The sequence below is a fragment of the Galleria mellonella genome, unplaced genomic scaffold (genome assembly GCF_026898425.1).
Source record: "Galleria mellonella isolate WM207_F2 unplaced genomic scaffold, CSIRO_AGI_GalMel_v1 utg146, whole genome shotgun sequence".
Classification (NCBI taxonomy): domain Eukaryota; kingdom Metazoa; phylum Arthropoda; class Insecta; order Lepidoptera; family Pyralidae; genus Galleria; species Galleria mellonella.
In genome coordinates this window covers 6,199,303-6,460,934 of record NW_026441999.1, presented here as the reverse complement: position 1 = coordinate 6,460,934, position 261,632 = coordinate 6,199,303, and the positions used below count along the sequence as shown (strand labels likewise).

At 35.1% G+C, this 261,632-nt stretch overlaps 13 protein-coding genes across 25 annotated transcripts; 6 read left to right on the top strand and 7 right to left on the bottom strand.

Moving 5' to 3' along the window:
* The first annotated feature begins 20,640 nt into the window (after window positions 1-20,640).
* Window positions 20,641-42,632, top strand: LOC113523257 (poly(A) polymerase type 3). Of its 3 annotated transcripts, none has more exons than XM_052891853.1 (14): window positions 20,641-20,787; window positions 22,079-22,334; window positions 22,552-22,781; window positions 25,480-25,587; window positions 27,417-27,528; window positions 28,606-28,764; window positions 30,484-30,695; window positions 31,455-31,575; window positions 32,277-32,453; window positions 33,753-33,916; window positions 34,693-34,854; window positions 35,535-35,726; window positions 36,094-36,447; window positions 37,375-42,632. In XM_052891853.1, the coding sequence occupies exons 2-13, from the start codon at window positions 22,199-22,201 to the stop codon at window positions 36,262-36,264; spliced, it is 1,944 nt and encodes a 647-aa protein (XP_052747813.1). In that variant the 5' UTR covers window positions 20,641-20,787; window positions 22,079-22,198; the 3' UTR covers window positions 36,265-36,447; window positions 37,375-42,632. The 3 variants fall into 3 exon arrangements, with proteins under 3 accessions (XP_052747813.1, XP_052747814.1, XP_052747815.1); XM_052891854.1 differs by having other exon boundaries at window positions 20,644-20,856; XM_052891855.1 differs by lacking the exon at window positions 20,641-20,787 and adding an exon at window positions 20,796-20,915.
* Window positions 42,633-43,652: 1,020 nt separating this feature from the next.
* On the bottom strand, window positions 43,653-52,335 carry LOC113523233 (zinc finger protein 57-like). Of its 5 annotated transcripts, none has more exons than XM_031909037.2 (9): window positions 52,198-52,324; window positions 51,814-51,983; window positions 51,162-51,359; window positions 50,016-50,675; window positions 49,366-49,715; window positions 48,240-48,414; window positions 46,987-47,124; window positions 45,510-45,668; window positions 43,653-44,936 (listed from the first exon to the last, which is right to left on the bottom strand). In XM_031909037.2, exons 2-9 carry the CDS (start codon window positions 51,814-51,816, stop codon window positions 44,907-44,909), a joined length of 1,713 nt encoding a protein of 570 aa, XP_031764897.2. In that variant the 5' UTR covers window positions 51,817-51,983; window positions 52,198-52,324; the 3' UTR covers window positions 43,653-44,906. The 5 variants fall into 5 exon arrangements, with proteins under 5 accessions (XP_031764897.2, XP_026764916.2, XP_026764917.3 ...); XM_026909115.3 differs by having other exon boundaries at window positions 51,814-51,977; window positions 52,198-52,323; XM_026909116.3 differs by lacking the exon at window positions 51,814-51,983 and having other exon boundaries at window positions 52,198-52,335.
* A 251-nt stretch (window positions 52,336-52,586) lies between these two features.
* Window positions 52,587-57,729, top strand: LOC113523218 (zinc finger protein 271-like). Of its 3 annotated transcripts, XM_031909009.2 has the most exons (4): window positions 52,587-52,688; window positions 52,798-52,956; window positions 53,851-54,381; window positions 55,072-57,729. In XM_031909009.2, the coding sequence occupies exons 3-4, from the start codon at window positions 53,860-53,862 to the stop codon at window positions 57,031-57,033; spliced, it is 2,484 nt and encodes an 827-aa protein (XP_031764869.2). In that variant the 5' UTR covers window positions 52,587-52,688; window positions 52,798-52,956; window positions 53,851-53,859; the 3' UTR covers window positions 57,034-57,729. The 3 variants fall into 3 exon arrangements, with proteins under 3 accessions (XP_031764869.2, XP_031764871.2, XP_026764901.2); XM_031909011.2 differs by lacking the exon at window positions 52,798-52,956; XM_026909100.3 differs by having other exon boundaries at window positions 52,593-52,956.
* A 2,584-nt stretch (window positions 57,730-60,313) lies between these two features.
* LOC113522209 (neutral alpha-glucosidase AB) lies at window positions 60,314-103,230 on the bottom strand. The gene is made up of 20 exons (XM_052891850.1): window positions 103,070-103,230; window positions 102,721-102,955; window positions 101,747-101,874; window positions 100,511-100,724; window positions 96,412-96,523; window positions 93,555-93,699; window positions 76,583-76,720; window positions 75,460-75,568; window positions 74,103-74,242; window positions 73,438-73,625; window positions 72,755-72,897; window positions 71,849-71,946; window positions 70,754-70,873; window positions 68,803-68,968; window positions 68,201-68,337; window positions 67,145-67,257; window positions 65,998-66,155; window positions 64,753-64,866; window positions 63,372-63,481; window positions 60,314-62,513 (listed from the first exon to the last, which is right to left on the bottom strand). The coding sequence occupies exons 2-20, from the start codon at window positions 102,952-102,954 to the stop codon at window positions 62,300-62,302; spliced, it is 2,781 nt and encodes a 926-aa protein (XP_052747810.1). The 5' UTR covers window position 102,955; window positions 103,070-103,230; the 3' UTR covers window positions 60,314-62,299.
* A 1,346-nt stretch (window positions 103,231-104,576) lies between these two features.
* LOC113517904 (uncharacterized) lies at window positions 104,577-113,721 on the top strand. 3 transcript variants are annotated; one of them, XR_008252491.1, is made up of 5 exons: window positions 104,586-105,147; window positions 106,199-106,472; window positions 107,425-107,616; window positions 108,354-109,035; window positions 111,357-113,721. XR_008252491.1 is itself a non-coding variant. In XM_026902648.3 (4 exons), exons 1-4 carry the CDS (start codon window positions 104,848-104,850, stop codon window positions 108,449-108,451), a joined length of 864 nt encoding a protein of 287 aa, XP_026758449.1. In that variant the 5' UTR covers window positions 104,586-104,847; the 3' UTR covers window positions 108,452-113,721. The 3 variants fall into 3 exon arrangements, 2 of the variants coding, with proteins under 2 accessions (XP_031764915.1, XP_026758449.1); XM_026902648.3 differs by having other exon boundaries at window positions 108,354-113,721; XM_031909055.2 differs by lacking the exon at window positions 107,425-107,616 and having other exon boundaries at window positions 104,577-105,147; window positions 108,354-113,721.
* An 8-nt stretch (window positions 113,722-113,729) lies between these two features.
* Window positions 113,730-118,056, bottom strand: LOC113513864 (valine--tRNA ligase-like). The gene is made up of 4 exons (XM_026897848.3): window positions 117,670-118,056; window positions 117,086-117,195; window positions 116,350-116,840; window positions 113,730-115,973 (listed from the first exon to the last, which is right to left on the bottom strand). The coding sequence occupies exons 1-4, from the start codon at window positions 117,914-117,916 to the stop codon at window positions 113,858-113,860; spliced, it is 2,964 nt and encodes a 987-aa protein (XP_026753649.2). The 5' UTR covers window positions 117,917-118,056; the 3' UTR covers window positions 113,730-113,857.
* Window positions 118,057-118,289: 233 nt separating this feature from the next.
* On the top strand, window positions 118,290-135,091 carry LOC113513865 (seipin). 2 transcript variants are annotated; one of them, XM_052891845.1, is made up of 9 exons: window positions 118,290-118,923; window positions 120,183-120,328; window positions 122,669-122,753; window positions 123,495-123,612; window positions 125,044-125,182; window positions 126,706-126,791; window positions 128,903-128,981; window positions 132,145-132,286; window positions 134,868-135,091. In XM_052891845.1, exons 1-9 carry the CDS (start codon window positions 118,646-118,648, stop codon window positions 134,920-134,922), a joined length of 1,128 nt encoding a protein of 375 aa, XP_052747805.1. In that variant the 5' UTR covers window positions 118,290-118,645; the 3' UTR covers window positions 134,923-135,091. The 2 variants fall into 2 exon arrangements, with proteins under 2 accessions (XP_052747805.1, XP_052747806.1); XM_052891846.1 differs by lacking the exon at window positions 132,145-132,286 and having other exon boundaries at window positions 118,291-118,923.
* Window positions 135,092-137,297: 2,206 nt separating this feature from the next.
* LOC128200007 (leucine-rich repeat-containing protein 1) lies at window positions 137,298-146,701 on the bottom strand. 2 transcript variants are annotated; one of them, XM_052891847.1, is made up of 6 exons: window positions 146,111-146,701; window positions 145,450-145,612; window positions 143,848-143,943; window positions 143,122-143,290; window positions 142,230-142,342; window positions 137,298-141,336 (listed from the first exon to the last, which is right to left on the bottom strand). In XM_052891847.1, exons 1-6 carry the CDS (start codon window positions 146,599-146,601, stop codon window positions 141,265-141,267), a joined length of 1,104 nt encoding a protein of 367 aa, XP_052747807.1. In that variant the 5' UTR covers window positions 146,602-146,701; the 3' UTR covers window positions 137,298-141,264. The 2 variants fall into 2 exon arrangements, with proteins under 2 accessions (XP_052747807.1, XP_052747808.1); XM_052891848.1 differs by having other exon boundaries at window positions 137,298-141,318.
* An 84-nt stretch (window positions 146,702-146,785) lies between these two features.
* Window positions 146,786-157,732, top strand: LOC113513259 (uncharacterized). Its single transcript, XM_031909038.2, has 9 exons — window positions 146,786-147,152; window positions 148,502-148,777; window positions 149,155-149,318; window positions 149,670-149,840; window positions 150,397-150,579; window positions 150,951-151,364; window positions 153,550-153,783; window positions 154,272-154,381; window positions 154,982-157,732. Exons 1-9 carry the CDS (start codon window positions 147,086-147,088, stop codon window positions 155,073-155,075), a joined length of 1,713 nt encoding a protein of 570 aa, XP_031764898.1. The 5' UTR covers window positions 146,786-147,085; the 3' UTR covers window positions 155,076-157,732.
* A 1,278-nt stretch (window positions 157,733-159,010) lies between these two features.
* Window positions 159,011-191,543, bottom strand: LOC113513260 (cofilin/actin-depolymerizing factor homolog). The gene is made up of 4 exons (XM_026897250.3): window positions 191,230-191,543; window positions 169,725-169,915; window positions 168,359-168,490; window positions 159,011-160,010 (listed from the first exon to the last, which is right to left on the bottom strand). The coding sequence occupies exons 1-4, from the start codon at window positions 191,230-191,232 to the stop codon at window positions 159,890-159,892; spliced, it is 447 nt and encodes a 148-aa protein (XP_026753051.3). The 5' UTR covers window positions 191,233-191,543; the 3' UTR covers window positions 159,011-159,889.
* On the bottom strand, window positions 172,396-175,893 carry LOC128200008 (uncharacterized). The gene is made up of 2 exons (XM_052891849.1): window positions 175,189-175,893; window positions 172,396-174,664 (listed from the first exon to the last, which is right to left on the bottom strand). Exon 2 carries the CDS (start codon window positions 174,657-174,659, stop codon window positions 173,619-173,621), a length of 1,041 nt encoding a protein of 346 aa, XP_052747809.1. The 5' UTR covers window positions 174,660-174,664; window positions 175,189-175,893; the 3' UTR covers window positions 172,396-173,618.
* A 1,720-nt stretch (window positions 191,544-193,263) lies between the features above and the next one.
* LOC113510288 (uncharacterized) lies at window positions 193,264-206,294 on the bottom strand. Its single transcript, XM_026893739.3, has 11 exons — window positions 206,136-206,294; window positions 205,110-205,345; window positions 203,292-204,615; window positions 202,994-203,175; window positions 202,038-202,250; window positions 200,462-201,661; window positions 198,995-199,312; window positions 197,416-197,763; window positions 195,475-195,662; window positions 194,734-194,859; window positions 193,264-193,550 (listed from the first exon to the last, which is right to left on the bottom strand). The coding sequence occupies exons 1-11, from the start codon at window positions 206,155-206,157 to the stop codon at window positions 193,277-193,279; spliced, it is 4,431 nt and encodes a 1,476-aa protein (XP_026749540.2). The 5' UTR covers window positions 206,158-206,294; the 3' UTR covers window positions 193,264-193,276.
* A 6,207-nt stretch (window positions 206,295-212,501) lies between these two features.
* LOC113513402 (lysosome-associated membrane glycoprotein 1) lies at window positions 212,502-243,827 on the top strand. Its single transcript, XM_052891844.1, has 6 exons — window positions 212,502-212,798; window positions 234,935-235,044; window positions 235,823-235,951; window positions 236,889-237,005; window positions 237,648-237,850; window positions 238,438-243,827. The coding sequence occupies exons 1-6, from the start codon at window positions 212,717-212,719 to the stop codon at window positions 238,679-238,681; spliced, it is 885 nt and encodes a 294-aa protein (XP_052747804.1). The 5' UTR covers window positions 212,502-212,716; the 3' UTR covers window positions 238,682-243,827.
* The last annotated feature ends 17,805 nt before the right edge of the window (window positions 243,828-261,632 follow it).

Sequence of the window (261,632 nt, the reverse complement as noted above, 5' to 3'; positions counted from 1 at the left end):
GAGGGTGAGGGATGTGCAGCAGCGTCCCTCTTAAAACATATCTAAAAACCTAACTGCGGTTGCCAATCCGCCTACCAAGCGCGGCAATTACTAGCAAAACCCCCTAAAGGGGTGGCTTATGTTCAGCAGTGGACAGTTACCAGAGGGAGACTTTGTACAAAAGTCGATTGCTTGGGCACCTCTGTCCCATTCGTGTTCCTACCGTGAAGCAGTTGTGTTTGCATGGCTGTGTTTCGGTTTGAAGGGTGGGATATGGCGTGAATTTACTGGGTACAGAGGAATAACACCTGAGTCCTCAGGAATGGCAACGCATGGGGGGTATCATGGGCGAAACAGTATACTCTGTTATGTCCACGGTACTGCTCATGTCTATAGGCGACGGTTACCACTTTCCATCAGGTGGGCCGTCAGCTTGTTTGCCATTCTAAGTTGTATAAAAAAAAAAGTTACAGGCTGATATGACGATGATGATGTCATTTAAGATCAGCATCGCTATTAAGACTTTGTACAGACAATTTACTACAGTATATTACTATCAAATTTCTACAGTAGTTGTGGTATTCAATGATTAAACGACATAGCGTTTTGGTTTATAGGATGGTAATCTATCTTATGTAAACTAAAGCCCGATACTATATCTAGTAACAAAATCTAACATTGAAATCATATAAGAAAGCGGAAGAGGCATATCATAAAATTAAGCATAATTGATACAATAACAGAAATTAAACAGAACTACAAAGAAAACGTGTGACCGCAAAACGCAACGGTTACGTAAAACGTCACTTACGTTTTACGTAAGTAATTAACTGTTATGAACTCAAAACAGATTAAAGTACATTTATGTGGCGTAAAAAATTTAGATTAACACGTTTCGTTTTATGCAAATTTTTTTTAGTTGTACTCATGTAAAACCTTTCCTTTATTATTTTTTGACACACCTGTCTTTTTGGAAAATTGTCTCATTTCACGAGTAAATTTTAATTTAATTCTTTATATTGTGTTATATAAACTAATATAATAAAATTATAAGTTTATTTTATACATATTTTATAAATATATTTATTTTTTATATAAAACGATAGACGCCAAAAGAGTAATTTTTAGCATGAATGACGCTATTCCAGAGTCACTCAAAAACTATTTCAGTAAATTGGATGCAGTTTTCACAGCTGTGTTCCTTAAGTAAGTTAAAATCTGGGTTATATTTTACTTTAATACGCCATCCACAAGTGGTTTATTTTATTGGTTCAAGAAATAGCGGACAAAAAGCTAGTCTGAATTAACATTATAAAGAAGAAATGTAATAATAATAATTAAAAGCTTTTTATTCGCAAAGATAAACTTGAACAATACTCAATTCATTTTAAAAATTCTTTCACCTAAGAAAGCTATATTATCAGCGAATAACATGGGCATTATTTTCAAAAATAAAAATCGTGCAAAGCCGAATCAGGTCGCTAGTATAAACAATTCCCTAAAAGAACCATAGATGTCAAAACCGAATGAGACTGCGGCGCTTTCCGGTTCACGTAAGTGAACAGTTCTCTATAGGTATGTATTTAAACCGCTTCACATAGACTAATATAATCATATCTTGATAAACAAATTAATTGATATTAGCTTATAATTTAACTTTTTTTTTACAACACAGGGGCAAACGAGCACGCGGCTCGCCTGGTGGTAAGTGACTACCGCCGCCCATGATCACCCACAATACCAAATGCATTGCAGGTATGCTGCTGGCCTTTTAAAAAGGAATATGCACTTTTCTTGCAGGTTATGATGTATCAGTTCGGAAATATTGCTGCTGGAAGTTGATTCCAAAGGGTGGTTATGTGTAGAAGAAAGTGCCTCAAAAACTCCACGATGGAAGACCGCCACTCGTCTGGATGGTTGGGACGACAATTTATGACGGGTTGTAGGGTGGTAAAAATCGATATTCAAGAAATCTTAATTAGTTTTCCAAGTTTATTATGAACTAGCGCTTCCTCCAACTTAGCACGCATAGATAGACAAAAAGATAAATTAGTATTGCACATTAGCTTTAATAGGCAAATTTTGGATACTTCGGGTTACATTATTGCAATTTTCGGCAGGGTCTCCTAATTTTTTTCATTTGCCACGTGCTTCAAAGGATATATAGAGTTGTTTGGTAAGCCACATTAGAAATCTCTTTTGACTTTACACTCCCGTGTAAGTCCCATATTATGTCAATTAAAGCTATCCTTCTATCATAAAACTGTTCGTTACGTAGCAAAATTTACTTATAAATACACAATTTCGCATGTGCACGCACGCACGCACAGAGAGAGAAAGAGAGAGAGAGAGAGAGATAGGGAAAGAAAGAGGGATAAAAAATTTTGGTAGTTTATTTGTAATGGATAAACTCAAATTTTAATGTAATTTAAGTGACCGATTTAAAAAATTCATATGCCTGTAGAAAGTTATATTGTCTGCGATTAACATATATATATATATATATATATATATATATATATATATATATATATATATATATATATATATATATATATATATATATATATATATATATATATATATATATATATATATATATATATATATATCTGGATTATTAGTTTTTGATAAGAGGTATGAACATAATATCTCGTCATTCATCAATGTATGTGTGCCCTTGATTAAAGTAGCTTTTTTTAATACAGAGCAAAATATACCTACTTGTCATCGGTTAAAAGATAGGAAGGCACATTATAAAATTGGCAAACGCGAATCGTCGTTAACAGCTACGAGACCCGCGCCCACGGCTTGTCCCGAACTTGACCGCTGATGAGTCACTGTACCGGTTCTTTCTAAATCGATTCATTGATATGGGAGATAGATAATGTATCTGAGTGTTTATGCAAATAACTTGTATAGTACATTGGAATTACTGTATGACATAATATTTGCCGATTCAATGAATTAGGTTGGTATTCATAAAAATAATATAATAAAATTTTAACTAAACGATGTCTGCATATCTTTATCAATATGACAAATGAGAAAGTTTATAGCGATGGGTAGAACTTTGTTATTCTTTAACGTAAAAACTACTGAAGGGATTTGAATGAAAATTAGTACACGGGTAAGTTATAATACTATATTAACTTAGCGCGCAGGTTACTTTATATACTTACTGATTCATGCGGGCGGAGCCGCGGGATTTAACTAGTAGGTAATTTTTAAGAAAAAAATATATGAGGGGTTTTAATAAGAATAATAGAAGTGAAAACACGGAAATAATAAAAAGCTACTGCACACAATTGTATGCGGTTTTGTTGTAACTAACTTAAAATCTAGTGTATATATTATTTGATACGTCTTCTAGAAACAATCTATTTTTTTGGTTTTTCTACTTACAAATTATATTACTTCGTAGTTATAATTTGAGTCTAATTTATACATGAGTATGTACCTCATATACATTATAATATATGTATGTATAATTTATCCTGTTCAAGCTTGATACAAATTTTTATATCAACATACATTTGTTGTATCAATCGCGATGAAGTACGAAATAATTTGGGATTTTGCTTCAAAAAGCATAAACGAATTCTATCATGACAAAATTAATATTCACTGTATCTATTTTAAAATGAATAAAACGCACCGATGGACTAACGACGACATGTTTCATAGATAGATTCATTTAAATTTAGAACACGGACTCGTGTGTCAACGGATAATATTTAGCTCCTCGTTTTGGAAGCCGTTTAAAAAATATATTAATCCACCGATTTCAAAAAAGAGGTTCTCGATATGCTTATATTTTTTTATACTTCTTACCTTAAACCTCTGTTAGTTGTAAACCGATTTGAAAAAAAAAATATTTTTTTCTTATCTGAAATAATATCTTTACAGATTGGACCTACAGAAATTTTATTAAAATTGATTAAGCAGTTTAGTTTTTAAATCAAAATGACTGGTTTTGCTACAATTGAAATCGTTTATTTCGTGAGGCACACTCTTCTTATTTATATCGTTTTAGATTCCCGTACAACGGACTCGTCGTTACGAGCGGTTAAAATTTATCGGCATACATTCAATTTAATATACAAAATAGTAGAGACGCAACATGATAATTGACGTAATGAATGTATGAAAATTGTCACGGAACAAAACATTAGCATCAATTACTGGCCAGCTCGTAAATATCAATTTGTTACTACAATAGGGCACACAATGGCGTGGTTGATTCATTTCTATACTATATTAACGGCCAGTCCCAACAAACTGTCCGCGCATTAGTAAAAAAAATAAAACTTGTTACTTGTGTTATTATTTTTTTTTTTTATACAACTTAGAATGGCAAACAAGCTGACGGCCCACTTGATAGAAAGTGGTAACTGTCGCCTATAGACATGAGCAGTACCATGGACATAACAGAGTATACTGTTTCGCCCATGATACCCCCCATGCGTTGCCATTCCTGAGGACTCAGATGTTATTCCTCTGTACCCTGTAAATTCACGCCATATCCCACCCTTTAAACAGAAACACGGCCATGTAAATACAACTGCTTCACGGTTAAAACACGAATGGGACAGAGGTACCCAAGCAATCGACTTTTGTACAAAGTCTCCCTCTGGTATCATCATATGGTATAAATCATTAAAATGATATATAGGAATAAGTACTATCAATTTCAAAAAGGATTGTGAATACTGTTTGGAATTGGCGATTTAATCGTAATATAGCCATAAATATCGTTACATTACTAATAATGATTTAATAACTAAATTAAACCTTTCAATTGGTCTATTTAGTTGTACACTTCTAATTGCTGATGATACTGTATGAAATACCTGACTTAATCATAACCGTTTTACAAAATATTTCAGATCTCCAATTAATTAAATACATATTTAAATAGTTCTATTAATATTATAAATGTGAAAGTTTGTAAGGATAAATGGATGTTTGTTTCTTTTTCACGTAAAAACTACTGAACAGATTAGAATAACATTTAGTATACAGGTAGGTTATATCGTAACTTAATATATAGGATACTTTATATACTGATTTAGGCGAGAAAAGCTGCGCGACACGGATGGTACGAAATAAAATATTTGTTTGCATCTATTTCTTCATTAGTACTGTACTTCAAATAATGCAACGGATTTTATGGGTTTCATTGTTATATACATATAAAAATATTATGGAAGATTTATATATATCCTAAATTGCATATATACGTAACCAATATAAGCCATAAGATAATAGAAATAAGTATATAACCATAAGAATACCAGGATTAAGTGAACTGCACCGCCTACATAAACTTGTTTATTTTATTTATTTATATTTTATTCTACACAAGAGTAATACATAAAAAATACGATAGAGGTAAGCATATGTACAAGGGCGAGCTTAACTCTAAAGGAGTCTCTTCTAGCAAAACCAAAATAGAAAGGAGCATCAATGACTGTGGGTAGAGCGGTGTACAATACAGTCACATTTTTCAAACAACAAAAACTAGACAAAATTAAGTTTATACATAACGATAATTCGTTATGTTATGGCATATCATATTTATGTTATGGCTGACCAAAAGAAAATGCCTCAAGGTGTTCAATGCGCCGTGTGCATGACTCTTATGTATATTTAATTTAGTTAAATATAATAAATATATTTTACACAGTAGAATACCTAATAGCAATTCGCTTGTTTTGTTTGGCTGTAAAACTTTATTGTAAAAAGTAAAGTTTTAAATTTGTAATTCAAAATAGAAGTCATGTAATGAACAGACAATGAATGTTCGATACGAATGAAAACGGTTAATATTACATCTTTGTATATTCTGACACGTTTTCTATCAATAAAATATAGAAAATCCACCAAAAGTAATGGGGTGTAAAACCAGAGAAATTTCTAGAAATTGGGCATATCACTACTAATATATTGATGATTGGATAGAATTGGATTGTTGATGGAATAAATAAATAAATAATAGAAAAAACGTAACGTAAATAAATGACTTTAAAATATTCTATATATTATGCCATTCTGTGTACAATGAATTTATTATATTTAATATTTTAATTCACTGACACGAGTATTTATACAAAGACTAATTTAAAACAATTTTATTTTAGAATGTATGACAGTTTCATTAATGTTCGATAAATACTGTCTACAAACTTTTGAATGCTAGTGAATATGGTAAAACATACTCAACATTAAAATACAAATTGTAACATCTTATCATGTATTTATGTTTATGACAAATATTATTATTATGATATATGTTATAATCAAATACCACCATTTATTAACTAACGACCAATAACTTATTTTGCAATTTACGTTGCGTGCATTTGTAATTATTTGGCCGATTAACATCTTGAATCCACAGTAAAGGCTCATTATATTCATAAAGTAATGACAACACTTAGCAGTAATATTCCAATCTCATCAGCCATTAACTGTCAACTGCTAAACATAATTCTCCCCCATAAAGGTGTGGTTCTATCAGTAGTTGCCACGCTTGGAAAGAGGGTTGACAATCGCAGTTAAGCTTTGGTGATGCTTTAAGGGAGACGCAGTAATATACTCATAAGTAATACGTAATACAGCCGGAACATTAAATGTTAACTATAATTTAATTACTCATTTCAAAAATATAACTAAAAAAAAAGGTTACACAGGTTCACTACAGGTGCTATGAGTACCACCCTGGGAGCTCTGAACGCATTACTGAATTTAACGCCGTTAAAGCGCAATATTAGTAACGTAAAAAAAGAATACATTATATTAAAAACTCGACTGGCGACTGAATGAACTTAACTAATTTTTTTAATTGCTTCACTAGCTGTATACCGCAGCTTTCTCCCAATTCAATTAATATATATTGAGTAGCCTATGGCTCTAAACTAGGATGTTGTTTGTTTTGTTTACTTAATTTCATTTAAGCATGACTGAGTAAAAAATACCAAGACATACAATTTTTTTGCAAATTTACTCATCTATAATGAGTAAGACTTTTTTCTTTCTGTTAATCTTTTCTTAATGTTAATGTTTTAAGTGCAAATAAGCTCCCTGGAAACTATCATGGTTAATTCCTGATGAATTCATCATGATGGGCTAACTGGCCTGTTTTCATCCTCATCTATCATCCTTCACTGGTGCTCCGCCAGCGTATCCCGTTAGCGCAGGCGGGGTTACCATACCATTTTCGCCCACAAAAAAAAATCCTGTAGTCGTCAACGACCCTTACGATTATGCACATCCCTACGATTACACACATTTGAACCTGAACGTGCGACTACGTAAGCAGTTTTCATGGCGTTTTATAGTCGTTGATATCACAAAGTGTATTGATAACAGTGATTTTTTATCATTTTATAATTTTATGGTAGACTGTCGCAATGAACGTTTAGTATATATTACTGGTACAGCTTCACATTCACATTAATCCAACACAACTAAGCCTGTAAATGTTTTGATAGGTTATTCTAAATTTCATAATATTTTAATTGATTTTCCCGATATTACACGACCAGCAGGGATGAGTATATAACTATTTTTCACAACATAATTCATCATATACATACAACAGCTGGTTTACCTGTATATTGCAATCCCCGACGTCTGACTACGGACAAAAAGAAAATTACCAAACAAGAGTTTAAGTCCAGGTTGGTTAATGATATAGCTAAACCTTCAACGAGTACGTGGAGTACCATTTGGTAACAAAAAAATGTAACTGATCAATCCATGCGGTGGTGACCATATAAATGCCCGGACAATTCCTAATAGGTATTCGATTACACAAATTCATGTTTTCAGTCATTACCTCTCTAGCTGTAAAACATTTTCTATCATTGATCTTATTAAAGCGTACAATTACATACCTATCAGTGTCGAGGACGGATCGAAGACGCATTACATCTATTAGTATTTCTATATATGACCCTTTCTTTTTAAAGGATGACTAGCGATTCGCCACGGCTTCGCACGGTTTCAATGTGATACTAAATCAGATTTGAACAATTCAAAAAGTAATCTACATAAATTGAAACAGTTTTGAAAACAATATAGTTTATTTGGATAAGGATTTAAACACAAGTATGAATAACATGGTGTAATTTTGATCGGTATTTCTATCAACTTTTAAAATGTAAAAAGTAGTTATGTGACATAATGATAATAGTTGGACATATAGTATCGCGATGTTTTTTGGTGTTGTTGATATTTTCTTCAATATTGTAGAACATACTTTTGTTCTATCACCAACAGTTTCCGCAGCGTACGCGACGAAAGATATTTTATAGCATTTTTTATACCTTTATTACATTTATTTATAACAGGTAAAAGACAATGAAATGCTAGAATGTCTAGTTACGATGAAGAGTAAGAATAAATCGTCAATAGATTAATATGAATATCTCCAACCAGGATAATATATTTATAGGAGGACATAGTCTCAATCTCAAGAAGACATAGTACAACAGTATCTTATTCTAAATTAATTAAATTTTGATATCGAAATGTGCACACGTTTAAACTCCACAACTGTTAGAAGAGGCTATGGTCAATAACAAGTGAAAAAATTCCTGAAACTTACAAATAAAGGTCTGCTTAATTGACGTTATGTAATAAGGGCGCGAGGGAGGAGGTTTAGGAATAACTATAAATGCGGTCTACGTTTAGTCCACTGTGTTCAGTTATTTCGATTCAGTACATTGACTCTGTGCAGTTTTGTAATAATTGATTGTGCTATTAACAGTGATTAAGTGTGAGTTTGGTGATTCGAATATTCTAGGACAACCAGCTACGACAGTTAAGGTATTTTTTTAACCACTAGCTGTTTCATCCACGATTTTGGAAATAATATCAATGTGATTATATTGAAATATCACACCTCTTTAGGTGTGATATTTTCAAAAGTTCCTCATTAGTTAGATGTTTACATCTTCATATGCATCAACCAGCAAATTTTAAGTTTTCAACCCCTATTGTTTAGACTGCACAAACGAATTTATATAATATTTATAGATAATTGTATACACACCGCCAATTGATAATCCTTATGAATACATTTTATCTTTAGGATTCCTTCTAAAAATAAATCATGGCCTCCGTTATGCGAAGATGCAATGCGAAGACTAGCGGATATGAGAAAGAAGAAAAACATAAGAACTTTGGTTTGACGTCTGCTATATCGTATGAAGGTTGGTGGTTTGAATTTTTTTATATATAATTTAAATATTAAAAAAGAAATACAACTAAATTGAGAACCTTATTATTTTAGAAATATATTTTATATATATATAATCTTAGAGCAAATAATGATTCCCTACTCGGACGATAATTTGCCTGTAACTTGGATCTTTCAGCATGACAATTATTCTAAACACACGGCCAATAGCGTCAAATGTTTCCTTAACGAACAGCGTATATCCGTTTTAGACTGACTAACAAACAGTCCGGATTTAAACCTGATAGAAAATCTCTGGTATATTGTTAAAAAGAAAGTCCCAAACAAAACCAGTCAAAACGAACTATTCCATTTGTTGAAAACATGGAATTCAATCTCCCTAGAAAAATGTATGAAACTGATCGAATCAATGCCACGTCGTTGCAGTGCTGTTATTGAAAATAAGGGATACGCTACTAAATATTAATTATAACTATTGATAAGCTGTGGATAGTAGCTATTTCATAAATAACAATACTAATAAATAATATTTAAAAAAAAAATATAATTTTTTGTTGTTGTTTTTAATTAGTTGACAATTATTGTTCATACCTTGTTTTTAAACGGTTTTATTTTTTCTAATAAATGATAAATCGTTGAACATATTGTTGTCCTATTGTTTAATTTCAAAATAAAAACGATTGCGATGAAGTATCTTACATAATTTCAAGGACCGATGGTAGTGTTTCTAATTATATGACCACCACTGTATATATATTTGTCGGTGCAAAAGAAAACACATTATATTGACTCTAGATACAAGCGCAAAAAATGGAGAGAAACGCCGACTAAAACGTTGAAGGGAGATAAAAAAAAGAGGGGCGGCATTCATGCGACGGACACCATGCGACTGCAACCGAACGTTGTATCGAGAATTAGATAATATTGTTTTCATGTAGTTCCGATTAATTTAATATTATTTGATTAGTTTTGTTTCTTAAATTAACGAAAGGTATTGTGATTTGTAAATAAAGCGAGTTATATAGCAAGCCATTATCGAAACCGCTGACGCTGCATCGCAGAACTCGAGTAAATGACGTAAATGCCTAAACTAGGTAATTGCTGACAGTGCAACACGAGGCTAGTCTACGTGACGACTTGAAAACGCACTCTTGTTTTACAAACTGGGCAGTAATTTTTATTACATATAGGATATATTATATATTGTAACTTATTAATAGATTTAAATTAATTTTAATAAAATTTTGTTTTTTTTTTGAGCCCTCTGGTTATCGTCCTCATAATTAGTGTGATTTTGTTACTATTTTTATTGTTGTTTACATTCAGGCCCACACTAGTTCAGTCTTTGTTAACTATGATTGATCCGGAGGGAACAATGCTTAGCTATGGCCATCTTTTGACATCTACACTAATATTACAAAGAGGAAAGATTTGTATTTTCGTGTGCATGTTTGTAATGAATAAATTCAAAAACTACTTTGTCGATTTCAAAAATTCTTTCACCATTAGAAAGTTACATTCACCCTGAGTAACGTAGGCTATATTTATTGCTAGAAAAGATTAGAGGTCCTTACTAAAACTTTAGAAACGTAACTCAAGGTGTAAAAAAATGCTATAAAATATCTTTCGTCGCGTGCGCTGCGGAAACTATTGATCATAGAACCTCGTTCCTGGGTTTCACACTGGATCAACACTGTAATTGGAAAACACATATTAGAAATGTGTGTTCAAGAATTCATAGTTTTGTTTATGCGCTAAAAATATTGCGAATAGTAGCCAACCATAATACATCAATTACAGCTTATTATGGATATGTAGGATCAGTATTGAGGTATGGTATTTTACTCTGGGGAAATTTAACTGACATAAATAAAGTATTTATTGCACAGAAAAAATGTATAAGGAGTATAAGTTCCTACTTATACCTTGGATAGTTGTAGACCGTATTTTAAAAAATTAAAAATTTTGACAATAGCTTCTATTTATATAATGGAATGTGAAATATTCGTAAAGACACAGCCGCAATTATTTACAACAAAACTAGCTTATCATAATAAATTAGTATCAAGAGACCCAACAAAATTGGAGGTACCATCCTGTAGAAGCACACTTTACCATAAAAATTGTTATTCAATGACAATTAAAATTTATAATAAAATACCAAAATATATAAATATTGTATTCTATACTCGTAGAATGCTGTTTTTTCATTATTATTGGGTGTATAAAATTACCTTAAAATACAGTACTAAGTACAGTAATATTAGTATTTACTAATAACAAGAATTTTTTTATACAACTTAGAATGGCAAACAAGCTGACGGCCCACCTGATGGAAAGTGGTAACCGTCTCCTATAGACATAAGCAGTACCATGGACAACAGAGTATACTGTTTCGCTCATGATACCCCCATGCGTTGCCATTCCTGAGGATTCAGATGTTAGGCCTCTGTATCCAGTAAATTCACGCCATATCCCACCCTTCAAACCGAAACACAGCCATGCAAACACAACTGCTTCACGGTTGAAACACAAATGGGACAGAGGTACCTAAGCAATCGACTTTTTTACAAAGTTTCCCTTTGAATAAAGAGTGTGAAATTATTAAACACAATCCCCTACTAAATCAGACGCAAACTTCGTTATTTATTATTACTACTAGTAAATAAGACCGTACATTTACTTTATTAATTAAAACAATTATTTCACAAAAAAAGCCAGAGAATGATAATCTAGCTGCAAGTAATTTAGAAAAAAAAACCCAATACCTACTGTGTACGGTGAAATGAAGTTTTTTTGTAAATTGAATGTGACTATGAAAGTGTAATTATATGGGTGGGGGGCAGGGTTGGGGCAATCAAGTCATATATATATATATATATATATATATATATATATATATATATATATATATATATATATATATATATATATATATATAATATAAATGCCTAACACTAAAATATAAATATTACCGCAAATTATATAAACAGTGGTATAAGTTTCCGATTACTACTTTAATAATTTTTACAACGTAGGTAGAAGCATATGACCTACGTGTATCCGCGATTTTAAGTGTTCTCTTTGTACAAATGATTTAAAATAGACAACGACAATGGGTAATAGATTCATTACCCGTTGTCTCGAAGTGATCAAATGTTATATAAAGGAATTTCGGTGGAATATTGACTTTCATCACCTACTTCATCTCACACTTAGGTTGCTGGTTCAGGGCTCCCGTAATTCGTGTTATCGTTGTCTATTTTTCCTCGATTTATGTGTATACGTAAATAAACTGTAAAAATAATAAATAATACCTAAACTCACTCCAAATAAACTGAAGATTATTTTATTTTCAAAAACTGCCGTGCAGGTCGATGTTTCTTTTCCCGCGTCAAAGTCACACTGTATTAATGCACAGGATTCGCACCAGAGGGCAGGCATCTCCATATATCCCCGTTGTCATTTACAGGGACGATATATATTTATATGTGTGTGTGTGTTTTGTAGAATTGTAATAATGTAGTGCCGCGAAATTATTAAAAATATTGCAAATAAATTAAACACCTATGTTTATTTATTTTCATTTTTACATAATATAAAACAAAGTCACTTCCCACCGTCTATACGTTTGGATCATTCAAATCACACAACTGATTTTGATGTGGTTTTAATCAATAGACAGAGTCAAGAGGAAGATTAAGACATGTATGTGTAGCGACTCATTCCGCTACCTCCTTTTAACCGCGCCAACAATTTTTACGTCAATATAATATTAAGACTCTTTTTCATTTGCATTATTTAAAAACATTTTGACGTTTGAGTTTTAATTAATCTTACATCTATCTTTCTGTCTCTACGAATCCTACCTAATGTAAAATATTAAATTCTGTTTAAATGTTATTATCGTTTGTTGTTTACTAGTTTCCTTCTGTCTTTCAACTGCAAGATTAATTAGAATCTTTCTGTAAGCAAAGGTTAGTGACTGAATGCATTAGATACCCTTGGTCACTACAATATGTTTAACTATTACACATGTTTTGTCACTCTCTTTCAAATTGGGAATATAACTTAAAAGGAAGAGACAAAAAAATTCAATAAGAAAAATAGATTTATGAATAATCTTAGATTATATAGACAGTGTCTCCATACAAATGCTTGGAGAAAAGCGGGTCAACTTTTTCATACAATTTTGCGTGACAAAGTTATGAGTGTTTCTTTTATAACTTCTGTATTTATTTTGTTTTATAATTTTAGCACCTTTTCAATGCGTAAAAACTCATTTTATCTAAATTCATTTTATATTCATTCTCATTTTATATAAGTTAAATATACATACGTCAAGGTACATTATGTGAGGAGATATATAGACCACTAGTAAAAAAAAACGAATTGGCTAATTTGACAAAAAGTTGACCCGTTTTTTAGACTCGATGCTCTATCTATATAATCTAAGGAAGTTATATTGGTATGAGTCAATTTATTGAAATGTGACGATAACTGTTCTAGATATCGAAAGAATCGAGTCTACTAAGAGATTTCAAAAGAAAACACTGTCTAATCCGTTTGAGATATAAAAAGCAATGTATGGTAGGATTATTTCTCTTTTACAAGTCTACAAAAAAGTCCGGGAGAAGATACCATATCTTAAGGATAGCTTACTATATCCATCTAATTCATATTCGACGCGACAAGCTGATGCAAAAAATAGCATATAAGCATATATGCTTTACTACCCGTGCGAAGCCGGGGCAGGTCGGTAGCACATTTTATTCTTTATAGCACTTGTAAATTGCTGGCTCCACTTTAGATTTTTATAAAAAAAATCGTATAATATGTATCAGTTAGTAAATCTCGAACAAATAACGCACGAAAGTGAAAAAACACGCGTAACATAACAACAAGTTTACATAACATCCAATCATTTTTACCTAGTACCCAATATTAACTGCAGGTATCCATTGAGGAGGAAAAAACGTAAACAATAAAAGGGAAAACTAAGGCCACCAAATAGGGTTGTCTCTATACAAAACAGCAGAGGAGAATAGTAACAAAGTTTGCATTGACCGGTGTTGTTGCAAGCAAAAGTAAAATCGTAAGAAATTGCACATTACTCTTAGAGAAATATTTGCATAAAAAAGATAAGCCCGGAAGTAAATCTACTACACTTTAACGCCGTGTTCTAAAAAAAACAAAACAACAATACAATATTAAATTTTTAGTGTTTGTTACTGTTAATTTAATTTACAATTTGGCCTGTTTTAATAATATTTAATAAGCTCATATTCCAAACAATTGTTATAAGCAAAACAGAAAAAAAATATATTATATATGATATGACTCATAAATGAAAATTTGGGAGAAAAAATAAACTTTTTTAAATTACATTAATACATTTTTTTAACTTACAAATTACACGTGACAACCCTGTATGATATGAAAAATCGCTCATCTGTACAGAGTGTAACGCACTGTGATAATTGCTTATGCATGAAATGGCGACCGTTATTGTGGAAACGTCCTGTATGACGCCTAAACGGACCAAGCAGGGATAAAATGTATATTTAGAATGACACGATGTCCCTAACAAGTTTAATACAATATTCACACCGTAACATTTTCATGTTCATAAGTGGACGGGACAGAGTCACGAAAACCGATTGCAATATCAGATGATTTTGACAGGTCATTGGCGTTTTTTGATGGGTGAAAATGGTATGGTAACCCCGCCTGCGCTAACGGGATACGTTGGCGGAGCACCAGTGAAGGGTGATAGATGAGAATGAAAACAGGCCAGTTAGCCCATCATGATGAATTCATCAGGAATTAACCATGATAGTTTCCAGGGAGAACCGCGAAGAGGTCGACCTGGTTGAGTATATTGCTAGCAATAGAATTCTCAGTCTCCATTACTAACAATCCCTTTCCCCCAGGGCATTGGCGTTACGATATAGTACAACAAAATTATAGACTTTTAATTTTCCGCGACGATATACAATAATCTCGTGGATGTGTATGGAAATGCGTATTCATACAATTAATTGCATACAGATATCTTTACTTTTTTTTTAAGTATATTGTGACGATAAAATCGTATTATAGAATATCGTACAATGATAATATTGAGCTGTATGATTGTTCTCATTTATTTTATGCTGCCGTTATTATTATATGATGATGCCGCAATGATTTCAATGTCACCCTATATAAATAAAAAAAATCTCTTTCCTTTCCCGTGCGTATCGTAAGAAACGACTAAGGAAACTTAGGATCGAGGTGTGGGCAGCAGCGGCAGTCTAATTTCCTAATTGCGGTTGCCAACTCGCCTGCTAAACGTGGCAACGATTATATTACAACTAATCCCCCAATTTATTAGGGAGGCCTGTGCTCAGCAGTGGACAGATAATGGCTGATATGATTATTTATTAGATGTATTATAGATAATGATTAGATTGATGAATATATAATACTCAAATATAGCTACTTATATATATATATATATATATATATATATATATATATATATATATATATATATATATATATATATATATATATATATATATATATATATATATATACATAGTTTGTTTTCAAATGACTTTGTTCATTGATGATGTCTAATCATCATCATCAACCTGTCCTTATCTCAATTATTTGGGATCGGCGCAATACTGTTTGGTTCATATTATATAAGGTTTTGGCTTTTGGTTCTACTCAATGGCTTTTGGTGAACCATCTTTTGGAAACACTATTGTAGGTGGTATCCTCCACCTATGGCATGGAGGAAAGAATAAAAGAAAGATTTAAGGGCAAAAGGGAAAGAGGAACACTGCAGTCGTGGAGGGGATATTGGTCAAAAACTGTTACTTAGTTGCTGTTACTGTAGTTGCACATATGGGTATATTTTCCAGGACATTGGGTGCTCTGAAGAAATCTAATCATTGTGTTATATTATTAAGAATTTAAATTCAATAGTAAATTTATGGATGTTTATATCTAACATGTGTGGCAAATAGAGTCAATTATATATTTTATTTTTATTTTGCTCCAATAAAATTTTATACTAATTAAAAATATATCACTAATAACAATAATACTAATTATTATTATTATTATTACTGTAATCTAACCTAGTCTTATGAAGGCTACCTATAAAACAAGTTCAATGACCTTGTACAAGGAACCAATACTAAGGGATAAATATCTAAACATAATATAATTGTGTATGAAGAATTTTTGTTGCTTTTAATATAAAATATATTTATATATTTCATATAAAACTTGAACATGATATATATATTTTTTTTAATAATAAAATATTAAATTACCAATTGTCCTTAATTTTATGTTCACATAAGCAAACATGAATGCAAAAGACAAGACAAAAACATGATAATTAAGTATATACACAAAAAAAAAATAGACAATGGACAAAATGCTTGCCCCAAAGCTTCCTTAAAAGTATATGATTCCCCTGTTTTACATTATATTAATGTACTTAAATGTGTAAAAAGAATTGAAACTTTAAAACTAAATATGTCGGTTTGAATATCATTATTTTAATAATTGTAATAATTTATTACATGAAGAAGAAAATTTTCAATTTAATACATGTAAATGATAATTACCATACAGCATTAATAAAATTGGTAAACCAGTTCTGTTTTACTGTATGAATCATTTTACAAGTAGGTGTGTTTGTTTAGGCATCAATGAAGTGTTCTCAAACACATTTTTTTTTTCAATTGAATTACATATTCCTGTACTATTTATACAATCGAATTTGCACTTTATTGCTTTGATTATTACCACACAATTAAAGATTTAATTACACTATAGCAAATTATGATAAAACTTATAAGGGACATGAGCAACTCCTATGAAATGTAAAAATCACTTTAAAATTACAATGATATCATGTAACAAACAGACAAAAATAAATACAGATGAATTGAGAACCTACTCCTTTAAGAGGTTACATAAAAATATATGTATTAATAAGTACACTAATATAATTTACCTAATATCTATTAGGTACTGACTTACTAAGTATAATGTGAATAGAATTAAAACCAGTTGTGAATATTTATTACCATTTTCCCTATATAAAATATAATAATAAAAATAATCTTAATATATGTTGCTTTAAAATTATTAAATGTACATTGTTGTTGTACATCCTCATTTACAATAAATTATAAGTATATAATTTTTGTGTACAATAAAGTTTAAATTATTTAATATTTATGCAGAATTTAATAACAATTAATTTTTATTATAAATGTGAAAATAAATTTATATTTTATTACCTCTTGGTGTCTAAAGACTTAAGCAATCATCATATAATTTAATTTACTTAATTTATTATACACCCCATTTAGAAAACAATTCAATAATTTATAATTTTCTTTATAACTCTCATTTTATAATAAAGATATGTCCCATTGGTTCATTCATAACTATTTATATATGAATATACAAAAATGTAAATATAAAAAAAAAATTGTATTTTAGCATTAAGTACTACATAGTGATACATATTTAAGTAGATGTTGCACATATTGCAAATACTGTTTTTTTTTTTTAATAAATATAAACAATCTGTAGAACTATGTTGTTGATATATTAAAAATAAATGTTTTTTATAGTATTTTACCTAATCTGTACCAATTCTATTGATACAACATGACACAGGTAATATAAACTCTTTCATTTCAAATTTTATTTATTTTCATACAAGTAAAAATTTTGCAAACATCATTTATTTAAATTATAGAAGTTGTATTAAGGGAAACTGCTATTGTTAAACAACTGGTCAGCAATATTTGTCAAAAAGCTTAAGTAGGCATAAACCGCAAGTAAATCAGCACACACAAGACAGGGGAATCAATTTAAAAGTAGTAAGCACTTACCTTAAATATCGGCCTGGGATGTCTCGGCTGAGAAGGCGCTGCGGCGGCGGTGGTCGTGGCGGGAGCCGCCGCCGGGGTTGTCACATGGTCTGCCGGCAGGGACTCCGGGACAGTTTGCAGAGTGGGTCGCATTGTCGTCGACATTTTCACCAGTTCACTTTATTAAACACTTAACACCTTGCTAGCCCACCCTCACAGCTCGCATCCTCTGTGGCGGCCGCACTCTCAGCACGCCCCACGAGCCCAGGCCTTCACCAGACCTCGGACTTGACTCCACCAACCGACCAACAACGCCCATCTAACCGAATTTTTGACTAGAAAAACACATCGCAAAGCCCTAAAATTACTACTGTGTCACGATATCCGTATCTTCAACACTTTCACGTATAAGCTTACGATCGTCGATATTAAAAACGGAAATAGACACGCAAAAAACTATTAGAAAGCTTACGGTGTCGTCTGCTGTCACATAAACACTGAAAAAATTCGGCGTTAGAGATCTTTGCTAAACGCAACGAGCTTTCTTTATAACGACCGGCTCGTGTAAATTATATATATTCGCGTAGTTGCTAAATGTTCATCCATTTAATAATAAAATTATTAAAGGTATTTACTTAACTCCGATAAAAATCCTTACATTCTTGAATTCAATCTCAAGATGGCGGATTTTACCCACTCGTAAATGGGCACAAGGCTGACACGAAAACATCAACCAGCTCTCTATCAATCCCTTTCTGTTACTATGATGTGAAACGAGATAGCAATATATGAACAAGTTCAACGGCGTTTTCAGATACGTCGGGGATACGTCATATATGACCGTATATCGTATGATGCCCAATAGACATGCGCTAAAATAAAGATATGTATGAACGCATCCATACAAACGTTTTATTATTTCATTTTAGTAAACGTTGTTTATTGGTTTGATATTAATTTGAACTTAATTAATATTACGATTTATGTTTTATATTATAACATTTAATTTTTTCTGACTACTGTTTGTCTATGTGTATTTAAATAAAAAAAATCTTTTTCATCACATTATACTTCTCTTTTATAATTATTTTGTCGCCATTTACATTACCTTGTGTTATTTTATTAGCGCTGGTGGTCAATAAATCCATCGATACATTTTTATTTAGTAGTGGTGTACCCAGGTCCATTAGCAGAAATCTGGCCAACAAATCTTGTGGATCAGCCTCAAACATTTCCAAACAGTCGCGAGAAATCGTGAGCCGTATTAGTTTTTGTTCAACTGAAAGTAATCTGGGTACCCATCGCGCAGAAACCTTAAAAAATCAAAGTTCATTCAATATGATGTTTTGTGTTCGTAATATGTCTAAATAGTGTCTGTAATACGATATAAATTATATTACAGACACTATATTATTTATATAAATATAAATTAGATCACAGATTTTCCCGATGTTTTCTTTAGTCGTAGACGTCGTAGGCCAGCTGGAGCGAGGGTCAACCTCAATACTCTCTCGACCGCGTTTAAATTCTGCAACCCACTTTTTCACGGAGCAGATTCTCCCAATGTTGTTGACATATCTTCGTGAGTCTCTTTTGGAGTTAGTTTTTTTTTAAACAGGTATTTGATGACCGCATGTTGCTCAATTTTCTCCATTCTTTAAAAACGCTGCACTTAGGCTCACAAAATTCAATCTAATTTAAAAACAGATAATGCTATTGCGATAGAATTTTATAATGTGACAACCAGAGAGTAAGCGAGTCGAATGAGGTCATTTACATTACAATAGTTCAAGTATTTATGTGTACATGTAGGCCGCGAATATTTCGATCTACCCTCGTATATACCCAACAAGATCGATACATCCTTAGTAGAAATATCAGAGTTTTGAAAATTTTCCAAACATATATATTTAGGTATTATTAAAATTCTTATTTCATTTATGACTAACTTATATGTTATATAGTTACATAGAAAACTTAAGATTAAATAAATATTTCACATAAAATAAATGAAAAAAAAGTTCAGTCATAGCATTATGACCTAAATTTAATGATGGTACAGAATTTATTTTAAATATTTATAATTTATTAAGGTTTCAGAATAATCATCTTCATTAAAATGTTTGTTACGTTTTTTTGGTGATTCAAAATAGCATTAATCCACTAATTTTTAAAAAAATCATCTTTAGTAAATCTGAGAATAAGTATGCGGTATTAACGAAAAAAATAATTTCTTTAATAATAATATCGATAATTAGTCGATATAGGTGAATGGTCCAACATTAATGGAATCCTATGTCACGATAATTCATGTGGAATTTCACAGAAAATCACATAAATAACTTTTGCGAAGCTTAAATTTTGTTATAATTTATAATATGATTACAATTTCTATAAAATATAGTAAAATTCAGGCGTGACAGATATGTATGTGTGTAAAAATAATCTTGTTAACTGCAATAGTTAGTGCTAAAAGCAAGGAATAAGAAAACATTTTATTAGCGCATATTTTAAAACTAGCAATACTAGTGTACTATTTTGCAGATGGCAAATATTACAAACGCCATCTTAGCAAAATGGCTGCCTTGTTGTTGGCGACTGTTGGGTGCTTGTTTAGAAACTAATGTTTATTTCTTTATTCGATTATGAGTTAAATAGTTACTAGTACAAGACGTCGTGCAATTGGTGTTAAAATATTATTAATTGGTTGAATATACTTTTAAATATTTATATTCTTTGTGATCTAGTTATGAATACGAGGACAGTTTGGGCAACGTGAGCTTTTTCAGTTTACTGTACCCCCTTTGTTTCCTGTTTATTTAAATTTAATTCCTGTAAATAAATTTCTCTTTCTAGACACTGTTACTATTTTAATTTTATGCAACGAACTAGTTTACATAAGTTTTCACCTTATAATCAAATGAATAACAAATTATTTCAACCCTAATAAAATTGTGACGAATGTGAGATTAGGTGTTTTGTTGTTTTAATGTTTATTGAGAACAATGTAGCTGCGTTTTATTATCACTGGCAGTGATAATACGATGCGTATTATGTGAATATATTGAATAAATTGGATTTAAATTTGAATTCATGTCCACAACTCTTAGTTATAATACAAAATCGCGTTGCTTACGCATCCTTTATCAAAAAACCATCACGTCGTGTATTTTTTTAAATTTTTTTTTAAATATTCGTACCATGATAATAAAGGATCTTGTAACTATATTCCTTCTTTATTTTATGTTTATAAATTTACTTGTGTTAACGGTAGTTAAAACCATATACTTTTTGAAACTTTATATATATTATTTATTGCACGTGTAAATTACATGTAATATAATGCATTTATTATAAGTGTTGTGAGCAAGAGTGGATTTATCTCTGACAGAGATCACTTTACATATTTAGTAAACATTCTCAGCATGTTATTTTTCCAACTGGTGATTATAAAATAACATACAAAACATACATTATAAATTGATACAAAAAAAATCTTATTATTCTAATGAAAATACAGTTACACATTCCACATGGGCTCCATTAATTGTATGGGCTCTAATAGGTGGACAAAGGTTTCCAACCAGTGAGTGCTTACTGATACACAATGTCACCGAGACTGTACTAAAAAGTGATGGGGTGTGATAACTTAGATACATTTGAAAGGACTTTTTTGAGGTGGAACAGAAAGTTTTAAAAGTAAATGGGGGAGATCTTGACCCAGCAGTATCTTATTCTTGTCTTGATTATATAAATTTTGAGGTTCACTTATTATAATAGTGGGACATCATGGGTGTCCCTATATTTTTTTTATATATCTTCCATGTACAAATAGCAACCTGTTATGAATTTATTATATGTATTTATTTAAATATTTATGATTTTTTTTATAAGTTCATCATTGTATTATTCAATAACATGACTCTTTCCTCTGTTCTCTTGTTGTCTTTTTGTGTATAATAAATTGTATATTAAAAAAAATTTTCATTTGTTTTAGATCGACCCCTAGGACAGGTAACCCAACAGTTGTCCCTTAGGAGAGCCTTTTGATACAAATGTATAGGAATACAACCCACCAATAAAAATATTAGTGCTTAACATCATTAGTACAGCAGCCATGTCGAAGATGTGGACATCTTCACCTTATTCCCACACAAACCATCAAGGCAACCAGAATGCAGGGAAAACTAATGAGCATCAGAACCAGCAAAACCTAAAGACATTGGGAATGACGTCTGCTATATCAATGGCAGGTTGGTGGTTTGCATTTTTTTTTATCTCCAATAAAAAGATAGTTATTCTGTTAGAAGTTTCTTGCAAATAAATTTTGCTTTGAATTCATGAAATTATTTTACTTAATTACCTAAATTAAATAATCCAACTAAATTTTTTCGATGAACTTAAAATGTGTTAATTGCAGCATCTTTCAATGTGAGCTTGAATCATACAATACTATGATAAATTTTACAGGTCCAAAACCAATTGATATTGAAAAAACTAATGAGCTTAAGGAGTCCCTGATCCCATATGGGGTGTTTGAATCTGAGGTTGAAATGCACCACCGCATGGAAATACTGGGACAACTCCACAGACTGGTGAGACAATGGATACGCGACGAGTCACTCAGGAAAAACATGCCTCCCAGTGTGGCGGACACTGTCGGCGGAAATATATACACTTTTGGGTCATATAGACTTGGAGTAAGTTTTCTATTCTATTTTATCTAAGTATCATTAACTTTGGTGACTATGCCAGCCTTATAGAGAATTTCTGCATGTTAGGTTTGCCATATTTGACCATATCAATTAGTCTTGTACACCTTTGCCCACAGATATAGGTATTTGGCATTGTCTCCAGGTCCTCCAGAATTCACTGTCTCAGGAAATTTCAGGGAGGGGTGCATGCGGACTATTATTCCCATTGCTAGCAATATACTCGACCAGGTCGACCTCCACATGTTCCCTCTAGAAACCATCATCATGATGGGCTGGCCTGCTTTTTCATTCTCACCTATCATCCGTCACTGGTGCCCTGCCAGTGTATACCGTTACGGCAGGCGGGGTTATCATTCCACAATGTTTCTAGCGAGATAGTCGTGTCTGATAAATAATGAATTATAATAATCACAGACATTTCATTTTTCATGAAATGTGTAGAATATCTTTTAGATACCAAAAAATTTATAATTTTGTTGCTACAAACTTATTAACTACTTGTATCAAGATAGTTTGGTATATCAGGGGGTCTACCATGTGTTTCGGTTTGAAGGGTGAGATATGGCGTGAATTTACAGGGTACAGAGGAATAACACCTGAGTTCTCAGGAATGGCAATGCATGGGGGGTATCATGGGCGAAACAGTATACATTGTTATGTCCATGTTACTGCTCATGTCTATAGGTGACGGTTACCACTTTCCATCAGGTGGGCCGTCAGCTTGTTTGCCATTCTAAGTTGTATAAAAAAAATTAATTTTCAGATTTAATTTTGTATTTTCGTTCATATCGAAATCGATCCAGTAAATGGAGCTGAACATTATTACATTTCTGTTTTGCCAGAGGTTACCTGGGAGACAATGCTATATAGCATCAAGTCGGGCTTGTCTATGAATCATTTTTTGTAATATGGTCGATAAAGAATTTTTATTACTTACTTTTTACAATTTTTAAACATTTCATTCATCATAAATCCTATTATAAAAGTCCAAAGGATAATATTTTTTTATATATTATAACATTTTTAATATTTTTAAAAAGTATGTTAAAATTACATGATTGTAATTTTAACATCAATTTGTATTTCATTCGGCTTCAAAATTTTGGGAAACATTTCATGGTACATCCTCAGATCAGAACATGAATTAAGTTCATTCAAATTTCTGCAAACTAATACTATGTACTCGTAATATTCCTGATAGTAATAAGTTATGAGAAACAGCTTTGTCTAATGAAATGCTATTCAAGTACACTACAATTTTGTTTATAATCACAATTACCAACTATTGATTTGAACAGTTTAGAAAACTTGTCGAGATCACAATCCTTAAACTAAATTAAATATTCTACATCAATATTTATTTATTTCATCCACTGGGTGAGCCTTACAGTCTTCCAATACGCTCACCCAGGAAAGCTTGAGTACAATAACATATAAAAAAGAATATTACACAAAAATATTAAACAAAAAATAATATAAAAAGATTTAACTGAAACAAAAAAAAATCTGAACACAAATACTCTGTGGTCACTCGACGAAACTCCAGCAAGGAGGCAAATACATCCAATTGCGGATACTGGCTCAAAATATCATTGTGTAGTTTCAATGCAAGAGATAGGGGAGTCTAGCGATAGTTTAGCGAATATATATCATTGGAAACATATCCCCATAATGCAGGATGCTGTAGCTTTTTTCTGTAGTACCATTTACTTGTTTTGTAACACTGCCATCGTGGACAATACTATTTTATTGATGCCTTATTTTCACCAATATTGTTGTTAAATAATTGTTAAGTTGATGAACAAAAACCTTACAATATATATATATATATATATATATATATATATATATATATATATATATATATATATATATATATATATATATATATATATATGACTTTAAACTAAATCTACCATAACGGTCGTATCATAACAATATTATAAATTAGTTAATAAATTATTCAGACTTCCGATTTAGGTCAAATTTGCATTTAAATTTGTCGAGTTGAATTTAATGAATAGTTTAGTCCAGTTTCGCCGCAGACCGAACCTTATTTGCAATTTCTTTTCTACCACATTCATTAGCAAGTTATATTAATCCATTCACTTTCAGATTTTTAAAGTGACTAGCTTCAACTAAAAGGTTTTCTCCTTCTAAACTTGTTTGTTTTCGATCCTTGTAACATATTGTATTGAAGTCTATAGTTTCCTCGCGCGGATATTTTAAGAAAAAAAAAAAAAATAGAATGTAATGTACACGCAGTAACCTAGTGTTTGTAAAAAAAATCAGTAAAATTGAATTGTTGTCGAAGCCCTATTCATAGTTGTATTTTGCGCATACATCCATTCAACCCATTAATTTAAAACGCAAAATTGCTATATCAGCCCGTACTTTTTTTTAATGGATGAGAATGCAATGGTAACCCCGCCTGCGCTATCGGTATACATTGGCATGGCACAAGTGAGATAGGTGAGAATGAAAGCAGGTCAGTTAGTCCATCGTGATTAATTCTACGCTAATTAACCACGATGGTTTCTAGGGGGAACCGCGTAGAGGCCGACCTGATCCTACATTGTATGTATCCTACATTGCTAGTGATGGAGCTATATATATAGTCTACTATTACTACACTTCCTTTTCCCCCTTTTAGCCCGTGCTTATGGCTTTCTCCTTATTGCAGGTTCACCACAGAGGCGCGGATATCGACGCACTCTGTGTCGCCCCACGGCACATAGACAGGACTGATTATTTCCAGTCGTTCTACGAGCTACTTAAAATGCAACCACAGGTATGTAATGCTAGCGGGAGGAATCGCGCACGTGTCACTGTCTGCTGTTACTGCCGTCTGTAGTTCTAGGGTACCAAGATCGAAACCTAAACTAATTCATTGATTTTTTAAATTAATTATAGCTTACTCTGGAGTCTAAAAACCGTCTTCCAATAAGCAACATTAGCCCTTTCAGCCCTGAACGATACGGGCGTGAGTTGTAACTTTAAAAAATTCTAAAACCGCGCGCAATTCATTTTTACGCACGAAGCTGAAATAACATGATAGTGAGATTCTAAACCAGCCAATAAGAAATCATTTTAGCGGTTAGGTGGTTCAGTAGTCTCGTGCGTGCCGGCAAGATGGCTTGGCTCCAAAACACGAAAATATATTTAATGAGAAAGAAAAAAAATTTGTGTCTGTAAGGGTTAGGGGTCTTCGTATAAAAAGAAAGCGACCTAGAGAAAACCTTGACTCAAAGTTTACTCACTCAAGTTGTAATAGAGCACCTGTGGTCTGTGTTATTACTGGTACTTCAATCGTGACGAAAATTAACATAATATGAGTACAGGAGTAAACCCTATCGAATATACATTGCATAAATGTTTCAATATCTATATATTCTTGGCGGATATTTATTACACTTGTAAATTATATAGATAGTTGCATATATTATTAGCAAGGATGGACTGTTTGAAAGAGATCTGTCAACCCAATATTGTGATAAAGGGTGAAGTTAAAGCTAATATTCCATAACATCACCAGAGGGAGACTTTGTATAAAAGTAATCGACTTTTGTACAAAGTCTCCCTCTGGTGATTTTGCTTGAGTACCTCTGTCCCATTCATGTTTTTACCGTGAAACAGTTGTGTTTGCATAGCTGTGTTTCGGTTTGAAGGGTGGTATATGGCGTGAATTTACAGGGTACAGAGGAATAACACCTGAGTCCTCAGGAATGGCAACGCATGGGGAGTATCATGAGCGAAACAGTATACTCTGTTATGTCCATGATACTGCTCATGTATCTAGGCGACGGTTACCATTTTCCATCAGGTGGGCCGTCAGCTTGTTTGCCATTCTAAGTTATATAAAAAAAAATCTAAAATATCGGTGTCGACATCTCCAGCAGCGTTGAGTTGCGAGGTCATTTTGAATATAGGGTCAAACTGGCGTCCAAAAAACTCGGGAGGCTGAATAGAGCGAAACGGTACTTCACTCCGAGACAAAGATTATTGTTCTATATATCGCTAGTTCGGCCCCTCATGGAGTAATGTTCTGGTCTGTAAGCAAGAGCACCTGGTTATCACATATCAGCTTGGTCCTCTTGACTCAATTCAAAACCGGGCTATGAAAATTGTCTACGGTCCCAAGCTCACAGGCGGCATTGACTCGATAAGTCTAAGACTTTGCCTTCTTTTGTCTTATATTGCTTATATAATGGATTGTAGTAGAATTATTCAAAATTATTTTGATCATCGCACCGCTCGCCGTCAACTGGGAATTTATCATCATACGCTAGAACTTAAATGGTCATGTACAGTGCTATTTCAGATGAATTTTCTCCCGCGAACGCTCAAGTTGTGGATTGAGCTCTCTGCTGAAGTTATCCCTAGAAATTACAGTATAGGTTTCTTTAGAAATGTATATTAAGGTTTCTTCAGGGTCGGCAACATGCATGTGACGTCCCTAGTGTTGCAGACACCCATAGGCTACCGTGACCGTTTACCATCAGATGGGCTTTATGCTTGCTTGCCACCTTCGTGGTGTAATAAAATATATGTGTCGTTAAATAAATTGCTTCCATCCAAGCTCTACAACTATATAATACAGCCGTGAACATATTTTTGTAGGTAAAAGACCTGCGTGCTGTCGAGGATGCTTTTGTACCGGTAATAAAAATGAATTTCGACGGAATTGAGATCGACTTGCTTTTTGCTAGATTGGCGCTTAAGGAAATACCAGGTAAGTTCTCTTTTCACATTTACTATAAATAGTTATTAATTTAATAATAATTTAATAATAATTAATAATAATTTAATAATTATTTTATAATAATTAATAATAATTTAATAATTATTTTATAATAATTAATAATAATTTAATAGTAATTAATAATATTTTAATAATTAATTTAATTTAATATAAATAGAATTATTAAAGCTTGTTTTACATTAAAAAAAAATAATTTTGATTTCAAAATACAGAACCGATTTTGATAAAATTTCTATGTATGTATATATATAAAAGGAATTTTCCAAACCACTTTAGAACTGACGGAGTTATGTGGTAACACATGAAAAAAACAATAAGCTAATTGAGAATCTTCTTTTTGAAGTCGGTTAAAAATACTCTATATTAAAATGTTTTCTGTACTCTTATAACACAGTACTCTAGTTCTATCAATATTAATTGGTATAATTATTTTTGTATTATGCAACAGAATGGCTAACAAAGTGACGAGCACGGTTCACCCGATGGAACATGGTAACCGTCCCCATAAATATGAACAGTACCATCATCACCATCATATCAGCCTTTAACTGTCCACTGCTGAACATAAGCCTCCCCCTTGAGGGAGTTTTGCCAGTAATTGCCACGCTTAGCAAGCGGGTTGGCAACCGCAGTTAGGCTTTTAAAGATATTTTAAGAGGGACGCTCGCCCTCCCTTAGTCGCCTCTTACGACACCCATGAGAAAGAAAGGGGTGTCCCATTCTATGCCGTATACTAATTAATAACCCGGGTTAATTTTGTTATTTATATCCAAGTGATTGGTATAGCCCTTTCAGACCTGAACGATACGGGCGTGAGTTGTAACTTTAAAAAATTCTAAAACCGCGCGCAATTCATTTTTTACGCACGAAGCTGAAATAACATAAACCAGCCAATAAGAAATCATTTTAGCGATTAGGTGGTGCAGTAGTCTCGTGCGTGCCGGCAAGATGGCTTGGCTCCAAAACACGAAAATATATTTAATCTGAAAGAAAAAAAATCTTGGGTCTAAAAGGGATATTTGTTTAACACCTATTGTCAAATTTCAGACTCGTTCGACCTCCGCGATGATATGTTGTTGAAGAATTTGGACCAGAAGTGTGTGAGGTCTCTAAACGGATGCCGGGTGACAGACGAAATTCTGCGCCTAGTGCCCAATATTGAAAACTTCAGGCTCACACTAAGAGCCATTAAATTGTGGGCGAAACGTAAGGAATATTTTATTATATGATTTTAATTCTTAACTAAAATGTACCATGCGAACTTGACAACATAAATTGTGGTGTTGTCAACTTTAATTTATATTATTTTGTGTTACAGTAGTTATACATATTTAATAACAACCTAAAGATGACTTAGTTGCAATAAATTGACTTAGTTGAGCTCCCTGCCGAGGTTTTCCCGAGAGACTACAGCATGGGGTTCTTCAAAAGGGGGTAAAGAGGTTTCTTCAGGGTCGGCAACGCGCGCGTAATACCTCTGGTATTGCAGGCGTTCATAGGCTACGGTAACCGCTTACCATCAGGTGGGCCGTATGCTTGTTTGCCACCTCAGTGGTATAAAAAAAAAAAAAAAATTATGTTTTTGTTTTAACGACAGTTGAAAAAAGTGAATGTTTATCGACTGTATGTATTTGGATGCTTGACCTAAAATGTTTTTAATTGTCTTTTAATTATGTAGGTTAACAACATTTACGCAGTATAAATTAAATATGGTTTTTACCTATTAAAGTTTTTAATAGTAAGTTAAGAAACACGTCTGCTTTGTCAAAAATGTAACTATTTAAAGAAAAATATAGTCAGTTTTACTCGAGATTATGCAAAGAATCTAGGACCAACATTATTTAAGCCGTTATCTGTCCACTGCTGAACATAGGCTTCCCCTATAAACTGTCATGGATGTATCCTATAACAGATTACCATTGGGCCTATTTTGCCAGTACTTGCCACGCCTGGCAGGTGGGCTGGAACCGCAGTTAGGCTTTTGGCGATGTTTTAAGAGTGCTTCCCATGCTTCGACCATTAAGTTCTTTTAGTCGCTTCTTACGATACCCACGGGAAAGGAAAGAAGTCGCATATAAATTAACCCTGAGAGTATTATACTTCTTTTCTGTGCAGTCGTGTAAAAAAACTACACATTGTGTGATCAATACAGGCAATTAGAAAACAAAAATTTTATCAGTTTAATTAAGTATACAATTTGGAATGTGTAAAGAATATAAAACCCACTTTTTAATGGGTGATAATGGAATGGTATCTACCGTCTAATATATAATAATGGTATAACCGTATAATATACCGTATATTATACCGTCTGCGGTATTGTTATACACTGACGGGGCATCAGTGATAAATGACGGATGAGGATAGGTCAGTTAACCTATCGTGAAGAATTAAGCATGCAATTAGGAAGGTTGGCGGAGAGTAAAATAAACTCGTTCATGGTGGGTAACTGGTGTACTTCAGAATGACATAATGAATACTCTCATCTTACCTAGATACAATATTGTTTTTATATTAACTGCTACGTGCTAATATGCGATATAATATTAGGAAGTTATTTCATACGTTTTGCTATGTTCATGTTACGTGTCGTAAATCACGTATCACATGGTTTCAAGGTGAACCGCGTGGTGTGGCAATGGGACTGTTAGAACTCGTTACTAACAATCCCTTTCCCCCTATGCCAAAGGATTATGTCCATTGACATGGGGGGAAACCCATTAGGATAACATAGAAGGATTAAATAAATACGATAAACTGTCAGATTTCCTCATATTGGGTTTGCTGGAAGAAATCTCTTTTAGAGATAAGCTCGCCTTTGTGCACTATTATGTTTGTTTTTCTCTATTTCAATAACCTTTTGTGTACAATACAGAATAAAGAACGAGTATCGAATAAATTAATCAAATGCGGTTTTATGTACAGGTCACGGTATCTACTCAAACACACTTGGCTACCTTGGTGGAGTGTCCTGGGCCATGCTTGTAGCCCGTACATGCCAGCTGTACCCCAACGCGTTACCAGCTACCCTTGTACACAAGTTCTTCCTCGTCTTCAGCCAGTGGAAGTGGCCGCAACCGGTCCTCCTCAAACAGCCAGATTCTGTTAATCTGGGCTTCCCAGTCTGGGATCCAAGGGTGAGTTAGATTTTTTATCATATTAATAACCAGAAAAAACTTTGTACTCGAGCCATCTGTATCTGTTTTGATTGAGATTGATGATATGTATGTTCTATGTTGCCTTCATTTTTACCTCATTAAACACCTGTATTTCAGTTTGAAAGGTGAGATATGACAGTGTTATTACAGGGTATAGGGGCATAACAGTCCCATTCCTAGCAATGTACCCTATCAGGTTGACCACGCGGTTCCTTCTGGAAACTGTCGTGGTTAATTCTCATAGAATTCTTCACGGTGGGCTTTCATCTTCACCTGTCATCTGGCACTGGTGACCCGCCATTATATACTGATAGTGCAGACAAAGTTACCATTTTATTTATCTATTAAAGAAAATAACCATTTTATTCATCTATTAAAGAAAATATCTTAGCCCTTAACACATAAGGAATACCATAGACATTAAAATGTTCCCATTGTTTCTGAGGTTTTCCCAAGAGATTACAGCATGTAGTTCTTCAAAAGAGGGTTAAAGAGAACTCTTCAGGGTCGGCAACGCGCGCGTAATACCCCTGGTATTGCAGCCGTTCATAGGCTACGGTAATCGCTTACCATCAAGTGTGCTGTTTGCTTGTTTGCCACCTCAATGGTATTAAAAAAAATTGTTTCTACCTACCCTAATGGTAGAAACACGTGATAGATGTGTAATTTATTGTTAATTATTCACTGTAATAGAATTAAAATTTTTAAACAAAACTAAAATAATGTGATATTGTGCAGGTAAACCTGGCCGATCGTTTCCATCTGATGCCAATCATCACTCCTGCGTACCCGCAGCAAAACTCCACATTCAATGTGTCTGCTTCGACAAGAACTGTCATAATGGAGGAGTTCAGACTTGGTAAGTATTAAGCTCTTGAATTTCCATAAATAGTTGCATTGTTCTAAGATATAAACATACAAATAAGTTTACTGACTTTCGTTTCCTTATAGTATATAAACTGTAACCTGTGTTTTTTTTTAATGAGTAATAATGGAATGGTAACCCCGCCCGCGCTATCGGTATACACCGGCGAGGCTCCAGTGAGAGATAATAGATAGGATGAAGCATGTCAGTTAGCCCATCGTGACGAATTCAACAAGAATTGTTCACGATGGTTTCCTGCGGGAACCACTTAGAGGTCGATCATTAGGGTTTTTTTTTGATGGGTGAAAATGGTATGGTAACCCCGCCTGCGCTAACGGTATACGCTTGCGGAGCACCAGTAAAGGGTGATAGATGAGAATGAAAACAGGCTAGTTAGCCCATCATGATGAATTCATCAGGAATTAACATATATGATATTTTCCAGGGATATTTCCATGATAGTTTCCAGGGAGAACCGCGAGGAGGTCGACCTGGTTGGGTATATTGCTAGCAATGGGATTCTCAGTCTCCATTACTAAAAATCCCTTTTCCCCCCGACCATTAGGGTATACTGCTAGCAATGGGGCTGTCAAACTGCATTGCTAACAACCCCTTTCCCCCCTGTGTTTTTTTTTATGCAACCTGTCCACCTGTTAAAAATTGGTAACCGTCGTTCGTCGTTTCCTCGTTCACAGGTTTAGCAATAACAGACGAGATCATGCTCAACAAATGCGGCTGGGAGCGTCTGTTCGAAGCACCCAACTACTTCTCCCGCTACCGTCATTTCATCGTACTGCTGGCTTCGTCAGCCAGTTCCAATGATCAGCTGCAGTGGTGCGGCCTCATCGAAAGCAAGATCAGGCACCTTATCAGTGAGTGATGTAACTTTTTTCTTTATTAACTGATTGTTAGCCACGATTTAGCGTTACCGGGATATGTAGATAGACCGGGTCTTTTTTTTTTATAGATAATAATGAAATGGTAACCCCGCCTGCGCTAATGGTATACGCTGGCGGGCCACCAGTGAGAGATGATAAGTGAAATAGAATGAAATAGCAGGTCAGTTAGCCCATCGTGATGAATCCACCCGGAATTCAGCATGATGGTTTCCAGAGGGGACTACGTGGAGGTCGACCCGACAAGGTGCATCGCTAGCAATGGGACCTACTGGTCCGCACCACTAACAATCCCTTCCCCCCGATAGACCGGGATTAAAAGTAGTCTCATTTCTTTTTTTTATCTCAAATACTGTATTTGCCAAATTTCATGATTGGTTAAGTTTAACCACAATTGGTTAAGCCGTTAAAACGCCAAGGGGTAACAAATTAACGTAATTTGTTATTGTTTTTACAATACGTAATGAAAGGAATGAAAGTGAAGTAACATACTTCATTTGGTTCAGTCAGATCTTACAAGTTGAATTAAACTGTTGACATCAGAGTGCCTACCATGAAATGTTTTCCGAAATTTCGGAGCCAAACGAAACAGAAATTTGATGTTAAAATTACATAATACATGCTGTTTTGAAATATTAAAAATGTTAAAATATTGTTCCTTTGGACTTTTATGATAGGATGTATGACGAATGAAATGTTAAACTCCATTTATTTGTCCCATTTTGGTATAAACAAAAACAGGAAATTGAGTCCGAAATTTCGGAATTTCATTTCATGGTAGACCCGCTGGTTGGATTGAAAATTTGCATATACCTTTAGTTCTGGTAACAATACCATATTAATTACTCAATATTGTGGTCTTCTCAAAATGATCATCATCATAAAATAGCAAATCATGTGTTTCAACCTCCTTCATATGGATATCAAATGAAAGTTGCTTGAAAAGTAGAATACAGTCAAGTTAGTGACGTCATTTTAAATTCAGTATGGCCGCGGCTCTATGATGACGGATTACATTACAAGTTTGTTTTTAAGTGTTTTTAAACTTACTTTTTAATAGAAAAAGATTATTAAATTGTTACTTATTTTTTTTTTATTTATTTATTCATTAGTACAAATATGTGTACATGGCGGACTTAATGCTAAAAGCATTCTCTCCCAGTCAACCATAGGGAAGTGTCAGAATACTCGAATGCGGTACTAGTAATTATTGATATACATACATACTAAAATTACGTATATAAACGAATTACTTATATGTGTATTATTCGGTAGACACGCTGGAGCGCAACCAACATATCACTATTGCGCACGTGAACCCCGAGTGCTTCAACTCGGTGCCTCTCCACACCAACGGCGGGCAGCCGCTGGCGCTGCCACCCGGCGCTACGCCCCCGGCGGCCGCCGACACGCCCGGCGACGTCAAGCTCAACGACAAAGTAAATTATTGCTTCTTTGTAATATATCTCTCTTAAGATTATCCTCGAATACGTTTATTTTGTATATGTTTAAATTAAAAGAGTTACTGCTGACTTCCTTGCAAATTCTTCTAAACAGATTCAGTTCTCTGGTTGAATCCAGCTATAGAATTATATAAAAGTGACTAATTAAAAGCTTATAAAGGGATATATTTGATATATATTCCCAAAGAGGGCTGACGTCAGGCTGGTGGCCGGTCGTAAAACTATTTTTATTTTTTATTTATTTATTTAAGGAACACCAACAGCATATTGCATTATAACATATAGGTATAACAAACATTAAATATAATACAATTGTAATGCACATGCCTATTATAGGTATTCACAGCATTCACTTTAACATAGTTATACAGTGCGAGATAATGAAGTAAATAATAAAAACAAACGTAGCCCAAGTTGTGAGCAATATCAGAAACTATAACAGAACTGTAAGCTAAATCCTTTAGTAATATGGATAAAACCATATTACGCCGGCCCCAAATAATAATTGGGACAAGGGCAGGAAGATGATGATGATGATATTTTTATAAAAAGATATTCTATTCAAGGCTCTGTTTTCGTATCTTTAAACCACCCCAGTTTTATTCAATAATTGTAACTCCTTTATCAGATGTCTCTAAAAGACAATAGTATCTATATGTTTATTTTTTCCTTTTTTTTTTTATTATCTTCAACATTAACACAGTAGAAAATGGAGAACAAAGTTTACAATATTTTAAATTTACTTGTTATAGGGTGAAGTGATTCCGAACCACTGTTCCATGTGGTTTATCGGCTTGGTGTTTGAGAAGACTAATGTCAACGTAGATCTCACATACGACATATCGACGTTCACCAAAGCGGTTCACTTCCAAGCCGAGAACACCAGTATGCTACGAGAAGGGATGAGCATAGAGGTAAGTTTCATCATGGTCCATGGGGGTATAACTATTAGGCATTTGATTCAATATAACAGTTTACACTGCTATGTGGTTTTTTTCAAGAAACCAGCTTAGTTAATTCACCACTATGGTTCGACTAATCCAACTTCATGCTTTAGCATTTGGTTGTTGTTGACATTCATTTATTAATTTCGTTTTTTTTTTTATATATAACTTAGAATGGCAAACAAGCTGACGGCTCACCTGATGGAAAGTTGTAACCGTCGCCTATAGAGTATACTGTTTCGCCCATGATACCCCCCATGCGTTGTCATTCCTGAGGACTCGGGTGTTATTCCTCTGTACCCAGTAAATTCACGCCATATTCCTGTTCCACCCTTCAAACCGAAACACAGCCATGCAAACAACTGCTTCAAGGTTGAAACACGAGTGGGACAGAGGTATCCCTTTCAAAATAATAATTTATAATAAAAAAAAGCAAATTAAATCGTAACATAATTTAATTGAAGTTTTTAAGATTTATTAAGATTTATCATAATGAAAAACTGACGAATACGTCGTAATACACAAAATAATACAAGCGAACTAGGAATAATTAGAAATGGCTTCCAGTCCACTTGAGTCTAAGCGGCCATCCATCTCAGAAGCCACCAAGTGAGTGGTCACAGTGTGGTAACGGTGGCGATTTGTTTTAGGCGCGGCACGTGAGACGCAAAGAACTGCATCAGTATCTATCGCCGTCGCTGCTGCGTCGCGAGCGGCTCACCTCGGGCACTAAGCGTCGGCTGGCCGATGCCCAACATCCACCCAACGCACAAGCCAACCAAGCCAACAACTCGCAGCCGTCCCAACCGCCTAAAAAGACAAAGCGACTCTCAGAAAGCAGTGTAAGTATACTTTGTATTTTTTATTTTTTTTTTATTTTTATTTTTATTTAACACTTTATTGCACCAACATAACATGATTTGTTAAAACAACTTTCAATACGTATAGTGTAGTACAAAAGGCGGTCTTATTGCTAAGCAATCTCTTCCCGACAACCTTTGGGTAGAAGGAATTAAAGCATAAATAGGTAGGTGGCGCGTTAAAAAAGATTTAGTATATTATAATTATGTATATATACAAATAAATACAAATTTAGTTCATTCACTATCACTTTACACACTCATGATATTATTATATGTTCAAATTATATATATTTCTATTCACAACATTTTAGCAGCAAAATAATCTATTAATTATCTTCTATTCCAGACGGAGGATGTCAGCATTATCTCATACAACGAGGACTCTAACTCCTCCAATATGTACGAAGTGAATCTTCAAAATGGCACAAGTACAAATCATGAGGAACGTAAACCCACAGAGAAGAACGAACACCCTTCCACATCCAACGCACAGACAAACAGTATCGCGTGTACGTAGCAGTACGAACAGTGGCGACAAAGGTTCATATACGGAACTGCCAATGTTAAACTGAACAGAGTGAAACGTATATAGTGCTAAGACAGAACTTGTGATCTAGTGTTAAGTGATCAATATCGGACAGTTTTACGGTGCAATTTGTATCATTTACGGTGTTCATGCGGCGTCTATGGTTCCAATAAGGTGAGTGGAGTTATGTTACAGGTAATGTAAGTATGGAACTGCCATAATTAAACTGCACATGTTGAAACGTTATAACCATATCTAACAGTTTAATTATATATATATATATATATATATATATATATATACAGAGGGACACTTTGTACAAAAGTCGATTGCTTGGGTACCTCTGTCCTATTCGTGTTTTAACCGTGAAGCAGTTGTGTTTGCATGGCTGTGTTTCGGTTTGAAGCGTGGGATATAGCGTAAATTTACTGGGTACAGAGGAGTAACACCTTAATCCTCAGGAATGGCAACACATGGGGGTTTTTTAGGACGGCCATAAGTTAAACTATAAGTTGTTTCAAGGTTATCCATTCATTACCGGACACCTTGTGTAATTTATAATATTTTATGTATCTATTCTTTGGTATTTATTTATAAATCAAGGGTTCATATGTTTTTAAGGTTTTATCCATTGCAATAGGTACATTAATAAGTTAATAATTTAGCAATCTCATTAAATTATGTCGTCCATTTTACATTTAAAGTAATCCTTAATGGAATGAAAACATTTATTAGTCGGCCATTTGAATAATTTGCTTTTAAAACCCTTTTAAATAGTGAACAGTAATTGTATTAGGTAGTTTGTTGTAGATTTTTATGCAGTATGGATAACTGTTACTGTGGTATACGCGTACCACACTGCACACTGTAGAGTTATGAATTCATGCAGAAGTGTTAATGAATGTATGTATGTGTGTTTTGTAGATTATGTGAAAGATGTGTACTCTATATTAATATTTCCCAGACCACAGTTTTTCATTTGCTTCGTAACATAATGATAAAAGATTATTTAATTTGTGTTTCATAATATGTGAACGGACATACATTGTTAATTTTATTGTTAATATTAAAAATATATATGTTCAGTTTAATTGGTTACAGGTTCGTAAGCCCAGCAATCACGACGTCACGTGAGTTGTATCAATCATAAATCTAATTCTACATCTGTTTGGTGAACTGGCAAGAAGTTCTACCATTAAACGAAAGACAATTTTTGATATAGGTTAAGTAGGACTTTTTGTGAGTCCACAGTTCCGGAAAACTTAATACCAAACAGAGATTGAAGTTACATCGTTTTTAGCCCATTAAATATATATTTAATGGGCTAAAAAACAATATTTAGCGGACACTTTAGATCTTTTCTGTTGTTCTTCATAATTTTTTATTATATAAACTCTATGACCTGAGCTTAACCCTTAGGTCAAAAAAATAAAAAAAAAAACTTTGAAAGCGAAGAGATAGTATGTTTTTTGTCTCGTTTATAATTATCACGTTGCAATCTCTGTTTGGTGATAAGTGTCTAATATTTTACGTGGTGTTCCTTCCTAAGCATAGGTAGGACTGGTTGACGAATTGTATGTTGACAATGATTAAGTAAATTACATAATATAACAATCACTTGTCGATATTGCCGACTCTTCACAGCACTGTATATTACACAGTACTCTTTTAAGTTCAAAAATTATAAAAAAATAATCATACTTTCTTAAATCTTTTACTGAGATTAGAATCTTGATAAAAAAAAAAAAAAAAAACTTGTGTTACTTAGTAGAGAATGCTAGAAAAAAGAGGCTAAAAAAGAACCAACAAACCAAGTTTTGCTCGTTTGGTTAAAATCCATCTTTATATGTTTTTGTAATTATGTGTACTTAATAATTTAATCAAGTTTTTTTTACATGGTTGAGGGTATATATATAGAGGACACCTGGAAGACACCTTTCATTCTAGTCTAAAAAAAAATTAAAATAAAAAAATAATGAACGATATGACCTTTTTTAATTTCTTAATATTTTTATTTAGTTAAAAAGTGCATACATGAGATGAGTTCTGAGAGTGCAAGAAGCAAGAGTCGTATGTAAATTTAGAGGCCTTAAGTTCATGGTTCTCTTACCTATCCTGTAAGGGATTTGGTTAAAACGTAATCGATATTATAATAAAAAAAAAAATTTTTTGTGTTCATGCTAATTCTGTTATAAGATAAGTAAAATATGTTTCTATTGAGGTACTGTAATATAGGTGTTGTGAATACAGAGTTGTGGACAAAATAAATAATTAATGAAACAATTCGTAGCCACTGCTATGCCAATATTGATTGTGTTCGCAGAGCTGGCGCAATTTTAGAACACCGACAATTTACTTAAGGATTGTAGAATATTAGCTATAAAATTAAAGATGGACTGAGCTCAATAATTTCAATGTAAACCCTCCGAAGCATAATTATTACAAGTAGTTTTACATCTTAAAGTACAAGCCATATTTTAAATAATAGAACATATTATTCTTGCCTTGCATTTATTTCAATACACAATAGAAGTAAACTTGGAAGTGTTAAAAATTTGCTATGTTGGCAGCATTTAATTCAATCTACCATGCCAACCAATACTGCCATCATACTAATATTTTAATGTCTGATAAACGCACAATCTGTGTTATATTCAAGAAGTACAATATAAACAAGGAAATTGAGTTGAAACTTCGCTAATTTTCCATTCAGCGTATATGCCATCTTACTTACATCCTATTTGGAGTAACAAAGAATAGTAGATAAGAGATGCAGCGGGAACAATTAACTATTTTCCATCTCGCTCACACTCACCAACTCTCGTTGCAACTTATAATAAATTGGAATTTGTAATATTTTCATAAATTTAATGAGCCAATTCTATAAATTGACGGTCAATAAAAGAAACCATTTTTACATTAACAGTATTCAATGACACCTAATTTTTATAAGAATATAGATCGAAATGTGTTTTAAAAAAGCGCCATCTCTTGCCCGTTGCTTTATATACTACACTGGCTATCCCAAGAACTAACTGTTTGAATAGAACTATGCGAAGATCTGTTATGAAATAGGACAGTTTAGTAGAATTTGATCACAGCTATTGGTTTCGAGAAGAATATTTTTTATTTAATTACACTGAATTATAATTTTAATTATTTTAATTGTGTTTAAATTATATTAAGTAACATTAAGCTCTTATAAATAGTCATTTTTATTATTTTACCGCCCATTAGGAATGCAACGTTCAGTTGAGAACAACGGGCAAGAAACTTATTTACTTTTTTATAATAAAAGTACAATAAATAACGGTTTTTTTTTATTAATTAATTAATAAGTTTATTAGAGAATAATAAAACTTAAGTTATTTACATGGGTACTTTTTCCCATTCCTATTTTAGCCACTAAACAATCTCAAATGTCCACTTTCAACGATAAAAAGTCAACCAGATTTGTATAGATAAATCTGGTTGATAAATAGTTGTTTTTTTAATCTACTTTTAATGTGGGATTTTTGTTTTTTCACATGCCAATCCCATAAAATCTAATCAGGTTATCTACTATTATAATTATAATTAAACTTGTCTAAATTTTGTTTTAATGTGATCTCATTCGCCTCAAAATATTTTCACCAACACTAGTCTGATATTTTATATACAGGGTATTAATTAATTTTCGTCCTTTGCTCGTATCTTTAAACAGTCAGTTCTTGCGATTGTTTAGACAGTACAAAGTGGAGGAAATATTATTTTATGCGATGTAGGAATTATATTTTATGGGGCTATAACGGAGCCTTTAGAATAATTTAAACAATAAAAAAGAAAAAAAAAATGTTTATTATTTGTATTATGATTTATATTTGATGTTTTACACAAAATTCAATTCTTCTAGTACTTATGGTGTCGGTGTTACATGGGAGTTAATGTGTGTTAACGGAATTTTTATGATAACGGTTCACAACTACAAACCCGCCCTGGACAAGTGATCAACGAATCTATCGATAGATATGTTATCGCTACTACATATTTGGTATACATCGCACATCACAATTTTAATTTGCAATGTCTTGGCTAACCAAACGTGACTTATGGCTTGGTGCATGGCATTTGTTTCGTGTAATGCACTGATGTATTATACATTGTTCCTATAATTGTCTCTTACGACGTTCTGAAGATGAAAAGCAGTGGTGATACTTTGCATTTTCATTTAGAATATATAAATAGAGAAAAGACAAACCAATTTTCTTTCCATTGTCTACTGAAAAACTATTAAAATAGAGTACATACGACAGCTGCCACTTTCCATTAAGTGGACCATTCCATTTGTTTGATATTCCCAATACAACTATGTATCATTAAATAAATAAAAAATGTATTTGTTTTTTTTTTTCAAGTAAACTTAATAATAAGCGATTTTGAATAGTCATTTTTTTATCTATCACCCAGTTCGGAATGCAATTTCAACTGAGAAGAACGGGCAGGAAACACAGCTGTTGCTTTTTTCAAATAAAAGTTATCACAGATTTCGTAACAAATAACAGTGGACATATTTTTTTATCACCACCTAGTCCTAAACTAAACAGAACGTGACCTATTTATATTAGATATCTGATAAATACTTTTTCCTGTAAATATTATATTTATAAAACATCATACAAACGTTAAATGTTTGTATTGTGCACGAATCGAAATCGCGCCCATTGGAAATTAAAGCGCTGCATCAAGCCGGTCGTCAAGTTTTGCTTAAGATTATGAGTTTGTCTAACTACCCACAACAAAGAAATTTCATAAAAGTTCGAAGTTTTATGAAATTTCTTTGTTCTATTTATTTTTAATATATTTGAACAGTCTAACTCCCATGTATTCGAAAGTTATTTATACATTCTGACAACATTTTCTTCTATGCAATTCTAAAAAACCAGGAAAATTCATATAGCATTAATAATACTTTAGATCGCTAGATGGCGCGAATTCAATAAGGGTTTCGTTGAGAAAATTCTATGTATCAAATGTTAAGAGGCGCATATTAATGTTCACTAGAAAAAAAAACTATTATAATTTTAAAGTATTGTTAAATGTAATTTTCACCAAAGCAAAATTCCCCCTAAAATTAAAATTTATAAAATAGATTTAGCTTGGACCCTCAAACTGCATGGCATTGATGAGTTAATCAAAGTAATAAATATAGTCCAGAAGTAATAAGGTTTCTTCCATCAAATTTTGATATCTTCATGACATTCTTCATTTCAAAAGACAGTGGTAAGTTGACACTTACTACTTGTTTAGCATATACTCTATAATAGACAATCCCAAATACGGTAAAAATGTGACCATTGTTTTTAATCTTTAATGGTATTATAGGAAATGTTGTCAGGTTGAATAAACAAATTAAATGCTGTCCTAAAATTAACACTATCTTTTTAACAAAACGTCAATAGGATGCATGTTCACTAAAGCATTCGCATGTAATATAACATGTCAAAATGTAAGCACAACATGTGTATTTGTTACATTACATGATCATGCTCCTAGTCTATACGCACTTTTATACTAGTATATTTTAACTATTGAAGTGTTTCGTCTCTTTCTAATTTTTTAAACAAAATTCGATACAAAATACTAGATGGCGCTAGAATCAAAACTTGAATTTTTTGTTATTTTGTAATTAAAGACGATTTGTAGCAAAATTTCTAAATAGGCGAGTGGTTTCATTTATTTTTTATAGTAATATAGTAATAATTTATCATAATTTTTGTCTTTATTCTGTTGTATTGTACAATTTTGTAAAAAAACATACTCGTAAGAAACATTGCGACTGTGTGGCTTATAATTAATTCAAGGAAAAGTTCGCGTGTTATCTGTCACTTTACATTCGTATATAATAATAAAAACCACACGCCGATGTAATAATGTTATTTAAATTTATCTTTAATTACAAAATAATCAACAAAAACCACAAGTCTCGATTCCAGCGCCATCTAGTATTGTTTGTCTAATTTTAATTATTGACCAACCATTTAAATTTAAAAAAAGTGATGGAACGTTATTATAGTTATTTTATTAGCGATTTTATATGTTTTAATGAATTTTAATTATAACCAGCATCCATGGTAATTTTACTGCTTTCAAAAATTTGACGTCAGTTTACTTGTTTTGTGAAAATTCAAATTATATTATAGTTTCGTGTATATTATTATTAAAGAAATGATTCCACCTAGTTGATAAGACTCAAATGTAGTACTATGGACCTTTTGTCTTGTAAGTCGTGTATATATATCGATAGCCAATTGATTATATGTTGAAAAACAATTTTAAAGTGAACAAAAAAAAAGCGAAATAAATGTATATATATAAAATGATTTGTTTGTTTTTACTGTTGTCTGTTCCCTGCCCTGTACTATTTATGCTAAACAGGTTAATAGGTATAACAAGCTAAAACCAAAATAGATTTAATAAGACTTTTATTAAATAAAATAGTGTACTTATACTGTTATTGAAGGCGGAGTTGTTATTCCATCGCCTAAGTAAAAATATATATATAAATTAATAAATATTATATTCTTTATTGCACTTGTAAATTACATTGGTAATGCATTTATAAATATTGTGAGCAAGGGTGGACTTATCTCTGACAGAGATCTCTTCCAGTCAACCCAATGCAGTTAGAAAGCATGTTGTTAGCGGGCAGCTGAAGTGCTACAACTATTAATATTTAGTATACATAAACAAATATACAGTTAAATAAAATATTAAGATACATAATAAAATATTACATAAATACATATACTATAAATAAATATAATACCTACCTACTTATACAATGGATGTTAAAATAAATGAATATACTACCTACAATAGAAATTTAGTTGAATAATTTTAAGGTTTGACAGTTCAATTATAATTAAAGATTGTTTCACAAAAAAGCATCTTCAATTGTGACAAAATTAATCATTTTGATTTAAAAATTAAACAACTGAACCGATTTTAATAAAATTTATATAGGACCAATCTGTGAGTATATCCTTTCAGATAAAAAACAACACACTACACAGTATATGGATTTTTTAATGGATGATAATGAAATGGTAACCCTGCCTACGTTAACGATATACGCTGGCTAGGTACATTGAGAAAGGACAGGTGAAGGAAATGTCAGTTGGCCCATGGTGATGAATGAAGATGGAATTCAACAGGACCATCCAAGAGGCCGCGTGGAGGTCGACCTGTCAAGGTATATTATATTGTTAGCAATAAGACTGATGGATTACCAGTCCACTACCAGCATTACTAACAATCCCATCCCTCCTCTCCCCTCCTATGTAGGGATTATAACTACACATTGGAAATAAAAACGATTTTGAAAATAAATTAATTTTATTTATTCATAATATTTGACTGAATTATAATACATAATTGGTTATATTCACTGCAATATATAATAGACAAGTGGCAAACGCAACAATTTCTATAGTTATTGGCCAACAAAAAGACTTTAATGTTCATTATTTAATTTTCACTATTCGCTCGCAATAGTATGTCATTATAGCATCATAGACAATATGACGTCACACAAACAATATGGCAGTCATAAAATAAAAACAGTAAATTAGATCGCAATAGTTTCATGGTTTCATTTTTATTATACGTTTACAAGTAAAATGTTTAAAAAATCAATACATATAATAAAATCGTAAATAACCTTTCTTCCCCATCGGTTGTCGATTTTTCGAACTATGTGACCAGTCCATTGCCACTTCAGCTTGCTTATCCTTCGGGCTACGTCGGTTATTTTAGATATTTTGCGAATATCCTCATTTCAGATCTTATCACGCAAAGAGGCTCCGAGCATTGCCTTAAATTGCATGAAAGACCTTCGTCTTCAAACTCTAAGGTATTTTGGATGCAAAGATTTGGCGTAATCGTCCGAACGCTGTCCAGCCGAGGTGGATTCGTCGGTTGACCTCTCGGTCGAAGTTGGCCTTACCCATTCGGACAACTTTTTCCAAGTATACATACTGATCGACAACTTAGAGCGTAGTGTTCTCAATCGTAACCGGTATAGGTGTGATATGGACGTTAGACATGGTTTTAGTCTCGTTCATGTTCGTCTTAAGACCTACCTGTTGAGATTATTCTCAATTTCATGTATAATATAGTATATGTCATATATGTGTAAGTATATTTGTTTTTTATATATATTTATTCGTTTATATATGTAATTTTAGTATGTATGTATATCAATAATTACTAGTACCGCATTCGAGTATTCTGACACTTCCCTATGGTTGACTGGGAGAGAATGCTTTTAGCGTTAACTCCGCCATGTACACATATTTGTACTAATGAATAAATAAATAAATAAATAAAAATACCATTGAGGTCGTTGAGCATGGTATTCAAATAGAGTTATACATTACACATTCCTGATTGTAAATTTATTTATTTATTTATTAAACTTTAATACGCATAGATAGTGTAAATGGCGAACTCAACACCATATGGCGGTATCTACCAATCAACAGTAAACAGGAATAACACAAAATATAATTAACGGTGCAACGTGATGAGGAAATAAATAGAAAAACAAAAAACAGAGCTAGAATCGTTTGCCACTAGTCTAGATCTTCCATACATCATTCCTCGCCATGGAACTCAGCCAGTACCTGAAAAGAAGATGATAATTTAGTCCATTTTACTCCATATAAACTTATTTTTATATTTATTACATTATTATCCCGAGTCCCGGCATAGAATAGGCCACCCCTTCCTTTCCAGTGGGTGTCTTAAGAGAGGAGTAAGGAAGAGCGAGGGATGGGCAGCAGAGGGAGACTTTGTACAAAAGTCGATTGCTTGGGTACCTCTGTCCCATTCGTGTTTCAACCGTGAAGTAGCCGTGTTTGCATGGCTGTGTTTCGGTTTGAAGGGTGGGATATGGCGTGAATTTACTGGGTACAGAGGAATAACACCCGAGTCCTCAGGAATAGCAACGCATGGGGGGTATCATGGGCGAAACAGTATACTCTGTTATGTCCGTGGTACTGCTCATGTCTATAGGCGACGGTTACCACTTTCCTTTAGGTGGGCCGTCAGCTTGTTTGCCATTCTAAGTTGTATAAAAAAAAACCACCATAGACTTGAAACACTAGTGTTGTCTGTAACGATAAACTGTGTAATTTTGATTGTTAAATAAAAAATAAATACACCTGTCTCCCTCCCTCACCATACACCATACTTACATATTGTATCGGAACTGTGTCGTCCTTTGCCGCTTGCAACTCCAATATCTCGTTCTGGATGGACACGCTCAGCTCCTGTATGGGGACGGGCTCAGTGTGCCAGAACACCTCTTTGTGTCTGTTCGTCCTATTTCTACGCTTGTGAGTCTTTAAATGTACCTGAAATTTTATTTTATTGGAATTTATTAATATAATGATTTTTTTTTGCTGGCAATTTTACGACTACTCTTGTCTTTTCTTCGAAATTCGTTCTTTAAAAATGAGACATAATTTATGATTTTGTTTCACAAAAAAAAAACGACTTAAATCGTAGTAAAATCGGTTATTTTGCTTTAAAAACTAAAAAACTGGACCGATTTCGAAAAAATTCTATCCAATCTAAAAACATAACCTTTCAGATAAACAAACAATTTTTTGGATTAATTTACAAATAACGAAATTATAAAGTAATAAATAATAATAAGTGATAAGTATGGAAAATGAAATAAATATAAAAAAATCAAGTGATTTGAGTACATTCTTTTTTTAAATCGGTTAATAAAAACACGATCCATTAAAATAAAAGGTTAGATGGCTTCTGCGCACTATTATTTTAATAATTTTTTTTTAATATACCTAAAAAATATATGAATACATCGGCCAACAGTGAGGAAGACACAAGTATTGTAATACTGTGCAAATACTTAGACCCGTGGTTCTCAACCACTGTGTCGCGGCACTTTTGTGTGTCGCCAAATTTTGGAAATATTTAAAAAAAAATTGTCATAAACTATTTATGCAGTGTGTTGTAGTAAGTAAATAATTTTTATCTTTTTCTTTGTGTGCCGCCATATATTGAAATCGTTAAATATGTGCCGCAACAAAAAAAAAAAAGGTTGAGAATCACTGACTTGGACTGTGGCTGAAGAAATAATAAAATATTATTGTACTGGCAATGCTACTGTATAATTGTTGTACTGTATACTGTATACTTGTAATAATGTACAAGCTAACGGCAAGTGTATTCTGTGATGTCCATTAGGTGGGCAGATTATTTGCCGTTTTACATATCAAAAACAAGTAATCGGCCTGAAAGCCTGATGTAGGCCAGCAAGAAATCCGTTGTAAGTACATTTTGGAAAATACTGTGTCGCCCACAGCGAGCCACGAATGTTACCTTCTCTATACGCGTTACCCATGGTGCGGAGGCGGAAAAGAGATGGTAACTTACGAACGGGAAAGGGATTGCTAGTAATGAGGTCTAATAGCTCCATTGCTAGCAATACCCTCTCAGGTCGACCTCCACGCGGTTCCCCCTGGAAACCATCATGGTTAATTCTTGTCGAATTCATCATGGTGGAACAAGTGATCTGCATTCATTCTCACCTATCTTCCACTGGTGCCCCAGGTGTATACCGATAGCGCGGGCGGGGTTACCAGTTCATTTTCAGCCATTAAAAAAAAAAGATATATCCATAAAGTAAGCAATATTGAATACCTTCTTTATATGCGTGTTGACCATGGAGCGGAGGTGGAAGAGAGCTGGGCACAGCGGGCAGCGGCGGGTGGGCACAGTGTGGGCGCACACCGCGTGCTGGTTACGCCGGTTCAGCGAAACGAAGCCGCGCCCGCAAACCTGCATACGTATAAGGTAACTAAAGTGATCCAACTCAATGATAAACTGCTAGAAGGAACGACCTTGTTCCTTATGGCTGTTGATGGGGGAGACTTATGTCAACAGTGGACAGATAATGGCTAATATGGTGGGAAAGGGATTATTAGTAATGGGATCAAACAGACCCATTACTAGTAATACACCCTATCAGGTCGACCACCACGTGGTTCCCCCTGGAAACCATCGTGGTTAATTCTAGTTGAATTCGTCAGGACGGGCTAAATGACCTGCTTTCGTCCTCAACAGTCATCTATCACTGGTGCCCCGCAAATGTATGCCGATAGCGCAGGCGGGGTCGCCATACCATTATCACTCATAAAAAAATAGCTAATATGATGATAAACTAAAGTGGCGAAATCTTACAAATACAATACTTTGTTCAACAAAAAAAAAACAGTGACTTCAATCGTGGTAAAACTATTTTCATTTAAAAATTGAAGTAGTGAACCCATTTTACCGTGAACCAAAAATACAACCCTTCAGATAAAAAAATATCCAATTTGCTCCATAAATGACGGAGTTCTAAGGTAACAAATATAAGACAAAAATACAAGCAATTTGAGAAGCTTCTCCTTTTATTGTAGTCGGTTAAAAATACACTAATATTAAAAAGAGGAATGATATGTATTTTTGTGTGTATGTATGTTTGTAATGAATAAACTCAAAAACTACTTTGCTGATTTTAAAAATTCTTTCACCATTAGAATGTAGCTTACATTCAACCTGAGTAACATAGGCTATATTTATTCCTAGAAAAGATTAGGGATCCTTACTAAAACTTTAGTAACGTAACTCAAGGTGTAAAAAAATACTATAAAATATCTTTCATCGCGTGCGCTGCGGAAACTATTGGTGATAGAACAAAAGTATGTTCTACAATATTGAAGAAAATATCAATAACTACAAAAATCTTAGCGATACTATATGTCCAACTGTTAGCGTTATGTCACAATAACCACTTCTTAAAATGTTATAAAAATGTCCACCCGTGCGAAGCCCGGACGGGCTGCTAGTGGGAGATATTTGAGAAAAATTGATATGGAGAGCAGTAAAAGCCAAAAAAAAAATACACTCACGTCGCATTTGAACGGCCTCTCGTTCGTGTGCAGCCGATTGTGCCATAGCAACGCGCGCTCCCCGAGGAAGTTCCGGCCGCACGTCTCACACGTGAACTTCGTGTCCACTGGGGTCTTTTCTACCTTCACCTGTTTCCTGCCTTCGGCTGATATCCGTTTGTCGTTGTGTTTACATCTGGAAATTAATAATAAATACTATACAAATTTCTGTGTGGTTCCGGCATAGAATAGGCCATCCCTTCCTTTTCCGTGGGTGTCGTAAGAGGCGACTAAGGGAGGGCGAGGAATGGGCAGCAGTGTCCCTCTTAAAACATCTCCAACTCTAACTGCGGTTGCCAAGCCGGTTGCTAAGCGTGGCTACTACTAGCAAAACCCCCAAAGGGGGGCTTATGCTCATCAGTTGACAGTTAAAGGCCACACCAATAGAGTTTAAGTCGTAAAGTTTTTTTTTAATGAGTGAAAATAGAATGGTATGCACAGGCGTGATATCGGTATACGCTGGACGAGGCACCAGTGTGTTATGATGAGAAATGAAGGAGAGGATGAAGTCCGTTCAGTTTGCCTATCGTGACGAATTCATTAGAAATTAACCACGACGGTTTCCAAGGAGACCGCGAGGACTCCTTGGAAATCCTACTAAAAATATCAGCATCATCTCCCTACCCTTATCCCAATTATTATTTGGGGTCAGCGTAATATATTTTTCTCTTCCATTCTTCACTATTCACAGTCATTTCCCCATTCTCTTCCATTCTGGCCATATCTACTTTTACATATACGTATGTTACGTTCGTTTTATGGTCTGACCTAAAGCATGCAAATTCATTGATGGGTAGGTACAGGTTACAATGACAATACACAGTCCATTCATATCTTTTTAAGTCTTCTTACCTACTACAAATACTTATAAATGGCTCCGACTACCTCATAATGGACCGCAGTCGTGAGCATAATATTTTTTTTACCATTCCATCACTTTATTAAATGAACCCATTTATTTTGAGCAGAAACTTATTTCTGCTTATAATAAAATTAAAATAATAATAATTCCTAAGCCATAGCATTACCTTTGATTTAGGAATGATATTTACTTGTAGAGGAATAAACTAAAGGTGACAATACTCACTTCATATCCCGTATTTTCATGTACATCTCGTGTTTCTTTATATGCATATTTAAACCCGTTTCACCTTTGTACATTCGGCCACAATAATAGCATGTATACTTCTTGTTGTGTTCCCTCTCACAGTGATCTTTTAAGTCTTCCTCATCCTTCAGGATGTCTCCGCACACTTTACATACATTTGCGCCGTCGACTGTACTCATATTTTTCATTTCCTCATGCCACTTCAAATGGGATATTATTGTATCACGCTTCTTGAACACAATGTTACATGTTTCACATTGGTATATGTTTGTATGTGTCTTCAAATGGAGAGCAAACTCCTCCTCATTTTCCATTAAGGCTTGGCATATCTAAAATTTTATTTAATACAAATATAATACTTTTTTTTATATAACTTAGAATGGCAAACAAGCTGACGGCTCACCTGATGGAAAGTGGTAACCGTCGCCTATAGACATGAGCAGTACCATAAACATAACAGAGTATAAAGTTTCGCCCGTGATACTCCCCATGCATTGATATTCCTGAGGACTCAGGTGTTATTCCTCTGTACCCTGTAAATTCACACCATATCCCACCCTTCATACCGAAACAGCCATACTGTCTGCCATACCTCGCTTAATGGCTTAAAAGGACTGAATAAAACTTACCTTACAAACAAATAAACTAATATTATGGTCAGCTTTCATGTGCTCCTTTAATTTTGCTATGAACCTGTACTTGATTGGGCATTGACTACATTTTTTATATGTCATTGGCTCCCGTTTTCTTCTCTGCTTCTTCTCCCCATTGTAACTGTTGATTTCCTTTTCAAATTTATTAGGTGTGATCAAAAGTAGAGAGCCATCCTTTTGAGGCATGTAACATGTCTGCTTGCCATCTTCACTCATAACAATAACAATTTCTTCATCATCTGATTCTTTCACTCTCTCATTAACTTTACTCTCTTCTTTCTTATAATTAAATTCATCATCTTTCTCTGGCTTTTCTGTTTTAATGTCATTTTCCACTTTTATTTCGACGTCTTTTCGCTTTGTATTATCACAATACTTCTGTGTAATGATATTATCTATGCTATAGTCAAATATTGGAGTCTGTGATTTTAATATAGGTAAAGATATACAAATACTGTCAGTTTTATTTGCTATAGCTCCATCTGGTAGTGATATTGATTCTAGATTGTTTTCCAGTTCATTAACATAAAGGTTTAAAGTCTCATAATTATGCTTTGCCAGTAAATAGAATCTGTAGGCAGTTGACGCTGCAGCAAAACATTTCAAACATACATTGTACTGATCTGATTCTGTAAACTAATAGCAAGTGTTGTTATTAACTAATAGATTAAACATTATTTTTTATAACAGTTATTATTAAATTAAAAAGAAATCATTATTAAATGACTATACACAACTAGTTGTTACCTGCGACTTTGTCTGTGTAACCTGGGCATGTTTACTGACTGGGACAAAAAGTAGCCTATATCTTTCTGCTATGTGTATACCAAAATTCATAGTTAAACCATTAAGGGACTATCAGGTAACAAACAAACTCACTTCTACATTTATAATCTTATTGGACTTTTTTTCTATATATAAGTAAAATTCATAAAATCATATAAATTATCAATTCACACCAAGTTCTTTCTAGCATAGACAAAGGGGAATGAATGCTGACTTCTGAATATTCTTTACTCCTTAGTTAAGATAGATTTCAAATATGTAGTTTGAGATGTATCTGATTTTATTATTTTTTTTTAAACGAGATGGAAAATAAGGAAATAATATTAAAATACTGACCTTAATATTACAAACTTCTTCAAGAACATCAGCTATACAGTATTCCTTATTTTGTTTACATATTTTTGTAAAAATATTCTCACTTTTGCCATTTAAAAGTTGGAGACAAATACAACATAAGCTTTCAGCTAAATTACCATTCACTAAATGTTTCACAACCAATTTTAAGTCCATATTCGTGGATAGAGTTGCAGGATCCTGATAAAAATATTAATTATTCTTTTTGAGTCTGTTTTTTTTTTATATTAACCAATAATTAAAAATGAGCTGACTATAGTCAGTGACTAGTCCTAAGGGTAGTATTACATGTAAATTTTAACCACAAAGTTTGCATTTAGTTCTATTATGTTTCTATAATCCATTATAATTAAGACATTGTGATATATGAGACTACAGTAATGGAATTTAACCAGCATTTATATTAAAAGTAGATTTGCACACTATTTATGGTAAAATATGGAGGTGTAATAATCTATAATACCCATATTTGAGCAAATAAATTATTATTATTATTAAAAAAAGTCTAATTAGTTCTTTCTCATAATCAAATGCTTTTTTGTATTCATAAATCATATTCTAATAATTTGTATATCTATAGTTTTAATCTCTCTGTGCTAATAATGCACAGAATTTTATAGATATTGGTCCTTACCATTTCCAAATTCGATGAACCTGATAGATAAATACAATGTGGCTTGTTTAAGAAGTCTGATAGCGATCTGTCTAAATATTTGTTTTATACAATATCTAAATGAGAATTTTGGAAATTAGAAGTAATTGCCAACCTTTTAAGATTTTTGTATAACTTAAAATATCCTGTAACTTAAAAAAATTGTGTAAATATAATGTAAAATTTTTAAATATAAATAAATGTCGTTTTCATGGTGATTTTGTGCCAGTGTTAGCCAATTCAGTCATGTAATCAGATTCTACGAAGTGGTTGATACATAACCTAGCATACTACAATGCAAAAATTTAAGTAATGAGAGCGTGCTGCCAGTCTTTATTTTCGGGTCTCGTGGAAATGCATACACACCCCGTTTTTCGTATCCAAGTAGGATAGAGCCTCCTTTTTTATTGTACAATAATAAAACAATAAAATAAACCAAGAGTAAATAAAAGCGACTTGAACATGGTTGACATATGCCAGAATGACAGACATCAAACACATAGACTATACCATAGACTGCTTAAAGAATTACATTGACTACACTAAACATCAAACGAAACGGATCTCCGTCCAACTTCATCTATCATCCTTCACACCAGTGTACACCAATAACGTGGATGGAATTACTATTCCATTTTCACTTATAAAAAAATCAACTAAGAACAAGGAACTGTTGGACTGATATTGATTGATGGCTATCTGTGTGCGTTTGAATGACTGGTAAAGACTGTCAAATGTCAATGTCAAAATGCACAGTCGGATCGAAATATTTCGCCACTGATGCTTTGATAATTTGCCTAAAAAAACTAATTTTTCTATCTTTCTTGTAATTATTTGGTTAAATTATTTAAAATGAAGTAAGTAAATGGTTGTTAATAAAATAAGTAGTACAATATTTTATTTTATTAAAGAGCGCTGCTGTAATGTATGTAGTTACACAGGTTGAAGGTAACATACTAATTGCAGGCGCTGTTATTCGGAACTTAATTAATTGATAATATTGATATTATTTTTTGAAAGATATGGGTAACCATAAGGGCAGTTTTCAAGCATCACAACATTGTATCTGCTCAAAAATAATTTCACATAGCATTATATATTGGAACTAAATTGGATCCTAAAATTGTAAGTTTAATTTGCATAATTCTTATTAGCCATAATCTTATTCGGAGGTGATATTATAGCGAAATATGGCAACGTCACAATTAACTGTCAATTTTCAAAAACAATTTTAAAATTTCAATGTCTCTCAATTATTATTTGAAAAGTGCTCTATTAGCAAACATAACATTTAATACATACAATTATAATTGTATGATTAATACAACATTATTATAATATGCAACATTAATAAAAACATCTCTGGTGTTGAATAATTAATATAAAATTTATTGTATTTTATGTGAAATAATTTGTTAGCTTTAAGAAGCTGTTTTGTAAATAGACAAATAAAAAATAATTCAACCATTCACTGCAATCGACTAGTCCTTGAGCAAGTTTATACTATATTATAAATACTAGATAATAAATATAAGAAAAACATATACTATATAAGTAGGTAGGTATTGTATATATTTATAGTGTATGTATTTATGTAATATTTTATTATATATTTTAATATTTTATTTAACTGTATATTTGTTTATGTATTAATAGTTGTAGCACTTCAGCTGTCCGCTAACGAAATGCTTTCTTACTGTACTGGGTTGACTGGAAGAGATCTCTGTCAGAGATAAGTCCACCCTTGCTCACAACATTTATAAATAGATTATTTTATATGTAACTTACAAGTGCAATAAAGAATAAAGAATATATAAAATTAATTAATAAATAATTACACGGAGTGGTTTCATTAACAATAAGCTTTTAAGGGAACCAGCATTTTGTACCTGGCATCTGTCACCAGATTTTTGTGGTTTAATTTTCAAAATAGTTCAGAAATAGGTAACTCTTTTGAAAGTGCACCACCCTATAGTAAAGTTAAAATAATTACTTATTATTATGTAAATTGTATTACAGCACAGCATAATGGCTCTGCAAAATACAGATATCACGTTAGAGATCACTAGTGAATTAGAACAACCTGAAAATCCAGATATTAAGCAAGAATTAGAAAGAGAAGAAACAAACATAACTGTGCATATTAAGAGCGAAGAAGATGATGAGCGTGAAGACGGTGATAATGAATTTGAGAACATCCAATTGGAAATCAAGGAAGAAACCATTTATCCATGTTATGAGAAAGATATGTCAACGAACCCATCACATAGTAATATAATGGTAAATTTACCTGTACTATCTCAGAATTTAGATATAGAAGGCTATGAGGACATGACCAAAAATGAGAGGGAAGAAGTGGATGCAACAGAAATGGAGAATAATATGGAAGTGAAAGAAGAAACTGGTGCTGTTGATGAATCGGTTGTGACATATGATTATCCAAATTTTGATGACACAGGCAGTATGGACAGCAGAGATGCAGCAGTCTTAGGCAATGTGGAAACATGTTTACAAGAAGAAATCAATATAAAAACAGAAGGTGTTCTTTTAGTAAGTATTCTGTGAAAATATTTACACAGATATCTGCTGACTTTGGCATTTTTTATCCTATACTACCATCTTTATAATCAATTTTCGATAAATGTTCAAATTCTATGCCAATTTTGATATGCAGAATAGAATATATTGTTACATTAAATATAAAACTGTATATATCTTCCAAAAAGTATAATTTCTACATTTTTAAACTGAATAACAATCTAAAGTTACAACAGTAACTAAAATTTTTTTTATATCACTGAGGTGGCAAACAAGCATATGGCACACCTGATGGTAAGCGGTTACCGTAGCCTATGAACACCTGCAATACTAGAAGTATTACGCACGCGTTGCTGATCCACAATAACTATCATTATAGTAGTTGATAAAGTTTTTCTATTATTAGTGGGGTTTTGAGTTATAACAGGGTTTTAAATGCCAGTCATATAATGTACTGTATAGCTCAATTTATTTAGGTTAATTTTAAATCATGTGTGTATGAAAAGATTGATGAATATGGGAGAAGCGAAAGAGGTTTGTTTGAATCGAAGCATTTGGCGTTCCATTGTTTCTGCCTACCTAGCTACCTAGGTAGTTTAGTACCTAGCTAGTTTCTACCTACCTAGACAGGCGTGACAGATATGTATGTATGTATGTAATTTTAAATCACTAATTAATCTTGGTAATCATTATCTATTTAAGGATCATGAAAAAGAAGTATTGGGTAAACTTAATGTAAAAGAAGAAGCAGAGTTAACAGTAACAGAAACTCATTTGATATCCAATAAAGTGATCAATACCACATCAACTATAACAAACCCGCAGGATGGGTTAATCCAATCACAAACCACTAAAACATTAGTTATGGAGATTCTCCCCATGCCTCATGGGTCTGTTGCTTTGTCAAAGATAGGCAACCCTGAAGAAATATTGCCTACAACATATGACGATTCAGATCAATACAATGATATGTTTCAATTAAATTCCATAACGGGGAATGTTTTGTCATTAGAACAAGAGGCATATGGTCTATTAAAAACAAATACAAAACAGGTAACTCCTAAATTTTATGCCTGTTCAAAATGCCCTAAGACACTCACAAGTAATTATGCATTAAAGAGACATTTAAATGTGCATGATGGTATTGAAAAAAGGGCAATGGGAATCATCAAAGGTCAAAGAACAAGGCAAGAAAATTTTGAACGGAAACTAAACGAGAGTTTGATAAAGAGACTTGGTAAGCAAGAAAAGTCTAAACGACTTGAATCAAAAATCAAGAAGGAACGTCGGAAACTAATTAAAGTAGAAATTAAACCTAAGACAAGTCAATCAAATACGAAATCAAAACACCAAAGTAATAAAGTGGAAGATAAGAATGAAAAGGTAACTCAAGTAGATGTCAAGGTAAAGGAAATAAAAAAGGAAGGATACGAATGTACCTGTGGCAAGACCTTCCGTCGCAGAAGTAGAATGGAGACTTGTTTGCGATCACACGACCTATTCTTAGACACAAACTCTCGTTATCCTTGTTTAACTTGTAGAAAACAATTTAGAGACAAAGATGAGTTGGCATTACACAGAAAGCGGTTACATCGAAAGAAATTCCCTTGCAAATTCTGTCCAACAGATTATAGTACAAGAAAGGAGCTCTTTAAACATTTACAGATACACCAAAAAGTTCAACTCATGGAATATAAAGTTATATCTGAAATTGTTAAAGGCAAACAGAAGTTGCGATGTTTTATGTGTGCAAAGAGTTACACTGAACTCTCAGAGTTGAAATCTCATGTGATGGAAGATCACAAGGAGCCCTATAGTTGCCCTCATTGTTATGGTACTTTTTCGAAAATTATTGACTTTGGCAATCATACAAAAACTTATCACCCAGAAGTAGAAGGTCAATCTGTTCTGGATGTTCTTGAAGCGTTCTCTAAGCTGGTTAAGGCCTGGAAGTGCGAGGAATGTGGCCTGCAGTTTCACGAGGCAGATAAACTGGCTCTGCATCAGATAGAAAAACATAGCAATGACTCTAAAGCAATTTTCCCAGAGTCCCAGTTTCAATGTGCCGACTGTCGCCGCGTTTTCATAAGTCAGAAAGGTTTAACTTCTCACAGAAGGATACATCACAGCACCGAGGCCAAAGAAGAATCGGAGGATGTGGTAAAGGGCGTAATGTGTTTAGAATGTCGAAAAATTTGCCAAGACATGGACGCGTTAAATTCACACATGCGGCTGCATTCACCAGACAGGAAGTATCCGTGCAAATTTTGCGACTTCCGCTTCGCCACACCCGAAAAGAGGAAAGCGCACGCCGAATTACATACAGGAGATATGAAATACGTGTGCTTTATTTGCGAGTACCAGTGCAGTTCAGAAAATCGGCTCAAGCAACACAAATTATCGGTAAAACATTCAAATATGAAAGAGTTTCTGCTTACGGGCAAGCCTTTGATTGAACAAGGGCAGTCGACATCGAAAGACGAGTGTGTTAAGAAGAGAAAGAAAGTTAAAAAGGATACTGACAGTGAAACTAGTGTTGAAGTGCCCTGCGATATTTGTGGTGATAAATTTAGTTCCGAAAATGAAATGCTAGAACATAAACAGACTCATCCCTTCATAGAATTTCCCAATGATGATCAACCCACTAGAATATTTTTCAAATAAATACTTGCCTATATAGAGAATTTTACAAAGACTGGCAATTTGTGACTTACTTTGTACCTATGTGTTTGCTGTTTCATATTTTTTTTTTTTTTGTTATATACGATACTTTCCACGTTACACAAACTTGTAAGACACGAATTATCTGAATAAGTATGTTATAAACAAGCTGTAATATATGTTTGAAAGTAATATATACTAGAGTTCAAACAAAAGTTGATACTTACATAACGCCTTGTTTTTCATTATGATTATTGTCATACGCGGTTATTAGGTCCCCTTTTGATAAAACTGCGAACTTAAAATACATACAAGCGTCCTGGAAGATGCCGATTCCAGTGAAAAAAGTTACATTTAATTCTAAATTCAACAAAATTCAATTGTTTTATTTTCTTTAGTTTAATTAGAACTGTGATTTATCATATTATGAGGGAAAATTATTTGCCATTGTTGACTAGTCTAAGATTTCATATTAGTTATTTAAACATGTTTCAAACAAGAAATTGTTTAAATTTTTTATATGTACAGGGTGTGGTGTGGTAATGGGTATAACAAGTTGAAATTCAGTAAATTGCAGTATCTATTTATAAAAATGAATTAATTTTCCTAAGAAATGTGTCGTTACATATAAATTAAGAACCTTTAAATCGATCATGTGACTGCATGGTTTATATGTAATATTAAAAATAATTTTATATATAGGCTGTTTTTTTAATACTATTACTGGGTTTCGTCTTGATATACAAATCGAATTTAAACTATTAGCGTGTTTTTAAAGGAGTTTTCTACCCTTTTGAAAGAAATGGGCCAATATATGTAAAATTTTTGAGACTCCCACTAACTTAATAGTTGGACTGTTTTTCAATCCATTATACTTAGAAAATAGAAGTTCAATTTCACTGGTATAATACTTCCTTGGGGGAGGAGCGGGGAGGAATGGATTGTTAGTGATGAGGTCTAACTACTCCTTATCAAGCGACCTCCGCGCTGTTCCCCCTGGAAATTCGTGGTTTATGTTGAATTAGTTACGATGGGCCAACTGAGCTAATTTACCTTCATCACCATTAGTCACTGATGATAATGAGAGGAAATTAGCTCAGTCCTATCCTATCATCAGTCACTGATGCTCCGCCTGTGTACACCGATAGCGCAGGCGGCGTCACTATTTCATTTTCACCCATTAAAAAAAAAAACTCCCTTAGAAGAATGCTAATGATTTCAATATGACCTTTACAGTACACCCTACATAATTAAATATAGGGAACTAGAGTGTTTTATTGTTTTTAAGAAATATATGAAAATTGTGTATGAAATATTTTTGATACTATTCGCGTTCATGACTCTCCACACTGGCTATCACAATAAAAATATATTAACCCTTTGCACTCCAGCCTAGTAACTCATAGAAGATACCAATAACTCCAGCACTATATAAGTTACATATACATATTTGGGCCTCTAGACAAGTGGCAAGCGAATTCGTCGATGGAATCGACATCGCTAGCAATTTACTGGGTACAGAGAAATAACACCTGAGGCCTCAGGAATGGCAACGCATGGGGGGTATCATGGGCGAAACAGTATACTCTGTTATGTCCATGGTACTGCCCATGTTTATAGGCGACGGTTACCACTTTCCATCAGGTGGGCCGTCAACTTGTTTGCCATTCTTAGTAGTATAAAAAAAAAAAAAAACATAAGTCCGTAAGTTGAAATAGTCACCCGGCGTTGCCATCTCTTTCTTTCTCACGGATTCGCTAGCGATGTCTACTCCATCGACGAATTCGCTTGCCACTTGTCTAGAGGCCCTGTGATGTAAAAGAAAAATGGAATAGTTGCAATAAAACATTTATTTCTTAGCTATTTTATAAAGGGTGCCGAGTCAGTAAAACAACCGTGTCGTCGTAGCCGCGACAGTGGATTTATTCTTAGCATTTTAATGTCGCAAATGCGGCGACAACGGAGTGAAAAAGGGACCTAACAAAAAAACAGTATATGCGCAAAACATTAACTTCAAAAGCCTACTCTATGTGAATTAGAGCGTTGTAAAGGAATAATTTGAAATAATTAAAATTATATTTTAATATTATAATGAGTTAGTCGATTAAATTATTTTAATTAGTTTTCGCTACCTATAATATATTTGCGACTGGTAACACTTGAAGACCGACTATTATTATTATGAACTAACCTCCCTGTCGAAGTTTTTCTAAAAGACTATAGTATAGGGTTCTTCAAAAGAGGGGGTAAAGAGGTTTTTTCAGGGTCGGCAACGTGCGCGTAATACCCCTGGTATTGCAAGCGTTCATAGGCTACGGGAACCGCTTACCATCAGATGAGCCGTATGCTTGTTTGCCATCTCAGTGGTATAAAAAAAGAAGTAAAAAGCCTATAGCCAATTATTACATTACTTTTATATTTCTATAACAATTATCAATTTGTAAATTTCCAAATGTCTGTAAATAAATATAGTCTGGGTACATAACGCTACTGATGAAGTTCAAAATACAATTTCATCCAAATACAATAAAAAGAGGGTGGAACTTTTTTTATTATCAAGATATTTTTATAAAATCACTGGCGAACTAAGAGTGCTCTAATATCGGTGCTTACAGAAGTTGCAATTCGTTTAAAGAGACGCAGAAAAACAATGTCGTTTCAAGCGGACGACTTCGTATATTTTTTTTCTATCAAAATAGAAGTTATTCACTGACATAATATTACTTATTAGAGGCACGGAATTGTCACTAACCGGTGGCAAAATTCGATATAATTGAAAATAAAAGCTATATAAAAGAGGTACTAGTGACAATGTCACAAGGGTGACATTTGGCACTCTTATGGGATTTATTTATTTATAGGCCAACCAACAGTATATTACATTATGATATAACAGACATTAAATATAATACAATATTAATGCGATGTATGACATAATAGTGACAATTCCGTCATTACTATTCCTACAGTCTCTATAATTTTAAAATTTGGAAGTCAAAGAATACCGTATTTCAGTATATCAGGAATTCTCATGCTATATGTTAATGGACATTTCTGTCTTGACACGCGTTGCTAACAGAATTTAACTAGAATTTCTTAAAAATTAAACGAAAGCTTCTGGATATACATAAATTGTGATATGCGTAGATGCCACAGAAAATACAGTTTTTTTTTAAGCTTGGAAGCGATGTTATTTGTAGAGGTAAAACTAGGCACCAGTGCGTGATAGCCCCAAAGTACCTAATGAAACTACAATCTATTGGATTTTTAGAAATAAAAGAAATTATTAATATTAAAATTGTTTTATTATCACTCTGCATGATAAAACTTCTGTACCCGTCAAGAAAATACTAATACCCTCAAAGCTCAATTAGTATCCACCGCAAATTGTTTAGAAACAAAAAATGTTTACTATTTTTGTATACAATTGATTTTGATCTTGACTTTATTTCTAAACAAAATGCGTGAATCAAAACAACCAGTTAACCATTTCACTGCCAGCTAACGAGAATTACGAATATATCTCGACAATAATGTGACCTTAATTGGATTAATAAAAAAAAAAACATTAAAGTAACTGTATAAAATGATGACATTGTTCAATTATTCAATTAGATAAAACGTCACTTAAATCTGAAAGAAACTTAATACTAAGTATGACAAGAACATATTCAAAATTGTCACGAATGTGACAAAAATGAGACATCGTCGAGATTTATGCATCAACAACTGTTTCACTTGGCATATTTAATATAAAAGGCAATTTGACATTTTTTTACGGAAATTACAGCGTATAAAATTAACAAACGGCTTAAATATTTTTTAATTAATTTTAAATAATATTATTTATAATAATTGCACTTTGTTTTACTTTTTTATTACAATGTTTTTGGATTAGTGTTTATTTTTAATGATTAAATTAATAGGTGTGTAAATTGTTTAAATACTGTAAGTATGCCAAGTATATATAAAAACAGAGTATACATAATATTATGTGTCATACTATTTTTTTTATTATCTTACCATATTGTGTACTATATTTATATTATTCTATATGACATTGAATCTACGTTTGACTGGATTGTAAATAACGTATTGCTATATCAAAGTATAAAAAAAGTTGGCTAAACTTTCACAATGGCATAGGGGACTAATGTGAGTTGCCACATTATATTATACTACATTATAGAAGTGGGACGTCATAGTAAATTACGTCCGAATATTGTTTGCCTAGCTTTTAAGAGAGTTGGTTATGCAAAATTCGCATCTCAAACTTGATCAATATTGTAATTAAATATGTTTAAAAAATACAAGTTAAATAAATAATGAAGTTATAATTTGTCTATTTTATAAAAGTAAATGCTTGGTTTTCATGGCTAAGTCCATTTTGATTAAATTTGGTATGAGAATTGCACAAAAGGATATCAACTACGTTTTATACCAACCTTTAAAGGGGAGGAAATAAAGTGGCCAGTAAAACTAGTAATTTCATATAGCATAATAAGGATGGTGGGTGAATTATCTATTACTGTAATTTACTGTTAACAGGGTATATGCTTCGTTAGCAAACCTCCACACCGGTCCCCTTGGTCAACAACGTGCTGAATTCGATTGTTATCATTGTAAACAAATATCGCAAGCCGTAAAAAAAATACAGCAGAGTGGCAACTCACCGAGATTGACATGCAGTTAGAGTATACAATCTACTGTAAGTTGTATTGACAATCTTGGCTGTTTACACCCCAAATCAAACCACCGGCTTCCCCATATCGAAATACATTCAACGACATAAGACTTCTTTGAAGTCTGAAAATCTCTTATTGGCGTTTTAATGAACACAAATGTGAAAATTTGGCTTTTACTCAATTATTTGAATAAAATTTCATATAAATTAATTTCACGTAGTTAATTCACAAAATCCAGTTAGAATATTTTTTTTTTTATTAACAAACATGATGTATAGGATTTTAAATCTATATTAGTTTAGGACCTGGCAGTGTATTTATTTCATATAATGTTAAAAATACTAACTAATAATACAAACTCTTTAATTTAAAGGACCTTTAATGTATGTGAAAGTTTGAAAAGGTATTTCTATTGCACGATCACAGTTAAACAAAATTATATTTTGTATATAAGTAATCTAGCACAAACAAATTTGTGTTTACAGCTGGTAACAACATACTAAAACATTTGTATTAATTTAAAATTACCTAATATCATATCTAAGTTTCATTAAAACACCAGTAAGTATGCACATGTATCAATTTTAATAACTGAACGTTATCTTCCAAGGTTTAGCCATGCTGGCACCAGGCTTCCTTATTACGAGCACATCATTGCCTTTGTGCAGCGTCATTAGCAGGGCTGTTTGTTTCTCGTTCTGGCTGAGTTTGGCTGTTTTTGGCGGAGTCTTTAAGCCCGCTATGACGATACGCTCCACCCACGATCGGGTGGGATACGAGGCACTGTCGTCGATGAATCTGTGGATGTTTTTTTTGTTTTAATAACTATTTTATCTATTACTATTTTATTACTGTCTGAGGATTGTCACAATTTTACACCGCTCTACCCGCTGACATTGACGCTCCTTTCCACTTTGGGTGTTGCTGGATGAGAATACTTCTAGAGTTAAGTTCGTCCTTGTACATTTGCTTACCTCTGTCATATTTTTATTTATAATTAGTGTGTACAATTCAGTGCTAAATAAAAAAAAAAAATTTAATTAAATCAATATTTGTTATGCGGACATTCTTGCCATTTCAGATATTTATTATTTATTTAATTTATTTATACTTTATTGTACACAAAAAATATATTGTTATAATTTACTTTAAATAAAGATGTACAACAGGCGAGCAGAGTTAACTCTGTAAGTGTTCTCTTCCAGCAAACCCTAAGTGGAAAGAAGCATTAATTTCCAGCGGGCAATGTGTGTACAATAAATGGAAACAGTATTACTTACTATTATATGTAATTATTAAAATAATTTATTATATTATTTTAATTTATGAAATGAGTTTGTTAAATAATTTCAAGGGACGAATCTGTAAATTTGTAGGTAGTATAAATTGGTTTACAACTGATAGACTTATGAGGCAACAATTGGACCTCGCAGTAGACCTATACATGGCAGCATATAAAGAAAAATAAAATACGTCAAATTTAATCTTACTGATCACCAGCATCAGTTTAAAACAACTGGAACATTTGATATTACCCAAATTGCAAAAATCCATATTTTTTTTTCTTTTTTAATGATTCAGTGAAAATTAACATAACACAATTCTTGTAATTTTTTTTTTTCGACATGTATTACTTTAAATATTTCTTTTACTTACGAGTAAGTAATGCCCTCTGGTGTGTACTTCACTTTTGAGTAAATATACTTCTTCTCCTTGTAATCGTAGGTCTCCCCGTCGTCAATGTACAGAGTGCCTTCCGATGTGTTCTGCCGTGTATAATAAACGAATTAAAATAATAATTCTCATACATACGCAACGATAGATACGTTTTCGATATATGATGATCAGTTATAATGGTAGCAGCGTCCGGCATACTGTTCTTTCTCACGACTGAGATTACGAAAACGTATCTACCGGAAGTTTTGTTTGCTACTTGTCTAGAATGACTAGTCATTAACAAGAATAAAAACAAATACCGTCTTTTGAACGAAAATAGAATAAAAAATTGTGTCTTAAAAATTTGGTGGCATTTACTTAATGTATACGATTCTTAATAATACTATAAATATAAAAGAGAATATGTTTCGTCGCTTCTTGATGCCTTAACGACTTAGAGTAAGAAACAGTGTGACTAGAGAGGAGTGTGGACTGAAAGACGATGTAGTGACAAAAATCGAAAAAGGAATGTTGCGTTGGTTCGGCCATTTGGAGAGGATGGATGAAAGAAGAATTACGAAAGAGATTTATCGAGCAAGAATGAATGGAGATGTCGGTAAGGGCCGCCCTAGACGGACATATGTTGACCAAATAGGCGACGTGCTGAAGAAGGGCCAAATTAAAAGTACCCGTAACCGGCGAGCGTGTATGAAAAGATTGATGAATGTGGAAGAAGCGAAAGAGGTTTGTTTGAATCGAAGCATTTGGCGTTCCATTGTTTCTGCCTACCCTAATGGGAGACAGGCGTGACAGATGTGTATGTATGTATGTACAATCACTATAAAATTTGGTACACATACTGTTTGTGGCGGAAAAGTATATAGACTACTTAATCTATCCCCGCTACCGTAGGTGCATTTAAAGAGTCAACAGGGATTGTTCACCCCAAAATCATCCAGTGCCCAATGCGAGCCAAGCTTCGTAAGACATGTCTGAGAAAATATAGATATTTAAGTCCCCCCCCCCCCTCCCCTCCTGAAAAGTCATCTCATTTATTATCATTATCTACTCGTGGGTAAAAATACTAGGGGAAATAAACACTCGATCCAACTCCACCATAGTGGGGGAAAGGGATAGTTAGTAATGGAGACTAAAAGCCTATTGCTAGCAATATACCCGACCAGGTCGACCTCCTCGTAGTCCCCCACTGGAAACCATCTTGCTGAATTCCAGGTGTATTCATCACCATAGACTAACTGACCTGCATCATTCTCACCTATCATCCCTCACTGGTGCCCCGCTAGCGTATACCGTCAGCGCAAGCGGGGTTACCATTCCATTATCATCTAGTAAGAACTCCACCCCATAGTGTAATACTCACATTCCAGTCAAGCGCGAGCACGAGCGTGTAGGGGTCGTGCGACATCAGCGAGGACGACCTCCGCACACGTTCCTTGCGCCACACGGCCGACCCGCCGCGCTGGTACACCGGCGTCTGTACGAAATTGAACCTTATTTTTTATTGAATTAGGTGTTATAATACCGATCCCTGCATATAATGGGCTACACCTTCCTTTCCCGTGGGTGTCGAAAAAGGTGAATAAGGGAGCTTAATAGTTAAGGGATGGGCAGCAGCGTCTCTCTTAAAACATCACCAAAGCCTGACTGCGGTTGCCAACTCACCTGCCAAGTTTGGCAACTATAAGCCAAACCTTTATGGGGGAGGCTTATGTTCAGCAGTGGACAATTATATGATGGTGATGATGATAATGAATAAACGTAACAATTTTTTTTCTAAATGTCAAATATTTTATTTCCAAATCAGATTTCCTTAACATAATTAACTTAGTAAGTTTGGAATAGGGAAGTATTTCAAACTTGCATCCATTTTCACTACATTTTACCATGAATCACAAAGCGAACTCTTTATATTCCATTTTCATTATATAATATTGTTCACTTTAGATGTAATAATTGCATGGCAACATTCTCGATAATTTATACAAATATTTTATTCTTCTATGTGGCAATTAATAATTTTGACTGGAGGTAGGAAGATAAAAAAAAGTTGGTTGGTCTCTGCTCTTAAATACAGAAACAGGACAGTTTTGTCGTTGTCGCTCATAAAGTATTTAATAAGTATAACATTTAATTTCACAATCGTGAGACTTTAGTTTTAGAATTTAATATTTTTGTTTTATAAAAAGAACTACGCAAAAGATAATTTCTCGTGTCGTTCTTAAATATTTAAAAAGACAATTCAAGATTGAAACGTCTGTCGGAGGATTCAAGATCGAAACCCTTAGTTCTTATAACATTTAAGAGGTAATCTCAGGTAACTTTAGCACGCTTTAGGGAACTGAGTGATCTGAGTATGTTGTAAAAGGAATTTTCGCTAACCAAAGGGTAAGTCATTTGAACTAAGTTTGAATCTAGGTAGTTTAGTAGTACTTTTAAAACAACTGGTCGGTTTTCGCATTCACAAATCTTTCAAAAAAATTATCGTACATACAGTCCACTTATATTCTCGCACAAATATAAAGAGCCTCTCTTTAATAAAATAAGTGCCACAAAATCACAGCAATTATTTAAGTCTTTAATTTTCAAAAAGAAAATGACAGCGAACCTTAGCAATGTTGACTTCCTGCGTGAAATACCCGTTAGCTTGGTGCGGCTGGTAGCTGTCCACGTCGTACCACAGAGTCTGCGTGTCCGCTCCCGGGAGGTACACCTTCACGGAGGTCACACCGGACTCTACCACTGGACGGACTAGCAGCCTGTCTCCTGTACACATTTATATATTCTTATGGTAAATGGAAAATAATCAAAAAGCGATCATTAATTGAAGTTTAATATATGTATTTAATATAAGTGTTTTTTTTAAAGATACCAAGTCTGTTTAAAAACAATTGCTTTTATGCCGCCATCTTGTGGCTGCGGCCATTTTAAAAATATTCCAATATTGTTTACTGCATTTTGTATTGAGATTAGAAATATGCAGAACATATGCAAATTTTAAACAAAAACAACTTTGTTTCTGGTTGTTTGTAACTCAACTTGAAATATTTGACTGAAACAAACTAACAAACATTGCAATATGCAATATTGCAATAAATTTTATGCTAGTTTTTAGTAACGCCAACTTGTAAGAAAGAGGTCACCAATTGTCTCATAAAAATGCTTTAAAAAACTATGTACAATCCCTTCACAATTCTTGTGTATTACTTTATTGCATTCCTCTTTTAACATGAAATCTACCTATGTCTATTGTAACTATGTAAGACTAAGACAAAATATGTATACTGCTGCTGACCAATTATTTTATTTCAACATCTTAGCAAATCTATAACTACGCGAGATATATTTTGGATTTTTTTTTTATACAACTTAGAATGGCAAACAAGCTGACAGCCCACCTGATGGAAAGTGGTAACCGTCGCCTATAGACATGAGCAGTACCATGGACATAACAGAGTACACTGTTTCGCCCATGATATCCCCCATGCGTTGCCATTCCTGAGGACTCAGATGTTATTCCTCTGTACCCTGTAAATTCACGCCATATCCCACCCTACAAACCGAAACACAGCCATGCAAACACAACTGCTTCACAGTAGAAACACGAATGGTACAGAGGCACCCAAGCAACGACTTTTGTACAAAGTCTCCCTCTGGTTTGTTTTGTTTGTTTCCTCCCTTGTTTGCTTTTGAATTTATTGTGATTATCAATATTCATAAAAGTCGCTTGATATGTTTCTTTTGAGTGAACTTACCCAGCAGGTACTCATTGTCGATGGTGAAGGTGGCTTCCTCTTTGGGGTACTGTTGGAACAGCGGCCGCATTACAGGTAATCCATCTCTGGAGTGCTCGAAGAACAGTGTGTACCTAAGAACATAGATATTTAGTTTTACAAATTTTTTGAATGCTAGAGTTGCAACATAAGTCGCTTTTTTTATCATTTATATGCACAAATTTCGAAAGTATAAAAACAAAAACATTCTGGATTGTGTATCAAGATAAAGCTTTTTTTTAGGTTAATTCAACTTAAAAGCTGCATCCAATTTGATGCAGAAGTTTTTGCATATTGCTAAAACAAATGTACAGACATACATAATTTCTAAAAATAATTATTTTGACATTTACTAGTGTTTGTTTATAACACTTTATACATACATATCTGTCACGCCTGTCTCCCATTAGGGTAGGCAGAAACAATGGAACGCCAAATGCTTCGATTCAAACAAACCTCTTTCGCTTCTTCCACATTCATCAATCTTGTCATACACGCTCGTCGGTTACGGGTACTTTTAATTTGGCCCTTCTTCAGCACGTCGCCTATTTGGTCAACATACGAGTACGTCCGTCTAGGGCGGCCCCTACCGACATCTCCACTAACACTTTATTATACAATAAAATCTTAAATTACAGGATACAGAGTTCTTAAGAAAAGAATAAGCACAATGGCTGATTTATCCCATAAAAGGGATTTCTTTCAGTCAACCTTTGAGTATCTTAATAGAAATTGTGAATAGACAAAAAAAAAATTAATAATTAAAAATTAATTATTACTCATTTTATTTTTCTAACTATCTTTAATATACAAACATGTAAATCCTGTGTAAGGGGGACATTATATATATATATATATATATATATATATATATATATATATATATATATATATATATATATATATATATATATATATATATATATATATATATGTCATATTCACTTACCATCAGGTGGCTACGGAATCGCCGTACGTATACGTATACGTGTGAATGTTGAATAATAAAAAAAATCCTGTGACAGTGTAGACACTCACCAGAGGTCGAGCAGCGCGTAGCGGCGGCGGACGGCGTCCCGCAGCAGGCCGGTGGTGGCCGCCTCGAACAGCCACGGCTCGCGGCGCTTCGTCTCGATGTGCGAGTGGGCGCGGAAGAACGGCTGGTACGCAGCCGCCTGTACACACAAACGTACAATGTACTTACGACAGTACTTAACCTAATGTAACCTTCTTTGCATAATGATGGAATATACCATTATAACAGAGGGAGACTTTGTACAAAAGTCGATTGCTTGGGTACCTCTGTCCAATTCGTGTTTCAACCGTGAAGCAGTAGTGTTTGCATGGCTGTGTTTCGGTTTGAAGGGTGGGATATGGCGTGAATTTACAGGGTACAGAGGAATAACACCTGAGTCCTCAGGAATGGCAACGCATGGGGGGTATCATGGGCGAAACAGTATACTCTGTTATGTCCATGGTACTGCTCGTGTCTATAGGCGACGGTTACCACTTTCCGTCAGGTGGGCCGTCAGCTTGTTTGCCATTCTAAATTGTATAAAAAAAAGCATGTCTGCCATTCTAATTTGCATAAAAAACCCAGTATTACAGACTTCTTACTAATTAAATGTTACACCACTGACCTGGTACCACCTGGTCATCAGCTCGGCATCTGGGTTCTTGAAGAAGCCTCCAACGTCGGAGCCGCAGAAGCTGACACCCGACATGGCTACCGAGATGCACATGGGAACCGAAGCGGCCAGAAAGCCCCACTCGGCGGTGTTGTCGCCAGTCCACATAGCAGCATACCTTTATGAGGGTAAGCATTCTTGGTATTAATACTAAACTTTAGATTATGCTGTAGTGTAAGCTACTAGTATAAGTTGTGTGGTCCCAGCATAGACTAGGCCACCCCTTCCTTTCCCATGGTATAATTGCTAAATGACAATTTATTTAATTAGTTTATTTGTAAGTAGTCTAGTACCCACAGTGTAGTTCTTGTATCTACCATTAACTGTCCACTGCTGAACATAGCCTCCCCCATAAGGGGAGTTTTGCCAGTAATTGCCAAGATTAGCAGGCGGGTTGGTAATCGCAGTTAGGCATTTGGTGATGTTTCAAAAGGGACGCTGCTATAGTTCCTTCCACCATAAGCTATCTTAGTCGCCTCTTACGACACCCACTGGAAAGGAAGGGGTGGTCTGTTCTATGCCGGGACCACACGGCCATCTAAAGCTGTTTCGACTGAAATAAATAAATAATCCTACAAGGCCGTATCTGGTTAAGGCAGTATCGTGCGCCATCTACCTTTCTCTCTGTACTTATCAACTATTTATGCCAAGTTGTCTGTAAGAGATTGCTTTTAGCGATAAGGCAGCCTTTTGTATATACACATTCTGTATAAACTCCTTGTATATGTTGCAGTTAAAACTCTTAACCAATCAAAAGTACTTTTTTTTTATGGGTGAAAATGGTATGGTAACCCCGCCTGCGCTAACGGGATACGCTGGCGGAGCACCAGTGAAGGGTGATAGATGAGAATGAAAACAGGCCAGTTAGCCCATCATGATGAATTCATCAGGAATTAACCATGACAGTTTCCAGGGGGAACCGCGAGGAGGTCGACCAGGTTGGGTATATTGTTAGCAATGGGATTCTCAGTCTCCATTACTAATAATCCCTTTCCTCCCCTAATCAAAAGTACTATTGACAAGCAAAATCAGTTAAAAGTACTTTTGACTCAACAGGTTGGTCAAAATGGGTTTTGACTGCAAATTTGCGGTTAGATTAGTTACTTTTAACTGTTATTATAGTGAAAAGTATTATTGAAATTGAAATCCTTTATTTGCTGGAATAAGGTACATTTTTATAGGTGTTACTTTACAAGAAAAATAGTCCAATCTTTTTTTTTTTTTTTATACGACTTAGTATGGCAAACAAGCTGACGGCCCACCTGATGGAAAGTGGTAACCGTCGCCTATAGACATGAGCAGTACCATGGACATAACAGAGTATACTGTTTCGCCCATGATACCCCCCATGCGTTGCCATTCCTGAGGACTCAGGTGTTATTCCTCTGTACCCAGTAAATTCACACCATTCCTGCCACGCCATATTCTGCCACACTGTAGGCGTGCAAATATAAAAACTTATTAAACAAAACATTAAAATAATTTCATCATAATAACATATACATTTGCAATAGTATTTTGTATATTATATCGACTAAAGCATACGGTCAAAAATACTTTTGACTGATTTCGCTAGTCAATAGTACTTTTGACTGGTTAAGAGTTTTGACTGCAACATATCCATCTGTATCGTGCGCAATAAAGTAATTTATTTCTTTTTTTATTATTGACAAGTGTCTGACATTTTTTATGTATTTTTTTTTTTATATAACATTTCGAATTTTAATGACTTATTTAACATTTATTCTTTTTAAGCTTTAATATTCGCATGCCTAATTATGGCGAAATATGAGGACTTGTACTTATTGTAACATCTATACACTTACCATGTTTCTTGTAAATAAATAAATAAATAAAATAAAAATAAATAAAAAGAGTTTATTATCGTCGTGAGTATCGTTACCTCTGCGTGCCGGCGAACGTGGCCCGGGTGAGTATGAAGGGCCGCTGTCCGGGGGCGCGCGCCTGCATGCCGTCGAAGGTGCCGCGGATGTAGAACAGCCCGTACTCGTTGTGCACGTGTCTATGGTACGCACACACACACACACACACACACACATTTTATTATTATTTTTCTACATAAATGATACAATTAACCAAACACATGTTGGTTAACAAAACACATGAAACACATTTACCAGAGGGAGACTTTGTACAAAAGTCGATTGCTTGGGTACCTCTGTGCCATTCGTGTTTCAACCGTAAAGCAGTTGTGTTTGCATGGCTGTGTTTCGGTTTGTAGGGTGGGATATGGCGCGAATTTACTGGGTACAGAGGAATAACACCTGAGTCCTCAAGAATGGCAACGCACGGGGGTTATCATGGGCGAAACAGTATACTCTGTTATGTCCATGGTACTGCTCATGCGTATAGGCGACAGTTACCACTTTCCATCAGGTGGGCCGTCAGCTTGTTTGCCATTCTAAGTTGTATAAAAAAAAAAGTGTCACAATATTATTAAGAACAACGATGTAATGGGGAAGTATATGTATCCTTCGAGATAAAGGTTTTTTTTAATGAATGATAATAGAATGGTAACCCTGCCTGCGCTAACGGTGTTCACCGACGAGGCACCAGTGGAAGATGATAGGTGAGAATGAATGCAGATCAGTTGGCCCACCATGATGAATTCGACAAGAATTAAACATGATGGTTTCCAGGGGGAACCGCGTGGAGGTCGACCTGAGAGGGTATATTGCTGGCAATGGGGCTATTAGTTCTCCATTACTAACAAATTTAATATAAATTTCTTTTTAGCCAAAGGTTGACTGGGAGAGAATGCTATATAGTATTAAGTCCGCCTTTTGTACCAGACATTTTTTTGTAATGTGGTCAATAAAAAATAAATAAATAAATCCCTTTCCCCCTGACAGAGTATATTGGTAGCGATGAGGACTTGTAGCCCCATTGTTAACAATCCGTCCTCTCGTACAATTATACTTATAAAAGTTCACATTTATACTCATAATACTAAGGAACATTGTAATCCATTAGATACCTGTGCTCCCAAAATGAACCGATGCCTTCAACACCATTCTCGGGCGGTTTGTAGTGGCGGCAGTCCTTGGGCATTGTGATTTCTGGACCGTTGAAAACCTAAACAAACCAATATAACCTAATTAACATAATATATATATATATATATATATATATATATATATATATATATTTTAATTCAATTCACTCATAATCGTATTTTCTGATATTGCTCACAACTTAGGTTACACGTTTGTTTTTATTATTTACTTCATTTTCTCGCACTGTATAACTATGTTAAAGTGAATGCTGTGAATACCTATAATAGGCATGTGCATTAATATTGTATTATATTTAATGTTTGTTATACCTATATGTTATAATGCAATATGCTGTTGGTGTTCCTTAAATAAATAAATAAACATTGACTACAACTTTTTAGCAACCTGTTTAGTTTTGCTAAAAAAAATTACAATTAATGGTTTCATATCAAAATGGCTGCAATATGCAAGCTACTTATTGTAATTAATTCCACCCCATTATGTACCACATCCACAGCAAAAAAATCCATAACAAGCTGACGGCACACCTAATGGAAAGTGGTAACCGTCGCCTATAGACATGAGCAGTACCATGGACATAACAGAGTATACTGTTTCGCCCATGATACCCCCATGCGTTGCCATTCCTGAGGACTCAGATGTTATTCCTCTGTATCCAGTAAATTCACGCCATATCCCACCCTTCAAACCGAAACACAGCCATGCAAACACAACTGCTTCACGGTTAAAACACGAATGGGACAGAGTTACCCAAGCAATCGACTTTTGTACAAAGTCTCCCTCTGGTATAAAATATTACTTTATGATCTTATGTTTTTATTTATTTTTTTGTCAATGACCCCCAAAACAACGTATGCAATACATACACTGGGCTCGTTCATGTCATTCCAGATGTGGACATCCTTGCTGGTGCCGGGGAACTTGTCGAAGCTGTATCTGGACGCGTAATAGTCGTGGACCACCGGGTTCAGGAAGTCAGGGTACGAGGAGGAACCTGGCCAGCACCAGCCTGCAAAGAAATTATAATAAACATGGATTAGTTAGAGTGAAGGTACATTATGTTACTACTTGTACTTTTTATTCCAATATATAGGAGACGTTTCTTTCTTTATTCTTTATTGTACACAAACATAACATTATGATTAAGAACAATTCATTTTAAATGTTATAGTTCAAAAATTATAAAACAAATAAATAATAAGCTATTATCGACTATTTATATATAATTAAATGTATTTATTGTACCTTCTGCTTTAGTAGCTCAAAGGATAAGCAAGCTGAAATGCCCATTACGGCTGGTCTTTTAGCTTGAAGAACTGACAGCCAATGGAAATAAGTTGTTGATGACCCCGTACGGGCAAACATAGTGTAAAACAATCCCCCACTATATAGAGTGACGACCTCTAATGCATTGCTGGGAGTAAGTGAAAGCAGGTGGTTCAGGACCGTTCTTTATGGCAATCTATGGGGATGACCTATGTCTAGTGATCAGTTGTTCACTGATCATCACTAATCATGGCTGATATGATGATGATGATGATGATTGTACCTTCGTAATCCTTCCCGTCTTTATCCTTCACGTAGTACCCATTGTCGGTGGCGTCCTCGTGGTAAAAGTAGCCAGGCTCGCGCTTGATGTGGGGATCTATGATGACGATCAGCTTGCGGCCCTTGGCGGTGAGGTTCGCGACCATCTCCGACGGGTGACGGAACTTCTCGGCGTCCCATGTGAAGTACCTATCGACATAATATTAAGCTGCTCTCGTGGTTTTGTGTTTTAAAGGAAAACCTATGCCGCGTCTTCACTCGCGTATATAAGGTGTCTTATGGTTTAAATTAGAAAATAACCATAAGTAAATTTAAAACGAGGGCTTGGTGATCTTTTTTCTTTAATAGATGTTAATAGAATGGAAACCCTGCCTGAGTTATCGATATACACTGGCGGGGTGCCATCACTAGTGCCCTGCTAGTGTATGTTATTATGGGTGACGAAGATAAGAGGTGAGATGATAGGTGAGGATGAAGTAGGCCAGTTGGTCTATGGAGACGAATTCAACAAATGTTCTTCAGGGTGAACACCATGGAGTTTGACCTGATAGAGAAGTAGTATTGTTAGTAATAGGGCTGCAGACCCCATTTTTAACAATATCCCCCTCCCCCGCCCCCTTACCGAAATGGCTTTATTTCGTTGTTCTTAGTGTAGTAAGAACTTACATCTTGCGATCTGTGTACTCGATGTCGAGCCAGATGGCGTCTGCGGGAATGTCGTGTATGTCGAAATTGTCATCCACACTCCTCACATCCCCCTCGTCCACGTAGTTCCATCGCGACTGGTGGTAGGCCAGCGAGAAACGCTGCAACAAACAATTGACTTACTACAAATATACTTTATTAAGCATAGAATGGTTTTTATACTACGAAAGGTGGCAAACATGCGTACAGCCCATCTGACGGTAAACAGTCTTTAGCCTATGGAGCCCTGCACTAATAGAGGCGTCACGTGCGCGTTTGCCGACCCTGTAGAAACCTTAATAAATCCTTTTTGAAAAACCCCACACTGTAATCTCTAGCGAAAACCGGCAGGCAGCACATTCCGCAGCTTAAGCGTTCGCGGGAGAAAACTTTTCTGTAACCGCACTACATACGACCATATTATAACATATGACGATGAAATACCTGTCGATGTTAACATTGTTATGAAATGAACGCATCTGTAATGTAAAACATTAGAGAACGCATTTGTAGTCTATGCTTTTGCTAAAAACGTCATTATGTCAAGCCACGTAACAGACATGTTATTGATGATGACAGGTGCTGTCTGTAGAAACTGTGATGAGAAAAACTACTCTCTGCACTACTAATAAATAAAAGGTAGAAAATGCCTTATGGCATGTACAACTTATCACTTGTGTGTATAAATATAAATAAAGAAAAACATAAAAACGGCAATTTTTTTTCCCCTATACAAACTGTCCCTAGCTGTCTTTCCAAACATTGACAGAACGACATCTATCGGATCGGCTAGTTTATAATATCAATACCAAGACTCACCGGATATTAATGGATTTTTTTTTTATAAAATACCGCCCACATACTTGCTGATAATGTAGCATACTATGGGTGATTTTTTTAAATCTAATGAATGAATAAAATCCTTATTATTGTCCTTAAGATTAGATAAGTATTTTTTTAATTTATCTATTAAAAACAAAAATCTTTCTATTTTATAATATTAGTTTAGGCAAGTCCTACGTATTTTGGGAGGAAAGAGATTGTTAGTGGGGTCAAATAGTCCCATTACTAGCAATATACTCTGTCAGGTACTCTGTAGCACGTCTGTAGTGAGTGTAGTGAGTGTCTGTAGGTCTCCACGTAGTTTCTCCTAGAAACCATCGTGGTTTAATTCTAGTTGAATTCGTCAAGATGGGCTAATTACATCCTGACCTGCTTACATTCTCATCTATCATCTTCCACTGGTGCCCCGCCAGAGTATACCGATAGCGCAGGCGGGGTTACCATTTGATCATCACCCATTAAAAAAAAACTCCTAAGTATTTAGACACGTGCTTACCGGCGGCAAAGGTGCGACCCCAGTAAGGGCCGTGTACTGCCGGAACACGTCGGCTGGCGTATCACCCAGCATCACAAACACATCGATTATACCCGATTCGCTCATAAATCTGCAATGTAACATTATATTTTAGTAAATAAACATTTGGGTGGGATATGGCGTGAATTTACTGGGTACAGAGGAATAACACCTGAGTCCTTAGGAATGGCAACACATATGGGGTATCATGGGCAAAACAGTATACTCTGTTATGTCCATGGTACTGCTCATGTCTATAGGCGACGGCTACCACTTTCCATCAGGTGGGCCATCAGCTTGTTTGCCATTCTAAGTTATATATATAAAAAAAAAACACCGTGTGGTTCCGACATAGAACAAGCCACTTCTTCCTTTCCCGTGGGTATCATAATAGGCGACTAAGGGAACTTAATGATCGAGGACTGGGCATCAGCGACCGTCTTAAAATACCATCAAAGCCTATGTTGTCAATCCGCATGCCAAGCATGGTAACTATTGGCAAAATCCCTCAATAGGAGGCAGCCTATGTTCAGCAGTGGACAGATAACAGCTAATATGATGATTTTTTTAAAATGATTCTACTGTCTATTTGAAGAAAATAACAACAGCTGTGAAGAACAAATAAGAAATTAAAGTGTTGCTTTTTTCAAACAAAAGTTGACTTTACAATTATAAATTTGTGTCTATAAAGAGTAGCAAAAAGCACAAGAGTTATTTAAATTATTAATATAATCTTAAGACATTACATTATTACAGCCATAATATAAAGGGGTGCAGAAATGTAAGACAATACCATAATAGTACGTTACTGCAGCGGCAACCAACTGAAACATTAATGGACGAACGTACAAGTGTGGGTCGAGGCGTAGCCGAGGCACACATACGTGAGTCCATCAATGCCTAGTTGTGGCCAAGGCTTGTATAGTACTTTTCTCAAACAATGCGCGGAAATCAAAAACACAATTTTACTTTTTAAGTTCAATGATGAATAACGAACAATAATATTTTTTTTCTCAATCGTTATCCCAAATTATCCCAATTTTTATTAAGTTTGCTGATCCATACGGGTACTGAATTTGAAATTTTAGACAAATACTCCACTAACCGTGCATCGACTCGGCGCTTTTGTCCACCAGTGACCAGGTTGACCAGGGACGAGACCACTGTGCTATCCGCGTAGTTGACCACATCCACCCACGTTTCGGCAGAGTTGTGCCAGAACACGCCCACTGTGTGTTTGGTTCTGTGAAAATATTAATGTAATTAGATATAATACATCAAAATTACCAACTACTCGCTCCAGCTACGTACATATTTTTATTTATTATTTGGAATGAAATAAAATGTATTGCGATAAATGTGCTAAGTGTAGGTAATATTACACATTTTGTGTAACCTTTAACATTCAGCCAGCTCGGCGTGCTACATTTTTATATGTATTATTAACAATCAACTATTAATTACAAGTTACTAAAGCCACATTGTATTGTATTGTACATCAACAAGTTGATCGATGTTTGAAATTGATATATATTAATACATTATTACATGTATTATATCACCATATTTAGTAATAATAGAATTTCCATCGTGCCTCCGATCGAACAATTTATAATTACTCCTCTCCATCCAAAGGTTGCCTGGAAGAGATCGCTCTTAGCGATAAGGTCGCCCATTGTTTTCTCATTGTGATTATTTCTTGTAATTGTTTATATTTATAATAGGTTTACTATTGTAATCTTTTGGAGGAAACAATAAAGAGTATCCATCTATCTATATTTATTTACTCTTTATTGCACCACTTGAAGAATAATACAAAACAATATGAAATGAAATTAATTCATTTTGCTAGAATGCTGGTAATTTTAGATTATAGAGGTTTATATTTCCCGTGTACATTCTGCCTCTATGTCGGCGTGTAGATTTTTAACAATATAAGAAATTTATATATTTATTATGATATATATATATATATATATATATATATATATATATATATATATATATATATATATATATATATATATATATATATACGAGGTTTGTCCGGAAAGTACGTATAAAAGTTTTTTAAAAATTTTATTTTACAATTATTCAGGTAAATCAATTTTATCCCCTTCAAAGTACTCCCCCTGTGACATAATGCACTTGTGCCAACGCCGTTTCCACTGTGAGAAGGCTCCTTGAAAGTCCTCTGGTTGTAGGTTTCTCAGCTGCCCCGTCGTAGCTTTTTTTATCTCATTTATGTCCCCCAAATGCCGCCCCCGAAGTACCAATTTGGTTTTTGGGAACAAGAAGAAGTCACACGGGGCCAAATCCGGCGAATAGGGGGGTGTTCGGTCACCGTAATGGAATTTTTACTCAAAAACTCACGGACAACAAGAGAGGTGTGGGCAGGGGCATTGTCGTGGTGAAGAATCCAACGCCCCTCTCGCGCCAATTCTGGACGAACTCGTGCCACACGAGCTTTGAGGCGTCTGAGCACATCGACGTAGAATTTTCCATCAACTGTCTGGCCTGGAGGGACGAATTCTTGATGGACAATCCCCCGAACATCGAAAAAAACAATCAACATTGTCTTGACATTTGAGCGGGATTTTCTTGATTTTTTTGTTCGTGGTTCCCCGGATGTCTTCCACTCTTTGCTTTCACGGCCATTCTTGCCGAGTTTCGAGAGAAACTTGATTACGACGCGCTGCTCTTCAACGGAAGCGGGCTCCATGCCGACGGGGTTTCGTTAAGAGGTAACTTCACAGATGGCGTGACAAGCCAGTTCGCACCGCACGGCGGTCAGACCAGAACTGAAGCATTGTTAGGGACATAAGGAAGGGGTCCTGCGCTTACCTGGCCTCCCCACTCCTCTTTCTCGCATTCCAGAACACTTTTATACGAACTTTCCGGACAGACCTCGTATATATATATATGATTTATATTATAATTTATATATTCCACATTATATTTCCTTTCCTTAGTCATACAATTCATTATTATTATTTATTACAGTAAACGGAAAATAAAAGCATGTACAATAGTTATAAATAATATGTTATAATAAAAATATTTTAATAAACTGTGATATTAATTAGTGTATAAGAACAGAAGCATCAATGGTATCTGGCATTTGGACATAATATTATAGAATAATATAATTCGAATTCCTACAGGAATAAATTGCTGAAGCACTTTGTACAACAATCTTATGAACATTAACTCTAATTGTCATAATATATATTTTTTTAATATTTTTTTTAATTTAATTTACTCATAATCTTATTTTCTGATTTTGCTCACAACTTAGATTACATGTTTATTTTTGTTATTTACTTAAATTTCTTACACTGTATAATTACGTTAAAGTAAATGCTGTGAATACCTATAATAGGCATGTGCATTAATATTGTATTGTATTTAATGTTGTTATACCTATATTGTTCGCGACATTATTTGTATATGTGTAATTATAGCGATATTTATAGCAATGTTTATAGTTAGTTGTTAAGTTTCTAGTTTAATCGTTTTTTGTATTCTGTTATTTTATATAGATTTACATAGATTTAAGATACCTATAGCGTAAGTTAAATAAAGTATTCCTTTGTGTGTTGTCATTATTACCTACAAATAGAAATAGAAATTGTAACAATAAATAGAATTAAGAAATTGTAAATTGCAATACATAAATAAACGCTATAGAGTACCGATCTGAAGAGACACGCGTCTCGTTCATTCTCGCCCCGTCCCGCTCGCGCAGATTCGCTAACGCGAGTTGGAAACGTTATCGTGCGAGCGGGCGGGTATAAAGATAGGCCGCCTCCCGTCAAGCGGCACACTGAGGCCGCGCCGACCAAGACACAGGCTTCGGCAAAAACAACCCGTCCGCTTGCGGTCGCCGCCCCCACTAAATACGAAGCCGCCACACAAAAGGCCGCATCAAGCGCGGCGCCACAACACGAAAGTGTCAAGGGGAAGATGGCGAAGCAGCCACTGGAATCCAGCACCTCCAACAACAACCACTTGATGAGGGCGATGATTAACATCTTGATGGAGGTGCTAGTCGCGGTACAAACCGGCGCAGACCCCTTGCCGGTAATAACCGCGGGCCTGGTGAAACTATCGCAGCTAGCATGATAAGAATAGTTCACTGGAACGCGGACGGGATCCGCAAGAAGCTGCCCCTACTGAAACTGATGCTCGTGGAGTATAAAGTCGACGTGTGTCTCATCTCGGAGACGATGCTAGGGGCCGCCGACGCACTCCACATACCGGGATACCATGCATACCGCAAGGACGAGCTTACGGACGACCGAAGGGTGTATCGCGGGTTGGCTGTCCTAGTAAGGAGGAACATCGTCCACCAGCCGCTCCCACAGGTGCAACTTGGATCGATGTACGCACTTGGGATCGAGCTGTGCAACAATAGAAATCCCATCCGTGTGTTTGCAGTATACAAACCGCCGACAACGAAACTTGCAACGGCCGACGTCGAGGCCCTTTTCAAGGAGCCGCTGCCGACCATCGCCGCAGAAGATTGGAACTGTAAACACACGGCTTGGAACTCCAACATAATCAGCGCCGAAGGCAGAAAACTCCTGGGGATAGTAGAGAAACTAAACATCGCTGTGCATGGTCCAGAGGTACCTACACACTATCCCCACGACGCCGCAAGAATACCCGACGTGCTCGACATAGCCCTCTACAAGGGACTGGACAGCCAACTAACTGACGCAGGAAGTCCTCTTGGAGGACGTCCAATCCGACCACCTTCCCGTGTGCATGGATATCCTGATGACCCCGGTGCTCCTGACGCCGCAGGCCCCGCGCCGCCGGACGGATTGGGGGAAATTCACGGACTTCATGCAGGACAACACGCCAACGAGGGCAATTTTAACCTCCGCCGACGTCGAACAGCTTGCGGGAGACCTGTCAGTCTCCATACAGGCCGCCATGCAAAACGCATCTCAGCCGGGAAAGGTAGCGAAAACAACTAATACCATCCCGGCTGCAATAAAGAGGAAGCTCGCCGTTAAGCGCCGATTGCGCAGAGACTGGCAGGCTACCAGATGCCCCACCACCAAAACGAGGTTAAACAAGCTTGCAGAAGAAATAAAGCGTGACGTCGAGTCCCATAGAAAGGAGAGTTGGGAAAGATACGTAGAGGAAGCCGGTGACGACTGGAACAGCATTCATCGCCTGTGTCGCCGGCTAACAAATTCCCACCCCCCAGTCCGACCCCTACTGGCGAACGACGGAACACCGAGGTACCGCGCAGTAGACCGAGCGGAGATTCACGCGGATCACCTAGAGCGCCAGTTCCAGCTCAATCCATCCTCAAATAGTGATCATGTTGCACGGATAGACAACTTCGTGAAGGAGTACCTATCATCGCCACTATCACCTCACGAAGATCCGATTGTCTTTACACCGGGACAAGTGCAGCGTGAAATCAGAAAGACGAAGCCTCGGAAAGCCCCCGGCAGCGACAACATCCCAAATACGGCGCTGCGTCACCTGCCGCCGCGCACTATAGCGGCACTGACGCGCCTGTACAATGGAATAGTACGCACAGGGCATTTCCCAGACCACTGGAAGATAGGCAAAGTCATCACGCTGCCTAAGCCCGGTAAGAACGTACTGAAACCGGAATCGTACCGGCCAGTGACGTTACTGCAACACATGTCAAAGGTGTTTGAGAAACTCCTCCTCAAACATCTACAACCACACTTAAAACCACGCCTGGAGCAGTTTGGATTTAGAGCGGAACACTCCACGACACTGCAACTGACCAGAGTCCTGCACGTCATAACGAGCGCCCACAATAAGCACGAGCACGTTATTGCAGTGTTACTGGACATGGAGAAAGCCTTCGACCGCGTGTGGCACAACGGTCTACTGTATAAAATGGCCACTCAGACCGATACACCAAGAAGGTTGGTCCGAATAGTGGCCTCATTCCTCCACTCAAGACGCTTCATGGTGACGGTGGAACAAACCTGTTCGGGAGAGCGACCCATCCGCGCGGGTGTACCACAGGGAAGCTGCCTATCGCCTGCGCTCTACGCGCTGTTCACCGACGACATTCCCACTACCCCCGAGTCTCTCCTCGCGCTGTACGCCGACGACGCCGCCTTCATAGTGACATCCATCAGCAAGAAGCACGCAGCGCTGAAAATGCAGCGGCAACTCGACACCCTACCAAAGTGGCTGGACGACTGGAGATTGTCGGTGAATGTGCGCAAAACGCAGGCGATCTACTTCGGACAACGTCACTGCCCTCCCAAATTGCACCTGCGCGACTCCCCGATCGAGTGGTCTACCACCGTCACCTACCTGGGGGTGAACATCGACCGGCGTCTAAGTTTCAACACCCACATCAAGGGGGTCTGCAACAAGACCAGGGTGGCCAGGCACCTCCTTCGCCCAGCGTTGACAGGAAGACTCCCTCTCCAAATAAAGACGGCCATTTACAAAACCTACATCCGACCGCGACTTACGTACGCAGCGCCGGCATGGTATGTCTACGCGTCTGCGTCGAATAAGAAGAAACTCAGCGCGCAACAACACCTTACACTGCGCACCATCGCCGGCGCGCATAAATACGTAAGGAACGCCACCTTGGAGAGGGACCTAAAGATCCCTCCGCTGAACGAATTCATCGGCAGCCTCGCAACGAAGATGTTCGCGCGTGCGGACGCATCGGGCTGGGACCACCTAAAGGGAATAGCGCCCCTGCACGCTTAGGCCTGGACCACAAGCCCTACGCACGCGAACTAATAGCTCGCGTGCAAGAAAACCCAGAGGAAGACGCCATGGACACATGAAGACCCCTCCCCCCTCTGATGAGGGTTGAAAATGCCGTCCCGATCATTCAAACGCTGGCAGTTTGCTGGGCCGCCCCCCACGGGGTCTCACCCGGCAGGCGAAGACCGCGCAGAGTGAACGGGGCGGCACGTTAAGAACCAGGTTCACCCCAACGACCCGCTCATATTAATGAGCGGCGGATAGAGACCACCTGAGAGGGGTAAAAAACCCCGGACAGGTTTCCCCGGCTCCCCCTAGGGGAGAGCATGAGAAGAAGACGGACTTTGACTTCGAGCGGCATTCGCTTCCGGGCAGCGACGCACTACACTCGAGAAGAAATAGGACAAGAAGAAAAAATACTCTCTTCAGACGGTACCGGAGGCTTCAGAATAGTAATCGCTGTGTTTCACTCCAGCCTGAACCAACGCCCCTACAGTCCACGCTCACCGAACGGCAGTCCACACCGTTCATCGTGGTCCTTCGAGAAGCCGGATTGCTGGAGGAACACCGTTGGTACATCAAGAAGCCGGATCGCTGGAGGAAGACCATTCTGAAGCCGGATCGCTGAAATGCCGACTACGAGAAACATGAAGTCGTCGCAACAAAAAGTCGCCGTCACCGAAGCCACAACGTCCGCCGCCACCACGTCGACTACGGCCGCCGGAACGCTGTCCGTCGCTGCCACGCCGTCCGTTGCTGCCACCACGTCGTCTGCGGCTGTCAGAACGTCATCTGTCGCTGCCACGTCGTCTACCGCCGCCACCACATCGACTACGAATACGTCCGGCGATACGACGACCACAGGAGCCACGGAGACTACCGAAGCCACAGGAACGACAGAGGAGACAGCAAGGAAGAAGGAACCGAAGCACGGCACGGCACGCACGGTTCGCACCACGGCCTCGCAGAAGAAGAAGGCTCTGGCCAAGGCACGGGAGGAGCTACTTCGAAAGGAGGTGGAATTGGCCGCTGCACGTGTCGCCGCCCTGGAAGCCGAATCAGAGGACGACGAGGAAGTAGAAGACGACGACGCTACCGTCAGAAGAGAACGAACGTCGGATTGGGTTCATCGAAGCACGCTGGCACTCACGATGGAGCCGCATGTACCAGAGATAGAAGAAGTCACCGGCAAGCGTCAGGGGTTCGTCCCATCGAGACCCGTTGAAGAGGATTCGAGAGCGCCGCCGCCACAGCCGAGCAGCGACGCACTTCACCGGGACCACGCACGCCACGTTGATCCACATGCCGCCATTCCTACGATAGCAGCAGCGATGCAGTCGATGAAGAAAGAAGAACCGGTGCTGAAGGTGGGCATCGATTGCAATGAGTTTGCGATCGCCATGCAGATGGCCGCTCGCAACATACTGCCCTCCACAGCGTCAAGAGTCACCGAGTTGCCAGTCTTCAATGGATCGTCGAGCGAGTGGTTACCATGGAAGATGGCCTATGAAGAGAGCGCAAGTCAACTCACAGAACAAGAGAACCTAGCAAGACTGCGCAGAAGTTTGAAGGGGGCCGCAAAGGACGCGGCACGCTCCCTATTCGTCGGGTCTACGACCGCAGAAGAAGTGATGAAGATGTTAGCCGCGAGGTTCGGCCGCCCTGGAGCACTCGTCACAGCCGAACTGAACAAACTCCGCGCGCTACCACGACTCTCAGACAACGCAAGAGACGTCTGCCTCTTCGCAAGCAAGGTGCAGAACGTCGTCGCCACGATACGAGCGCTGAACAAGAGCCACTACCTCTACAACGAAGAAATAGTGAGAAACGTCACAGAGAAGATGCCGTCGGTACTACGCTTCAAGTACTACGATTTCGCCAACGACCAACCGGAGGGACAACTGGACCTCATAACACTCTCTCAGTTCCTGCAAAGGACCGCCGCACAATATGGAAACTTCGCCCCCGCCGAGGAGATACCGTCCGAAGACCGGCGGGAGTCCGCTCCTAGGAAGACGGCGAAGACATACACGACGCAGGAGAAACCCGCTACACCACCGTGCCCGATGTGTCGACGAGAGGGACACGCTCCATCGGACTGCAAGACGATGAAGGAAGCAGACACATCGGCGAGATGGGAGTTAGCGAAGACTCATAGGCTGTGTTTCCGCTGCCTCAAAGTAAGAAGATTTCGCCACGCCTGCAAGAGCAAGAGATGTGGAGTGGATGAGTGCACGCAGACTCATCACCCTCTGCTGCACACCACGCGACAACAGCCGGAGAATGAAGTGACAACACACGTCGTCGAGGACAAGTCCGCCGCAGTCACCGCATCGGCAAGGGAAAACGACAAGATCGCGTTCCTGAAGATCCTGCCGATACGAGTCACCGGTCCCACGGGAACGTGCGACACCTACGCGCTACTGGACGACGGGTCGACTTGCACCATCATCGAGACGACGGTGGCGGAGCGAATCGGTGCTACGGGTCCCCCCGCACCATTCTACATGGAAGGTGTGGCCGGGGCACGGATCAACGCAGCTCAATCGACGCGTGTTCACTTCAAGATCCGCGGGCGGAATTCACAAGAATACACAGTGGGGGCACGGACGATGGACAGACTGCAGTTATCACCGCAGTCGGTACCGCGCAGCGTCATCAAGGGCTGTCCACATCTACAAGACATAGAGAGGGAACTGGTCTATGAAGAGGGCAAACCGACGGTACTGTTGGGACAAGACAACTGGCACCTACTGCTGGCCCACGAAGTCAGAAGAGGATCCGACACGCAGCCGGTCGCATCACTCACCGACCTGGGATGGGTACTGCACGGTACGAGTCGCGGCAGGACAAGACAGCAGGTGCACAGAATCAGCCACATAGTGACGACACATGAAGAGGAACAATCGATGGAAGAAATGATGAAGCAACATTTCGCGCTCGAATCGCTGGGGATCGCACCGAAGAGGTCTTACAATGAAGAAGAACGTCGCGCCCTACGCATCTTAGAGGAGAAAACTCGTCCGTTACCGGCGGGAGGATACGAGACGGGGTTACTATGGAAGAAGGACGACCCTGTGCCGCCGGACAACTACGAATCGGCAATGCGACGTCTCCAACTGGTCGAAAGGAAACTCGACAAGAATGAAGAAATTAAGAAGAGGTATGAACAGCAAATGGACACGCTACTCAAGAACGGGTATGCTGAAGTCGCCCCGCCACGGAGTTCCCAACGGGTGTGGTACCTGCCACACTTCGCCGTCATCAACCCGCAGAAACCGGGGAAACTGCGGATCGTGCACGACGCAGCAGCCAAGACGAAGGGCATCAGTTTGAACGACATGCTGCTGCCGGGCCCCGACTTACTTCAATCGCTACCGGGGGTCCTCATGCGGTTCCGGCAACGACGGGTGGCAGTCACGGCGGACATAAAGGACATGTTCATGCGGGTCACCATACGGGAAGAAGATAGGGACATGCAACGATTCCTGTGGCGAGGAGATCGACGAGAGGGTCCACCTGTGGAATATAGGATGAAGAGTGTCATATTCGGCGCAACATCGTCACCGTGTACAGCGATCTACGTCAAGAACAAGAACGCAGAACAGTACAAGGAAGAGTTCCCGGAGGCAGCAACGGCGGTGGTCATGAACCACTACGTCGACGACTACCTCGCCAGCTTCGACACGGAAGAGCAAGCCGTACGCGTCTCAAGACAGGTCGCACAGATCCACGGTCGAGCCAACTACTATCTCCAACGGTGGGCGTCGAACTCGCATCAAGTGCGCGCCGCGTTCTCCGACACCGGCGGGGACAGCGTGGTACAACTCGACGCGGAGAAGATACTGGGGATGGTATGGCGACCTTCTGAAGACACCTTAGGCTTCAACTTCAACGGACACAAGCTTCCGCCACAGATAGCTAGCGGGGAACAGACGCCGACGAAGAGGGAAGCGCTACGAGCAATCATGTCGCTGTTCGATCCACTGGGCCTCGCCACTCCCATCACCATACAGGCGAAGAAGATATTGCAGGAGACGTGGCGTACCGGTATCGACTGGGACACCGAGCTGCAACCACGGGAAGCGGACGCCTGGCGGAGCTGGATGGACCACGTGCGACGGCTGTCCGCGCTGGAGGTGCCGCGGTGCTACCCGGAGGTAGCCACGGCCGATACAGCGGAGCTGCACATTCGTCGACGCCAGCTCGGACGCGTACGCCTGTGCCGTGTACTGGCGGGCCGTAAGCGCGACCGGCGAGGTCCACGTGTCGCTGATCGCGGCAAAGGGACGAGTGGCCCCACTCAGCAAGGTGACCACGATACCGCGACTGGAGCTGCAAGCGGCCGTCCTCGGGTGTCGCCTATCGCGCACGGCAGTCGAAGAACACGACCTGAAGCCCGCTCGCCGAGTATACTGGTCGGACTCACGCACCGTGCTCGCATGGCTACGCACCGGTCCTCGCGCATACAAGCCGTTCGTCGCGCATAGAGTCGCCGAGATCGTCGAAGAAACGAAGACGAACGAGTGGAGATGGATACCGACGCGGCACAACGTAGCAGACGACGCCACACGCGACCCACCGACGGACTTCGGCTCGCAGCATAGATGGTTCCGTGGGCCGGACTTCCTGTACCTTCCCGAAGACCAGTGGCCGCGTGAAGATAGTTCGAGCGACGATAGTCAAGCGGAAACGGGAGAAGAACGCGTACACAAGCTACAGAACGCGACGCAGTTGTCTATAGCATTACCCGATCCGTCACGTTTTTCTAATTGGTTGAAACTTGTTCGCAGTTCAGCACGGGTGTTGCAGTTCATCGACCTCCTGCGACCGACCAGTCAACGCTGTACCGCCATCCGAAAGAGGAACAAGAAGAAAGAGAGCACCGACCCCACTTGGACCCGCACGAAGAAAGTCGATAGAGAGAAGACGAAGATGAAAATCAAGAACAGCAATAGTCCATCTGTGTGTTTCATCCCCATAGACATACACTACCTAGATCGCGCGCGACGACTATGGATTCGCGCGATACAACAAGAGGCGTTCGGCAACGAAATCGCAGCAGTGAAACATAGAAAACAGCTGCCGTCATCCAGTCGACTCATACAGCTGTCAGTCGTCATAGACAACGACGACATTCTGCGACTTCGATCGAGAATAGCAGCCGCCGCCGATCTGTCAGCCGAGCAACGAGAGCCCCCATCGTCGACGGAAACCACGCCTGGGTGCGCCTATACATCGCATGGGTGCATCGGAAACTTCACCACGGCGGCTTCGAGATCACCACGAACGAGGTGCGACAACACTTGTGGGTGTTGCGCCTACGACACGCCGTCCGCAGTGAACTGAAGAGGTGTCAGCTGTGCCGCCTACGAAGAGCAAGACCGGCGCAGCCGTCAACGGGCAACCATCCACAGAGCAGGCTGGCGCATCATCAACGACCGTTCACGTTCACCGGCCTAGACTACTTCGGGCCTATGACCGTGACAGTGAGCCGCACTCACCAGAAACGATACGGAGTGCTCTTCACCTGCTTAACGACACGCGCAGTCCACCTGGAAATCGCCGGCAGCCTCAGCACGGACTCCGCCATAATGGCCCTGCGGCGCTTCATAAGCCGCAGAGGGTGTCCCACTGAGCTATGGTCCGACCAAGGCACCAACCTCAAAGGTGCTGACGTCGAACTGAAGAAAGCAGCCGAGGAAGCCATCCAAGAAGAGTCATCAGTCCATTTCATCCGGTGGCGCTACATTCCCCCGAGCGCACCCTTCATGGGAGGTGCGTGGGAACGGTTGGTGCGTAGCGTGAAGACCGCACTAGCCACCACGTTGAACGAGCGGGCCCCCAAGGAAGAGGTCCTCCACACTCTGCTGGTCGAGGTCGAGCACACCCTCAATAGTCGACCGCTAACCCACGTGTCAACATCGGCAGACGACGACAGCGCCCTAACCCCCAATCACTTCATATTGGGCGGTCCATCGCGCGTCCCACTGCCAGGCAGCTTCACCGAGAGCGACGCGGCGGGACACAAGGAGTGGCGTGCCAGCCAGAGGCTAGCTGATTGCTTCTGGAACCGGTGGGTGAAGGAGTACCTACCCGAGTTGCAACACCGGCGGGAGCCCCGAGCTACACACGGAGCCATCAAAATGGACGACCTGGTCCTGATAGCTGATGGGACCTTGCCTCGCAACACGTGGCCGCGAGGCGTGGTGGTGGCGACCTACCCTGGACCAGACGGCGAGATCCGAGCAGTCGACGTGCGGACGAACAAGGGCATCCTACGGCGACCCACTAAGAAGCTGATCATACTGCCCACATCGACATCGAGCGACGCGAACACGAGTTAACTCCAGCTACGAGAGCTGCGGCGGGAGATTATGTTCGCGACATTATTTGTATATATGTAATTATAGCGATATTTATAGCAATGTTTATAGTTAGTTGTTAAGTTTCTAGTTTAATCGTTTTTTGTATTCTGTTATTTTATATAGATTTACATAGATTTAAGATACCTATAGCGTAAGTTAAATAAAGTATTCCTTTGTGTGTTGTCATTATTACCTACAAATAGAAATAGAAATTGTAACAATAAATAGAATTAAGAAATTGTAAATTGCAATACATAAATAAACGCTATAGAGTACCGATCTGAAGAGACACGCGTCTCGTTCATTCTCGCCCCGTCCCGCTCGCGCAGATTCGCTAACGCGAGTTGGAAACGTTATCGTGCGAGCGGGCGGGTATAAAGATAGGCCGCCTCCCGTCGAGCGGCACGGCAGACATGGTGAAAACTATGCTCACCATCCTGATGGAGGTGCTACTTGCGGTGCAAGCCGGATCGGACCCAGTACCGGCGATCACCGCAGGAATGGCGAGGCTGTCCAACACTAAATGGGACTAAGATTGCTGCACTGGAACGCGGACGGGGTCCGCAAGAAGACAACCCTGCTCCGGACGCTGCTTATGGAGTACCGTGTCGACGTGTGTCTCATTTCTGAGACACTACTGGGAGCTCTCGACACACTCCGCATTCCAGGATACCATGCATACCGACAGGACGAGATTACGGACGGCCAGAAGGCATATCGCGGGTTGGCTGTCCTGGTGAAAAGGAACGTAGTGCATCAACCGCTCCCCCGGGTGAATCTCACATCCATGTACGCACTCGGTGTCGAGCTATGCGTAGATAGAAGCCCCATCCGTGTGTTTGCAGTATACAAACCACCACAGAACAGGATTGCAGCTGCAGACGTCGCCGTCATCTTCGATTCGCAGCTGCCCACTGTCGCCGCAGGCGATTGGAACTGCAAACACACGGCCTGGAACTCCAACAACGACACGCCAGAAGGAAAAGCACTACTAGGGATAGCTGAGAGAATGGATATCACCGTGCTCGGCCCTGAGGTTCCAACTCACTATCCCTACATTTCAGCACATGCTCCAGACGTATTGGACTTCGCCTTATACAAAGGACTAGACAGCCAACCGACGCAGGAAGTCCTCCTCGAGGACATCCAATCCGACCACCTGCCGGTGTGCATGGTTATTCCACAAACACCGACATTCCTGACGCCGCGCCTCCCACGCCGTCGGATCGACTGGGTAAAATTCAGGGACTCGATGGAGCACAACACGCCCATGATGGCAGTCTCAACCTCGTCTGAAGTCGAAGAACTCGCTGCTAACCTGTCAGTCTCCATACAGCACGCCATGGACATCGCAGCGCAGCCGGGACCTGTAACAAGGACCCGCGAGTGGATCCCGGCTGCCACCAGGATGAAACTAGAAGCGAAGCGCCGATTGCGTAGGGACTGGCAGTCGACACGTTGCCCCACCCTCAAGACGAGGTTGAACAAACTCGCCGAAGACATCAGGCGAGACATTGAGTCCCACAGGAAGGAAAGCTGGGATCGATTACTGGAAGACGCCGGCGACGACTGGAATAGCATCCACCGCCTATGCCGCCGGCTGTCCCAATCCCAGCCCCCGGTCCGACCACTACTGGCGAGCGATGGGACGCCGAGATACCGTGCAGCAGACCGTGCGGAAATCCTAGCCGAACACCTAGAACGCCAGTTCCAGCCGAACCCGGTTACCGATACCGAACATGCTGCCATGGTAGTCAAATACGTTGAAAACTACCTGGCTCCGCCACTAGCGCCACACGAAGACCCGGTGGTGTTTACGCCGGGACAAGTGCAGCGTGAATTAAGAAAAACGAAGCCTCGGAAGGCCCCCGGCAGCGATAATATCACGAATACGGCATTGCACCACCTGCCACCGCGCACTATAGCGGCAGTTACACGCCTGTACAATGGTATTATGCGCACAGGGCATTTCCCAAACACATGGAAGATAGGCAAAGTTATCACGCTGCCTAAGCCCGGTAAGAACGTATTGAAACCGGAATCGTACCGGCCAATCACGTTGTTGCAGCATGTATCGAAGGTGTTTGAGAGACTACTTCTCAAACACATAAACACATACATCAAGCCCAGAGAAGAGCAATACGGGTTCAGAGCTGAGCACTCCACCACCCTGCAGCTGATCAGGATACTGCACACGTTCACAACGGCCATCAACAAGAAGGAAGTCACCGTAGCAGTATTCCTCGACATGGAGAAAGCTTTTGACAGGGTCTGGCACGACGGTCTGCTGTACAAGTTGGCCACCCAGACAGAAATGCCAAGAAGGCTCATCCAAGTGGTGGCCTCATTTCTCAGGAATCGTCGGTTCATGGTGGCGGTTGAACAAACCTGTTCGGGTGAGCGTCCCATCCGAGCGGGCGTCCCGCAAGGCAGCTGCTTATCGCCTGTGCTTTATGCGCAGTACACCGACGACATCCCAACCACGGAGCAGACTACACTGGCGCTCTACGCCGACGATGCAGCCTACGCCGCGACGTCGCTTAACAATAAGCACGCGGCGTCAAAAATCCAAACAGTATTAGATGCCCTGCCAGAATGGCTAGGAAAATGGCGCCTGTCGGTGAACGTGCGCAAGACACAGGCGATCACAGCCAACATGAAAAGGACGCCACCACAGCTACGCCTGCTCGGTTCCCCGATCGAGTGGTCCCGCACCGCCACCTACTTAGGGGTGGAAATCGACCGCCGGTTGACTTTCGGAACGCACGTCAAGAAGGTTCGCCAGAAGGCTAGAACAGCCAGGCACCTGCTGCGTCCGGTACTCGTCGGAAACCTCCCTCTCCAGATGAAGACGGGAATTTATAAAACGTACATCCGCCCGCGTCTAACTTATGCCGCGCCGGCGTGGTACGCATTCGTCAGCAAGACAAACAGAAGAGCACTAGAAGCACAACAGCACCTGACGTTGCGTACCCTGACCGGTGCGCATAAGTTCGTCAGAAACGCCACCCTGGAGAGGGACCTCAAAATCCAGCCACTGGACGCACACGTGAAAGAACTAGCGACTAGACTGTTCCAGCGCGCGGACGCATCAAAATGGGACCACCTCAGAGGCATAGCGCCTCTGCACGCTAGACCGCCGGAGATGAAGCCATATGCGCGCGAACTCACCCGCTCGCGCGAAGCAGATGAAGAAGGCACGGTCCCATAGTGTAGAAGCGCGTGGCGCCGTCGTCATGGGCCGCTCTTGCGCTGGCAGTTTGCCGGGCCTCCCCCCATGGGGTCTCACCTGGCAGGCGAAGACCGCGCCGACCGGCCCAGACGGCGCCAACAGTCTACAAGTGAACCTTAGTGCGTTCCTATGAAAACCACCGGCAAGTACCACCCCCAACTACCCTGCACATGGTAATGTGCGGCGAGAGACACCAGCAGAAGGGGGCCAACGCCCCGGGCTGCTATACCCCCCACGTCCCCTTTATACGGCTACGTGCGTACCTACCTACGAGCGGCATTCGCTTCCGGGCAGCGACGCACTACACTCGAGAAGAAATAGGACAAGAAGAAAAAATACTCTCTTCAGACGGTACCGGAGGCTTCAGAATAGTAATCGCTGTGTTTCACTCCAGCCTGAACCAACGCCCCTACAGTCCACGCTCACCGAACGGCAGTCCACACCGTTCATATATGTTATAATGCAATATGCTGTTGGTGTTCCTTAAATAAATAAATAAATAAATACATGATTTTAAATGAAAAAAGAAAAAAAAACAAAAGGAACAATATTGAAATTAACCAGAAAGAATTTCCACTGGTTTTCAGTTCAGAATAATGGTCTGAATTCACTGTTGCCGTTTTTTGCCCACCTATCCCTTACACCCTATATATATTACATATATATGAAGTACAAAAGTGTTACTAATTTCAAATAAACTAATTACTTTTGTTACTTTATATACAAATAAACTAATATTTTTGTGCATTACATGTTTTTGTATTTTATGCACGAAAAATTATTAATTCACTCTTGGCGCCACCTGCCCATTTCTATCTGTTCTCCTTTAAAGGTTGTCTGTAAGAGATTGCCCTAGCGATACGGCCGCCTTTTGTACTTTTATGTGTATATTTCAATCTGTATTTATGTTACTGTATTTCACTTGAAATATTCACTTGTCATTGTATATTTTTATTTATGGTGCAATAAAGTGTTAAATAAATAAATAAAAAAATAAATACTAATTTCAACTTAGTGAGTGATTCTGTGGTAATTTAAAATCGATTACCTTTTCATTAAAATTTATTACCATTGACTAGTATTATTAATCTGTAGTATTGTTAACTAGTTATTGTTAATTATCATTATTTATTAACACAAATGTTTAAATGTTGTTTTTTGATTCGATTAAAGAAATTGCCACCAGAGGGAGATTTTGTACAAAAGTCGATTGCTTGGGCACTTCTGTCCCATTCGTGTTTCAACAGTGAAGCAGTTGTGTTTGCATAGCTGTGTTTCGGTTTGAAGGGTGGGATATGGCGTGAATTTACTGGGTACAGAGAAATAACACCTGAGCCCTCAGGAATGGCAACGCATGGGGGTATCATGGGCGAAACAGTATACTGTTATGTCCATGGTACTGCTCATGTCTATAGGCGACGGTTACCACTTTCCATCAGGTGGGCTGTCAGCTTGTTTGCCATTCTAGATTGTATAAAAAAAATTATAATTATCATAGAGTCAACTCCAGCTGTGTGTTCCCGGCATAGAATAGGCCACCCCTTCCTTTCCCGTGAGTCTTATAAGAGGCGACTAAAGGAGCGTGAGGGTAGCAGCACCCCTTTTAAAACATTACCAAAAGCCAAACTGCGGTTGCCAACCCGCCTGCCAAGCGTGGCAACTACTGGCAAAACCCCCCCTTATGGGACAGGCCTATGTTTAGCAGTGGACAGTTATCGCGTGATACAATAGTGTCGACTCACCCGTGCGCGTACATGACCGGTATGGCGCCGTATATGGCCATGCGGCTGTCCAGCTCGTACTCGAACACGTCCAAGTTGTAGAGACGGTACGGCTCGCCAGATGTCGTTGTGGCCAGGTGCACGCGGTCCGTGTGCTCCGGGATACCTGCACACACGATTGCTTCTTTTTTAAACACCGCCCAAAAATGGAATATAATATTTTATTTGGGTGTATATATATATTGTACATATCAGTAATGCCCTTATTAATAAAAAAAAAAACCTACAAATCCATTTGAACTGTTACACTGCTTTGTTACCTTTTTTCAAATTGGTATTTTTATAGAACTTAAATTTAATGTAAAAGAAAGAGACAAAACAGTTAATTAGCTAACATAGGTTCGGAGGGGGGGGGGGGGGGGAAGATTGTTAGTAATGAAGACTAAAAATCCCATTGCTAGCAATAACATAATAAATAATAAATATCTTCTTTTCAAAAATTGGCATTCTTTATTTATGTATTTATATAATTATTTATTTTATGATAGTTTGTTTTCCTTGTGCCTATAATTATTAATACGAGGTTTGTCCGGAAAGTACGTATAAAAGTTTTTTAAAAATTTTATTTTACAATTATTCAGGTAAATCAATTTTATCCCCTTCAAAGTACTCCCCCTGTGACATAATGCACTTGTGCCAACGCCGTTTCCACTGTGAGAAGGCTCCTTGAAAGTCCTCTGGTTGTAGGTTTCTCAGCTGCCCCGTCGTAGCTTTTTTTATCTCATTTATGTCCCCCAAATGCCGCCCCCGAAGTACCAATTTGGTTTTTGGGAACAAGAAGAAGTCACACGGGGCCAAATCCGGCGAATAGGGGGGTGTTCGGTCACCGTAATGGAATTTTTACTCAAAAACTCACGGACAACAAGAGAGGTGTGGGCAGGGGCATTGTCGTGGTGAAGAATCCAACGCCCCTCTCGCGCCAATTCTGGACGAACTCGTGCCACACGAGCTTTGAGGCGTCTGAGCACATCGACGTAGAATTTTCCATCAACTGTCTGGCCTGGAGGGACGAATTCTTGATGGACAATCCCCCGAACATCGAAAAAAACAATCAACATTGTCTTGACATTTGAGCGGGATTTTCTTGATTTTTTTGTTCGTGGTTCCCCGGATGTCTTCCACTCTTTGCTTTCACGGCCATTCTTGCCGAGTTTCGAGAGAAACTTGATTACGACGCGCTGCTCTTCAACGGAAGCGGGCTCCATGCCGACGGGGTTTCGTTAAGAGGTAACTTCACAGATGGCGTGACAAGCCAGTTCGCACCGCACGGCGGTCAGACCAGAACTGAAGCATTGTTAGGGACATAAGGAAGGGGTCCTGCGCTTACCTGGCCTCCCCACTCCTCTTTCTCGCATTCCAGAACACTTTTATACGAACTTTCCGGACAGACCTCGTATATATCCTAGTATTAGGTACATATTTAACATATATGCATGGGATTATATAATTTTGTTTGATTGGTATGTATATATATGTGTGTATGTGTGTGTGTGTATATATATATATATATATATATATATATATATATATATATATATATATATATATATATATATATATGTGTGTGTGTGTGTGTGTGTGTATATATGTATATAATTTTCATATATTTTTAATTTGCAAAAGATGCTTTTTTAATTATACAGCACTATCATACCTACTTGTACAACAATTAGTCCATTACCTTAAGGTTGTCTTGAAAAGATTGCTCTCAGCAATAAGACCGCCTTACTGTACTTATACAATTGTATCGTTGTGTTTGTAAATTGTCTTGCTTATTTCAATTTCAATTCAATTCAATTTATTCATAACAATATTACATTGTGTCGAATAGGTATGATAGGAATTTTACATATAAACAATGTCAGATACAATCAACGAATTAATAATAATAACAGTTTGTCAAAAAAAAAAAAAAAAAAACAAGCAACCACAAACAACTCACAATTAATATATCCCTAAAATTCATTTATTTTATAAATACATTTTTCCAACAGAAAGGCATGGAGTTTGATTTTTAATATTCTCCAATTTTGGATAGTTTTCAGATCAATTGGTAATTTGTTATACAATTTCCTTCCCTGAAATTGCGCTCCATGTATAACTACGTTTAATCTTGGTTGTATGTCACTCATAATGTCTTTACGTCTATAACTTGTACGCAATTCCCTTTCTTGTGTCGTTTCACATCTGGGTAGATTTTTAACAAAATTTACAATAACAATCAATACATATAGACTGGGCACTGTAAGTATGCGATACTTTTTAAAAAAGTCCCTGCAAGACTCCCACTGCGGAATACGGGCAATTATTCTTATTGCCTTTTTTTGTAGTCTAAAAGCTCTTTCTATATTATAATTGTAACTGTTTCCCCATAATTGAATACTATATCTAAATTTTGATTCCACTAACGAGTAATATACTGATTTCAGTTGATCTGTAGTTAGCACGTCCCTTAAACTTCTTAAAGCATAGCACGATGAACTAACACTATTACCGATGGAGTGCAATTCACTTTTCCAGTTCAATGCTGAGTCAATCTGTACCCCTAGAAATTTTACATCATTTACTATTGCAATTCTTTCGTCGTTTAAGAGAACGTCCAATATTGTATAATGCAAATAAAGGCAGGCAATGAGGCAATGAGTTATCATTGCCTACATAAATTACACTATTTTAAAATTATATTTGCACTTAACTGTGGTATTATTTAACTGTGGTTAAAATTTAAACGCAGTTAGTGGTTTCATTTTAAAATAATTTCGTGGTAATCTGATGACTTCTCAACATATACCATATATAACTGGAATAGATGACTCACCATAAACTTGATCAGCGTCGGGGAAGGAGACGTCGAGCGAGATAGCTTCGTTACCCCGCGGCTTGCTGTCGTGGTGACTCTTGAAATTCTCACCCCACATGCCCTCCTCTTCCTGCAGAGAAACATTTATAAAATACTAGCGGTCCTCTCCGGCTTCGCACGGGTAGATAGATAAATTAGTATTTTACATTAGCTTTCATAATAAGGAAATTTATGATATTTTATCAGAAATTTACTTCTTAAGGCAAAAAGCTAATTTACAATTCTTGTAAGGATATATTATAAATAAGGGAGAAAATATTTATTAGCCAATTATGTATCTTCTTAACCCTCCGATTCAGGGGGAAGGAATAGCAATGGGAAATTTTTACCACATTGCTAACAATATTATAAAGTCATTTTTAATGGGTGAGAATGGAACAGTAAACACAACTCACCAGAGGGAGACTTTGTACAAAAGTCGATTGCTTGGGTAACTCTATCCCATTCGTGTTTCAACCGTGAAGCAGTTGTGTTTGCATGGCTTTGTCGGTTTGATGGGTGGGCTATGGCGTGAATTTACAAGGTACAGAGGAATAACACCTGAGCCCTCAGGAATGGCAACGCATGGGCGAAACAGTATACTCTGTTATGTTCATGGTATTGCTCATGTCTATAGGCGACGGTCACCACTTTCCATCAGGTGGGCCGTCAGCTTGTTTGCCATTATAAGTTGTATAAAAAAAAAGTAACCCCGCCTGTGCTATCGGTATTCGCTGGCGGGGCACCAGGGAGAGATGATAAATGAGGACGAAAGCAGGTCAGTTAGCCCATCGTGACGAATTCACACAATAATTAACCGCGATGATTTCCAGGAACCGCATGGGTGTCGATCTGACATTGCTAGCAACCAGACTGTTAGAACTCACTACTAACAATCCCCCAACAATATATACTGTCAATTTGTCCACATGATCCCATTATCATTCCTAAAAAAATCCCTATGCGAGACTCGAGCAGTAAGTAAAGTACTGAACTTTATTTCTACGTCATCATTCATCATCATACTTTATTAAATCATTATCAATTTAATTACTTTGTTATCGCTTCTGACACCAATTATAGACAATAATGGCTCAAATACTAGCGTCACGTTTTACCAAAGGAGATCCCACAATAAGAACAATGAGTATTAAAATATTTTTAAAATTTACATTTATATCGTACATCTTCTTTTTTCCTTTTCTACACACTTTCTTTCATCATTTTAGCCTTTAACTGTCCACTACTGAATATAAGCCCCATAAGGGCAGTTTTGCCAGTAGTTGCCACGCTTGACAAATGGCTTGGCAATCGCAATTAGTCATTTAATAATTAAGTTTCCTTAGTCGCCTCTTACGACACCCACAGGGAAGAAAGACTGGCCTATTCTATTCCGGGACCAACGACCAATAATCACTGCATCATCTTCCTTTACTCACTCCAAAAGTCTCCCTACCTTTTCCTTGATACTTTCCAAGGTATATACTATAGGTATCGGATACCACCAATAATTCTTGAGGTTTGGTAAAACTAAAAGCCAGAACCTCGGGTCATATGGATAAATAGGGGGGGGGGGGGGGGAAGGGATTGTTAATAATGGGGTCTAATGAACCCATTGCTAGTAATATACCCTATCAGGTCGACCTCCACGCGGTTCCCCCTGGAAACCATCGTGGTTAATTCTAGTAGAATTCATCACGATGGGCTAACTGATCTGCTTTCATCCTCATCTACCATCACTCACTGGTACCCCGCCAATATGTACCGATAGGGCAGGTGAGGTTACCAATTCATTATCACCCATTAAAAAAAATATGGATAAACACATATTACGCCAACACCATAATTTATACAATTAAGATAAGTATAGGAAAATGAGATTGATCAAGGGTAGGCATACGATGATCTTAGAAAATTTCATGGCGTCGATCGTGATGAAGAAACATTACATTATATATAAAAATCTGTATAACATAGTAATACAATTACATTATTAATATAAATACTTGTATTAATTACGACTCATACAAGTGCCGAGATATCGGATTTATTAGATAGTGTGACCTCACGTAATATTTATCAACACAAACGTATCTAAAATATTTGTAAATAAATGGTACGTGACGACCATTCGTGTTCTAATGAACGCATCTTCAAGTATAAGGTCAAAGGCAGATTAAACTTGGGCCCGTGACCTTCTACAAAAAAAAAAAAAAAAAAAAAAATTAACAGGTTAGATAAATCTGTTGTCCATTAAACACAGGTTGTTTTTAAGAGACTGCTCAAGCAAAAGCATGTGTTTGCATGGCTGTGTTTCGGTTTGAAGGATGGGATATGGCGTGAATTTACAGGGTACAGAGGAATAACACCTGAGTCCTCAGGAATGGCAACGCATGGGGGGTATCATGGGCTAAACAGTATACTCTGTTATGTCCATGGTACTGCTCATGTCTGTAGGCGACGGTTACCACTTTCCATCAGATGGGTCGTCAGCTTGTTTGCCATTCTAAGTTGTATAAAAAAAAAGCCTTTTGCAGATTTAATATATTATTATTATATTAAGCGTTAACTACCCACTGCTAAACTAGACCTTCCCAAAAGAAGAGTTTTACCTGTAGTTGGCACGCTTGGTAAGCGAGTTGGCAATTAGGCTTTGGTGATGTATTAAGAGGAACGCTACTATCCATCCTCGATCATTGAATTCCCTTAGTCACCTCTTACGAAACCCACGAGAAAGGAAGGGGTCCATATTTTACCCTACTGTATTTTTAGTCTCCATTACCAACAATCCATTTCCCCCTACTAGCAATGGGGCTGTCAAACTTCATTGCTAACAGTCCCTTTCCACCCGATGATAATGGACTGGTAACCTCGCCTGCGCTATCGATATACGCTGGCGGTGCACCAGTGAGGGATGATCAGTGACGATGAAAGCAGGTCAATTAGCTCATTGTGACGAATTCCACTAGAATTAGCCACGACGGTTTCCAGGTGTAATCGCGTGGAAGTCGACTTGATAGGGTGTATTGCTGGCAATAGGTCAGTTAGAGCCCATTACTAATAATCCCCTTCTCCCCCACCTTTGTACTGTTATCCTACCAGGATTATACTATTGTACAATTATACTGTACCATTTTCGTCTGTTAAAAATGACTGACATGTTGCATTCTCAAAAAAGTTACCACACGGAGATTATTGATAAAATAATTTCATCTGATAAATAGTAAACAAGAGCGTTTATCAGTCACGTATGATATCGAGGGATTGGGATCAATGACATGACATCATAGTCTCCAATAAACAAGGAGCCGCATCTTTACAAGCCTGATAGAGGATAACAATAGACTGTATGCATCTAGACGGAGATAAGTGACAAAAACGTCACAAAAGATCGTTTGTTGGCTGATTCATCGATTTTTTATATTGAATTTTCAAAATTTATAAATATATAAAAGTATAATATTGATAATTAAGGGTAATGTCTAATACAAATAATGTTTAAAACAAAATTACTGTGCAGTGAATGGCGCACTTTTAAAATTGCAATTAGTGAGTGACTAATTGCAAATTTTAAGTGTGCCATGTAACAAATAAGCATTCTGCTTTTGTGGAAGCCTTAGCAGAAAGACAATTTACATTGATGTTACTTATCTAAGGGTACAAAGGATGGGGGCAGAAAAGCCATTACTAAAATATAAATAATGTCTAATTACTTTCCTATTTTTGTTTTTGCATTAGCTTTTTTCTTTATCTGTAAATCATAAATCATTTTTTTCAAGAAAAAATGTGTTCCACAAAAAAAGCAGACTTAAATTGTGGCAAACTCGGTTATTTTGATTTAAAAACTAAACTACTAAACCAAATTATATTAAATATATAAAATTTCTATGGAACCAATCTGTAAGTATATCCTTTCAGATAAAAGATGAATTTTCCAAATCAATTTACAAGTGATGAAGTTAAGAGATAACAATTTGTTATTTGTTTTGTTTGTTATTAACAAACATCAACAATGTAATATGAATGTATCTTACTTTTTTTATAAGTTAATGAACAATATAATTAAATTACAACTTACCACTTCCACTACATTTACATCTTCATCATCAGTCTTCTCCCTCTTCTTCCTCAGCGGCTCCACAAGGAGTTGTGAGTTCTCATTAAGGACCACGGCTACTTCACCATTCTTGTCGTAGAACTCAAACTTGAGAGGTTCAGCTGTGATCACCACTTTGTGACCTTGGTTATTTGTAACAACAACCTTGCCATTATCTTTGGAGACTAGATTTATTCTGTAACAAAATTATTTATTTTATAGGTTGACTATAAAAGATCCTTCTATGGGATAAGTCCAATATTGTGGGGGAGGAAGGGATTGTTAGTAATGTGAAACTACCAGTCTCATTACTAGCAATATAACCTGTCAGATCAACCTCCATGTGGTCTCCCTGGAATACCAGGTATTTTTTTTTAATGGGTGATAATGAAATGGTAACCCCACCCATGCTAACGTTATACACTGGTGGGGCAGTGAAGAATGATAGGTAAAAATGAAGCAGGTCAGTAAGCCCATCGTGACGAATTCAACAAGAATTGTTCACAATAGTTTCCAGGGAGAACCATGTGGAGGTCGACCTAATAAGGTATATTGCTAGCAATGGGACTGTCAAATTCCATTGCTAACAATCCCTTTCCCCCCTGCCAGGTATATTCATCATAAAGGGCTAACTATGCTGCCTTTTCTCAACAATCAACCCTCACTAATACCCCGCCAGCATATGACATTGGCTTACCATTCCATTATCATCCATTAGAAAAAACTACACTATTGTATGTTAAGTTTTTCCATGTATCCAATGTAAAGTAACAACAATGTTATGTCCATGGTACTACTTATGTATGCATCATACATTACATTACAGTACTGCTCATGTCTATAGGTGATGGTTACCACTTTCTATCAGGTGGACCGTCAGCTTGTTTGCCATTTTTCCATTCCATAAAAAAATAACAACAATATTTATTTAGTATGTATTTCTTTTATACATATAAAATTTCAGTTTAAAGTAAATTTTTATTGAATTAAACATGTTTTGTTTATATAAGCAAATTGAAAGAGAAGAGGTAGATTCCCAACTCAATATTTATCATATTTTTTGTATGTTATGTAGTTTTATAGCCAATTTTAAACTGATTTATATAATTATTTTTGTTCTTAAATTTAATTCTATTTAGTTTCTACATTATTTTCATCATGACTGAAATAGTTTTTTTTTTTTTTTTATGATAACTCATCATTTTTATAAACACTTACCCATCAGGCCTGGGCTCATGCTGCAGTGCCAGCTGTGTCACATAACGAGCGTACAGTGGCTCCTTCTCATTCAGTTCCACTCTGAAGGTGCTGTCCTCCAATGCTGACAGTTTTAATATGTAGTTCCACTGCAAAATATTTTGTTTTAGTATTGTAATAATCGAATGTAATATCATGAACTTGTCTATATCATATATATAATATTGTTAGTGATGGGATTTATCAGAGTCGTTGCAAGCAATAGATGCTGTCAGGTCGACATCAATACAGTCTTTCCTAGGAAACATTGTGGTTAATTTTTGGTAAACTTGTCAAAAAGGGCCAAATCACTTGAATTCTAGGGATGAATGATTCTATAGATTTTTTGTTTATACAACTTAGAATGGCAATGATTTTTCACTGGTACCCCACTAAGTATATCTATTAATATTGCAAGCAGGATTATCTTGTTTTTAGTTCTTAAAAAAAAAAAAATTAGCAGTTATTCAGATTAAATTAGAAATAAGCTGATGAACACAGGCCATAAAATAAATATACTATTTAAGTGTATAGATAAATGTATGATAATTACCAGAGGGAGAAACTATTAACTTGGGTACCTCTGTCCAATTCATGTTTCTACTATGAAGCAGTTGTGTTTGTATGGCTGTTTTATTTTAAAAGGTGGGATATGGCAATGAAATAACAGGGAGGTTACAAAGTATACTCTGTTATGTCCATGACTCTGATCATAGGTGACGGTTACAACTTTCCAACAGGTTGTTTGCCAGTCTAAGTTGTATAAAAAAAAATGAAGAAGGGATCTGTATTGATTACTATATACTCCATTTTACTTTGTTGATCTTGTTTTAAGATCACGAAATTTCAAAAACAGATAAAGAATAATAAAATATATAAAAAAAAAAATATATCTAATAATAAGAATAAAAAATTTATAATGCTATAAAAAAGGTCTAATAAAGATTTATAATTACCAAAACAGTTCTCCTATCTGACTCGGTATCTATGGTCGTTACTTCAGCAAGTAATACGTTCCCATTTAGGATAATACTATTTATATCTAAGGTGTACTGCGATTTTTCAGGCTTGAAGCTTCTCAAGCGCTTACAGAAACCAGCCTGATCACATGTCTTAAAATTATTTCTATCAACTGCGAAACTGCCGCTAAACGTTAGCACGACAACCAAAAGACACCACAAGGTCTTCATCCTGAAATAGATACTAAGTTTAAGATAAACATAAATTATTTACACTTGCAAAATGACAAAGACCGGTAGTAGAACAGAATTGAGTTAAGAAAAAATAGGATATCTCGATACACACCCGAACGAACGTGGTTTGTTCGGTACCAAACAATCAGTGCTATATTTTTTAAAGTGTATTAAAAACGCATTTCAATTAAAAGATAGATTTGTATTTTAATATTCACGTATAAATCCAACTACAAGTCACAGCGAATTACGTGGAGAAAGAAAAATGTAATATTAACAGTTAGTTACAGGCTTGCCATATGTATTGTAATTTTTACCTAACTGATTTTTTTTTCCAAAACGATGGGATTTCTTGCAATTTATTCAATCACAAACTTGTGTCTATTATAGTACATATTGCAATAAGTATATCACAATGCGACGAAAAAAAAGAACCACCTTCTCTATGTTTCTCAATTTTACTTCTCATACTATCTTTATCTCTTATCCTCTGTTTGGCTGCCTTTATTGATATATTTTATTATATTTTTGTGTACATCAAAAATTTTAATTTATTATAAAAAAAGAATAGCACATGTTAAAAAGATGCATTAATAAATATATACAATTAAATATTTTGTTTTTAAAATATAATTAAGGTTGTTTCATTCCAAAAGTTACGGCCCAATAAATTTAGAGCTACAAAACAATTTATTACAAATCTACGTCTGAAAACAGGGCAATATCGTACGGTAACTATGCTGATCTTATATACCTGTCTAATATGCCTACACGATAAAAAATCGCGCTGTTTTGAGTTTAACTTTTTTGATATGTAATTTATATTTACTTAGTGGGCTTAGTATCATTAAAATTATTTTATTAATATTAAACCATTGAAGAAGAACTCGAAGAACCGACAAGCGATAAAGAAGAAAGATTCTTGAGTGGCGACCGCGCATACGGGCAGACGCAGTGTAGGACGACCACCCACTGGATTGAGTGACAACCTAAAATGCATTGCTGGGAGTCAGAGGATGCAGGTGGCTCAGGACCGTTCTTTATGGCAGTCTATGGGGGAGGCTTATGTCCAGCAGTGGACGAATAATAACTAAAATGATGATGATACCATGGAAATGTAAAAACTAAATAAAATATTTTTAGCGTATTTCAAGAGTTTTAATCAGCTATTTACAATGATTTGTTAAGAGTACAATCAAATAGGTGGGTACTTACAGTCTACAGATATTTAAGTGATTGTTCAAATTGCCCACCTTTGTTGTCGATACACACACGCAATTTTTATAAAATTGTTTTTTTTTAAGACAATTTTGTTATTTAAAAATATTCATGTTTAAACCATATAGCTGTATGGTTTATAAATACTAAAACAGGCTAAAAATGCCCAAATTTCTCCATATCCATTTCACTATTCTCTAAAAAATTTTGCAAGAATTTAATTTCCCTAAAATTTTGCACACGGATAAATTTTTGCCCAATATTCTAAAAAATATATAGTTTGTCAATGTTGGCTAGACTACTTTGGTCAATTGGTATTAAATGACTTGACATTTGATAACGAATACTACATAACAACTTTAAGCTCTATCCATAATCTATGTTAGGAATACGTTTTTGTTTAACCATAATCTCTCAAAACTGCGAGTTGAACTAATTGCTTGTCTGTGATTGTCAAATTCGACATCGTCTAGATGTCAAGAAGTCTATAACTATTTATTTGTTATTGTTGTAATTTTATCTTGTCATTTTTCTTTTCAGTAAAAAGAAATAAAATACATTTAAATATACACTAAATCCTAAATATATTTACGAATTTCTCTTCGTATATTTGTATAAAAATATTAAAGTTTGATACGGTATAATGTGTTATTAAAATTATTTTTAATAAAAATGACCTCCAACTTGGAGAGTGAGGATCTCGAAAATGTTCCATTGGTCCGTATGGAGGATGTGCAGCCTTCGAGAGACAGGGCTTACGAAGTGAATAGCCCAGAGATTGGGAAGGAAGAAGTTTTGGAGACTAGTATAGTTGACAGTGTGGATTATGAAAATGAATGTGTGATGGGCAATGAGGACTCTAATATAGGTAGCATGGTGTCGATAAAGGTTGAACAGGCTAGCGAGGGTAATGATAGTAATAGTGGAGAGTTAATTGTACCCGATTTCAGGGAAACATATGAAATTCCAATAGTGAGTAGTATCCAGTCTTGTAAATTTACCATAAACACATTAGATGGAATCTCAGTCAATGAGTACCCTCAATTAAATAGCTTTATTTAAATTAATCCTTTTAAATCTGATTAGGAATATTCTTATCTGCTTAAAAGAACTCACAAAAAACTTAACAGTTATATACTTAATAAATTTAAATAAATACTTCTATTTGTTTAATTTAATTTGATAGACTACACTACCTTTCTTTCCATTATTTGCATTAGTAGCACACTTTAGTTGAGTCTGTCTTATTTATCTATTTTTTTTTTACATACATACATATATATCTGTCATGCCTGTCTCCCATTAGGGTAGGCAGAAACAATGGAACTATTTTTTATTTGTATTAATGTATATAACCCAATGAAGGCTAATTATTATATTCCTACATATAGAAAAAAGAAAGAAATACTATAAAGAATTGGATAATTCCAGTTTTTTATTTGGGTCAGCATAATATATTTTTCTCCTCAATTCTTCTCTATTTACTGTCATTTCCACATATTCTTCTATTTTGACAATGTCATCTTTCACACAGTTCATTTATATCTTTTTAGGCTTTTCTCTACCTTTATAACTATTTACATTCATACTTAAAACAAATACAGATATAGATAATTTATTTATAATTTACAAGAAAATAATAATAAGATTTATAACAATAATAATCATGTCACTTCAATTTGTAATTACATTAATAAATATCAGAATTAAAGATTATTTATATTTTATTAATAGTTCAAAACCATAGAAGTGCTTTTCGACAATACCTTATTTAAAACATGCTCTTCAACTATTATTCGATATGTTCCAGCTTGAGAGATATATATTTTATATGAATATTATATATATTAATGAATTTTATATTAATTTAGATAATCGGAGATAATTTTGTTATCCTTGAAATACAATATGGTTACCAAATTAGAGAAGGGATGTTACTAGAAGTCAATCTTGACTGACTAGTGATGTGCCTGTACAACATGTATATAAACTTCATTCGTTTATTCTTTTATAAATTACACAGGAAATAAAAGTGGAACCAGAAACAGAGACAAAACCAGCTCCGTGCAGTTGGCCAACATTGGAAATATTACCTGGTGGTGTGATTAAAAATGCTGATAAAAGTGAAGATAGCACAGCATACAGTAATGATACAGACTCGGCAGATAGCGGCGAGATGATGTATGCATGTGCCAAGTGTCCTCAGAGTTTTAAGTACCTGTTCCGACTGGTGAAACATGTTCGATGGCATGAAGATCAGCAGAAAAGGCAAAAAGGGACAGGCATATCAAAATTAAGTGAGTTTATTGACAACTAAATGGGGCGATGGCCTCAAATGTATTGTGGTGAGCTAGTACGTGCAGGTGGCTCAAGATAGTTCCTTATGGCAATTTATGGGGGAGGGCCATATTCAGTTGAGGAAAATTAGTAGCTGAAATGGTCATGATGATAATTGATAAGTTTATCCTGCAACTTTGCCTGTATATAAAGTAATCTATATATTTATCTAGGATATGGTTTCCTTATGGGATAATTACATGCTCCATGTTTCACACTTCTGGTCACATATTTGTAAGTTTATTAGCCAGAATAAAGAAACTATACAATTTGTCACAATAGCAGTTTGTCACATACATAGTGTGTCATCATTGCACTTTGTTATTAAATATACTTTTTTTATGATAATGGAATGGTAAGATAGTACTGTGGGCATTATCAGTATACACTGACAGGTTCCCAGTGAAGGTTGATAGGTGAGGATGGAAGCAGATCTGTTGGCCTATCGTTATGAATTCAACAATAATTAACCATGATAATTTCCAGGGGAAACCATGTTGTATGTCGAACTTATAGGATATATCCTATATAACAATATATTGCTAGCAATCAGATTATTAGTCAATATTACTAACAATTCCTTCCTCCACCATATTAATATATGGTGGGAAAAGGGATTGTTGGGTGGGTATTGTCCTTGCTATATACTCATATATTATTTATTAATTTGAGAAATATCTACAAGAAACTCGGAAATTTCGTTGACTACTTTTATGTTGATCGTAGTAATGTATATTGCTGAAAAATAGTAACAAACAGAATTTGTGACGAATTGTTGATGATGATCTTAGTTAGTGATGAACTGTACTGGTGACCAAATGCGATTTTTGACGCGGGTCGTACAATCGTACCTGTATACCAAACTCCATAATCCGTTCAATGTGATCGAGTAACAAACATTGCCCGATCTAGCAATTTTGCAAGACAACAGTGAAGACAGGAGAGTATACAGTAATTACACGGACACGACAGAGAGCGGCGATATGATGTATGCATGTGCCAAGTGTCCCCAGAGTTTTAAGTACCTATCCCAGCTGATGAAACATGTTCGGTGGCATGAGGACGACCAGAAAAAGGAAAGATGGACAGGCATACCAAAATTAAGTGAGTTCATTGACGACTAGCTGTATCCCACGGCTTTGCCCGCGAGAATCGGGATAAAAAGTGATCTAGGATATGGTCAATTGATTGTACAAATTTTCAAATTTGTTTAGTTATTTAAGCATGATCGAGTTAAAAAAATATTGCCTGATCTAGCAATTTTGCCGTTTTCGGTAAAAATGTTTGTATCCATTTGCCGTTCTACCTATTTGACCGGCCTGCCTCCCGCTAGATCAGACCCTGGGTGATGGAGAGATTCTGATAGGCCATTCTATATCTATTATTGAAACCTAAATCATAGCTTCAAATTAAAGTGAACTCATTCTTCTAAGGGTCAATTGGAATTAAATCAATAATAAAATTGGTTTAGAACTGCTTTTATTTTTATTCTTAGTGGTTCATAACATAATAAAACATCGATTAAACTTTTAGAGATAAGTTGGAAGTAAATGTCTTTCAAAATCGACCCCCTGATATGTGTTTAATGAAACATATAGGATTATAGGTTTTGTAACATATATTTTGTTACAATAACAATAAATTTCTATGTTAATAGTTTCTATGATTTAATATACAATACAATTAATTAACACTTGAACTATAAGATTAGGTTTTCTAAACTATTTTGTTACAAAAATAAGAATATATGATAATAGCTTGTGCAAATTAATATACAACATAATTAATTAACATTTGGATTTTGGATTAGATCTTGATATAGGAATTTATTTTCTTTCCAGAAGCAAAAGAAGACAAATGTGTGTGTTTACATTCAGTTAAAAAGAAAATTATATCAAAAACGAATAAAAGAAAAATACCAAAGAAGAATAAATCATAGCTCACGCTGTTATGGAATGGGAGAGCTGATATTACGAAAGTGGTATTACACATGCCCCTAAAATTGGTGCACTTTCAGAGTTTTTATCTATGCAATTGACAGATTCATATGGACTTCTAAGTATGTAATGAAAAAGTGAGCGCGGCAACAGTTGATGAATTGGACATTGACCTGTAATTGAATACTATATTAGTAGTTTTTTTTTTTCTCAAATTTAACCAGTGATCATAACCTATCCTTTACTTCTGCATACTGTTTTGTGGTCATTGAAGATAGTGAGGACTGTTAAGGATGGAATGTTCTCTTTTATTATTATAATATAATAATTTTAGAGGTCTCCTGACTTAAGAGTTTAAAAACAAAGCAGATTGGAAAGAGAGGAGTGACTTACAACTGGATCGCGCCCTGAATCGGTCATTGACCCAATTAACTTAACAATAATTTTATTCGAGTCTAAGAACAAGAACTAAAGTGTATTATATTGATGTTGACAAATATAAAGCTCCAAATGGATGGATGTCAGTTTGTTGCCATTCCAATATTTATCATAAAAAAGACATCTAATGAGGAAGAAATGGATACATGTAAGAGGCTTTTTTATTTTGTACAGCGTCTCATAAACGTTCAAGTGGCTTGGACCTTGAGTCAAATATATATGTGCTCCATGAAGATGAGCCAGCATCGTCAGCACATATATGCTTGATATCCCATACACGGTAGACTACCCGCGATCGCGTACAAATAAGTTTACGAAAGGAACACCTACGTAAATTGTACCATAATATTGAGGGATAGCCTGTTCCTCAAAAACGTGTCTGACAGTATACATGCACATTTTTTAAGGAGCCAGAGCCCCCCTTGTAATCTTAAATAATAATAATAATAAATTAAAAAGAGTGGATTATTTTCTTTTCAATTAAATCACTTTCATGGACAATATTATCTATACGTTGCTTTAGGACGATGTGGTCACATGTTCTATTAAAAAAAAAATATAAAAAAAAGATGGAAGCATTCCGTCTTTGTCTTCCATACGGTAATAGATTTATGCTCGACTCAAGCCACTTGATCATTTACAGAGTCCGTAAGATCAGGGCCGGATTACTCATGTCGGGCCTCCTAAGTAATGCAGTTTTCGCTCACAAAAAGCTGCAATAATAGTAATAAATAATGCAGTAATAATAAATTTTACATCATCATATCATCATATGGGGAGTTTTGCCAATAGTTGCCACGCTTGGCAGGTGGATTGACAACTACAGTTAGGCTTTGGAGATGTTTAAAGAGGGCCGCTGCTGCTCATTCCTCGTCCTTCAATCGCCTTTTACTACACCCACGGGAAAGAGGGAGGGGGGGCTATTCTGTGTTGGGACCACATGTCTAATAGTTCTATATATACTAACTTAAAATGCGTATACAATACTTATTGAAAAAAAAAGAAAATAATATTTCAATGAGGGTTTATTAAGCATCATCCCCCTTAAATTGTCACCCAAGGCTAACTATGGTTGCTAGGGGGGAAAGAGATTGTTAGCAATATGCCCTATTAGGTCGACCTCTACGTGATTCCCCATTCAAACCATCGTGAACAATTCTTATTGAATTCGTCACGATGGGCTAACTGATCTGCTTCATCCACATCTATCATCCTTCACTGGTGTCCCGCCGGTGTATACCGATAGTGCAGGTGGGGTTACCATTCCATTATCACCCATAAAAAAAAAACTTGTTGCCAACCCGTCTGCCAAACATGGCAACTACTGGCAAAAGCTCCCAAGAGGGAAGCCTACGTTTAACAGTGGACAGTTAATGCCTGATATGATGATCAAGGTGTCATACAAACCTTCAAATATAATTGCCATTTAAAGAAACTCGAAAAATTATTCATCAGGGCATGGGGCCTCTATCCGTTGGAGGGACCCTAGGCGGTTGCCAACACTGTCTAATGAATAATCCGGCCCTGCATAAGGTACCAAGGACAAATGTCCTTGACAAGTTTATAAACATAAATGCGCTAAGATTTATATCATAATGCATTACTTTTGTAAAATAATAGAATACCAGTTATTTAAAGACATAAGAAACAAATGTATATATTGAACTGCCATCGAGAATAACAAGCGAGATATTGAATTATTGCAAATTGTAAAATATCGCCTGTTTAGTTTTTTTTTTTTTTTATAGAAAAACGCACACTAGGGTAAACTATTCAATGACTAGCACAAAATGTTATTTACTATTGATATATTAGTAAAACACCAAGATTCACAATTTCAATCGAGATAAAAGATACACTAGATTTTAAGTTAAGAAACCTAACTGAAAACCGCATGGAATTTGACGCTGAACTTTTTGGGCGACGCCAGAATAATAAAAAAAAAAACAAATTTAAAATTATTGTCTTCTATTGGTCCTAATAAGACCCCTCATATAATTTTTTTTATTAAATGCCTCCTAGGGACAAACATGGTGTGCCTGACTACAATTTCATTATATTATTAAGATTGTATTGTATTGTATGGGAGATAGGCGTGACAGATATGTATGTATGTATTGTATTGTAAAATATTTATTGTACATAATTTATATTGGACACATTAAAAGATTTAATATACAATAGCGGACTTATCCCATAGAGGGATCTCTTACAGTCAACCTTTGAGAAGCTGAAAGAAAACTATAGAATGTACAAGGGTAAAAACCGTACAGTTAAAAATAAACTCAATAATATCTAGTAAAATTATATTTTCAAAATTTGTAAATATCTTTCAGCATATTTTTTTTTTACTACAAGCACTCATTTTTAATGAGTGCATGGTTGAACTCGTCCAATTCTTATTGCAGTTTGTGATTGTAGATCTTGGGTTTTTTATTGGTATATCAATGTTTTTTTATACATTTTCAGGTAACATATCCCCCTGGTGTGCGAGAAGCTTATGAGTAATATATTTAAGTTATTGTGTGTGTGTGTGTGTGTGTCTGTGTGTTTTGTATGGACATTTTAATTGTAAGTGACGTCCACACAAAATATTTTGCAAGCAGCGAAATATCGTACATAAGATTTTACAAGAGAAACAAAATTGAACTACTTAAATCGTGGTGAAATCAGTATGGGACCAACACGGGGCTTAACCCTGTTGATTGCAAAAATAATCACCAAAATCAGTATTTAATTGACGATCGGATCGCGGAACACTACAAAATATAACTTTACACACTACATTGTTTTGTAATTCGGTAGAAATAAAAACTATATTATATTTTCATACAAAATTTGATTTATTCTAGATCTCGTAAAAAATATTTTTTTTTGCCATATAGAATATATTATTTTAAATGTTTGCAAAATGTGTTCAGTGTGAATAGTCCTTAATGTTTTAACTAGTAAGACCAAAACTATGTAAGTACTGTTTTTTATCGAAAATTGTTACTTTCCTAAATTGTAAACTTTAAAAGCGTTCATAACTTTAGCTTGCCGAAGTGTCGCAACGTCGCAATTTTCAAAAAAACAATTTACATAATAATTTTCAATGTTTTTGGCTTGGTTTTTTAACAGTTTTGTGCTAGAGAATTTAAAAGTTTATAATGCAATATTATAAGTATTAAACTATTATTCAAAATTTGTATATTGATTGCGAAAATGTATTTGAAAAATTCCAAAAGCAAAAAATGATGTAGTTGCCAAGTTTTTTTTTATGGTTGATTTATATGCAACGTATTCTATGATTAACTTTATTAGTTCGCTATCAGGGCATCTTTTAAATAATCAATCGGAAACATTGAGAAACATTCAATTGCATTTGACAAGGAGGGGGGGGGGGGGGGTTATTATTATTTTTTTATACAGCTTAGAATGGCAAACAAGCTGACGGCCCACTTGATGGAAAGTGGTAACCGTCGCCTATAGACATAAGCAGTAGCATGGACATAACAGAGTATACTGTTTCGCCCATGATACCCCCCATGCGTTGTCATTCCTGAGTTGTTATTCCTCTGGTGTTATTCCTCTGTACCCAGTAAATTCAAATTGTTGATAATGGAATGGTAACCCCCTCCCGGGGGGATCCTATCATCCATCACAGGTGCCCCACCAGCGCATACCATTAGCGTGGACGGGGTTATCTATCTATTGTATTTTTTTTTAAATTGTATTTGTACATTGACAGATAATTGGGACGTTGTCACACTTCGGTAAGCTAAAGTTAATAGAGTACAAAGTGCCAAGATTTTATTTTGAAGTACCTTATTTTTAATTCGCATACGATCTGCAAATTTGTTTTATTTTATAGTGATATAATTAATTACATTAAGTCCAAATTTATTTACGGCCTTTTATCGTGTTATTATTAGACCAATCTCATCTTAGAGGCTAGCAGATTACGGACTAAGCCGAACAATTTGATCGCCTTCCCCACTCCCCTGGAAAGAGATTGGTAATAATGGAGTTCCCTATTGTCATTACTAGCATCAGGCCTTCATGCGGTCCCTCCTGGATTTTATCCTGATTAATTGCTGGTGAATTAATCACAAACTGTCTTGTTCGTCCTTACTTGTCACCCCTCACTGGTGCCCCGCCAGCGTATACCGATAGCACAGGTGGGGTATGTATTCCATTTTCATCCCATTAACACCTTCCTACCCTTATCCCAATTATTATTTGTGGTCGGCGTAATATGATTTTATCCATATTACAAAAAGATTTGGCTTATAGTTTTACGACCGGCTGCCTGTCTGACGTCAACTAAGCTGTCATATATATTTTATTCTATAATTATGTAGCCAAATTCTTAGCAATTTTTTTTATAGTATGGTAACCTCGCCTGCGCTAATGGGATACGCTGGCGGAGCACCAGTGAACGGTGATAGATGAGAATGAAAACAGGCCAGTTAGCCCATCATGATGAATTCATCAGGAATTAACCATGATAATTTCCAGGGGGAACCACGAGGAGGTCGACCTGGTTGGGTATATTGATAACAATTGGATTCTCAGTCTCCATTACTTACAATCCCTTTCCGCCCTCTTAGCAATATTATAAATGAGAAAGTGAGTTTGTTTGTTACCTCTTAACGCCTTAACTACTCATTCAATCCTATTAACTATTGCATCAGAATTGAGGTTGGTCTTTAACTAAGTGTATTGTTTGTTATATTAGGGGCCATTGTTGTTTATTAGTCAATTAATAGAGCTATAAATAACATTGATTGTTTGTTATTATAAAAGTTTTATTAATTTTAAAATAAACTTAATTTTATTTCAGTTTTAATAATCGTTTTACTAATACCTATTTACTTAAAAGGAGTTACTTTATTTTTTACATAACTAAAATAACACGAAATATAACAATTTATATACAATAACAATTTAATATAAATTAATGTATACTTATAGTATATAAAAAAATATTATATCAGTCTTTGTAAATGCTGTAATTCTTGTTTTTTCGTCAGCAATTTCTCCCTATCTAAAATTTGCGTCCACTCTGGCACAGTGTTCAAATAATGAGTGCTCGAACACTTCTCCTCCAATTTCGATAAACTTTCCTCTATTTTTTTAATTTTTTTCTCAAGTCTATTCCTTGCTGATAAAATTGTATTTTCAATGTTATCACCTACGATTTCAATAAATAATTCTGTATCCTTATCTAATATACCTCTTACGTAATTTTTATTATGATCTTTCTTATATACCAAGTCACTACAACGTGTTAAATGTAACACTACAGGTTTTATGTTTTCAATATCATTCACTAGAGATTCGTCTAACGTTTTAACACTTATAGAGGGTTTAGATTTATTAGAAATATTGTACAGTCCTTTCAATTCCCTGACTAGATTAATAGCACCTAATAATCTATTGGTTTGTTTCTCTAAACTTTCATTCTTCCATATTTCAAAGTCTTCTGTTTTTGGAAATTCCAAATATTTGCATGTGGCGTCGTTGAAATTGTAAATAATATTGTTTTCGAATGCAGGTATCTTTGGTATTAATTCGTCTGTAATGTAAACCATAAATGGAGCGAGACTCCGTAGCGATGTATTCAATACAGCCGACAACGTGTGTGCATGAGCGTAGCCCATTTTTACGTTATCATCAAACCCAGGTTTCGTAGCTTCTAAATAAATATCGCAAAATTCATTATAAATAAATGTTCTTAGAGCTTTAGTTGCTAAATGGAAATCATATGCATCCATGGATCTGTTAACAATTTCAACCATATTAGACAATCTACTAAGGATCCATTTATCGAAGTGTGTCAAATCTTCTTGTGTTATACTACCCTCGTATACTTTTAATTTTGCGTATGATAGCTGCATATACTTTATGCTCTGCCAGATTTTATTACAGAACAGTTTGTTTGCATGACACTGGTAAACATCAAAACTTACAAAATGCGATTTTATGTCTTGTGAAAGCAGTGTGAATCTTAATGCATCCACGCCACATTCAGGGATACCTTTTGCTCCAGAGAAATTAGTTTTGTGATAATCTAAAGCTTTTTTAACTTCATCCTTGGTTAATACTCCTTGTTTGTGCATATCTTCAGCTTTTTCTTTGAGCTTTTCCATTGATATCCCATTAATAATATCAATAGGGTCTATTACATTGCCTTTACTTTTAGACATCTTGGCGCCTTTAGTATCACAAATAATGCCATGTAATAGGACATTGCTAAATGGCAGTTTGCCTGTTAATTCCAAGCCAAGAATGACCATTCTGTTAACCCAGAAACCTAATATATCGTGCCCAGTTGCCATTAAACTTAATGGATAGAATCGTTTATAATCTTCATTTTCATGATGGTCTGGCCAACCTAACGATGCAAAAGGGTATATGCCTGATGAAAACCAAGTGTCTAAAACATCTGTGTCTCTTTCAGTAACAATTGAATCTGGTAGTGTTCTCAAATATTTGGATGCTTGTATTTTTGCTGCTGCCTCGTCAGAAGCTGCTATCCAAATGACGTCTTTTTCGACGCTACATTTATAGGCTGGTATTTGGTGGCCCCACCATAGTTGTCTAGATATACACCAATCTCTATCGTCACTCGTCCAATGTAACCAGGTTTTAATAAATTTCTCCGGCTCAATCCTCAATTTTCCATTCTTGACATATTCAGATGCTTTTTCATTTAACTGACTGCACGACAAGAACCATTGTTCCTTTGGCAAATATTCAATAACATCACCAGTTCTGCTGCATGTTGGCAAAGTCATTTGATGTGGGTTTACCTGTTTTAAAAGTCCCAGGTTGTCTAATGTTTGCACCAGTACTTGTCGACATTCATATCTATGTAGTTTATCGAACTTGCCTGAATTTATAATGCGACCATCTTCGCCTATTACCTGCAGCAGTGGCAAATGATGATGTTTTCCTATATCATAGTCTACTTTGCTGTGTGCTGGAGTTATTTTGACAGCACCAGTACCAAAATCCATATCAACAAAGTCATCAGCTATAATTGGTATTGTATTTTCCCTGAATGGATGGACTGCCTTTTTACCCACAAGATGTTTGTACCTGGAATAAAAATATAAAGTTTATCTTTTAATTGTTCTAATCAGTGGCCATTTGCTATGGTAGCAAGATGCTTGTGAAAAGTGACCGCATCTAACTTGTATAAATTACCTCTTTCCTTATAAAATAGTTATGTAATTAGTGATTAATTAGACATGTTAAAAGCTACATTGATTTTCTTAAAATTTTGTTTTAGAATTGTTTGAAGTTTAGCTAGACAAACTTTCCTGCAGTTTCACTTGCATAAACTTTTCTATAGAAATATCCACAAATCTTAGTAGACATAAAATAAAACACCACATCATAAAACGAACAATAATTAAAAGCTTCATACTTCTAACAGGGCAAGATTACATAAAGATTTTCATATGTACCTCACCTGTTATCACTTGGATGAATAGCAATAGCTGTATCACCTAGCATAGTCTCAGGCATAGTTGTAGAGACCACAATTTCTTCATTACTATCATATATTTTATATGCAAAATTATAAATTAAGCCAAACTTTACTGGCTTATCATAGCCTGGCAACACTATGTCTTTTGGCTCATTTATACTAATATTATCAACTTCTATATCTGACACTGTTGACTTTAATGCATTACACCAATTGACTAAAGCTTTTTTTCTATAAATTAAACCTTTCTGGAATAATCTTATGAATGCTGTGTTTACAGCATTTGTATGTTTTGTATCCATAGTGAAAGTCTGTCGGGACCAGTCCAAAGATACACCCAAAGTCCTCAATTGATCATAGATGGTGTTGCCATATTTTTCTTTCCATTTCCATACTTCTTTGACAAAGTTCTCTCTGCCAATTTCATGTCTGTTAATGTTTTGTGTGCTTTTTAAATATTTCTCAACTACACCCTGGAAATTATAATTAAATTTTTTTATTTATGCAACTTACAATTAGAATGCTTCATGGCAGAAACACATATGAGACAGAGATACCCAAGCAATAAAAAAGCATACTTTTGTACCAAGTCTTCTGGTCAATAATAATAATGAACTTTGTACTAAACAACCATAGACAACAAAGCATTTGTGAGTAAATTTCATTACATATTAAAAATTTTAATACTTTCATAAAGTTTCATAATAAAAAGGTATACCTGTGTAGCAATACCAGCATGATCTGTACCTGGTAGCCAGAGAACATTATGGCCTAAGGACCTCTGTCTCCTTACAATAACATCTTGTACCGTACAAGCTAAAGCATGACCTGAAAGTTTAATATTTATTATTAATATAATTATATACTATTATATTATATAATTATCAAACGAAATATAGGGGGAGAAAGGTAGGGAGTCTAACAGCCCTATTGCTATCAATATACTCTATCAGGTCGACCTCAACAAAGTTCCCCATGGAAATAATTGTAGTCAACTCTTGTTGAAATTGTCACGATGTGGTAACTGACCTGCTTTCATCCTCATTATCTCTCACTGAATCCTCGCCAGCGTATACCGATAATGCAGGCAGGGTAGCCATTCTAAGTTAGATTTAAAATTTAAAAGAAAAGGAAAATATAATAAAAATACATAATTTAATAAATTCCATACAAATATTTTATACCATATATAAAGGATTGAAGGTATTTTTCTATATGATGAAAATCATCGTTATGCACATTTTATTCTTTGGAGTTTCACATTTAATTAATATCTACTGTTCAGAGAATACAGGTACTAACCTAAGTGTAATTTTCCAGTAACATTTGGTGGTGGTAGAACCATACTGAAAATTGGTTTTCTACTACTGTTTTCAGGTGTAAATAAATCGCTCTCTTCCCATTTCTTATATTTATTTCTTTCTACAAGTTCTGGTTTGTAAGCTGTCGCCGGTAAGTTTTCTTTTAACACTATACTTGTACTACCACAAATAAACCGCCAATTTACGTTGCGGTGGGACACTACATAATTTCGATAAACAGATAACATTTTTGATATATTAATTAGACGAAAAATATTTAAATTGAAATATAAAGTATTGTGAAAGTCTGATGTTATTTACTTTTTTAATTTAGGTGTACTGGTTATGTTTTTAATTTATCTGCTTTAGAGATCCAGAGTGGCAAATGTAGCTAAATCATACAGCCAACGTTCTATCAAACTCGTTTCAATAAACGATTACGAGTTACAAAGCAATGTTTGTTTGTATTACATTTGAAAGACATAAGCATTTATAATTATTGGTATAATTACGCATAGAGATAAATAAAGTTTTTAAGTAAGAAAAAATATATTTAACTGAAGGAATGAATCGTAATCTTGCTTTGACATTTAAATGACATCCATTTATGTCAATTATGTCATTTACCAGTCATTGACCTTGACGATAAATGTTTACATTTTTATTTCAGATAAATTATCGTATTTAATTATCGTATAATTAATATCTTTATCTTTTCTTCCTTCCATTTCTCATCTTCTTAAGTACACGTTTATTTCATTAAACTTTATTCTGCTTGTATATTAATTGTGTCAATTAATTGAAATTTAGTGGAAGCCTTCGCAAGTTCACAGTTATTATCAATAATAGATATTATCTTTATTAATATGTGTTATCTACCTCCGAATAATTTAGATCCGGCTTCTTGACTGTCCATTGGTGTAGATAACGTTTAAAAAAATATTACCTAGTCAAAGATCTAACTGCGACCGCGAAACATGTCACTCGGCTCACTTATAAATTATATGAACCCATTCAGAATTTTTCAGCAGTATGTGAGTTTGCCTGTGGAGGTTTTTATTTCTAGACAATATACAGGTTATAAGAAAAAAACTGAGGAAGGTTTAAGCAGTGTTAAGGAACTTCTATTTAGAGCTGGTGTAATTGCAGTATTTTTTGCTGCTATAGTATGGCTTTCTATATTCATGTATGTTGTTTTTTATTACACATACATGCCTAATGTTACGCACGTGAGACCTGTTCATTTACAATTTAAGTAAGTACTTATTGATAATTATTCTTGAACTTATAAAACTTTTTTATTCATAAATATTTATTTCTATTACTATAATATATAAATGCTTCTTTTTTGTATTACTAGCTCATTTCCACGGCTTTGTCCTCTTATGTTGGAATATAAAGGATCTTGCAAATTGCATTATAAAATTGCATCCCTTCAGCTGTTTAAACTATGATGGAGTAACAAATATTCAAAGATACAAATATCTTTGTAAATTTTCAAACAATATTAGAGTAATGTGTGTTAATTAATTGAGCGTTTTTGTATTATTATGTTTTCTGAATGAGACATTTTCCTGCAGTGAGATAAAGTATTTCTTTTTTAAGTAACTTAGAGTGGCAAGCAAGCTAACGGCCCACCTGAAGGAAAACGGTAACCGTTGCCTATAGACATGAGCACTCTATAATAACTTCATTATCATCAAACAACTATTTAATATATATTATTTTATTATAATATTAAATTAACATATTAAGATTGTTTTCTAGGAGGGGGAATTATTTACTATATTAATCATTATTTATTAATTATTATTATAAGATTATTTCTTGTTATTAACCCCTTAAAAAGGTGCAAATGCTCTCCGATCTGTCTTTGTTCTGTTCCTTATTCTGATCTGGGCCCCACACAATTCAGAGATAAGTTTGGCCAGGGTTGCCATCTCTTGGAAGGACCAACCTGGGAGAATTTTATATTTAAAAATTTTATCGAGGGAGGGTAGGGGGATGGGTTATTAAAAAAAATCATTGATTAATTTTTAAATTTATTTTGTTTTCAAACAGCATCTAACTAATATTTGTCAGTTTTTCGCCAGAAAATCATAAAAAAATTTACATGAAAAATTGAAGTTTGTTAGTACTTATAACTCTGCTTTTACTAAAGAAATACTCATTTGATTACTGTCCTTGATCCATACAGGCTCCATCTCGCTCCATCATGTTGAATATATACTCGCATGAAGCATTAGATACAGAAATGGAAAGAACAAATGTGACCATTTTATTCAATTTAGGACAGGGATTTCTGTCTTTTGATTTCGTAAAGAAGTCAACCCAGCATATATTCGCTCTATTTTTTTCGTGAGTAGCAACGAGTAAGCGACAGATGTATTTAATTTTTACAAAAACGTGAGAAATATTGCCCTCTGGGAGGTTAACCATTATTACCGGAATCTCGGTCAATCCGTCAATAAAATGACATTAATAAAATCAGTAAGAATGTTTTAACTTGCACAGATCATGCGACGAGGTCATGGGCGTGTGTTCCTTTCCATCAGCTCACGTCCAGCTGACGCGGCGCAGTCAAATGCTCATGTCTGGACAATCGTACCGTATCAAGTTGGTACTTGATATGCCTGAGTCACAGACCAACAAGGATTTAGGTGAATTTGTTTTAATCAATATATCCTATCTGATATATATATGATATATATATATATATATATATATATATATATATATATCATATTCATCATCATCAGCCGTTAACAAGTACACTGCTAAATGCCTTCCTCTATTGGGGTGTTTTGCTAGTAGTTGCTACGTTTAGCAGCCTAAATGGCAACCACAGTTAGGCTTTGGTGATGTTTTAAGAGGGAGGCTGCTGCCCATCCTTCGTCCTTATATAAGTATTTAAATTTAAATTTACACTCAGTAAAACCAGCATTGTTAGCATCCATTGAAGGGGGTGTGAGCAGCAAAACTGAATATTTTCACCATAAAAATATGGTTCTTTTTTTAGTAGGTGATAATGGAATGGTAACTCCGCCTGGGCTATCGGTATACGCTGGCGGGGCACCAGTGAGAGATGATAGGTGACGATGAAAGTAGGTCAGGCTCTTTGTAAAGAATTTCACTACAATTAACTACGATGATTTCCAGGGGGATCCATGTGGAAGTCGACCTGATAGGGTGTATTGCTTGCAATGAGTCAATTAGACCCCATTACTAATAATCCCTTTCCCCCTAAAAATATGTGCCGTAAAATGACATGTTGAGCATTCCATACTAACTACTAACGACGCGTTCACTTGTTAACTTTAATTTTTTTCTAAATTTCCGATTCATTTTTTTTTTATACCACGAGGTGGCAAACAAGCATATGGCCCACCTGATGGTAAGTGGTTACCGTAGCCTATGAACACCTGCAATACCAGAGGTATTACGCGTGCGTTGGCGACCCTGATGAAACCTCTTTACCCCCCTTTTGAAGAACCCCAGATTCACGAAATTTTTCTCCTAATATATACCTAAATATAAATAAAAAATTATTACTGTTAGTTACTAAATGTATTCGAAAATGGCTCAAAGGAATTATCAAATAAATTAGTCTACAATTGGCGAAGGTATCATATAATATACAAATGCATGGTGATATAATAAAAAGTCTCTTCTTTTTGAAGTCGGTTAAAAATAATGACCGATAAAGATCAGTTCAAGGATGAATCACTATTTTTTAACCTTTAACTATAATTTTAAATATAATATAAATAAAAATGATTTTTATTATTAGAATTATTTTCTAGCCTATTCAGTAAAAAACGCAATAAAATCGATTTGTTTGAGTGGTCATAAATAAATCTAACGATCCGGTTCAGCTTCTCACGAATAGATAGAATTTTCGAAAATAACATATAAGCTATATATTATTTATGCTTACTCACTGATAATGTATTTTTTTTATAAGTAAAAAAATTTTTAAAATCGGTGTTGTAGTTTTTGAGTTTGGCATCTACAAACAAACAATCAAACTTTTCTTTCTTCTAATATTAGTATAGATTTAAATTATAATAAATCGATGAACTTTCCCAAAGGAACACGAGTAATAAATTATTATGTATCTCTCTAGTGTTCAAAAGTTTCTTGGTTTCGTTTTTCAACCGACTTGAAAAAGATGGAGCGCCTTCAGTTTAAACCGATTTGAAAAATTCTTTTTTATTTGAAACGATTTGCTTACTGATTTGTCCCATAGAAATTTCCCATACAATCTCCCATAGAAAGTAGTAGTAGGTTTAGGAGTTTTTAGTCCAAAATAACTGGTTTTATCACAATTGAACTTGTTTTTTTTGTGGGACAATCTCAAATCATTATACATGATAATATCTACTATGGGTTTTTTTTATACAACTTAGAATGGGAAACAAGCTGACGGCCCACGTGATGGAAAGTGGTAACCGTCGCCTATAGACATGAGCAGTACCATGGACATAACAGAGTATAATGTTTCGCCCATGCGTTGCCATTCCTGAGGACTCGGGTGTTATTCCTCTGTACCTAGTAAATTCACGCCATATCCCACCCTTCAAACCGAAACACAGCCATGCAATGGGTATGGGTGAGTGGGTAATAATACAATTAAATAGATTATAAACCGTTTAGTATTTACTTATTAATTTATAAAATACATGCCCTTGGTGAGTAGTACAGCTGTTATCAACTAATGCATTCATCGCTAAAGAATATTAATAACTAGCCGTATCCCGCGGCTCTGCCCGCGTGAATCAATACATAAAGTATCCTATGTGCTATGTTAGAATATAACCTACCCATGTACCAAATTTCATTCAAATCCGTTTAGTAGTTTTTGTGTAAAAGAGAACTAGACATCCGTCTATCTATCGACCGTTACCAACTTTTACATTTATTATATTATTATAATTATTAAAATTCGTTTAAAAAATTACAAATTCAAATTAATTCGGTGACCCGGTTTTGTTTCTTAGGCATGTTCATGGTGTGTGCTCAGATGCGAGCCAAAGGTGGTGTTCTCGTGTCCTCCTCGTGCAGGGCAGCAATGCTCAGGCATAGGTGAGTTTGTTGGATGTCAAAGATTGACGGTTAACCGGCAAAATCTTCTAACTAACACGGAAACCATTTTACATGTTACACTAAAAATATCCTATTTCTGAATTTATTCCAAATACGGTGAAACCAGAAAAGTAGTTGGTTTTAATATTAGTATATTATGTGAGAAGTATACATTATTTCAAGAAATATACATGAAAATTTATAATAATACAAGCTGACGGCCCACCTGATGGAAAGTGGTAACCGTCGCCTATAGACATGAGCAGTACCATGGACGTAACAGAGTATACTGTCCCGCCCATGATACCCCGCATGCGTTGCCATTCCTGTGGACTCAGGTGTTATTCCTCTGTACCCTGTAAATTCACACCAAGTCCCACCCTTCAAACCGAAACACAGCCATGCAAACACAACTGCTTCACGGTTGAAACACGAATGGAACAGAGGTACTCAAGCAATCGACTTTTGTACAAAGTCTCTCTCTGGTGAAGTTTAAAATCACAGCATAACAATAATAGAAATAACATCTATATCTCTGAACACAGTCTGTGGTCATCCGATGACATTCCAGTATAAATATGTATGCGATAATCTATGGTCAATAAAATTTCATTGATTGTTCGTTGCTAACACATTTTTTAGAGGTTGCTCGTTTCACAAGTTGCTTATACGGGGTCGCCTCTCGATAACCTCTCGTCTATTACTAGATATTAATATTAATATATATGTATTTCTAATTAGGTCAATACTGCATTACATAATGAGGACGTTCACATGGGCTCCCGTGTTCTTGACCGGTCTGGATGAGGAGAAACAGCAGCTCCACGTCGAGTTGTTCAGCGACTTCGAGGACGACGAGGTGGGTTCATTTTTTTATGGTATCAAAATGGTAACTCCACCTGCACTGTTAGCAGTACCAACTTTAGGGGAATAGGCGTCATATAATTGCATCAAATACGACGCTGGAGTAAAAATTTGACCTTTTTTGTTGACAGGATGGATGAGGGAAGGGGAAGTAGGGCAAAAACAGCAACAAAATTAACAATAATAATAAATAATTTTTATTCAAGTAATTTAAAAATATTTTAGAATAGTGACTTTATATGAATCCACCGCCCATTTCGGAATGCAATTTCAGCCTAAAAAGAAAGGGCAAGAAACACAGCTGTTGCTCTTTTCAAAATTAACTATAAAAAACAAAAAATATAAATGGATAAAATGACTATCCACAAACTTGGTATTGAGAAAAAGAAATAAAATGAACTACAAAACTACAATCAAATACTATATTTTTAAATAGACCAGTCCTTACCAGAAGTACCCGTTCACGAGTATGACGAAAATACTAATTATCGATGTTTTCAACCATTTTATAGGAAGCCCTGCCGTTTATAATCCTTATTAAAATTATAAATATGAAAGTGAGTTTGTTTATTCCTTATCTCTTAGTATCTTAACTAGGCGTTAAAAGTTAGTGATTGGTTAAATCACTTGAAATTGGGTATATACCCACAATTTCATAGTAATTAGCCGTTTGTTTGAGCACCTTTGTCCTATTCGTGTTTCAACCGTGAAGCAGTTGTGTTTGCATGGCTGTGTTTCGGTTTGAAGGGTGGGATATGGCAGTGAATAAACAGGGTACAGAGAAATAACATCTGAATCCTCAGGAATGGCAACGCATGGGGGGTATCATGGGCGAAAAAGTATACTCAGTTATGTCCATGGCTAATGACTGAAGTATATAGGCGACAGTTACAACGTGGGCCGTCAGCTTGTTTGCCATTATAAGTAGTATAAAAAAAATAGTTATATAAACTAAACTGTTAAGGCAACGTGTATACGTACTTTATGACATGAAGAAGGATATAGGTTACTCTTTATTCCGGTCTGTATACATATTCCGGTCACGCGGACAAAGTCGCGAGTAAAAGCTAGTAAGTACTCTATTTGTGTGTAGATCCCGGCATAGATTAGGCCCACCCCTTCCTTTCCCGTGGGTGTCGAAGCGACTAAGGGACTTAAAACATCTCTAAAACCTAACTGCGGTTGCCAGGGGGGAAAGGGACTATTAGTGATGGAGACTAAAAATCCCATTGCTAGCAATATACCCAGCCAAGTCGACCTCCTCGCGGTTCTCCCTGGAAGCTATCATGGTTAATTACTTGTGAATTCATCATGATGGGCTAACTGGCCTGTTTTCATTCTCATCGATCACTGGTGCTCCGCCAGCGTATCCAGTTAGCGCAGGCGGGGTTACCATATTGCTAGCAATTTTTTTGATTCGTTGCAGAATGTACCAATAACGGACGCGTACGTAGAGCTGCAGAGCCGGTACGCGCAGGTGTACTCGTGCGAGCTGCACGTGGAGGCGCACTTCGCCGGCCTGCGCTACTATATGTACCACTGGCCGAAGATATCCGCGCTGATTGGTATGTATTTGCCATCACTATTGTATGATACTAGCTGACCTTACAAACATTGTTCTTCCATATAATTAGGCATGGGTAATATCACTCCAATATCTATATATTGGGTTTTTTTTTTAATATTAATTATTAATAAGTAATTTATCGTACATATATCGTGTTTCCAAAATGTACACATATACATACCAGAGGGAGACTATGTACAAAAATCGTTTGCTTGGCCACCTCTGTCCCATTCGTGTTTCAACCGTGAAGTAATTGTTTCGATTTGAAGGATGGGATAGAGCAATGAAATTACAGGGTACAGAGGAATTTTACACCTGAGTCCTCAAACATGGCAACGCATGAGAGATATCATGGGCGAAACAGTATACTCTGTTGTGTCCATGGTACTGCTTGTGTCTATAGACGACGGTTACCACTTTCCATCAGGTGGGCCGTCAGCTTGTTTGCCATTCTAAGTTGTATATAAAAAAAAACGTATATGTGTACATGGCGGACTTAATGCTAAAAGTATTTTCTCCCAGTCAACCATAGGGAAGTGTCAGAATACTCGAGTGCAGTGTAATTAATATTAATGGCGGTACCAAAGGTCATCACCCATTGCGATATCGCCCATACCAGTCGGATATCTATATGCATTTCAATCAGACGCGTTTTTCGATATTACATACAATATTAGATAAACAATATTTAATATATTCATTAATGATCCAATATATAGTTATTGTACCTACGATATATGTATATTGCTATATGTTACCCATTCCTGCATACAAATAAATTTTTGTGGATAAGGACGCCCTAATCACTTAGCGATGTGAAATATATTTTACGACCTATTCTCCTACCTACCAAATGCACGTAAAAAATTTCATAAAATTCGGTCGAAACATTTCACGAGTTAACTACAAACACCGTGACGCGAGATTTTTATATATGTACTAGCTGACTCGGTGAACGTTGTTTTACCATATACATTATTTCTAGAACTGTACATGAAAATATATCGTACTACAATTATTATATTCGATTGTCATCTTGCAAACCTATTGCGGCATATAAAAATCGCGATTAAAAAACAGGGGTTGATCGTAACAAGGTAAAAATGTGTTGTTGTATGTATTTTTCAATGCTAAATCATAATAAAATAAAAATAAAAGATTTTGTTAAAAAAGTAAAAACAAAAAATTTAGGGGTGGATCACCCTTATCATTGAGGGGTATGAAAAATAGATGTTGGCCGATTCTCAGACCTACCCGATATGCATACAAAATTTCATAAAAATCAGTAAAGCCGTTTCGGAGGAGTTTGGTAACAAACACCGCGACACGAGAATTTTATATATTAGATGTAGCAGTCAAAACTGTTAACCAGTCAAAAGTACGCAAAATCAGTACGGTTGCCAACCGTAAGCGTGGCAAATACAAATACTGGCAACCCCCCCCCCCCCCCAATAGTGGGCAGCCTATGTTCAACAGTGGACAGTTAACGGGTTATACGTAATACAATTTCTCTTGTTACAGGTATAAGTTCGAACCTATTCTTCGTATCACTGGTGTTCATACTAAGTTGGTATCACCTGCAAGACGGATTACCTGAATTTATAAAGGTATGCCATTTATTACAGAATATTTAATCTACCGTAATCTTCCTATCTATATCCTTTTATAGTACTACAGATCCGTTAAATAGTATTAAAACGCAGTCGCTATCTGTGTCTGTTTGTGTCTCCGCTTCTTGTAAACCACAGATATTGATGCGGGTTTCCTTGTCTTTAAGATATATATAATAGAGGGAGACTTTGTACAAAAGTCGTTTGCTTGATCACTTCTGTCCCATTCGTGTTTCTACCGTGAAGCAGTTGTGTTTGCATGGTTGTATTTCGGTTCGAAGGATGAGATATGGTAGTAAACTTACAGGGTACAGAGGAATAACACCTGAGTCCTCAGGAATGGCAACGCATGGGGGGTATCATGGGCGAAACAGTATACTCTGTTATGTCCATGGTACTGCTCATGTCTATAGGCGACGGTTACCACTTTCCATCAAATGGACCGTGAGCTTGTTTGCCATTCTAATTTGTATAAAAAAAAACTATAATTTCCCCTGTGCGAGGCCGGGTCGAGTCGCTAGTATATTACTACTATTTTAAATACGAGATATTAAAATACAAATAACTTTATTTTGTTTGAAAAATGGTATAAAAGATGGTATATACTATTTAAATATTGTTCACACTTTTCACCTGAATCTGACGTACAAAATTTATTTAATTGTGCCACTATACTACGCTAATACTATTTTACTTAAATCGTCATATTATATAGATGTCAATATATTTACGTATTAATAATAAATTATACAGGTTACAAATTACAATCGTTTTACAAATTACAAATTAAGTTTGGGCACTTGTTTCTTTCTCATACACAACACTCTCACAACACAACAACACACAATCAAACAAGTTCATTTTCACTTTTATATATATATATATATATATATATTCTTTATTGCACTTGTAAATTACATTATTAATGCATTTATAAATATTGTGAGCAAGGGTGGACTTATCTCTGACAGAGATCTCTTCCAGTCAACCCAATGCAGTTAGAAAGCATGTTGTGAGCGGGCAGCTGAAGTGCTACAACTATTAATATTTAGTGTACATAAACAAATATACATTATATTTACAATATATATATATATATATATATATATATATATATATATATATATATATATATATATATATATATATATATATATATATATATATATATATATATATATATATACACAATATATTGCTAGTGAGGATTAGCAGGTGTGGTATGATGTAGTATCAGTGATTGTGTCACTAATATATCGCTGTACAAATAACGTGTGATAACATACTAACATGCATTACCTTAATAATTTCACAACAAAATCTGACCTAGTAACACATAACACTGTGTCCACTGAAAAACATCGGTATATCGTTCTTAAGAAATTGTTTAAGATTTTATACATAAATAGATACTGTTTATTGTTTCCTTCAAAAGATTACTATAGTAAACTTATTATAAATATAAACAATTACAAGAAATAATCACAATGAGAAAATAATAGGCGACCTTATCGCTAAGAGCGATCTCTTCCACGCAACCTTTGGATGGAGAGGAGTAATTACGAGTATAAACAGTTCAATCGGAGGCACGATGAAAATTCTATTATTTCTAAATATAGTTACATACATACATACATATATATACATACATGCATATAAACACTTACACAGATACATAAAAAAAATATATATATATACTGCTCACATGTATACGTAAAACACAAAATTATAAAATTTTTGGATATCTGAAGAAATAAGTATGCCAACCAGACAAATAAACAAATAAAGAAGATGACAACTTGCTCAAATAAAAATCCTTATGTTTTGGTTTAAAATTCAGCAAACATTATTATGTATAATAAACTGCCAAAATCTATTTTGTACGTAGGTACGGAAAACGTTTTAAAGCTGTTTTGAAAAGAGAATCTATCTGGAAAAGTCTATTACAGGATAGAAGAATATATAATGAACAAAAATACTTTGGGCTTCCCCCCCCCCACCCACCCCCCCTTTAAATATACCTATTTCCATTCTAAGTTGCATAAAAGAAATCGACCAAAACCGTTTTCCTAATATAATATTACTAATTTATACAATTTTCTTTTCAGAGTAAATTAGTAACTGAAATAAAGACTGAAAAAGAAGACGACGTGCCGCGAGGGGGGAAAATTAAATTGGAAAAAGAAGGTATTTAACATTTTACAAATATTAATGTTGGGTTATGGAAGTAGGTATTTATTATATTACGACCAATGCATGCCTCTTTTTAATTGACTCCAAAAAGTAGCAAGATTCTGTTGTTTTTTTTTGAAATGTTTGTTACCTCATAACTCCATTAGTTATAAATCAATTTGGAAAATTATTTTTTATCTGAAAAGATATACTTACAGATTGGTCTCAATAGAAATTTTTATCGAAATCGGTTCACTAATTTAGTTTTGAAATCAAAATAACTGGTATAGTTACATTTGAAGTTGGTTTATTTGTGAAACACAATTTTAAATTATCTTAAATAAAATCCCATAGGCATAGACAAACACAGCGCGTTCATGTCATGAACAATTGCAATTTTTTTTTTTTATTATAATTAATATTATTATGTAATACAATTGCTTCCTAATCGCTAAATGGGCTAAATAATTTAGAGGACTCAAAGGCGCAGTCAAGTGTGTGCACAGTTTTTTTTTTAATAACCTTTTTAAACCATAGGACTTCATGCAAAATGTATCTTGCCCACATTTTCATTATATATATTTCATTTATTTCATAACAATTTACATTGTATTTCCATATTTATTTATATATTTATTAAATACAAGAAATATACAACATGAGCAAATTGGACCTCGCACCAGGCGACTATAGTGGGGGGAGTTCATAAAGAGATTATCACGACACAATTTAAAAAAGTTGGACTTACAATGGGCAATGTACTTTAGTGAACCCTCTAAAGATATTTCATATCTAATTTAAGTCTTGCATCGCCATTGAATGCACTTTTCTCACACACTCAGTGTCATTAGCTATCAAGTAGTAATACATAGAATTAGTTTATAATAGTTATTTTTAGTTCTCAAATCGCTCTGTAGAGGCAGCACTATTGTTTGCTTCCTAATCATTAATGGGATCTTAATTGATTTCTTATCTGTTTTATTTTACACTATTTATTGTATTACAATATATTATAAGGTCTTATATATTCACACTCATACATATATGTACGTCACGCCTATCTCCCATTGTGGTATAAAGAATCGATAAAATAAACTCCCATTCAAAATAGGTCTCTCGCCTCAGGAGACGTTCAAGTTTTACGTAAGGCAATTTTTGAAGGTTTTTAACCCTATATACCGATAGAGAAGGCGAGATTACCATTCTGTTTTATTTACCGACTTCAAAAATGGAGAAGGTTCTATATTCAACTTTATATTTTTCCATGTAAGTCCGCCAATTTCGCCGTCAGTTGTGGACCGATTTTAAAAATTCTTTTTTCCCATAAAAAATCCTATAAGACCGCAAAAATTTCCATTAAAATCTCCCCACAGGAGGTATACTGGACGTGTTTTATGGTTACGCCCGTATTGCTATGGAATTTATTGCCGTAAGAACTGAGATAGTGTCTGAGCAGCCCGAGCGTTGGCTTCAACAAGAGTCGCATTAGAGAACATTGTTTATCATTATATGTATGTTGTATGTGTTCATTTATGTAATTGTTTTATGTTTATATGTGTATATATTTATGTTTTTTATTTATTACAATAATTAATATTTTGTTTGTAATTGTTTAATTGTGTTGTATTGTATGTAATTGTATGACCATATTCGTACTCCTTTATTCATAAAAACGTTTAACGTCCCATAATCCTTATTTCAGCTATAGAAATGTTTTGTCTTGTTCTTTTACGATTTTTTTTTTAATGGGTGAAAATGAAATAGTGACCCCGCCTGCGCTATAGGTATACACTGGCGGGGCACCAGTGATGGATGATAGGTGAGGATGAAAGCAGGTCAGTTAGCCTATCGTGATAAGTCCACAGGAATTAACCACGATGGTTTCCAGGGGCACCGCGTGGAGGTCGACCTGATGGGGATTGCTAGAAAGGGGGTTGTTAGGCCCCATTACTAAAAATCCCTTCCCCCCTGTTCTTTTACGTTAGAATTTTAATTTTAAAGAAAGTGACAGACTACTTCAATAGCTAAAATAGGTTTTTGTAGAAGGTATTAATTATTATGAATAAAATTAACAAATTATTAATTCTTTAATTTTTATGTTTTGAGGGTACATTTTTCCTGTCTCTCTAAATTAGTGAGATATTTTTTAAAGTTTCAAAGATCTATTTTTAGAGCTAGTCTTGCTTTTGTGTAATCTAATTTTTTATACTTGTCATATTTAATTAATAATCATGTATATACAATTTATTTTTAGATAATTAAGTAATTTAAGTATAATTAATAAATAGAAAAATATTTACATTTTAGCTTTTTATTTTATTATTATTTCGACAAAAACATGTCAAGTATAGAAAATAAGTTTATACAATAAAATATTTTTTTTAATAAAATAAATATCTTTAAGATGTGTATATGTATATATATTTTTTTTTTTGTAAAATTCTTTTGTACATAATAAAAAAAAATAGTTTTATCAATAAATATCTTTCAATTTTATATCCACTGTAATGGTGTCACTATTTCTTAATTCATTTTAATATCAGACCACGTATTAATAAATAGAGATATTGTCTGGTAATCTATCAGACATTTCTAGATCTATCAGATAAGGATTATGTAAGAAATGGTCTCTATGAGTACCTCTGTCCCATTTGTGTTTCTGTCGTGATGCAGTTATGCTTTCAATTACAAGGTACGGAGGTATAATGTCTTAGTCCTCGATAATGGCAAAGTATATGTTGTATCTTGGGCGTCATAGTATATTCTGTGATGTGTTGTGTTAACCCATCTTTGCATAATGATGGAAATTTCCATCATAACATTGAATGCCCAAAAATTATATAAAAGAATAAGTTCCCTTTAAGTTGATCATGTCTGGATAAAACCATTTACTTTGTTCTCAAAACGAAACTACTGTACCGATTTTGAAAAAAAATCTTTAGGATCAATCTGTAAGTATATCCTTTTAGATAAAAAAAAAAAGATTTTTCCAAATCGGTTTACAACTGACGCAGTTATGAGGTAATAAATATTAAAAAAAAAAAAACAACCGAATCGAGAACTTCTTTTTGGAATCGATTGAAAATGATTATTTGTAAATAATATTATAATCGTCGGTGATAATTTATATAAATATATTTCTCGCAACACTGGCTAAAACTCGGCCCATTGTCATCAGCTCCCAGTACGCCCGTAGAATTGTCCGGGATACAGTACATCGTGCGGTACTCAACGGAGTACATATCGAGTACGGTGATCGTGACAAAAATACTGGAATACACATCGATAGAACACTATGTGGGTCGGCTCAAGTCGCTAGAGTAAGTTGCAAAATATTGGTGTTGCCCGCTTGCGAAAATTAGATGTATAGTCGACAAAATTACGCTTGTGTACACGCCCAGGTTCTCAGGGTTGCCATTTGTTTAAATCATTAACGTTTCACCGTAGAGCTGGGTAATATGTAGTGATATCTATATATCATAGTTAAAATAACTATATATTGAGCTAATAATGAATATATTATACGAATTCACCGCCTACATATTTATCTGTTTGTTCATTGGTTGGCCGGTATGAGTATTAAGTCCACCAAATATAAGTACATAGAATTTCACTAAAAAATAAGTAAAAAAAAAAAATATTCAAGTAAACTTAGTAATAAATATTTTGAAATAGTAATATTTATGAATCTACCGCCCATTTCGAATTTCAGCTGAGAAGTACGGGCAAGTTACTTTTTTTTTTATTTATCACTGTGAATTTAAATTTAAAAGAAATAAATAAATATAAAATATCGGTCGTCTAATACATAATATCGAATATGAGAAACTCGCTAGAAATAAATATAGATTACCGACTAGTATGGGCGATGACGAAATAGGATCTCTTTTTCTGCCGTCCATTTTCAGAGGTACATAGAAATCCTGGAGGTATCAATATTAGAATACAATAGAATAGAACATTGCAAAGAACAAGCAGTAACAAACACTAAGCGTCATGTCATATAGGGAGATAAAGGATATGGCCTGGGATAGAGCTGGCTGGAGGAAGATGCATGAATTAGTTGCACCGACAAGAGGGAACTCTTAAATGAAAAGAGAGAATAGAACATATTGTCAGAAAAACATAGTTACAACAGAAAATATAGAAATATTATCTCATATTAGGCAAAAGGAACCGGCTCAGCTGATGCTGCGAGTGTCCCAGTGCAATGTTTACAGCTGCACAGCGCTGGTTTTCAGCCAGTCCCTCTCTTAAAAAAATACGATAAAAATACAAATGGGTAAAAATACAATTGCATGTTACTAATATATTACCCATTGCTTATCTAACAATCACTATCGGACATCAAAAATATTAATTTTCCCTACTAATTTTAATATACAATAGGTATATAAAAATTCCATGACACCCATCTTTGTTCACCCAAGAGATTTTAAAGACATTTTATATATATGCATTTTTTGCTCCAACTTGCGAGATTGAATAGTTTTTATTCCGACTAGAGAAAAATGAGGCTGTCGGGGCAAAACAACATTTTCCGGGTCATTTAGTGCTATATAATATCTGTCTGTCTTCACGTCAGCTAAAAAAAAAACAGTATTAATATAAATTTACCACTTGTCTAAGGAAGCAATTATTACATTAAATTAAATAATGAACTTTACGGTAGACACATTTTCGTTACCGCACGCATGTCTCGATGTAATCGTTCGCCATTCCACAAGGGGATTCTTTTATTCGCTATCCCTCATTAAAAATCATTACGTGTAATAGATATAGCATTGTAATAGACATATATAATTATCTGTAGATGTTTAAGATTCAATTCCTGCGCCTAGTTCCATTTTCAAAACGACTTTAAAAAGAAAGTGCTTCTCAATTAGTCTGTATTTTTATTCCAGACAAATTATCATACTGAAGACTAGGCAGCATGGTCTCCGACCTTAGCCTGTTCCATAACGGAACAAACATATTAAAAAACAATAGTCTGTAATTTTTTTTTATTTGTTGCCTCATAACTCCGTCAGTTATAAATTGATTTGGAAAATTCTTTTTCTATCTGATAGATTGGTCCTATAGAAATTTTAACAAAATCCGTTTAGTTTTGAAATAATAATAACTGGTTTTGTCACATTTGATGTCAGTTTTTTTTTTTTTGTGAAACACAATCTGTTTTCAAAAACACTGTGTTTTAGTCGTCTATGAAACAGAGCACCTTCTAAGGTTTTTTTTTTAAACCAGGAACGATAAAATATCAAGTCACACATATATACTTCCGTAATGTATCGATTGTATTATCCACGATTTGGTTAGTTGATTAAAATTATTTTATGTTATTCTGCTACCATTGATATGTGTGTGACTGCCAACGCTCGAAAATTTACCACCTCTATTACTACCAGAAGTTCTACAACCTTTCATATTAGTCATCAATCTCCGACTGCCATTTTGTTCACGCATGTTTTGAGACACGTGTTTCAGCACTAAACGAGACAATCTTCAGCCAAATTATTGGATCGCTTCTCGGAGCCTAGTGTTAACTGTTAGGGATCCAAATTGCGAAGTCTATCTGTGATTTGTTTCAAAATTTTGTATTATTATTGGGACAGCTTCTTCTGTATGCTATGTGATACTATGCGTACGTAGACGCATATTTTTTTAATAAGTAACAATCAATGGTATGAAGAATGATTAGGACTATATCCAGGGGACGCTACCCGAACAAATTGCCTGGTGTAGCATTTTTTTTATGCAATTTAGAATGGCAAACAAGCTGCCGGCTCACCTGATGGAAAGTGGTAACCGTTGCCTATAGACATGAGCAGTACCATGGACATAACAGAATATACTGTTTCGCCCATGATATTGTAGAATAATCAAAGAATGATATTGTTCTAGATTCCCCGCCATTCTTCGAAGGAGACATCCTTCTAGAAGAGTTACAGAAGATTGAAGAACCAAAGAAGAAGAAGACTTAAGACTGCTTATATATTTATATAGTTTTTTATACCAAAGCTGTCATAATGGAAAAAAATTAAGTTTAAAAATATCAAAATAATATTTTTTGTTAATAACGTTTTATATTTATAATACTTATTTTTTAAATAATACTATAATTAAGTCCAACGATTTTTATTTACAAGATTAATTGATAAATTTTCGTATGTTTTCAAGTCCATATCGTGAAAATAGGTAGGCATAATTATAGACGTGAAATTATCCGGAGCTTACTCCGGAATACCAGAGGGAGACTTTGTACAAAAGTCGATTGCTTGGGTATCTCTGTCCCATTCGTGTTTCAACCGTGAAGCAGTTGTGTTTGCATGGCTATGTTTCGGTTTGAAGGGTGGAATATGGCGTGAATTTACAGGGTACAGAGGAATAACATCAGAGTCCTCAGGAATGGCAACGCATGGGGGGTATCATGGGCGAAACAGTATACTCTGTTATGTCCATGGTACTGCTCATGTCTATAGGCGACGGTTACCACTTTCCATCAGGTGGGCCGTCAGCTTGTTTGCCATTCTAAGTTGTATATAAAAAAAAAGAATACCACAGTAGCTTTGAAAAAAACATATCTAAGAAAATTTTACGAATATAACAAAAACTATGCATACCAAGTTGTAGGCAAAAGCTAGCCTATCCTCATCATATCTACCGTTAACTGTCCACTGCTGGACATAGGCCTCTCCCATAAAGGAGGTTTTTGCCAGTAGTTGCTACGCTTGGTGGTGGGTTGGCAACTCGGTTAGACATTGATTGTTTAAGAGGGACGCTGCTGTCTATCCTTCTACCATTATATATAATTTACTAAGCTGGTCTATTCTATGTGGGTACCACTATGAAGGTGTGATATGAATTAATGAATGAATGAGTATACTTTATTTGCATTATACAATATAAGGAATAAGCAAGGTAATTTACAAACACAACGATACAATTGTATAAGTACAGTAAGGCGGTTTTATTGCTGAGAGCAATCTTTTCAAGACAACCTTAGGGTAGTGGACTAATTGTTGTACAAGTAGGTATGATAGTGCTTTATAATTAGAAAATAATCTTTTGCAAATTAAAAATATATAAAAATTATATACATATATATATATATACACACATTCATACATATATATATATACACATGTTCATACACATATATATATATATATATATATATATATATATATATATACACACACATTCATACATATATATATATATATATATATATATATATACACACATTCATACATATATATATATATACACACATTCATACATATATATATATACACACATTCATACATATATATACATATATATACATATATACATCTAGAAATAGTCCATTACTTTGGTTTTTCTACTTCTGAAATGTATGAGTACGAAGTAATATCTAAATAAAATGCCGAGTCATAGAATAAAGATAGAACCTGTGATCTTAAGGAAGTTTTTTTTTATGGGTAAAAATGCTATGGTAACCCCGCCTGCGCTAACGGGATACGCTGGCGGATCACCAGTGAAGGGTGATAGATGAGAATGAAAACAGGTCAGTTAGCCCATCATGATAAATTCATCAGGAATTAACCATGATAGTTTCCCAGGGGGAACCGCGAGGAGGTCGACCTGGTTGGGTATATTGCTAGCAATGGGATTCTCAGTCTCCATTATTAACAATCCCTTTTCCCCCCAAGATCTTAAGAAAGTTAGAAGTTTCAAGTACTATTTTTAATCTATGGCTTTTTCATATAAAAACTTTGAAAAGATGTATGACATCTATTCATTCAGGGAACGAACGAACGTACGAACAGAAATAAAATGTATTTCTAAACGAATGTAAAGTTTATAAAATAGAAAAAAAAAATTGGAAATAAATCGTGATAAAGAATAAAAATTAATATATGGTTTATAAAAATATACTTTCTAAATAAAAAATAAACTCTTTCTAGTCTTTTATTTTTACCTTTGCCACCCTTTACATATTTAATTGTATTACTTATGGGGGGGGGGGGAAAGATTGTTACTAATAGAGCCCTAAAAGCCTCATTGCTGTCAATAAACCCTGACAGGTCAACCTCTAACCATGGTTCCTTCTGGAAAACATCGTGGTTAATTCTTGTTATATTTATCACGATGGGCAAACTGTCCTGCTTTCATCCTCACCTATCACCCCTCACTGGTGCTGATACCCATAGCGGAGGCGGGATTACTATTCCATTGACACCCAATAAAAACCTGTAAATTTTAAACATGCTATAGACAATTTGGGATACATGTTTGGAAATGAACGAGTGAATGAGAATGCTTGCAAAGTAAAATGAAATATCAAAATTTAAAAAACAAATATTTATTGTATTTTTTGTACATTCAGTATATTTACATATATTTGCAATGACATAGAGACCCTGAATTTTATAATTTTACAGTTCAAAGACAATAATTTATATATAAAAACAATTATATAGTAAAATCCAACAAAATTACAGATTTAGATTATAGTACTTTGGTGGCAAACGAGCATAGAGCTAGAGATGGTAAACGGGGTTACCATAGCCTGTCGACAGGCTAACCCCGTAATCCCTGTAACATCAAGGTACGTTACGCGCGCGTTGCTTCCCCCCCCCCCCCCTTTATAAAACCATCAGAACCCCATGTTATTATATTATTACCAAGTGAATTATTAGTGGGACTTAGAAACTGTTTTAGGTCACATGAATCTCTGGTATTTTACTTCATTATTATTTATCATGATACAATTGTTATCAAGAATTATTCTATAATTATCACAAAATAGTATAAAGTCAACAAAATAAGTAAATATTCTAAAATAACAATTAATACAAACTGAGGCATACTTAAATGTCTTTTTATAATTCATTATGGCTTATTTAATATAATATATACAGTGTATAGTTAGAAAGGATATCATAAAAAATAACGACAAAAATAAATCCAAAAACCTTGTAATTTTAAACCAAATAATATCTAAAGTCTGAGTACCTAAGCGGAATATGAAATATCCTTAATACAAATTGAGAGGTAACACAGACTGAACGAAAGAGTAAAAAATCTTTTAACAGTTAAACTATTCCGCCTTGTTCAGTTTTACAAATATTATTGTGAAATTTTGTGATCATATAGTTAGAACTGCTGTTACAAATATATACAAAAAGTATATAATATATAATGTAACATAATACCATTATTTCTGTAACAATTAAAATATTTTAATTCCACGAAAGTTTTTATAAAAAAGTAATTTATACATTCCTACTGATATAAAATAAAAAATAAAAAACTTGACAATGAGATTCTTTTAATATTTTGTTATTAATGAAATATGTGTCTACATATTTAAATAATAACATACAGTTTCAAATAAAAATAGGTTGTTATCATACAAATGATAACAACCTAATTTAGAATATTTTAGAAAGAAAGAAATTTAGACGAGCTTATTCAACGCTTTTTTAATATTCAAAATGGCCGATGTTTAAGATGGCCGCTCATAGCGATTGATTGATAATACATGATTTACTCGAAAGCTAAAATACTAAAATCATAAAAGGGATTTCCCTTGTATGATTTTAGTATTTATTATATAAATATTAGTATTATATCTAATTATATAAAACTAAGACACAACCATTATATATGTATATGTTATTAATTATACATGAATATAGGAATATAATTTTTAATAATTTGGCGCCATGAATACAATTTGATACTTTTATAAAATATTTCCAATTTATCTTTTTGTTCATAGAAGTAATATATAATTAGATTATACATTATATATATACTTACTACTCATTTGGATATCCGACTTTTTTTATACAACTAAAACTACGATATATTTTTACAGCCATCTTAGAAATTTACCATAACCATAAATTTATGCAATTTAGTTCACCCGTTACCTTTGATTTTACCTATAATATATACCTATAATATTTTACCCATATTATGATTTATTAATTACTTTTGTATTAAAGTTTAGTAATTCTAATTTGAAAAAAAAAATTAAAATATAAAGTTATAAGAGAAAGGTGCTTTACAACATATTGTTTTTAATGAAGTGTTGCCAGTCATTCTGTAAAAAAATTATGTAATTTACTCACACTCTACCATTAATTTTGAGCTATAATACAGTATACCATATTATGGTTTATTAACTACATTATTGTATAAAAACATTGAGCCATTCCTAAATATAAATTTGATTTGAGAAAATTAATACCGTCATAGTCGTAGAATACTGACGGATCTGACGAAGATTACATATATAGATCCGTCACTATTCTACGACTATGACGATATATCTATTTTATAAATTATAAGAGATAGGTACTTGACAACATGTTTTTAATAAAGTGTTGCCTGTTTTCTATATATGTTATACAAAATATATAACTTATACAGGTGCAACCTACATCTATCGAGTGTTTATGAAAGAAAGAAAGGGTGTCACAGCATTCTCATGCGTGCCAATAACAAAAAAAGTATTTTGATGAAATTGTTTACCATTTGTTTAGATACTAAACAAATTTATTACTTTTATTTATCAAATATTTGGCTCGTAATTGATACTTATACACTAGTGCTTTAAAAATAAATAACAATCTTTACACTACCTACGTTTGAAAAAAAAAATGAAACACCAATTGTAAATTTTCAATTCTTGCAACTAAACAAATGTAATATCTATCTACATGTAAAATACTCTTTTTTTTATTAATTGACAGCCTTACTTATCAAAAATATACCAATCAATAAGTAGTTTGAAAAAAAAAATAATTTTACTTACAGTATTCCAATAATTACTCAATAAATCAAATCTAATGTGTCTAAATAGGGGTACAACCATTTGAGTAATTTGTTACCTTTTTTTTTGTTAAATTACATAAAAAAAAAACTTTAGAACAAGATTTATTTTACGGATTTTTGGAAAATTTCGAAGGAAAATATGAAATAGATATAACATTTTTATTGATAGATTTATATGCAATGTATTCAATGATTAACATTTTAGAACTTTTTAAATAATCAATTAATAAATTTTACGGATTAGACACTAACGATTTAATTTTTTTTTTTTTTTTTTATACAACTTAGAATGGCAAACAAGCTGACGGTCCACCTGATGGAAAGTGGTAACCGTCGCCTATAGACATGAGCAGTACCATGGACATAACAGAGTGTACTGTTTCACCCATGATACCCCCCATGCGTTGCCATTCCTGAGGACTCAGGTGTTATTCCTCTGTACCCTGTAAATTCACGCCATATCCGACACTTCAAACCGAAACACAGCCATGCAAACACAACTGCTTCGCGGTTGAAACACGAATAGGACAGAGGTACCCAAGCAATCGACTTTTGTACAAAGTCTCCCTCTGGTGACTTAAATAGTATTAAAGCTGTTAATTAATTGAAAGCATTAAAAAAAATCGATTATAAATTTATTTTTAGGAGATAATTGTTATTATCAATTTATTTATTTATTTATTTTAATACTTTATTGTACACATTAGTTATAAAAATATGACAGAGGTAAACAAAAGTACAAAGGCGAGCTTAACTCTGATAGAGTTTTCTTCCATCAATGTTAGTTATATTATCAGTAATATGTAAAAGCACCATATTTATCGGATTACGATATAAATCTCCTAAAAACAGTAAACAATAAAAAAAATGTGCGTTTAAAAGAGAATAAAAATTACAAGATTGATATGTAAAAATTTAAGTAAGGTCGTTGTTGTTTTTTATAACTACTTTTTTTTGTATAGTTTGTTCCAATAGTACATAATGGATTGCTTAGTTTTGTTGAAATTATCAAAGAAAAACTTTAAATTAAATTATTAACAAATGGACACATTCATAGATTTTCTAATTGTGTTGTCACTGGACACAACCAGTTTTACGTTCCAGTCAATTATTTGTTTTTAATTTAATAACTATCGGATTAACTTACATGTAATTTGATCGTGGATGCTCGACTAGTTTCCGGATCATTCGGGACACTTAATCTTGAGCGGCTGCGACGCGAGCGCGAGCTTATTGCGCTGAACTAAACCCGTAACTAGTCGATCTTTCTCGACTAAATTATACGTAAGTAAAACCGGTAGTTATTATATTAAATTATAAAGTGTATTTACGAAACTTTTAACTATAAAATTATTTGTTTGTTTATATTTTCATTGACTTCTATGAAAACAAATTATAGCTACAAATTTTACATTTTTTTTTTTTTATAAAATTCGGTTTTCAAATGTGTCCTACCATTTTAATTTATTCAACTGGCGGTGGAAGCGTATCGGGATAACTCTGGCAACACCATGCCGACGGCCTGGAAGAATTGAGCGATCTACGTTAGCTTGTTTACAATACCGTCCAATTGTAGGAGCACGGATTGGCGGGAAACAGGATGGGAAAAGGGGGGGGGGGGGGATACAAATCATAGTAAGTTAAATAATTCAGCTTTATCAATGTATACGAATCCTACCACTATTATAAGTGTGAAAGTTCGTGTGGCTGTACTTGTACGTATGGATGGATGTTTGTTACTTTGTCACGAAACAACTACTGAACGGATTTTAATGAAATTTGATACACGGATAGGTTATATCCTAGTTTAGAATATAGAATACTTAAAATGTTGATTCACAGACGCAGTCGTGGGATACAACTAGCTATAGTTAGTTGTATACAATAATAAAAAAAATTGTCTCACAAAAAAATTACACTTCAATTGTATCAAAGCCAGTTATTTTGGTCTCAAAATTAAACTACTGATTGACGATTTTGATAAAATTTCTACGGAAAGCATCTGTAAATATAGTATAGCCTCTCATATAAAAAAGAATTTTCCAAATAGGTTTAGAACTGACAGAGTTATGAGGTAATAAATAAAAAAAAAAATAACGGAATTCAGAACCTTTTTTTAGAAGTTGGTTGAAAATAAAGACTACAGAGGCGAAAAAGTACTAGGATATACATACGTATAAAATATTTTGAAACTAAATAAAATAAATGTACTATAATATATCTAAAATATATTTTTGTTGTAAGTTGGTAATATTTCGACATTATTTTAAATATATTTCGGCAGGATTTGATGTGTTTCTAACCAATGTATGTGTAATGAGGTAGTAGAAAACATAAGCATGTTACTGAAACTAGAAAGACAGTAGTACTGTGTACTTGCATATTTTATACGTTAGCAGATTGAGTACTCTGTACCAAATTAAAAAGTATTACCTCATTCTCTAGTCTATCTTCATCGCTCTGGTACTGTACGTCCAGTTCGGAACTGTTCACACTGTTCTCCCAGTCCTCTGATGATTCTACTGACGACGCGTCGAAATCCATGTCTATAATAATATTAAATATATATATATATATATATATATATATATATATATATATATATATATATATATATATATATATATATATATATATATATATATATATATATATATATATATATATATATATATATATATTAATAGCCCCATTACTAGCAATATAGGGTCAGGTCGACTACCTCGCAGTCCCCTGTAAATTATAGTGCTTAATTTTAGCTGAATTCGTCACGACGGCCCAAATGACTTGTCTTTTCATCCTCACCTATCACCCCCTACTGATGCCTTGTACGCGTATATTAGCAATGCAGGCTATTCCATTAGCCATTTGAAAAAAATGACTTATGTAGTTATTTCATTGAAATGAAATGAAATTTATTTGCCAGAAACATTATAGATAAGATGTTACATTTGTCAAGTTTATAAGATGTCCATTATGTTTCGCCACATCAAATGGCATGCAAATATTAACTATAGAATTCACCTACAAATAGGTTATTTTATATAGGTACATTATATATTTATTTAATTTTCAATTGCTTACTACATTACTTCGAAGGTTGTTGGAAGAAAGTTTAAATTCATGTTTTGCCAATCTCTTTTCCTTTTGTTAGTTAAAACATTACTTTTATTCTGTCTTTCTTGGAAACCGTCGTGGTTAATTTCATCTCTTCTTCATCATTTCACCTTCATCTATCGCTATACCACTCAATATTATATATACGCTATGTATGCGTTGGCGGGATACTATTACATCATCATTCATAAGAGAAACTTCTGCTTACCCATAATGAGAGGGTCCCTGTCGACGTATCGCTGTGCGGGTACTGCCGGCAGCCGTAACGCGGTAGCGTTGATGGCCAGCGCCTGAGCGGCCGCGCGAGACCCAGCCGCTGCCGCAGCCGCCGGGGGCTCCGCTGGCGGCTCGTCCGTGTACCGCACTAAGGGGTGGTCCTAATATGCGAGACAGTAGAACTTACTAGAGGATTAAATTTGTGAAAATCGAATGGTAACCACGCCTGCGCTATCAGTATAAACTGATGGGGCACCAGTGAGCTATTATAGACGAGGATGAAACCAGGTCAGTTAGTCCTTCGTGACAAATTCTATAAGAACTAACCATGATGGTTTTTAGGCAGTTTTTTTTAATGAATGATATCGATATGGTAATCTTACCTGCGTTAGTGACATACGGTGGCGGAGCACCAGTGAGGGATGATAACGGAGGATGATAAATACACCAGTAATTCATGATGACGGTTTCACTGGATGGTTGAACTGATAGGGCACATTTCTAGCATTACTGACAATCCCTTCCCCCCTGGTTTCCAGGGGAACTGTGTTGAGGCTAGCAATGGGGCTGTTCCCATCAAATCCCATTACTAACAATCTTTTTCAAGCCCCTTGGAGAGCTTATTGAGGTGGGCACCAAACAATTCAGAATAAAAACTGCCTTGGGTCAAAAGTTGCCATAATCAACATACATATATTCTATAATTATTAATACTTACTATATGTGACAGTTCACATATTGGATTCGACCGCAAGTCGATCATTTCCAGTAAAGCCAAGAAGCTTGTATCAAAGTCCACAGGCAATGAAGATATCTGAAATTATAAATAATAAAGTAGGATATTTATTTTCAATTCACCTGTGGGGTCAGCTTACAAACTATGGCATGTTAATCTATTGGGATCTTTTTGCTTCCCCTGCTTTATTCTAATATAAAATAATAGAATAAAGTAGAGCATATCCTGCGTATTAAGCCTTACAATATCCCTCCATTTAAGATATCTATTGTCTCCTGGCTCCAAATTCCTAGTAGACTTATATGCATACTTACCAACCAATCAGAGTTGTCCAATTAAAACAGGACATTTATTGAAATGATAAATATTTAAAAATTGTTTTAGAAATTTGAATAATCATTGAAATAAACATTTACAATAAGATGCTTATCAATTTACTAAATGTAATGTAACTGTATGACAATAAGCGTTTATAATAAATTAACGGACGAAATAAAAACATTACCCTTGAATATATTAAAAAAAAAACTAAAAAGATGGCTCATAGAAAAATGTTTTTACTCGGTTAATGAATATTTTGAATATTTTAAATCTTAAATATGTGACTCAATTAATGTAATTTGTAAAATGATTGTAATTTGTAATCTGTATAATTTATTATTAATACGTAAATATATTGACATTTATATAATATGACGATTTAAGTAAAATAGTATTAGCATAGTATAGTGGCACAATTAAATAAATTTTGTATGTCAGATTCTAGTGAAAAATGTGAACAATATTTAAATAGTATATACCATCTTTTATACCATTTTTCAAACAAAATAAAGTTATTTGTATTTGTATTTGTTGAAATATTATTAATAATTATAATCCTACTAAAAAATTTAAAAAAACAGTAATTATTGCAATATTATTTTCATATTTAATCATTTGCGTGCAGACGAGCACCATTACCCTCGATAAAAGTACCGCGAAATGTGAAATCAGTTGCTGTTTAGCTCGATTTAAAAAAATATTAAAATTTGGATCATATTTGCAAGAGAATGACATCAAAAGGACAAAGATTTTTTTGACATTTTTAAGTAGAAATGAGTAAAAATCAATGGCACTAAAACAGTTAATAATATTTCTGTTAGTGTCTTCGTCTATGAATCCTATGCCCTCAGTAAAGTATAAGAGGAAGATATCATCATCAATTTCTAGTAATTCAGAGATTGCTAAAATTTGGTGGAAAGCTTCTTAAAAACTGAACTATATGTTCTATAGTTAGTCTGTAAATTTATAATTTGGCCATGTGGTTACGGCATAGAATAGGCTATCCCTTCTTTTCCCGTGGGTGTCATAAAAGGGCACTAAAGGAAGGCGAGAGATGGGCAGCAGAGTCCCTCTTAAAACATCTCTAAAGCCTGTTATTGCCAAACCACCTGCCAAGTTTGGCAACTTCTGATAAAACCATCCTCTACGGGAGGCTTATGTTTAACAGTGGACTGTTAAAGGCTGATATAAAGATGATGATATTTACAATAGATAATGTATCTCCTAAGTCAATCCAATGGTAGCAAGTTCTAAATTATATACCTGATTATGGTTAAGTTGCAAGTACATCAGGTCAGGACATTTTAGGGCTGACAGCGGGAACTCCTGGAGCCTATTGTGGCGAAGGTTGCAATGTACAAGGGCTTCCATCCTGTCCATTGTATCTGGCATTGTCTCTATCTGGTTATTTTCTAAAGTTAACCATCTGAAATCATATAAGTCAATTTAAGTGAGTCTGCTTTTTGCTACAAAGGATAACCATTGATGAGCAGGATAGGTTATGGGGCTTTTAGACCCTATTATTAACAATCTCTTCCCTGCAATATGCTCTATCAAGTCGACCTCCACATGCTTTTCACATGTTTTATATGTTTAAATAGAAAAATAAGAGGGGAAAGGGATTATTAGTAATGGAGACTAAAAATTCCATTGCTAATATCATGGTTAATTCCTGATGAATTCATCATGATGGGCTAACTGGCCTGTTTTCAATCTCATCGATTACCCTTCACTGGTACCTGGCCAGCATATACCATTAGCGCAGGAGGGGTTACCAATCCATTTTTACCCATCAAAAAAAAGTAGAAAAATAAAAAGAATATATGGTAATATACAAACTATATATAAAAAAAACGAAAAGCATGCATTACATGCATGATTTTAATTTCAGTAAGATAAAAGCATGTACAATAGTTTCACTTACTTCAATTTTGTTAGCGTGGTCATTTCTTCAGGTATAGTTTTAAGTTCATTTCCCCTCGCCCCAAAAGTGTCGAGTTTCTCCAACTTCCCTATCTCTTTAGGTAACTCCTTCAATTCTGTCCGGTTACACCAAAACGCTTCCAAGTTTTCAAGTTCGAAAATCTCTGGTATTAACACTTTTAACGGATTATAACTTATGTTTAGATTAACAAGATTTTTTAAGTTGCCGATCTCAGATGGCAATGAATTTATGTTATTATAATCGAGAGTTAGCGTAGTTAAGTTTATAAGCTGTGTTATTTGCATTGGCACGATTGTTATTTTATTTTTATGTAAATAAAGATGTTGCACTTCCAAACATGTATATAGGAGAGATGGGATTTCCGTGATTTCGAACGCGTTGAGACTCAATCTTGATTTTTTCTTAACAATGGCCTGTTCTATTAGGGCTAGGATGTGGTTTTCACGGATAAATTTTAAAATTGCACTCATTTTGGTGTATTTTTGGTTACATTACAAATAATTTGGTATGATCAAAACAAAATTGACTGAGGAAACAGACGTCACGTGGTGTTATGTATTTGTCAAAACAAACAGGTGATCAGTGTTGCTAGAAACTAGTCTTATTTTTTTGCTTAAATAACATTTATTCATAAAATTATTTTGTAGTCGAGATAGTTCAAAATAAAATATTTGAAAAATAAATATGCAAATATGGCATGAATGTATTGTATAATAAACGACTGGATTAAATATAACTTTAAGTTTGCTTAAAACGGAATGTCCCTCTAGTATCGATTTTTCACGGAAAATGTGCATAATATTATTTTATTGATGTTAATAGTAAACAAATGAATTTACATCTGTTGTATTAGAAAATACAAAATGTAAAGCTGTAAAAGATCTATGCATCTGCATCATTGATACCTAACTGAAAAAGACTATAAAAGAATTAACTAAAATCGATATATGTATAATGTGCGGAATCATTATTAAATTGGTTTTTTTGATTATTTTCTTTGTATCGTGCGTGAATGTTGGAGGTATGTAACGAGTTACTGTATGTCTATTTAGTTTTAGTAAGTACTTGAACAGTTTAGATATCTGCTAAATATATAAAAACAAGTAAGAGTCCGTCTATAAGTCCTGCCTACCCCAAAAAACGCTTAAGCTTAGAATAATAACTCAATTTAAGATAAGTAATTAGCCATTTCAAACGCCAAATACAAGTATAAAAATTTTTTACCTTGTATTGATCTGACCTTGACCTTATTTTCGTATAAGTAAAATATTTTTTACTATATGGGAATTTGGATAGTTTCGATAAACGAAAATTACAATAAATTAATTCATTATAAGACTTTTGTATTGCACACAAAAATGAAAATACCCGTAATAATGAATTTTCCATGTATACCGATATAAAAATTTAAATTTGGAAACGAAATAATAACCAAAAGTACAAACCAAATACATAAATTCATGAAATAATTAAAAAAATATTATATACATATTAAATGCAATTTGTTTTTGAAAATAAAATAATGATAATAAAATATTTCTTATCAAATCTAGTAGGCCATAGATTTTTTTTTTTCATTTATTGTGACTTTGGCGAAAGCCATCAGCCAAAGGCCATAGATTTAAACAAGTCTTAAAAGCATGCACTTTTTTAAATATTATTAAAAAAAAAAAGTTTATCCTACTGTCACACCGTTATTTCCACATTTAAATTTAAAACTTTTTGACATATAAAAATAATACATATTATGTAATATAAAAATTGTTAACAAACATATAAAACTTACTGCATTAATATAGAAGTTTACTCAAAATAAAAAATAGTCGTTTTTAAATGTAGTTATTTTAATTTTTTTTTTATCATTGTTGTAACGCGTGATAAGTATATAAGGTACCTAACATCTTATAACTATAAGATATTTAGTTACATATTTTAATGTATCATCGCCGTGTGGTAAAGCCTAATTTACATAGCATAATTCACCTGACAAGCGTGGCAACTACTAGTAAAACCCCCAAATTGGGGTTGGGGGTGCCTATGTTTAACAATGACAAATAATGGTTGATATGATATTGATGATTTGAATGTATAAGGCACTAACAAACCTACTATTCAAATAACTTTAATATTTTTTTTGTATGTTACGACTAAGGTTATTGAAACGGAGATAATACTTTTAATATGTAATGAGAGGATTTTAGAATGGAAAACTACAGAAAAGATGAGGAGACAGACATTAGCAAAATATATTTTAACAATATGTAAAAACAATATGTCAAAAAAATATATAAATTTCGAATGACAATAAGAATATAAAAATGTAGCAAAGATTGTGATTATTTTTGGGGAATAAAATTTTAATAATTTCAGCATCACAACAAAACAGAACATCTCATCATGTACGACGATCGAGTATTGATGATGGGTTTTTCAAGAATCAAAAGTTGGTGTCATATCGGTCCTTCCAACCGGTATCAATTAAGTATCATAAGGCCACATATCCTAAACCTGAGGACAGACCAGATTATGATATAACTTCATACGATACGGAGTACGGTGGCGTTGTATCGAACTTTACGTCTTCCATATACGACGATAATCCACCTTTGTATCCCAACCCTGAATTTATAGCGAAGAGCAATCAAGGTAAGTAAACTCGAAATTGCATTGGACATTTGTTTTTTTTTTTTATTTTAGGTTTTTTTTTCGTACATTATGTTGTTTATGTTTACTAATTTTAGAAAGTTCAAATATTAAAGTTGCATAGTCATGTAACATTGTAAATCACTCAGTGTAAATGGTATTATATTTAACATACCATAAATTGTTTTTTTACCTGATGTGTAGAGATTATATATGAGTTAGGATTCATACTTAATAAGACTATTGGTATTTTAGCCATGGGTATAGAGAAAAAACTTCACATGGAGAGCAGTTGATTTTTCTTCGCCATGTCCATGCACAATTTTTCTCATATAGATTATAATAAAATAACAAAATTAACATATTTTTCATTCGGACAGTAAATAAGGTGCAGATAGAAAACAAACTACCAGAGCCCGAAGTTGACCTACCTGATGACTCTTTAGCTGATGCAGACCTAAAAGAGCATAACATTATAGACAGCGTCACATATCTGTATGGGTTTAATAACTGTCACGGAGTAAGGAATGAATGGATGATATTGGTAAGTTGTTTGCTATTAAAATGGTTTTTAATTTGCTTAACACGTTGCTCTAGCGATTATATAACAGTAACAGGTTCGATACTACTTCGGATAAAATAGTTTGGTTTATTTTTTCAAGCAATACAGTTAGCGTTATTAACTTTTATGAAGGCATTGTTAAAAATAATTTAGTTTAATACTTAGTTAAATAGGTTTGAAAACACTTTATATGACAAAGATCCTAAAGCTTTTATGTCAGTAATCGATACACAGTATTAGTATCTTACTAATGGATTTTGATATTACTGAAGATATAAGAGAAGAATTAATACTAGATAATTAGAATTTAATAATTATCCTCTTTTCTGACAGATCTTCATTACCAGCGGTATTGCGGTTATCTTACTCATAGCCGCTGTTATGTGGCTGATGTGGAGTGAGTACGCAGCAGAGTTCCGCAGGAGTAGCAAACTTTATCCTATCAACATCAATTTGTGTTGCTGCCTTATTGCTTGTACGCTTATTTACATACAAGCTGCAATGGTGAGTATCCGTCTGCCTCATTTTTGTATCCGTTCCTTAGTATATCTATCTTTACGTTAGGTTTCTAGCAGAGTAGATAGAGAGAGTCAAGTGCCAAAGAATTCTTTATCACACACATGTTTTGCTTCCTGCACTCTCGTAGCTCGTCTCATGCGTGCACATAGGTTTCGGACAATCTCGACTACTCCTTTAGAAAGAACACAGTCTATCTGATCATAATAAGTTAGTCTAGGTCCACACTTGCATCTATATCTACCCACATTCACATTGTATATCTGTTTAACAAAACTCACTACAATTGGTTGAGTCATAGAGGCACCAATAGGTAACAAACAAACTCCATTTTATATTTATAATATTAGTAAAATTTCGTTTAAATTCATAATTCTTATATAAATCTTTTTTATGATCCTTTACATAATATAAATATTTAATCAGGAATAATCAGTTATATAATTAGTCTGTCATAGCGCCATTTCAAACTTATTCTGCTCTGCTATTAACTTCTGTGTCAGTGCACATGGATTAACATTAACGCACTGATACTTATTCGCAGGGCGTGTCCTCTCCCTCACAATGCGAAAGGATTGCTCTTCTTTTGCACTATACTCATGTGTCATGCGCAATGTGGATCGTTGCGTTGGCTGCTGCTGTTGCCGAATATTGCGCTTGTGATACTCTGCTGCCGTTAAAGTACAATTATCTATTGGCTTATGGAGTACCGGCAATTGTAGTTATGGTGAGTGATTTACTTTGAAAAAGAAATGAAAATATCAAACTGCCTTCAAAATGGAGATTATTTTTCAATTCTTTCGCGAGAGAAACTATTTAGACTATTTTTGAAATATAATAATTTTCTTCATTACACTACTGCCGAAAAAAGGAGTGTAATGTTTTCAGTGTTCATACACGAATTATGTTTCTTTATTCTACCATGTCTTTTAAATACCTGCTCCGATTTGGATATATGGGGTAACATTAGAATTCTTACATCATTCTAAGTAAAAATGGCTACATATTTTTTAAATTGTTCATTTTCGATAGGGCACTAGCGTTTTTTTTTTGCGAAGCAAAATAGACTTGTTTTTAAATGTATTTTATTATTTACAGTTCAACTATGCGTTATCAATGGAACACTACGAAATAAAACATTACTGCTGGATGTCCATAGAAAAAGGTATGGTTATGGGTTTCATGGTGCCGGCCATGATACTCATACTCATTAATACAGCAATCATTATACTTGGCCTCCAAAGCGTTAATAAGAAACAGGCTGAAATGCTGACGGCGAAAATACAAGAATTGGTCGACCACCATATTGCAAATTGGCCTAAAAACGAACCAATGGAGGAAAATAAAAATGGTAGTATTGACACACTTGATATTTATACACCGGGTAGCAGCAGGAAAAATACCGATAGCTCTGATACACTCGACAGAGATTATAATTTGAGTGAAGACGATTGCCAATACGTTAATTTGGGCATACCTAATGGTGATGCGAACGGCGACGGTGTAAATGAGGTGAGTGTTACCAGTTATTTCTATTTAAAGCATTTAGTAGTTTTATCTTTGTCGATAAAATATCCCTGTCGCTTTTCGGGTTACAATCGTAATAAAGATATTTATTTTAGAAATTAATTGATATTCAATAATCATTGTAAACGGAAACTGCGTACAAAGTTGTCTGCGGTACCTCTGTTTTATACTATGTACCTACCGACTTTCTTGTCGACGTATATTAGTCGACAACATCCTTATTCTTTTGCCAACACTTTCTTGGCATATGTTCAGGTTTAAATAAGAGATGTGACAGTGAAATAATAAATTGGGTACTTTGATATTGAACGTTATTAAGATATGTCAGGGGGAATCGTATGTTTAATAACTACAGTTATATTTAAGAGCATTTATGACGAAATATGATAAGTCGAAGTTATCTATTAATTTACAAAACCGAATGAACATTTTTCAATGTTTGTGATTAATTATTTAAAGATTACTCTATTAGTTAAACAAAACGTTAATCAAGCCATAATTATCTTATTAAGCTGTCGCCGTAAATTAGGATTTTGATTTTTAAAATGTATTTGAAAAATTTCAAAGCAAAATATGAAGTAGGTGCAAAATTTTAGTGGTTAATTTATATACAATGTATTCTATGATATACGATGAAACGTTTTAGTTTGCTAGCGAAGCACTTTTAAATAATCGGTAAGAAAAATTTAAAATGTTAAATTGTTTTTGAAAATTAACAGATAATTCGACGTTGCAACATTTCGCTACGCAAGTTATGAACGGTCTTAAACTGTAGCGTTAAATTAACACATATATTACAATTTTTTTATTTTTTTATACCACTGAGGTGACAGACAAACATACGGCCCACCCGATGGTAAGTGGTTACCGTAGCCTATGAACACTTGCAACAATAAAGGTATTATGCGTGCGTTGCCGACCCTGAAGAAACCTCTTTTAATATAGATTTGTCGGGTAAATAAAGTACTTATGTAACGCGACGGTTTTGATTTTTTTTTAATAAAGATTAAATCGTGCACCCTCCTGTATTCCTGTGGAGTATAAAACGACGAGTATAAAGTCAGGTCAGTTAGTCTGTCGGACTGAAGGATTGTTAGTAATGCGGGCTACCAGTCCCATTGCTAACAACATACCTACCCTGTCAGGTCGACCTCCACACGGTTCCTCCTGTAAACCATCGCGCTGAATTCCAAATGTATTCATCACGATGGGCTAACTGATCTACTTTTTCATTATCCTCCTACCATTCCTCACTAATGCCCCACCAATGTATATCGTTAGCGCAGGCGAGTTTACCATTCCGTTATCATTTATTAAAAAAAAGTTGGTCCGTTGTGACGAATTCGTTCGAATAGTAACCATACAATAAACTCTACAGTTTTCTTTTAATTGATGGTAAAGGAATGGTAACATTGCCTGCGCTAATGGTATACCCTAGCGAGGCATCAGTAAGGTATGTTATGTGAGAAAGAAAATGCAGGTCAGTTAACCCATCGTGATGAATACACTACTAGAATTTGGTTTATGAAATAATACGCGCAGTGTTATTTGTAAGGGTCTATTGAGTAATGAAAATATGTCAGTTAACAAAATTGTCAATCAACTACAAGTTTTTATTACAGAACGCCATTGAACGGCAAACACGGAAGTCAAACAATATCAGTGTTGCCAAATTATTTTTTCATAGTTATCCAAAATCACTTTAGTTGCCATATGTAATTTAAATTTATAACATTTTTTTAAAAAATTAACTTTGTTATACACCTGGAATTCAGCATGATGATTTACAGGGGGATCCCGTGGAAGTCGACCTGATGGGGTATATTGCTAGCAATGGTACTGATAGACCGCATCTTTAACAATCCCTCGCCCCATACTCTACATAGTTTTTTTAATGGGTGATAATGGAATGGTACGCCCCCCCCCCCCTCACTATCGGTATACGCTGGCGGGGCACCCGTGAGGGATGATAGGTAAGGATGAAAGCAGGTCAGTTAGCCCATCGTGACAAATTTTACTAGAATTAACCACAATGGTTTCCAGAGGAAACCGCGTGGAGGTCGACCTGATAGGGTTTATTGCCAGCATTACTAACAATCTCTTTCCCTCTACTCTACATAGTTAGAACTAGATGGCGCTGCGTAACATGTACAACGGTATTTTTTTACAGTCAAACCAAGCCAAAACAATCCAAGACAAGGGCTTACTGAACATGCTATACATGGACAATCTTTCGTGGAAATGGAGCTGGAATACCGAGGGGAACGAGCTGAAGACCTATCTGAACCTGTGCTTGGTATTGGAACCGTTCTTCGCCATAAACTGGGTGATGGGTGTGGTGGCTATAGAGAACGCAGCGCATTGGTCCACGCCCACCATTTACCTGATACTGGTTGTTGCTATGGTAAGTAAACAGAAATATTTTTTTTTATGTAAACTGGAAATAAAAGGCAAATAAGGTAACGAGTTGTGAAATAGAAGGTGATGACCGTCGCCTAGATTGGAGTACTGAAGATTGTTTTCCAGGGAAGGCAGGCCTGGCCCTTTAAAAAGGGCAAATTATGTAGGTAGTCATGTTTGCCTATAGCCAAAAGTTTCGCTCGCATCGTGGGATGGGCATCAGACAATCCTAGAGTGAGCATAGTCTACCTGAGTGGGATCAGTGCTGTATTTAAATTTTAAAATGAGGCCACGCCCTTTAATAAGACGCATATGTACCTACTCTCAAATGTGTCTTTGCGCATATCTGAAAGTTTTGCTCAGATCATGGAGTGGGCTCTAGATAATTTTGGGGGTGGGCATGGTCGACCTGACCCCATGCTTAAATATGCCTATGACGGTAACTATAAAGCTAAGTAGTCAAATGTTAATATATTATGTATTTAACATCAGTACGTATACCTGACTGCTACAATTTGCACGACTCTGCCCATCGTACGCAACAAGAGTAACACACCGTGCTGCGAGGAGGTGATCACGGAGCCCACGATGACGAGAACCAGGTGAGATTAACAAAAAAAAACACAACCCATACTAGGTAGATACTCGCTTATAACGTAGCTTTCTATAAATGAGAGATTTTTTTTAAAGTCGGTTAAGAACTTTTGAAATTTTATCCATTACAGTTAGAAAAAAGAAATTTTTCCTCTTTATTAGTATTAGCTTTTACCTGTGACTTCGTTTGCGTGATCATGATAAAAATAGCCTTTATTTTACTCCATCCCATATAGTACATGTATTCCAAATTTCAGATACGCAAAGAGTTAACAAACTCATTTTTCATTTATAATATTATTAAAGATTAGAACTACATATCATTAGGTTTTTTATTGATAAGGAATGGAATTTTATGGAATTTGTCACAATGTCTGACCTGCTATTTTATTTTCACCTGTCATCTTTCACTGGCCAGCATATATTGTTAGCGCAGGCGGTATCAGGTCGATGGATGAAATGGAGATCTAATAGTCTCATTCTTTGCTACCAATCTCCATTATTAATAATTTAATAATCCTTACCCCCAACGTGCTAGAAGTGTTCTCGCACTCGTCCTAGTTTGGTTTTAAGGACCCTGAACTACATATAGTTAATATTTATTACAGGACTACGGACAGTATCCCATTACTGGATCCCACAATTCAACAGCCGAACGTGACACCGGCACCGGCCGACACTATAAGCACAATCAGCATTTAAATTGAAACTCTAATGCTTATGAAATAGAATTGATAATTGCAGTTGAAAGGATCGACTGTTTGGTGCTCGCCAATTCATATATTGACGTCCTAATAAGATGTCAAGAGAGAAAAATGGAAAGTACGTAATTAACACTGAAGTGTTAGGAATAGGGAGGTCTCTAGACTCGAGGTAGTAAAGCAGGTCACGTGTCACATACTGTTTCAGATATTTATTGATTAGGCACTCGGACAAGAGAAAAAAATAATGTGCCATTCATTTCACTTCGAAATATTCAAGTCTAAGCTGTTCCTATGGATAAAAGACATACATGTCATATTATGAACTAATATATAGATGTTTTGTATAGGTACTCTGCATATTTTCCAGATGGGGAAAAGTCTCCCCTTTATTTATTATAAATAATTAAATTAAAAAAATTGAAAACATATTGAAATTGCAATCATCTAGGAATGTACTGGACGCATTTCTTTTAACGGAAATTGAGAATTAAAAAAAATTGAATTTATGAAAAATAAAAAAAAAACCTATATTATGGTTATAAAAGCTGCCAGTTACATCAGCAACAATTATCGTACGCAATAATTTGAAACAAGATGCCTACCTATTATAATGTATTAAAGAGTTTTCTAATAATATTATTATAATTGCCGAGATGTTTATGAAAATTTCAATTTACAAGTAGTAAAAAATTTCAAATTACATATCTACCTACAATAATTTTCACTCTTGCTCTAGATACGGAATGTGATTCCGTTCATGTATATATACTATTAGTGGGTAGGACATAAAACATTTTGTAACTTAATAAAGTTTTGAACGTAGTGCGAACTTGACAGTTTCAAAAATAGATTTTAAAGTTTTAAACAGATTCTCAAGTTTATAATGCACATAGAAAGAAAACTGAAGAAAAAACTTCGCACCAACTAAGACCCAAAACTTAAATAACTGAACCAACAATGTACCACAATACATTTGGTGCATAAAAGTACATAGTTTTACACGTTTGTAAACAAGTTGATGCGGGGTCCTTCTTTATAGATAACATTTTAATTTGGATAGATAATGACAAAGACCAATAAATATTTAAAACTGATATAATCACGACGTATCGGCTAGTTACATTGTGACTTCTATTAATACCGTAGTAACTATCTATTTCTCTATATATTATTACGTGAAGTAAAAACTTTATATCTCTTTTTATGAAAATTGAGCGGACGGAAGAGTATCAAATTTTGCACACATATATTTTATATAGAGAAGGGGAGCAGAGTGCTAATATTTTTTTTAAATTATGTATATAAAATACATTAAATCAATAAAAAAAAACACACACACTACCATGTATTTGACACACACATACGCATATAACTCTTTTGTTTATTATTAGTCTGTGGTCATATTGAGAATAGATTAATATTATTTGTCCATAGTCTTACTAAATGTCAAACATAACCATAATAAATTTATTTATTATAATATATATATATTATGGTTGAATTTCAACCACTGTTCGACCACTAGTTGTTACTGAAGTAAGAATTGTCGGAATTGCGTCAAACATTTAAATATTTTGTGGCTATTTTTATATACAATAATAATATAGGTGTTTTCAAACAAGAACAAATTGCAATTTTTTGGTTATTTTTAGATAATACTATAAAAAGTTAATAAATAAAAAGGCAAAACTGATACTGTATACACTCGTTTTAAGAAATAAAAACTAATAATTAAGATTGCATTAAGATGCATCTTGCATGAGGAAGTTTTGAAAACGAAAAAAAAATATTAATAAAAACAATAGAGAATAGAAGAGACAAAATGCTGGGCCGCCTTATATGACATGACAACTTTTTAAAGAGCATACTAAAAAAATAGAAGACAAAAGAGGAAGAGGAAAACCTAGAAATAATTTAGATGGGACAGATAAAGGAAACACTAGGTGTCATGTCGTATAGGGAGGTCAAGGATATGGCCTGAAGTAGAACTGGCTGGAAGAAAATGCATAAATTAGTCGTACCGACAAGAGAAAACTCTTAAAAAAAATTAAGATTTACAGTTTTGTTTGGAAACACAATACAAGAATCTGATAATAAATATCAAAGAGTTAACTTGTTACTAATCGCACAAAAATTAGGGAATTTCGATATTATTTTTAACATTTCTAATGTTTATGAAATAGGAACCAAAATGAAAGTAAGCAATGCATATAGGAGAAACTTTTACAGAGATTCGACTAGTTAACTTCACGTAGACACATATTCTATGTAACAGATACTAGCTCTCAAGAACTTCAAGGTATATATAACTATATGGGTGTCACAGTATATTGTATGATATCCATGTTTTAGATGGCTATTTTTATCAAGTGGGTCATCAATGTCCTGTCTAACTCTTTTACCATCCTTTACAGTGAATGGCTCTGTTAACTTGCAGTGAATTATTTTGCCACTGTGGGCATATTGCCTGAGTGGCGCCCTCTGGTTGTCATTTACTTGTCAATTGTTTCTATTGTATGTCTACCTTCATGTTATTATGATAAATTTCGTGCTAATTCTGTCCTGTTTTATAAGTTACTAATATTTGATAAGATGTAGTTAAGGTTTTGTGATAGTTAATATAGTGTGATAGTAATATTGTTGCGTAAGTTTTAATAAATGTTTGAATCACATTTCGTGTTTCATGTTAAAATATTGTAAATTATTCTTCTTTATTTATAGTCTGTCTCCATTTTTTAATATGGTGATGTAAAAGGTAGTTTTTTTTTTATGGGTGAAAATGATATCGTAACCCCGGCTGCGCTAACGGGATACGCTGACGGAGCACCAGTGAAGGGTGATAGATGAGAATGAAAACAGGCCAGTTAGCCTATTATGATGAATTCATCAGCAATTAACCATGATAGTTTTCAGGGGGAACCGCGAGGAGGTCGACCTGGTTGGGTATATTGCTAGCAATGGGATTCTGTCTCCATTACTAACAATCCCTTTCTCCCCTGTAGAAGGTAGTTGAATAAATAGAAACGGAATCACATAGGTGGCAAGATTATATTCAGGGACGTGCGTCTACATTTACAGAGTGGGGGGAAGGGATTGTTAGTAATGGGGTGGTTAGTCTCCACTGCTATCAATATACCCTATCAAGTCGACCTCCACGCGGTTCCCCTTGGAAACTATTGTGGCTAATTTATCACGATGGGCTAACTGACCTGTCTTTTCATCCTCACCTATCATCTCTCACTGGCACCCCGCCAGTGTATACCGATAACGTAGGCGGGGTTACCATGGCATTTTAACCCATTAAAAAAATCTGCATCTACAGACTATACTACGAATATTACTACCCCAATGAAAAGCAAAGTCGACTTGTGGAATTAGAGCTATCCTGCTCTTAGATTTTGTTCGACAGCTAAGCACCTACTCCCGGGTGGCGAATTGTAGTAACCAATCTGGAAATTCCTTAATAGATTGCAAATACAGATTGGCTATAGTTACAACCTGGTGAAATGGGGTGTTATATCTCGGGAGGCTTGCGACTGTGGAGTGCGATCACAGACCATGTCTCACCTACTGTCCAGTCCTTTCTGTCCTTAATCTTATACGAAGGAGGACCTGAATAAGGAAACAAACTGTTGTGTTAGTTGCTATATATTACCATCTATTCTTAACTTTTTGCCCGTGTGGTCCCAGATTACCCCTTCTTTTCCAGTGGATGTCGCAAGAGGCAACTAATGGTTGAGGGATGGGTAGCAGCATCCCTCTCTCGTAAGGGCGAACGTAGTTTCGAACGAACCCCACTAGATGGAGTGACGAACTCTAATGTATTGCAGGGAGTCAGTGCATGCTGGTAACTCGGGACAACTATATTCAGTATTGGACAGATAATGGCCGATATGATGATTAAAAAAGGAATTACAAATAAAACAACTGGTATTCTCACTTATATCGAGTGTATTCTGAATAAATTGGTTACAAAATACCTATCCAACGCCCGCCGCGGTACCGAGCCGAAAGCTAATATTAGCAGTTGAATTTCAAACGAAACTTAGGCGATCGTATAAAACAGTACATCCGTTATATTACATTCTAAATAGTACAAAAAGCCGACGTCCGCAAACCTGTATTTCAAATTAAAGATATCGAGCGCCGCTGTATAATTTAGTTTGAGCTTACCTTAACTCTTTAGTTATTTATAGGAAAAAAAATATATATATATAATTAGTATAATTTAAATTACTCCTTAATTGCTATAGTGGCTGTAGGGCGTGACTACAGCTATGTTCACTGTATAACGCCCGCCATTTTGGGTGTAATCGACTGCGAAGCTCAGGGTTGAAATGATATAAAATGAACCCATGCGATTTAGTTGCTCGGTGCACACCACTACCGTTCGCAATACTGCCTTGTGACGTAACGGTATCGATTGTTGCATCGATACTGACGATTCGATAAGTGATGACAATTAATATACAATCTTATATGTCGATTGTTATAACGATTTAATCGTTACATCGGGTCTTAATTAATTATGCGTATATAAAGAACTAACGAACCATGAACAAGATTGAAACGTAATAGGTAGTTGGTAATATTTGTACGTCCAATGACAGCAAAACAGCGCTCTCTATTGAATAAAATATAAAAGGATAAAGTTTTAATGTAGCGATTATTATAATGAAATATTTCAAGTAACCATCATCCGAAAGCAACAGATTCGAATCGACAAAGTTAAAAGCTCAGCAATCGATAAGCCCGCGCGTCGATATCGATGCCCGCTAGTGATGTGCACCGTTCGTCGGTAGGTCAAATGCTTTACTGGCGGTCGGTAGCGCGGAGCTTCTCCTCAACGGCCTCTTGGGACGCTTCTGAGAGGTCGGTCGCCTGGATATACTTCTGTACGCCGACCAGAGACTTCTTCAGCGCATCGAAAGAGCTGGAACAGAATATTACATGATAGACTTTTTATGATTATACTGCTGGGTTCGGAATGTTGTATCTGCTGAGAAGAATTAAAAAAAAACTAAGCAATTACATACGCTATTGGTATACGTTGACGAAGTATTGACAGATAAGCTAAATAAGAAATCAGGTGATATGGAATGGATGGGAAATGAGCATGATTGAATTCACTAGGAGTTTCCAGGTCGGAACAGGTGGAGATTCACTTTTTATTCTGCATCTAGAATGACAAGCAACTGACGGCTCGCCTGATGGAAAGCGGAAATCGTCGCCCATAGACACGAACAGCAGCATCGATACCAGCGAATATACTGTGATACCCATGATAGTACTCATGCACTGTTATTCTTAAAGACAACGATGTTATGCCTCCGTACCCTATTATTTTGCTACCGGATCGCTAACGGATCCTTCAAATCGAAACAGTCATGCAAAAAATAGGACTGCCACGAAGTAGAAAGCAAGAAAAAAAAAAAAAGAAAAATGCAAAGCAGTTAATTTTTACAAGGTCTTCTGTTTGCCTGACAGGGCAAAGTAAATGTGTAAATTATTATAGTGTCCATTATGTTTTCCATTTTTTACGCACATATATATAAAAAAAAAATAAATAAATAAAAGATAAAACAAATCGAAAAAAAAATTGGATTTTTAAAATTTCGATTTTGTAGACCTCAATTTTTTAATCGATTTATCTAATTATGTTTCGAAAATTTCGGAAAGAATCGTTAACTCTACTTTTTAGTTCGGTCAGTAAAAATCCTGGTCACGGACATTTTTATTTTATTTATTCTTTAAAAAATTACAACATATATATATAAAATAAAGATGTACAACAGGTGAGCTTAACTCTGTAAGAGTTCTCTTCCAGCAAACCCTGAGTGGAAAGGATTATATTATTATATTACTGATCGCAGACAGAGCCACGGGTAAAAGGTAGTAATTAAAAAAAAAAAAAAAGCAGATTCGTACATTACTAGGAATCTACTGCCACAAAAATATCATTCATGTTATGTTGAATGTGAAACAACAACGCATAAAGAATATTTTTCAATATTATAATTTAGCCATCGACCTCAATTAAACCATAGCGCGTTGTCCTTTTGTAGCAACGCCATCTATCAACGTTTACGGTTACTAATAAAGATGACGAAATACTAGATGGCGCTGAAATTGAGACTTGCGGTTTTTGTTGATTATTTTGTAATTAAAGACAAATTGAAGCAAAATTTCTAAATTTGCGAGTGGTTTTATTTATTTTTTACCAATGTAGTAATAATTTATCATCATTTTTAATCCTATTCCCTTGTATTGTACAACTTTGTAAAAAAAAAAAAACATTAGCATGAAACATTATAATTCTGTGCGTTATAATTCATTTAGGATAAAATAGCGTATTAACCTGTCACATTTTTTTTTTTTTTTTTTTTTTTTTTTTTTTTTTTTTTTTTTTTTTCTGTATTAATATTATATATTTCTCTGTAATAACATTTCTTGTTTTACTTGCAACAAACTCACTTACAATATTATTTATTATATTAGTAAAAATTCACTTAATAAATTTTCAGTTAATAAAAACAGTACATTAAATGTTATAAATTTTTTTTAAACAATAATTACAAATTTATAATAAACATAATATTTATTTATTTATTTATTTTATTTATTAAATACAAAAAAAAAAAAAAAAAATTACAACAGCGAGTACATTGGACCCCGCACTAGGAGAACCTGTATCGCGGGAGTCCATATGAGATTACCAAGACACGGTGGTTTACAAATATAAGTTAAATTAAAATACTAAGCCAGTTTTACGAAAGCAACAAGTTAAAATGAAGTGCTTCATGAAGACATGCGCATAAAACAGAAAATTATATAAATACTCTAATATTACATAAATAAATACATACAATTAAATATACTAAAGACATACACTACTATATACGAATATCAATAAATGGTATATAATATTAATTCTGTGGCATCGTAATCAAGATTTTGTAAATATCCTTGTATCCTATGTTTAGCTTCCGCATTGTTAAGACCATCCAGTTTGCAGAGATTATTAAGTTTTTTATATATAAATGGGCACGAATAATAACTAAAGCGCTTTGCAAATGCAGTATTAATGCGAGGGATGATTATTTTGCGCCTTCTCTGGTCCGAAGGTTTTTGCGGGAGGAGAGGAGATTTGTGGTGCATCATTACTACTTTAAGTATATAAAGTTGACGCACTGTCAGAACAGCAGCCTCCTGATACAAAAGATAGGTGGGAAAACGAATTGGTTTCCTAAACATTACTTTTAAGACAGATCTTTGTGCCCTTTCAAGTGCAATCATATATGATTTTGATGCACCGCCCCACACTGTGATGCAGTACATCAACAGTGATTGAGCTATGCTTTTGTATACAAGTAATAAAACATTCTTGCTCGCGCCGTTACGCAGAAGCTTCATAACGTGTATAAGTTTACGTATACGTTTAGAAAGCACTTGTATATGAGAAGCAAAAGTCAACTTTTGATCCAAGATTAATCCCAAATATTTCACTTCATGAACCCTATCAAGGAAATCACAACTGCAGATTTTGTTATTATCACATGAATATTTATGGATAATCAAGGATAATGACGTTGGGGGACTAGAAGCTTTGGTGTTGTGAAAACAAACATATTTAGATTTTGCAGTGTTTAAAGTAAGTAGGTTTGCTCCCAACCAATTTGATACAATCTTCATGGCCGAGTTAGCTGCAGAAAAAACAGAAAACCAATTTTCTTGTGTGCAAATTATTGCAGTGTCATCAGCATAACAGATTACTTGGACGTTGTTGTCATCATCAAATAGATGGCAGAGGTCATTCATGTAAATAGAAAACAGTGTAGGCCCGAGGATACTTCCTTGTGGAATTCCAAAAGAAATATATGATGTATTACTTTTATGTTCATCTACGACTACGATTTGGTTTCTCCTTTCAAGATAACTAGAAAACCATCTAAGAGTCACGCCTCGTATTCCAATAACTTCGAGCTTCCGTAGTAGAATATAGTGAGAAACAGTATCAAATGCCTTGGAAAGATCGAGAAATATTCCAAGAGATTTCTGTCTATGATCAATAGCGTCAGTTACAGTTTTTATAAGGAAATTAGCTGCTTCTTCAGTAGATCTTCCTTTACGAAAACCAAACTGGTTATGACTTATAACGTTTTGAGATTCTAAAAATTTTGTTAAGCGTAAATTTACCACCCTTTCTAGAATTTTGGAGAACACACTTAGGAGAGAAATTGGGCGATAGTTTGACGGATCAGTTTGCAGGCCATCCTTGTATATAGGTATTATAGCAGCAGATTTCCAACATTCTGGAAATTGCCCCGAGGACAGACTCAAATTTATTATATGTGTCAGGGGTTCAATTATAAAATTGCATGCTCTTTTTAGCATCTTAGTGCTTATATTATCCAAACCAGGAGCACTATTAAGGTTTAGTTGCCCTATTATTGTCCTGACTTCATAAGTATCTGTTGGTGTCATAAAAAAAGAACCTGCTGAACCTCTGACATTGCTAACTGCTCTAGCTAGGTCCTGTTCCGATTTATTAATATCTTTTAATATTTTTGATGCTAGATTTTGCCCTATGCTAGAAAAATATTTGTTGCATTCAGAGAGAGACTCTACTGGGTTATTTTTTATATGAAGTAAATCAATACTGTTCTTCATTTGTCTCTTCAGTTCACAGATATCTTTTATAGTTTTCCAAAGTTTTCTTGGATTATTTTTATTAGTTTCCAGATTTTTACCGTTATATTGAATCTTAAGTTTTTTAAGTAGGTCAGTGAGGAAATTCCTGTATCTTTTATAGGTTACCTGTATAATTAAATTATTTGGTTCTTTTTTTGCCTGTAAATGAAGAGCGTCACGATGTCTCATGCATTTTATCAACCCAGGAGTGACCCATTCATTAAGAGCGTATTTTGATCTGCTAACTTTCAATAATTTTGTATGCTTTACTGTCATTACATGTAGTTTCTTCATATATTTTTCAGCTGCATCCGTTGCATTACCAGAGCTCAAAACGTCTGACCAGTCTGTTTCGTTAAGATCACTTTCAAATGCCTCAAAATTTAACTTCCTAACCAATCGCTTACGCCTCGAAATCCTTGGAGTTTCCGAGATGCCAACCATAACCATTTCATGATCAGTTATGGATGTTTTACATACTGCACCAACTCCAGTTACCTTAGAACCAAGAAGAATGTGATCAAGACATGCAACACCTCTGGTAGGAACATTAATAGCTGGTTTTAAACCAAACGATGCTGTGAGACATAGGTATTTTGTTACATCATCTCCATTCTTCAGGATGTCAACATTCAGGTCTCCTATTAACATAACCTCTGAATCACGAGAGTTATTAACAATGTATGATTCTAAAGAATTACAGAAATTATCTATATTTCTGAAAGAGGGGGAGCGATAAATTCCAAGAACAGTGCGATGGTTTGGAAACGTCAAAGCTAGACAATCAGCATCCTCTATATCTGGTTCAAATACTTGTACTCTCCACTCTTCCTTAATATATACAACAACACCTCCAGCTTGATTATTGATATTTCTAGAATAAAAACTTGAGTAACCAGGGATGCTTCGTATTATAGAACATACACCTAAATGGCACTCTGTGAGAACAATAATGTCAAATTCAATGTCTAATCTTTTTAGAGCCACGTAGAAAGAATCAAAATTCCGTTGAATACTTCTTATATTGAAATTAAGAACTTTGAAGCCGTAATTATGCCGATAAATGTTCTTACATGATTCGAGATTGTGGAATAAGTGACATGGTACATTTAAGATTTCGTCAACTTCTGCTTCAATTCCTATGGTGGTTGTTTATTATGATTTATATAATATGAAGTAAAAAAACAGCATATAGTTTGTGTCACTTTACGTCCACTCATAAATGTTATTATACTGATGTCCGCACAATACGCATAACCAAAATATATTAGTGCATGTAAATATTGCAAATTACATAAAATAAAATAAATACAATAAACAGTAAAGCACATATCAACACAAAGCACATAATTATACATATCATCAAAACTAATCATATTTCCAAGTAACAATAAAGTAAATGTTTTTATAATACTTATTAACATTGTAAAAAATAGTAAAATCAATATATATATTAGAACAAACATGCTATTAGTAAAAAATAATGAAAAGGATTTATTTACGCTATTAAGCATACAATGAATGATTACATTAATTATTCTCCGGAACGGCAAGTTTTTCTGCCATTTCAGCTTGTGATCGAATTTGTATTGCCGAACTGCCCTCCCGTTTTCGTATGAATACGTTGCCATTTTGAGTCCAACAGTATTTGTATCCAGCATTGCTTGCCCGACTTCGTGATTCGCGAAATAACTTACGTTTTTCGCTGGTTAAACGTTCATTAATAAAGATCTTCTGCACATCTGCTTTAATAGGCAAGTCCTGTGTCGACAAGTTCTTTCGCGATTTTCCTGCTCTAAGAATTTCGTCGCGCTTCCCCCTTCTAACACACCTAATAACAATTGGTCTTGGCAATGATTTCCCTGTACCTGGAGCGCGCTTTAATCCAACTCTGGTCACCCAATCAACATCCGTTTCATTCAAAACAACTCCAATTTTCGTAGCAAGGACTGTTGCTATTTGCGACAAGTTTTCACTAGAAGTTTCGGGGATACCTACTAGTTCTATCTCATTGCGCAATGCGGCCTGTGCTTGATTACTAAGCTGATCTTGGAGCGTGTGTACCTGACATTGCAATGATGCCACTTCAGCCTCACGCTCCTCTAATAATTTTAAACGTTGATCAGTTCGTGTCATATGATTTTCTACTTCGGATAGCCTTTCACAACATTGGGTGAGTGCCGAAAATATTTCAGTTACTTTGTCTGTGAGTTGTGATACATCTTGCCTCAAGAATCGAATTTCAGCAATTAAAGATCCCAAACTACTATTCTCCAGTTCTGGTGATTTTTCAATGGACGTGCTAGCTTTATTTTTATTACGTATGGTAACATTCACGCTCGTAGAGGAGGCCTTAACCGGTGTCTCAGTGTTATCGCCTCCTTTTTTCAAACTGCAACGACATTTTTGACACACCCATTTACGCACGTCTTCTGGAGGGGATGGTCCTATACATAAGTCACGGTGAAACGGCACTTTACAAGAATCTATGCAACATTTTATGTAATTTTTGTCTATTATATCCTTTAGGCAGGCCCCACATTGCAACCCATTTTTAGAGGACATTTCTAAAATATATGTATATCACACCAATAATTTATCTATCAGAAATGAACTATGAACTGAACATACACAAATCCTACAATCCACAAAAAGACAGAGCCAGTAGACAGGTTTGAAACATGGACCTTTCAAGGTCAAGTCGTAACTCTCCTCACTGCGCCACCAATTTCTACAGGTCGTAAACGAAATTGTCGATCGTATACTGTGCGTCAGGTTTTTTTTTTTTTTTTTTTTTTTTTTTTTTTTTTTTTTTTTTTTTTTCTGTGGGTAGTTTTTAATTTTGTTGATATTGTCTCACCAACAATAATCACTGCAGCCAATTCAACGTACACCAGTCACGGGAATGTTTTATCTTATTTTGTTAAATTTAGATCAAAAGGTTATTCGGTTTGTTATATTTTTTGTGGTCGTTTCACTACACAACCTATGACACAACTCCGGTATGTAAACAGTAACTTTAGATAATTTTTTCGAATTTAATTACGTAGATCAGCAATAACGTGTCTTCACTAGTCAAGAGCTAGCGACTCACTCCTAATAATTAATTCAATTATCCATTAGCTGCTACGAAAAAAACTATATATTTATTGTATATTGGACAGTGGTTAACTAAAATCAAGTGTTATAAATATGTATTCCCACTTCAGTTAACTTTAACACTATTATATTTATATATAATAATAAAAATTACTTGCAAATTTAAAAATCTACTTCAAATTACCTTTAATTACAAAATAATCAATAAAAAACATAAGTCTCGATTCCAGCGCCATCTAGTCGTTCATGTACAATTTTGTTTTGTAACCAACCCACCTTAACTATCTACGGAGGACATTTGTGTTTTATTTTTGTCTTATTAACACTAGAGGGCGACGTTGTATAAAGCCGATTACAAGGGTTTATTACCACTGCATTTATCAGGTCCATTCAGTAATATATAAAGACTAACGCTTTTATTCATAAAACCTAAAATCCTACTTTGATTATACATTACTCTGTGATTTTCATTCGAAAGAATGAGACAAAACTGTTCAATAGATAAAATAGGTTTAGATGTTTAACGTTTTTATAAATAAGGAGGTAGGTCTTTCTTTTTATTGGCAAATGTAATGTAATGGTAACTCCGTCTGTACTATCCATTTACGACGGTGGCGTACTAGTGAGGGCTGATAGCTGGCAGTACAGTTAACAGCAGTTTCTTGCCAGTTCTTCTCAGTTAAAACTATATTCCGAAATGGGCGGTAGATTCATAAAAAGTTACTGTTAAAAAATGTTAATATAATTATGTTGATGTTGGACATAGTTGGCACTTAGTGATACTTATTAAGTACATTTGATAATCGGCATTAATATTATAAAGAGAAAAGATTTAATTCCTTTATATGTAATATTTATTTGTTTATATAATCGTAACAGCTGTTAATGTCTACTTCTGAATAGAGACATCTCCCATAATAGGGGAGGGGTATGACAATACCGCGCAGCATATATAAGCAATAGCATGCAGACACGCTTGGTAGGGTTTTACCAGAGGGAGACTTGGGTACCTCTGTCCCATTCGTGTTTCAACCGTGAAGCAGTTGTGTTTGCATGGCTGTGTTTCGGTTTGAAGGGTGGGATATAGCGTGAATTTACTGGGTACAGAGGAATAATACCTGAGTCCTCAGGAATGGCAACGCATGGGGGGTACCATGGGTGAAACAATATACTCTGTTATGTCCATGGTACTGCTCATGTCTATGGGCGACGGTTACCACTTTCCATCAGGTGGGCCGCTATAATGTAGCTTTCTATAGGTAATCGATTTTTTCAAATAAGTTTAGTAGTTTTTTAGTTTATCCATTACAAACAAACATACACAAAATGCAATTTTTTCTATTTATAATATTATAAAGTGTAGATAAATTTGGACAAAAACTGAGAAATAGCAAATGTGTTTTAACCTATAATGATGTTTATAAATAATTAAGTTTACTTAAATAAAAAAAAATATAAATATTATAAAATAAACAGTAATTGCCAATTTACCTGGAGTACAACATCTTCTTCTTGACCTTAGCGGTATCTGGGCACCACGACATTAGGAATAGCTTCTGTTTCTTGCTTGCCTCCGATGTGCCTTGGCATTGATGCGTGTATTCGAAATCAAACAGGCCATATCTGAAAATCAAAGGTGAATAATGTAAAATAAGCGAGAATAAGTGTATATTTAGTTCATAAATAATATTATAAATAAAAATAAATTATAATATGATTTGAACTGTAAATTTAATTCTCTCTGTATATTGCGGTGCCCCTACAGGGTGTCACGTGTCTCATGTGCTTACTTATTATAATAACCAATTTATACTATGTGGCATACTAATAAATATAAATAAATAAACAAATACGTGAAATATTAAGAAAATAAGGACTTAAACATGTAGCATTTATTCCAGAAAAAAAAAAAACTATAAACTTCAAATGTGGCAAAACCATTTATCAACCAAGTTTAAAAAGAGGTTTTTAAATTTGGTTACATATTTATGTTAGTTATAACTGTTTTTATCTGAAAGGATATATTTACAGATTGTTCCCATATCAATTTTATAAAAATCGGTTTAGTAGTTTAGGGCATAACAGTTATTTATATTTAATATATATAACTGATTATGCCATGCTTGAAGTTTCCTTTTTGTGGATTCGTTAGCCTGAAACTAGTCAGACTACCTCCAAAATACGTGAGTAAAGCTAATATCATAATCATCATCACCAATATCAGCCGTTAACTGTCCACTGCTGAACATAGGCCTCCCCCATAGACTGTCATAACGAAGAGCCCCGTACCACCTGCATCCACTGGGTCTCTGCAATGCGTTTGAGGTCGTCGCTACATCTAGTGGGGGGTCATCTTACATTGCGTTTGCTTGTACGGTGTCGCTACTCAAGGACCTATAACCGATAAAAAAGTATCGGTGGTCGGTTCCCCAGTCTATGTGACCAGCCCATTGTCACTTCAGCTTGCTTATCCTTCGGGTTATGTCGATAACTTTGGCTGTTTTGGGCACATCCTTGTATTAGGGAGAAAGGAATTGTTAGTTATGATGTCTAATAGCCCCATTGCTAGCAATATACCCTCTCAGGTCGACCTCCACGCGGCTCTCCCTAGAAACCGTCATGATAAATTCTTGTCAATTTCATCAAGGTGGACCAACTGACCTGCATGCATTCTCAACTATCATCTTCCATTGGTGCCTCGCCAATGTATACCGATAGCACAGGTGGGGTTACCACCCATTAAAAAAATTTCACCCATTATCACCCATTAAAAAAATCCTTGTATTCCGTATTCTATAATGCTGATATAAATAACTACAATACAGTATATAAGTTAAAACTGTTGAATTCTGTTTACCTGCATTCGCCGGTGCCGCCCTTCTGCAGGTCCTCGAGGAATTGGTCGTATTCGGCGTTGCGCTCGCCGACCGTCTCCACGTCTATCTGCTTCTCGTCCCTGATGTAGAACACCACGTAGCGGTGCTTCTTATCTTTCTTTATCTCCTCGTAAGTTGTTTTGCACGCGTCCGATACTGTCACACCAGACGCCTGGAAAATTTGGAGGTGAGGATTTAGTTGCGACTTTAATTTTTTAAGTATTAGTGCAAGGAGATTATCAGAGGGTTATCAGTAACAGGGACATAGGACTCCTTTGGTAACAATATATGCTGTCACGTCAACCACCACACATTCCCTCTGGAAAACATGGTGGTTAATTTTTTTTATACAACTTAGAATGGCAAACAAGCCGACGGAAAGCCCACCCGATGGAAAGTGGCAACCATCGCCCACAGACATGAGCAGCACCATGAACACAACAGAGCACACTGTTTCGCCCATGATACCCCCCATGCGTTGCCATTCCTGAGGACTCAGATGTTATTCCTCTGTTCCCTATAAATTCACGCCATATTCCACCCTTCAAACACAGCCAAATTTTTGATGAATTCGTCACGATGGGCAAACTAGACTACTTTTTTCCTTACTTATAATTTTTCACTGTGATCCTGCCCGTGTATGAGCGGTAGGATGATTGGAAATTTACACTTATAAAAAATAGAAGTTAATTTCCACGTTTGTTAGGCGGGTTGGCAACCGCAGGCTTTGGTGATATTGTAAGAGATAGGTGCTGCTGCCCATCTCTTGACCATTAACTTCTCATAGTCGTCCTTTACGACGCCCACGGCAAAGAAAGAGGTGGTCCATTCTATGCCAAAATTTAACATGGTGGTTTCGACCTGACTGGGTATACGCCAGCTATGGGGCTCCTAGTCCCCGCTACTAACAATCTCCTCTTGTTTACGTAAATCCATTAGGTCATTCCCGGTGCCAAAAATGTAATATGTAGAGTAATACGTAATGGAATAACGTCAATTCTAAATACGTCTCCTGTTACGTGGTAACACAGCTGCCTTAACGACTCAATTTCGCGTTATTTTAGACACGGCCGGTGCATATGAGATGCGTTATGAACTGTTAGTTAATCGTTTAACAAGATGTTAGATATTCATATAAAGTTATTGTATTATCATCATATTAGCTTTTAACTGTCCACTGCTGAACATAAGCCTTGCCCTTGGGGGGTTTTGCCACGTAGTTGCCACGCTTGGCAAATGGAATGGGAACTGCAGTTTTTTTTTCTGATGAGTGAAAATAAAATGGTAACCCCGTCTGCGCTAACGGGATACGCTGGCGGAGCACCAGTGAAGGGTGATTGATGAGAATGAAAACAGGCCAGTTAGCCTATCATGATGAATTCATCAGAAAAAAAAAACAAATGATCAACAATTTTTAAACGACCCAAATAGGATAAAATGAAATTCAATAGTTGAGTTTTCACCTGTAGTCAAAAATTTAACGTCAGACACGAATCGACAATTTTTAAACGATTCAAATAGGATGAATTGAAATTTCACGTTTGAGTTGCAGATCTAATGGAGCGTCCAAAAGGGTTTAAATAATAAATTATGTACACATTTACTTCAGTAGCGATAATTATTTTCAATCTACCTTTATGAATACGAAATTATGTGAAAACGTATAGAAGTTTATTACTTTTTCACGCAATAACTATTAAACGGTTTTTAAAGAAAATTCCTAATTTAATACATAGGATACTTTATATAATAATGAAAACAGATTGTGATAAATAAAGAAAATAATTGTTTAAAAAAAAAAAAAAAAGAAAAAAAAAAAACTAACAAACTGTGGTAATTTTGATTTAAAAACTAAACTATTAAATCGATTTTGATAAAATTTCTATATATCATTTTAGATTTTAAGGCGAGGGATGGGTATCACAGCGTCCCTCTTAAAACAACTTTAATAGGCTAACTGTGGTTGCCAACCTGCCTGCAAACTACTGGCAAAACTCCCCTTATGGGTATGGCTTACGTCCAGCAGTGGTCAGTAAACGGTTGAAATAATAATAGTTTTAGATAAAAAAGGATTTTCTAAATCGGTTTACAACTGACAGAGTTATTAGGTAACAAACAAAAGATATGCAACCGAATTGAGAAGCTTCTCTTTTTTTGAAGTCGGCCAAAAAAGATACGTACAAATGTAAATATATGCAGTGACTACTAAACAATATTTAACTTGTGATTGTAAGTTTTAGAACAGTATATTCAACGGTGTCCATGCAACATGGACACAGAACTCAGATGCGCTATGCGAACTGTACACCGATTATAATTTATAACTATATAAACTATTCACACGACACGCAAATAAAAACGGCAGCTGCGACCGTCACAAATTTATTATGGAACGATCAGGAAACTTAGTGCAATCGAATGCAAAAAGAATCATGAACAGAAAAAAATCAGAAACGGCGACGTAACGTATTAACAAAAGAAATTAGAAGACTAGAGCTGAGGGCCTACCATGAAATGTTTTCCGAAATTTCGGATCCGAACGAAACAAAAATTTGATGTTAAAATTACTTGATACATACCGTTTAAAAATATTAAAAATGCTAAAGTATCGTTCTTTTGGACATTGATGGTAGGATTTAAGATAATGTAAATAATGTAAATGTTAATCTCCATTTATAGGGTCGATATTAGTACGAACAAAAACACGAAATTAAGCCTGAAAATTCGGAATTTCATTTCATGGTAGACCCCCTGCCATTTGCTTTGTGCTTCGGAGGTAGAGATGGGCAATCCACCTGGGTGGGTTTAAAGTCTGGTGGGTAAAAACCGGGTGTTTTGGGTTTATTGGGTTTAAACCCCATAAACACCCAAATTTTTGGGTGTTTATGATTTTGTACTTCATCATCGTCATCTCAGCCGCAAGACGTCCACTATACTGGACATAGACAATATTATTATGCAGCCTACAGAATAAAAAACTTTTAATTTGATTTTGAGTTTATTAAGAAAGAGATGAAAGTAAAATGTAAAACTACAGTCAATCACTGTCAGATTCAGAGTTATTACAAGCGATGAATTGTATAGGTTCGATAGGCTCTATTTCGTCTAAACTGTTATGTTCATTTACTTGCTCAATGAAAGCTTCTAAGGTATTTTCTTCATTAAACTGAATGTCCTCGCATTCAGCTTTATGTTTAAGATTCCAGTTATAACAAATGAATGAAATTTTTTCAGTTCTTTCAGTTGTAAGTCGATTTCTTTTGTTATTATGTATGTAGCCTTGGATACTAAAGGAACGCTCAGTGGCTGCCGAAGTACAGGGAGCTGATAGAATACGAATCGCTACTTTGCTTAACTCAGTGGAACCACAAATACCTTTCCACCATATTAGGGGCTCAATGCTATCTAATGAGCTCCATACAAATCCTCTGGCCCAAAAGTTTTCTTTAGCTTTATAACACGCCAAATCTGCCATTACATTTGACAAACTTAAGTGTTGGCTTAAATTGTAGATAAACTCCATACCCTTAAGTTCTTCCTCTTGAGTAAGTTCGACTCCTAGAGTCCTGGGGTCTAGAATATATGCTGCAAAATGTATTGGCCTCATTGCCATATTGCATCTTGAAGATACTGATGTTAGAATCTGCTGTTTGCTTTCTTCGCTCAATGTCGAAATCTCATTTAATGCAAAACGTATCTTAGCTTGTACATCTCTAAATGTAATGTATGTGCGATGCAAACGATTCTGGTCGCTCTCTAAGTAAAATATGCTTTCAGTGACTGGTTCCAAAATACTTATACATTCCCCTGTCTTCGTCCAGAAATCATCACTTAGAATTAAATCTTTAATATCTCTTGAAATTACCACATCTTCTCTAACTGTTTTCTCTAAATATTTGCAAAGCTATCTTATTTGCTTTCAAACTTTTTAACGAAGTAACATGACTTCCCCATCTTGTAGCACAAGGCAATTTTAGTGTTTGTGTAGAATCTTCACCCTGCCTTGATTTTATCAACAAGGAACTTAATCGTTGACTCCTTTTAACAGTTTTTATTATATTTATGGCTTGCATAATAAACACAGTTACTTCTTGTATCTTTACAATATCTTGGCACAACAAGTTAAGGATATGTGCACAGCAACCGAGAGGAACAACATGTGGATATTTGAGTTTTGTTAATTCGAATGCCTTTTGTATATTTCTAGCGTTATCGTCAATAAGTACAAGAAACTTATTTGCTCCATACACTTTCATTACTTTTTCAACTTCTTGGCTAAGGTATTCACTAGTGTGAGGATTACTTTCTGTATTCAAACTTTTAACGTATGCAGGTTGAGGTTTTGATATAAGAAAGTTTATTATTCCTTCATTTCTTAAATTAGACCAGCCATCGCACTGAAGGTGTAAGTAACTACAAGCATTTAGTTCCTCATTTAACTCAAAACGCATTTCTCTATATATTTTATCTAAGTATTTTGTCGCTAAAGCTTTACGTGAAGGTATTTTAAATTTTGGTTGCAATTTTTCGAAAAATTGTATCCATAAAGGATGTTGCACCATCGATAATGGCGTCCCTGTTACAAATATAGCTCTCGCTAATTCTGTTTTTATATGATCATCGGTGTCTTGAAACTCAGCATTTATTGTAGTGTTAGCAGACGACGAGGGGCTTATAAAAGAATCATTTGTCTCTATCTCTGACAGTCCAGACATTTTGGTTTTGGACGAGCTATCTTTTATAAGTTTCATAGAGTCTTTTAATGTTTCTGGAGATTTTGGACAAGTGATAAGATGTTGAAGCATTTTGGCAGCATTACTGAATTTGTAGACCTTATTACAAAGCTTGCAAGAAACAGACTTGTTTGGTAAAGTACGGTAGTGCTCCCATATGCGTAAATCTTTAGGTCTCCCCATTGAACCTAAAAAAATGAACGATGATTAGTTGGTCTGACGAAAATTCAACAATAGAGTGCCTATTTTTTTACAATGATTATTTCTTGTTATTTACAATAAATTTATTAAAAAAATAATAAAATAAATACAAAAAACCTTTGTAAAATTACATCTCCTCGGAGGATTAAACGCAGACGCTAGTTTATTATCGTATTGTTCTGTATTTTTCTCAGCAACTTTTTTAATTCGATTAGGTACTTACGCATATTATGTTAAAAATAAATATCTAGTACACATCTTAGGCTATCCACCATTATTATCCAATGACGACTCTCAGCTAACTATGCACTATCATCCAAAATAAACGTGTATGGAAAATTTTATCCCAGTCGGTTGAGGATTGAGGATAATTGCATCAACATACGAACATACCTACATACTTTTATTTACATAACGCAAGCTAAATAAAAGCTTGTAATAATACATCTAATTTTAAGTTAAAATTGTTAAGTGATCATGATATAATTGTATCATTCAAAAATCCACTTACCTTTAATTATTTCTTGTTAAGTATAAATATTATTTCAAATCTGCTCCCTTAATATGCACTTTTTTACTGCTTTTCCTACCTAACACGTTACCAGGAAGTCACGTTACCAGAGTCAGAGTAATAGTGAACACGTTTGACAGTGATTGTCGTCGCCTCATATTCAGCGTCGACGAATAGGGGAATCCCCAGTCATAATGTATTGCATGCGTGGCGGTCTTACTTCAAATCCATAAACAAAGAGATAATTACAGAACTCGATACTAGATGGCGCTGTTTTTGTTTGAAGAAAGTTTGCGGGCTAAAATACATAGAATTTCATCAATGACTTCCACAAAGAACAACATTTCTGTTTTTTCTAAGTCCGTATCTCTTCCGTATATTTCATAAGATATAAGCTTGGGCTACATTGTTATGCAACGTGATTTTGTCGCTGTCTTGCTAGCAGGGTTGACAGATATACGATTTAAATCGTACTCATACTATTATTTGTCTATTTTTTAATGTACGATCGTAAAGATTATGATCGTAATTCGCACAAAAACATACGACTTTTTGGTTACCTGGCAATTTATAAAAATAATTTATTGGTATTACTTACATATTTTCAAAAAAATACGTAAAAACCTATTTTTTTGGGTGATTATGGGAGTTTATGGGTGTTTATTGGGTTTTTACCAAAGCACCGGGTTTAAACCCGGTGCTTTGCCCATCTGTATTCGGAGGGCATGTAAATCCACTTTTGTAATAAAGATGTATAAATTTTGGACATTCGAGGGTGCTAAACTATTAGTTGGTAATATCAATATTAAAAGTGGAGTCTGTATGTATGTAGATCTTATTATTCTCTACGAACTCTCGATCAATGGCTATGGTATTTCGTAATGAATGGTGTATATATGTTATAATCGAGGTAGGTTTATTGTTTGAACAGGTGCATTTGTTTATAGTTCAGTATAAGTAATTCATAACGTATTATATATATATAACCATAAAATAAAAGAAACACTAGGGTGTCATGTCGTATAGGGACGTCAAGGATATGGCCTGGCTGGAATGCAATGCATGAATTAGTTACACCGACAAGAGGAAACTCTTAAATGAAGACAGATATATAACACCATACGTTGTGTAAAAGTAACGTCACGAGGGTTAAAAAAGTACTTTAAATTTGTTAGGACATTTAGGATGAAAAAGGATAGTCTAATATTTATCACGGTCAATCAAGCTAATGATTGTCATGGTCAGACAAAGTCATGGTGGAGAACTAGTTAACCGAGTATTTTTTATTTACCTAGGGAGTTTACCTAATAACGTTATTATTAAATTCATTTATTATTTTTTATCTGAGTAAATTATTAATAAATGAGTGATTGTTAAGTTTTTAAAAGGGTTTTCCACAGATAATATTCCGAACACAAAGACAGAATCATAAAAAAAATATTACAAAGTTGTATATAAAGATTATTTCCTGCGTGAATCGTTAACACCGTCCATTAGGTTTTTTTTTTATATATAACTTAGAATGGCAAACAAGTTGACGGCCCACCTGATGGAAAGTGGTAACCGTCGCCTATAGACATGAGCAGTACCATGGATATAACAGAGTATACTGTTTCGCCCATGATACCCGCCATGCGTTGCCATTCCTGAGGACTCAGGTATTCCTCTGTACCCTGTAAATTCACGCCATATCCCACCCATCAAGCCGAAACACAGCCATGCAAACACAACTGCTTCATGGTAGAAACACGAATGGGATAGAGGTACCCAAGCAATCGACTTTTGTACAAAGTCTCCCTCTGGTAAATTTAATTTCATTAAAATCAAGCATGGTTATATAACAAACCACTTTAGAAATATTTATAATATTGGCCTTGTCATATCTGTTTATAGCCACAGTTTCGATCCATCTTGAAATAAGGGAAAGGGGGTATGGTAAGTATAAAATGTATGAAGAATCCATTGGTATCCCTCCCCATGGTTAACAGTGCGTGCACGTGTCACATTCTATTAATAAACCATCGGCAATGTCTCGTCTATTTTCGTGTCCACGCGGGAGATTAGACACTTCAACGCTTCTCGGGGACTTCTGAGATCTTACAATGTGTAGTTTAGAAAACACTACCAGGAATACAGTAATGTCACAGACAACATTTATAAGCCAGTGTCCTTCGGGATGAATTAGGAATTCTTACGATACTCCATATCTCCAAATCTGTTCAGGTATTCAGTTTTTTTTTATGTAATTTAGAATGGCAAACAAGCTGTCGACTCACCTGATGTAAACTGTTAACCGTCACCTATAAACATGAGTAGTAACAATGGACATAAGAGAGTAAATTGTTTCGCCCATGATATGACATGCGTTGCCATTCCTGAGGACTTAGGTGTTATAGCTTTGTTCCCTGTAAATTCACTGCCATATCACACCCTACAAACCGAAACACAGCCATGCAAACAACTCGTTCACGGTAGAAACACGAATGGGACAGAGGTGCCGAAGCAAACGACTTTTGTACAAAGGTTCCCTCTGGTAAAAATTATCGTGGAATATTAATTACATCGTCACCTACCATCAGTCACTGGTTCTTTTCCAGCGTATCACTTCTGCAGTATAAAAAAAAAAAAACATAATAACGGTTTACTTGTTACCAAGGCCATTTGAGTAAGGAGCATTTTGATTATTTGAATGTACATACATGTTATTTATAGATACCCATAACATTTTCCTTAACACTACAGTAATGAGAGGTAATTCCACCACATAATTCGTTGAAGTGACAATTTTAGTTTGTGATTGTATTATTATAACAATAAATTTATTATTACTATAAAAAAAAAATAAAGGTTGAAATTAAAATGTTATTCATATCAATTCCTTACTAATTTGAGCTCGACGCACTTATGGGAGAGAAAAGGTGGTAATTGGATTGTATTTTATTTCACGTTTGTTACCTCATAACTCCGTCAGTTGTAAACCGATTTGGTAATCTTTTGTTTTAACTGAAAGGCTATACTTACATATATATAAGTAGCGTCCCTCTTAAAACATCTCTAAAAGCCTAACTGCGGTTGCCAAGCGTGGCAACTACTGGCAAAACTCCTCTTATGGGGAAGGCTTATGTTCAGCAATGGACAGTTAAACGCTATAATAACAATCGTTTTGTCGGCGAACGGTCTTATCCCAACCAGTCTGGAACAACATCTCAGACGGTTGGGATTCCGAGGCGGCTCTCTCCCGAGAAAGATACAGAAAGCGGTGCTCTTAGATACTGTCCGCATTGTACGCCGGTTTCTCTCCCTGGGGCACTGAACCCCGGCCGATTATGCTTCTGCCGGGGGTTAGTTGCCATCTCCTCTCCTTAAGAGGAGAGATGAGTTTTTGTAAACAAAAAAAAAAAAAATAAAGATATATTTGTCTTTGATACAGTAATGATGAAACATTAGCAAAAGAATGTATAAAGTCAGCGATTCAATCATTGAAAATATCTTTGTACCGTACTCAACTCGGTCGTGAAATGTCGAGACACACTTCCGTTCCTTCCGGATACGGCGTAAAAATCAACATTGAAGCAATGAGAATATTAAAAACCTTATTATTCAATACCATTCACTCAGGTTACTCAGTACGATGACTCATGACTTGATGGTGAATTGAATTTTGATTAAGAGACAAAAAGGAGGTGCTTCTTATTTCGTCTGCATTTTTTTTTTTGTAGCTGCGTCGTTGATTTTTTTTCGTTGATTGAATTTCAGACCAATTTTAATCATTCTTGTTTTATACGTGTAACTATCGTGTTCGTCTCATTCATTTTCTGACGTATGTTTACGTCATTTTTATTTGTGAAGCTAAAAAGTAGCTGTTTCGAAGCAAAATCTCTGTGTTCATACAATTCTGAGTTCTAAATGAAAGTATTTTAAATGTATATATTTATTTTCTATGAAATAACACCTGAAGGCTCAGGAATGGCACCAATGGCAATGGCATGGGGGGTATCATGGGCGAAACAGCATACTTTGGTATGTCCATGGTACTGCTCATGTCTATAGGCGATGGTTACCACTTTCCATCAGGTGGGCCGTCAGCTTGTTTGCCATTCTAAGTTTTATAAAAAAAAAAAATTTGTCCTTCGTCGACATGACATTGTTCACATTTAAATTTGCTGTTTTTTTTTTGTACAGTAGTTTGTTTCTGTTTGTATTTTATTGATGTTGTAATTTACATGTCATTTGTACAAAATGTAAAGCTGGGCTAAACGACTTAAATATAAGGATACAATCGTACGAAAGCATATATATATTTTTTAAATATCTCCCATATACAGTTTTCCCTTAAACTATTCCATAGAGGAAATGGGTTTCTTTTTATACCTCATTTACCTCTATCTATATCAACAACCAGAATAGTCGAACAAAATCAATATTAACACGAACAAAGCTGCGGGTAAAAGCTAGTTTAGTTATAGTAGTAAGATCACGATTGACAGTTATTATTATGGAAATTTATCATGCAAGAAACTTATCATTATTATAATTAAAATTATAAAGAATTTAAACGTTCCTCTTCAATCTCACTGGCTTCATTCCCACATATACATATATATCAGGCATACACAATCTTTTAATAGCCACCAATGTATAGTGATCTATTTCTGATACACGTATTTTTACAATTATCTCTTCGAAGTACACACACGACGGTGTAGAATTTATAGCGCATTCATTAGCTCAAAATTTCTGCTCATTTCTTTACTGGAAGATGGGGCCGAAACATGTTCATACGTTAAAAAACCTTAATGTTAAAAAAAAAAAAAAGTTCCTGCCTGTACTCTAAGCGTTTTTCAAAAAGTTTTTAATAATTAAAATTCTTAATAAAATAATAACAGTTCACTTTCAACCAACTTATAAATAGGTAAAGGTTTTCAATTCAATTGTTTTTTTTAGGTTTGTCACCTCATAACTCCGTCAACTGTAAACCGATTTGGAAAATTATTTTTTTTATCTCAAAGAATATACTTACAAACTGGTCTCATAAAAATTTTATTATAATCGGTTCACGAGTCAAGTTTTTAAATCAAAATTAATGGTTTTGCAACGATTACAATAAGAATAAGAATATCTTTATTTCCTTAAACGAAATTAGTCTATGGGTACAATATAGCTATGACCCTACACTAGGCAAAGCCTGTCTCGTGGAGTTTTTTTTTTTTTTTTGTGAGACAAAATCTATTATTGTGTCTATGTTACGGGATGCCAAGGTCAAGCCTGAACCAATTTCAATAAGGTTCACTCCCATATACATTTTGTCACAATTGAAATTGCTAAACCGATTTTGATAGTTCTTTCGTCAATCGCTCTTTATAACAGCATAATTTTATGTCAAAACTATAATCGGATTACATCAATCGTTTATCTATCAAAAAATCAGTGACTCCAATTGTGAAAAAATTTAAACAGGGGTAAACATTAAAATAGTTTCAGAATTGATGACGTAATTATATATCTAAAAAAAAATCTAATTTTTTTGTTTCTACATTGATATAATTCTATTAACATTTAATAAAAATTACGTCCAGACAAAAACTTACTCCTTTCAGAAGCCATTTAAATATACCCCAATTTAAAAGTCAATACTGTTATCTATTGCTGATCAAATCTAATGAGGAATCATTATGGAATTATCCACTAAATCAACGGCGTATATCGCGATGACGACTGCGTTAGTCACACGTAAATTAAGACCGGCTTTGATGATGATAGTAAAATTCTATAAACGTATTCAAAGGTCATTGCTATTGGCCCGTATTTTATGAGATTTAGTACGCCTTCAGTTTTTACAAAGGAGAAAAGCATGTATATGACAAAATAACGAAAATCAGACTAAATCAATTGTTTACGTTCTCTTGATAACGCGGAATCGCGTGGAAGCAACTGTGATTTTAATTTTTTTTTAATGCAACTAAGAATGGCAAACAAGCTGACGACTCACGTGATGGAAAGTGGTAATTGTCTATAGACATGAGCAGCACTATGGACATAACAGAGTATAATGTTTCACCCATGATACCCCATGCGTTGTCATTCTTGAGAACTAAAGTGTTATGCTTCTGTACCCTGTAAATTCACTGCCATATACAGTAGAAACACGAATGGGACAGAGGTAACTAACTAAACGATTTATATACAAAGTCTCCCATTAGTAAATTAATTTTAAACTTTAAATTTTATACCTGCAAAAATTTTTCATCTCGTTAAGTCGCAATATGTTTGTATATCGCAATGTATTTAAATGTGGTTTTAATTATCACAAAATCAATAAGGGACCGGCATAGTCATACTGAGTGGGGGGAAAGGGATTGTTAGTAATGGAGACTGAGAATCCCATTGTTAGCAATAAACCCAACCAGGTCGACCTACTCGCGGTTCCCCTGGAAACTATCATGGTTAATTCCTGATGAATTCATCATGATGGGCTAACTGGCCTGTTTTCATTCTCATCTATCACCCTTCACTGGTGCTCCGCCAGCGTATCCCGTTAGCGCAGGCGGGGTTACCATTCCATTTTCACCCATAAAAAAGTCATACTGAGTGTATGTTTACAGTATAGAATACATATTATTGTACAGAAGAATGAAAACGTTTTCGATTCTAATTTGTATATTCTATTTTAGCCGCATTCATCATTCAAATCAGTTCAGGCGTTACAAAGTAACAAACGAACACACATTCTTGCACGTTTTGGCAAATATGTGGATGAAAATATAAATGGTGGGTGACGGAAATCATGTATTTGGGGAAACGACAGGTTCCGCAGTGGACCAGTTATATTGTGTAAATAACAAATACGATTCTAGGCGAGATATATTTAGCAAACTTTTTTAATTGACTCGGGTCGTTTTTGCCTACATGTAAGAACTCTTTTTAAGTTAAGGATATTATATCAGAGGGAAACTTTGTACAAAAGTCGTTTGGCTTTAGCATCTACGTCCCATTCGTATTCTGCCATGAAACAGTTGTGTTTGCATGGTTTTGTTCGGTTCGGGTGTGGCAATGAAATTTTTGGATACAGAGGAATAATACCTCAGTGTACAGTAATGGCAAGGGACGAGGGTACCATGTGCAACACTGTACAGTAAGTTATGTCCATGGTACTGTTCATGTCTATAGGTGACGGTTACCACTTTCCACCGGGTGGGCCGTCAGCTTGTTAACCTTTCGAAGTTGGATAAAAAAAATTAAGAGAAGCCAGAAAAATATGTTCAAAAACGAGGAAAATTTCATATAAAACGTTATACTAAGCCGCCTAGTTGGCTTGGCAATGGTAGGCCGACATCTTCTCCTCATGGGAGAATCGATGTGCAATTTTAACTAAATCGGTTCAGTAATTTTGCAGCAACGCGACACCTGGTTCTATGTATAATATTTCTATAAGCAAATTCCGCAGCTTCGCTCGTGTGGAACCCGTCATCTCTCGTTCTCATGAGTATCTTTAATATACCTTTTTACATAGTGATGGACATATTTAAATACACTTTTTTGTAAACGTATACATATTATTTAAACAGAACGTCCAGATCAATACAAACAGACATGAATATAAATATCTGTACAGTGCGGGCATCGAACCCACAACCATTAGAAGGAAAGTGTGATAACATTGGGTGGTATCACCCAGGACTTTTATTTTTGAGTGACGTCAAGATAGAAAAATATAATTTTATTTTAATGCATCTAAAATTATGTAAATATAATAATATGTAATAGTATGTGTATGTAAGCTGAAAGCTTAGAACATTTAAACGCTTGAAAATTAGTAAGATAAATATAAAGCAGAATAATTTAAGATTGTGTATAAAAAAATAAAAACAAACTTCAATTATGGTAAAACCAATTGTGATTTAAAAACTGAACTATTGCACCGATTTTGATAAAACTTCTGTGGCACCAATCTGAAAGCATATCCTTCCAAGTAAGATTTACCAAAACGATTTATAAATGACGTTATGAGGTAACAAACATAAAAAACTAGAAACGAATTGAAAAACCCTTCCTTTTTTTAAATTGGCTAAAAACGGCCTTATATCCTCTACACGTTCTTTTTGGCTGAAATTACATTCCGTACGGGCGGTGTGATCATGAAAAAATGACTATTCAGAAATAATTAAATTTAAGTTTACTTAAATAAGTGCCGCAATGTCGACGTGTGGTTTCGGCATAGAATGGGCGGCTCATTCCTTTCCAGTGGATGTCGTAAGAGGAGACTAAGGAAATTTAATAGTCGAGAGACGGGCAGCAGCGTCTCTTTTATAACAAGGGGAAAATGGTCTTACGTCTAGTAGTGGACAGTTACCATTTTTAATGTTTCCCTGTAATATTTTTGGTTGCTATAAACAAGCCATAAAAAGTGCTAGATTAAACCAAAAAGTGGCTAAAGTGGCAACATTTTGCATTCGGCCTCCAAAGTACACTCAATTTTATAAACTGTTAGCATAGCGATGCCAAACTGAAAGCGGCCGACGCCCACGCAAAATATATTGTAAGCGACCGTAACAAGGTACATTTTGTTTTGATGAATGACCGACCGGTGTTGCTGTGTTTTTAGTTAAACTATTCTACTGCTAATAACTCAGCAAAATATTTGCAATTGTATAATATATCAGTGTAATTACGCATGAGAATGCGAGGTTATCCCTAGCCAGCTAAATGCTACGACTGAGTTTTTGGCTACTACTATCATTACGTTAATGAGTCTGGCGCTATCTCGTGTCAAGGGTTCCTCTTTGATGTAGGCGTAAAATTTGAACTATTTTAACAATTTCTCCCTTACACTTAAGCATAAGTAGATTTTGCATTGCAAAGAAATAGCCATCTCACCATCATTCATTCGTTTTAAATTAATCATTCATTAATACATTTTAAATTATAGTAGAATTTTAAATATTTGAATTTAGAACGCGAAATAGTGTGTCAAAACAGATACGCCAAGCAGAAATTGATTTGTAAAAATAATAACGCAAACTTCAGTCGTGACAGAATCAATATAGGACAGGAAGGAGAAAAAATAAAAATTACAAAAAGACTTATGAAAATCGATCGAGAATTGACGTTGTCAACGTATAATAAAGCTGCAGAAATACATACGAAGAGACTATGTACTTTAAAAATGAATAAACCGATTTTGATACGATTTCTAGTAATAGGACAGTAAAATATATTTTAATGTACAACAGGTAGAGAGGCGTGGGACAATAGTTTATATTCTAAATAAGTTTTTATCTGATATAATGTTATAAGCATTGCAATAGTTATATATCTTTGGAGTTATCTCCAAGTTATCAATTATTTATCATTCAGATTAAATTTGTTTCATATGACGTTTGTGATTAGGAAATCGTCAACTTGTTTTGGTGTTTGGTTTAATATAGTTATAATAAAAACATATATGTAATTATAATTACTAGTACCGCATTCGAGTATTCTGACACTTCCCAATGGTTGACTGGGAGAGAATGCTTTTAGCATTAAATCCGCTATGTACATATATATGAACTAATGAACAAATAAATAAATTGATAAGAGGAAGTCTGTACAAAAATCATGCGCATGGGTACATATGGCCCACACGTTTTTCTAATATCACTAATCCATTATCGTACATTAATAGGGCCCACAATATACATCGATATAGAAAATACTAGATTCACACAGTCTCATACAAATGTTAAGGACAAAAGTGTTCTAAAAAAATAAGTAAATAATTATAGTAAGTGGCGAACATGAGTTGATTTATTTACTAAGAATAATGGAACTCTGTCTAGACGTCATATTTTAATTAGTTAAAAACATCACTAGTGTTAAAAAGAATGCATATAATATGGGTGTATTTTTTACAATAATTACACTTACAATTACAAGAAAAAAAAAAAGTTGTTTATTGAGTTTTCTATCTATGCCGACGATTTTGTATATCATTCTTTTTTCAAATCTTTTAAAATAATAGAATTCATTAATACAATGTATTTCGTCGCTGGAAGCGTTATCTTTTTAGGAATGCATACCTACTCGCGTACAGACATTTAAGTGAACGGGATGTCATTCTGAAATCGTTCTAAACGCTAGCGAGATTACGTGTAAAATGGCTCGTTCCGCCGGTCTGAGGTACGTGAGGTCATTCACCCTCCCCGTTCACTTTCCACCCTCCGTACGTAATGCGGGTCGCTAAAATATCTCGCCGTTTCGTTACTCCTCGTATATTTCATAGAGGAAATTTCTATTTAGTCCGAGTAATAGGAGAAAAATATATACTACACTAGCTTTTAACCGCTACTTCGTCCGCGCGATCAGGATATGTTCACCGACCTAGATAAAAAAGTTGCCTATGTCCTTCTCTATCCCAAAATACTCTGTTGTCTTCACTGATTACATTGTAACGTTTATTTGTTCGGATTATTTCTCGATATGTTACGAAGGTCAAACTGTGTGACACAAAAATTTCATATTGTATATTATTCTAATATTATAAAGATGGAAGATTTGATTCATTTGTAATGTATTAACTCAAAAACTACTGTAGAAATTTTAAAAAATCTTTCATCTATAAAAAGCTATATTATGAGCGAGTAAAATAGGTTACATATTATTTTCAAAAAGTATATCTAACTCTCCGAAATCGAGCTGGACCGCTAGTGTAGAATAAAGAAAACATGATAGCATTCCTGCCCATATTCTAGGATGTAAGAAGCGAATCTACTAATATAATAAATATGAAAGTAAATCTGTTTGTTCATTACCAATTAACACCTTAACGACTTGTCCAATCACTACGAAATTCAGTATACGTGTACTATATTGAATATAGAAACATATAAGCTACTTTTTATCCCGGTCAGCGAACATATAGCGGTCACGCGGAGAGTAACACAAGTGCGAAAGCCACATTCAATTTGGTACAGTAGTTTTTACACGATACCGGCACAAACATACGTACAGACAGATTAGTTTTAAAAATTGCTATTTTGGCATTTATTGGTCTTATTAAGTCTTCGAAATAAGAAAATAAGAAACACTGATATTAGGAAGAAAACCAAAATAAAAGATGCTCTTCAGCATAGTATGAAACAGAAGTGGAGATGGGCAGGTCATATAGTGAGGTACAAAGATAAAAGGTGGACTCTCCAAACAACAAAATGGCGAGGTCCAGCAGGAAAAAGAAATATTGGAAGACAAAGAAAGAGATGGGCAGATGACATAATAAAGATAGCAGGAAAGAACTGGACGGGTATTGCTATAGATAAGGAGAAGTGGAAAAAGATGGAGGAGGCTTTTACCCTTGGGGACCACGGAAGTGGATAAAAAGCTATAATAATAATAATAATAATTAAGTCTTCGAATCAATTTTTTTTTTAAATATCTCTGGTTCATCTTTATTAAAATGGTAAGATAAGATATTGGAACAGTACATTGTTCTTAATAGAAGTATTTTATACCGACTATTGACATGTTACGTACTTCTCAAGTGAATAATGATTCAATGGTGGTTTGAGTCACGTGATTTGAACATAATCTTATGATACACGTCAATTTTGAATCTTAAACCGTAGACAATAAGGGCGATACCAATGTTAATGTTTTTTCTATCATCATGATTTTGTCGGTGAGTCATGTAAACATTAATTAACCTGAGCGTCGCCTACGTGGTTAGTTAGACTAACTATTCCTGCGACTTCGTGCGTGTGTATATATATATATATATATATATATATATATATATATATATATATATATATATATATATATATATATATATATTGGTTCCATTTTTTCATCTTCCAAAGTGTCCCTGACTTCCGAACCTTGATCCCATATTAATTTTATCACTATAAAAACGGCGTTTTCTTTCAGAAGCAAAATCTTGTTTTAACTGATGGCAAATATAAGGATATAGGTAGATACAATTCTGTTATCACTGCCGTTGTCTAATGAGGCAAGAAGCAAGAAATGTTTATAAAATCGTTAAGTTTATATTAAGAAGAAGAAATTAAGTTAATTTTAGTTAATAAGCTTACATTTATATAGGTAAACATAATACAATAACATCGTATTATTTTACCTAAAGGGCTGACATATTCATATAAGAATAAACTCCCTTTAATTAAAAAAAATCTTGTTTGGTCGAGTCATTGCGCGTTCTAATTTCAAATCTTTTGGATATAAAACAAATACCTAATCCATTGGTGCGGGGGGAAAGAGATTGTTAGCAATGGAGTTCGACATTGCTAGCAATATGGCCTATCAGGTCGACCTCCACGTGGTTCCCCCTGGAAACCATCGTGAACAATTTTTGTTGAATTCGTCACGAGGGGCTAACTGACCTGCTTCATACTCACCTCATCATCCTTCACTGGTGCCCCGCTGGTGTATACCAATAGCGCGGGTGGGGTTACCATGCCATTATCACACATTAAAAAAAATCCATTGGTGCGTTTCATCGTTTTTAAATAGCTAGGATACCTAGCAAATCTATATTAATTTCGTCATGACAAAATGTCGGCCATTTTGCTGTGTAGATAAATCTTGCATTTACATACATATATAAAACCATACAACTTTCCTACAGTTTGTTTGATCTCGAATCTATCTGGATTCGAGACTGATTTATCTCTTAGCTGTCCGAGTCTGACAAATGCAGGTATACACACAATGCAAGCTGAATCATCCCTATAGAAACACTCCGTGATTCACAAAGGTGAATAACACTGTATGTATTATGATCGATATTATTGTGCAAATAAGGAAATCTAACGTACCGTCCGCACATGGACGTTGGCGAGTCTGTCATAGACTAATTATTAGATATTTATTAATATTTTTGACTAACTACTTTGTACGTAATATGTAAATAGGGAGGTCTAGGATATGGCCTGGGAGAGCCGGCTGGAAGAAGCTGCATGAATTAGTTGCACCGACAAGAGGAAAATCTTAAATGAAAAAAAGACTTTGTACGCGTGGACTGCAGAAGTAGAAAATCAATGTAATAGACCAATTTTAGATGACGTATCAGGAAAAAAGATATGCCAGATTTAAAATTAGACCTTCAGGAACACGACTGTGAAATTCGCATTCAATTTGGCGTAGTACTTTTTTTTATACAACTTAAAATGGCAAACAAGCTGACGGCCCACCTGATGGAAAGTGGTAACCGTCGCCTATAGACATGAGCAGTACAATGGATATAACAGAGTAGACTGTTTCGCCCATGATACCCTCCCCCCCATGCGTTGCCATTCCTGAGGACTCAGGTGTTATTCCTCTGTACTCAGTAAATTCACGCCATATCCCACCCTTCAAACCGAAACACAGCTATGCAAACACAACTGCTTCACAGTTGAAACACGAATGGGACAGAGGTACCAAAGCAATCGACTTTTGTACAAAGTCTCCCTCTGCTTATTGCGCGATGCCCGAGTTAATATACAGAGAGATAGACAAAATTTCTAAAAATTATTGTATTGGCATCTATTGGTCAAAGTCACTCATTTTTTTTTTTAAATACCTCCTATTTACAAATATCCTCTAGTTTCAACTTTATTACATTAGTAAAATATTTAATAACAACGTTCATTAGGTATGTTTAGCTTTTAGGTATAAATAAAATAATTTTCTCGTATTTCTCAGTTTGCCCAATGGTTGACTGGTAGAGAACACCGTCCGGTATTAAGTCAACTAAATGTACGTAGAATTTTACTGTGCATTAAAGTTTAAATAAATAAATAAAAATTCTAGTGCGAGGCGGAATAAATCGAAGTAGGTATATATCCGTAGGTATAGTCCGTTTTATTAGGTATATTAATATATAAAATGTTAAGATGTTCGTTGACGCTAATCTCGGTAAACGTTCAACCGATTTAAATGGAATTTTGTAAATTTGAAAGATAGGTTAGTATTTATCGTGATAGAAAATTGTGCACCCAGTAGATGGTAAAGCAACGTTTGGCGAGATAGCTAGTGTACGTATATAGAATTAGTAGTAGGTATTTGGGACTTTTTTGAATTGCAAAATTCTGTGATAGGCAAAAGCACCACTTTATAATATGATTATGAACATATGCTAGCTATATTCCAAAGCTTTGTCGGTGTGGTTGAGGAAGTATGTAAAGTATGGAGAATGAGAATCTCATTGCTAGCAATATACCCAACCAGGTCGACCTCCTCGCGGTTCTCCGTGGAAACTATCGTGGTTAATTCCTGATGAATTCATCGTGATGGGCTAACTGACCTGTTTTCATTCTCATCTATCACCCTTCACTGGTGCTCGCCAGCGTATCCCGTTAGCGCAGGCGGGGTTACCATACCATTTTCACCCATAAAAAAAAAGTATGTAAAGCAAAAGATAACGGGTGGGGGGAGGGGGGCAAATATATAATTCGCAACGAGAACTAACGACCCCATTGCTAGCAATGTTGAGTACGTTCGTTCATGGGATTTTACGCGTTTCTAGGTACTCTGGTAAGTATGTAGGTATTCTGTAGTGTCACGAAACTATTTGTATAGAATAAAAAAAAATTACAAATTTTTATTTGTTCTTCCCTAGTTTTATAAAAAAATAATAATAGGAATAGACTCCATTTAGCACGCATTAAAGGCAATACTTATAGAAATATGAAGGCAGATAATCATAGACTTCGACGAAACTTAATTTCAAAATAAACAAAATAAAAACGGAGAAAGAATATATTCCGATAATTATATTTTTCATGTAATAAAAATTTAAATTTAGCTATTTATTGTACGCATTTTTATTTCGAAAAAAAGACATATAAGATTATTTACTAATTATGATAAATATAGAAAAAGAAAATATTATCCCTACATATGTTATTAGATACGTTAATTGATTGATGTACTATTATTTATGAAAATAATTTAATAAAAAAAAAACAGACTGATTTTGGAGTGGCCGAAAAATGGCACATTTACCCTATTTACGTACGTAACTATCTTGACAGATCGTGAATTTTTACGTTACGAATTTTGAATGCTGCAATTTTCGACCATTAAAACTAGAAAGACGGTAGAATTGAAAATTATACTGCGATCTCTGAATAATCGTTACTTCATTAAACTGATTCACATACCTACAAATTTATAACTAAAATTGAATTGCGGCCGGTACAGCTCCGAGTATGACTAAGCGGTAGGATGTTAGGTGTAGTCATCGGTGATAAGTAGGCAATCATATTTACATGGTAATTATTGATAAATACCTTGTAACGTGTCAAAGTTTTACTAAAAACTATATGTATTATAAAGCTACAAGTATATTCTAGATCAGTATTGATAGCTATATGACATTATGAGTACAGGTGGCAGGCAAGTTTATCGAACTAAAGTAGCTACGTGACCTTGACACTGGGATGGTCAACGTCTGAATACCAATAGACATAAAGGGGGCGCACCCAAAAAGTAGCGCCTATATTTACCCCGAAATAGACTCAAATGTGTGACAGTCATTCGCTACGACAGCTATACCATATATGGTCAAACATAAATGCGATTGCGCGGCGTTGCATTGCCACCAAGTTCGATGCCCCCCGTGTCGGCCGACAGCATAGGATAACTAAAAACCAATGGGCCACGTACCAAAATGCGGACAAAACCCACGTCGCGGTAAATAAGGGCGATATGACAGCGGGACTAGTCAAAAAAGGTGGTGCCAGCCAGAATAACTTGGACAGTGAAATTCAACACCGTTATACACACCCTTCGAATTATGAACATTCACTTGTCACATCAACTGAAAAAACCGTACAGCTAGTAGTAACGTTGAAAACACAACACGTGGCATAAAATCACTGAACGGTGACAACTATTTTTAATAAAAGGCGTGCGAACTCAGTGGAGGGTTGTGCGGAATATGGCGGCACCGGTCCCAATAAGATTAAATACGTTGCAATTGCGGCGTCCAGAAACATATTTTAACACTCCCGTAATAGGAAAACACGACACGGACGTGAAACACTGCAATTTATATTCTTCACTTACCATTTTTTGATGTTATTACACGTAAAAATTCCACCACTAACTTCACCGACACACGACAGTGGCGACCGGAACGAAACTGTTTGGAATGTTGGCTACGCGTATTTGACAGCGGCCTATGAGAGCAAGTGTCAAAATGTATGGTGAATCAATACAGCTTCTTATTAAATAATAATGTCATATTAAACTTGTATTAATCGTAATTTATTAACACTGCTATAATATTAAATGTTAAATTGAAAAATAAATTACTATATGTAATGTTAGTAGTAACTAATGATAATTAATTATTATTAAAATGACAGAACTTCGCAAACTGTTTCCAAGTAGAATACAAGACTGACAACCCAATAAACTATACAAGAGCAGCTTCGTTGCATTACGCAGTAAAACTAGATTGAAATTGTGTTACGTATTATGTTTTTAAAAGCCATTTTGCTCTTAAGCGAGATAAGATAAAAGAATACCACTGCCATTTATGGCGAAAAAGATAAAACTAGTTTTGATAGGACTACCAGAAAAAGACTTTGCTAATGATGGTTAGATTGACCAATCATACTTCTGTATATAATAAATGTCCATATACGGAGAGACTATATAGATTGAAAATCGCTAGTAATCTTTTAAATTATCCCGCGTTTGAGGAACTTTGATGAGGAAAAATATAAATGCAATTTTTTGCCTTCATAAAGAAATACAGTAGAAAATATGACTCACCTACTGTCACTGCTATTGACGTTACAATGACCAATCACGCTTCTGTATTCAATAAATGCCCATATACGGACGGATCGGCGAGATTGCACTGAAAATCGCTAATTCCTCGATATGCTTTTATGTTAGCTCGCTTTTGATAGGATTATACATTAATTAGGTATTTTTCAAGTATTACTACATATTGTGACTAAGTGATAATTGAAAATAATTATTGTTAACTGTTATTTAAAATTTCATTAGAATTATGCGTTGGCGTTCATAGGCTCCGCCAACGGGTTACCATCAGGCGGACCGTATGTTTGCCTTTATACGAGGAGCTCATACTTACTATTAAAACAGCTGTATTTTTTATTACGAAGAACCAAAAAGAAATCTATACTTACTTTATAATTGTTTGTTCATAAAAATTTTTTCCTTTTTATTGGTATTCTCATATTAATATATACTTCCGGTTTAAAATGGTGACTTTGGGTGATTCATACCAGGATTCGACACAATTGTGTTTATTCATTCACATACTTTTGTACATTCATTTTTAATGTAGATATCAGGTTATAACCACAGAGCATGTAATCAATACTTTATAGGTATAACAAAATGTATGCAGGCAGACTTATACCTTGAAGCGATTTTTTTAATCTGTTTATGGAAATACGTTAAAAACAATGCACATTTTTTATATAACAAAAGAAAAATCCTCGTGAAATGCTAAAGAAGGATAGAGAGACTTTGTACAAAAGTCGTTTGCTTGGGCACCTCTGTCCCATTCGTGTTTTTATCGCAAAGCAGTTGTGTTTGTATGGCTGTTTCGGTTTGAAGGTGAATGAATTTACAGGGTTCAGAGGAATAACATCCGAGTCCTCAGAAATTGAAACACATAGGGGTTATCATGAGCGAAACAGTACGCTGTTACGTCCACGGTACTGCTCATGTCTATAGGCGACGGTTACCACTTTCCATCAGGTGGGCCGGCAGCTTGTTTGCTATTCTAAGTTGTATAAAAAAAAAATAGAGGAGTAGGTTAAGGAAAAATTCGATGATAAATAGTGGTATTTTTTTATAGGTGAAAATGGTATGGTAGCCCCGCCCGCGCTAACGGGATACGCTGGCGGAGCACCAGTGAAGGGTGATAGATGAGAATGAAAACAGGCCAGTTAGCCCATCATAATGAATTCATCAGGAATTAACCATGATAGTTTCCAGGGGGAACCGCGTGGAGGTCGACCTGGTTGGGTATATTGCTAGCAATGGGATTTTTAGTCTCCATTACTAATAATCCCTTCCCCCCGATAAATAGTGAATTAATAAAATCATTGTAAGTAATATATATCAATTAAGCATTGCCAACATATTTATTATATCTTTTGTACATAGTATAAAGGTTGGTCATGGTCATCTGTCCGGCGTGTCCGGCCAGAGCCCGCCTCAGGAACGCTACAGAGTAATTAGTGTCGGACACTTGTATTAGTAATGACACAGTATTTTCTAGATGTTGCCTTAACAGACGTGGCGGCACGGTATTTTCTATTGTTGAACAGATATCGGCGACCGTGTACGCGGCTATCCGGGACACGTGGACTTTCCGCCTGCTGATGGATTGCGTCAATCTGGAATATAAAAAATGATATAGATATATATATATATATATATATATATATATATATATATATATATATATATATATATCAATACTAGCTGACCCCGTAAACGTTGTTTTACCACTTATTGCAAAATATAAAAATCACAATTAAAATACAAGGGGTTGATCGTAAAATGATGAAAATTTAAAGTTGTATGTATTTTTCAATGCTAAATTATAATAAAAAAAAAATAAAAAAAATTGTCAAAAAAATAAAAAAAAATATTCTGGCCCCTTATCATTGAGGGGTATGAAAAATACATGTTGGCCGATTCTCAGACCTACCGAATACGCACATAAAATTTCATGAAAATCGGTAAAGTCGTTTCGGAGGAGTTTGGTAACAAACACCGTGACACGAGAATTTTATATATTAGAAGATATATAGTAAAATCGTAACTGCTCACTGTCTGTAAATGGAAAATATATTATAAGGGAGCTTTATGAACGCAATAAAACCCAAAACAATCATTTTTAGAATTTTTGTCTTTTTATCCGTACGTTTGTGCACGCTAATCTCAGAAATGGCTTAACCGATTTCAATACGGGTTTCACTAATACGTTGCAGTTTGCTTCACTTAACATTTAGTGTTTATTTCATTTCAATCGGTTCATAAATAAAAAAGTTATATGCATCTAAAGAATCACATATAAAATGCTATAAAATAACCGATCAGTTGAATTGGCTGAAACTTTATGAAGGTATTAGGTACGTAATTATCATTTAAATATATAATACAATATAAGACCGAACTTATGAAGAGTTCCAATAGGAATGATATACGAAAACTACATAGTTGAAGGCAGGCAACGCCGCGGGATACGGCTAGTCACTAATATATCCCAGCTTTCAATCTGAAATAGCTATGTAAGTACAACTGCTTGTACAGAAACATGTGTGGGACAGAGGTACCCATGCAGATTATTAAATCCCACTACTGAATCTAATTAACTAGAATTTACCATAAATGTAAATAGATTAAATTAATTATATATTAAATTATTGAATATAATTGATAATTTAATTTTGTAATAGGTATATTAATAAACCTCTTTCGCTTCCTCCACGTTCATCAATCTTTTCATACACGCTCGCTGGTTAGAGTTTTTTTTTATCATAAATAAATCTTATAGCTATGCTAATAACTTACTTTTCTATACTATGCGCAGTTTCAGCCAATTTCTCTTCTGTACTTCTTTCCAAATCCTCTTTCGACGTGCACTTCTCGCATAGACTGCGTACAAGCGCTCTGTAGCATTGCATGAAACATGGCCATCTGAAATAGAAATTTATAATTTAATTAGTTTGGAGAGAAGATTAGGGGATTTCTAGTAATGGGGTCTAACAGCCACATTGTTAATAACAAACTCTACAAGGTCTCTCTTCACGCGTCCCCCTCCCCTGGAAACCTTTAAGGTTAGTTCCTAGTAAATTTCATCACGATGGGCTAATTGACCTGATCGTTTTTATCATTTGTTCATTTCTTGGGTCAGCTTCACTTGAATGATTCAATAAATTCAAATAAAATTAATTATACATGTAGTTTTTGGTAAGGGAATATAACCTAGTCACGCGGGGCGAAAGGGATTGTTAGTCATGAGGGTTTACCAGCTACCCTATAAGGTCGACCTCCACATGGTTTCCCCTGGAAACCATCGTGGTTAATTCATGTGGGATTTATGACATCATCGACGACACTAAATATCTCTATCACGACAGGCTAAATGACCTTCTTTCATCCTCTCATCTATCACTGGTGCCCCGCCAGTGTATACCTACAGAGTATACCTATAGCGCAGGTGGGATAGCCATTCCATTATCATCCTCCAAAAAAGAACTCGGTCACACGAACGAAGTTACAGGTAAGGACTAGTAAAAAAAAATTACTCACCTATCTTCTAATAATTCCTCTCTGGAAACCAGTAAACTGTTCAAAATGGATACAGATCCTTCGAATAGTTTAAAGAATGCTTGCCAAGACACTTCACATTTTATTTTTGTGGTTTTGCAACCCATCACAAACTGTATAAGATGTTGCAACTCGAATACTGAATCTATGAATTTGTAGTCCAGTGTTATCTGAAACAAATATATTTTTTTATAGGTGGTTATAACACACAGCGCCATCTAGCGAAAGTTGTATGTGTAATACGCGCGGGTACTGTTTTTATATATATATATTAAAAATGCTTAGATCAACACAAACATGGACAGTTATTCATAAATACATATATTTGAATCAGTGTGTATGCATGCATAAACAAATTATGTATTGGATGAATCAAAGTATGTAGAATTGTTAGCAATGGAGGTTTAAAAGTTCTACTGCCTGCAATATTTTTTTTATACAATTTAGAATGGCAAACAAGCAGATGGCCCACCTGATGGAAAGTGGTAACCATCGTCTGTAGATCAGATCACCCTCCACATTCCGCCTGGAAACCATCGTGATCGGTGGAAAAGGGATTGCTAGTACACCTATCCCCCGATTTACACGGTACTTGTTTTACACGTTTTCGCTTTTACACGGTTTTCCAAATAAGTTTTTTTTTTTTTTTTTTTTTTATCGCACTCTACTAAATGCTAGTGTGTTTGAACACGTGCGCTGTGTACACATCTCACGGGGAATCCCGAGCTTATGTGCTGACTTGCTGCACATGCACACTGTGTCTGTATTTCTTCGCAAAAAATTAAAGTTTTATCTACGGAAAATTGTATTTGAGTGAAAGTTTCACAGTGTCAGAAAGATTTAATTTTTCATATTCGTAAATTACAAATGAGTGCATAATTATGACTTTTATAAATTAACATAAATAAAAAAAATAATTATAGGCTTATAATGTCGAAAGAAGTTAAAAGAAAAGTTATTACTTTAGAAACTAAAATCGAAATTTTGGATCGCTTACCAGAGGGAGACTTTGTACAAAAGTCGATTGCTTGGGTACCTCTGTCCCATTCGTGTTTCTACCGTGAAGCAGTTGTGTTTGCATGGCTGTTTCGGTTTGAAGGATGGGATATGGCGTGAATTTACAGGGTACAGAGGAATAACACCTGAGTCCTCAGGAATGGCAACGCATGGGGGGTATCATGGGCAAAGCAGTATACTCTGTTATGTCCATGGCACTGCTCATGTCTATAGGCGACAGTTACCACGTTCCATCAGGTGGACCGTCAGCTTGTTTGCCATTTTAAGTTGTATAAATATAAAAAATAAAGAAAGGGAGATAGAGTAGTAGATGTTGCAAAATCATATAACATGAACGAAGCTACAATAAGAACTATTAGAACAAATGAAAATTTTTATTTTTATTTCTGTGTACACCTAAAAATATTGAAAAAATCACAACTGTTAAATAGCAAAATTATACATTTTCTGCAAGCTTTTCGATTTACACGGTTTTGACTTGAAAATTTTAAATTTTCGATTTACACGTTTTCCTCAGGAACGTATCTACCGTGTAAATCGGGGGATAGGTGTAATTAGGTCTAACTGACCCATTGCTAGCAATACACCCAATCAGGTAAACGTCCAGGCGATTCCCCCCTGGAAACCATCGATGTTAATTCTAGTCGAATTCGTTAGGATGGGCTAACCTGCTATCACTGTCACCTATCATCCCTCGCTGGTGTCCTGCTAGCGTATACAGACAGCGCAGGTAGGGTTACCATTCCATTATCACCCATTAAAAAAACCATTCTGATTAGTTCTTGTTACATTCGTTATGATGAACCGATCTACCTGTTTTTATTCTCACAGATGCTCGGTCAACAAATACCAATAGTGCTGACGGGATTACCATTCCCTTTTCAACCAATAAAAAACGAAATTTACCTTCTTCGCTGCCAAAATAGCTTCAGAAAGTGTATCTAGGAATAACTTTAGTACTTCGCACGTAGAATTCTCCACTTTTAATATTTTAACTTCCGTGTCTTCATCTTGTACATCAATAATAAACTTTTTCTTCTTACTTTTGATATTGACACAATATTGTTCAGTTTCATAGTGTTGCCATATACACAATTTTGCTGATTTACACGCGTTGAACATTAATTTTGACATGGCAACACATTTTGGGCCAACTATGTTCGCTTTTAAACAATTCGTCCACATATATTTCGATACCTCGCCTGTCGTTAGTAGCTCATTTAATTCGGCCTCCTTAGCTTTTTGTGGAAGTTTCTGGAATAATATATGAATTAACTAATTAATTTATTATCTATACAGATATTTTTTATTTTTATTTATTTATTTAGGTTTACCAACAATTGTTTTCACAAAATAATGTAAATATATATACAATTATGGAGCTTAGAACTAAGTGTAACAATTTTTTATAGGCAAACACAGCATATATTGATACATGTATAACAATAAGTACAGAGAAATATATATATATATATATATATATATAAAAGAGATAACAACTATCTAGATTTAAAGAAAAATGTCAAATTAAAAGTGTTTCTAAAAAGTTTATTTGAATAAAGACGATTTGAATTTGATACAAGTGAATTTTGTATTAACTGGGTTTCAGGACTTTTTTGTTACTTTTACTGTACTATTTTTCTGAAAGTTAAATAGTAACTTGCTATTAAAATGTGAGATTATCGAATACTTACTAATACTATGTATAGTGTATTATTTTATTAATAATAATTATTATGATTATTACTACACTTAAAAACTACGACTCTTATTGCCTTTTCATTACAGACACTGGGTTCAATCCTATCCTCCTAGATTGGTAAACGAATCTATCGGTAGATACGATTTCGTTAGCATTTTTACACGAGAAAGAAGGGGAGATTGTTAGTAATGAGGAGGTTAGCCCCTATTGCTATCAATATAACCTATCAGGTCGACCTCCACGCGGTTCCTCCTCGAAACCATCATGACTGATTTATCGTTGAACTCGTCACAATGGACTAACTGACCTGCCTTTTCATACTCACCTATTATCTCTCCCTGGTGCCCCGCCAGTGTATACCGATAGTTTTTTTTTATACTACTTAGAATGGCAAACAAGCTGACGGCCCACCTGATGGTAAGTGGTAACCGTCGCCTATACACATGAGCAGTACCATGGACATAACAGAGTATACTGTTTCGCCCATGATACCCACCATGCGTTGCCATTCCTGAGGACTCAGGTGTTATTCCTCTGTACCCTGTAAATTCACGCCATATCCCACCCTTCAAATCGAAACACAGCCATGCAAACACAACTGCTTCACGGTTGAAACACGAATGGGACAGAGGTACCCAAGTGCAAGCGGGGTTACCATTTCATTATCATCCATTCAAATTGAAAGAAAAAAAAAACCTTTTTACTATTTTTTTAAGAACCCCATGCTGTAGCAGTCTCTTGTAAAAACTTTGATAGTTATGTACTTATGTACAATGTACTTACCTCCAAAATGGTCAATTTATTTAATTCTCCAACAAAATCATTAAGAAAGCATTCCACACTTGACACTTCGCATAAAAACTTAAGTGTAACACCAATATCTTCTATGCATCCATTATTGATATTTTTATGCTTGTTGTTTCCATAAATCATAAACAATCTAGATTTGACACTCTGCCAAATTTGTAGAAATAGTTTGTCTCTGGTTTCAAATATATAATGGGACTCGAGTTTCTTTATATATCTTAGAACAACATTTAGAAGCTGTATCGAGGATTCAACATGTTGAATCGTTGATTCTTGATTTTGAATTGTATTAATCTGTAAAATATTAAAAAAAATGATGAAATTAGTTTATATATATATATTATATATATATATATATATATATATTTATATATATATAATATATATATATATTTATATATATATAGTAGTTTATATATATATATATATATACTATATATATAAACTAGCATAAAATGGGCGGGGGCAAGGGATTGTTAGTAATGTGATCTAACTGACCCATTGCTAGTAATACACTTTATCTTGTCGACCTCACGCGGTTCCCCCCGGAAACCATCGTGGTTAATTCTAGCGGAATTCGTCACGATGGGCTAACTGACCTGCTTTCATCGTAACTTAATCATCTCTCACTAGTGCCCTGCCGGCGTATACCGATAGCGCAGGAGGGGCCCATTTTATGTTTTTTTTTTATGGGTGATAACCAATCCATTATCACCCATTAAAAAAAAAAAAAACAAAATGGGCCACCTATTTTGTTCAAGTTGGTATCGTAATAAATGACTAAAGGAACTCAATGATTGAAGGATGCTCAGCAGTGTTCCTTTTAAAACATCATTAAATTCTAACTGCGGTTGCCGGGGGGAAAGGGATTGTTAGTAATGGAGACTGAGAATCCCATTGCTAGCAATATACCCAACCAGGTCGACCTCTTCGCGGTTCTCCCTGAAACTATCATGGTTAATTCCTGATGAATTCATCATGATGGGCTAACTGGCCTGTTTTCATTCTCATCTATCACCCTTCACTGGTGCTCCGCCAGCTTATCCCGTTAACGCAGGCGGGGTTACCATATCATTATCACTCAACAAAAAAAAAACTGCAATTGCCAAGCCGCCTGCCAAATATGATGTCTACTGGCCAAACTCATCTTATAGGAGAGGCCTATGTTCAGCAGTGGACATTTGAAATCTGATATAATATTGGTTGATATAGTAATAAAATATTCCAGTGAAATTACTGTACCTTAGTCCTCAGGAATAGTAAAGCATGAGCATAGCGTAATCTGTAATGTCCATGAAGCTGTTCATGTCTGCAGGGGACTATTTCAACTTACCTTTAGGATGACAGTCAGCTTAAGACGAGTAAATTTTACCATCAGTTCTCATTAGTAAAGATTCCCACTTCTTTAAAAGTATATGTATGCTCATAATATTTAATACTTACAGCATTTTGTACAAAATATTCTAAGCCCGACCAAAGGCAATCCAGATTAATTATTTCCTTTGCATCTGTCGTCTCGCTATATTTAGACAAAGTTATAGAGTACGCAGCCATAGCATTTAGTGTTGCCATAGTGCTTTCAGAAACTGCCACACTCTCGTCAGTGTTGCCAGTGCTTGCATTAAACATGTTGGTAGTTTCATTGAAATTTATATTCTTGAACGAATCTAGAAGATATTTATGCAATTTCTCTTGGAGATCAGCTAATATAGATCTAAATGCACTGGCCGTTATAGCTTTTTTCTGTTTCACTATTAACGGTAGAATTATACAGGTCATTTGGAATGCTGGATTAGCAAAATACTCTATGCTTTTAATATTATCTGGATTATGTCTCTTCAGAATTAATTCAACAATATTTTTGACTAAATCACTCTCTGTTCTAACTCTTTTCACAGCTGATTCAATAATACTTTTTATTATTAAGAAATGGTTTGATGTTTTGATTTTAAGTGTTAACAACGCAAATACAATTTTGTCTTCAAATGAAAATATAGTTTCTATTGGAAATATTTTGTATAAATCTGGCGTTTGTGGACTTAATTCAAAAATACTTCGCAAAACATGATCGACGTTGCGTCTCAGTTTCTTCTGGCCACATTTTTTCAATACTAACATCATATAAATAGCTAACAATTGGTATTTTTCATCCAAATAGTAAATTTTAAGTTGTTTTAAAACATCAACACAGTTTATAAGTACCGTATTGTCCCCGTTATAAGTTAATGGATTGAAATATTCTGTCATATTGTGATCTTTAGCAAAATTTACTAAATTAAAGTCTAATTTCTTCAACGATTTCGCTAATAGATCAGCATTTTCTATATTATTTGCAATAATCTTACATGTTTCCACTACCATAGCATCTAGTAGTTGTTTATTATTTGCTATCGATTCGTTTGTAAATATGTCGTTTCCTGTATCATTCAAACATAATTTGACTAAATGTTTTGATAACATTTTCAATTGGTTTTTATCTAAATTAGAAGATATAACTTTAGCCAAACTTTTTTTTACAACACGATCATTTTTAGTTAATTCCTTGATTAGATGCGTTTTTGAAGATGTAATTGCTTCATTATATTTTTCATAGTCATTAAACATAGTTTGAAGCGCTATTGTTTTTGTTAGTATTAATTTATCCTGGAATCAATAAAAATGAATATTTTATTGGTGTATATCTGCTCCTATTGATCGTAGCGTGATGAAAAGTATACTATAACCTGCCCAGGAGAATGAAGAATAATTGTACCAAGTTTCGTTAAAATCCGTCGATTAGTTTTTGTTTCTATAACGAACATACAGACAGACAGACAAAAATTTGACCGATTGCAGTTTTGGCATCAGTATCGGTCACTAATCACCCCCTGATATTTATTTTGGAAATATATTTCATGTACAGAATTAACCTCTCTACAGATTTATTATAAGTATAGTTATTACAGGTTATATCACCACAGTCTTATTCTTGAGTTGTAGTATTAAATTGAGAAATTATGATATATACAGATAGACTTACCAAAAGTATAGTCTCTTGATCACCTTCTATCCTAGAGATGAGAGTAGTCCATTGTTCATTATTCAGACACGGCACCAAGACGCTCAAGTCGAAAACATCTGACGTACTGCTATCTGATAGTTTTATTTTAGTGTTGCTATATTTTAGATTCAATAATTTCAGTTGTGAGTAACTTAGGCAGAGTCTTAGGTAAGACGTCATTAGTGGCGGATTCTGGAATTAATTTGAAATGTAAAAATATTAAAGTTCTATGTCACAACGCGTAACATTTTACAAAACCCCTTTCCCAAACCCCAATTGCGTTACATAATAGTTGAAGGCCCCCTAAGTTCCGAAAGCATTCTTGTGAAATTCGTTATGATGGGCTAATTAACCTGCTTTCATCATCACCCTTCAACTCTCACTGGTGCCCCGCCAGCGTATACCTGATAGCACAGACGGGATTACCATTCTATTCTCACCTGTTATAAATTTTCGAAACCAGTTGACAGATTCTAATAAAAGTTATATTGTTGGTAACTTGATTATATATGATACTTAATAGATTCTCCCGCGAATGCTCAGGTTATGGAATGAGCTCCCTGTCGATGTTTTTCTAAGAGACTACAGTATGGGGTTCTTTAAAAAAAAGAGGTTGCCAATGCCCGCGTAATGCCCCTAGTTCATATAGGTTACCATAACCTTACTGTTAAGTATGCTTGTTTATCACAACAGTGGTATAGAAAAAATTGAGAATGGTGGTAGGGTTAGTGGTTAAACCAACGTTTGCTAGGTCAGTGTAAGTAAGAATTGTTGTATAGATTAAATGTTATGGTTAAAAACGAATCAAAATATGGTTTTATATTATTTACATACATCTATTATGCCTGTCTACTACTGAAGTAGTAAAAAATAATAGAATACCAAATGCTTCGACAAACTTTTACGTTTTAAATGTTAAAATGAAAAATACTTACATAATTTAGTTTTAGTATACATTCTCCAAATTTCTTCAAGCACTCTTCCTCAAAGTTCTGGAATGAACTCCAAAATTCTTGTGCTATATTCTCTGGCACTGTGTGATCCGCCATCTTGTTGTTTTGCAGGTAAGTTGACAAAATGGCCGCTATAACCTCAGTTAGAGTTATTATTGAGGGACCTGTAAAATTAAGGATTGACTGTTTAGACAGTAGCTAAAATTAACAGTAGCTCAAATCTTACAAATATACAAATCTGATTTATTAAGAATATTTTAAGACAAAGAAAAATACATACTGACAAAACCTTCTTCCAGCATCAATAAACAATGCACTTCAAAATCCTTTTGTAGTGATATCAATAATTCCTTACTCTGTCTAAACATTAACTCAGATGTTAATTTCCCATACATTTCTACACATTCTTGGGGAAATACATCATCACCTGAGATTATTTTACATTTAATTTTATTATAATCCTCATCATTTTGTTCACACTCTTTCAATTTTTGTTTTAATTCAAATTGAACAGTGTTGCTATCTTCTAAACAATTTTTAACATTTGGTAGAATCAGATTCAGAAATGAAACTCCTCTGCTAAGTTTAAATAAAATTTCTAATAGGCAATTCAACATTTCTATGTAATACTCTTTTACATTTGTATTATTTTTTTTCATTACCATTAATGGTGGTAAAATATCATTCATTTTTTGCTCAATTAATATAGGATCCAGTTTCATGGCAGTTTTTAATATCTGCATTGTTGTTTTATCAGGCTTCCCCTCCAATTTCAACTGTCCCATCATGACCGCTTGTAGGAAAAGTAGAGAAGTCTTCTTCGTTTCCACTTTGGATATTTTCTCGCCAAATGTATCAGTCAATCTTGTGTTTATATCAACTTCATTTTTTAAAACTATGTCAAGCATGTTCAAAAATAGATTTCTCTTAATTTTCTCATTATTTTCATCGAAATGTACAGGAGTCAGTTTTGTAACAGGTAAAAGATAATTCTGGTCCATATTTAAATAATTTGTTGCCATTATATAAAAAGCAAATACTAACTGGCTTTCTTTGCAGTAACAGCTAACAAAAACATCAATATAATCTCTTAGGAATTTGGGGTCTTTAATAGACCTTCTATTGGGGAAGGCAAAAAAAGCATCCATGATTTTCAATACAGATTGAATATTGTCACCTTTTTCAGTAATCAGTTCATCTATATTGTCTTTTCTAATCAATGTTTGCAAGTAACTGATGTAAAATGATTTTCTATTAACAGGAAACAAAATATTTTCGCATACACTAATGACATTATTACGGTTTTCTGTGTCCAAATAACTAAAAATTGTTTCTAAATTTTCACCATCTAGAAATTTGTCAATAAACTCAAGTTTTTTCTTACAATCCTTGTAATATTTTATTAAATTATTAAACACTTTCTCTTGCAGCACTTTGTTTGTTTCATTACTTCTAAAGTTTTGCAATAATGTAATAATTATATGTAAATATTCATTAATTAATGTGTTGAGCTGTGAAGAAATTTTCTTGTCTTCTAGAAATGATACAAGGCTTTGTATATCTTCTGTTTTTAAAGAATTTTTCTGTAAGTACTGTGATACAATCTGAAAATGTTATAAAAAAATTGCTGTATAAAGTTGCTGGAATAAGCTGTATCTTGCAGCTTCACCTGCATGAATTAGTGTATAAAGTATCCTATGTACTAAGTTAGTATATAACCTACCCATGTACAAAGTTTTGTTCAAATTTGTCCAGTAGTTTCTGCATGATCTTTCATTACCAAACAGTAACAAACATTCATTCATCCATTGTTACAAACTTTATAACATTAATGGGATATATAAAAATGAATTGTCAAATGTGTTGCACATTACGAAACTCGAGAATAGCTTAGCCAGTTCGGCTAATTATGTTTTTTTTAATAGTATAAAGTCAAAGGAAATATAAATGAATAGAAAATTCATAAAATTGCCTTAAAAATGTAAAATTCCCAATTTTTTCTATACATACTATTCTTTACTGCCAATACTTTTGGATAGAACAAAAAGAGAACAACAATTATGGTGTTATCTAGTAACCAATAATAAAACAATATTACTTGTATTAAATTCTTCTTAAACTCAACAGTCAGGTCATCGGCATTATTCAACCAAGCAATAATGTTTCTTAAGTCTTCACCAGAGAGACAATTTATCTTCATTAGATGTTGAAGCCACTCAGCTATCAGTCTCTCCTTTGGTGCAGTGGGGAAGTGGTGGGAGCTGATCACATTCTTGGCAAGACATAGTCTTTTCGCTAATGTGGCAGTGTCATCTTCTAACTTGCGTTTCAATACTGAAAATAGCCCAGTTAATCTTACTAATATAATAAAATTACATCTAAACTATGTTTGTACATGAGAGATATTTAAAAAAAAATATGAGGGATCTTAATAAAAGTAATTGAAAACTTGGATACAGTGTGGTGTACAAAAAAATGTTAAATGACCATAGTCAATCCTCTCGAGGCACCCTATCCAATAGGTGTTTTATGCGCCTGGGTGGTGCAGGATTATTATGACATCAAAAATTCATAATTTTTTTCTGTCTCTGACCCATAGTGCTTCATAGAGTATATTCTAAACAAAAACTATTGTACCAGATTGGATGTGTTCTTCACAGTAGTATTCCTTAAGATGAATTTTAAAAACTAATGAAATAGTCTACTATTTCAATAGTTTTCCTACTTCTGAAATTCACAAGTATGAAGTAGCGGGATAAAGGTTAGTAATATATTGAAAAACAAATTTATAATTGTACCTATGTTTATACAAATAAATTATCAATTGAAAAAGGATAAAAAATTTACAAATTAAAGGACAAAAACATTTAATTTAAATCTACTAAGTCCTTTAATAAATATTTAATAACAAACATCTTTATAACATTTCACATTTATAACATTAGTAACATAATGACATTGAATGGTATTATAGTTTATTAACGGTGAAGTAGCATGATATTTTAAATCATATTATTTTTGAGAAATCGGCTTTCGAAGTATCATTAAGGTATGTAATAAGAATAGAAACGTGAAATTTTTAGGTTATATAAATAAATTTATAGAACAAAGTTAATAAACGTACCATTTAAGGGATTTAACGACATTTTATCACAATAATCACAATTCTTTTAAGGAAAATATTTTAAAAAATTTAGAATTTATTTAAAAATTAAAAATGTAAAAAAGGTATGGTCGATTTGTTTTGACTTTTGTAAACTTGTTGATTGACTGTGACATTTGACATAGGTATGTTTAGTTACTTTTTTTTTATGATAGGTTTACGGCTTTGGATACATATATTATTACGTGAATGTTTTAGTGACTCTTTTCTGGATTTTATGTACAATATGGATGTCCAATGTGAATGCTATGCGATTCATTAACTTCTAGTATCTATCTTTAAATTAAAAAAAATTCAAATAATTATTATCACGCACCTTGCACACGTCTGCACTACACGGCAATCCGAAGAGGAAGGATGTCAATGCAGTGATATGATAAGTAAAATAACGTAATTAACAATCACTTACCCACCGGGATTACGATGTTAGGGTCTCCCCTCTTAATCACGATTTCCATACAGCGTAACGGGACAGTACATGAAACCGTGGGGGCGGGGGGGGCCGGGGGTTGTTATTGTTAGTAATGGGGTCTAATTAACCCATTACTAGCAATATACCCTATTAGATCGACCTCCACGCGGATCCCCCTGGAAACCATCATGATTAATTCTAATGGGATTCGTGCGAGGAATAGGAATGTCTAATATATATTAGACAGTGTTGGATAAGTCGATTATTAGTTAATCGATTGTATTCTCGCATTATAATCAATTTATTTATTTGCTCATCAATAGAATCGATTTCAAAGTACAGTTACCCAATTTAATTAAATTCATAAGGTAATAATCAATCGCAAATTCCCGGTACGCAATTCTAGCCATTTATCAATTCTGCGAATAAAATGTCGAATCGATATTAATCAAATAGTCTTTGATTGTTCTATAAAAAAATCGACGTTTATAAAATTATTATCGCGAACATCGATGTCATGTTTTCAAATACATGTCGTGTTAACAAGCAAAAAATATATGTTATACACGACAACTAATTATTTCGATCTAATTATTTTCGTACCAACCGATTTATGTAAAAAATATACTATAAAGGTTTTTTAACCTTTATAGAATATTTTAATATTATAACTTCAATCCTTACCGAGTTCAAATACTACAGATCGGAAATTTAGTTTAATAATGGAGCGTGATTGTCCCATAGCTAGTTCTTAATAGATGATAATGAAATGGTAACCCCGCCCGCGCCATCGGTATACACTGGCAGGGCACCAGTTAGGGATGATTGGTGAGGATGAAAGGTAGTTAGCCCATCGTGACAATTCCACTAGAATTAACCACGGTGGTTTCCAGGGGAAACCCCGTGAAGGTCGACCTGTTAGAGTATATTGCTAGCAATGGGGCAATTAAATCCTATTACTAACAATCCCTTTCCGCCTCCCATTGCTAGTAATATACTCTATCAGGTCAATCTTCACGCGGTTCCCCTGGAAACTTTCGTGATTAATTATTTAAAATTCGTCACTACGGGGAGGGGGAAGGGATTGTTAGTAATAGAGACTGAGAATCCCATTGCTAGCAATATACCCAACCAGGTCGACCTCCTCGCGGTTCTTCCTGGAAACTATCATGATTAATTCATCATGATGGGCTAATTGGCCTGTTTTCATTCTCATCTATCACCCTACACTGGTACTCCGCAAGCGTATACTGTTAGCGCAGGCGGGGTTACTATACCATTTTCACCCATCAAAAAAAATTCGTCACTACGGACTGACTGACCTGTTTCATCATCCTCTTCTATCATCCCTCACTGGTGCCCCGCTAGTGGATACTCATGCAGAGTTATTGATTTTAATAATCCCTTTTTAAATGAAATAAATTAAGTAGCTATGAATTTAGTTGGAAATTTTTAATATTAGATTTATTGCTAAACGCATTTACATATTAAATAAGCATTTATTATTATTTACACGGCGACACAAGATTTTTGTGTAGCGCCATAGAAAAAATTTATTAATAGACAGTGAATATTACAGGGTACTAGAGACACTTCTTTAAGCATCGAGTGTTATCCTTATACGTTGGACATAATTGAATCGAGTTTTAATTTTTTTACAACGCCATCTAGTTAATTTTATACGTAACATTTAGTATTTGAAAGTTGTAACTTCATATTTATTTATCAATGATTCATTTAAAATCTACAATTATATCTCTAAATATTTTTTTCCGATATTTAGCCAATGTTTATATAAATAGGTTTTTATGTTATTTTTATTTTGTTGCAGCGCCACCTATTGAATCGTAAAATAAATACAGTACTAAGTATTCTACCTGAGTAGGCTACCGATGCTTTGATTTTTGCTGTATAATGAATTTAGTTAATTTTTAAAGGAATGTCTTACTAGTAAGGGAGAGAATGCTTTTAGCATTAAGTCCGATAGGTACACATATATGTACTAATGAATAAATAAATAAATAAAATAAGGGAATATTCTTCCAGTAAAATCGTAAATTTTCAAAGAAATGACTGATGCTTATGATTTTTTTTTCAATGGATGATAATAAAATGGTAATCTCGCCAGCGCTAACGGTATACGCCGACGGGACACCAGTGAGGGTTAGCCAGGACAGTTAGCCTGTCGTGACGAATTTAACAATACATTAATCACGATAGTGTCCAGGGGGAACCGTGTGGAGGTCGACTCGATTGGGTTTATTGCTAGCAATGGGGATGCTAATCCTCATTACTAACAATCCCTACTCCCCCCATGCTTATGATTTTGATATCACACAATTCCTGCACATCTTTGAAAATGCAAATTTTTTAAATATTTAAGGCAATAAAAATATTCTTATAGCAACGACTCCTTGATTACTTTATGGATGAATATGAAATAGCTACCAATTGCAGCAGCGGGGGGTTTTTTAATATATGATAAATGATAATGGAATGGTAACCCCGTCTGTGCTCGCGGTATACACAGCACTAGTGAAGGATGATAAGTGAGGATGAAGCAGGTCAGTTACTGCACCTATTCCACCTTCTCCCACCGTGACAAATTCAACAATAAATCAATTACGATGGATTCCAGGGGAAACCGCGAGAAGGTCGACCTGATAGGGTTTATAGCTAACAATGGGGTTACTAATCCTCACTATTAACAATCCCTTCTCCCCCAGCGGGGATTTTAGGGAGTTATTGGTTTATGCTGGTGGGGTGCCAGTGTGGGATGACAGGTGATGAATTGAGGTGACCCAGTTGGGATAGTTGGCATTTATACTAAACAAACATAGGTAAAAAAAAACAAAAAAAAAACAGTGGGTGAAGATACAACATTTTTTTTTGCACAAATTTTAATTAATTTTTAGTGACGAGGGAAAGAAAGTGACGAGTAAATTATATTTCAAGCTTTTATATAGATAGAGTGTCTCCAAATAAATGCTTCGAGAAAAACGGGTCAAATTTTTCATACAATTTTGCGTGACAAATAGTTACTGTCTGACTGAGAGAGATTATTCCTTTATAACTTCTACATTTGATTTGTCTTAAAAGTTCTACACCTTTTTAAAAGGGGAAAACTCATTTTGTATATTAAATAATTAAATATAGTTATATAAAAATATACGTTAATATATAGCACATTAATAAAAAAACAATTGACAATTAGCTGATAAAAAGTTGACCCGTTTTTGAGGCTCGATGCTCTCTATCTATATAATCTAAGATTTCAAGGTATGTTCGGGATGGGCAGAGGGCTCTCCCTCCTCTGGCCTTCGGATGCTCTCAATTATGCAAGTTTGCCGCCCCTTTTTTCCACTCCGGGTAATTGCCCAGCTGGCTTTCTCCTTGATCGAATCTCGCCAATAGTTTAATTATTTTATCCATTCTGGTTTCAACCTCACTTATCATCGCTCACTGGTACCCCGCCAGCGTATACTGTTACCGCGGGTGAGGTTACCATTTCTTTTAATGATTTGAGTGGTTTAATACACCGCTTCACCATCTATCGGTCACAGGTTCTAACTCCGGACAATAAAAACATTATTATACACAAAATATGTCTGTTTGTATTAGTCTTGATGTTTTTATAGCTGTTCGAGTTATGAAGAAGTGAGGTTAGAAAAATTAACTTGATTTATTTAAATATATTATTTACAGAACGTATTTATAAAGAAAATATAAACACCTTCTGTAAACAATATATTATATAATGTAAATAAGATAGAATATTACAGAAAATAATATTAAAAAATAGAAATTAGGAGTGCGGGAGGCGAGCCATCGAGATAGAGAGGACGATAGGGAAAATGAAAGTATATATTCTTTATTGCACTTGTAAATTACAATGTTAATGCATTCATAAATATCGTGAGCAAGGGTGGACTTATCTCTGACAGAGATCTCTTCCAGTCAACCCAATGCAGTTAGAAAGCATGTTGTTAGCGGGCAGCTGAAGTGCTACAACTATTAATATTTAGTGTACATAAACAAATATACAGTTAAATAAAATATTAAGATACATAATAAAATATTACATAAATACATATACTATAAATAAATATAATACCTACCTACCTATACAGTGGATGTTAAAATCATAATAATAAGTAATGCAATTGTTTGGAGGAAATAAGTATAACAACTAACTTGTCTATTTACATATATCATGTACAGGAGGTAAATATTATATATAAAGGAATATGTAGAAAATAATATATAAAAACCGAAATTAAAAGTGTAAGAGGCGAGCGATCGAGATGTAGAGAATGACAGTAGAATTGAATGTAAGAAGTAAACGTCGCTGTCATGTCTGTACGACCAATACGAAAGATAGAAAGAGGTGAAATATTACTATGTATAATTTAATTAAAATACTTGATGGAAAAGAAAGTAATGATGTTGACAAGTGGCTATGAGATGAATTTGTACAATATTTATTTACAGACGTCACAATAAAAACAAAACGTCGCTGTCATTTCTGTGCGGCCAGTCTGTAACAAAGAGGTAAATATCTATGTACATGTACAATTTAATTAACCTACTTGATGGAAAAGGAAGTGATGATGTTTACTAGTGGCTATGAGATAAATACGTACAATATTCATTTACAGACGCCACACTTTACATGTATATATCATATGTGTGTATTTACAAAGAAGTATTTAAGTAGATAGATAGGTAGATACTCTTTATTGTTTCCACCAAAAGATTACAATAGTAAACTGATTATAAATATAAACAATTACAAGAAATAATCACAATGAGAAAACAATGGGCGGCCTTATCGCTAAAAGCGATCTCTTCCAGGCAACGTTTAGATAGATAAGAGAAATTATAAACAATTTGGTGGGAGGCACGATGAAAAATTTTGTTAGTTATAAATATGGGGATGTGATACATGTAATAATATAAATATATATACATATATAAGTATGTCTTTTACTACCTTAACACACATAACTTTGCTTAGTCTGAGGCTAAATAGTGCGTGGTATTTTCGACTATATATATATATATATATATATATATATATATATATATATATATATATATATATATATTTTTCTCATAAGAGAAAGATTTAATTATTGATGTGAATTAATGCTGTGTTACCATAGTGGTTAGGTGGGGGCGAAGGCATTGGGAAATGGGGGCTAGTAGCCCCATTGCTCTGTTATGTCCATGGTATTGCTAATATCTATAGGCGATGGTTACCACTTTCCATCAGGGGGGCCGTCAGATTGTTTGCCATTCTAAGTTGTACAAAAAAAATTATCTGACTTCATCAACTATCGCAAGGAGGGTGGCAATGGCTGGAAAGAAGCCATATAGTATATTTGAAAAAAGAAAAATAATTATTTAAACTTTTTCATACCATTCTTGTATCTGTTGGTAAAATGTTTTATAATTATAATTTTGATATAATAAATATAAAAAAAAACACTAGTGGAACTATAGAAGTGATATCATTTTGGAGTACGTCGTCTAGAGGGTTACGATTCCATTTTCATCCCATATAAAAATAGTTAATTATCTTGTTATGTGTTTTGTATTGAGTATTCTTTCCTTCGCACTGTCTAAACAAAGCATAATGCTTTGTTTTCATTGTCGCCTCTAACGACTTCAAGGGGATGTAAAGGTATTGATACATATATTAATATATACATAGTTCCTAATCCGTCTCCACATACGTAATTATTTTGTAAACATCCAAAAATAACAAATGAATGAAATAAACCGTTTCATTCATGAAAAAAGTGTGCTATTTTATATTTGAAGTTACATAGCATGTGCCACGGTCACGAAGAGCACACCGAAAAGGGGCCAAGGAGACACGCGGCGCATGCGCCAGAGAATTGATTTCCCCATATGACGTCACAACATGTCCACCATTCGAACCGTTCGTTGAGTATAAAAAGTAACAAAAATAAGACGACCATCCGATTCATAATCAAAAAGACTAGATGGTAGTAACGCATAGCCAAATATACGGTGATTTAGTAAAGGGATAGTATTTAAAACATAGATGGTATAGGAATAAATGATAGGTAGTGACAAACTCGTTTCCTAGGGTGATCACATAATGGTTTACAATATAATGCGAAAAAATTTCATCACCATACTAGACGGTGCTACGGCAACAATGGTGAAACTGCTGTGTTTATGTAAGTACTAATATATAAATATTTTTTTTATACATTTCCCATTTACATATTATAATTTAATTTAGAATAAAAAAATAAACATTTATTTTATTTACGTTAAAGAAGAAAGAAAAAAATGTTTTAAAAATAATAGCGGCTGCTTTAAAACACGTTGCAGCTTCTAAAGGCTTAACAATATTTTTTTTTTGTTTTTTTTTTTTCTTTGTGTCGATAACAAATAATGATTTGTGTTTCACAATAATAAGTTACGTTTTTTCTTTTAATTTTAATATAAAGCTCTCTAATACAGAGTATAAAAAAAAAATAAGTAAAATAAGTATCTATGTACAAAGGGGATAATATTTAAAACAATTATTATATATTTTTTTTTCAATAATACGAATTTTCCCTATTTTTTTTTTATACCATAAAGGTAGCAAACAAGCATAAAACCCGTCTGATGGTAAACGGTCATTGTAGCCTTTGTATTCCTGAGTTATATAAGTTATACTTATTTTAGGCGATTAAAACCATAGAGCAAAACTTTAGTTGCAAAAAAAAATCATCTGAATAAATTATTTGGAAGCTTTTGTTAAAATCATTGAAGTCATTCAACGAGTTACGTGTACATGAAAGTCGAACGTTATTTTGTATTGTCCTACAATCAAATGTGAATTAGTTTCGGTGAATCATTAAGTCATTAGCAACTTGGGCGTTATGTACTGCATGCGATACTGGTATTTTCTATCCATTCCATTTACCAGAGGGAGATATTGTACAATTTTATTATATTTAAAGTAGTTGTTCTGATTTTTATTAATAAATGTAGGTACACATTTTAACACAAGATGTTTAAGAAAATTAATATAATTTAAAATAAATATCTAACACGCGCGTGCCCGTGCCCTTGGTATTGCAAGTGTTCATAGGTTACAGTAACCGGTTACTATAAGGTGGGCCGTATGTTTTTTTTTGCCACCTCAGAGGGAGACTTTGTACAAAAATCGATTGCTTTGGCATCTCTGCCCTATTCGGGTTTCTAACGTGAAGCCGTTTGCATGGCTGTGTTTCGGTTTGAAGGGTGGGATATGGCAGTGAATTTATAGGGTACAGAGGAATAACACCTGAGTCCTCTGGAATGGCAACGCATGGGGAGTATCATGGGCGAAACAGTATACTCTGTTATGTCCATGGCACTGCTCATGTCTATAGGCGACGGTTACCACTTTCCATCAGGTGGACCGTCAGCTTGTTTGCCATTGTAAGTTGCATAAAAAAATCTGCAATTTTTCTACATTGAGTAGAATATAAACAATAAGTTTTTTTTTTCTTTATATTGATAACAATACAGTTCTTTTTTAAATTCTGTACATAAGTTCCTTGTACGATGTACCACAGAGTCTAAGATTATATCTTTATGATAGGCTTTACCATAAGAATAAATTCCTCAAGAAAGGGGGTTTGGAGATTCTCACGGGTGCGATATAAAGGAAGTACTTCGTTTTTAAGCGACTTCAGATGGGAGAAAGTTCTAAATTTGCCTAAAATTTCTTCCGCAATAACTTTTTAAATTCAGAACGATTTTGATTATTATTTTTACAATTGACGTAGGGTTTATTTCAGTCAGGAATGAAGTTGCTATATTTTTTGCGGAGCAAAATGTTACATTCTTTTATTTTAATTAGATTTATTATGTTTAAAGAAAATTGTGTCTCATCCGCTCATTTTATTTATATATATTTATTAAAGACACCAACAATATGCTCACAATAATTAAGTAGACAATATACAATGTTATTAGTAAGTCAAAGAGAAAAACTACTCATGATTAAAGGTATCGGATAGTTTCGAAACTAGTCGAGAGTTTTCGATAAAAATACCGGTATCTAAATCGCGAAACGTTTGAAACTTTTATGAATTAAATTTGATTAATATTATTGACCTTTATATATTAAGGATTCATATATTATTTCAGGCTTGATTTATATTTTACCAATCGTTAATTGTACACTCCTGAATATAGGTCTTCCTCTATTGGGAGGGTTTTGCCAGTAGTTGCCACGCTTGGCAAGCGGGTTGGCAATCACAGTTAGGCTTTGAAGACGTTTTAAGAGGGACGCTGTTGCCAATCCTTCGACCATTAAGTTCCCTTAGTCTCCTCTTACGATACTCACGAAAAAGGAAGCTTAAAGGAGATTCTTTTAAGGCTTATTCTATGCTGGGACCACACGGCTATTTTAATTAATAGTATATAATTAATTGATTAATAAATATTTGGATGGACTAAAGATTTGTACATCAAAGTATATACAGACACCAGAATATTTGTCTTATTTTTTTTTTATTTCATTATTATTAATATTGGTTTTGTCAAGCAGAAAATCCTGTATCGATGTGACTTTTTTTTTAATGGATGAATATGGCATGGTACGCTACGCTTGCGCTATCGGTATAAGCTGGCGGGGCACCAATCATAAATGATAGATGACGATGAAAGCAGGTCAGTTAGCCCATCGTGATGAATTCCACTAGAATTAACCACGATGGTTTCCAGGGGGAACCGCGTGGAGGTCGACCGGACAGGGTGTATTGCTAGCAATGGGTCAATTAGACCCCATTACTAACAATCCTTTTCCCACCGTATCGATGTGACTTATATAATCTACTGCGCTCGCCCTTTTTAAAGTTCGCTGTAATTCCTATCAGTGATAGGAATTTTGTGATGTTCTTAGAGGCGCTGTTTTTTTTATCTCCTAAAAAATCTAATAATGTGAAAATAAACCTACAATAGGTACGTAATTCGACTAATGACCAAGGGATAATCATTAAATATTACATACTGATTGTTGGGTAAATAGGTGACACGTAATTGGTTTTCGAGTGCTTAATGAACTTACTATGTTTGTCATTTCTGATATTTGTTACGACTTTACCCAAAAACTTTCTTCAGGGTGAGTACGCTGGTTACGTCGTAGTATCTCACCCATGAAACAATGTATTTATTATAATCTGTTTGAGGTGAAGTTAGTAATTACCAGCCCCATTGCTACCAATATAGGATATATTGGTAGCAATGGGGCTGGTATCAGGCCGACCTCCACGCGGTTCCTCCTAGAAACCGTCATGGTTATTTTTTGTGAAAGTCGTTACGATGGGCTAACTGACCTGCTTTCATTGTCACCTATCATCCCTCACTGGTGCCCCGCCAGCGTATACTGATAGCGAAGGTGGGGTTGCCATTCTATTATTCCAAAAAAAGATCTAATTAGTATGTGTGGGAAAAGGATTATTAGTAATGCGGACTACCAGTCTCATTGCCAGCAATATACCCTGTTAGATCGATCTCCACGTAGTCCCTGCTGGAAACCATCGTGCTGAATTTCAGGTGTATTTGTCATGATGGGCTAACTGACCTGCCTTTTCATCCTCACCTATCATTCCTCACTGGTACCCCGCCAGCGTATACGTATATCGATAGCGCAGGCGGGGTAACTATTCCATTATCATCCATTATAAAAAAAAACGCTCCATTGCTAGGAATATGCATACTCTATCAAATCAATCTTTTATGGTCTCTCCTAGAAACCGTTCGGCGTTCTAAATTCAAATACATATTTTTCATTTATAATCTTTTTAATATTATAAATGTAAAAAATGAGTTTGTATGTTTATTACCTTATAGCACCTTAATGGCTTAACCAATTATTATAAAATTTAGTATACACATACTATATAGGATGGAGAAGGATATAAGATATTTTTTATCTCTGTCAATGGACATATTAACCGGTCAAGCGGACCAAATTGGGAGTAACAGCTAGATAATACTGTAAATGCAAAAGTTCGTAGGGATGGGATGTTTAGATGATTTTTTGTTATTCTTTCACCCAAAAACTACTGAAAGGATTTAAGTGCAATTTGATATACGGATAGGTTACAATATTTTGTGTACTGATTTACGTGGGAAAAACCATGGGATATAGCTAGTATAAAATCAAACTGCGCGGTCGTGTGATATATACACGTATACATACATACATTGAACAGTTCAGTAAAGCTATTCCGGATTTAATAATGCCGTTTTATTACTACAATATACCAATTATATTACCCTGTCCATTTGGGTAATAGCTCCAGGATTTATAGTCGTTAGCCCATCGGGGATAGTAAACATCTAATTGGCGCATTTTTGAGCGGGCAAGGGATCGTTAGTAACAGGGACAAGAGGATCCATTTGCTAGTATTATACAATCGATTTTCACGGGGAGAAGAAAATACTGGGTTGTAGAAACTGTCGTGGTTAATTCTTGATAAATTTCTGACCTTCTGTTTGTTTTACCTATCATAACTCGCTGGTGTATACAAGTACTAATAGCGCAGGTGGGGGTTTTTTATGGGTGATAATGAAATAGTAACCCCACCCGCGCTATTGGTATACATCGGCAGGGCACCAGTGAAGGATGATAGGTGAGGATGAAGCAGGTCAGTTAGCCCATCGTGATGAATTCAACAAGAATTGTTCACGATGTTTTCCAGGCGGAACCATGTGGAAGTCGACCTGATAGAGCATATTGCTAGCAATGGGGCTATTAAACTCTATTGCTAACAATCCCTTGCCCCCCCGCGTACGTGAAGTATTACCATCATCCATTCGTTAATAAATTACTTTCAAAAGAAGGAGTTTCTTAAGTCATTCGAATGACCGTGTGATCCCGGCATAGAATAGGCCACCTCTTTTTTTCCCGTGGGTGTAGTAAGAGGTGACTAAACGAGGACGAGGGATGCGCAGCAGCGTCTCACTTAAAACATCTCTAAAGTCTAATTGAGATTGACAATCCGCCTGCCAAGCATGGTAACTACTTACAAAACCTCCTAAGGTTCAGCAGTGGACAGTTAAAAACTGGTATGATGATAAAATATATTAGGGCAGAAATTTTTTGAATTAAGAATTTAAAATAAACAAAAGAATTTGAGTTTCCCATACTATACTATTTTAAAAGTTAGGTGCTTTGTGTTAGTTTAAAAAAAATGTTGTTTTTCGAATAACTTTACTTTGGTAGTTCAATTTCACTAGTAGAACTCTTCCTTAAAAGCAATGTTATCAAGAGAGACTCAAAATTTTTTGTCATATTTCGCCCAATATTGCTTTGGTTAACATGTTCAATTTCGCTGATAGAACTTTCCCTTAAAAGCTATGTTAGCACGGGATTCTCGAATGATTTGTCGTATTTCGCCCCATGTTCCTTTAGTGAACATGTTCTATTTCGCTGGTAGAACTTTCCCTTGAAAGACATGTAAGCACGGAATTCAGAATTTTTTTGTCATATTTTGTCCCATATTGCTTTGGTATGCATATACAGTTTTGCTGGTTGAACTCTCCTTTAAAAATCACGTAGGCAAGGGGGGCTCAAAATTTTTTGTCACACTCCGACCCATGTGCCTTTGGCGAACATGTTCAGTTTTGTTGTTAGAACACTCCTTAAAAAACCGTATTAGCACGGGATTTTCAAAATTTTTAGTAATATGTTCCTTTGGTGCAAATGTTTTATTTCACTGGTAAATATCTTCCTTAAAAGCTATGTTGGTATGGGATTTTCAAAATTTTTATCATTCGTGTATCAACCGCAAAGCAGTTGTGTTTGCATGGCTGTGTTTCGGTTTGAAGGGTAGAATACGGCGTGAATTTACAGGGTACAGAGGAATAACACCTGAGTCCTCAGGTATGGCAACGCATGGGGGGTATCATGGGCGAAACAGTATACTCTGTTATGTTCATGGTACTGCTCATGTCTATAGGCGACGGTTACCACTTTCCATCAGGTGGGCCGTCACCTTATATGCCATTCTAAGTTGTATAAAAAAAAATATTTCGTCCCCTGTTGCTTTGGCGAACATGTTCAGTTTCCCCGATAGAACACTCCCTGCAAATGGTGCCAATGATTTCGTTATCACCCTGTACCTGTAACTGATTTAAAAATTTTTACAACGCTGTCTAATATTTATGATTTACGTCACGTCTAATAGATTTGATATTTGACATTAACTGTCTATATTTGTCCTTCTACATTCACGAATTTGACCTATGACGTAAAGAAGCTTTCTTACTGGTTGCTACTTTGATAGAGCTTCAATAATAAATACAACTGAACATAATAAATACACAACGCCATCTAGTCATAAACTAAACAGACTTTGTACTAAGAGTGTTAGTCGAGTTAACACCACGCCGGCATGCACAGACCAACAGTGTATGCCAGCTGTAAATTCAGCGACCCGAAGGTCGTCGCCTCCGGAGTAGAAGCCGGGGTAATGGGGTACGCCCCGAGGCTCCTACCTCGCCCGCCCACACATCATCTGACGGGCAAAGAGAAGACCCTGTTGTTGTTGTTAGTCGGGTTATAGACATAATTGATTCCTTTTTTTTTTAATACATAAATACTACATATAGAAAAGGCTTAGGATCAGGATTGAACTCACGACTGTGGAAAATTAAGCGATATGTTTAAAACCATGAGTATATTGGTCTAGGTGTTTTTGTATAATATGTATAAAACTAGTTATTTTTATTTATTTTTATTTACCAGAAGGAGACTGTACAAAAGTCGATTGCTTGGGTACCTCTGTCCCATTCGTGTTTCAACCGTGAAGCAGTTGTGTTTGCATGGCTGTGTTTCGATTTGAAGGGTGGCATATGGCGTGAATTTACTGGGTACAGAGGAATAACACCTGAGTCCTCAGGAATGGCAACGCATGGGGGGTATCATGGGCGAGACAGTAAACTCTGTTTTGTCCATGATACTGCTCATGTCTATAGGCGACGGTTACCACTTTCCATCAGGTGGGCCGTCAGCTTGTTTACCATTCTAAGTTGTATAAAAAATAAAAAATAAATTAAAAACTAAAGTAGTGAACCGCCTTTGATAAAGTTTCTATGGAAACAGTAAGTATATCTTTTCAAATAAAAAAGAATTTTCGAAATCGGTTTATAACTGACGGAGCTTTTTTTAATGGGTGATAATGGTATGGTAACCCCGCCTGTGCTGTCGGTATACACTGGCGGAGCACCAGTGATAGATGACTGATGAGAATGAAAGCAGGTCAGTTAGTCCATCCTGACGAATTCAACTAGAATTGGCCACGATGGTTTCCAGGGGGAACTACGCGGAGGTCGACCTGGCAGGGTATATTACTAGTAATGGGGCTATTTGACCCCATTAGTGACAATCCCTTTCCCCCATAACTGACGGAGCTATAAAGTAACAAACAAACAAAAAAATAATACAACCGAATTAACAAATTCCTTCATTTTGAATTCAGTTGGAAAAAAATGGGTTTTTTTAATGGATGATGATGGAATGGTAGCCCCACCCGCGCTATCGGTATACACCGGCGGGGCACCAGTGAAGAATGATAGGTGAAGATGAAGCAGGTCAGTTAGCCCATCGTGACGAATTCAACAACAATTGTTCACGATGGTTTCCAGGGGGAACCACGTGGAGGTCGACCTAATAAGGCATATTTCTAGCAATGGGGCTGTCAAACTCCATTGCTAACACTCCCTTTCCCCCAAAAAAAAATGGGTTTAGAAAATAAATCTATAACATGGATTAATTTAAACTCAAAATTAGAATTTCATATTGTTTTCAGAAGGTAATCTCAATGTATATTGTGATATTGAAGCAAAAACAATAAATACGTATTCGGTATCCAGAAAACCCTGATATGTAAGATTGCTTTGTTCGCAAACAATAGTGTAACAGGGAAGTAAGACGTTTATTACTTGGCAGCTTCGCCCCAATAGGAAAAGTTGCAAGTTCTGAATAAACGACCCACATAGATAGGTATCAGATGGTTTCAACGCCAACTTTTACCTTTAGCTACATTGTGAAACATTGTATATGATGAATTATGTAATAAAACAAGTTGAAAGAAACAAACATACATATATATACGTCACGCCTGTTTCCCAACGGGCTAGACAGTAACGACAGAACGTCAAATGCTACGATTTAAATACACCTCTCTCGTTTTCTCTGTATTTATAAATCATTATACTACTACTAACTACATATATATATATATATATATATATATATATATATATATATATATATATATATATATATATATATACGGCAATACATAAAACGATTGATATCAGTCTTTTTTAAAACAAAAGATAAAAGATGTTTTTTGTTTTCGGTCAGGTTAGAACCTACAAATTTTGCAGTTCGTAAGTCCGAGTGGTAAATCACTGGGTCACGATGCTCTATTTTATTCTTTGAAATGATTCAGCTCTTTCCAAAAAAGGGGAACATTAAATTAATAAAGGCTCCGACATACATTAAACAAATCAGGCAGCGACTTGAATAATGGTATTTCTAATTAAAGTCCATGCTTTATAGGTATCCACCATGAGTAAGCTGTTTATCATCACTACATAGTACATATAAAACAAAGTCGCTGTCGCTGTCTGTCCGTCCCTATGTATACTTAAATCTTTAAAACTACGCAACGGATTTTAAAGCTGTTTCTTTTAATAGATAGAGTGATTCAAGAGGAAGGTTCATATGTATAATACATGCATAATACTGTAGAGAAACACTGATAAATTTAGAGGTTTCTAATGTAATATCGTAAATAAACACATTTTTGGCGCTTATATTGCAAACGTTGGCTGAACCCCATGAGATAAATCAAAGTAATGTACTATAGTATTGTACACCTTAAAAAGGTCAACAAAAAAGTCCGCGATGGTATATGTCTATCTCTTAAGGATAACCCATAATAACCATTTTTTAGTAAGGCATTCTGTAGTAAGTAGATATATTTAGTATCAGCATTGCACCCGTGCGAAGCCGGGGCGGGTCGCTAGTATTTAATAAAAACAAACAATTAATTATACACATGGTTATCATATTTCTACACTTGCCCTATAATTTATCATTTGTGTAGGTACGGTTAATTTTTCTGGTTATATGATTTTTCCATTTAAGTGACGACTTTGGTGATATAGGTGAAGGATTTGTAACAGCTGTGAAAATGTGATTTAATTTGGTATAGTAGTTTTTAAATGATAAATACACAGCCAGATAAATATTGTAAAAATGTCTGTTTGGGTGCTATCGATTTTATGAAGAGTTTTTTTTTTTATATTGGCAAAGGGCTAGTGTCGCCCATTATGTTACTAACAAACAGGAAACGTGATAGGATGTTATCATTGCTCCATTTGGCATCGACAGGGAATCGAATCTAAATGGTCACGTACAGTACAGTTTTAAAGGATTTTTTTCCCATGAACGCTGTGGAGCTCTCTGCCGAGGTTTTTCCTAAAGAATACAGTATGGGGGTTTTCAAAAAGGGTTTATTAAGGTTTCTTTTTTTTTTTGATGGGTGAAAATGGTACGGTAACCCCGCCTGCGCTAATGGGATACGCTGGCGGAGCACCAGTGAAGCGTGATAGACGAGAATGAAAACAGGCCCGTTAGCCCATCATGAATTCATCAGGAATTAAGCATGATAGTTTCCAGGGAGAACCGCGAGGAGGTCAACCTGGTTGGGTATATTGCTAGCAATGGGATTCTCAGTCTCCATTACTAACAATTCCCCCCGGTATGTTAAGGTTTCTTCAGGGTCTTTAATGGGTGAAAATGGAATAGTAACCCCGCCCGTGCCAACGGTATACACTTGCGGGACTCCAGTGAAGGATGACAGGTGATAAAAAGGCAGGTCAATTAGCCCATCGTGATGAATACACCTGGAATTTTGCACGATGGTTTCCAGGGGGGACCACGTGGAGGTCGACCTGACAGGGTATTTTGCTAGCATTGGGATTTGTAGTCCGCATTCCTAACAATCCCTTCCCCCTCGTTTCTTCAGGGTCAACAACGTGCAACGACACCCTTAGTGTTGCAGGCGTCCATAAGCTACAGTAACCATTTACCATCAGACTGGCTGTATATTTCCTACCTTCGTGGTATAAAAAAAATCCACCAGGTATTATAGCAGCCGGTGCCCCTGGTTAAATTGATTGAAAAACTGTACAAAGATACAAAAATGGTATGCGAAGCGTATAAAATATTCATTGGCAGATCCAATCAACTTCGTTTTCAATACCGTTGTTATTCAATTTATCTCAATTTCAATACGTTTTTTTTTTGTCCTCACAATATTGAGGACTGGAAAAGGTACAAATAGCTGTATACAAAGTAAATATTTATTATTTTATTTATTATTATGTAAATATTTGTTTTTGTTATTTAGTTTACCGTTTTGCACTACTACTGCCCACTTACTGCTTCCTATGCCACTGTGTTAGGTTGACTGGAAGAAATCTCTTTTAGAGATAAGTTCGCCTTTGCTTACTTTGCTTCTAATTTGTTATTATTACTGTAAGTTTTAGTGCTATAAAGTATATATATATATATATATATATATATATATATATATATATATATATATATATACTAATTTCTACCTACGACTTCATCCGCATGACCAAGATATGTTTGCTGATCGGGATAAAAATAGTCTACATACTACTCTATCCATCTATAGTAAATCAATTTGTGGTACAAAAAATATAAGTATTATATGCTCCATTACCCGTGCGAAGCCGGGATGGATTGCTAGTTTAATAATATGAGTAGCATAATAAGTTAACAACGGAAACTTTACATTAATGCATTATATGTTTTTATCATCATAATAAACGAAAATTGCCAAAACTTAATACAGTTGTTTTAACGACTTTCGCCTTCGTATAATTTTATCGCGTATTATGCACGTTTGAAGGCATTCTTGTTAAAATCCTTCTGTAGGATTTGTTAAGTATTAAATGAGGTGTTTTTTTTTAAACTTTGACTATAAGGGGAACCGCATGTCAATAAATGTAAGCTTTAATGACATTTGCTGAGTAATTGGACAGATAAAAGGGGATAAAAATAATTAATTCTTAACTCTGATGTCTACTCTTTCATACACTACATTGTCATCTGTCAAATATAGAGAGCTTTATCCGAGCAGTAAGTGCTTTATATTATTCTCAATTTCGTGTATAATATAGTATATGTCATATATGTGTAAGTATATTTGTTATTCATATATATTTATTCGTTTATATATGTAATTTTAGTATGTATGTATATCAATAATTACTAGTACCGCATTCGAGTATTCTAACACTTACCCTATGGTTGACTGGGAGAGAATGCTTTTAGCATTAACTTCACCATGTACACATATTTGTTCTAATGAATAAATAAATAAAATAAATAAATAATAGACTAAGATACAACCATTGTGTGGAATAAAATACGTTACTTTCAATTCATTTAGCTAAATATTTCAATGTCAAAAGGAAATTGTCCCTGAAATAGGCTCATATTTCACCAGAGAGTTCCTACGAAGGCACATATAAGAATAACAATAATAATAGACCTCTATGTTACCTATATTTTATGCGACCTAAATACAGACATGTTTGGGTGCCGAATAATAATTTGTCTGAAGATTAGAGGTGAAACTCTTGTCGCAAAACATGCGTGGACGAAATGGCAGTCGAAGCGTGATGGCTAATATGGAAGGTTGTGGAAGTTCTGGTAGTAATAGTGGTGATCAATTTTCAAATATTCAGCGATAGTTCAGTAATTTATTTTTAAGTTTGTTTTTAATAGACGAGAATTTTATGGTAAACCCCTCTGAGTTAAACTGGAAGAGTAAGAGATGATAGGCGAGGATAATATCTGGTTAGTTAGTAGGCAAATAATGGATGATGATGATCATAAATTAAATCATAACAATACCAAAGGGAGACTTTGTACAAAAGTCGATTGCTTGGGTACCTCTGTCCTATTCGTGTTTCAACCGTAAAGCAGTTGTGTTTGCATAGCTGTGTTTCGGTTTGAAGGGTGGGATATGGCGTGAATTTACTGGGTACAGAGGAATAACACCTGAGTCCTCAGAAATGGCAATGCATGGGGGGTATCATGGGCGAAACAGTATACTCTGTTATGTCCATGGTACTGCTCATGTCTATAGGCGACGGTTACCACTTTCCATCAGGTGGGCCGTCAGCTTGTTTGCCATTCTAAGAAGTATAAAAAAAAACATAGTCTAGTTAAGTTCGGTCAGTGTTACGAGAATGAAAAAGGATGTCAATTCATCTTAAAGCTCCTGCAGAAGCAGAAACGCTGATTTTCAATTAACACTTAGATTAGCGAGACTAGAAATTAATTGTGAAAAATTTAGTACGACACCAACATAAGTATAAACTCTGTGAACTATAAAAAGAATTATCCAAATGGGCGAAAATATCTTGCCACATACATGAGGTTATATTCGAATTGAAACCTCTCCCATTTCAAGTTGGTTAACAATTCCGTTGAATAATGAAATTACCTACACGGTTTATGTAATACGTAGATTGATTTTTAAGGAAACAAAGGTTAAGTCAGTAAATGGCAATCAATTAGTGAGTTCTGACATTTTAACACCCACATTACACTGTGTAGGTGTTACATCGCTCATATTTACTCTTTATACAGATCTCTTGATAGTGAGATTTAATTCGAAGTTATTTCACTTTATCGTCATTTAAATAGTTATTGAATATTTAAATGACAAAATATGTAATAAAAGATGTAATTGACTAAAAATTACTTAAAATATAATCCATCCATCTGGGGGGGACAAATTTCTCATTGACGGCGATGCGTTATGCCACGGGTCACGTCATGTCTCCCCTGTTTCCCCAAATGGCAAAAAGAGGACCAAATAGGCGACGTGCTGAAGAAGGGCCAAATTAAAAGTACCCGTAACCGGCGAGCGTGTATGAAAAGATTGATGAATGTGGAGGAAGCGAAAGAGGTTTGTTTAAATCGAAGCATTTGGCGTTCCATTGTTTCTGCCTACCCTAATGGGAGACAGGCGTGACAGATATGTATGTATGTATGTATGTATATAATCCATAATTTTATATGATAATTTGACATAAAGAATATTGTAATTTGGAAAATGTTTGGACTTTATAATTGTAATATAATGTAGATTAAATACAGTTTAGCATTTGCATACCTCTGCGGGGTGCTGCATGTTATGTGCCTGTATATGTAACTTCTTATTGTACCATGTAGCAAGTGAATAAATATGATTTGATTTGATTTATAAAGTAGGATATCTACTTCAATTTGACTTAAAAGCAAAAATCTCGAAGTTCTAATCTTCCTTCACAAATTAAAGGATTAATACTATAGTAAGTTAGAAGTAATTTTTTTGTATTTTTTTTTTATACAACTTAGAATGGTAAACAAGCTGACGGCCCACCTGATGGAAAGTGGTAACCGTCGCCTATAGACATGAGCAGTACCATGGACATAACAGAGTATACTGTTTCGCCCATGATACCTCCCATGTGTTGCCATTCCTCAGTTGTTATTCCTAATAATAATAATTAATATTAATATTAATATTAATTAAAGAAACTGCAGTTATGTTTTTTACGAATAAATTTCATTTGATTTCATTCCTCTGTACCCTGTAAATTCACTGCCGTATGCCACCCTTCAAACCGAAACACAGCCATGCAAACACAACTGCTTCACGGTAAAAACACGAATCGGAAAGAGGTACACAAGCAAACGACTTTTGTACAAAGTCTCCCTCTGGTATATTTATAAGATACAAGAGATTATATTCGTTTGTATTTTAATAACTTTTATATAATTTATACCAATGTTTATAAAATAATCTGAATTAATATCTTTTTTTTTGTGTGACGATTGTGACCTTGTAGGTCCCGGCATAAAATAGGCCATCCCTTCCTTTCCCGTGGCTGTCGTAAGAGCTTGCTAAGGGAGGGCGAGGGATGGGTAACAGCCTCTCTTTTAAAACATCTCTAAAGCCTAACTGCGGTTGCCAACCCGCCTGCCAAGCGTGGCAACTACTGGCAAAACTCCTCAAGGAGGAGAGTGAACAATTAAAAGTTGATATGATGAGAATAGTGATGATTACACGATTATTCTTTACTAGCTTTTATCTGCGACTTTGTCTGAGTGATCGAGATACTGACCAGGATAAAAAGTAGCCTGTCCTTTTCCATCTCATATATTACATGTATAACAAATTTCACAGCGACTGGTTAAGCCGTTAAGACGTTGAGTGGTAACAAACAAACAACATAACAAAAAGGATATTATGTGTAGTGCGTTACATATTATGAGTATTTTGTATATATTACGTTGTCTATTCCGATTTCGGTAATTCTTTTTGAATCGATAGAGTGTACATACGTGTTGGTTCCATATATTTTTTTGCCGTTTTCTTTGTGGTATAAAATCCTGCTTGTTGCGATCTAAAATCTAATTATATGCACACATAATATTATGCGTTCTAAATTCAAACATAACATTTATTTAATAAATACTAGTCAATATTAATTTTGCCACAATTAAAGTTGCCGTATTTTGGTGGAGCCTACATGTAGCTGGCGGGTGTTAGGTGTAACTTTTGTGTATTAATATGAAACTCGTTTCTTTTGTATATCAATGCTTTGCTTGAATACAATAAGGTTTTTCTACAAAAGAATATTATGAATGAACAATCATTTCAATCAAAGATGGAGCCTACTGACGTCATGATATCGTGTGGGTAGTTTGCATGCAACACGTCATAAGCGGCGCGGAACCAAAATAACTTGGGACATGCCAACTTGAAAATAGAAATGTAATTTCGCATAATGGTATTGTTGTATGAAAAATTAACTATCACGTCATGTAAGGTATCCATCCTTTCTCATGTGATAGGCAGATATATTTATTTATTTTATTTAACATTTTATTGCAGCAACATTACAGGATTTGTTGAACAATATAATTGAGAAAAAAATGCTATAAACTTATTCCTTGTTTTATATACACACTTTCGTAACTTGACTCTTGCATACGTTGTTTCTGGAGTAATTTCATTTTATGCAAAGGATATATTAAGAGATTTTTTTATTTATCTTCTTGTTCGTGAAAGATTAATTTTTTTTTTATGATACCTAGACTGGCGAGCAAATTATCGATCCATCTGAAAAAGAGTGTTGCCGCCTATAGATATGGATAATACCATGATACTCCTCATGCGTTGCCATTCCTGAGGGCCATGCCTCTGAACGCTGTAACTTCACTGCCATATACCACCCTTGAAACAGAAATGTAGTAGTGTACACGTACAGTTTAGCTGCTTTATAACAGAGACACGAGTGGAATAGAAGTACTCATGCAAGCGAATTTTGTACAAAGTCTCCCTCTGGTAAAAAAATTCTGGGTGGGTCATGCCCACCCCAGTGATCAGCCAAGGATCACGCCGAAGTTTTCAGAATTATGCAAAAACATGTCTAACAGTACTTAAGCGTTTTTTAAAGCCTCGTCCACCTCCTACCTGGAAAGGAAACATTTTTAAATACGCCAGTAGGGGGGGGGGAAGGATTGTTAGTAATGGAGACTGAGAATCCTATTGCTAGCAATATACCTAACCAGGTCGACCTCCTCGCGGTTCCCCTGGAAACTATCATGGTTAATTCCTGATGAATTCATCATGATGGGCTAACTGGCCTGTTTTCATTCTCATCTGTCACCCTTCACTGATGCTCCGCCAGCGTATCCCGTTAGCGCAGGCGGGGTTACCATACCATTTTCACCCATAAAAAAAAAAAAAAAAAAATATATATATATATATATATATATATATATAAAATACGCCAGTAGGTAAAATAGTAGAAAAAGATTTGATTTTGGTTTGTAATGAAAAAAATTCAGAACGATTTTAAAAAATCTTTATACAAAGCTATCAGCGAGTGACATAGGTTGTGTTTTATATAATAAAATTTACCTTTCTACTTACTATCAACTTGCGCAAAGTCAGAGTGGGTCACTAGTCTTAAATATATAAAGGTAAACTAAAAAAGTGGCTAAATTATCCAGTACTATTTAGCTGTAAGCATTATGGTAGTGCCAAATAAAGTGGCACTTTTACTAAGTAATGGCACAGAAAACAGAAGGAAACTTGTAAAAACGTCTCTTGAAATGGGCCATAACACGACCTATTATGATGGAAGTAGGCGATTCCTGAGAATGTTCAGTGTCCGTTTTGTATTCATTACTTAAAGAGACATCTGCTTAGGATATTGTTGATAATAAAAAAGGAATTTGGAAATACAAATAGAAAAGATTTTCCACGCAAAAATTAATGACAATTACATAACGCGTGAGACATTTGGCTGCCAGAATATGGTATTAATAAAAAAATAGGTAGTTTGCATGGTAAAATAAATGAAAAAGATTTTTGATGGTATGGCAATGGAACTAGACATGATCAATTATATAGTTATATAATTATATGAAGAGAGCCTCTGGGTATACTCTGTAGGGATATATGATAGAACCGCAGACATTTTTTTTAATGGACGACAATGGATGGTAATCCCGTCTGCGCTATCGGTGTACACTAGCGGGGCACCAGTGAGGGATAATTGGCGAGGATGAAAAGGTAAACCAGTTAGCCCATCGTGACGAATTCAACCATAAATTAGTCAAGATGGTTTCCAGTGGGAACCGCGTGGAGGTCGACCTGATGCGGCATATTCTTAGCAATAGGGACTAACCTCCCCAATACTAATCATACCTTCCCCCCTAACCACACATATTGCCTGTGGATGGAACCTATGGTGTGTGCCTGTGTACGCTGGTGGGGCATCAGTGGGTGATGATAACTGAGGATGACAGCACGTCATTTGATCAATATTGACGAATCCAATAAGCAAGATAGTTTCCATGGGATGTGGTGGGGAAATCACAGGATACGGAGAAATAAGAGGTATTCTGTGAGGTCCATGTTAATAAGCGACGATTACCGTTTATTATCAGGTGAGCCCTCAACTTGTTTTCCATTCTAAGTATGACAAAAAAGTCCTAATAAAATTTGTGGCTGTTGCGAAGTGAAGCCTTCTTGTGGACACATCAGCTCGCATACTAAATTCAAAAATTGTAAATTTACTGTGTCTACGAAACATCGAGTATCTACTACATCTGTCTACTACATCTATCTACTACATCAGTGCATTTTGTTCGTATTAAAGTTGTTTTAAATCGAGATTACTAGTCAGTAATAAATTTGTTACTATCAAAGTGGCTGTTTTTTGCAAATCAGACTTGCTTCTATGCTTTCTCGTAGAATATTCCAGATCAGTCTAACTGCGTCGTAAGGATCCCTAAAAACTACTCGTGTAGGCTCCGTACAATTCGATTAGTGCGAGTCACGTATCGCTGGCTCTGTTACGACTGGCAGCATTCATTAGCACTCCACTAACGAGGAATGTTCTACAAATCTAGACAGGCTGAGTTTAGAATAAAAATAAACTTTCCGTATTGAGTTTAGATACGCAGCTGTACTTGTATGTCCTCTTGATTTTTTTCTGTGGATGGTAATGGAATGGTAACCCCGCTTGTGTGGGCGGAAAGGGATTGTTAGCAATGGAGTTTGACAGCCCCATTGCTAGCAATATGCTCTATTAGGTCGACCTCCACGTGGTTCCCCCTGGAAACCGTCGTGAACAATTCCTGTCGAATTCGTCACGATGGGCTAACTGACCTGCTTCATCATCACCTATCATCCTTCACTGGTGCCCTGCCAGTGTATACCGATAGCACAGGTGGGGTTACCATTCCATTGTCACCCATTAAAAAAAAACCCGCTTGTGTTTAATTTAGTAGTATACGTTGGCGGGGCTCCAGTGAGGGATGATAGACGAGAATGAAAAAGGAGGGTCAGTTAGCCCATCGAGATGAATATGCTTGGAATTCAGCACGATGGTTTCCACGGGGGACCACGGGTAGGTTAACCTGGTTAGGTATATTTCTAGCAATAGGTTTTCATTATTAAAAATTCCTTCTTCCCCTCCAGTGAAGTATTATACGAGAGGATGTCAGGCCAGTTGGCCCATTGTAAATTTACCAGGGTTTAACCATACGATTACGAGAGGAAACATGATAAAGGTTGACCTGATAGGGTATATTACTAGAAATGGTAATAAGCGTCCTGCTTTCCTATTACTAAGAAGTACATTTTGTTTCATAAAAAAAAAAGAACCGACTTCAATCGTAGCAAATCCATTTATTTTAATTTAGAAACTATTGGATTTTAATTTAGAAAATATTTAATTTAGAGGCTATTGGAGCAATTTTGATGAAATTTCCAATTTAAACTTCATATTTTTTAGATATAAAATAAAATTATCTAAAACGGTTTAAAATAACATAATTCTGAGGTAACAAACTTAAAAAAAAATACAATTGAATTAGGAACCTCTTTGTTTTTTTTTTAAGTCGGTAGTTAATATTTCCTTTTGCTGTATTTCTGTTTAAAGGGTTATATATGGCAGTAAAATTATAGGGTACGGATGGAAGCATAACATGCTTCGTTTAGAGGTGAAATACATGCGGCAAAAAGTGTGTAGACGAAATGATAGTAGGAGATTAATATGGAAGTTTGTAGAACATTTGGGAATAATAATAGTAGTTCATTTTTGAGTGTTGGCAATCGCATATTTACTAATGGCAGCGGAATTAAACAAAATAATTCTAATTAAATAACCAGTGGTATGGAATTCCGGAAAATAATACCTACTTTAGTAAAAAAGTGTCATAACATCTTAGTTCTTAAGAATGGCAACGGATGAGGGTCACTATATGTTAATGGCATTGCTTATGTCTATAGACAACGATTACCTCCTCCAACTTTCTAGATAGGCTAGGATTTCTAGAATTATTTATTTATTAAAGGCAAACAAACAGCTAAAATAATACATAATTATATACTTAAATACTAATTTGGTAGCCACTAGAATTTGCACAAAATAAAATAAAAGTAAACAAAACACAAAATTAGACAATACTAAATTAAACAAAATTAAACAAACAAATACTATTGAAAACTACAGCAACATTGTCAATAATAAAGTTAATACAACATTTTTTCAGAAAAACAGTATATGAAAATAATACCTGTATATACATTAAAAAAATTGATAATAATTTAGAATAAAAAAAAATTGTAAAAATTAAGACTTCTGACTGTATATTAAAGAAAAATTATATAAAAGAAAAATCTTTGACAACAAATTAAAAACGTTAATTACCTTCTACTTTCTGAATATTTATAGTTTTTCCAAATTCAAAAATCCTCAATTCTTTATTTCTTCTTTCAATATGACTTATGTAGTTCCGTAGTCAATTCTGAATAGAAATTGTAAATTATTTTTTGTAATTGCCACGGTTTACTTCCGTGTTGGTTCCATAACAACTCTTTAATTGAATTGCCGTTTCAATTTCGCCATTCTGTTAGTTATATTAATCACTTTACCGGTACAGTTAAAATAACCCTTATTGTTATTTACGGAGAGTGTGGTTGTCTATTAGTGAAAACACTATTGGACGTTGCAGCAGTCGTCTCTAGGGGCCTAAGGATAGTAATGGGGCAATTTTGAATGTGGGCAAGATACATTTGGCATGTCCTTTGATGATGCAAAAAGGAAATATAAAATAAAAAAGAAACGGGAAAAGAGGGAGCGCGAGGCGTGGGCGGTGGTGACTCGGGTCGCCCACGTTTTACCCCGACTCTGTCTATGGACAAATACTCTTTATAATATTATATTAGTAGTTATACTTCTGTAAATGTATAAAGTAGTGTAAAAGTATATACGTATAATATAATCGTAATATATTATATAATTGTAAGTCAATATTGATACGTATGTGTAATTGTTTTTTTTACAAAGAATTTTCAATTTTTCACCGCATTACATTTCTGTTTTGTCAAAGGTTGACTGGGAGAGAATGAGAGAGAGGGAGACTTTGTACAAAAGTCGATTGCTTGGGTACCTCTGTCCCATTCGTGTTTCTACCGTGAAACAGTTGTGTTTGCATGGCTGTGTTTCGGTTTGAAAGGATGCTACGCACGAGGACGACCTCCCACTAGATGGAGTGATGACCTGAAATACATTGCAGGGAGTCAGTGGATGCAGGCAGTTCAGGACCGTTCTTTAAGGCAGTCTATGGGGGAGGCTTATGTTTTATGATAATGACGAAAGAACGTTACTGATTTAGATTCCATATTATAAACTAATACATTTATTTACAAAATGTCAAACCTTTTATAAACTTATTTTAGTTATTGAACTGTTTTGTCTCTTTCTTTTACACTAAATTATTAAAGTGACAAAACAGTCTACTATTACACTGTAAAGTGAAATGAAATGAATTTATTTTGCTAGAATGTAGGTAGTTTTCGATGAAAGAGGTTTACATTTCCCCTATACATTCTGCTTCTATGTCGGCGTGAAAATTATTAACAATGTCAGAAATTTACATCTATTCTACGCTATATTTATTTTCATTAGTCATATAAATCAAATACATACATAATTTATTACAATAAAGAGAAAATAAAACTTAGAGCAAAAGTGCCAATTACATCTTCAGTATAGGTTGTCAAGTACATTTGTTTTTTTTTAGTAAAATATTCATTAATATTATAAAAACTATTAAATAACAGCCAATCCTTAAGTTTACGTTTAAACACAGTATGAGCTGTTATTTCTTTAATGTAATTTGGTAGATGTTTTTTTTTTTTAATGGATGATAATGGAATGGTAACCCCGCCTGTTCTATCGGTATACGCCAGCGGGGCACCAGTGATGGATGATAGATGAGCATGTAAGCTGGTCAATTAGCCCATCGCGACGAATGCGACAAGTATTAGTCACAATGGTTTCCAGGGGGAACCGCGTGGAGGTCGACTTGACAGGGTTTATTAGCAATATTATTAGCAAATTAATAATGCCTTTCCCCCTTTTGGTAGATGGTTGTAAACTTTAATAGCCATGTAGTATGCATTTCTTTTATGTAAATTTAACCTACACTTTAGTACATATAATTTGTCATTTGGTCCGGTTATACGCGTTCTCGAGTATGATACTCTTTTGAAATAGCCAGTAGGTTTATAGAAGATTTTTTTATGAATGATTAAGTAAGTATTTATAATAATTTATAGTATATTTTATCCTTAACGTACAAACCAGCAAGAATATTGTTATTTATACCTTTGATCTCAATCCGTGTTACTTATTTATAAGCAGTTTATCTCCAGTCTCATAATTTTCCATTCATAACTGTACTAGTGTTGGCACGCGTGACACCATTTGTAAATATCGATAATATTTTATCGACGATATTGTTGTACTTCTTTTTCAATATAATTATTTAAAACAACTAGTTTTTAGTAACTAGTTATTTGACATAAAAAAAAAGACTTAAAATATGAACACTTAAATATATTTTACACATTTTTATTTTATTTATAAACTATGTTTTTGCTTGTAAGCATGGATTTTAGAACAGGTTCCCTTCTAGATGGCGTATCGAAATAAAACATATATGACACTCTAAATTAGACCTCCAAGAATATAACTGTGAAAATCACATCCAATTGAGTGCCTAAAACATAAAGACAGACAATAATTCTAAAAATTATTCTTTTAATTTCTATAGATAATATTAAGAACTCTCATATAAGATTTTCTTAAATATCTCCTATGTACAGACATCGCCTATTTATAAATTTATTATTATAGTAAATATAAGTACGCTGTTATTCTTTTAGTAAGTTCACTCATAGTCTAAGAACACTAATAATATTAAAACTATTTATTTAACAATTTAAAAATAATTTCATATAACAAATTAATATTTGACAATAAATGAAAGTTGGTTTTAACTATATATTTAAAACAGGCAAATACAGAGCTGGTAAAAATGGTACCTACTTAGTAAAGTGACAAGATTACAATCTTTTTCTATAGTTATAAGTTACTAATTTTACAACCAAATGATTTAGGATGACTTATTTTAAAAAAAGTTAAAGTAAATTAATTAAAAATAAATAAGAGAGTCTTTCCAGCGATGATATTTATCGATAACCAAGCTGTACATCCTTTATCAAATCAGTCGCTTATTGCATACGATCGGTGGACGTCGAGCGATGCTGTTCTTGACAAGAAAGTGATAAAGTGCAGTCGTTTTGTGCTTCTGTGTTCATTATATATATGTTGTTCGTTCCAGTGTTGGTGATATGTTCAGTACAAAGTCTGCAATTGGACAGCCAGGCGTCCACACGGAGGCCGAGGGTCACGAAGTACAGCAAGACAACGGCTGCCCCTGGTGGGACCACGGTGAGACGTCTAGCTAGTTGTAAAGAATAATAGACATCTTATATAGCTTTATAAATTTTGTTATACAACTTAACGGGAATACAAGCACTCTTAAACTGTGAACAGTAATGGTAAATAAAACCTGCTTAAATAGATTTTGTGTTAGTCGGATGTTGACCTTCGCGATGTATATTTAAGCCTTTTTCTTGCCTGTTATTCTTGTCTGAAATTGCGCTCCAAATGGGTGGTAGAATCGTGAAAAATTGACTATTAAAACATGCTTAAATTTAAGTCTACTTGAATAAAAATATTTCGTTCTTTCTTTCTTGAAGAGAATAGCAATCTTCATTAAATGTATGAAAAATGTTATAGCGAGTAGTTCTTAATAAAAGACTGGGCTAGATCAATTTCGAGCTGTTAAAAAAATCAGTCAGATATCAATGTCCTTAAACAATGTAATAAAGTCTATTTTATGCTGTGAATTATATTATTTGGTTTATTTTCGACAGTTACAACAGACGGGGGAAAAAAGTTCTTGAGTAGCGACCACGTATGGATAAACGCAGTGTAGGACAACCCCTCACTAGATGGAATGACGACTTGAAATGCGTTGCAGGGAGTCAGTGGATGCAGGTGGTTCAGGACCGTTCTTTATGGCAGTCTATGGGGGAGGCTTATGTCCAGCAGTGGACGGGTAATGGCTGAGATGATGACGATGAAGACCGTTACTAATTAGATCAAATTTAGTTTGAGTTTTAACAGATTTTTATAATAAGATTATATCCGAATGTTGTTCCAGGAGCCAGCTACAGAGCGAAGTTTGAACACAGCTACGTACCGGCTCCAGGCGGGTGACGAGACCTGCATACTGTTGACTGTGGATGCGTTGTTAGACATCTCCTATGTTACTAAGCTTAATGAACGAGCTGTGAGTGCATTATGTTTTATTATATAGTAGAAATACATCAGTATACGAGTAGACGTAATCAGTGACTCATTTTGTCCAATTTATGATCATATATTTAGATGATTTCATCTCTGTGGTGTTCCGAGAGAAAAAAATACATTATATATGTCTTTTTGTAGCATATTTACTAAGTAAAAAAGAGGATCTGAGGGCCTACTATGAAGTATTTTACAAAATTTCGGGGACGAAAGAAACAGAAATTTGATGTTAAAATTACATAATACATGATGTTTAAAATTATTAAAAATGTTAAAATATCGTTCCTTTGGACTATTAGAATAGGATTTATGATGAACGAAATGTTAAGCTCCGTTTACTGGGTCGATATCGATACGTACAAAAACACGAAATTGAGCCCGAAATTCTATGAAAACTAAACTATATAATATGTACGAATTGGTGACAAATATATATTTTGGTACTCAGCATCCTAAGTGAGTTATAACCCAAATAATGTCTACTGAAGAATCTTGAATCATAGTAACTAAAGATAGTATAGTGTTGCGTGCCATTTTCTCATCATCGAAATTGTTGGTATCGAAAATCCATAAATAAAAAAATTTTGATTTCCAAAAACAACGTTGTTCATATAAGTATCTGAGCACGGTTAATGTGAAATTCTTTCATTTAACTACATACAATGGCATATTTATGCTATGGTATACAGGGCTCGTACCTAAATATCTTGAGGTTATGCAATTTCTGAGAGGAGCAAGTATATTGTTCTACAATTAAAGATTCCTAGGTTCGTCTCTGCTTACATTCTTCTACGTTGATTGATTTTTTTTTGCATCCGTCAAGATTCATGTGACTGCAACATACTGCATGGACGTCTTTTGACCACAATATGTAAAAAAAGTTTCAAAAGATTTTAATTTTGTTTTTCTCCCGATTCCAGGATGCGAACACTTTTGTACCGAACAATGCGAATGTGGCAGGAAGATGCAAGGAAGGAGATGCCGAAACGTTGGTACTGTCGTTCAAGGAGTTCTCATTAGAATTTGCATTTGCCAAGGTAAGTTGACTCAGACTAGACATATACGTAAAATAGTATTTAATGTTTTGATAGTAGAATTGAAATTTAGAATGGCAAACCAATTGACGGTCCATTCATTGGAAATTGGTAAATGTCACATATAGACAGAAACAGTATCAAGAACAACACAAAATACACAGTGAGACTCATAACATCATACATTCTTGAGCATTAAAATCTTATAGTTACCAGAGGAAGACTTTTTATGTACGGCTTATAAGTGACGGTTATCATTTTCCAACGGTTTTTTTTAGAGGATGATAATGGAATAGTAACCCCGCCTACGCTAACGGTATACACTGGCGGGGTACCAGTGAGGGATGATAGTTGAAAATGACCCAAAGCCTAACTGCGGTTGCCAACCCGTCTATTAAGTGTGGCAACTACTAGCAAAATGCACCAAGTAACCGACATAACCCATAGGCAAGTCAGTTAGCCCATCGTGATGAATACATTTGGAATTCAGCACGCTGGTTTCCAGGTAGGACCACGTGGAGATTGACCAGACAGGGTATATTGCTAGTAATGGGACTGATAGTCCGCATTATTAACAATCCCTCCTCCCTTTTTCCAGCGGTTAGCTATAAGCATGTTTGCCATAAATAATGTTATTACTTGCAGACACCTGGCGGTGAACGCTGGTATGTGGAGAGTATCAAACTGAGTTACAACTCGAGCGCCCGCATCCTGGAGCACGCGGCGAAGCAGGGCCGCCGGGTGACCCTCACGACTGACGCACGCTCCCTGCTCTTCCCTACTCCGGTCGGCAAGTCGTACAGCTGCCCCGAGGAGACTGTTATAGACCTGGCTGAAGAAGACGCCACGTGAGTGTTTAGTTTAAGATACTTAAATGGATTTGGAATGTTTTTATAAAACTTGTGATAACAAACTAACTGATGGACCAAGTGATGGGAAGTGGTGACCGTCGCCTATAGACATGAGCAGTACCGTGGACATAACAGAGTATACTGTTTCGCCCATGATACCCCCCATGTGTTGCTTTTCCTGAGGACTCAGGTGTTATTCGTAAATAATGTGATATGACATTTAATGTTGTGACCGAAGAAGCCAAGGGTCTTGGAAACGCCAATTTAGTTTGATGGGTCAAATATATTAATTATTTACATTATGTTGTGTTCTATTACTGGGAAAGTTCCCTATGTCTCCATTGCTCTTTTGTATGCATAGTATGAGCGTAGATCGTAAAGTTTAGGTACTTTTAGTAACTCTGAGTCGAGGAAAAGACATTATTCCATATTATTGAAGATCAAATTTTGCTTAATTTCATTTTGAATCTTAAAGAACAGACGAAGAATGTTGGCATAACAGAAGAATTTAGCTTGGGCTTAAAAAAGAATCGAGCACACTAGAAGGAAAGTTCTCTTAAATATCTTATTTATACCAATTCCAGCGCTAACTCCGGCCACCGTGCCAAGCTGTACCTTCGTCAGATGCGACTCCAAGCCTTCATGTACAAACGGGATGGTGAGTTTGGTCCAGTTTGGCACTGCTCGGACTCAGCCCGGGCCAGGTCCGAAGCGGCACCGGTAGCGGTTGGTGCAGCATTAGCCATCGCCACAGCCGGGACTCTGGTGGGTTACGCCATCTGGCGCTATCTCAAGGTAAAGAAGGTACAATACGATACGATGGAATGAGGCCGGAACTAATAAGTTTTGTTGCGTTAATAACCGTTGACAGTTTGAATAGTTTTTTCATTAAGTTGCAAGCGAAATTTTAGTCATTAAATTAAATATAATTGTAGGTATATTATGTTAAATTTTAATTTTTTAAGTTTTTACAGAATCGCGATAAAGCTACGGTTTATTATTTTTAATTTTAAATTATAAGTATTGTAGCTATTCCTATGTTGAAAATGTTGGTAAATAAAAATAAAGCCTGACTATAAATATATTTATTTTCGGGACTTATAATTTATTTTAAATATATTATTCTTTTTTATTTATATATTTTTAAAAATACCTAGGTACTTATGATCAAAGTATATCCTTTTTTTATTTAGATCAAAATTTTTGATTTGGATAATATTGAAAAAAGGAACATAACAGGTAATAAATAGCTATAAATTGATAAAAGGGAAACTGGTCGAATTAAAAATTGGGTCTCTTAAAAAAATAAGAAACGAACCAAGAAGCAGCAGTGAAAAATTTTCCTCTTTTATGGTCAGGCTTTAAAAAGAAAATTTGAGGAAATAATACCGGTTTTCTGCGGTTTTCACAGAAGGCCCCTTCTGTGATAATAACTCAGTAACTGTGTTGGACGATGACCATTATGGAGGATTACCATGGACTCCTGGATGGTGTTTAGATAAATACTATGGAAAACTGTTTCAATGTTTATTGAACTATAAACTACGGGGTTTGTAACTCCCTATAGTAAAGTTGCGCTACTATTTTTTAATCTAAACGTCAAATGCAAAAGGAGTTTATGCCAAGCCTCCAATGGCAGCTCATGTCTTTAGCTTAGATATTTATAATAATTTTGAGTAAAAAACTTTATCATTTATTTGTAACGAATAAAATGGTAGCGTCGAGTGTTAAGAATTGTTAAAATTATTTATCTTACTTATAAATTGTTTATGGCGGCGGTAGTCACTTACCATCAGGTGAGCCGCATGCTCGTTTGCTCGATGTGTTATAAAAAAAAGATTTAACACCAAATGTAAAAATTTCTAGTTCTTTTCTGTATAGTTCACTTCATCAGTATTGCTGGAGATTTCAGTCAGATATCAGGCATTTCCAAACGTCTACTGTAAGTTATAAAAAGGAAGCAAAAAATCAATATAGAGTATTGAAACTCGGTTAAATATTTATATCTATAAGAATGCTATTCACATGAACGCTAAAAAATTTTTTTTAAACCATCTATGCAGTGAAATAGGTTGGAGAGCCCTGCTTCAGTGAGAACAAAGGCTATAGCAAAGGCCTGAGCATACGCTGGTCATTTTGTACGAGAACAAAATATTCCTTTGTTTAAACTGTCTACTTTTACAATACGTGTGCATTTATAGCCCGTATTTTTAATAATTTTATTATGACCAGACTAAAATTTACGCTAAGGACTCTCCCTTATTGAATTTAAAAGGTTAGAAAGACCAAGAGAATGTAAAGGAACATTTTGTATTAATGTCTGCTTACTAAATGTCTCTACTCTGTGTGACTTTTTTTTTAATTTTAATTATTATTAACACTCGTACGCGTCGAGGTCTCAGTCCGCGTATAATTAACCTAAAATTAATGTTAACTAGACATAAGAGAACGCATTATTGGCTATGCTAGTGAGAAATGGAGCTAAATGCCAATATAATAAAAAATAATTTTTAATAGAATGGTGTAGACCAAAGTTGTTGAAATTTAACGAAAATTAAATTATCAATAGGTACGACTATCAAGTAAAGTGTTAATAGATTTTTAATTATTTTTAATTTTTTCCGGGAAATAGTTTCAGTGATGTAGTGCTGTCTAAGTGTCGATATTTTACTCACGATATTTTAATTTTTCACATAAAATTATAACAAATATTAATATAAAAAAAAATATTTTATAAATCCATTTCGATATACAAAATGAAATTAGAAAATATTTTTCTTTCTTTAATAACGTTACGAACTTTACTAGGTTCTGTTCAATTATCGTTATTCTATACTTTTTTTAAGTAACCCTTTGTTGAGAATTATTAATTAACTAATGAAAAATGTAAAGAGAAAACAAGATATTTATTGATGAGGATGAACAATCGATAAGTAAAAATATATTTACATAATACTTATTATATCACATTATTCGCATATCGAGTTAAGATGCGTGTATTGTAATTTGCATGTGTTTCACAATAATACGCACTAAATACAGATAAAAAATAATTGTTTAAATAATGTTGTTGACGGTTGAATATGATGTAAAAAATGTATTTAATCCCCATATAACCCCAAATACCCCATAGGATAGAGTATTTTATATATTTCCTCTTACTTGTAACAAGAAAATTGGCTTACAGTTATTCTAAATATCAATCGTACATAGAAATGGAACGTATTAATTGTAGCGAGCGTAAGTCAATTTGAGAATGTGTAAATGAATAGAATATTATATATCTTTAACGTACATATCAAAGGATAATAATATATAATTTACAAACAGTCATTAATATAATTAAAAAAAGATTTATTTGAGATAGTTTGCAGTATAGCAGACACTATATTGATGATTCGTTAAGTGTTGGTAGTTAAGGCAGCACACTAAGGTTTACGGATTCGATTCCCGTACCGTGATAAATGTTTGCGTGACATACAAACGTTAATCTCGAGTCTGGGTGTGGCGTTGTGCCATCATTGTTTCTGGTGGCCATATTGCAGACGGTCCTATCTCGGGCCAGGACAATGAGTGTGCGTGTGTTCGTGTTATTTTATTTTTTATATATCGAGATATTACGTGTACAAGCAATAAGTATTTTTTATTGGACGCCGTCGTAAGGACTATTATGGCTGAATTTGATGTTGTCTTGTGTGCAAAACTTGGCAATTACTAGTGTTCTAGTGTACATTATTATATGAATGCATAAAAGAGATTCCATTATAACAATGCGTTTTAATTTTACGATTATACTAACATTGCAATGTTCCTATTTCTATAGTCATAGTTTTGGTGTTTAAATTTATTTGATAAGCAAAGACATATTCTCTTTTTAAAACTACCTCTTATAGCTTCCAAATATCGATGTATTTTATACTACTGTTTATATGGAGTTTCCTGTACCTACGTATATTTTATGATTATATTATATACCTATTATTTATATTTAAATATCTGTGAATTACTTATTTTGAGTAATTTTATCAATAAATATTTATTTGAAAGCATGCTATCCTAATGAACCTACAGTGTATATGTCACTAAAATAAATTTTAATAAGAATCTTCCACTAAATTTAGGTTATTTTTGGGACATTTGTTTAATCCAATTTTACTGCAAATTTTAATTATAATTAAATCTTATAGTTCATATAATTAACAGTAAATATATCATTACACAGTATAAAACAAAGTCGTCCCGCTATCTGTCTGTCCCTATATATGCTTATACCTTTAAAATTACGCAATGCAATGATTTTAATGCATTTTTTTTAAATAGATAGAGTGATTCAAGAGGTAGGTTAATATGTGTATTGTATTCTGTAATATATTTAGTATCAGCATTGTACCTGAGTGAAGCAGGTCGGGTCGCTACACTAGTATCCAAGTTTTGCTAGTTAGGGTGCGTTGTGTGTTTACGCTTTCAAATTAAGAGTGGAGAGGCTTTCTATTTGTTTATTACGTATCTAATACTCATCAATTACTAAACATATCGTTTTTCATATAATATAAGTTGTAAAATGCGTTTGTGATCATTGTTGTGTAAGTTTGTATCTTGTTTGTATGAAGTTAGAGTTGGATTTAGGTTAAGTTAGTATTATAGTCTCCCATCTATGCTCGCTTCAAGCTGTACATAACGAACGCTTTTGTTTTGGCCGACTAATACGTGATAAAAGCTGTCAGCGGCTTGATTTTTATATATGTACTTGGATTTTTCGATATATTTATACATACGATGACATATAGCACATTCTTGATGTAAATATTTGTCTACGTAAGCCACTTTTCGGATTTTGAAAAACAAATCTAGCGCACTATTGTTTCGATCTCTAAATTCTTGTAATTGTAAATTCATTTTTTCATATTTCAAAAACTTTTTCTACTAGTTGAGAATATACTTCTATTTTCCTAATGTTTTGTATTGTACTCCCGTAGTTTTTGCCCTTCAATAGTTTTTTAGCATAAAGTGCATATGTCGGTGCATTTGTATTTAAAGTATATTATTGTACTAAAATTATTATATGCCATACGATTCGTCTTCCAGTAACATTCTTATAACAATAGAATTAAAGTATTGTAGCTTATTATGATATACATAATTATGGAGAAAAATGGTGATGTTATGGCATTATTATTATATGTTAAGGTTAAACATAATGACAGGTCAAGGATGCAGCCGAAAAGAGATGCTTATTTAATTTATAAGGTAATAAACAATATAGTTTTAGTTATTATATACAAAATTTAATCAAAATAAATAGATAATATATTTAAATGATTTAATTTGTTTTAAAATTTCCAGAAAGAGCATTCTTTTCTTATTACACAATATTGTAACAGAAATTATTTATTTATAATAGAAAATTATTATTTTTTAATCGTAACGATTAAGGTAAATTGTGTTCTGTAATTATCTTTAAAAATAAACCCTTATATAATAACTTATTGATAGATAGTATTGTTTTCGATAAAGAGCAATAGATTAAATAAATCTGTAGATAGTATAAAAAAGAAGGTACCATATCATTTTTTATCCCAAAGTTTTATTGTTAGAACACGGAAAACTGAAAATTAATGATAAGTTTTTATTTATATTTGAATTATTTTGTCATTATAATGTTAAAATTATAATGACAAAATAGTTTGTAATTATGAGATAATGGAATGAAAATGTACCTAATCCAAAAGTGTGAAATATGTAAAAACAAAAATATTGTCTATCAATAAATTACTTATCCAAATCATTCTAAGATTTTTTGTTTTTCGTAAAATAAGTGAATCTAATAAACTGTAAACACCAATTGATATAAAATCTCTAGTAACGACATAACAATCACCATTGTTATTATCTAAGAAACGTATCTCAAATTATTGTAATTTAGTGCGTTCATTTATTGAAATTGTCTTTATGAATAAATGACGTCAAAAATGAAGATTGTTTTTATTCAAGCAGCTTATTATTGAATTGCATTTTATTAATACAGCATTATTATATATGTATTTCCAGTTGTATTTGCTTATTAGTATATTACGTATGCCATATAGGTATTATACCTATGTATACTTATGTATTATAGCTGTGTGGTCACGGCACAGAATAGGCCACCCCTTTCTTTCTCGTAGATGTCGTAAGAGGTGATAAGGTAGGGCAAGGGATGGGCAGCAGCGTCCCTCTTAAAACATCTCTAAAGCTTGCAGTTGTCAATCCACCTGCCAAACGTGGTAACTTTTGTCAAAACCCTTCAAGGGCGAGGCCTATGTTCAGGAGTAGACAGTTGAAGGCTAATATGATGATGACAAGTATTTTATTTGAAAGTCAAAGATATTGTGTTTTTAACTTATATTAAAATTTAGTATCCTTTAAAAAGATTTTTTAATAAATTCATGTTTTTTTTTTATTTTAAACAAATACAGCCAGTTACAAATGAGCTTTAGTAAATAAAAGCCCGAAATAGATATGCATAATACAAATTACAAACTTCCGCGAAACTGCAACATCGATAGAGTTAGGAAACAAAAGTAGCATCACTAAAATTTGATATTAAACAAGTATGAACCACTTAGTTCATACGTAATTATGTAGATGGCGTTGTATTGCTTTATTAAAAAATGATGTTATAGGTCGTCATTTTTTAAAGGTATTGATTTATTATTATTTAGGGTATTTTTTATTTTTAAATTTAATAAACTTTAAAATAGTGGTGGTCTGTCTCTCAATGACTCTATGAAACCATGGTAACGAGAGCGGTGCCTACCGGTTCCTAAAATGGAATAGTATTCCCGCCTATACTACTGGTGTACGCGGGGGAAAGGGATTGTTAGTAATGGGATCTAACAGTTTCATTGCTAGAAATTTACCCTGTCAGGTCGACCTTCACTCAATTCCCCCTGGAAACCATCGTGGTTAATTCTCAGGGAATTCTTCACGATGGGCTAACTGACCTGCTTTTACCTTCACCTATCACCTCTCACTGGTGCCCCGCCAGCGTATACCGATAGCGCAGGCAGGGTTACTATTAAATTTTTACTCATTAAAAAAAAAACTACTGGTTTACGTTGGCGAGATACAAGGGATTTTTTTAATGGGTAAAAATAATAGGGTAACCTCGCCTGCGTCATTGATAGGTAAGGATGAAAGCAACTTAGTTTACACCGTGACGAATTCGACGAAAATAACTGCGATGGTTGTAAGGGGGAACCGCGTGGAGGTCGGGTTGACAGGGAATATTCCTAGAAAAGACGCTGTTAGATCCCATTACTAACAATGTCGTCTCTCCTCGATTAAAGGTTTACAAAAGAAAAAAAAAAACCTAAAAAAATCCATCTCCCCATCTTATCTTTCCTCCTTCCCTATCTTATCTATGTGAACGTGTCACTTTCCTTGACCCCACTGGCATGTCCAGTAGGTCGAGTAAGTCCCTTATTCTTCAACTCCCTCCTCATACCTCTTCATGCTATAGTGGATCATTTACGGTTTATACGGCTAGACTATGGAACTCTCTTCCACTGTATATTCGTGAAAGTCAGTCACAAGCAGGTAGAATTACCCACGATGGTTTCCAGGGGGAACCACGTGGAGGTCGACCTGATAGGGTGTATTGCTAACAATGTGTCAGTTTTTTTTATCGTCAAGCAGCCGAAATCGCGAGTAAAAGCTAATACGTACGAGGAACGTGCAGCAACCCTATTAGTGTACAGTTTTCGATAATGGCGATTGTTACCCTTCAACAAGTGTGCTAATAAATTTAATTGCCTCCCCCGGGACGAGCCTGTAATAAGACAGTTTGTAGACAAAACATAATTTGATATTCGACACTGGACAGTGTAACTTTGTAATTTTGCTGTGTATCTCTCTACATAGTATCTATAAAACAAAGTCGCTCCCCGCCGTCTTCACGCTTAGATTTTTTATACTACCTAATTAATTTTAATACGTATTTCATCAATAGATAGAGTGATTCAAGAGGAAGGTTTAAAGGTACATAATTTGATAATGTTTTGTGTTACCTGAGGGAGACTTTATACAAAAGTCGAATGCTTGGGTACCTCTGTCCTATTCGTGTTTCAACTGTGAAGCAGTTGTGTTTGCATAGTTGTATTTCGGTTTGAAGGGTGGGATATGGCGTGAATTTACAGGGTACAGACGAATAACACCTGAGTCCTCAGGAATGGCAACGCATGGGTGGTATCATGGGCGAAACAGTATACTCTGTTATGTCCATGGTACTGCTCATGTCTATAGGCGACGGTTACCACTTTCCATCAGGTGGGCCGTTAGCTTGTTTGCCATTCTAAGTTGTATAAAAAAAAAATTGTTGAACTATGACAACAATCAAGATGTGGAAAAAAATCAAGCAACTGAGGACTTCCATTGGAAATGCTGATAGCAAAATAATGTATGATGGAATAATTCCTCTTTATTACATATACCTTTATAAAAGGAGCCACAGACAATCCTCTATCACGAGGTTGTTTTGACGCCGAAGAATCGGCTGTTCACGAAATCCTGAAATGAAAAGCTGTGACACATCAACGTTTAGAAATCCTTGGAACAGTGAGGTCGCTCCGTGAGGCCTGTGAAGATCCCAGGAAGTTTTTGGAAGAAGCTGGGCTGGCTGTAAGCGCGGAAACTAGAGTCCAATTTAAATTACATTACATTATTATACGTTACGTACGAAGTCGCTGCTAAAGCTAGTATAAGAATATAACTATAAATTTATTAAAAATTAGAGAAAAAAAAATTGTCGACATAAATAAACGTATAAAAAGAGCCGCTGACTTAGAAACACCTGAAGAGATTTTCATAAATTGTAACCAAGAAAGATTTCAAACAAAAACAGCCGCATCATAATAGGTTTATTTATTTTGGAGTTACGATGTCACAGAGTGACACACAGACACACGTGATGTATTTTTTTTTGATGGGTGAAAATGGAATGGTTACTCCGCCTGCGCTAACAGGATACGCTGACGAAGCACCAGTGAAGGGTGATAGATGAGAATGAAACAGGCCAGTTAGCCCATCATGATGAATTCATCAGGAATCAACCATGATAGTTTCCAGGGGGAACCGCGAGGAGGTCAACCTGTTTGGGTATATTGCTAGCAATGGGATTATCAGTCTCCATCACTAACAATCCCTTTCCCCCTACACGTGATGTATTGACATGTCCTTTAACTTGTAACATTCCTCTTTTTGCGTCGGAGATTAAAAACAAGTACCTTTCTCTTCTGAGTCAGTAAAATAATCACACAGTCAGTGAAATAAACAACAGTAACATAATTAAGCGAATTTTCCACATAATTTCCGATTTGCACCCCATCACGGCATCTGTCTAAACAGCCGTGTAATCCAAAGGGATTTCCCTTTGTAATATTACCCTATAAGGGTTGTTGGGACTCGACAAATTACACATGGAAAAAATAACGTAATTGAATTTAATATGCTTGATGCTATGACAAACGGTTGTTACAATAAGTATTTTTTTTTTAATTCGATTTCATATAGACAAAAAAAAAATAGGAGATTTTGCTCTGAAAAAGAAAACAATATAGTTGGCTGGCCGGGGGAAAGGGATTGTTAGTAATGGGCTCTAACTCCTCCATTGCTAACAACGTACCCTATCAGGTCGACCGCCACGCGGCTCCCCTTGGAAACCATCGTGGTTAATATTCATGGAATTTTTCACGATGGATTAACTAATCTGCTTTCATCGTCACCTATTATCCTTCACTGGTGGGCACCAGCGTGTACCGATAGCGCAGGCGGGGTTACCATTCCATTTTCATCCATTGAAAAACACTTTAGTCCTCAAGAACATCAACGTATGGGCTATACAGTATCCTCTTTATGTCCATGATACTGTACCTGTCTATAGGTGACGGTTACCACTTTCCATCAGGTGGACCATCAACTTATTTTCCAATCTAAGTTGCTAAAAAAGAATTGTTTTTTTTAAATATAGGAATTTAGAAAGCGGACTTGTGTACAACATATCGTTTGGAAGTCGCTTATAAGTAAAGAAATATGTTTATTAATATTATAAACTAGTTATTACCTGTGACTTCGTCCACGTGATCAAAGTATGAAATTCATTATACATGTATTTACCTATTTTGAACAGAGAAGGACAGTGGCGACTTTTTATTTCTGTCAAACAATATATACAGACACGGACAGAGTCGCAGGTAAAATTTATAGTAGGCATTTATAGTAATTGGTATATGTTGTTTGGAGTACGTATCTCAAAAATATTAAAAAAAAAAGACAATTTAAAACATCACTTTTATTACTCATTTCAAGTCAACCCCTAATTAATACCTCACAGGGTTAATATTACAGTAGCTCCTGCGACACCTAGTGACAGATTTATTGCCACAAAAACTGCCCACCCCATCCCACGTGATGTAGCGTAAGAATAATATGGATTCTGATAGTGTAATCGCCCATGCTTAACTACGATGCGTCCCTAAGATCGATACTAGTCTAAACATCTGAATTTATGAATTCTTGTTTGAATCGTTTAAAAATGTTTGTATAAAGCGTCATTTCGTAAGTCATGTCGGCTTGTGTATATAACAAAGGCGACCTACAATCTCTCTCACCCTTGGTTCGAACGTTTTTATATTTTTAGTTATTTTTTAATTTTAGCAGCAATAAAGAGTTCTATTATTATTTAGGTAGAGTGCTATAGGTTGTCGGTATCTATTTATTTATTTATTTCTTAACCCTATTTAAAATCCATCGCTGGGCATAGGCCTCCTTCTTGTCGCGCCACTTGTCCTGTGCTAACCTCATCCAATGACTGGCTGACGGTATACATTTTTTTTTAAATTTTTTTTCATTACAGTGGGCAAACGAGCATGCGGTTCACCTAATGGTAAGTGACTACGACCGCCCATGATTACTGACAACATCTAAGGCATTGCAGGTGTACTACCGGCCTTTTAAAAAGGAATATGCTTTTCTCTTGAAGGTTATATTATGAAAATATAAAACCAAAACTGCGGCCAGAAATTATTAAAAAATTTTGTAACTGTCATATAAACGTGTTAAATGTAAATGATTGTGATGAACATCGTTTGATATAGCTTCTAAGTAGGACGTTCAAAGTATATCCTAAATATAGTTATTCAAATCTAAACTATAACTATTACGCTTAAGAATTATAACAGTTTTTATAGTCCACTATTTGTCGTTCATCATTTTTTATGAGTTGGACTAAAGCCCTAAACAGAACTTTGAACAATTTAAGAGTATTCATACCGAGTGTAATATAAAATAAATAAATAAATAAATATATATATATATATATATATATATATATATATATATATATATATATATATATATATATATATATATATATATATATATATATACAGTTTTTAACTATTCACTGCTAAATATAAGTCGGATTGGCAACCGTAGTTAGGATTTGTGATGTTTAAAAATGGACGCTGCTGCCAACCTCTTAAATTATATTATAATAATAATTAAATTTCCTTAGTCGCCTCTTACGACTCCCACTTGAAAGGAAGTGGTGACCAATTCTACGTCGGGACTGCGCAGCGAAAGTAAGTAGAAAGAAATAAAGTTGGTATGAATGCTCTTAATGGTGTATCCATAACATTCTTGTGTACAACAAATAGTTAAAAAACAAGTCACCAACCATAATGAGGTGTCAGATATCTGTAAAAGTATTAGAAGGATCCAAAGTTCTCAATAGGTTAAAGTTGAACTTTTTTAAGCAATTAAAAAAATATAAATACTTTTAGATTTTCGAAACACGTTCCTTTTGCACGAACAAGCATGAAAAATTTAAGATGCCGCTGTGTTTTTTATCGAAACTGTACTTTTTCCCGCCAATTTGTCATGTTTTTGTTTGTTTTATTTTTTTTCTTGTACTCTGTGAATTGACATTTGGTCTCCAGTATTAATGTTTCACATATATTTTTTTTTATTTAAAATATTTTATTGCACAATTACTTTACACGGTAATAGGTGGTCTTATTGTTACAGTAAGTAAGGAAGAGTAGGTAGACGAGAAGTGGAAGAAAGATGCCTAATATTCTTCGGGTATCAGTAGACAGATACATTCTCTGATATATACACTTAAAAAATTATAGTTATAAACTTAGTAGAAAAAAATATATATCCAAGTATATATAAGATGAGGGGAAAGGGATCGTTAGCAATGGAGTTTGACAGCCCCATTGCTAGCAATATGCCGTATTAGGTGGACTTCCACGTGGATCCCCCTGGAAACCATCGTGAACGATTCTTGTTTAATTCGTCACGATGTAGCCTATTGCGACGAATTTAACAAGAATTCTTCACTGACCTGTTTCATCCTCACCTATCATCCTTCACTGGTGCCCCGCCGGTGTATACCGCGTATACCGATACCGTCGGCGGTGTTACTATTCCATTATCATTCATTTAATTAAAATAAAAAATAAATTAATATACGTGTTATTGGTCAATACACATACATGGCTGTGTTTCGGTTTGAAAGGTGAGATATGGCGTGAATTTACTGGGTACAGAGGAATAACACCTGAGTCCTCAGGAATGGCAACGCATGGGGGGTATCACGGGCGAAACAGTATACTCTGTTATGTGCATGGTACTGCTCATGTGTATAGGCGACGGTTACAACTTTCCATCAGGTGGGCCGTCAGCTTGTTTGCCATTCTAAGTTGTATATAAAAAAAAATAACTGCAATATATAGATATTACTATATATTGCCCAACCCTACTTGTTAACTGAGATGAGTTATTATTTCTTCACTGTAGATATATTTATGCCGCCAGACTATTCGACATTAAAAGATTATTAACAAGAAACTATTTAAATAGACAATGGTGTCATATTCAACTTATTTTAACAGGATGATAGACAGTTGTATTTCACGGCACGTCGACAGCAACTCATGCGCACAACCTGTGCCTAATACTGTGTGACAATGTATAAAAATAAAGCTATGTACATTATTTTTTAATAGATGATAATGGAATGGTAACCCTGTCTGCGCTAACGGGATACGCTGGCGAAACACCAGTGGGATGGTAGGTGAGAATGAAAAGTCAGGTCAGGTAGCCCTTAGTGATGAATACACCTGGAATTTAGCACGGTGGTTTCCAGGGGTAGATATCCATTACTAACTACTATGAATATATATATATATATATATATATATATATATATATATATATATATATATATATATATATATATATATATATGTATGTATGTATGTATGTGTATAATAATGAGTAGGGATAATATTTATATTATTATATGTATCACATCTCCCATATTTTGAACTAACAGAATTTTTCCACCAAATTGTTTATAATTACACCTCTCCATCCAAAGGTTGCCTGGAAGAGATCGCTGTTAGCGATAAGGCCGCCCATTGTTTTCTCATTGTGATTATTTCTTGTAATTATTTATTTTTTATTTAGTTTACTACTGTAATCTTTTGGAGGAAACAATAAAGAGCATCTATCTATCTATTTATTACTAACAATTCCTTTCCCTCCAAGCTATGTACTAATATGTTCTCCTCTAATATCTATTTTGTGTTAAGATGAAACTCGACATACATCATCATCATCATGTCAGCCGTTAACTATCGACTGCTGAATCGTTTCTGCATATAACTAGGTAGAGTTTTTTTTTTGATGGGTGAAAATGGTATGGTAACCCCGCCTGCGCTAACGGGATATGCTGGCTGAGCACCAGTGAAGGGTGATAGATGAGAATGAAAACAGGCCAGTTAGCTCATCATGACGAATTCATCAGGAATTAACCATGATAGTTTCCAGGGAGAACCGCGAGGAGGTTGACCTGGTTGAGTATATTGCTAGCAATGTGATTCTCAGTCTCCATTACTAACAATCCATTTCCCCCTACTAGGTAGAGTTTGAACTTTGATCTTATTCGACTGATGTTCTATTAAAGGAATTTCACTCTTATCGTGTTGGAGTAAGATTTATTTGTGATTAACAAACACATTTGAGATATTAAAGGTCAGGTGGTCTACCATGAAATGAAATTCCGAATGAATTTCGTGTTTTTGTTCGTACTGAATTCGACACAGTAAATGGAGCTTAACATTTCGTTCGTCATAAATACTACCATAAAAGTTCAAAGGAACGATATTTGAGCATTTTTAATATTTTTAAACGGTACGTATCATGTAATTTTAACATCAAATTTTTGTTTCGTTCGGATCCGAAATTTCGGAAAATATTTCATGGTAGGCCCTCTGATACTCTGGTTACACTTTCAAATGTATGGACATAACGATGTTATGCGATATGACCATAACTTGGTGTCGGGTTGCTTTACGACTGATTTTATGCAAGTACCATACTATATTACGGGCATAATTTTCATATCAGCTGTTAACTGTCCATTGTTTTTTTTTAATGGATAATGGAATGGTAACCCCGCCTGCGTCACGGGTATATCCTGGCGGGGCACCAGTGATGGATGATAGATGAGCATGAAAGCAGGTCAGTCAGCCCATCGTGACGAATGCGACAAGTATTAAACATAATAGTTTCCAGGGGGAACCGCGTAGAGGTCGACCTGACTGGGCTTGTTAGCAATGGGGGCATTAGTCAGCATTACTAACAATCCCTTTCCCCCACTGTCCACTGTTCAACATAGGGTAAGTTGTAGGGAACTTCATTACTTGTACATTCTAAGTTTTATAACAATAATTTATTCCCATTTTATATATTTAGTTTTTTGTTTTTTTTGTTGTTTTTTATTTATTTTAATTTTTTTATCTCTTTTACTGTGTATTACGTTTGTATTGTAATTTATGTGCTGTAAGTAATGTAAATAAATTATCTATCTATCCTATTATATGGGATAGTGTCGTAAGAGGCTATTACAGGAACTTAATGATGAAGGAAGGGGCAGCAGCGTCCCTCTTAAAACATCATCAAGTCTTAACTGCAGTTGCCAATCCGCCTGCCAATCGTGGCAACTACTGGCAAAACTCCCTTTACGGGAAAGGCCTATGTTCAGCAGTGGACAGTTAACGGCTGAAATAATAATAATAAAATAATAATTAATAACATTAATCTGTATGAGTATAAAAATTTTGTTTGTATTGTAACATACAAAAAATGGCTTGATCTCGAATCGGAAATGTATGTGTGATAATCGTTGTAAACATTTCAAATATCTATAGAAGATTACATTTTATTTCCATTTACCTTTTTTTTTTGCTTATCATGATTTAAAGATATATAAATATGAATCTTATTTTTAATAGCATAGAATTCAATTTACAAATAATTTCCTATAGATATAGACGGTTTAACAATATTCCAGAAATACGTGTAAACGTAATGCTACCGAAAAATGCAATTTGCTTTTGTACCTCTAACTACAAAAAAAAAAATTCGGCAGTCGCGTCATATGTTATTAGGGTTCTGTAAAGTCTTTCTTATATAATATTAACCACATTTCCTAAGCTAGTATATTTTATTTGTTATTTGTATTTATTTATTTCATTTATTTATTTAAAGGAACACCAAAAAGTATTAATAATATATTTTAACGTTTTTTGTATATAATAATATGAGTATCCCATCAAAAATGACTTAAAAATCAAAATATTGATTTGAAATCGAAAGGTTGATTGTTAGAGAATGCTACTGGCATAAATTCGCCTTTTGTATCATATATTTTTTTGGTCAATAAAGTTATTTAAATATATAAATAAAAATGCAAAATGTAAAAAAATTGCCAAGTCTCTCAATGCAATTATTTCAATATAAAAACTTGTGAGTTCTCATTTTTAACCAAGTCAGTCATTTTAGTGAGTGTTTATAGAAGAACTTCTTTATAAATTGTTATTTAATCAATTACCTATCAAAATTTATAGTGATCGTATCAATATTAAGAAAGTAAGCTAAGAAGTAAAGATTTTTTTTTATACAACTTAGAACGGCAAACAAGCTGACGGCCCACCTGATGGAAAGTGGTAACCGTCGCCTATAGACATGAGCAGTACCATGGACATAACAGAGTATACTGTTTCGCCCATGATACCCCCCATGCGTTGCCATTCCTGAGGACTCAGGTGTAATTCCTCTGTATCCAGTAAATTCACAGCATCACATGGGGAGTATCATGGGTGAAACAGTATACTCTGTTATGTCCATGGTACTGCTCATGTCTATAGGCGACGGTTACCACTTTCCATATGGCGGACCGTTAGTTTGTTTGCCATTCTAAGTTGCATATAAAAAACGACGAGTCACACAAAATTCAACAAATAAAGTACAGAACCCGTCACGTAATGAACATAGCGTCCTTGTCAATTTTTTTTATGAGATTACCGGAGGAGAGGCGTGACACTGTTAATCCGCAGTTACGAGTAGCGAACAAAGACGGTCCGGGGGCGAAATGAACAAGTCTATTGTGCGCACACGCAATGGTGAATAAATTGTTACAACCGTACTAGCACACTTGGCGTAATGACTGATAGAGTGTTGCAACTTTTATTTTAAATCCGTCATACTGAACCTGCGGCCCGCCTCGCATTTGAGAGTACCCCACCTGGCATAGTAGTAAAGTTATCAACCACTTAAAATTTCGCGCAGATCCAAAGAAAAAGTGGGCACGCGGTATGTAATTTTGAATTGTCTGTAAATTTGAATTACATCTTTTATAAATATCTAAATAAATATATGTTGTGGCCAGCTGCACTATAACTAAAACGTCTTTGTGGCCGTTATAAAAAAAAAAGGTTAAGAATGACTGTTTTAAATATATTAAAATCTCGTGTCACAGCGTTCTGTTATGTAGTGGAATTAGTTATTTAAAAAAAAAACTTTAATTTTTTACACACAATTTATAAAATATTTAAAAAATTAGAGATTTATACATTGTATGAATTTGACAGAGGTCCGACTACAATATGTGTATGATTCAGACTAACTAACATAAAGCCTAATAGTTATAAATCAAAGGTTTCTTTATAATAATATTATAAATGTAAGAGTTTGTTTTTTTCTTTATTGCCTTAATTAAAGAATTTGTATCAAAAAGATTTGACATTTCAATTATTCATGTCATTTTATGTCATACGTTTTGAAAATTTGACATGCTATTTGCTACTTATTATTTTTATTGCAATTACAATAAATATTGTTACTGTAAGGTCTGAAATTATCTAAAATGTATCCACGTAAATAAAACTTTATATTTGGCACGCCATTATAACAATGTGATTAAATACGTGATTCTAATACTAACTAATTAAGATGTATTTCAATCATCTTTATGCAAAAAAGTTATTATTATTCTTTTAAAGACTTAACCAATAACTATAAAATTTAGTAAACCTGGTCAATATGGGATGGATAAGGATATAAGATATTTTTTATCTTGATTTAACTAACCGATAAACCCTTCTTTGCATAATGGTGGAAATTTCCATCATAACATTGAATGCTCAAAAATTATATAAAAGAACAATTTCACTTTAATTTGATCGTGTCTGGATACCTTTTTAATGTCCAGTACAGAAAAAAAACATAGCTGTCAAATTAATTTTTTAAAACAATTTTTCTTTTAATTTTGAACATGAATTATATCACCTTGATTTATTTCACCAATAAAAAAAAATCATGTAGAGAAGGGTTAAAATTATATGGCAAAAATAATTTTGAAATATATGTAGGTGTGTGTCTCTAATGTCAATTAGTGATAACGTATCATAATTAAAGAAGTAAAAGAGAAATAAATGAAAAACAAATAACAAACCGAGTTACAATATTGTGCTAGTCAGCTCTTATTTCTCGCACAATCTAGCAGTCAACAATGCATTGCGCATTTCAGCCCCCGTCGGGAATCGAACTGCGACAATGGTTTTGTCAACACACCCCTTAACGCGCTTGACATTAATGGACTCGAGTGTGTTAATCATCGTAATATTTGGATTTTAACCAAATACGCAAGACAAAAGAGGTGTCATATTATTATATAAGTTAAAAAAAAAATAGTAAATTTAAAACTCTCACAATAAAGGAAGCCAGTATGTAGATACTGCAAACATTTTTCTTCGCGTTAAGTCCCGATTGTGTATTTTAAAATGGGTTTATAAATTATTGAAATCATTTAAGTCTTTGTTCTAAAAACAATTCTTTTTCTTCTTAGACTTCCATTAATACAGTTTTTTTTTATGCAACTTAGAATGACAAACAAGCTGACGGCCCACCTGATGGAGAGTGGTAACCGTCGCCTATAGACATAAGCAGTACCATGAACATAACAGAGTATACTGTTTCGCCCATGATACCCCCCATGCGTTGCCATTCCTGAGGACTCAAGTGTTATTCCTGTGTACCCAGTAAATTCACGCCATATCCCACCCTTCAAACCGAAACACAGTCATGCAAATACAACTGCTTCACGGTTGAAACACGAATGGGACAGAGGTACCCAATATACCGTACCGTAATAGATCGCTGTCTATACATGAAAGATATATAAGAAAAACTGTTACGGGGTGGGGGGGGGGGTATAAACGTAATAGAACCCAAAACAATGATTTTTAGAATTTTTGTCCGTTTGTACGTTTATGTACGTTAATCTCAAAAACGGCTTGATCGATTTGAATGCAGTTTACACTAATGCGTTGCGGTTTTCTCCATTTAACATTTAGTGTTTGTTTCATTTCAATCGGATCATAATTAAAAAAGTTATATCAATCTAAAGAATCACACATAAAATGCTATAAAATAACCGATCAGTTGAATTGGTTGAAACTTTATGAAGGTAGGTTATAACATTGTATTTTAACTCATAGGATATTTTATATATCAATGCAAGCGGGCAACGCCGCGGGAAATAGTTAGTAGGTACGTAATATTTTGGCACTCTTTTAGCTAATAAGTTTACAAAAACAAACAAATGTATGTTTATCATTAAATACGATCTCGAAATTGGCGAATTCCTGATCTGATATAGGATTATCCTTACTCAGCGTTGTCAAGGCTGTTGTTATGGTCATTTCTCACGGTTTCTATGGTGTGTGATAAAATCGAATTTCAATAATAGACAATATTAAGGAAGTAAATTCTTTGGAAATATTAGGTAAATATCACCTTTAGATATGCTCAAATCTGATAAGGGCCGTGTTTCATTTACTTTTAAATTTCTGTTTTTACTCACAAACCGTATTAACGATCAATATGGTTTTTATTAGGAATAACATGAGCATTATGGATTTTTTTTAAAAGCATTATTAAAAAATATTAAGAAGAAACATTTCGAACCCAATTTTTTTTCAGAATAATGACACTGGCCACTAATATATCAGGCATCGAATTTTTATTTAATTAATTTAAAAATAAGTAAAAGTAAAATTACTCTGTTATGTCCATGGTACTGCTCATGTCTATAGGCGACGGTTACCACTTTCCATCAGCTTGTTTGCCATTCTAAGTTGTATAAAAATAAAAGAATAACATAACACATTTTTTACCACAACTGTTCATAAATTCTCTTATTTTATTGTCTTTTTTTTTTGATGGGTGAAAATGGTATGGTAACCCCGCCTGCGCTAACGGGATACGCTGGCGGAGCATCAGTGAAGGGTGATCGATGAGAATGAAAACAGACCAGTTAGCCCATCATGATGAATTCATCAGGAATTAACCATGATAGTTTCCAGGGGGAACCGCGTGGAGGTCGACCTGGTTGGGTATATTGCTAGCAATGGGATTTTAGTCTCCATTACTAACGATCCCTTTCCCCCCACACGCACCTTTGATTAGAACACTTGTTTTATTAAATAATATCTCGAATAGAGGGTACTATGCATCTCTTTATATGTTCTCTGACAGAATTCACTAAGGCTGGAATGTATACTATTTATTATTGCCAAATCTAAACCAATGTTGTTTGTTGTACTATGTCGAATTGGGATATAATCTGTAAAGACAAGGGAACAAGAAAATAAAATAAACAAAGAAATAATTAACTGCGGAGTCGATTCGCAGATTTTTAAATGTTACATGCAACATGTGATCTAAATAAAAACAGTTCGTATTCTATTGAGTCACCAAAAAAACTTAAAGGACATAAAAAAATAAATATCTATAAAAAATACTAATAAAAAAATAAATCCATCCGTTGTAATTCAACACCTTTGCACACCTGACGAATATCTAGTTGTGATTCGTTGAAAATTCCTAGGGGGTGAGTGTACTGTATTCTCATTGGCCCCTGAATTCGTGGGGGTGGACAACAGCGTCATATTACGGCTCTTATTAACTGAATCCAGTGATTTAGGGTTTTGAATTAAGGGTTTAGTGTATCTTTAATATAATTGATTTATTTATAACCTATTTTGCCTCTAATGAGACATCATTAAGGACATATAATTAAATATTGTTGTATTAAGAATTTAAGGTTCTAAATTCAATTTGAAATTAGGAATTCGAAATTTAAAAATTGTAATTTGTAACCTATTTTGCCTCTAATGAGACATCATGAAGGACATATAATTAAAGGTTGTTGTATTAAGAATTTAAGATTCTAAATTCAATTTGAAATTAGGAATTCGAAATTTAAAAATTGTAATTTGTAACTTATTTTGCCTCTAATGAGACATCATGAAGGACATATAATTGAAGGTCGTTGTACTAAGAACTTAAGGTTCTAAATTCAATTTTAAATTAGGAATTCGAAATTTAAAAATTGTAATTTGTGTTTACAAAAGTCGTTTGCTTAGGCTGTCCGCACACGTTATGGTAAATGATAATAGGCGTTCAGAGACAAAACAATACCATAGATATGTAGATCATTTATTGATCTCGATAGAGCATCGTATATCAAATTATATTTCAAAAATGGTTAGTAAACTGTATACAATATTTTATTATCCTATTAATAATATAAATGCGAAAGATTGTAACGATGGATAGATGGATATTTGTTACTTTTTTACACGAAAAATACTTTTTTTTATGCAATTTAGAATGGCAAACAAGCTGACGGCCCACCTGATGGAACCTGATAACCGTCGCCAATAGACATGAGCAGTACCATCGCCATAACAGAGTATATTGTTTCGCCCATGATACCCTCCATGCGTTACCATTCTTAAGGACTCAAGTGTTATTCATCTGTACCATGTAAATTCACTGTCATATCCCACCTTTCAAACAGAAACACAGTCGTACAAACACAACTGCTTCACGGTAGAAACACGAATGGGACAGAGGTACACAAGTAAATGACTTTTGTACAAAGTCTCCCTCTGGTGAGTAGTACAGTACGTGTATACTAAATTTTATAGTGATTAGTTAAACCGTTAAAGTGTTATAATGTAATAAACAAACTCACTTTCATATTTATAATATTAATGTAAGAATTATTATTATAACCTTATAAATCTACTCTCTAGTAACCTATGTAGCTTTATTTATGTAGTTTTATTATGTTGTTATTTTGTGAGAGAAATAAATAAACAAAAATCGAAAAAGGAATGTTGCGTTTTTTTTTATTGGATGAAAACGGAGTGGTAACCCCGCCTGCGCTAACGGGATACGCTGGCGGGGCACCAGTGAATGGTGATCGATGAGGATGAAAACAGGCCAGCTAGCCCATCATGATGAATTCATCAGGAATTAATCATGATAGTTTACAGGGGGAACCACGAGGAGTTCGACCTGGTTGGATATATTGCTAGCAATGGGAGTCTGTCTCCATTACTAACAATCCCTTTTCCCCCCAGGAATGTTGCGTTGGTTTGGCCATTTGGAGAGGATGGATGAAAGAATTACGAAAGAGATTTATCGAGCAACAATAAATGGAAATGCCGGTAGGGGCCGCCCTAGACGGACGTACTCGTATGTTAACGAAATAGGCGACGTGCTGAAGAAGGGCCAAATTAAAAGTACCCGTAACCGGCGAGCGTGTATGAAAAGATTGACGAATGTGGAGGAAGCGAAAGAGGTTTGTTTGAATCGAAGCATTTGGCGTTCCATTGTTTCTGTCTACCCTAATGGGAGACAGGCGTGACAGATATGTATGTATGTATAAATAAATATATATTTACATTATTGTTCTCCTTCTCTGATGGGTGACTCAATTAATTAGGTATTACGGAATGCTGCATTACAGCGGCGCCAGAGACCACCCAGTCTGCACAAATACATTACCAAATTGGTGTTACAAAGACACCGCACTTGTCTCTTTATATTAATACATATAATAAAATCGTAACTGGTCGCTGTCTGTACATGGAAGATGCATAAGAAAACCTATTATAGGGAGGCCTTATGAACGCAATAGAACCCAAACCAATGATTTTTAGAATTTTTGTTTGTTTGTCTCTGTGTCCGTTTGTGCTAATCTCAGAAACGGCTTAACCGATTTGAATGCGGTTTTCAGTAATGCTTTGTAGTTTGCTCCATTTAACATTTAATGTTTATTTTATTTCAATCGGTTTATAAATAAAAAAAGTTATATAAATCTAAAGAATTACATATAAAATGCTATAAAATAATCCAAACTGCTGTCTAGTCGTGCAAAGCCGGGTGGAATCGTTAGTAATGTGTATAAAGTATCATCAAAAATTGTTATGTGCGGTTTTTTTTTCTATATAAATGGCAAATAATCTGACGTCCTCACTGATGGAAAGTGGTAACCATTGATTATAGACAAGAACAGTATCGCGGGCATCGCAGATACTTCCTGACGCTTATACCCTTCATGCGGGGTGGGGGGAAGGGATTATTAGTAATTATTATATAAGTAAGGATTATCAGGTCGACCTTCACGTGTTCCCTTCTGGAAACCATCGTGCTGAATTCCAGGTGTATTCATCACGACGGGCTAACCGACTGCCAGTATATACCGTTAGCGTAGGCGGGGTTACCATACCATTATCATCCATTCATTAAAAAAAAAAGATATTTATCCTTCAAGCAACACTACAGTACTCAGGAATGGCGTCCATTTCTGAGGTCTGTGGTGGTTTCTTTAATTGATGAAAATAGAACGGTAAGTTCGCCTGTGCATGATACTCATGATACCCCCCACCGCATTGTCATTCCTGAGGACTCAGGTATTATTTCTCTGTAGCCTGTAAATTCACTGCCATATCCCACTCTTCAAACCGAAACACAATGCATGCACATGCCATGCAAAAACAACTACGGTACAAACACGAATATCTCGAAAACACGAATATATTGGTCTTATTAAGACTTCTCGTTTCGATTATTTCTAAAAATCTTTTTTTTTTCTATCATAGTTTAGTTTCCATTTTATTTTATTAATAAGGTCTATATGCTTTCATAACAACTATTTCATTCTAACCATCTGGACTAGTGGCGGTCCTCCACCGTGCGTTTTTCAAGACACTTTCTCCCACTCACAACCACTCTTTGGAATCAACTTCCAGCAGCAGTATTTCCGAACCGATACGACAACATAACCTTCAAGAAAAGAGCATATTCCTTTTTAAAAGGCCGGCAGCACACCTGCAATGCCGTAGGTGTTGTGGGTGACCATGGGCGGCGGTAGTCACTTACCATCAGGTGAGCTGCATGCTCGTTTGCCCTCGGTGTTGTAAAAATAAAAAAACAACTAGTACTACAAAGTGCACCACTTTCATTCCATGCGCGGGAACACGGCGAATGCTGAATCAGTCGTAACACAAAGTTGTGATTTCATATTACAAAATAA

What these genes read in the sequence shown, in the direction of transcription:
- LOC128200008 (XM_052891849.1), bottom strand. Translation starts at nt 174,659, where the DNA reads ATGGGGAGACCTAAAGATTTACGCATATGGGAGCACTACCGTACTTTA.
- LOC113513259 (XM_031909038.2), top strand. Translation starts at nt 147,086, where the DNA reads ATGTGCGGAATCATTATTAAATTGGTTTTTTTGATTATTTTCTTTGTA. An exon ending in ATCGTGCGTGAATGTTGGAG is followed by an intron (nt 147,153 to 148,501) that starts GTATGTAACGAG and finishes TAATAATTTCAG; the next exon opens with CATCACAACAAAACAGAACA. An exon ending in TGATACTGGTTGTTGCTATG is followed by an intron (nt 153,784 to 154,271) that starts GTAAGTAAACAG and finishes ATTTAACATCAG; the next exon opens with TACGTATACCTGACTGCTAC.
- LOC113513864 (XM_026897848.3), bottom strand. Translation starts at nt 117,916, where the DNA reads ATGTTATCTGTTTATCGAAATTATGTAGTGTCCCACCGCAACGTAAAT. An exon ending in ATGCTGGTATTGCTACACAG is followed by an intron (nt 116,841 to 117,085) that starts GTATACCTTTTT and finishes TATAATTTCCAG; the next exon opens with GGTGTAGTTGAGAAATATTT. An exon ending in ATTCATCCAAGTGATAACAG is followed by an intron (nt 115,974 to 116,349) that starts GTGAGGTACATA and finishes TTTTTATTCCAG; the next exon opens with GTACAAACATCTTGTGGGTA.
- LOC113523233 (XM_026909116.3), bottom strand. Translation starts at nt 52,332, where the DNA reads ATGTGTTTGATGTCTGTCATTCTGGCATATGTCAACCATGTTCAAGTC. An exon ending in ACTTGGATACGAAAAACGGG is followed by an intron (nt 51,360 to 52,197) that starts GTGTGTATGCAT and finishes TATTTTTATCAG; the next exon opens with GATCCTGCAACTCTATCCAC. An exon ending in ATGAAAATACGGGATATGAA is followed by an intron (nt 48,415 to 49,365) that starts GTGAGTATTGTC and finishes ATTAATTTCCAG; the next exon opens with ATGTAAACACAACGACAAAC.
- LOC113513260 (XM_026897250.3), bottom strand. An exon ending in GGCGGCACCGGCGAATGCAG is followed by an intron (nt 168,491 to 169,724) that starts GTAAACAGAATT and finishes TTTGATTTTCAG; the next exon opens with ATATGGCCTGTTTGATTTCG. An exon ending in AAGAAGATGTTGTACTCCAG is followed by an intron (nt 160,011 to 168,358) that starts GTAAATTGGCAA and finishes ATTCTGTTCCAG; the next exon opens with CTCTTTCGATGCGCTGAAGA.
- LOC128200007 (XM_052891847.1), bottom strand. Translation starts at nt 146,601, where the DNA reads ATGAGTGCAATTTTAAAATTTATCCGTGAAAACCACATCCTAGCCCTA. An exon ending in TGCAACTTAACCATAATCAG is followed by an intron (nt 143,944 to 145,449) that starts GTATATAATTTA and finishes TTATAATTTCAG; the next exon opens with ATATCTTCATTGCCTGTGGA. An exon ending in AAGATAGACTAGAGAATGAG is followed by an intron (nt 141,337 to 142,229) that starts GTAATACTTTTT and finishes AAGCTAACGTAG; the next exon opens with ATCGCTCAATTCTTCCAGGC.
- LOC113523218 (XM_031909011.2), top strand. Translation starts at nt 53,860, where the DNA reads ATGGCTCTGCAAAATACAGATATCACGTTAGAGATCACTAGTGAATTA. An exon ending in AAACAGAAGGTGTTCTTTTA is followed by an intron (nt 54,382 to 55,071) that starts GTAAGTATTCTG and finishes TATCTATTTAAG; the next exon opens with GATCATGAAAAAGAAGTATT.
- LOC113517904 (XM_026902648.3), top strand. Translation starts at nt 104,848, where the DNA reads ATGACCTCCAACTTGGAGAGTGAGGATCTCGAAAATGTTCCATTGGTC. An exon ending in AAACATATGAAATTCCAATA is followed by an intron (nt 105,148 to 106,198) that starts GTGAGTAGTATC and finishes TAAATTACACAG; the next exon opens with GAAATAAAAGTGGAACCAGA. An exon ending in GACAGGCATACCAAAATTAA is followed by an intron (nt 107,617 to 108,353) that starts GTGAGTTCATTG and finishes TTTTCTTTCCAG; the next exon opens with AAGCAAAAGAAGACAAATGT.
- LOC113522209 (XM_052891850.1), bottom strand. Translation starts at nt 102,954, where the DNA reads ATGAAGACCTTGTGGTGTCTTTTGGTTGTCGTGCTAACGTTTAGCGGC. An exon ending in ATGTAAATGTAGTGGAAGTG is followed by an intron (nt 96,524 to 100,510) that starts GTAAGTTGTAAT and finishes GTTTCTCTGCAG; the next exon opens with GAAGAGGAGGGCATGTGGGG. An exon ending in AGGAAGTCAACATTGCTAAG is followed by an intron (nt 64,867 to 65,997) that starts GTTCGCTGTCAT and finishes AATTTCGTACAG; the next exon opens with ACGCCGGTGTACCAGCGCGG.
- LOC113523257 (XM_052891853.1), top strand. Translation starts at nt 22,199, where the DNA reads ATGTCGAAGATGTGGACATCTTCACCTTATTCCCACACAAACCATCAA. An exon ending in GTCTGCTATATCAATGGCAG is followed by an intron (nt 22,335 to 22,551) that starts GTTGGTGGTTTG and finishes TAAATTTTACAG; the next exon opens with GTCCAAAACCAATTGATATT. An exon ending in GGCGCTTAAGGAAATACCAG is followed by an intron (nt 27,529 to 28,605) that starts GTAAGTTCTCTT and finishes GTCAAATTTCAG; the next exon opens with ACTCGTTCGACCTCCGCGAT.
- LOC113513865 (XM_052891845.1), top strand. Translation starts at nt 118,646, where the DNA reads ATGTCACTCGGCTCACTTATAAATTATATGAACCCATTCAGAATTTTT. An exon ending in GCAGCAATGCTCAGGCATAG is followed by an intron (nt 122,754 to 123,494) that starts GTGAGTTTGTTG and finishes ATTTCTAATTAG; the next exon opens with GTCAATACTGCATTACATAA. An exon ending in GAAGATATCCGCGCTGATTG is followed by an intron (nt 125,183 to 126,705) that starts GTATGTATTTGC and finishes CTCTTGTTACAG; the next exon opens with GTATAAGTTCGAACCTATTC.
- LOC113510288 (XM_026893739.3), bottom strand. Translation starts at nt 206,157, where the DNA reads ATGTCGTTAAATCCCTTAAATG. An exon ending in GCTGGAAGAAGGTTTTGTCA is followed by an intron (nt 203,176 to 203,291) that starts GTATGTATTTTT and finishes TTAATTTTACAG; the next exon opens with GTCCCTCAATAATAACTCTA. An exon ending in ACTGCGCATAGTATAGAAAA is followed by an intron (nt 193,551 to 194,733) that starts GTAAGTTATTAG and finishes TTTATATTCCAG; the next exon opens with ATTGACGCAATCCATCAGCA.
- LOC113513402 (XM_052891844.1), top strand. Translation starts at nt 212,717, where the DNA reads ATGGTTTACAATATAATGCGAAAAAATTTCATCACCATACTAGACGGT. An exon ending in CTAAGCTTAATGAACGAGCT is followed by an intron (nt 235,952 to 236,888) that starts GTGAGTGCATTA and finishes TCCCGATTCCAG; the next exon opens with GATGCGAACACTTTTGTACC. An exon ending in CTGGCTGAAGAAGACGCCAC is followed by an intron (nt 237,851 to 238,437) that starts GTGAGTGTTTAG and finishes TACCAATTCCAG; the next exon opens with CGCTAACTCCGGCCACCGTG.